The 288,358-nt window shown below is 43.4% G+C and overlaps 3 protein-coding genes across 18 annotated transcripts; 1 reads left to right on the forward strand and 2 right to left on the reverse strand.

The window, feature by feature from the left end:
• Positions 1–42,324: 42,324 nt before the first annotated feature.
• Positions 42,325–228,097, reverse strand: KLC1 (kinesin light chain 1). 7 transcript variants are annotated; one of them, XM_033950973.1, is made up of 17 exons: positions 227,715–228,097; positions 188,949–189,024; positions 188,574–188,835; positions 173,131–173,361; positions 163,540–163,618; positions 154,548–154,773; positions 148,897–148,984; positions 135,688–135,789; positions 128,213–128,386; positions 127,985–128,084; positions 105,478–105,527; positions 105,327–105,394; positions 96,864–96,972; positions 82,752–82,886; positions 69,881–70,011; positions 49,595–49,661; positions 42,325–42,557 (listed from the first exon to the last, which is right to left on the reverse strand). In XM_033950973.1, the coding sequence occupies exons 3-17, from the start codon at positions 188,832–188,834 to the stop codon at positions 42,492–42,494; spliced, it is 1,887 nt and encodes a 628-aa protein (XP_033806864.1). In that variant the 5' UTR covers position 188,835; positions 188,949–189,024; positions 227,715–228,097; the 3' UTR covers positions 42,325–42,491. The 7 variants fall into 7 exon arrangements, with proteins under 7 accessions (XP_033806864.1, XP_033806862.1, XP_033806863.1 ...); XM_033950971.1 differs by having other exon boundaries at positions 82,725–82,886; XM_033950972.1 differs by lacking the exon at positions 188,949–189,024 and having other exon boundaries at positions 82,725–82,886.
• A 4,620-nt stretch (positions 228,098–232,717) lies between these two features.
• On the reverse strand, positions 232,718–267,073 carry LOC117363592 (cytochrome c oxidase assembly factor 8). Of its 5 annotated transcripts, XM_033951614.1 has the most exons (7): positions 266,806–267,000; positions 263,456–263,512; positions 260,820–261,017; positions 256,309–256,372; positions 249,625–249,715; positions 240,504–240,651; positions 232,857–232,995 (listed from the first exon to the last, which is right to left on the reverse strand). In XM_033951614.1, exons 1-6 carry the CDS (start codon positions 266,959–266,961, stop codon positions 240,546–240,548), a joined length of 672 nt encoding a protein of 223 aa, XP_033807505.1. In that variant the 5' UTR covers positions 266,962–267,000; the 3' UTR covers positions 232,857–232,995; positions 240,504–240,545. The 5 variants fall into 5 exon arrangements, with proteins under 5 accessions (XP_033807502.1, XP_033807501.1, XP_033807504.1 ...); XM_033951611.1 differs by lacking the exon at positions 240,504–240,651 and having other exon boundaries at positions 232,718–232,995; positions 266,815–267,000; XM_033951610.1 differs by lacking the exon at positions 240,504–240,651 and having other exon boundaries at positions 232,718–232,995.
• BAG5 (BAG cochaperone 5) lies at positions 263,438–274,505 on the forward strand. Of its 6 annotated transcripts, none has more exons than XM_033951604.1 (2): positions 263,438–263,548; positions 272,860–274,505. In XM_033951604.1, exon 2 carries the CDS (start codon positions 272,892–272,894, stop codon positions 274,245–274,247), a length of 1,356 nt encoding a protein of 451 aa, XP_033807495.1. In that variant the 5' UTR covers positions 263,438–263,548; positions 272,860–272,891; the 3' UTR covers positions 274,248–274,505. The 6 variants fall into 6 exon arrangements, with proteins under 6 accessions (XP_033807495.1, XP_033807496.1, XP_033807497.1 ...); XM_033951605.1 differs by lacking the exon at positions 263,438–263,548 and adding an exon at positions 266,999–267,137; XM_033951606.1 differs by lacking the exon at positions 263,438–263,548 and adding an exon at positions 267,263–267,482.
• Positions 274,506–288,358: the final 13,853 nt, after the last annotated feature.

The following is a 288,358-nucleotide window of genomic DNA, read 5'->3' on the forward strand; positions in this document are numbered from 1 at the left end:
AGGAAGTAAGTTTGGTATTAATTTTTCAAAAAAGAAAACTGTATCATTTCCCTCTGCTCCCTCACTGTTCTTTCATTTGTATGACACTGTTTTAGATAAAAAAATCAATAAAGAATTTTCTTTATTGATTTTTTATCAAAAACAGTGTCATACAAATGAAAGAACAGTAGGTATTACATACATTACACTAATATCTGTACAGGTAACATAGATATCATTTAATAATTTCAGCTTCTTGCATATAATAATAGCACAATATAACCTAATATATAATACAAATGAAGACTAAAGTTACCCAAATGTCGCTATCAATATTTACTCCCCTCCTTCCAACCCCCCACCCCTCTGGGTATGTAAAGATAAATGAACCAAAGGAAAGATATGATAAATATACATTATTATATTTTTACAAATTTAGTCAATGGGCTCCAAACTTTATTAAATACCTCACTAAATCCCTTACACTCTGCATTAATTTGTTCAGATCTGTACGTAGTGCATACATTCACCCACCAAAAAGTATAACTTATTCTATCACGATTCTCCCAATTACTCGTAATCAATTGAATGGCTATTCCTGTTAAGATCATAAATAGACGACTCTTATATTTATCTAGAGTGGGTTTCGCATGTAAAATCATTTCACAAATTATAGCCTCATATAATAGTGGAACATTTGAATCCAAAACTAGATTTATTTGTCCCCAAATTGACTTCCAAAATATAAATATAAATGGACAAAAATATAGCAGATGATCCAAAGTCCCTATATCAATATGACAATGCCAGCATCTATTAGACTTAGAACTATCTATTTTATTTAATCGAACTGGGGTCCAGAAAATCCTATGTAACAAAAATAACCATGTTTGTCTCATAGATGCTGACGCTGTGCATTTCAATCTCCAAGTCCAAATTCGTGGCTAATGAGACACAGAAATATACTGTTTTATCTCGATGCTCCAGATGTCTCTAAGACTATTTTTAGGCTTTTTATTCAAAAATCCAGAAATCAATTTGTACCACTGGACAGCCTGATGTCCTAGATTGTAGCGGTATAGAAAAATAAAGTTGTTGTTGTTACTAAATCAGTTTGGTAGCAAAGGATTTGCAGGCTAAAATAAGTTTTTAATTTTTTCCATTCAGGGAACCCACTTTGAATAGCCTGCTTCAACTGCAACCACCTATATTGTTGAGACTTTACAATGCCAAATGATTGTTGCAGCTGTGAAAAATCAAGCAGTTTTCCATTAGATATAACATCATCTAATGTTCGAATAGATATAACATCATCTAATGTTCGAATATCCGTCTGCATACAATTCTTCTAAGCCAGGGGTCTCCAATGTCGGTCCTCGAGGGCCGCAATCCAGTCGGGTTTTCAGGATTTCCCCAATGAATATGCATGAGATCTATTAGCATACAATGAAAGCAGTGCATGCAAATAGACCTCATGTATATTCATTGGGGAAATCCTGAAAATCCGACTGGACTGCGGCCCTCGAGGACCGACATTGGACACCCCTGTTCTAAGCGATCCCAGCATCGCCTATTTGAATCTTGGAGTTTAACCATAAGGACTGCAAAATAGATTTCATTATAAGAACATCCATTAATTTATTAATAAATTTGATTGTTTTCCACATGTCCAATAAAATCACATTTTCCTTAGCATAACTAGATATTCTGATATTTAATATATGAGAAAGTCGCATCGGGGACATAATTTTCCACTCCAGATATAACCAATCTGGTTGATGTTCCAAAAGCTCAGAGAGGATCCAATACATACCTTGATGCATTATATAGGCTTGATGAAACCTATAAAAGTTGGGAAAATTTACCCCACTCTCCACAATTGGTTTTTGTAGAGATACTAAAGCAATTCTTGCTTTTTTTCCCTAGCCAAATAAATTTTGTCAAAATAACATTTAGCTTTTTGTAAAATGACCCCTGAAAATAAACTGGTAATATACCCATTTGGTAACAAACTACAGGCAAGATCATCATTTTGACCGTTTGAACTCTCCCCCACCAAGACAAGTGTAAAGGGTTCCATTGCTCACACATCTCTGTGACCTTTAATAATAGAGAATTTTCATTTATCTTCATCGTTTCTTCCAATGTACTTTTAATCAAAATACCTAAATATTTAATACCATCATCCTTCCAGATAAAAGGAAATTCATCAAATAATCCTTTTGCACAATGTACATTTAATGGAAGAACCTCTGATTTACTCCAGTTTATTTTGTAACCAGAGAATTTTCCAAATCTATTAATCAAATCCAATAAACTTGGGATGGTAGTTTCAGGGTTTCTCAAATGAAGCAATATATCATCTGCATATGCAGAAACTTTGTATTCCCGACCTGCATAAGGAATACCACATATCTCCTTTGCTTGTTTGATAGCCAATAACAGGGGTTCCAAAACAATATTGAATAGCAATGGAAATAACGGACATCCCTGCCTAACTCCCCTTTTCAAGTAAAAACGTTCTGAAAAAGTATTATTAATATATAATCTAGCAGAAGGGGAGCTATACAAGGTTTGAATCATTTGTATAAATCCAGAACCAATACCAAACCAATCCATAGTCTGATACATGAAAGACCATTCTACTCGATCAAAAGTCTTTTCTGCATCTAAAGATACAGAAAATGCCAGATCATCAAATTTTTTTTGTCAAATTTAGCATATGAAAGGCCAATCTAGTGTTATTTGAAGAATGTCTATGAGCAACGAACCCCGTTTGGTGAATACTAATAATATAAGGAAGAGCTTTTGGTAAACATAAAGCTAATAACTTAGCTAATATTTTCCCATTTACATTAATCAAAGAAATCGACCTGTAATTAGAAACCAACATGGGATCTTTATTTGGCTTGGGCAAAACAGGAAAGCTAGGGACCTCCCTCCACTTCAAAATCACTGAGCTCTGGAACAACCTTACCTTCCCTCTTCAGAACTTGAGCTCTCTCCAAGTTTTCCGCAAACATCTGAAAACCTGGCTTTTCTCAAAAAATGTAAGTCTCCCTTCAACTTAGGAATCAAGGAAACTCTTATATCTTGGCATCCCAAGTCCTCTAAATTTTCTTCACACTTCTACTTCTAACCCTCTGTTGTAGTTCCTTCCTATTTCTCCTACTGTAAACCGCGTCGAGCTCTACGAATATGGAGATGATGCAGTATAAAAACCTAAGGATTAGATTAGATTAGTTAATGATTCTGCCATAGTACCTGTTATACAACCATTTTTCAGTTGATCTTGATATAAATTTAGTAGATGAGGTAACAATATGTTTTGAATTGATGTATAAAATTCTACCGTATATTCATCACCACCTGGAGCGGATCAAACTCTAAGGGACCAATGCAGATTGTATTTCTTTTTGTGAAATAGGTGCTTCAAATTTCCTTTTTTCATGCTCGGGAATTTTAGGGCCCTCAATCAACTTTAAGAATTCTAACCCTTCCTCTTTAGTTAAATAATGCTCAGAAGAATACAAGCTTGTATAAAATTTCAAAAACTGTTTTAGTATATTATTAGTTTGATATTGAATTTCCTCTTTTTCATCTATAATTGCTGTAATATTTATTTTCCTCTTTTTTGCTTTTAGATAATTAGCCAGTAATCTTCCCGCCTTATTTGAATTTCCATAATATAAATCTTTATGAGACACCAACTGTTTTCTAGCCAACTGAGAAGAAATTTCATTGTACCTAAATTTTGTTTTTAATAGGGCCTGAAAAGTATTTGAATCCCAATTTGACTTCAATTGTCTCTCTAAATTTTTAATACTTTGTTCTAAGATAAGAAATTCTTTATTTAGTTGTTTTCTAATAAATGAAGAATAAGAAATTATATCTCCTCTCAAGGTAGCCTTAAAGGCATCCCATAATGTTTCTATAGATATTTCATTTGAAGCATTAATTTGAAAAAATTCATTCATTTTCAACTGAAATTCCTTTTTAAAGTTGGAGTCTGCCAGTAATGTAGTATTGAATCTCCATACAGGTCTATTATTTTCTTGTCCATCTATACTTTATTCAATCCAGACACCTCCATGATCCTATAAAATAATCGGATCTATGGTTGCCTTTGTTACCTGCTGAACTAAATTATCTGATACAAATATATAATCAATTCTTGAAAATGATTTATGTACATGAGAGCAAAATGAAAATTCCCGATCATCAAAATGAAGAATCCTCCACATATCTTTTAATCCACAAGATTTTACTAAATTATCCAAACCTAATGATTTGAAAATTTTACTAGTTTTTTTATCCAATATTGGATCCATAACCGCATTGAAGTCCCCTGCCAATATTAAATTGGAGGCTGGTGATGATAATACCAATTTTTGGAGCTTGTTAAAAAATTCCATTTGGTTCGAATTAGGGGCATATATGTTAAACAGCATCAAGGTATCTTTCCCTGAGATCATTTCTATTTGAATCCATCTTCCCAACGGGTCCATAGATATTGTATTAAACATCGCTAAACATTTTTTATGTATCAAAATAGCTACTCCAGCTTTTTTCCCTATAGCAGGGGCAAGAAAACAGTTTTTAATCCAACCCTCCTCCAATTTTTTTGACTCTAGTGCCGACAGGTGGGTCTCTTGAATACAATATATATCCGCATTTTGCCGTTTCAGAAAAGATAATATTTTTTTCCTTTTTATGGGATGATTGAGGCCATTGACATTAAGTGAGTATATTTTGAAAGACATTATGACCTATTTTCTTAGGTACCAACAAAAAAAACTTAAATTAAAACACATCCAACTTATATTATTATTCCTAATACACATCCATTTCCCCCTCCTCATAAATCCCCCCTCTACCCACCCTCCCAACCCATATATAATAAGACTAGTAACTAGAAGCTCTCCCAGTATATTTATTATGTTAATCTTAAGCTGATTCCCTTAATAATAATTAATATTAGTCCAATCAAAAATTTAGATATTGTCATCAATTATACCATATTCTTCTAATATTCCCTTTAAATCTTTGTATCTTTGTTGAATGTATTTTCAATTAGAAACAACCATAACATAACAAATTACTATAACTTATAGATTAGATCTTATTCTTAATTTCATCCAATTCCATTTCAAATTAACCAAATTTGTTTAGTTATTGTATATATCCAATAAAATAATATAAAAAATAAAACATTTGAATTAATTAAATTATTGTAGAACATATTTTAAATACATTTCTAACCCTTTCATTCATTATAATCTTTTCTCCTTTTAATATATTTGATAAATAAATGAATTGAATTAACTAGACAAAACTGTTTCCAAAATATAAATCTAGTACCATATATTCTAAATAATGTATATAATACTATAATAATCTATTTCATTTAGCTTCCTAATATCTTAAATAATAAATATTTATTTAACATAAATTCCTCAATCAAACTCATTAGATTTATATAAAATAACCCCAACCCTTAACTAAAATTGACTCCATAAAATATAAAATTTCTATTTTATAACACTCATATTACCTATCTTTGAAAGTTATATAATTATTCAATAAAGTAAAAATATTAACAAATTTCTAAGAATTAATCTTTTACCTATTCAATTTAATTTTAAAATAACTTTCTTGACCTTTCTTATTAATTTAAAATTTATATGAAACCCTACCATTTTAATGCAGGCAAATGATATTCCTAAAATATAAACAACAGTATGACCACTTGAAAACCAGAATTCGTTCTAATAATGACTATGTAAGCATAAATTATTAATTTACTAACGATAATCAGTACAAATTATTCAACTAGAGAATCAAATTTTAATACTGAGGAATAAAAAGGGAAAATAAATTTATAAGTTTCAACTTTCTCCATTCCTTTACTAAAGATACATTTGTATCAGTGAATGAAATTGTTCCCCCTGTCACCATTGATCTGCACTTTATTGAAATTGATTAATGTAGAAGGTTGTGTGAAAGGTTGCTATGATTTCAGCTGGTGATGATATATACCATGCATAAAAACCACATTTGTACATGGCTACTGATGAGTCTGTGCCTAGAGATCTCAGTTCTTATAGCAGCTGTGCAGCTAAGGTCTTTTCCCCAGTAAACACAGTCCCGATTAGTTTCCAGGCTTCAGCCTTTCAAATAATTCTTTTCAGATTCTCTCTGTCATCTACCAGGATAACTCTCTCTAGACTATATAACTTTTCCTTCTGTTGTTCCTCGTAACCCGTCTGAAAGGAACACTGTGAACTGTGATCCGATTACTCAGACCAGATGCATTTCCACTCACACGGATGATTTTCATTCCATTGTACAGTTTAATCGTCTTGGACTCTGGAAAGCCTTTAAAGACAAAATCCTTCATCTGCTGCCAGTTCACCGTGTCTTTAGAAGCCTTCCCCCCCCATACAAGCTGTGAAATATTACATTTGTCTCTTTCTGTTCTTCTGGAAGAAATCTTAAAAGGCATTCTGAAATCTGAAGGAGTCCTCGTTAGCCAGGAGCCCCAGGTGCCCTCCTCACTTGTTAGCCAGGAGCCCCAGGTGCCCTCCTCACTTCTGCATTCAGCTCCGGGAGCACCCGTGGCCAAAGTGAGCTTGTGGTGAATTACGCCCTCCGCCTTATGTCAGTGCATGTGTCCATATTTTAGCGTCATCAATCAAGTCACCAGCCACTGACTCCTCCCCTCCTGAACGCCGCAGCGATGCACTCCAACTAAAAACGTCATGCCGTCTCTTTTCCTTTCAATGGCACTGTCAACAGACGAAACTAAAGATGAACACAGACACTTCCTTGAGGACAATGGATCCTCATGTCAGGTTTGAACTTCCATTAGATTCCATTAATGTCATAACTAATAACTGAAAATTAACTGTATAATACAAATTAACTGTATAATATAAATTCAATTGAATTATCATTAATCTTTTTACTCAGTATATATAACCAATTAAGTCATCGGCTCATTTTGTTGGTAGATATAATTCTTCAATTTAATTGGATCCTCATATTTAATTGTACAGTTTTCATGAGTAACCTTCATGATTGCTGGATAATATAGACCTTACGTTGCTCCAATTTGTTTAAGTTTAGGACAAAGTGACAAAAATTCCCTAAGCAAATTGGCAGTTTTCTTTGCAAAATCTGGCACTATTAATATATTAGATCCTTGAAACTTTAATTGTTGATTTGCTTTTGCAAGTTGCAGGATCTCTAATGCATGTTTAAAGCGTAATACTTTAAATATCAGAGTTCTAAGTCTTGTTTGATTACTGGATTTATATGCAGGGATCCTATGGGCCCTTTCAATTTCTAATTTATGCCCAGGAGAGAGGGGAAGCAGTTTAGGAATCAATGTTTCCAAGAATGTTACACAGTCTTTTCCTTCAGCCTCCTCCCCTAACTCTAAGCTCCTTAAATTATTCCAGCGTGAGCAGTTTTCAAAAGACTCCATCTATTTCTCTAATTCTTGTAATACTACTCTATCCTTTTCACATTGTACCCGACCTGCTTCATTTTTAGAAACCCTACCTTCCAGCAGCTCTATTCTTTGGTTAGCAATCTCCATTTGTACTTTTAGCTGAGTAACCTCCTCTCTAATCACCACCATATTTTCAGCATTTTCTTTCAACAAGGTTTTAATAGCACAAAGTTCAGCCACTATATCCAGAGTTTCTGTTGAATCTGAAGGTAATGGAGCATTAGAAGCCAGTATAATATCCGTTTTTTGTCTCTTTGATTTAGCTCCAGCCGTGAAAGCAGCATCAATTTTAGTTTGTTTTGATGATGCCATCCTTAAGTAATTTAATCCTCCTTAAAAATTGTCTAAAATCTAATAAGGGAAGTATAAATACATAAATTGTATGCCTGGGTATCAGAGCCTCTCAATCACCTGTCCATTTCTGTCACGTTCCAAGCCGGAATCACCAATAGGCCAGTAATTTGAAACCAACATAGGATCTTTATTTGGCTTTGGTAAAACAATAGTTAAAGATTCTGCCATAGTACCTAATATGCAACCTTTTGTTAGTTGAGCCTGATATAAATTTAACAGCTAAGCCGTCTTTTATTGATCATGACAGGAATAGCCATCCAAATGATCACAAGGAACTGGAAATGTTATGACAGACTTAACTACACATTCTGGTGGGCAAGTGTGTGTAATACATATAAATATGAAAGAATGAATGCGGAATGCTTGGGTCTTAGCAATACATTTAATAAAGTATGGAGCCCATTGACTGCATTTGTTAACATACAATAATAGAGATATATCTTTTATTTCTTAGATTTCCTTACACATCCAGGGTGGGGGAGGGGATGGGAAAGTATTTGGAAGAGTTTAAAAATATTTAAATATAATATTGTAATAAATAATATGATTTAATATATTAATAATAGGGAGGAGGGGTGGAAATGGATGTTTTCTTTAATGTGTGTAATTATGCAATCTGTTAAAGTTATATTAATTATAATACACTGTCAAAGCTTGAAAATTAATAAAGAATTTAAAAAAGAAAAAATGAATCTGCAGAGCTATTGATAGTAACTTGTAAATTTTCTTTAAAAAGCCAGCATAGTACCGGAAGACTGGAGAGTGTTCAACGTGATGCCGATTTTTAAAAAGAGTTCCATAGGTGATCCAAGAAATTATAGACTGGTGAGTCTGATGTCAGTGCCGGGCAAAATGGTAGAAACTATTATAAAGAACAAAATGACAGAACATATATGTAAAGCATTGATTAATGAGAAAAAACCAATGTGGCTTTAATCAAGGGAAATCTTGCCTCACCAATCTATTGCATTTCTTTGAAAGGGTGAATGAACCCGTGGATAAAGGGAATCAGTTGATATTGTATATTTGGATTTTCAAAAGGCATTGGACAAAGTACCTCATGAAGTCTTCTAAGGAAATGAGAAAGTCATGGGATAGGAGGTAATGTTCTTTTATGGCTTGAGAACTGTTTGAAAGACAGAAAATAGAGTGTGTTTAAATGGTCAATATTCTAAATGGAGAAGGGTAAATAGGTGGGGTTCACACAATCCACAAATCAAATCCCACTACACAGCTAGAATTATAAATCTTTCAAAATAAAGCTGTGAACCTATGGAAAACAGGCTATTATTGATAATCTTAGAATACAGGAGGGATGAGCATATCCTCCTCTAACTAGATAGGGTAAATTATTTCATTGGCATAAAAACTTCCTAAATAGCATGTAAGCAAAAACATTGCTCAAGAAACATTGCTCAAATCTTAACATGCTGTATGCTAGTACTGGCGAAGGAAAGTGAACAGCTTATCTTCAACGGGTGATTCAACAGAGGCTCCCAACAATGACCAAGCATTTTGCTTTGTGGCTTCTCAGCAAATTTGGGAAGAATGAGCCTATGAAGATAAGTATTCAGTTACTCACACATTCTCCTTATAGAGCGTTCAGAATCTATATATATAAAATCGGAGGTATGTATGTGTGTGTGTGTATGTGCCGCGATCACGCAAAAACGGCTTGACCGATTTGAACGAAGCTTGGTATGCAGATCCCTCACTACCTGGGATGATATGTTCTGGGGGTCTCGCGGCCCACCTGCACACGTGGGCAGAGCTACAAACATAAAATCAGATTTCACCCATTCATGTCAATGGAAAAAATGTATAAAGCTGCCATTCTCACAGTAATTCAAAAACGGCTTGACCGATTTGAACGAAACTTGGTATGCAGATCCCTCACTACCTGGGGTGATATGTTCTGGGGGTCTCGCGGCCCACCTGCACATGTGGGCGGAGCTACAAACAGAAAATCAGATTTCACCCATTCATGTCAATGGAAAAAATGTAAAAAGCTGCCATTCTCACTGTAATTCAAAAACGGCTTGACCGATTTGAACGACACTTGGTATGCAGATCCCTCACTACCTGGGGTGATATGTTCTGGGGGTCTCGCGGCCCACCTGCACACGTGGGCGGAGCTACAAACAGAAAATCTGATTTCACCCATTCATGTCAATGGAAAAAATGTAAAAAGCTGCCATTCTCACAGTAATTCAAAAACGGCTTGACCGATTTGAACGAAACTTGGTATGCACATCCCTCACTACCTGGGGTGATATGTTCTGGGGGTCTCGCGTCCCACAACTCTATGTTGCTTGCTCAAGGCTGGGTTCACCCAAGAATTTATATGTTCTTGCTCCAGGAGGTGAAACTAAAAATGTTGTTTATAATCACGTTTTGCGTTAGTTGTATTGTATTCATTTTGTCAAATATTTCACATTATAATTTGAATATTGTACTTTTTATTAAGCTGTAAAAAAATAATTTCATTCACCACTATAAAGTATCTTTATTTTAATCCATTTACAGTGTTATTGCTATAATTAAATACCCGTGCAACGCCGGGGCATCAGCTAGTTACCTATAAAAATTACCTGTTTATACTCCGTTTTTTCTAGCAAGCAATGTGCTCGCTATCGCCAGTACTAAAGATGGCTGCCCTGCATGTGATGTTTAAATTTAAAGCTGGCCCAAGCAGTAGAGGAGTAACCTGGCAAATGCTTTTCTTTTACTCAGTGAACCACAATGAGCTTCTTCATTCTGGCATGGGCTATGCTACTACTGTGTTTCCCTATTTGTGTTCTTAAATGGTGAGATGTTTGTCCTACATTTAGCTTAGGACATGGACATGTGATTACATAAACCACAAAGTCTGACCCACAGTCAGTGTTATGATGTAACTTATGTTTGTATCCTGTTAATGGGTGGACAAAAAAACTCTGTAATTTTATTAGTGGATTCACAAGTTTTACATTTCTGACATCTTACATGGCTGCCATGTTCTATTATTGGCAGCGTTTGAACACTAAAATCAGAAAGACACAAAAATTCTTTTTTTTGTAATCGACTCTAAGCTGTTGTTGGAGGTTTTGCTGTCAGTGATTGATGTAACTGTGCAATGTGCCAATGTTGACTTAAGATGGTAACCACATTGTTGACATCTGCATGCACTGTATTTTAAAACGCAGGTAGGTGTCCATTCAGAAGCTGGAGGTGTGAATAAGAGGTCTCTGTCTATGTACCTAGCTTGAGTGCGAGGTACATTCACAACTGATTCAGGATATCCTTTGTCAACCAAACGGGACTTTAGGGAATGTACTTGATATTTGAATTCTTGAGCAAATCCTCCTATAGCAAAGAAATTGGGAGAAAGGTAAACTTTTCTCCAATGCATAGGGATGACAGCTGTTAAACTCAAGGAAAGTGTTTTTGTCTGTAGTTTTGTGAAAAACTGTGGTATGGAAAGCATCAGCCTGTTTTATTACTTTAACATCAAGAATATAAATTTCATTGGGGTCCTTGGGTCAAGGTGAATTGAATCTTCAGAAGGTGCTCATTTAACCAATGGAACAATTCTAATTGCTTGTCAGTGCAGGTCCATAAACAGAACATGTCATCAATGTATCTCACCCAAAGCTTAATATATGATGAAAAAGGATTATTTTGGATCCATTAGTTTTCAAATGCCAACATGAATAAATTTGCCATAAACAGTGCCATTGTAGCACCCATTGCCACACAGGATATTTGTTGGAAAAACAAGTCTCCAACTTTAAAGAAATTGTTTTTCATAGCGAGATCTGCTAACTGAACAATGAAAGATGTGGGTATCCTATCTGCAGGGTCTTTGTCCAAAAATATTTGTAGCACATCCAAGGCTTCATGTTGAGGAATTACTGTGTATAGAGACTTTACATTTAAAGTCACTAAATATGTAATGCCTCCTATATTATCTAAAGAGGTTGACATATGTAAATCCAGTGGCTACTTTTGGTCTTAGAGAACAGTCTACAAAGACCGATAGAGGCTCCAATAATGAACCTCTACTAGAGCCTATTGGTCTTCCTGGTAGATTAACTAGGGACTTGTGGATTTTTGGCAATAAGTAGATTACTGGAGTTTTAGGAAATCTAGTATTCAGGAATGAATGTTCTTGAGATGCTAAAAAAACAAACCCTCTGGGCTCCTTTTACAAAGCTGCGATAGCGGTTTTAGCGTGTGCTGAATTGCCGTGTGCTCTAGACGCTAACGCCAGCATTGAGTTGGCGTTAGTTCTAGTCACATAGTGTGGGTTTAGCGCGCGCTAAAATGCTGTGTGCACTAAAAACGCTATCGCAGCTTAGTAAAAGGAGCCCTCTATCTATACCAGAGGTCTTCAAAACTTTTTAAACGGGGTCAGTTCGCAGTCCTTCAGACTGAGGCTGGACTATAGTTTGAAAAAACAACAACACATGAACAAATTCCCATGCATACTGCACATATCTTATTTGTAGTGCAAAAAAACCCACGAAAGAAACTAAACTAAACCTTAAGTTTATATACCGCATCCTCTCCATAAAGATAGAGCTCAGCACGGTTTACAGCAAGGGTGCCCACACTTTTTGGGCTTGCGAGCTACTTTTAAAATGGCCAAATCAAAATGATCTACCAATAATAAAATTTTTTAAAAACACAACGCACACTGTACGCATAGAATTGTTAATTATCATTCCTATTCCGGGGTTTTTTCAAAGAGGTCAAAGCAGATGACTCTATGCACTGTCACCTCAGTAACAACCATACAAAAATAGACAAATACCCACCCCCTCCCTTTTTACTAAACCATGATAGCAGTTTTTAGCGCATGGAGCTGCGCTGAATGCCCAGCGCTGCTCTCGACGCTCATAGGCTCCCTGCGCTAAAAATCTCTATTGCGGTTTAGTAAAAGGGGACCATATTGTAAAATATAGAGAGCAGATATAAATTCAGACACATTTTGATCACTAAATTTAAAATAAAATCATTTTTCCTACCTTGTCTGGTGATTTCATGAGTCTCTGGTTGCACTTTCTTCTTCTGACTGTGCATCCAATCTTTCTTCCATTCTTTTAGCCTGTATGCTTCCTCTCCTCCTGACCTCATTTTCCCCCCCCCCCCCGTTTTCTTCTTCTCTCCCTGCCCTCTCTTTCTTTCTCTCTTCATGCCCCCTTTCTTTTTTCTGTTTCTCTTCTTTCCTTCTGTCTCCCTGCCTGCCCTCCCCCAAGCCACTGCCACTGCCATCGGATAACAGGCCCCCAAAACCGCCCGCCGCCGGCCAAGCTCTCCTTGCTGCGGGCCCACCAGCATTCCTCTCCCCGACGTCAATTTTGCCGTCTGAGAGGAAGTTCCGCTGGCCAGAACTTCCTCTCCGACGGCAGAATTGACGTCGGGGAGAGGAAGGCTGATCGGCCCAAGATCGACCTATTGGGAGAAATGCTGCCGGGTCCTGCCTTTGAGGAAACAGAAAGTAGGCAGGACCTGGCAGCAAGAAAAGCAAATCGCAAGCTTCACTGACCTGTCTCCCGCTTTAGCCCGCGAATGGGGCTCTAACATGTGCGTGCCGGCTTCCCTTCTCTCCCCCCCCCCCCCGGACATAACTTCCGGTTTCAGAGGGAAGAGAAGGGAAGCCGATACAAGCACACGTTAGCCCCCGGAGCATAAGTTCTCCAAGCCGTTTTTTTTTTAAATGTTGAGTAGCAGAGGCAGCAGCAGAATTCAGGAGCAGGCCAGTCAGGAGGGGAAAAAAAGAGAAGGGAACCCGCTCTGCGATCAACCGGGGTCGCCCGAGCGAGCGACCTGTTGATCGCGATCGACGTATTGGGCACCCCTGGTTTACAGGAACTTAATATAAGTAAGGAAAGACATAATAAGAATTAGTGATTTTAAAGAGGGCAGTGAGAATTACATTTTTGAGAATAGCCAAGTTTTCAGATGCTTTCGGAATAATTGGAAGTAGCCCAGATTCTGCAGCAGGGCAGGAAGGTTATTCCAAAGCTCAGTGATTTTGAAGAAAGGAGATTTGCCCAATTTTCCCGCATAGATGATGCTTTTTAATGAGGGGAAAGATAGTTTAAGTTTTTGGGTGGATCTAGTAGTGTCAGATCTCGAAGAATTCCAAGAAAGTGGAATTAGGGGAGGAAGAATGCCATGTAGGATCTTGAATGTTAGGCAGGTGCATTTAAAGTGAACCCTAGAAATTACTGGAAGCCAGTGAAATTTTGACAAAAGCAGAGAAATATGATCAAATTTACTTTTTGCAAAGATCAATCTAGCTGTAGTGTTCTGGATCTGCTGAAGTCTTTGAATACAACATTTAAACTTAAGAACAATTTTAACCAACATAAACTTATCAAAGCACTCTAAAACACCTGCAGAAAGAAGTAGATGGTAACGCCAGAATGAGTCTTGGAATGCACAGAGAGAAACTATTGGAGCACCAGCATAAGGCTTGAAATATACTGAGAAAAGCTATTGGAGTGCCAGAATGAAGTTTGGAATTCACAAAAAGAGCCGAAACAGCATATTGAAGTTTGGAGCGTTCAGTGAAGTACTACCAAGCCCCTGCAATAAAGTAGCCCAAATATCCAGCAACTCACTAATGCCATAAGTTTCCTGCCAGCCATACTGAACTTTCAAAAAACCCAGCGGCATCAGGGATGTGCACACCAGCCTACGTACTGAGCAGATGGGTCATTAGGCATGGAAGCGTGACATCGGTGCTGTGTGTCTGCCTGTCCAGCTCATGTGAGGGGGTTACTGGCGGCGTGCAGCGAGGAGTGGTGAGAACTGCAGAGTACTATAGTAAGAGAGACACAATGGAGCAGGTCAACAATGGTTAGGAACATGAGCAGTAAACTCTCAAGCGAGGGCCGGGTAAATGACCCTGGAAGGCCGTATCCAGCCCGTGGGCCATAGTTTGAGGACACCTGATTTAGACCCTCTTGTGTGAGGTCAGCAATTTCTGATTTCAGTTCCTCTGTTGGATCCTTTGACAGCACTATGTAATCTGTAGTTAGGTGTTTCATCATTTCTGATTCATAATCTACTTTATTAAAGAGGACGATAGCACCAGCTTTATCAGTGCGACGTATTATAATATTTTTTATTAGTTTTCAGGCTCTCGAATGCTAGAAATTCTTCTTTTGTATAGTTAAATTTGCAGTAAAATTTATTCTCGTTCAAAGCTTGTAGGCCTTTTAATACTAACATTTTTTATGTTTTTAATATACTTCTCATAGGGGTTGGAAGGAACCCATCAGAATTTACCTTTCACAATAGATGTGGGTGCACACAGCTGCTGGCCAACCTCTTGAAAAAAATATTCTTTAAATATGCAATGATCTAAAAACTTTTCTATGTCCACTCTAGCTTGGGCACTTCGTGGGTACATAGAATAATCCCTTCTGCAGATCTTGTAATTTTACAGTGGTGGGTTTATAAACTGATAAATTGATAACTATATTACTTGATTTTTATACCTGGTCACTGGGCGGCCTTGTCTTCCTTGATTTCCCTCTCTACCTCGCCCTCTGCGCAATCTAGTTTTGCCTCATCTGGCTAAAAAATCTTTGGAGCCGAACTTGATTAATCCAACAGGCTCGTGGAGTCTGTGCCCCCTGCCTGTCTTGGTTTATTGGTGATAAAATAATCTGGATTTAACCAAGGGTAAACTGCCAACTTCTTATAGTCTTCATGCCTTTTATTTTTTTGTAGATCAACTTTAAACTAATCTATTTTCTTCTCTGTCTGCAGTAAACGTGTGCCATCTCTTCTACTGATGAATGCTGCTTCAGATCTTTCAGCTTTTTATCTATCTCAAATTGTAAAGAGGGTTTTCTTGATAAATAACACTATTCAAACCAGAGAACATTTATTTAGTACTAGTCTTTAAGCCCGTTACATTAACGGGTGCTAGAATAGATGTGTCTGTTTGTCTTTCTTTATCTCTCTCTCCTTGGCCGCTGTCTGTATCCTTCTGTCTCCCCCTCCCCCCCAAATGTCTCTGCATGGCCCTCTTCTGTCTTTCCCCCCCCCCCCAGAGCAAAGCTGTCTGTCCCCAGCACACCTTCCCCCAAAGCAGCCTCCTTTCCCTATCTCTCCATGGCCCCTTCTGTCTCCCCCCCAGCACACCCCTCCCCCCAAAGCAACCCCCTTTCCCTCTCCCTGTCTCTCCATGGCCCCTTCTGTCTTCCCCCGCAGAGCAAAGCTGTTTGCCCCAAGCACACCCCTCCCCCCAAAGCAGCCCCCTTTCCCTCTCCCGCTGACTCTCTCTCTCTGACCCCCTTTCTCTGTCTGTCTTTCTGTCCCTCTCCCTGCCCGTGTCTTTCCTCTCCCTCTCGCTGTCTGTCTGTCATTTTTCCCCATTTCCCTGGGCAGCAGCATTTCCATCCCACTTCTCTATGCAGCAGCAACAGCATTTCCCTCCTATCCCCCCTTTCCTGTGCAGAAGCAGTAGCAGCATTTTCCCCCACCCCCCTTTCCCTTCTCTTACATTCTCTTCCCTGCTCCATTCGGCCCCTCCCCCTTCTTTTACTGCCGTTGTCCTGCTTGATCTGGCCTGCTCCTGACCCTCCCACCGCCGACAAACCTCGGGGCTCCAGCCACGTAGGCAGCACTTTAAACACGCTGCTTCGCGGCCTTCTACTGTCGATTTCCTCTGCCGCGTCTGTCTCCAATGATGTCATCAGAGACACGGCAAAGGAACTCGGCAGAGAAGGGCACGAAGCAGCGTGTTTATAGTGCTGCCTACGCCGCTGGAGTCGGGAGGTTTGTGGAGGGTCAACGGCTGGAGCGGGGCTGCTGTCCACCACTTGTTTGCTGCCACTGGTGCTGCCTACTCCGCTGGAGCCGGGAGGTTTGTAGAGAGCACAGTCGCGCGCATGCGCCTCCAGCCCCTGCAAGCGCCGTGAGGTGTCAATTAGAATGTTGCCACAGAAGCACACCTCACAGTGCCAGGACTCACGAATTTTTGAGAGCGCATGCGCGCTCTAGCGTTTTATTATTATTGATGGCAGCTCATTTTTGAAGGAAAACCTTGTCAATCACAAAAAGTCGCACTATGTTTTGTATGGACATAAGAATTGTGACATCAGCATAGGGCCGGCTTTAAATTTAACAGCAGACACCGGGCAGCCATCTTTAGCACGGGTGATAGTGAGCACACTGCTTGCTAGAAAAAACAGGAGTACAAACAGGTAATTTTTATAGGTAATTCTGAACTCTCTATAAGGAGAATGTGAGTAACAGTACTTATCTTCACAGGCTCATTCCTCCCGAATTCCCTGAAGCCGCCATGAGGCAAAACGCTTGGCCGTCATTGGTGGGGGTTGGGAGCCTGTGTTGAATCGCCTGTTGAAGATAAGTTGTTCATTTTATTTTACAAGCAAGCAGCATGTTGAGATTTGAGCAATGTTTCTTGAGCAATGTTTTTGCCTACATGCTATCTAAGAGGTTTTTAGGCCAATGAAGTAATTTACCCACTCTAGTTAGAGAAGGATATCTCCCTGACGGGGTTCAGAGGCTTTTCCTCCTGTATTCTAAGATTACCTATAATAGCTTGTTTTCCATAGGTTTGCAGCTTTATTTTAAATAGTGGGGTTCCCCAGGGGTCTGTGCTGAGACCACTGCTTTTTAACATATTTATCAATGGTCTAGAGATGGGAATAATGAGTGAGATAATTAAATTTGCTGATAACACAAAGTTGTTAAATCACAAGAGGACCTTGAAGACTGGGTGTCAAAATGGCAGATGACGTTTAATGTGAGCAGGTGCAAAGTGATGCATGTGGGAAAGAGGAATCCAAACTATACCTATGTGATACTAGGTTCTGTGTTAGGAGTCACTGCCCAGGAAAAGGATCTAGGTGTCATTGTTGAGGATATGTTGAAACCCTCAGCTCAATGTTCGGCGGCTATTAAGAAAGCAAACAGAATGTTAGGAATTATCAGGAAAGGAATGGAAAGCAAAGATGAAAATGTTATAATGCCCTTGTATCGCTCTATGGTACGGCTGCACTTCAAATACTGTGTGCAGTTCTTTTTTTTTTTTTAATGTTTTTATTAAAGGAACAGTGCACAGCATAATACAATGTCTCAAAACAAGAGACGACAAAAACAAGCATAGTCACCTATATAAGCATTTCCCATGCAAATTCCAATTTTGAATAGAGAAATAGACCTCCCACCCATGCGTCCCAGGACTCCAACCCATTCTAAATAGAACTCCACCATGGTCGCCATATCTCAAAAAAGATATAGCAGAATTAGTAAAGGTAAAGAGAAGGGTGACAAAAACGATAAAAGGGATGGGACGACTTCCCTATGAGGAAAGGTTAAAACAACTTGGAGAAGAAATGGCTCAGGGATGATTTGATAGAGGTCTGTGAAATAATGAGTGCAGTGGAAAGGGTAGATATGAATCACTTGTTCACTCTTTCCAAAAATACTAGGACTAGGGGACATGCAATGAAGCTACTAAGTAGTAGATTAAAACAAATGAGAGAAAATATTTCTTCACACAATGTATAATTAAACTCTGGAATTTGTTGCTGGAGAATGTGGTAAAATCAGTTAGCTTAGTGGGATTTAAAAAAGGTTTGGATAGTTTCCTAAAAGTGAAGTCCATAGACAATTATTAAGATGGCTTGGGAAAATCCACTGCTTATTCCTAGGATAAGCAGCATAGAATCTGTTTTGCTACTTGGGATCTAGCTAGATGCTTGGGACCTGGTTTGGCCACTGTTGGAAACAGGATACTGAGCTTGATGAACTGTTGGTCTGTCCCAATATGACAATTCTTATGGGAATGGGTCATACCAGATAAAATACTATTATTCACATGCAATATAATTATCTGAATTATGTAATATATACAATATATATAGAATTTTTAAAAATATACTCTAGCATTTTGTCACTTAAGTGGAACCAAGCTATGAGATGAAGTAAAATGATTTAAATGTTTTCTGTTGTGAGATAGTTTTATGATGATCTTGACTGGAGAAGATTATGATACTGACAATCTTAATCCATGTTGAAGATAACTAGCAGTCAAAAACAGTATTTGAAATTCATAAAGGTTGAAAGAAGGCCAGAGTCACAGGCTCATTCCAGCACAGCTTCCTTTAGATTCCCCCGAAAATAGCTTAAAATACTTTTTCATCCAACCCAGCAATTAATGTAACAAGTGGCAGGGACAAGTTTAATTTATATTTTCTGCCTGTGAGTGCATACTGAGGGAGAAGTCGGGAAATGGCAGTGAAGAATTTGAAAGGTACAGGGGACAAGATAGCAGGGCTAGAGTCATTTGTTTTAATTATGTCATAAGCTGTCCTTGATGTAATATATTAAAAAAAAATTATGGTCCTGAAAGGAGTGGAGGCCAGAACTGCACTGAGGTAGCCCATACAAGCAGAGCTGAACAGAAGATTCCAGGATAGCCTGCTGCCATCACCAACTGGGTCTTCTCTGTATCCCATAAGATAGTCACTACTGTAGCACACAGCAGCAGGGCATGTCCAAAGGAAGGATCTTTGGAACCGTGTCAGTGTTATAGAATAGCCTCGGTCTTCACAAATGAGGACATTTCATCAGTGCTAGACACAGGGAGGATATTAGCCGGAGGCATAGAGGACAACCTCAAAACAGTAAATGTGACGTTGGACATGATATACGTTCAGATTGACAAACTAAAAAACGACAAATCCCCCGGACCAGACGGAATTCACCCGAGAGTATTAAAAGAACTTAAGGTGGAAATTGGTGAACTATTACAAACCGTAGCTAACATGTCAATTAGAACAGGGCAAATACCAGAAGACTGGAGGACAGCAAATGATTTTAAAAAAAGGATCAAGAGGTGATCCAGGAAACTACCGACCTGTGAGCCTCACATCGGTTCCTGGGAAGATAATTGAAACACTTATTAAAGACAGCATTGTGCAACACTTGGAGGATCACAACCTAATAAGGGCTAGTCAACACGGCTTCAGGAAAGGGAAGTCTTGTTTGACAAATTTATTACAATTCTTTGAGAAAGTGAACAAACATATGGATACTGGAGATCCAGTGGACATAATTTACTTGGACTTCCAGAAAGCGTTTGACAAGGTCCCGCATGCAAGGCTACTGAAGAAATTACTAAGCCACGGAATAGGGGGAGAAGTGCATAGATGGATTGGTAAATGGTTAGAGAACAGAATGCAGAGGGTTAACATAAAAGGGAAATTCTCGGACTGGGTGAAAGTGACTAGTGGAGTGCCCCAGGGCTCAGTTCTTGGGCCTATTTTGTTCAATATTTTTATAAATGATCTTGACGAGGAAACAACAAGTAATATAATAAAGTTCGCCGATGATACAAAATTATGTCGGGCAGTTGGCTCTCAAAGGGACTGCGAGGAGCTTCAGAAGGATCTGAGACAGCTGGAAACATGGGCGACAAAGTGGCAGATGAATTTTAACATTAATAAATGCAAGGTGATACATCTAGGAAAAAAGAATAAAGAACACGAGTATAGAATGTTTGGGGTAACACTAGCAAAATGCGAACAGGAAAGGGATTTGGGGGTACCGATTGACAGAACCCTGAAGCCATCGGCACAGTGTGCAGCGGCAGCAAAGAGAGCAAACAGGATATTGGGCATAATTAGGAAAGGGATCACGAGTAGATCTGAAGTCATAATGCCGCTTTATAGAGCAATGGTTAGACCACACTTGGAGTACTGTGTCCAACACTGGTCTCCTTATCTTAAGAAGGACATAACTCTGTTGGAGAAGGTGCAAAGGCGAGCCACGAAACTAGTCAAAGGTATGAAAAAGTTGAGCTATGAAGAATGCCTCAAGAAACTGGGACTGTTCACACTCGAGAGGAGAAGACTGAGAGGCGATTTGATAGAGACTTTTAAAATATTAAAAGGATTTGATGACATAGACCAAGAAGCAGCATTACTAAGATTTTCAGATGTGAGGTCATAGCCTGAAACTGGGTGGCAGCAGGTTCAGGACGAATGCCAGGAAGTTCTGTTTCTCACAACGAGTGGTGGGCGCTTGGAATTCTCTTCCTGAGGGTGTTGTGGCGGAGACTACTCTTCGAGGTTTCAAGCACAAGTTGGATATACACCTTCTTGCAAATCATATTGAGGTATACGGTAATTTCAGGTTTTCATAATAGAGAACTAAATGGGCCGCCGCGTGAGCGGATCGCCGGACTTGATGGACCTCGGTCTGATCCGGTGAGGGCATTTCTTATGTTCTTATGTGTGTTGTGCTTTGAAGTTTGAGATTTCATCTTTGTGATGCTAGGTTTTAGTATCATGGGCAGAGGCAAATTTAAAATTAAAATTGTTCCTTTGGGCTATTCAGCCTTTGCAGGGTCCAGTGGACAAGCCTGAGAAAAGGCCTTTGAATGTTGTGGCTGCTTCTTTGAGAAGGTTCAAGTGAATGTGTCATCTGGTGCCTCATTAAGTGTGGGAAGTTGAACTCCCCCCCAAAAAAAAACATGGCACTTCTTTACGTGGTAACTTTATCATTTCCATCCCGGTGGGTATTCCTTGGCTTTCCAGTTCACCATTGCCTTCAGCATCTCAGACTTTGTTTAGAGTTCACTTACCTGTTAAATGTCAGTCATCTGAACATCATCTGAGACAAGATCCTATCTAATGCATCTTTGTTTGATACTTGGAAGGTTATTTCTAGAACTAAAGGATTTTTGCTTAGCGATTTTTCTCAACAGTTAATAGAGAAGGCGTTAAAGCAGGAACTGATTATCTGGGAACTGAATCTTGCATAATGTTGGAATCATAGGTTTCAGGAGTTTGAGCTGCTGGAGTATCTTAGGATAAAAGGTAGCTTGAGATGTCTGAAAATCAGTGCAGGTCAAAGCTATGAATATTAATTTGTCCTCTTTGTTGTTTGTCTTCTGAATGTTTACAGAAACATATAATATAAATGTAAGCCACTTTGGTTGTACAACAGAAAGGTGGTATATCAAATCCAGGACCTTTTACCCCTTTGAAAACAGTGCTCTTGCTTCCTAATGCTGATAAAATTACTTTTTTTGTTAGATGGTCCTCTCTCTAAACTTTGAACACAATCAACACATGCCAACAGCAGTTGGTCTCAGCAACATTGGAGTGCCACTACATCTCATGCCTACCCACTTCCTGTGCAGGGGGATTATTTTCTTTGTGTACCTGCAGTGCTTTGGGAAGTGCATATACAGTGTGTGTTTGACTTGGTATATGCAAGCACCATTTAGAAGCAGATATTACCATAAAAATGTATTCTTTTAATTAGGTGTCTTATCATTGTAACATGAGGTTCTGTGGCACACCTGTGCATACAAACTTGGTGAATGTAAATTTTTGCACACACGCCATGAATCCTTAGGACTATTAATTGGGAGTCTCATGATGTTATGAGAATGTTAAAAGGAACCATGCAGCTGAGTGTGGGTGGGGGCACAGTGAGAGAGATGTGGGAAAGTGAAGTTGCTTACCGGTAATGGGGGTTTTCCATAGACAGCAGGGGAATGCAGCCACACTTGTTGAAGTCCTCAGACTGATCCTGAGTGTCGATGCTCTCCCCTAGTAATAGTAATCTTTTGGCTTACTGGGCATGTGCAAGGATTTGTGGCTCCTCCCTTTATCAGCTTAGTTTTGTCTATAGCTGAAAAATATATTCTAGTGGGGATGGTGGGAAAGTGTGACTGCATTCTCATGCTGTCTATGAAGAACCTCTATTACAGGTAAGCAACTTCACTTTAGCTGGAGACAAGAAGGGATGATACAGGCACACTTGTTGATGAATCTCTAGCTCAGGGGTAGGGAACTCCGGTCCTCGAGAGCTGTATTCCAGTTGGGTTTTCAGGATTTCCCCAATGAATATGCATGAGATCTATTTACATGCATTGCTTTCAATGCATATTCATTGGGGAAATCCTGAAAAGCCGACTGGAATATAACTCTCGAGGATCAGAGTTCCCTACCCCTGCTCTAGCTACAGGTTGTATGAGGATGATGGTGATAGATCAAGGAGCAATAGGTTTCATAAGACGGACTGTCCAGAATGAATGTCTTGTGCTGTGATCCAAACAGTAATGCTTAGTAAACAAATGAACTGAGAACCAGATTGCAGTTGTATCTGGGTTAGGCACGTGGGATCTGAGAGAGATAATGGTTACTGCAGCTGGGCAGACTAGATGGGACTAGATCTGCCATCATGTTTCTATGTATCGGGACTGATCGGAAGTTTGCTAGGATGCAGTCGATGTGCTATAGTGTGGCAGAAATCAATGTAGCGGGAAATCCACATGGAGATGGTTCATTTAAAGGCTGGTTGACCAGGTTTTAGGTTATGAAAAGCTGATTGGTATGAAGTAAGGCTGCAGTTTCTCTGCGGTAAAAAAGTTGTGCTCTCCTGCAGTCGATGGTATTGAGGCATTGCTCTGCTGGTAAGGTAGGTGGAGGAGATATGATGGAAGAACTATGTGCTGGTTGAGGTAGAAATGTTAAACTAGCTTACATAGGAATTTCAGATGCATGTTCAGCTGGACATAGTTGGCGAAGAATTGTGTATAAGAATAGTTGGTTACTAGTGCTTGCAGTTTGCTGAGTCATCTCGTGAATGTGATGACTATGAGAAGAGCTGTCTTCCTTATGAGGTATGCGAGAGAGGTGTTACCTAGTGGTTCAAAGAGTATGATCCTGAGTTGGTTGAAGACAACATTGAGATCCCACAGTGCTAGTGGGTTCCAGAGGTCGGAGATTAATGAGGCCTGTTAGGAAGTGTGCCACCAGGGTTTGCTAAGAGATTGGTTAGTCATTGATTGGATCATGATGGGCAGAAATTGCAGATAAATGAAGGGGCACAGACGTCGTCTTAAGGCCTGAATCCAATAAGGGGAGGAGGTAAATCAGTATGCGAAGAATTGAGCACTTGAAGGGGATCCTAGTGTTGGAAAGTTACCCATGGAGAAGTGTGTGGCACAGTAGTTGGAGCTATAGCCTCAGCACCCTGGGGTTGTGGGTTCAAACTCCACACTGCTCCTTGTGACCCTGGGCAAGTCACTCAGTCCTCCATAGCCCCAGGTACGTTAGATAGATTGTGAGCCCACCAGGACAGATAGGGGAATATGCTTGAGTACCTGATTGTAAAAAAACAACGACGCTTAGATAACCTTGATAGGCGGTATATAAAAACCTAATAAATTAGAAACTTGAAATATGTCTGCTTAGATAGGATTGCCTGATAGAGGGCCGTCTGGTGGGAAGGATGGTCTTCACTGACTTGGAGCTAGAGATTGTAGCAAGGATGCACTTCTCAATTTTTACATAGCTGTTGAAGTCCTTAGACTTAGAGTGAAGAACTTGACCGTTTGTGTTAGGAGGAAGGGGTGGCCCCTAGTGGAAGTGGCAGAGCAAAGGGGTGGCTTCCAGAGGAATTGGCAGAGCATCAAGAAGGTCTACACTCTAGGAGAAGAGGGTCTCGATCTATCTGGGCCAGCAAGGAATAGGGCATTGCAGGTTATACAAAACGCAGCAGCAAGATTGATAATGGGACTGTCTAAATATGATCACATTTCGCCATATCTACAGCAATTGCATTGGCTACCAGTTGCCTTCAGAATGCAATATAAAACACTAATGATCTGTCATCAATTCTTGTATGGAAACATTCCAGAACTGTTTAAAACTAATATGCTCAGTTATATACCAAACCGATCATTACATTCTGAAAACCTAGCTTTACTGAAGACGAATATTAACCCAAGACTAGTTGAGACTGGCAAAATGACTTTCTGCTGTGCAGGAATTAAAATATGGAACTCCCTTGTGGGACAAATAAGAAATTGTCATGAAAAGGGCACGTTTAGGAAACTACTCAAGATGCAACTATTTGTAGATGCCTTCTTCTAGTCAATAATTACCCTCCTTGGCAAAGCTGATGAACTGTTCTCGATCTTTTTTAATATGGTCTTAGTTTGTAGATATGATTTTTGAGGATTATTTGTATGTCTATGTTATGATGATTTTGTTTTTAAATTATGTATGCAACTCTGTAAATTGTTTAGTTTTAAACGGTATAGCAAAGCACCAAAGACATTAGGCCTGATTGCAGAAGGGTAGGGACCCTAATCCTCCATTGCTTGCGGATGTAGAATATTGTTACCCAATTTATCCATGTTGATGAGGATCCATTTATGTTTAATCCATGGTTGGAGGGATCGTAAGGCGTATAAGACAGCTAGTTTCCCAGCTAGGAGCATATATGGGCCCCTGAATTCTATAACTATCTTGTACAACTAATTGCTAGAGTGTGAGCCTACTGGGACAGATAGGGAAAATACTTATTTTCCAAACTTGCATACAACCTTGGACGAATCACTTTATAAAAGCAGTTTATAAATCCCACAATACATAAAACAAGGTACAGGTTTAGGTCTCAGCAAAGCCTGGCCAGCTGCTATAAATGAATTTTGTTTTTTTACATTTTTCTGTTTGCTAGACCCCACCAACCAACTGGGATACTAAATAAAACTGTTGTAAAATTGAGTAAGTCAGAAGCACTCTTCATTAAGACTTCACTGTAGCAACTCTATAAGTTGTCTGCAATAAAATATGTAGGGAGTGTTAGACCTTTTCTGACACCAGCACTAAGAGTGCTGCATAGCCTTTGATTTTAGAAGCTGGTCTGTAATATGCCTTGTTCCATGATTCTCCAGTACCAGAACAGATAGCTAAAGAGCTCTCCTCTGTGTCTGTTTTCTGCAAATCCTACTAGTTATGACTTTCAATTTTGGTATCACGAGTTGTGATACCTACAAAGCAGCTGCATCCACTTTTATGCTGTGATTCCTGATTTCCATTTTGACACCCCAAGGAATGTTAATTATACTTACCTTAACAGCACATATGAGGAAGGCAAAGAACGCTTAGCTGTAGTCCTTTCTAGCTGAGTTGTGGCCCCAGCAGAAGTTATTGGCATATTGCATGTAGCTTTTCATATAACACAGATCAACACTCATTTTGGTGCCTCAGATAGTTAGACCTGTTTCTGGATATATTTGGCCTGATTCCAAAAAGGCACCAGTTTTCTTCTATCAGCTCTAGGTTTTGAGATACAGAACATGTGCCATAGACCACACTTCACACCCATTAAAAATCAGAATATTTTAATGTAGTATTTAAATTAATATATTTTAAGCATGAAGGAAATATTAAGTGTACAAAATGAAAATTTACTTATTTCATACCAAAAGCACAAGTTTATGATAAAAACGTTCAAGTCATTTGACACACAAGAAGTTCCTTTTGTAAGGCTTATGGGAGTGGGATCTGCCAGAACAGTCTTGCATGCAGAATATGTACAGGATGCAGGCAAAGTTTATTGTACCAATAATAAAATGCAGTAATATATACAACCTTATTACCAACCAAGGGACCTGACCCGGTCTGAGATTCGGATAACATGCCTTCCTCAGGGATCCATTGTAAATAAGGTATGAAACAAAACCGCAACAAAAAGGTGAGTAACAAACAAATGCCTGATTGAATCAATCCACGAAATGAGAACCTCGGGGTAAAACACTGTCACATAGACGATAAAAAAGTCAAAGGAGGGGCGGGACCGCGACGGAGGAAACAGCTCTGAAGCGGTACAAATATCGCTAGCATCGCGATCTTGTTTGCAGACTGTTCCTGGAAGGTAAACAGTGCGGGGAGGCCAGGAGGGGAAGCAGAAGGCCAGGGGGGTGGAAGCTGGACGCCGGGGGGGGGGGGGGGAGCCGACAGCAGCACTTCCCGACTGACCCGCCCTCCTCGCTCTCTAAAGCAGGTTCGGCAGTTGAATGTAAACCACTGGACTGGAGAAGGGCGGATGTGGTCCCTCTCCACAAAAGCGGAAGTAAGGATAAAGTAGGGAATTACAGGCTGGTAAATCTGACTTCTGTGGAAAGCAAATTAATGGAAACACTTTTAAAATAGAGAATGGTAAAGTTTCTGGAATTTTGTGGATTACAGGACCAGAGGCAATATGGATTCACTAGAGGTAGGTCTTGTCAGACAAATCTGATCAATTTCTTTCACTGTGTGACTAGAGAATTGGATAGAGGATATGTGGTAGATGTGGTGTATTTAGATTTTAGCAAAGTCTTTGACAATGTTCCACACAGATGTCTAATAAATGAACACAGTGCCCTCAGGATGAGCCAAGAACTGGTTGAGTGGAAGGCGACAGAGGGTAGTGATCAATGGAGATCATTCTGAGGAAAGGGATATTACCAATGGTGTGCCTCAAGGTTCTGTTCTTGGACCTGTTCTGTTTAACATTTTTATAAACGATATTGCTGAAGGGTTGTCGGATAAGATTTACCTCCTTGCGGATGATACCAAAATCTGCAATAGAGTAGACACCCCGGATGGTGTGAATAACATGAAGAAAGACCTGGCGAAGCTTGAAGAATAGTCTGAAATTTGGCAGCTAAAATTTAATGCTAAGAAATGCAAGGTCATGCATTTGGACTGCAAAAACCTGAGGGAATGGTACAGTTTATGGGGTAAAGAACTTAAGTGCACGACATAAGAGTAGGACTTGGGTGTGATTGTATGTGATCTTAAGGTAGCCAAACATGTTGAAAAGGTGACAGCAAAAGCTAGAAGGATGCTAGGTTGCATAGGGAGAGGTATGTCCAGTAGGAAAAAGGAGGTATTGATGCCCCTGGATAAGACTGGTGAGACCTCATTTAGAATATTATGTACAATTCTGGAAGCCACACCTTCTAAAGGATATAAAAATGATGGAATCAGTCAAGAGGAAGGCTACTAAAATGGTATGTGGTCTTCATCATAAGGTGTATGGGGGACAGACTTAAAGATCTCAATCTGTAAACTTTGGAGAAAAGGTGGGAGAGGGGAGATTATGATAGAGACATTTAAATACCTACGTAATGTAAATGTGCATGAGTTGAGTCTCTTTCATTTGAAAAGAAACTGCAATGAGTAGGCATAGGATGAAGTTAAGAGATGATAGGCTCCGGCGTAATCTAAGGAAATATTTTTTTACAGAAAGGATGGTAGATGCGTGGAACAGTATCTCAGAAGAGGTGGTGGAGACAGAGACTGTGTCTGAATTCAAGAGAGCCTGGGATATGCACGTAGGATCTCTCGGAGAAAGAGATAATGACTACTGCGGATGGGCAGACTCGAAGGGCCATTGGCCTTTATCTGCCATCATGTTTCTGTTTATAAGTGATATATAAATATAATCCAGTGGAGATTGATTATTCATAGAACAGCAATAAAATCTTCAGAAAAGAACAATTTGATAAACTAGATATGATTATTACTTAAGGGTAATTTTATTAATTATGTATATGTACTTTAGAGTACCCACTACAAAGATAATTATAACAAGTTAGTAAATAGCATGATAACATTAGTAGCGGCCCTCTCACCACTGAAAGGAACCTCCCACTAAAAATTATCTTGACGTGAACCTAAACCTCCCTCCTTTACCTTTTCAATACCTCCAATGGAGAAGTGTTCCTCCTGGGAGAGGGCTGCTAATCTTCCACAGGTTTGGATAGAGAGAGGGGCCTAAGGCCCCACCCCTTGGGAAAAGCCTTAGGCATCTGATCCAATTAAGGCCTTAGGCCCATCCCCATGCATCACATGGGGAAGACCCACCATTTTAGAGGTGCAGACCTCAGAGTTGGAGGGACAGAGCCTCCCTCCTGCTCTCTTCAGACAAAAGTACTGGGGTAGGGGTAGGTTTGGGGGAGCATATAGTGGAAAGGAGTGTGTGGGCATCCCTCCTGCCATTTTCGCTGCCACGGAGAAGTGTTCATCAGAGAATGTGAGGGAGGGTGGGCTTTTTTTTTTCTTTTTTTATAAGACAGATAGTGTGTTATGTAACATACATCTGTCCATTTAAAAAAAAGAAAGATTTCCTGCCCTGAACAGCTGAGTGGCAGAAGGCTTTTTCTGCTGGCTCTGCACATATGTGAGTCGCTCTCACAGCAATCAATCGGCTGGGAAAGGCAGGGATTATGACAAACTTCCGCATGCACATTTTTAGTGCATCAATAGCTCTTTTAGAATCAGCCAAAAATCAGATCGGAGTGGACCTACACAGTCTTACCGATCCTGTTTAGTGCATCTAGGCTCCAGTCAGTAGAAGGCAAGATAGGCAGCTCCTGTCTAGATAAATAGGCAACATAAGGAAGGGGTTTCTGGTGGGTGGTATGGGTATAATTATTCACTAACTAGGACAGCTGGAAAGATTCCTCTGAGTTAACTGGCTCTAAGATTGGGCTGGTTAGATATGTGGCTTATGCACTAAAAAACCCAAACAAACAGTAACCAATTCAATATCGCCCTTTGACTATGTGAGCTTCTAGCATCTCTTCATACACTAGGATCTAAAAAGCCATTTTCTGCCAATTTTAGAAGAGGGCCCTGTTGTGTGCACAGGATAGGCAAAATACTGCAGTTATTTTCCAAATTTTATTTTATTACTAAACTCAGCCTTTTAGATATTTGAATATAAAAAATTAGACTTTAGCTCTCCACCTTTATTTTACATTTTCATTTACAATACATGGAGACAAGACATACATTCTGCAACATTTTAAAATCAAACACTATGAAACAGATACATGAAACAACCATTTAAAGAGGCAATACAGCTTTGATTGAAAAAAATATATATAAAATTCATATTAAAGTGCTTCCCAAAGGTGTAGAATTCTAAAATGTAGCACTATCCATCCTCCAATCAGGAAAAAAAAAAAAAGTTGAAGTTATTTTCACCAGTATTCCATGTTCAGCACAAAGAAAGGCTGCCTGGCCAATCCAGGCAGCTGACATTAAAATAGCCCAAAGGCCCAGCACATACCATCTCAGATTGGCATGGGGATAGGGAGGAGGTAGAAGAGTAGAAACCCAGAGTGTACTTGCCAAATCTTAGCCATTGTACTGTCTAGAATAGGGCAAGCAGAATACATGATGCACAGGAAATATAAGCTATGTTCCCATTCTGCCCTTGCTTCTTCCCCAACTCAAAACAGGTAACTTCCTTCCCATAGACAGTTTGAAAAAGAGGGAGGTACAAAAGGGTTTCAGATGTTCATGTAAGGTGTAAAATAAATCACAGCATGCTGGGTGAGGGAGGCCAGTCCCCATGGAAAGAAGGGGAGGTAGGCAAGCAACACTGCTCTTCTGCTTGAGGGCACCAATAGTATAGTGCAATAACCAGTGTTAAACAACCGTTGCTGAGGCAGGATGTAATCCCCATTTGATGGCCCTTTGCTGGGAAAGTGGAGGTAGTTCAAGGCTGGTCTAAGACCCCACTGGAACAGTCATGCTGGGGGATGTGTGGTTGGGGGGGTATGCTAGACAGCAGCAAAGCCAACTGGAGGGGAAGATTGGTACAAATAAAGCTGTTTTGGTCTTTCTGGATGAGTAAGAGAAGATGTATGGTGGTGCTTATGTTTTTGGCCCTGTTGGGACTCCAGTCTCCGCCCAGTTTTGGAACAGGCTAACTGTATGCTTTTGCAGCAACACCCTCAGAGCAAGATAAGACAACTAAATGCAGACTGTCTATATGCACCAAGAAATCCCTCAGAAAATTACTTCCAGTAATGCTTGAGTAATTGGTTGCTTGCAAGTTTGTAGGTTACTACTCCACACCTTGGAAGCACTTCAGCTTTGCCAGCTTTTGCTATGGCTTAGCCAAAATGCCTCTTTAATAGGAACAGTGACAAACAGAAGAAACGTGTTCAACATCACATTGCTGCTGCCAAGCTGAATAGTACAATGGCTTACAAAGTACAGTTGTAGAGCTAAATGCTGTGAAGAAAACACTAGATTTTGAATTACAAGCATCACAATTCAATAAGGTAGGGGCCCAATCCAGTTTTTGTCCTATTGATTTGTTCAGTTCTTCGGTCTTGGATCTTAAAACAAATTATAAAATAAAGAATCCAATGTGCAGGAGGTTTATGTTTCCTGTTGGGGGCAGAGAGGAATTACTACCATAGGAATGAGCCCCTCCTGTTGCAAGAGCAGTGTGGAAAGTGTCACTTTCAGAGAAGGCAGTTCCAGCTCTGTCAGCACAAAACCCCCAGCTGCGGTCCACAGTGAGGGCCAAAGGAGAAGAAAAATGTATGAAGGCAGGCGGGGAGATTTGCTAGACACTTGGCTTTTCAGGAGGTAGCCTATATTCTTTTATCAGGACAGTTTTATCCAATCTTTTATGGCAATTAAAATTCTCTTAGGTTTGCAGAGCTGACTTAGACTTGTTCAACTCTGATTAAGCTGCAGTCAAATAATGGGACAGAGATGGAAAAGTCCTTGAACCTAACTTATTTAATGGCACTGGTTCTATATCTTTTTTTATCCAACAATTGATGTATCCTGCTAATCTGATCAGACTATGCTTTATAACCTTAAACTAATTTGTGCCAAATGCTTCTCATTTCTATATTGTGTACAGTAACTAGTAACACAGGGCTGGAACTCAGGTGGGGCAGACAGGATAGTCCCTGAACATGAATGCCAGTCTCTGGAGCAGGAGTGATGTGCCACATTTTGCTGTAGCATTGGCCCAGACATACTATTCCTCTTTTTTGGTGTTGCACTAATATTGTAGTCTCATCAGTTGTTTGAGATATACAACTAGGATAAGGAAAAAATAGGAAAGCCATTTCTCTCCAAGAGCTTAAGGCATGTATTATTTACAAGGTCCTGAACACTACAATTGTTTACCAACACATTTTGTTATATTTTATAACACATTGTGGGGGATTTATGTGACAACCTTGATGTCTTCTCTTTTTAGTGCTCTCTGGGTACATGTCAGGGGTAGTAGGTAGAATACACTGTTTCTCCTCCTTTCGTCCTCTCCCACAAACAACCTCCCAGTATCCCCCCACCTAGGCCACTTCCACCATTCTGTGACCTGCTGTTTTGTCTCTTCATTTAATTCTAGGGGTTTAATCATACCGCTGCTCTTCTCAGGAAGGGCTCACATTTAAAGCAGGATATAGATACAGTTTTAAATTAATGGTACAATATTAAGGCATAGATTTTTGCTAACAAACTCAGAATTATCATTGTCACACCTTTTCTTAGTATCAGCTTTCATGACCTCTAATCAAAATATAACACACATTCAGTTTGCCAGAGAGATCTAATTGCAAAGACAAACTGTTTTCCTTAGGGTAATACACTCCTGTTGGCTTGTCTACATGTTTCACATCAATAACCATATTGTTCTCAACTGCTTGAAAACAAAGTGTAAACTTTCAAAATAATTTCCCACAAATGCAGTAGAACAAAAGAAAAGGAGGTTTTGTTTTTAACAAAGTCTTTGCATAGGCAAATATTCCTACTTTTTTTTTTTTTTTAACAATGTTCATGTAAAACAGCTCCAATTAAGAGGTTTCTAAATAATTAATATTCTGATTATGTAATATTGGTACTCAGATATTATGATCAAAACAGGAAAGTCTCATCACCAGTAAAAAAACAAAAAACAAACAAAAAACAAAAACCCAAATACATGTTATCCTAATACTGTAAACAACTTTAAAGTCACTGCACATTTCAACAATTAAATGACACATTCAGATGACAGGCTTACTTACCACTTCCCCATTTAAATTTGCTCTTTTAACAGGACAGTTCTCAAACCATAATTATATGTAGAATTTCATAATCTAATGTTCTTGCCTTTAAAAGTTATTTCCACTTTCCTACTTAATCTCGGTACTGACAACTAACATGCTAATTCCAATGCAGAGTTTACCAATATATTCCTATGGCTGTGACCCCAATTCACACAGCTGCAGAAAGCATGCAACTCCTAAGCAGTGCAAGACAGACATCCTATGGCGCATCCACCCAAGTCAAGAACCATGGTATGGGAAAGCTCTGTTCTAAGGACACCACAACATGACAGAGCAAATACCACACTGGGACCATTACATATTATAGGTATGACCTCCAATATGAGCACAAGGAAGTTTATCTGAGCAACAGGCACATGGTAGAATCATTCTCTTAAAGCAGCAGCAAAAGGTACATCCTTCAAAGGCTGTATCTGGACCTATGTGCATCATTGTTTTGGTCTTGTTAGAAAGCACAGTTACTTACCGTAACAGGTGTTATCCAGGGACAGCAGGCAGATATTCTTGACTGATGGGTGACGGCACCGACGGAGCCCCGGTACGGACAATTTTAGAGTGATTGCACTCTAAGAACTTTAGAAAGTTCTAGCTAGGCCGCACCGCGCGTGCGCGAGTGCCTTCCCGCCCGACAGAGGCGCGCGGTCCCCAGTTAGGATAAGCCAGCTAAGAAGCCAACCCGGGGAGGTGGGAGGGACGCAAGAATATCTGCCTGCTGTCCCTGGATAACACCTGTTACGGTAAGTAACTGTGCTTTATCCCAGGACAAGCAGGCAGCATATTCTTGACTGATGGGTGACCTCCAAGCTAACAAAAAGAGGGATGGAGGGAAGGTTGGCCATTATGAAAATAAATTTTGCAAAACAGATTGGCCGAAGTGTCCATCCCGTCTGGAGAATGAATCCAGACAATAATGAGATGTAAAAGTATGAACTGAGGACCAAGTAGCAGCCTTGCAGATTTCCTCAATAGGAGTGGAACGGAGGAAAGCTACAGATGCTGCCATAGCTCTAATTTTGTGGCCCGTGACAGAACCCTCCAGTGTCAGGCCCGACTGAGCATAACAAAAAGAAACGCAAGCAGCAAGCCAATTGGACAGAGTGCGTTTAGATACAGGATGACCCAGCTTGTTAGGATCAAAGGACAAAAACAGTTGAGGAGATGATCTGTGAGGTTTGGTGCGATCAAGATAGTAAGCCAGAGCACGTTTACAATCCAAGGAATGCAAAGCCTGTTCACCTGGATTAGAATGAGGCTTTGGGAAAAAAACAGGTAGAACGATGGATTGATTAAGGTGAAACTCAGACACAACCTTAGGAAGGAATTTAGGATGTGTACGAAGGACAACCTTATCATGGTGAAAAACAGTGAAAGGTGGATCAGCCACCAGTGCATGGAGCTCACTGACCCTCCTGGCAGAAGTGAGAGCTATCAGAAAGACCACTTTCCAAGTTAGAAATTTAAAATGCGTTGTGGCCAAAGGCTCGAAAGGAGGCTTCATTAACGCAGAAAGAACCACATTAAGATCCCATACAACAGGAGGGGCCTTAAGAGGTGGTTTTACATTGAAAAGGCCTTTCATGAACCTTGAAACTAAGGGATGAGCTGAGAGGGGTTTTCCATGGATCGGCTCATGAAAAGCTGCAATGGCACTAAGGTGGACCCTTATCGAAGAGGATTTAAGACCAGAGTCAGATAAGGACAAAAGATAGTCCAATACCAATCCCACTGCTGTAGATATGGGATTATGGTGATGTAACAGGCACCAGGAAGAAAACCGAGACCACTTCTGCTGGTAACACTGAAGAGTAGACGGTTTCCTGGAGGCATCAATAATAGAACGGACAGGCTGAGAAAGGAGAGCATGAGGTGCAGTCAGCCCGAGAGATACCAAGCTGTCAGGTGCAGAGACTGTAAGTTGGGATGAAGAAGCGTTTGCTGATTCTGTGTAAGTAGTGAAGGAAACAGAGGAAGAGGTATGGGTTCCCTGGAACTGAGTTGAAGTAGAAGGGAAAACCAATGCTGTCTGGGCCACCGTGGAGCGATGAGGATCATGGTGGCTTGTTCCCTCTTGAGCTTGAATAAGGTGCGCAGCATGAGCGGAAGAGGAGGGAATGCATAAAGGAAGAGATTGGTCCAATCCAGAAGAAATGCATCGGGTTCCAGACGGTGAGGAGAGTAAAGTCTGGAGCAAAACCGGGGCAGCTGATGGTTGTGGGGAGCTGCAAAGAGATCCACCTGAGGAGTGCCCCATTGGGAGAAAATGGACTGGAGAGTCGAGGGGTCGAGAGTCCATTCGTGAGGTTGAAGAATTCTGCTGAGATTGTCTGCTAAGCAATTCTGCTCCCCTTGTATGTAGACTGCTTTCAGGAATAGGTGACGAGCAGTCGCCCATGTCCAAATCCTTTGAGCTTCCTGACATAAAGGACGGGATCCCGTCCCTCCTTGTTTGTTGAGGTAATACATTGCAACTTGGTTGTCTGTGCAAATGAGAAGAACCTGAGGAAAGAGGAGATGTTGGAAAGCTTTGAGGGCGTAAAATATCGCTCTGAGTTCCAGGAAATTGATGTGGTGCTTCTTTTCCTGGGTGGTCCAAAACCCCTGAGTTTGGAACTCGTTCAAGTGAGCTCCCCATGCATAGGGGGAGGAATCCGTGGTGATGACTAGTTGATGAGGAGGTAGATGGAACAGTAGACCTCTGGATAGATTTGATGAGTTCAACCACCAAAGAAGCGACTGTCGAAGAGACGAGGTCACAGATATGTGTTGTGAACAAGGATCCGTCGCTTGTGACCACTGAGTCGCTAGGGTCCATTGAGGAGTGCGCAGGTGGAGACGTGCAAAGGGGGTGACATGCACTGTGGATGCCATGTGCCCCAAAAGTACCATCATTTGATTTGCTGAGATGGAAGTTCTCTGGAAAACCTGCTGACAGAGATGAAGGATGGTGTGAAGGCGGTTTGGAGGAAGAAACGCCCTCATTTGAACAGTATCCAGAATGGCTCCAATGAATTGAAGTCGCTGAGTTGGAATGAGGTGTGACTTGGGTAGATTGATCTCGAACCCCAACAGTCGAAGGAAGGAAATGGTCTGATTGGTGGCTATGTGAACGGACTGAGGAGAAGGAGCCTTGATGAGCCAGTCGTCCAGATAAGGGAAGACTTGAAAATTGTGGGAGCGGAGATAAGCTGCGACCACAATCAGACATTTGGTGAATACCCTGGGAGAGGAGGCTAAGCCGAAGGGTAGCACCTTGTATTGGTAATGATGTTGGTTGACAAGAAAGCGAAGGTATTGTCTGGACATCAGATGAATTGGAATGTGAGTATACGCCTCCTTGAGATCGAGGGAACATAGCCAGTCTTCCTGAGAGAGAAGAGGGTATAGGGTGGCAAGAGATAACATCTTGAACTTCTCCTTGACCAGACATTTGTTGAGGTCTCTGAGATCTAATATTGGTCTGAGATCTCCGGTTTTTTTGGGGACAAGAAAGTACCGGGAATAAAATCCCAGGCCTTGCTGGTCTAGAGGAACTGGTTCGATGGCATTGAGAAGGAGGAGGGATTGAACCTCCTGACCGAGAAGGAGGGACTGAGCCTTGTTGGAAGCAGACTCTTTTGGTAGACTTAACGGTGGAGGAGTCTGAAAGTTCAGGGCATATCCGTGAGCGATGATAGCAAGTACCCACTGGTCGGAGGTAATTGCTTCCCATCGAGACAGAAAAACCTGGAGTCGACCTCCTATGGGCTGAGTTTGAAGGCATGAGGGAGGAAGACTGGCAATGTTCTCGAGAAGAGAGTCAAAAGGGCTGTGTAGACTTAGGTTGAACAGCCGGTTTTACAGCAGGCTGTTGTTGTTGACGAGCCTGTTGCTGCTGTTGACGCTGCCTGCGAGGTTGAGGAGGATGAGTCTGAGCTGGGCGAGCAGAAAACCTTCTTTGATAAGAAGGTTGTTGCCTGAATGGACGAGGAGGAGGAGGCTTCTTCTTGTTTTTCAACAAGGAGTCCCACCTAGTCTCATGCGCGGAGAGCTTTTGTGTGGCGGTATCCATGGACTCCCCAAACAGCTCATCCCCAAGACAAGGCGCATTGGCTAGTCGGTCTTGATGGTTTACATCCAGTTCCGAGACCCGTAGCCATGCCAACCTTCTCATTGCTACAGAAATAGCAGTGGCCCGTGACGTCAGTTCAAAAGTATCATAAATGGAACGGACCATAAACTTCCTTAGTTGCAAAAGACTAGAAGTACATTGCTGGAAAGCAGGAAGTTTACGGTCCGGAATGTACTTTTGAAAAGAGGTCACCTGTTGAATGAGATGCTTCAGGTAAAACGAGAAGTGGAATGCGTAATTACCTGAACGGTTGGCCAGCATGGCGTTTTGGTAAAGGCGCTTTCCAAATTTATCCATGGCCTTTCCTTCTCTGCCAGGAGGAACAGAGGCGTAAACACTGGCACCTACAGACTTCTTCAGGGTTGATTCCACCAACAAGGATTCATGGGGAAGTTGTTGCTTATCGAACCCTGGAATTGGAATGACTTTATAAAGAGATTCCAATTTTCTTGGGGCTCCCGGGATGGTTAAGGGAGTTTCCAAGTTCTTATAGAAAGTTTCCCTCAAGATATCATGGAGGGGCAACTTTAAGAACTCCTTAGGAGGATGATCAAAGTCCAAGGCATCTAAGAATGCCTTGGACTTTTTAGAATCAGACTCCAAAGGAATTGAAAGGGTGTCTGACATTTCCCTTAAAAATTTGGTAAATGAGGAGTGCTCTGGCTTAGTAGCAGGGTCTTGCACCGATACATCCTCCTCTTCAGATGAATAATCTTCCTCGGTACCGAGGTGATCATCCGAGTCATCCCACAAGTCAGGGTCCCGTACCGATTGGAGACGGCCCTGAGAAAGTGGAGTCGAGGTGCCAACATGTTTAGTCTTGCGTACCGATTTCCCCGAACGGTTGGAGACGGTACCAGGAGAGTGTAGAACGGTACGGGGCTCAGAGAACGGTACCGGTTCAGAAGTGTCCGGAGCAGAATGTCGTTTCGGCTCCGCTGAAAGAATAGGCATGGACATGGATTTGTGCGGTGCCGACAAAGTCGATGTCAATAAAAGGGGTTGATCGACGGTCGGCACCGAAGGCTCACTGGGTACCGACACTGGAGGATTCGGTGTCAACAGAGCCGGGAGCAAATGTTGTAGTTGCTGTTTAAGCTGGACCTGGAGGATAGAGGCAATGCGCTCATCCAACGTAGGTCCCGATTGCACCGGTACCGGTCTTTTCTTGCTCGGTACCTTCGGTGCCGCTCGACGCTCGGGTGAAGTCGATGCCGATGACGAGGCAGTGACTTCAATGGGAGCGGAGCGTTTACGGGGCCGGCGCTCAGTCTGCAGGACTTGGCTCACTGCATGCTCGACTGGTGGCCCTAGGACAGTAGGGGAAGGCTTCTTAGCCGGCTTACCTACAGGGACCGACGTCGGCGATGTATCTGTCGGTGCCGAGACAGTCGGTGTCGATTTGGAGGAAGTTGCCGATGTCGATACTGGTGCAACTTCCATGTCGGTGCCGAACAGAATTCGTTGTTGAATTTGTCGGTTTTTTAAAGTTCTTTTTTGTAAAGAACTACAGCGGGTGCAGGTGTCAGCCCTATGGTCCGGACCCAGACACTGAAGGCACCACTTGTGCGGGTCGGAGAGAGATATAGGGCGCGCACACCGCTGACACTTTTTGAAACCCGGTGACGGGGGCATGAAGGGAAAAACCGCTGTAGCAAAATCGAAGCCGGAGGCTTCGATGGTGCCAACAGGCCCCGCCGGGGTAGTCAAGAAAAAGTGAAAAAAATAAAACAATTTTTTTTTTTTTTTTTTTTACAAACGGTAAAAGAACAAGAAAGAAATAAAATGAAGAGAAAAATACGCGCGAGCGGGAAGGCAAGTGAATAGTTAAGGAAAAAACTTCCAACAGCCGTTGGAAACACGCGTCTTCTTAGCTCCGCGGAATTAAGAAAACTGGGGACCGCGCGCCTCTGTCGGGCGGGAAGGCACTCGCGCACGCGCGGTGCGGCCTAGCTAGAACTTTCTAAAGTTCTTAGAGTGCAATCACTCTAAAATTGTCCGTACCGGGGCTCCGTCGGTGCCGTCACCCATCAGTCAAGAATATCTGCCTGCTTGTCCTGGGATAAAGGAAAGTTTCTAAGGGGAATCTAGAAAGACCTAACATTTTGACACCTATAGATGAAACTTTTTTACTGGACCAATTCAACTCTGATTAGGCTCTTGATAAGCTATTCTTCCTAAATCAGGTTTGTGAGAAACTGGCTTTAAATGCTAGTTTCAACTGTGCTGAGCAGGTAGCCACAACATTTTTAACATAGGATGTATGACACCACTTTTCAGCTGTGTATGTGGCATTTTGTGCATCTCTAGTCTGACTGTTACAGTAGAGCAGTATACAGGCAATATATACCTACCTAGCTCCCAGGTGGCTAAATGGAAAATTCTCAAAAATGTTTTGCTTAAAAAATGAAATAAAAGCCTACAAAGAAAAACTCTGCTTTTACTGCTATGCTCTGTAACTGCTGTTATGTTTGCTAGTAATGCAGATTTGAAAAGCTTTCTTATGAAAACCTTAACTGTTGATGTTTTTATATGGCTTCTAATTACAAATCAATTCTCATTTCTCAACTGTTAAATCTTAAGATACAAATGGGAGTCTGTAGAAAGTTAGTGTTAGGGCTATCATTTGAATTGAAATACGCATGCTTATGGTGGTACAGTAAGTCTATAATAGACTTTGATGCTATACGGACAAGAGGACATGGACTGAAGCTAAGGGGGGACAAGTCCAGGACAAATATCAGGAAGTTCTGCTTCACGCAACGAGTGGTGGACACCAGGAATTCTCTCCCAGAGGAAGTTATCGCGGAATCCACTGTTCTAGGATTTAAAAGCAAACTAGATGCACATCTCCTTACGAGAGGCATAGAGGGATATGGGTGACTAAAATTACGCCAGGTGTACGCCTGGCTGGGCCTCCGCATGTGCGGATCGCCGGACTTGATGGACCAAATGTCTGATCCGGAGATGGCAGTTCTTATGTTATGAACTATAGAATTTTCTCAACTTCCTGACTCAGTTCAAGGGAGCAAAATGTTATTTTTTTTACCGCTCTCCTGGAGTTGAGAAAAAAAAAAAAAAAAAGTATATCTTAAGCATTTTGCTTCAATTTCATAAAAGTATTGGTTATTTTTGAGAAAGACCTATTTAAACCTATGATATAAATTAAAGCAGTGGCACAAGTAAGGGGGGGGGAGCAGGGGGCACCAGTGCCTCTCCTCCTCTCCATCCCTTGCATACTTCTCTAAATGTTCACTGGCACAAGAATCATCTTCCACTTGCTACTCATGCTGGCCTTGCCTCCCCTTTTGACATCGCTTTCTGGTCGTGGGGCCAGGACATGATGTTAGAAGGGGGCCAAGGCCAGCACAAGAAGCAGGTGGAAGATGCTGCTTGTGCCGGTGAACATTTTAAGAGGTATGCAGGAGGCAGTGAGGAAGAGTAAAGGGGGGCAAATGGCACGGCAATGCCCCACATCACTGCCCTGGGCACCACTCCCTTACTACAGCACTGATTGTAAGCTTAAAAATTTGAGGCTTTCCTTTTCACTTAGTGTGTGGTGGTTTGAAGGTTCACAATTTATTAATAAACTTTCTCTTCATATCTTTTTTTCCAGTTGATGCTGAATTAATCTTTTTGTTGCTTTGCAAATTCACTGACCACATGCGATGTTTGTGCTTATATTATTTCTATGGCATTAACTAAAAAGCATGAAATGGGGAGGTAGTTATGTGGATTTGAACCTTTGCCTTTAAATGGCAAAATTGTTCTTTTGTAACAAATATTACTCCTGCTAGGGTAGAGCCCAAGAATCTAAACTTGCACACCAAGCCGAAAGGTTGTGCCAACCGTAAACAATGGAGCCTTAGGCCTTAAGAGAATGTTTCACTAACAAGTGAAAGGAACCTACACCGTATTTGAAAGCTATGAACCAGATGTACCAGGCATATGAACAACATCTTAGTACATGCAAGTACATATACATACACTTTTGTACAAAAACATCAGCACGTTGCATCAAGTACTTTTCCAACGAAAATGCTGAACGAGCTATTTACAAATATTTGATGGGGAGATATCAAGTGCTTTCAAAACTCTAACATTTGTATCAGAGCCTTGTGTTAAAGTAGCTTACAAAGAGGCACAAATGCTAGAATGTTCTAACATACATAGCAGGAAATTCCAGTTCTTAAAGAGGCTGCAAAGCACTAGGTTGTTAATTGAGTCAGTAAAAAGTTCTGAAAGAATTATTCCAATAGAAAATGAAACAGTGTTTAGGAGCCATCCCATGAAAGGGTTTATCTGTAAAAAAATGGTAATTTTGAATTGTTACCAACAGCTAGATTGCTGCAAAGTGCACACAAACTCCCATAAAACGAAACACTAGACTAGACAATGAACAACTTAGTAACCCATCAGTTCTTGCCTGGTTATTTCTGATGTGCACAACTCTCTACTAGCAAATACCATCTCATTAGCAGCATCAAATATCATGGACATCTCATTTTTATGGAATATCATCTACCGAAATGTCAAAGTACTCAAAAGTCAAGTTCATTCTACAGTTAGGATATAAGAATTGATATGAACAGCTGGGTGGGGTGGGGTGGGGTGGAGGGAACAGAAAGCATAAAAATGGACCTAAACAGGGCTTATTTTCTTTAAATCAAGCTTTTGTTCATTTTGCTGTATTATTGCTCAAGTTATGTTAACATATCCATGTCATTTCAAATGCGGGTTCTACTCTTATGCCAATGTCTCATCCTTTTTGTTCTGCATCTCATTTATACTGTATGACCGACTTTCATACACAGATCCTAACACAACGTCATCAAGTCTGCAATGAAACCACGAAAGGGTTTACGTGCCAAGCTGTAAGAGCACTGGAAAAATTAGTGTCATCACCACCAAATTCCAGAAAATTTTGTTCTTATATACTCAAATTTTCAAAGAAGTTCAAGATATGGTCCTTGCAGCATTGACTAAATGTTAAATTAATGCTATTAGAACAGCAAGCTGGCCTTACCAATAAGATGTATGATAGAATTTGGCCAGATACTGAATTTTTCAATGTACAATTAAACCAAATCGCAAAAGCCTAATTTCCCAGTTTAAGATGAGGCACAGGCTATTCCAATACCTGGTAGCTGTTCAAACCTAAATCAACTAAAAAACAGCCATGCAAATAGAACACACAAAATTCAACTCATTCCTTATTTACTACTATACATGTCATTTCAGCTGTGTTTATGTACAATCCTGTACCTATGCACATACCTATATTTTGGTATATTTTAAATATTGTGTGTTACCTGCGCTTGGATCCTGTGGTAATCACTAGTTATAAATCAAGAGAATGCCACACCATAGTGCAATGAGGAATACATGGTATGTGTGTTTGTGTGTGTGTGTGTGTGTGTATATATATATATATATATATATACATATATATATATATATATATATACATACATATATATATATATACATACATACATATACATATATATATATATACATACATACATATACATATATATATATACATACATACATATACATATATATATATACATACATACATATACATATATATATATATACATACATATACACACACACACTTACATATGATCTTTATATAGCTTTTCTTTTTAAAGAAAAATCTAGTGACAAATTTTAAAATTTACTATTTAGAAAAGTAAAAAGAACAGTCCTTCTGAAAAATGTTTTGCGCAAAGTGTTCCTACAGAATGGTGAGAAAGCAAAGCTTTCGAGAGTCTCAGTGCTTCTTCATTCAAAAAAGAATTCTAGCTAGCTTCTGTCCAAGAAACTCAATGTGCCAAATCAGTGTGACTGGCACTCAAACCTCTCGATTCTGTCAGATAATTATTTCGCTCCTGCATAAGAGAAAAAAATGAAGAAAAATATAAGTTCAAATAAACATAAATACTACTAAAAATGAGATGCTAAAATAGTTTTAATGAGGTGTTGTCAGTGAAGTGACAGTTTGAGGAATAGCAGCGATGGATCGGCTACATCAGTCTCTATGTGACCATGCTCTAACCTATCACCGACCAATTACAGCTTTTCTCCAATTGCAGTCCTACGGAGATAAAGCTTAATACATCAGGTTAACCCTGTCATTTCTAAACAAATAGACCACCACAATAAGAGAACGAATAGGTGCCTTTCAATGACAACCACACACCACAGCACTGTTGAGAAGCTGGATTCTGACTGGTCACTTGAAATGTCACATGATGGGGGACACTTTCAGAATGTTGTGTATTCTGGCTGGCATTTTTTTTACCAATATATCCCGTGCTTCTAGCAAGTTACATTGCTGAATGATTACATTTGCTATTGCATAGGGGTTAGATAATTCAGCAGCTCAAAAGCTAGCCACAGATTTGAACTAAACCACACTTCATTTGGATAATCATATTAAGAAGCTACAAATTAAATTGGACATTTCTCGATTTTGTACCCTTTCACTCTCCCATCCACATCTATGTTCATTTTTGAAGATACAGCAAGAGGGCTTTATCAGAGCAGAAATAGTAAGACAACATGCAAAGTAAATAGTAAGACAACTGCAAAGTAAAATGTTTTTCACTGAACAATTTTAAAACTGTTCAGTCTACCTTTAATGAGTTTTTTTTTATTTAGCAAGCAGCAGGATGAACTTGAATGCAGTTCTCTTAATGCTGGCCTCATACAGCCTCATCCTGGATTATGTATGTGGACATTCACTTTTGGATTGGTTAGTCTGGTTTTGCTCACTGTTCCATAGATCTAGTATTCTATAATTAAATATGGACAAATTATAGCTCATATAAAGACAACCCACATGACATCAAATTCTGCAACAGGGTACAGAAAAAACACCACTGCTTGCCCTGGGATCAATAGCAAGGAATGTTGTTGCTATTTGGGTTTCTGCCAGGTACTTGTGGATTGGCCACGGTGGAAACAGAATACTGGGCTAGATGGACCATTAGTCTGACACCATGGCTATTCTTATGTTAAAAATAATGATCTAACAAAAGTTCAAAGAATGGTCTAAATTGGAAGCTTAAGATTTAACTCTAAAACATACATGGTCATACATTTGGGCTGCAAAGCCTCCGTGGAACAGTATAGTTATAGGAGATGAGGTTCTGCATATGAAGCAAGAACAGGATTTGGGGGATCATGCCTGATTTTAAGGTGGTCAAGCAAAGATAAGGCAATACAAAAGCCAAGGACTGCTTAGTTGAGTAAGGAGAAGAATGGCCAATAGTGCCTCTGTATATGCCTCTTGTGAGATCTCATTTGGAGCACTTTTTGCAGTTCTGGAGACCACATCTTTGAAAATGAACCTTAATTGAATGGAACTGGTCCAGAGGATAGCAACTAAAATGATCAACTGTCATGAAGCATATGGAGATAGAATCAGATCTAATTCTGGAATAAGGTGGAGATAAGGGACACGAGAGAGACACTTAAATACCTCCAAGGTGTAAATACTCATATACAAGGCGTTGTATCCTTTTCAACAGCAGTTCTGGAACAAGGGGTAAACTCTGGTATAACATAGCAATATTTACAGAAAGAGCAGTAGATAAAAGGAACAGCTTTCCAGATAGTGGAGAAATCCCCCCCCCCACACACACACTGAATTCAAGAAAGTGTGAGGCAATCACAGAGATCACTTACAGAAGAGGGAGGGACTTTAAAAGTTAAGTAGTTGGGCAAACTAGGTCATATGCAGTCACATTCTTTGTGATTTCAAACTATTCACATACAGCTAATCCAATATCCATTAATAATGCAGATATGAAAATAACTTCTTGAATGGGATTAATTACTCCATAATTAACTTGGAACTCATTTTAATCCCATGTGAAGGCAAGAAACAATAAGCCTAGAAATTTATTCACTCACTAGTGAAATAGAGGTATGTGTGAACACAGTATAAATAAAGGAACCAATTCATGGTTTGTTATATGTATATTATAAACAGTTATAATTCATGAAGAGGGAAAACTTATGCAATTCCGACTCAATGAATTATAAATAGAGACTCAAACAATCCATATGATATCAAGTTGCAATCAAATGGAATAATTTAATGTGTCGTCTTTAGGGCTTTCTGGCCCATGGGTAAGCCACCCATCTTTGATCAACCAAGCAGCAAAACCAGCTATAATAGATTAACCAGGCAGTATTTATACCTTACAAAAAGATTCAAAAGCTAAGCAATATCAACTATAGAGGGCAGTCAATGCAAATCTGAAGTGCTGTGCTTCTAGTGTCAATTCATTCTTACAGTAGGGTTGATATCAATCCCCTGCTTCATTAGCAGTTTATTAACTGTGGTGTTTTGCATGTGAACCAATCAGAATGCAGTATGACTGCAGTAATGTGGATTTCAGCAGCCTACTTTATTTTTTTCATGAAAGCTGCTTGGAACAGTGCTACGCAAAAATCTACATTCCAGCCTTAGTTTGGTTGTGATTTACAAATGCTTTTGCAAGATTTTCAGCCCTTTTTAAAACATTGAGTCCTTGTTCAATCCTAGATATTAATGATATGCTTGCACCTGGTCAGCAGGGGTGGGGTGGGATGAATGACATGTGAAAATGTTAATGTGAAGCCGTTAATTTCACATATGTTAGAGGCAGCTCCTGTGTTACCTGCTGGCACAGCACTCAAAACAAGATTGCTTGGTTTAATTCTACAGCAGCACATGAACTGATGTACAGGTAGTCTCCAGGTTAAGAACAAGTTCCATTTTTTAAATCATTCTTAAGTTGAATTTGTATGCAATTTGGATCCTGTACAGTACACAGTCTGTATCCACTATAATAAAACCCTTAGCGCGCATGTGCACTTAAATCTCTGTGCATCCGTGCTTACATGCCGCCGCAAGCACAGGAGCCTGCTGCGGCAGTTTCCCCAGCAAAGTTCCTGCCCCGATCTCCGAAGCTGGCTGACTTTCTGCCTTCTGACTACGCTGTCACTGCCAGGATGCCTCTTCTCTCCTCCGGGCCAGCAGCGGCAGCAACCGTAATTTCATCAAGCAGCCGCAGGGCATTTGCTAGGCCGGCCCACTTCGATAATGTGAGGAGGGCCGGCTTAACAAAAGCCCCGAGGCTGCCTGGCCTAGCGGATGCTCCCTGTCCAGCATCTGCTAGGCCAGGCAGCAGGGAAGGGAGAAGGGGTGCTGATGGACAGGGGGGAGGTAAAAGGGAGAAGGGCTACTGCTGGACAGGGGCGGAGAGACAGAAAGAAAGACAAGACAGGGGGCCAGGGAGAGAGACAGAAAGACAGACAGGCAGGGAGAGAGTCAGACATACAGAAAGAAAACAATGCCTAAGTACACATCTATTCTAGCACCCGTTATTGTAACGGGCTAAAAAACATTAAAGAAACGTTCCTCAAAATAAAGTACTGTAGTTTAAATAGAAATTTAAAAAAAAAAAGTTAGGTTACACTTACTTTTGTTCTTCATCAATCCCACTGTTCCCTCTCCACCACCACATCCAACATTTAGATAGAAACATGATAGCAGTAAAAATCACATGGCCCATCCAGTCTGCCCATCCACAGTAACCATTATTTCTTTCTCTTTCTAAGAGATCCCATGTATCTATCCCATGCTTTCTTGAATTCAGACAGTCTCCAACTCCACCACCTCTTCCAGGAGACTGTTCCATGCATTTACCACCCTTTCTGTAAAAAAGTATTTCCTTACATTACTCCTGAGTCTATCACCTCTCAACTTCATCCTATGCCCTCTCATTCCAGAGCTTCCTTTCAAATGAAAGACTCAACTCGTGTGCATTTACACCTTTTCCCGCCTTTCTCTCTTCCCCATGCCTCTCCCACCATGTTCAATATTTCTCTCCCTCACTATGCTCAACAATTCTCTTTCTTCATTTCCCCATGTTCACCATCTCTCTCCCTCTCTGACATCCTGCCCAACAATTCTCCTTTTCTGTTCCTTCCTCCACCTCAGCATCTTTCCCCCACTCCCTCCATTCTATGTCCCAAGTTCATGCTCCCTCCCCTCCTTCCTTCCATTGTCCAAAGTTTGTGCTCCCTCCCTTCCTTCTGTGTCCCAACGTGCCCCTAATCATCCTTGCTGCCCTCTGTTCTGCACCCCCAGATTCTGAACAATTTAATACTCAGCTATACGTTTCATCCTTGGCCTGAAGAAATCAGACCATGTCATGCCCTATTATAAACAACTTCACTCTTCATTGAGGCCCACCCTCTCATCAAATTTGGCTGTTTCATGTACAAGGCCTGCCACGGCCGTCTACTGAGCTACACGATGGAAGTGTTTGAATTTGCTACCCCCACCTGCTCTTTCTGCAATAACTATCTTTTTCTTCCCCTCCTTGCAAAAAAAGTTGCAAAAAAAAAAAAAAAAAAGATCAAAAACATTATCCTTCCAAGCAGCCCTTCTGAGCCAGGCGCTGCTTCCCATTATATTGTCATCCTCCTCATACATATTTAATTCACTTTCTATCCTGTTTCTCCCTCACAAGCTCAGAACAGATTACAGGTTAACATACATAGTATACAAACAGTTTATAATTTGCCACAATACAATGTTTTCAGCATAATTTGGCATACAGATGAATATATTTTTCTTTTTTGAATCATATGGCAATAGGTAGGGGATTAGATAAGAGCTTAGTTTTTATTGATTTTCTAAAGTTCAGCAGCCCTTTGAGAGATTTGATCTGTGGGGATAGTTGATTCCAGTAGCTTAGTATGAAATGGAACTAGGAATGCTGGCTGGCGTTTTGTAGTTGAAGGGCATGACCCGGCACTTCAGACGTAACCTAAAAACCCATTTGCACACTGATCTATGTTATCTATATACTTCTCCAACTCGGCCCAGCCTTTAGACCAGACATGGGCAACTCCGGTCCTCATGGGCCAGAATCCATTCGGGTTTTCAGGATTTCCCCAATGAATATGCATAAGATCTATTTGCATGCATTGTTTTCAATGCATATTCATTGGGGAAATCCTGAAAACCCGATTGGATTCTGACCCTTGAGGACCGGAGTTGCTCACCCCTGCTTTAAACCATTGTTCTTGTGCTATGTGCTGCTTTTGTTTACCCTTTAGATAATTCTGTTAACTACATCAAACTACCAGGTGCATAACAGTATATAAATAAAATTTTATGTCTTTGTTTTGCTTTATGGTATGGCCGCACCTCAAATACTGTGTGCAATTCTGGTCAAAAAAGATATAGAGGAATTAGAAAAGGTACGGAGAAGGGTGACAAGAATGATAAAAGGGATGGGACAACTTCCCTATGAGGAAAGGCTAAAGCAGCTAGGGCTCTTCAGCTTGGAGAAGAGACAACTCAGGGGTGATATGATAGAGGTCTAAAAAATACTGAGTGGAATGGAAAGGGTACATGTGAATCGCTTGTTTACCCTCTCCAAAAATACTAGGACTAAGGGGCACACTGGAGAAAATATTTCTTCATACAATGTGTAATTAAGCTCTGGAATTTGTGGCAGTAGAATGTGGCGAAATCAGTTATCTTAGTGGGTTTTTTAAAAGATTTGGATAATTTTCTAAAAGAGGCCATTATTGAGATGGTTTGGAGGAAATCCACTGCCTAGGATAAGCAGCATAAAATCTGTTTTATTCCTTGGGATCTAGCTAGGTACTTGGGACCTGGGTTGGCCACTGTTGGAGACAGGATACCGGGGGCTTGATAGACCTTTGGTCTGTTCCAGTATAACAATTATTATGTACAGACTAGAGTTGCCTAGTGGCTAGAGCAGCAAACTGTGAATCAGGATTAGAACCCCCTCCAACACTCCTTGTGGCCTTGGGCAAATCACCTAACCCTCCACTATCTCAAGTACAAACTTAGATTATGATCCCTCTAATGACAGGGAAATGTGTAGTTTACCTGAATGTTCACTCACCTTAAAAACTACTAGTGGAAAGTAGTGAGCTAAATACTAAAAATAAAATTTTAAAAATGCAAAAATAAAAGCTAAAAAGCATTCAAAGTGTGAGTTCTCGGGACTATTAAGATCCCTTGTGCAAGTTTCATCCCAAAACTTGCTTTTTTGAACATTCCTTAGTCTTATAAACCATAATCTAGCTAGCCAGTTAACTATCTGTATATGTTGTTTCAATGGGTACTTTGAACCAAGCTAAACAAAGAATGTAGAGACTACAATTATTCCTCAAAGATGTTAGTATAGTTTAACATCATACACTCTTCTGAGGAGAAATAAATGATTTTAACACAAGTTTATTTCTGCATTCATGGCAGTGTTTGCACTTTCCTGCCTAGAATAGAGTTCATTTTGTTAGGAAGCCCATTCCCTTCTGGGCAGGTAACCTTCTGGCACAAAGAACAACTGTTTCTAAAGCCAATTAGTTCATTCCTCACATGAGTGTATAGTGTTTTACATCACAGCATTAGGTAGCAGCAGCTAAACCTTTATCTGGTCTTTGCTTCACCAGGTAAAAATATGCAAAAGATGTAAGGTGGGTAAGATTAGCCAAGTTATACAAAGTGTTTTATTAGAAGCCTAGCTTGCCAGCTTTTTGAGAAAACAAAAAAGAATATCCAATTGGAACTGATCAACCGGGTTTTTTTATATTTAGTAATATATACAATTTCAATGATTCACAAAATTTCTCATTCACTGAATGCGTTCAGACTTGACTGGAAACAGTACATTAAGAACAATTTTTACAGTGTCATTTTGAAGTATATCATAAAACATGTGTCTTGCAAGAGCAATGACATTACATTTTGCAAAAAATCTCTGTACACAGTCTGTTTAGTCACTTTATATTCTGCTATGCAACAGGGCCTTGTGGTACAGTCCTCGATATCTCTAGAACAAATTAGTGGTATGTACTTGTGTAAGAATATTATAGGGCTTCTTACTTGAAAGTGATCTTCAGTAGCCTTGCCACCCATGTTAAGAACATTCAGAGAACTGGCACGCTTCATGCTGCAACCAGGACAGTGACATGCAAGGATAAACCAATGAGAATCACTGAGAACTAAGAGTTCTAAACATACAAGCACAAGATTAATGCAGTCTGCTGGAAGATCTCCATAACCAGCAATATTTGGTACCAAGATTACTTTGTAAGTTTCTGTGCATTTGTCATTTTATTTCAATAAAATGGGATTAGAAAAGAATATCAAGTACTATCATAGCAGGGTCCATAATCAGATACACCCTATTCCCCAGCTCAGGCCTGGATAAGGAAAAAAATTGCCACTGTGAACCCCTGATCACAACTGGTTTAACCTAGGCTTGAAAATTATAAAAAGAGATTATGTCCTTACTTTGATAATATATCTTTTCCAGTAAATAGGTCAGTAAATAGGTGTGTCATTCTGGACAAGCGTGTTATCTCCCCATGGCCAAGAGCCATATGCAGAAGGAATCCACTTTTGATTTTTTTCTGTGACCCTCCTACTTTACCAGGAGCTCTACTGCTACCTGCAATTAGTACCCAAGCATGCAAGAGCTTCATGAAGCATCAAAGGAGCTCAGAAAGTGCCCCGTATATATAAAAAAAACTCTTCAGGGCCCAAATGGCTGGCTGACACCCAAAATACAAACTTGGAAAAGAAACAGAATGAGACAGGCAGGCACAGGAAGGACAGGGCAGGGGTCCAATGACATCCCTATCTACTGGAAAAAATATCAGCAAGGTAAGGACATAATCTTTTTCCAGTGCAATAGGTGTGTCATTCTGGTCAAGCGGGATGTACAAACAAAAACAGTCCCAGAAATCTAGGGCAGGATGACTGCGCTGACCCTTAAAACTGAGGACCAAAAGGCAGCACCTCTTGTACCGCAACATCCTCTCTGTAAACTTGGCAAAAGTATGCCGAGTGGACCAAGTTGCCACCCAACGCTCTGCAGAAGAAACTGTCCTAGCTTCAGCCCATGATGAAGCTACACTCCTGGTTGAATGCACCTTGACAAAAACAGGAGAATGTTTCCTCAAAATAACTTATGCTGATTAAATGGCCTTAGGAATCCATCTGGAAATAGTGGCCTTGGAAGCGGGTGCACCATGTCTAGTCAAATGAGTCAGCACAAAGAGATGGTCAGAGTGTCTGAACTCGTTAGTGACTTCTAGATAATGAAGAAGCACTATTCTCACATCCAACTTCTTCAAAATATGGTCCCGTTTCTTAGAACCTGTAGATTGAAATACAGGTATAAGCGGATTTTCTGATTAACAGGAAATGCTGAAACTACCTTTGATAAAAAGAAGGAACAATGTGCAGGGAGACTGCAGTCTTCAAGATTTGACGGAAAGGCTCTCTACAAGAAAGAGCCTGAAGATCCGAGACTCATCTTGCAGAGGTAACCACTACCAGAAAGCACAGTTACTTACCGTAACAGGTGTTATCCAGGGACAGCAGGCAGATATTCTTGACTGATGGGTGACGGCACCAACGGAGCCCCGGTACGGACAATTTTAGAGTGATTGCACTCTAAGAACTTGGAAAGTTCTGGCATGCCGCACCGCGCACGCGCGAGTGCCTTCCCGCCCGACAGAGGCGCGCGGTCCCCAGTTATGATAAGCCAGCTAAGAAGCCAACCCGGGGAGGTAGGAGGGACGCAAGAATATCTGCCTGCTGTCCCTGGATAACACCTGTTACGGTAAGTAACTGTGCTTTATCCCAGGACAAGCAGGCAGCATATTCTTGACTGATGGGTGACCTCCAAGCTAACAAAAAGAGGGATGGAGGGAAGGTTGGCCATTAGGAAAACAAATTTTGCAAAACAGATTGGCCGAAGTGTCCATCCCGTCTGGATAATGCATCCAGACAATAATGAGATGTAAAAGTATGAACTGAGGACCAAGTAGCAGCCTTGCAGATTTCCTCAATAGGAGTGGAACGGAGGAAAGCTACAGATGCTGCCATTGCTCGGACTTTATGGGCCGTGACAGAACCTTCCAGTGTCAGTCCGGTCTGAGCATAACAGAATGAAATGCACGCTGCCAGCCAATTAGACAACGTACGTTTAGAAACAGGACGTCCCAATTTATTGGGATCAAAGGACAGAAAGAGTTGGGGAACTGATCTGTGGGGTTTCGTACGCTCTAGATAGTAAGCTAGAGCCCTTTTACAATCCAAAGTATGTAGAGCTTGTTCCCCAGAATGAGAATGAGGTTTTGGAAAGAAAACAGGCAGAACAATGGATTGGTTGAGATGGAATTCAGAGACAACCTTAGGGAGAAACTTTGGATGTGTACGCAGAACCACCTTGTCATGGTGAAAAACCGTAAAAGGTGGATCTGCAACCAGTGCATGAAGCTCACTGACCCTCCTGGCAGAGGTAAGAGCAATAAGGAAAAGTACCTTCCAAGTGAGAAACTTGAAAGAAGCGGTAGCCAAAGGTTCAAATGGAGGCTTCATTAAGGCAGAAAGAACCACATTGAGATCCCAGATAATAGGAGGGGCTTTAATAGGTGGTTTCACATTGAAAAGACCCCGCATGAACCTGGACACCAGGGGATGAGCTGATAGAAGTTTTCCATGGATCGGCTCATGAAAAGCAGCAATGGCACTGAGGTGGACTCTGATGGAAGAGGACTTAAGGCCAGAGTCAGACAAAGAAAGCAAATAATCCAACAACGTCTCCACTGCCAGGGAAGTTGGATCAAGATGATGAAGAAGACACCAGGAAGAAAATCTCGTCCACTTCTGATGGTAACATTGCAGAGTGGCTGGTTTCCTGGAGGCATCTAGAATGGAACGAACAGGCTGAGACAAAAGCGTATCATGAGAAGTCAGCCCGAGAGATACCAAGCCGTCAGGTGCAGAGACTGTAGGTTGGGATGTAGAAGGGTCTCCTGATGCTGAGTAAGCAGAGAAGGATACAGTGGAAGAAGAAAAGGTTCCCTGGAACTGAGTTGAAGTAGAAGGGAGAACCAATGTTGCCTGGGCCACCTCGGAGCAATCAGAATCATGGTGGCTCGTTCCCTCTTGAGCTTGAATAAGGTTCTCAACATGAGAGGCAGAGGAGGGAAAGCATACAGGAACAGATTCGACCAGTCGAGGAGAAATGCATCCGCTGCCAGACGGTGAGGGGAGTAGAGTCTGGAGCAGAATAGGGGCAGCTGGTGATTGTGAGGAGCTGCAAAAAGGTCTATCTGAGGAGTGCCCCATTGAGCGAAGATGGACTGTAGAGTTACAGGATCGAGTGTCCACTCGTGAGGCTGTAGAATTCTGCTGAGCTTGTCCGCTAAGGAATTCTGTTCTCCCTGAATATAGATAGCTTTCAGGAAGAGATGGTGATCTATGGCCCAAGTCCAGATCTTCTGTGCTTCCTGGCACAAGAGGCGAGAGCCTGTCCCCCCTTGCTTGTTGATGTAGTACATGGCCACTTGATTGTCTGTGCACAGCAGAAGGACCTGAGGAAAGAGAAGATGTTGGAAGGCCTTGAGGGCATAAAACATCGCTCCGAGTTCCAGGAAATTGATATGATGCTTCCTTTCCTGGGCTGTCCAAAGACTTTGAGTCTGGAACTCGTTCAAATGAGCTCCCCATGCATAAGGAGAGGCGTCGGTGGTGATGACTAGTTGATGAGGAGGTTGATGGAACAGAAGACCTCTGGATAGATTTGAGGATACCAACCACCATTGTAGAGATCGACGAAGAGATGATGTCACAGAGATGTGTCGTGAGCAAGGATCCGTCGCTTGGGACCATTGAGTAGCAAGGGTCCATTGAGGAGTTCGCAGGTGAAGACGTACGAGGGGTGCGACATGAACTGTGGATGCCATGTGACCCAAGAGTATCATCATTTGTTTGGCAGAGATAGAATGTTGAGGAAGCACCTGCTGACATAGAGACTGAAGAGTCTGAAGACGGTTGGATGGTAGGAATGCTCTCATGAGGAGTGTGTCCAATATCGCTCCAATGAATTGGAGTCTTTGAGTGGGAATGAGATGAGACTTGGGTAGATTGATCTCGAATCCCAATATTTGTAGAAACTGGATGGTTTGGTTGGTGGCCAGGAGAACTGCTGGAGCGGATGTGGCCTTGATTAACCAGTCGTCCAGGTAAGGAAATACCTGAAGGTGGTGAGAGCGTAGAAAAGCAGCTACCACGATGAGACATATGGTGAACACCCTTGGAGAGGAAGCAAGACCGAAGGGGAGCACCTTGTACTGGTAATGACAATGATTGATCATGAAACGGAGATACTGTCTTGAGGTTACATTGATTGGAATGTGAGTGTATGCTTCTTTGAGATCGAGGGAGCATAGCCAGTCGTCTTGGTTGAGAAGAGGATAAAGAATGGCTAAGGAAAGCATCTTGAATTTTTCCTTTACCAGATGTTTGTTGAGATCGCGAAGATCTAGAATTGGTCTGAGATCTCCTGTTTTTTTGGGGACTAGAAAATAACGGGAGTAGAATCCCTGCCCCTTTTGATCTAGAGGAACTTCCTCTATAGCGTTTAGAAGAAGGAGGGATTGAACTTCCTGAATAAGGAGGGCAGATTGAGGACTGTTCAAAGCAGACTCTTTTGGCAGGTTTTGGGACGGAAGAGTCTGAAAGTTGAGAGAGTAGCCGTGGCGGATGATATTGAGGACCCATTGGTCCGAAGTGATAACTTCCCACCGGCTGAGAAATAGAGAGAGACGACCTCCTATAGGTTGAGGCAGGAGAGCAGATATAGGAGTACTGGCTATACTTTGGAGAAGTAAGTCAAAAGGGCTGTGTCTTCTGCTGTGGAGTTGGTTTCACAGGCTGCTGTTGCTGTTGTTGTCTGGGAGGCTGATGCTGTTGCTGTCGTTGACGCCTGGGTTGCTGAGCAGTTGTTGGCAATGGCCGAGCTGTGAAGCGGCGTTGATAGGCTGACTGTTGTCTAAAAGGCCTTGTTGGGGGAGGCTTTTTCTTATTTTTAAGAAGGGTATCCCAACGTGTCTCATGAGCAGACAGCTTTTGAGTAGTCGAATCCATGGATTCCCCAAAAAGCTCATCCCCTAGGCACGGGGCGTTGGCTAACCGATCTTGATGATTAACATCAAGTTCAGATACCCGAAGCCAGGCCAGGCGACGCATTGCCACAGACATTGCTGTCGCTCTGGAAGTAAGTTCGAAGGTGTCGTAAATGGACCTAACCATGAACTTACGCAGTTGAAACAGAGAAGACAAGCAATGGTGGAAAGATTGTTGTTTCCGTTGAGGAAGGTATTTCTCAAAGGAAGCCATGGTGGTAAGGAGATGTTTCAGATAAAAAGAAAAATGAAAGCCATAATTTCCAGCTCTATTTGCCAACATTGCATTTTGGTAGAGCCTCTTACCAAATTTGTCCATGGCTTTACCCTCTCTGCCAGGAGGTACAGAAGCATATACACTGGCTCCTGAAGATTTTTTAAGGGTGGCGACAAGTAAAGATTCATGAGGAAGTTGTGGTTTGTCGAACCCAGGAATGGGAATTACTTTGTACAGAGAGTCTAACTTACGTGGGGCCCCTGGAACCGTTAAGGGAGTCTCCAAATTCTTGTAAAAAGTCTCCCTCAAGATGTCATGAAGAGGGAGCTTCAAAAATTCCTTTGGAGGTTGGTCAAAGTCCAGGGCGTCCAAAAAAGCTTTAGACTTTTTGGACTCAGCCTCCAAAGGAATGGACAGAGAATCACACATATCTTTCAGGAAACTGGAGAAAGATGAAGTGTCATGCTTAGAGGACGGGTCATGTACAGCAGACTCCTCCTCATCTGAGGAACATTCTCCTTCAGAGAGAAAAGGCTCTTCTGAATCTCCCCACAGATCAGGATCCCTGACATGGGAAGAGTGATCCCGAGACTCAGGGGTAGATGGGTCCACATGCCGGGTCTTGCGCACCGACTTACCCGATCTCATCGACATCGACCCAGGCGATGTAATCGGTTGCACCGGAGCCAAAGTCTGCACCGATTGATGTTGAGCTCTCGGCTCCGGCGCAAGGACTGGCATCGATACCGATGAGGTGGAGTGAATCGGTACCGAGGGAGTGGATACCGACAGCACAGGTTGTTCCACTATCGGTACCGGCTCAGTGCGGACCGGCACCGGAAGGTTCGGTGCCAGGATAGTTGGAAGGAGCTCTTGCAATTGCTGCTTGAGCTGTGCCTGGAGAATGGCCGTAATACGGTCATCAAGGGATGGCACCGGTACCGCTTTTTTCTTCTGCGGTACCTGCGGTGCCGCTCGACGCCCCGGAGATGAGGAGCCCGATGTCGAGGGACTCACCTCGATAGGGGCGGAGCGCTTCCGCTGGCGCCTCACAGTCGGCAGGATTGGACTCACTGCACTCGAGACCGGAGGACGCTCCAGCGGGGAAGGCTTCTTAGCCGGCTTACCTGCATGTTGGAACGCCGGCGCGGAATCTCGCTGCGTCGAAGAAGAGGGTGCCGACTGAACTGGTGCCGAAGCCGGAGTCGATGGAACAGGATCGGACATCTCGGCACCGAACAGTAATCGCTGTTGGATTTGGCGATTTTTCAATGTTCTTTTTTAAGTGTGGCACAGCGGGTGCAGGTGGAGGCCTGATGCTCAGGACCCAAACACTGTAAGCACCAGTTGTGTGGGTCCGTGAGAGATATGGGCAGAGCACACCGCTGGCACTTTTTAAAACCTGGCTGAGGGGGCATGAACGTGAATACCGCTTCAGCCAAATCGAAGGCCGAGGCTTCGATGGTGGCAGAAGGCCCCGCAGGGGAAAAGCCAAATTGAATCAAAAACAAAAGAAATTTTTTTTTTTTTTTTTTCAAAAATGAAAGAAAAAAGAAAGAGGCAAAAGCCAAAAAGGTTTACGCGAGCGGGAAGGCAAGTCAAAAACATTTTCAACAGCTGTTGAAAAAACGCGTCTTCTTAGCTCCGCGGAAACTAAGAAACTGGGGACCGCGCGCCTGTCGGGCGGGAAGGCACTCGCGCGTGCGCGGTGCGGCATGCCAGAACTTTCCAAGTTCTTAGAGTGCAATCACTCTAAAATTGTCCGTACCGGGGCTCCGTCGGTGCCGTCACCCATCAGTCAAGAATATGCTGCCTGCTTGTCCTGGGATAAAACTGGCTTTAGTGTGAAATCTGAAAGGGACACCTCTTCTAGTGGCTTGAATGGAGCTTTGGCGAGACCTCACAAAACCACATTAAGGTCCCATGAAGAAAAATGTAATTTGAATAATGATCTGATATGGACAGCACCCTTCAAAAATTTGGCAATGTCTGAATGAGACGTCAGCATAGGGTTACAGATCTGAGCTCTGAAACAAGAGAGCCCTGCTACTTGGAACTAAAAGGCAGACACAGTGAGTCCCTTGTGAAGGCCGGCTTGGAGAAGCCAAAGCCATCAAAACTGGAGCTGTAAACAGCTCCACAGGTTCCTGGGCACACCAAGTTTGGAAAGTGTTCCGTGCTTTAGTGTAGGCAGAGACTGTAGATGATTTCTTAGACCTGAGAAGGGTGGAAATGACCACTTCTGAATATCCTTTGTGCTCTAATGCTTCACATTCAATAGCCATGCCATAAGAGCAAAGCAATCCAGATCCTACAAGCATGCTGGACCCTGAAAAAGAAAGTTGGGATGCACCTGTAACTGGAGGCCTATGGCCTGTACAAAAACACATCAGAGCTGCCGTCCCATGGACTCCAAGGCCAATCTGGAGCCACCAGAATGACACTTCCCTGATGACTTGCAATTTGGCAAAGGATTCTGCCTAACATGGGCCAGGGAGGAAAGATGTACAACAGGACCTCTGGAGGCCATGGCAGGATCAGAGAGCATTAAGACCCTTGCCTTCAGGTTCAAATCTTTGACTGAAGAACCTGTCCGACTTGTTCCTGGTCACCGTTAAGTCAAAGTAAGGATGACCTCAGAGCCAAACAATAGCCTGAAATGCTGCCAACAGCATCTACTTGCCTAAATCCAAGGTCTGTCTTGCTGATAGTGTCCGCCCCGTGATATGTGCTGCCGATAGTGCCTGTAGATGCTTCATCCAGTGGAAGAGCATTCAGGCTTCTAGTCTTAGAGACATACTCTTGATGCCTCCCTGGTGATAGACATATGCCACATTGTGGCATTGTCAAAGAAGACTGACCACGACCTTCCAGAGTCTTCTGTACCAACCTTACTCACTGTGACCTGTTCTGACAATGCGCTGCAGCCTGCCTCAGCTCTGTACAGTATCTGGAATGAGAAGAAATCAATGTCTTATGCTGCGTCCAAAAATAGTCTGAAATGCTCCTTCATGTTGATATTCGGGCTGCCAGCCAGCCACTGCATCTGACCTTACCTCCCCTTCCCAGTAGACTGAAGGACGCGCTACAGAAAGGAGGCGGCATAAAATGCAGTTGGCACCCTGCCAAACACCACTGAGCCTCCTACGGGCACCTTACAGCCAGTGCTCAAACCCCTGCTAAGCAGTAGGTGAGGGGAGAAGCGGGGACGGTCCTGAACTCCAAAAATACATGTGCAGGTTTGCTACACAGGCAGAGCTAATGCTGAAACTGGAAAGCTCCAGCACTTAAACACCGAATATAATTGACAAAAATACCAAATTAAATAAATAAAAGGGAGAGCAGAACAGAAACACTTCTTTAGGCTCATGTGCAGAAGGGAAAAACTGCAGGTGGCAGTAGATCTCCCTGTGAAGTAGGAGAGTCACTGAAAAATTCCAGAATGGATTCCTTCTGCATATGGCTCGCAACCATGGGGAGATAACCTGCTTGTCCAGAATGACACACCTATTACACTGGAAATATATTGCTACAGCATATCAGGGAAGCAAAGATTATCACCTTCACAAAAATATTAATGCTATGATCTCTCTCATATATTAACCATAAAGATAAGTTCTGGCACAAGATATTAACCATAAAGATAAGTTCTGGCACAAGTCCTACAAACTAAATTAATCTGTCAAATGAAATTTAAATAACTTAGTCCTGGTTTGTAGCAGTCATAATTAATTATTTTTTACACATCTACAGATTTAACACAGCAAGCTTTGACAGTCTCCACTATGTGATTGTCCTTGTGAAAAACAATTAAAACGTGGCTCTTCTATTTTTCTATCATGTGAAAAACAATTAAAACGTGGCTCTTCTATTTTTCTATCATGTAGGTAGCTATGATGTATACACTACTGACATGCTGTTCACAAATACCTTCTATCACTGAAGTCATATCTTAACTTTTTGGTATTATTGTATACATTCAGAAATTATTTTGCTCGATATTAGGAATGTGATGCGACTGGAGGGGGAAAAAAATCAATAACAGGCTGGATGAGGTGGTGTCGGGTCAAAAGCGCGCCGGGACAAAGGCGCGCCCAGACAATTGAGCGCAGCGCGCACCGCCACGCCGCTCTAAATTACAGTTTTTAGGTGCTCCGATGGGGGGTTTTGTTGGGGAACCCCCCCCCCCCAGTTTACTTAAGACATCGCATCGGCGTTATGGGGGGTTTGGGGGGTTGTAACCCCCCACATTTTACTGAAAACTTCACTTTTTCCCTGTTTTTAGGGAAAAAGTTCAGTTTACAGTAAAATGTGGAGGGTTACAACCCCCCAAACCCCCCATAACGCCGATGCGATGTCTTAAGTAAACTGGGGGGGGGGTTCCCCAACAAAACCCCCCATCGGAGCACCTAAAAACTGTAATTTAGAGCGGCGTGCCGGCGCGCGCTGCACTCAATTGTCGACGTGCACTTTTGTCTTTCGCGCCGTTGTCTATGAACCGGATGAGGTTATCTACCCCCAATGAGTTATGGTATATGTAGTCTTGCAACCTTTTACAATCAACTCAAGTAAGCCAGTGCAACAGAATTGTCCTATATCTTACTTCTGAAATTAAGAGGTATTCCATTACTGTGATAAACAAGCACATCTTGCACTTTTAATTCAAAGGCCTGTAAACATTGGTACCTCAAGTGCAAACGTTGAGCATTAATAGTCCCAGGGCAGTGGTGTCTTTACACAAAACCTTCTGACTCAAGACTCCTTTATTTATATATCTATATAGGAGTTCATGAGGCGGGATCAAACTGTTCCTGTGTCATTCTCTAGGTGCCACTTTACAAAATAAATTTTATGATATTTATTAGTGAATCAAAGAACGATATCAAAATATATTCTAAAAGTACAACATATCCTAAAACAAATAGGTTAATCTATTATCTATGCCAGGGGTAGGGAACTCCAGTCCTCGAGAGCCGTATTCCAGTCAGGTTTTCAGGATTTCCCCAATGAATATGCATGAGATCAATTTGCATGCACTGCTTTCAATGCATATTCATTGGGGAAATCCTGAAAACCCGACTGGCATACGGCTCTCGAGGACTGGAGTTCCCTACCCCTGATCTATACAATAAAGTTTAAGCATTATAAATATTTGCATGACATAATTTAACTATCAGGAGTCAGAGTAGGCACATTTTTGCCAACTCCAAATCTAATGCCACAGGCCAAAAATTGCTTTCGACTCAAACTCCATAGCCCTGAATAGGCCATAAAACATTAGGAACCACAGGGAGTTGAAAATGAGCTTGATCGTTGTACCCTCCTGGAGCTCTTGTTGTACCCTCCTGGAGTCCCTAGATATTAACATTTATAGCAGGAAATGAAGAGGACATTGATTGGTTGGAAACAATATTGATGCTGAAAGGTGTTTGGTGAACATAAGGCAAGGCAGCCTACCCAACTACAGAATCTATGAACAAGTTAATGCCCTTGGAATGCTAGCTTCTCTAAGGATTTTAGTGTATTAGCGGAAACAGAACTATGTTCAGTTTATGTCCACAATGCTGTATTTTTATTAAGCAATTTGTTAGACTGTTCAATAGTAAACAATTCCTTGAACTTTAAGTTCATTTTCTTTTTGTTGAAATATTAATAGCATTCAGCTGGTTGGTATCATCACTATATGATTTAAACTGTCATTTAGATCATACTTGTTTGGGATAGGAGCTGCATGTAGAATTCTGTACCACATCATGACAAATCTACCTTTTTGTAATTGATTTCTGATATTTTCCCTTAAGGAAAGGGATTTTGTAAGGTAATTGTTAACTCCAAGCTTAATTCACATAGAATTAAGGGAAAAGGGTGGTTTTGCAAGCTGACAAACTTAAGCCAATTACACATAGTCCACTATGTTAAATGCTATGAGTACATGAAAGGGATGTAAATTGCACACACAAAATTAAAAAGTTAGCCACAAATGAAGCAATGGATTCATGCATGTTTTGCATCTGTTATTTACTCATGAATACAGTATTTGCAACAAAAAGGAGAATAAGTTAGGAGGTATCCTGAGACTACACAAACCAAACAAATGGCTCTAAAATTAAAATTGGTGTTAAAAACCCAAAATAAAACAAAAATTATTTCACCTACCCATTATGTATTAGGACTCCCTAAAAACCTTTTCATTTAACCTTTGCTGAAAGAGCTATGAAAATCTCATGCATAACCAACTCCCATGCACGATTAACATTCATTTCTGTCTGGCAGTAGTAGAATTGCCATTTTAAAAAAATGGGATACAAAAAGTTTAAATTGCTAAATGAAAATGTAGACAAATTGAACAGCACACTTTAGATTGGTTAAAGTATTTTTTTCAGAAACTTCAGGGGATCAATTCAGCAGTCCATGGAACCTTCAAAAGGTGATATTTTTAAATTACAATTTGCCCCACCATAACTTCAAGAGGGGTAAATTGAGACTGGATTGCTAAATTTAGACTAATAAGGAAATAAGTAGTAAATTGGTATAGGATTTTGTAGGATGTAGAAACCCCATAAGCGAACAGCAATATCTAATCTGATTGCTCAAATTCAAAACCCCATCTTATTCTCCGTTTCATGAGTACAATTATGGGCTTTATGGTACAAAAAAATAGTAATTTGCATTTCACAATTTAAAGAGCAGAAACAGATAAATCATTCAGACTTGTTATTTTATTTTTAGCAGCTGAATCAACATACAAAAATAGTCATTTTTAAGTTCAATTGGTAAATATGAAACTAAAAATCAAAAACTTTTAAATACTAAAAATATGTCCAGACCAGGCAGAAAAGTGATCCTGTATCTATTTTGATCCAGCAGTCCAGTCTTCCAGCTCAGTCAGTACCAAGGCTAGAATCTGGTACTGGGTCTATATGCAACTACATCAAGGAGGGTGTCCCCTCCCCCCATCTGAATAAAGAAAGTGAAGTTGATCACCTGTAGCGTGATCTTTGGAGTGCAGCATGATATATGTTCTCGCATCTGGGTGACATCCACAGAGCAACCATCCAAGTTTCACCAAACCATGAAAAAAAAAAAACCCTGCATCACATTAAACCAGAAAGAAAAGAAGGAAAAAAGAGCCTCAGAACACTGGGAAACAACAGATACTGTAAATCTCCACAGTGAAAGGAGTAAACAAACTCACAGGCAAAATCCCTCCATCTCCCAGAGTTCTAAGCGTTTTTTCTTCTCTTTTCTTTTACATATATATATTGTGGGGGGGCTTGGGGGGTTGTAACCCCCCTCATTATACTGGAAACTTAACTTTTTCCCTGTTTTTTAGGGAAAAAGTTAAGTTTTTAGTATAATGTGGGGGGTTACACCCCCCCTACATGGCAGCGTGAGGCAGCGCAATCCCCCCCCACCCGTCAGAGCCCTTTAAAATACAGGTTTTCTTCGGCGCGATTAAGCCCTGCACTCAGTTGTCCACGCTCGGTTGTTGGCGCGCCTTTGACCCGTCACCATACACACACACATACATATATTTTCATGTTTTAATGAAACTTGGATGGTCTGGGAGTAAGTCGGTTACACTGTCCTTGCTTACTGGTGGGTTTTGTTTTTTTTGAGACATCTACAGAGCATCAGTATGGACACTGCCAAGAGTTCCTTATCTTCTGGACCCTTTTGGTAGGGCTACCATGCATGAAAACATACCTAACTGCCTGCTCGACTCATATGGGACTCGCAATTGTATTAAAAAATATAAAAAGCACAGAGAATTCAACTCCTAGGGGAAGTGGGAGGGTATGTGAGAACATATGACCTGCTGTCCTCAGAGAACACCTGCTACAGGTGAGTAACTTTGTTTTCTCCTAGAAGCAGGACAGTATGTCCTCACATCTGGGGATCCCTAATTACCAGGCTCACTGAAAACAGTTAATAGGGACTAACAGCAAGGCCAATTAAAACCAATAACAAATAAAAAATTCTGTTGTAAAAATACAGCCTGAAATGTGAGTGTGTGGACTAAAGACCATGTTGCAGCTCTGTAAATCTCAATAGAGGCTGATCAAGTGGGCTACAACAGTCATGGCTCCGACATTGTGAGCCTGACATGACCCTCTAAAGTCAGCCCAGCCCAAGCATACTTGTAAGTGAAGGAGATGCAGTCTGCTAGCTAATTTGATAAGGTGCATTTAGAGAAACAAACAGCCTTTGTATCGCTCCATGGTACGACCTCACAGTACTGCATTCAATTCCGGTCACCTTATCCCAAAAAAACATATAATGTAACTAGAAGAGCAACCAAGATGATAAAGGGGATGGAACTCCTCTCGTATGAGGAAAGACTAAAAAGATTAGGTCTCTTCAGCTTGGAAAAGAGATGGCTGAGGGGAGATATGATTGAAGTCTACAAAATCCTGAGTGGTGAAAAATGGGTACAAGTGGATCAATTTTTTACTCCAAGAATTAGAAAGACTAGGAGACTCTCAAAGTTACAGGGAAATACTTTTAAAACCAATAGGAGAAAATATTTTTTCACTCAGAAAAATAGTTAAGCTCTGCAATGCATTACCAGAGGTTATGGTAAAAGTGGCTAACGTAGCTGGTTTTAAGAAAGGTTTGGATAATTTCCTGGAAGAAAAATCCAAAGTCTGTTATTGAGACAGACATGGGGGAAGCCATTTCTTGCCCTGGATCGGTATCGGTAGAATGGAATAATGCTATTTGGGGGTTTTTGCCACTGTGAAGATGTTCCATTGGTTGGTCCGGTAAGGATATTCTTATTTTCTTATGGGTTGATTGTCTATGGGCTTTTGATTGCAAGTGAATCTCCACCTTTTATCTGGAGTGGACTAAAGTATGCAGTGCTCTTTTACAAGTTTCAAGTTTTATTAAAAATTTGATATTCCGCCTATCGGATTTCTAAGCAGAGTATAAATGAATCTACATTACAAAGTAAAATCTTGGGACGTGGACTTTATAAGACATACTGGTACAGTAGTTGAAAGTCCAATTCCAGACCAATATGTTGAAAAAGAAACAAGAAGAAAGACATCAATAGTATTTTATCTTCTTCTAATCTATAGCCCCGGAGTCAGATACAATCTGAGAAGGCGAGCAGAGTTAGAAACAAGGCTAAAAATCCATTGATGATCATAGTATGAAGAAAGGATAGAACTTTCATGAGGGCTGTTGAACTTCGAAAGAAGTTGTTTTCCAAAAGCTTTTTCTACTGCTCTTCACTGATTTTTAGAAGAAAAGTAAGAAGAAGAAACTGAAATACTTAAGTTGAGTGCATCTAGTTGAAAAGGATTTAAAAATATATAGAGAATCAAATTCAAACTGAATGACGTTGACTCAGATTATCCAAGTCAAGTAGTCACAGGTCTAATCCTGGATTCTACCCAGATTAAAGGAGGTTTGTGTAGCCTTAATTTGAATTATGTACAATGTCCTGTGAACTGAATTATGCTGCACAAAGTTAATTTGAGTTTGTTTTTCTTGGCTGCATTGATAGCAGCTGGAAACAGCAATCGTCCCACAGGTGGCTTTTGCCTTCAGAACAGGAAGTGATACTAAATCATGAAAGCTCTTATGTCACACATAATGCAGAGTTCTTCAAAATGTAAAGCATATTAGAAACAAGTGGAAATTAATTTTAAAAAGGACAAAAGGTGAAGTAGAGGATTAAATATATCTACAAAATTGCAAGTGCATGAAAATGACTAATTGTATTTGATTCCCAAGCCTGGCTTCATCTTCTTAGGGATGTCAACTGCTTGTTGATATAATACATAGCAACCTGATGGTCTTTTGAACCAAATTTTTCTGATCCATTCTCTGAAAGCCTTTAGAGTGTTCCAAATTGCCAGCATCACCAGGAGACAGCTATGAAGCTTGGTCTCCAGAGCAGACCAGTGACTCTGGGTGTAAAGACCACCTACATAAGTGCCCCATCCCAGGTTGGCTACACTTGTGGTCAAAAGTTTCTGAGGAAGAAAATAATTTTGGAATGAAAGTCCCATAGTCAAACTACAATGAATTATCCATCAGAGAAGTGACTGCGCCAACTCTGGAATGACTGAGATGACATCCACCAGATTCCCTGTGACCTGACATCACTGAGAAGCCAGAGTCCATCAAAACCTCGCACATGGAGTTATGCCATGAGTATGACATGCACCAAGGAGGCCATGTGGCCTAACAATCTCAGCATCTGCTGAACTGTGAACTGCTGGCTGCTCTGAATCAGAAGTAAATGAACATATCTTCCGTTACCTGAGGTAGATAGACTGGCTTGTGCTTGTACTGCATATAGCAGGACTAACTATGTCTCCAGTTATTGAACTAGAAGCAGGTGGGACTTTGGGTAGTTAATAATGAACCCTTCCTGCCTATTCTTTAGTGAGCAGCACGGGACTAAAGATGCTCTCTAAAAAATAAAAAAATAATAATAATGTGTGACATAGGAAATGAAGATACAAACCCATTTCTCCACAGATGAAAAAAAACTTCAGGTCACACATGAGTTGGGTGGGTGGGAAGGCATGCATGGTAGGCCTGCCAAAAGTTTCCAGAAGATGAAGGAACACTGGGCAGCACCCATACCAGGGCTCCATAGATGATGCAACCTAGATGTGAGGACATACTGTTCTGCTTGTCCTTGGAGAACTCATGCTTCAGAGAAAGTCACAGAACAAACAATGCATCTTTTAACATTCTCAAGCTCTAGATCTGTAGAATGCTTTGGAGCTTTTGTATTGCTCTCCTATATTCAAGAGATTACAGCAAAGTGTCATACAGCTAATGAGAGTCAGAGGCCTGCTGGGAACTGCTAGTCAGTAGCGAAAAGTTCAGAAGGCTCTCCCCTTCCCAATATTAATTGTATCTAGTATCTAGTTAAAAGAAAAGGTGAATGTTTTACATATAGCCATATATAGAAAAGTAATTAAAAATGGGACATTTACCCTACACATTCCTCTGCACCTCCAATTCAATTATTTGGGGGCTGGATGGGGAATGGCGCTTTCTGCAGCTTTCATAGTTTACACACATTTCTCTTTTAAAACCTGATTTTTGAATAGCCTTTTTTCCAAACCCCTCAAACAGGCTGGCAGACTATTATCCTTTAAGAACCGCATTGTCAGGACTTCCTATGGTAATCAAGGAGTGTGCTGGGAAACCATCATGCTATCTGTTCCTGAAAAGTTCCAATTTTGCAAAATACACTCTATGAATTAAGATAGCTATAATTAGAGCTTTGCATTAGGATCAATGCCCCTCTTAAAAAGAAGTCAGCCATTCTGAAGGGAGCTTAGAATGTACTGGATAATCTAATCTAATCTTCTATTTGTGCATCGCTCATACCTATACAGGCTGAAGGCGACTGTAAAGAGAGGGAAGAGGGGAGAGGGATAACTGGAGAATACTGCAAGAATAATCAAATTAGCTAGCCAACCGTCAGGAAAGTACTTGGGTCAGCTGTAAAGATCTCCCAGAGTCCTGCACTGGTTTAGTAAAAGCAAAAGCTCCTCCTTATGGTAACACACAAAGAATTTAACAATTTTATCTCCTATTTACCCTGACAAAAAAAAAAAATAAAATGATGACCACTAATGTTCACTCACTGTTAAAAGAAATCCCTGCGTAACTTTTGAAATCTCCTGTCACAACAGGGATATTGGCAGGCTGGTGCACTAAGGAAGCAATATAATCCAGGCCCTGGAGAAGGGCAGGCTGCAGCGTCATCCAAGCTGACAGAGCAAAGAACAAACAGGTATAGGAAAAATGCAACATTTGCACTAAAATTATGAAATGGTGTTATAGGATTTTACACAACTGCTTTTAAAAACAAAGTGTTTTCTACCATATATATTTTTTAAACTAAATTTACAAGTCAGTTGGGAATTACCGGCTCTTCCACTGAAATGACAACTGTTCGCTCCCTTCAGAAAATGCAGAGCTGGCCTCCTTCAAAATTTCCCAAGTTCTGGTTTTCATTTGTTAAGAAGAGGAGACATCTGGCACCAAGAGAAATGCCATGACATATTTGGTTTTCCATTAGTCTACACAGCTGCTCAAATGCAGAGGCTCACTGGCAAATGGGAAATAACATTAAAAGCTAAGTGGTACCTGCCCAGATAAACAGCAAATAGAGCTATAGACCAGTGGTTCTCAACCCTGTCCTGGAGAATCACCAGACCAATCAGGTTTTCAGGCTAGCCCTAATGAATATGCAGGAGAGAGATTTGCATAGCTCCATGCATATTCATTAGGGCTATCCTGAAAACCCGATTGGCCTGATGGTCCTCCAGGACAGGGTTGGGAACCACTGCTATAGACAGTCTGTTTTTATTCATTATTTATATTTGACTATAGTGGTAAATACTATTTCACAGTCCTTAAGGATTACCACCAAAGCTATATTGTTTCTGCAGAGCTGATATTTGGTGTGTAAAGACTGCTAATGCACGATAGCTTCAAAGGCAGCCACTTACTATTCTTCTAGCCTTCTATCCTGCTGCACAGCACAATGTGTGTGATATACATTTAATGCAACTTTATTATTAACATTTTCTAAAGATCCCTAATCATGAAACGTGTCTTTATTGCACTTAAAATGTGTACAGTGTTAAAACAGGAGCCAAAGTTTTCCCAGTCAATGGACAAGGGAGGATGGAACTCCTTACTAACCAGCACAAAAAACTACAAACTTTGAAATTACTACACAAGCCTTTCTAATCCATCCTACCATATCCTAAAATAGCTGAAGAATGCATTGTTGCCTCTGCTGCCTTACATACCCATGCCTCATATCAAGCCAGAGTTTGTTCTTAATTTATATAACTGCAAGCAGAAAAAAAAATAAAATCAGTCAATGATCAACAGCACACCAAACTCTGTACTAGAGCACTTTGCTTGTAGCCCTGGCAGCCAAACTGATACAGCTACTTGGTGACAATGTCCTCACTTTTCACATTCTTGTGGCAATGAGACTGGGCCTCTCTTTCTCCCTCCTGAATACACCAACTGAGAATGAGATGCAATCTGTTACTTCCCTTAGTCAGTGTCCCTCTCTGGCTACTCACAGAATATGACAGTGCAGTGAGCTTTAATTACTTCCACAGAATACAGCAAAATAACTTTCTAAATTGTGGCCAACAAGGCAGGTTATTTAATAGCCTTTGCTAACTTAAACTGAAATATGATGGTCTTGGATGTTAAACACCCTTAAACATTTCCAACTGTATAGCTTTGGCTAGGAAGCTTTTCCTTGCTTCCTCTGGATTCCAGGTCGATTGAAACTTTTGGGCTATGGCACCATCAGCCTTTATTCCCAACTATCCAAGGGCTTTCTCCAGTCTAAGCCTATCACCCAACAGCTCCCTTCTTACTTAGCGCCCATGCAGGAGCTAAGAATACGCAAAATGAGATTGTCGTTATGGGTCCTGCCTGCCAGAAAGGGAGGGTGTGGCAAGTAAAGCTACATTTAACTGCTTATATACTTAAGTGATTTTTTTTTTTTAAGTCTAAGTCTTTCTATAAATCATGGGCATATTACAAGTAGTAGACACAGTGCACAGAAGTAGGCTCTATCTTGCCATTTCCATGTAAGCATTCCTAGAGTGTAGTCTGAGCAGAGTTGGTGACGTGCATGCACATGTACACACATTTAAATCTTCAGAGAAGGTGCATTATTGGGGGTCCTTATACCAAGCCTATTACATTAACTACAGCTTTTATTATGTTTGCATTTTAAATACAACCGCTTAGGGCAGCAGAAAACCAAGAGGTTGGGGAGAGTTTTCATTTCTATCCATTATCTTTTAATTGTGTATGTTTGGTTGTTAACCACATTGTTTAAAGGCAGAATATAAATAAGCTACAAACTAGGCTTTTTATACCCTGAAAGTCACAAGGGGGGTGTCCAGAGAACCCATACAAAACCCTAATATTGTTTAGAAAATAACTATTAACTGTAGTCTAAGTTGTAATGCTATATAGTGCTGTATTTCAATATTACATGCTCTGGGAAGCTTTAGCTCGACAACAAAAAGACGACCACCCAATATTTCCACAGCAAAAGTGAAGTTCAAAAACCAAAAGAAAAGTGGCTATAGAAAGATATTCCTGATGTGGGTTTAAAGTTTTGTTGCGTCCAAAATTCAGGTCAATAACAATCCACATAAGACTTGAAAGGAGAGGTCCTCTCTTTTCAAGTCTTATGTGGATTGTTATTGACTGAATTTTGGATGCAACAAAACTTTAAATAAATAAACCCACCGTCAGGAACAGCTTTCCACAGCTTCTTTGGTTTGGTTTCTGGGACGTTTTAGGGCCAAAAAAATTAATGTACAAGCTAGACTAAAGTGCTGCTTTAATAATGCCATCCGAAGAAAAATCAAGAATCCTGTCCCCTAAAGTCTGCTCTTCTCACAAGTACAGAATGTGAAAAACAAACTTGAGGATGGTGTTCTTGCAAGTGGTTCTGTTCTCCCCTTTGAATAGCCACCATTTCTATTCAATTTTTCTTCAGCACAGTTTGCAATATAGTGCTCCATTAGTACTCAAACAAGCCATTGATAGATTTAAGTGGCTGGAAAATCATTCCTATGCAAAGCTTATAACCAAGTACACTTCTTTGGATTCAGTGTTCATCATTTCCTGATGAAGAGCAGGAGAGAGCAAAGCTGCCCTTCTGCAGTGAACTGCACTTCAATTGTTAAAAGCTGGTCAACATCTCTTGGTCTTTCAGAAACTTGCACTCAGCATGACACCAATGATACACCAGGTGAATGTCTCAATTAACACTTTCAGGAAAGTATAAAATACAATTTAATTCTGCTGTTCTCCTTCTCTTAGGTGCAAGACAGATTCATAACAGTAGCAGACACCTCTTGTCTGTGGGTTTTACACTGTGAAAAGAAAAATGACGTAGGAGAACACCGGCAGAGCTAGGAATATGATAGTTACCCAGGATTCTTTGGTTCACTGTCTCGTGAACTTCCACCTTTCAGTTTTCTAACCAGCTTCTCACTGCTGCGTCTAATTGAAGCACGGAGTTTGCTAAATGAACCACTGCGCTTTAAAGATCCAGCGCCATCCTGAAAAAAAAGTGAATAGTCACAGAGTGTAATGTGCTCGACAATACTTTCTCCTATCTGAATGAAACAGCCTCCTTCTGCTACATAATAGTATTGCTGTGCCCACCATGTACAAATATATTGTACATACAGATATTTAAAACAAAGCCCCGCACGCACACTTGCACATTTAGAGATTTTATTTATTTTTTTTAAGGAAAAGTTTTATTTTTAGTAATAAGAATCATTTCTTAAAACCCAACCTAATTCTGCATGCAAAGGTACTTTATTCATAAAACTTGACTTTTCCCAATTCTGTGAACAAAATGCGATGCTAATTTAGCTTAAACAGCAGCAAGGTGGGGGAAGACAAATATGTGCACCAGTCCACACAAGTGGAATCTACCAAAATCTTGTATTTGTAACAGATTTTTAATCGTACCCTTCCAGCAGTCCAGATATTAATTTTTTTTTTTTTTTCAGACTTCATTGAATATATTTTATGGAGGTTAAACAAAAACATTTCTCGGCATTTGCATCTCATCAGAAAGCAGTTTAAGATAGGTTTCTATGCTGTATATGCCACAGGTTGCTCTGAGTAGCCCCAACAGTGTAAGAACGCTGAATAGCCATTGTATTTCTAGTTCTAGTGCAGATACATGTGTGGTGATGGATAACGTTCCCTCAGACATCTAACACTCTCCTCGGCATATAAGCAAAGGAAAAGAAATCTAGAGCAAATTCTAATCCACTCACTAAAAGCCACTATATGAAAGGAAAGATTGTGGAGAAGAGGAAGTACTACTAAGCAGACAGACACAAACGCAGATCAGTTAAAGTGAGTTTATTAGAAGTTAGAAAGACAAAATACACAAATCACCGAACACGTAAATATTAGTGGAGAAAAAGCGCATTTGCCAAAGTTTCATACACAGATAAACAGCAACATTATTTTAGAATAATCATATTTGAAGACATCCAGAGCTCCATATTGGTGGTAACCACATTATAAAGGTTGCTAAATACAATTGTCTAGTACTCATGGTACATGCCTTACTCAGTAAAGGTCACCGACATGCCAGTGCAGCCACCTTTTGGTTTTCAAAGTAAACAGCTAGTAAGAAAGGTCAAACTCTTAACTATGTATTACATAGTAGTTACATTTTGTATCGATTCTAGATTACATTTTGGCAACGCTATAAGTGTACAGAAAACAAATTTCAGAAGAGAAGACTTCGGCCTCGAAGGAATGGCCAATTTATAAGGAAGTGGACAGTAATTCTGACAAGAATCCTAAGGACCTAGCTAAAACACAGCAGTCAGGACTGGAGGAAGTAGTTAAAGCTTGAAGATGGTGCACGCCAGTCATGCAGGAGACAGTACAAGAATCAGAAAAGGCATCTAGGCCTGTTGGACAGAGATAGAGAAAGAAAAACAAATGAAACTGTTGGAAGAAAGTTTCAACAGTTTTCAGGTGTGAATAGTTAGCTACAGTATTTCTAGGTCATACACTTAGGATGGCAGCTCTTTCACTCCTTTGGTAGCTTATTTTTTGCTCCTGAAACAATTGCGTTATACCTTTTGGAAAAGAAAATTAAAAGATAAGATGCCCTAACAAAATAGAAACCTGCTTACTAAAAAAGAATAGGATTGTAGTTTCTACCACAAGGAGAGAGGTCAGAGGCATCTGCTCAACAATATTTCCCTGTGGTTTGTACTCTTTTGCATATTGTACTGGCAGCAGGTGGGATCGAGGCCATGCTGGATAATGGACTAAATGGAACCAACCAATTAGAGACCACAATTGAGTTGCACATCTTACATAAACAGTGCTCTACTGTATCTCTACCACATACAAAACCAAATAAGGCAAACAGAACTGAACTTGTTGATGAAGCTATACTGTGGCCAATTAAAATTCTAGATATCCCAATATTTACAAGGGAGTACATTCCCCCCTCTGTATTCGTGGTGGTTAGGGGCAGAGCCGGCCTGCAAATATTGAAAATTCACGAATAACTTTTGGGCCAATTGTGACCCACCCCCGCCTCCCTCCTGGATCCTGGACCTTACATGGTGGTCTTGCAGTGACATGGGGCAGGAGCGATCTTCCTACACTCCTGCCCCGTACAGAGCCATCATCAAAATGGCTGCCGAGGGCTGCATGGGGCAGGAGTGTAGGAAGATCGCTCCTGCCCCGTGTCACTGCTAGAACACCAAGTAAGGTCGATTCACTAGGGGGAGGGGGGGGGGGGGTCCTGGCACAAAAAACTGAAAATGTCGAAACTACGGGTGCTGAAACCACAAATAAGGAGGGAGGAGTGTACTGTGATACTGGCAGTAACATAGTAAATGACAGTAGATAAAGACCCAAATGGTCCATCCAGTCTGCCCTGTAACTACATGCTTTACAATTGCATGATTATTATTTCTGGGCCACAGACCTTAGAAGTCCAACCAGTTCTTTCCCTAGGTTCAGACTACTGGAGTTGCTGTCAAAGCTCCCTTCAGCCTATCCAAACCATCTCTTTTGCAGGATTCAGATCATGAAAGTCTATCCATTCATAGTCTAATTAGAGATCACCCTTGTTCATCCCAAGCTTTTTTTTTTTTTTTTTCCATTGTCACTGTTTTCCCTCTCTACCACCTCCCTCAGGAGGTCATTCCAGACATCCACCACCCTCTCTCCATGAAAAAGAACTTCCTAACATTACTCATGTACCCTATTTTAATTCTAATATTTAAGTGTAATTAAAATGCAAAATCAATTTGTTCTATTTTGTGAAAAATTAGATTTTGAAAAAGATGTTCACCACCACTACTCCCCTCTCCCACAAAAATATCTGAGGTTTAAGGCAATATTTATAATGCAGTTGCGAATTAAACCCTAAAAAGATATATTTTTAAAAAAGTACAATTTCTTAAAAATGATAATCATTAAAAAGATAAACATACACCCAACTAAAGGTACTGAAAGATTAGGTTCTTACCTGGATAATCATCCCTGGATAATCTACTAAGGATTCTGTATATGTGATGATCAAACCATTCCCGTGAACTGGACTTGAAGAAGTGAGAATACTTACAGCTTTGAGCACCTCCCATACGGAGGTGGAGCCCAGTGCACCCTCCAATTAAGTCCCAAAGCAATCGGTCTCCACTGGAACAGAAGATAAAGGAGGGGAACAGGGAATCTCCCCGCATATAATAAACAATTCCGTTCTGTTACTCAGAAAACAAGAATTAGAACAATTCAACAGAACTGGAGAACAATCATAAAGAAACAACCTGCTGTGTGCAACCAGTACTAACATTAAGGAAGCCAGAGGCTGAGGAATATACTTACTCATACTGGATTTCTTGGCATTTAGCTAGTCATTTGGTTGACAGGAGAAGAACTCCAGGCCTGGAACACAAATATCTGAGACAGAAAAGCAGGTGATACAGAATAGAGGACAGACCATACAGAATCTGTAATAGATTAACAGAAAGAAAATTATCCAGGTAAGACTCTAATCTTTCATTCTGTTACATCTATTCCGGATTCTGTATGTGTGGAGATGTACCAAAGCAGTGGCTGATGTCTAGGGTAGGACAGAAGGGCCTGCCCATAAGACCGAAGACCCAAAAGCTGTGTCCTCTTGAGCTGCCACATTCATTCTGTAAAATTTGGAAAAGGTATGCAGAGTAGACCAAGGAGCTACTCAACAAATCTCTGTGGGAGGCAGTGCCTGAGACTCCACTCAGTAAGAGGCGACAATCCTGGTCAAGTGCATCTTAAAGAGAGACTGGTGGCTGTTTACCGCAGGCAATGTACACTGAGATGGCCATGCGAATCCATCAAGCAATAAAGGCCTTAGAAACCAGTTTGTCAACCCGGGAGTGGCTGGTAAGCATGAACAGATGGTCAGAAAGGCAAAACCCATTTGTTCTTTCCAAGTACTAAAGCAAAACCTTGCAGACGTTCACTTCAACACACTATCCTGTTGTCAGACCCTGTGGCATGAAAAGCAGGCAGACGAACTTCCTGGTTGACATGGAAACTTGACACCACCTTTGCAAAAAAGGAGGGCACAGCACGGAAAGGGATGCCTTCATCCATGATTTTGAGGAAAGGATCTCTACAGGAAAGTGCCTGCTGTTCTGAGATTCGCCATGCCAAAACAATCACCACCAGAAACAGCCTTAACTGTGAAGTTCAAAAGGGAACTGTCCTTGAAGGGCTCATACGGAGCTTTAGCAAGACCCTGCAGAACAACATTAAGGTTCCAGGTCAGAAAGGGATGCTGCAGTGGAGGCTTAACCAAAGAGCTCCCCGGAGAAATCTGGTCACATCAAAGACTTGCAATCTTGTGTCAGGAAGCAAGAAATACCAGTCACCTGCACCTTGAGGGAAGCCACAGCCAAGTCTATTTCTGTCCCGACCTTAAAGAAAGCCAGGAGCCTGAAGTGGCTCCACCCAGTCCTTAGCACACCATTGCTGAAAAGCTCACCAAACCTTTACGTAAAACGCCAGAGTAGAGGGCTTCTTAGCCCAAAGCAGCAGGGCAATAACCACGTTGGTATAGCCCTGGAAAACTAGCACTCAAGAACCATACCATAAGACCAAAGTGCTGTGGATTCTCTATTAGGACTGGCCCCTGACTGAGAAGACCGCAATGAAGAGGCAACCTGAGACCCTTGTTCTGCTGAAGATGTACCAGGTCTGCATTCTAAGGTTGATGAGGCCAATCTGGAGCTACCAGGATCGCAAGGCCTGGATGACCCGGCCAAGGAGGGAACACAGAGGAGACCCAACATGCAGCCATGGCTGGATGAACGCATCCAACACCCAAGCTTCCTGGTTCTGCTCTTCGACTGAAGTGTTTGGCCTTCACATTCTTTTTTTTTTTTCTTTCTTTATTTATAATTTTCAACAACAAGTACAAGAAAATAAAACTTCTTGTGAAAGATATACAGCAAAAATAAAATTTATCAATTTATCATATTAAACAAAATGAAAGGTGGAATAATTGTATATCCCTCCTTAGACCACAACTTAACAGAGGGGAGTTTAAGGCCAGACCTTCACATTCTTGACCGAAGCCATCAAATTCATCACTTGTCTGCCCCAGCGCTGCACAATTAGATTGAACACCCTGTGCGAGAGTGACCATTTCCCCAGGTCCAGAACTTGAATCCACAGGTGCTGTAAGCAAGCTGAAACTACCATCATAACCTTGGTGAACATGCATGGGGCTGCTGCCAGTCCGAACAGGAGAACCACAGACTGGAAATGCTGATGATGTATGTGGAACTGCAGATATCTTTTGTGGTCCAGAAAGTTGGGAACATGCAGATATGCTTCTATGAGGTCCAGAGAGGATAGAAATTTTCCCAGAGCCACTTTCGCAATGACTAAATGGGCTGTCTACATATGAAAACAAGGGACCCTCAAAAACGCATTTACTGCCTTGAGATCCAAAATGGGCCTTCAGTTCTCTTTGCTTTTCCTTGACACATAGAAACATGATGGCAGATAAAAGCCAAATGGCCCATCCAGTCTGCCCCTCTGCAGTAACCATTAGCTCTTCCTCTCTCTAAGAAATCTCATGTGCCTATACCACGATTTATTGAATTCAGACACAGGCGTATCTGCCTGAGCCAAGTCATCATCAGGCAGGTTCTATGGCCCAAATGTCTAGAAGTCTCTGAAGAGTGGCCCAGAACTTGATTTCCTTTTCTGGCCACCCAGCAGGAGAGTCGGGAACAAATTTGTGGGAGGGAGATAAAACTCGTGACCCTCTCAGATGATATCCAGCACCTACTAGTCCAAGGAAATTTTCTCCCATTCCCCCACTTGCAGGAGTGGGGTTGGCAGCCTGGCGTCACTGGGATTTTTTAGAAGGTGGGTTGAGGTGAGATCCAGCAGCCTGCTGGTGCCTGGAGATGCTGAAACACTGCTGATAACCTTGGAGGGATCTCTGAGCAGAGGGACCTGGGTAGTATTGCCAAGAGCGGTGGGAGGGATGAAACGTACTTCCACCAGGTCAGTGAGGTCTATTCTCTGGCAGGAACATAGGGTGGCGATCTGCAACACAGCCATAAGGTTATCAAGGCCCTTACCAAAAAAGCATTTGTCCCTTAAAAGGGAGTCTGCTCAAGGCAGATTTTGACGTCGAGTCACCTGCCCAACACCAGATCCAGAGACTTCTGCAAGCAGAGACTAAATAAGCCGACACCTTGCTCATAAGGTCATAGAAAGTATTTGCCACATAATCATCTCTTCCCATACAAGATGGAGGCAGGCTTCCTCTGCTGAGGGAGTCCAGCGCAGTCTGGTGTGGCAGGTCCGTGCAGCAAAAGCAGCAGCAGCCTAGAATCCCAGATCAAGAGCTTCAAATTGTTTCTTAAGTATGATATCCACCCTCCGGTCCTGAGCATGGGAAAGCAATATACTTGGTGAACTGGTGACCGCCAAAACCACCTTCAGCAGGTCAAAGAGCTGATGGAACTCAGGTGCCATGGTATAAAGCTTAGCCATGACCTTAGCCACCCACAAGAACCCTGCCGGAGTTTCCCATTATTCCGTGACCAGGGCAGTAATGTCCAGATGCACTGGGGGAAGAAAAAAAAAAGTCCGGTCATTAAAATCACTCATGACCGTACATTGGGAAGTGGAGGGCTGGACTTCCAACTTCAATTCTGAAACCGCATCAGAAATAAAATGGTGGCGAGAGACAGACTTGATAAGGTGGCAGATATGAGGATTGTCTCCCTGGTCAGAAGCCAGGGAAGCGTCTCACCTGCTGGGCTCAAACAAGGAACTGGAGTCATCCAGGACTGAGTCAGAATCCTGAGACAAAAGCGGCATGAAATCTAAAATTCCATTCATCCCATCATGATCTGAAAGGTCACTGGAGCCAGGGGCCAGCTTGATTACTTGAGAAGCAAAAACCAGAGAGGATGCTCCCTGGATTGATGGCTGAGCACCTGTGCCATCCGTCCTGGATGTGTTAGAAAGGCTCTCCACATGAGATTCACAGATTCCGGGAAGAAGCCTGGTGCAGGGAAATAAATGAAGCCTGCAAGTCCTCTGGCTGGGTTCTCGCAAGGAACCCAGACACCATGCGCCTCTGCTTCACATCATTGCAAGAAAAGAGTCCAAAGCGGTATTTTCTACCCATGTTATGAACCCATAGCAATTCACCAGCCCTGGAGGATGAGGTTGAGGCTAATCCCAAGGCTCCCACGCCTCCCCCTTGTGTGTGTTGTGGTACACAGATGCTCTTCCGCTGGCAACTCAACACAAATTTTACATAAATTAACATCCTCACCCAATGAGGAGGGCAGCCCAGTTGATTGGGATCACAACTGAGGGGTTTTGAGGCAGATAGAGGCTTTTTGAAAAGTTCAAAAACAAAGAAAAATGGGTTTTGGAGGTGGTAGACCTAAACCCCAACAACCCTCAAATTTGGGATTTTTTTTGACCTATCCTGATTTTCCCATAGGAATCAATGGGATTGTACTCACAGTTCTCTGCAGCTTTTTCAATGCAGTTGAAAAGGTGGAAAGGACTTTCTTCCTCAAATACTTCCTGCGACTCTCTAAAACCAAGGAATCTTCAGGCTGCCAGCTGGACCAACATCGACCTCCATACCCAGGGACCTCAAAGCGCAACAGGGGTGGATAACTATGGAGCCAGCGTCCTGATCCCCAAAGGTACTTCACAGGGTGCCCACAACCTGTGTTCAAGCCACTTAGAAACTCAGATGAGCTGGCTCCCAGGGGAATGGACCCAGAGCCTAAAAGAAAGAAACACAGCAAGCTGGCCCTCCAGGTCCACCTGAAGGCTTGCCCTGCAGAATAGGAGTCCAGCTCAGCAGAACCTACGTCCTTTCCCACTCAGAGAATCCCCAAGAATAAGATTTTAGGGCAATGAAGTCTCCGAAAAATTAACTTTGAATGCAAGAAAGAAAATAATCTAAGCAAAGCAGATCATAAACATCTCTGCACAGTTCGCTTGCAGAAGAAAAACTGGAGGATGTATTGGGCTGAGGTGCTCAAAGCTGTAAGTATTCTCACTTCTGAAAATCCAGTTCATAGAAATGGATTGATCACCATACATATGGAATCTAGAGTAATGTAACAGAAATCTATTTAAGCTTTAACTTATGTAGCGGGATAGAAATATCATGCACATGGGAATAAGGGGAATGGTGCATGTATTTCCTAATCTGCTAGTCAGTGTATTAACATAAAAGATACAGGGATTTAAAATCATCACTGTTGCTTGCAGCACCAAGTATTACAACTGCTGGATGCGTGGCAATTTGAGTTTGAATTGTCTGCACCTGAAAGGGAGAGGTTGGCAAAGAAACAGGTTAATGTGTGCAGACAGGCTGGCTCCTGTGAAACTGTAAGGCTCCCTGTTCAAGGGTGGGAGTGGAGTTTCTGGAAGCTCAGCACTGTAAGAGACCAAGACAGCTCTTAGACTCCCTGGAAGGTGGTTTTAGGAAAATGACCTCATACCAGGGGAGATTTAAGACCTGTTCTTCGGTGGCAAATTTGTCTTTTGGTCTACCTCCTATCCATTGATCAGTGCATATGGATTACTGGATCTGAATCCATCCAACAAGGATTCTATAGAGATATTATATACTATATAGTTTGGTCTGTTGCTAAAGAAAGCTGTTCACTGTTCAGAGTGCCTCCTCTTATTCATTGGAAGAAGTTAGAATTTGGACTTTAAAACTTGGTGTGGTCTACATTATTTGCAGGAGCGAGAGAGAGCCTGGTGCTTGCTTGCTGTGGGACTCCAGTTAAGTTGGTCCCAGCTCTGGTCCTAACAAAAAACAACTGGGTGCCCCTTCCCAGGATCCGGGCAAACAAAGGCGTTACACTTAAAATATATTTTCATGGCAAAGGAAAACAGATATTTAAAGCTACAGCTCTACAGACCAGACAATGCCAATCTTGAGCGGAAAATATCTACAGCGATCAATGTACCATACTGCAAGTCAAATTCAATTTGAAGCCTCTCAAGTGTGTTTTTGTGGCATAATAAAGTCAAGCTAATGATTTCAAATTATCTCAAACCAAAAACATTGTGTATGAAACAAGAGTAGCGACTTGTTTTAGTAGAAGCAATACAGCACTAAGGATTACGTTTGGGAGCTGTCTAGGCTCCTTGCTGGTGGAGGTTTACTATTCTAAGGAGGTGTGCTTAAAATTCTGGGAAGTTAGCATTTTGTTTACAAATAGAAAAATAGAAACCATTAACTGATATCAAGAACCACCAATTTTTGGAAATGCTTTTATTCTCTCATCCAAAGAAAAAGTAATTTACAGTAGAAGCCACCTGAGAGTCTAAAAACTAGAAATGTATTTTCATATTTACTGCAGTAATCAGGATTTCTACAGCACTGCTTATCCAACAGGTTCAACATTTTATAACCAAACGCCAAAACCTTTATGTAAAAATATGCTACTTCCACTGGAATGTTTATGCCAGTATTCACTGCACTTACATGACTAATCATGAAAAAACAAACAAACATCACACAGCCTGCTATGAACAACGCCCAGTTCCGAGAATGGAAACACTCTGACTGTACTTAGGACATCTTGTCGCCAAATTGTTCACTCAGCTCCCTTTGGCAAAATGAAAACTGCCTAAAAGGAATGCAGATGAAGACCAACTGCTAAACCACAGGGGTGGGGTTTAGAGGAGAGGACAAAAACAAAACACCATGAGTGGGTGCAACACTTACCCTATAAGCAAGAGGTCTGAGCAGCTAGTTAAAGAAGAGGTCTGAGCAGCTAGTTAAAGAAGGCAGAGTACAGAGGGGGGAATCTTTATAATTAACATTCCAAAAGGTATAGATCATTCTCAAAGTAGTGAAAGGAAGAAAGTGTCCCAAGATTATAAGTAAAATTAAGAGAAACAATGGTATTTTTTTTCTCAACTCTGCAATTTAAAAGTTCTAATTGCTCAAATCTGTAATTTGTTTTCTCTCATGCCTTTCACATAGACAGACCTAGAAATACTGCCCCATGCTTTTCCATAACATTCTTGCACAATACCAAATCCTGCAAGCTTTTAAGAGTGAGATGGCAAGTGGTGGGTTAAGAAGCATTTAACATGTGTTGCAAAAAGGCATGCAAAGTATTACAGAAAAAAAGGGAGTACAGTACACAGTTCCAGCACCCAGTGGACAATATTAAACACAAAGAAGTTTCCCTGATCCTATTTCAAAGGCATTGTAATCAAAACAGATGCTGATTGATTGTCTTGGCATGAATACCATTGTGAAGGACCAATAAATGCAAACAGTTCAACATGAAGAAACATGTGCACACTTTCACTTTGACACTTGCTGTGGGTAGAGACAAGCACCTATTTTTGTGTAAACACTATTCCCATGGCAAACACACATTGCTTTGAAAATATATCTAACCTAAACGACCCTCCAGAAAAGTCATTTTCAGCTAGTTTGTATGTATGAATTAACTCATATGAACTCTTCTCAAATTAGGAAAATGCTACCTCTATTATAATTATACAAGAAACAGCTCTTAATTTGTAGGACTACATACAGTATATACTCAAATATAAACAAAGGTGACCTTTCCCCCCCCAAAAAAAAGGTCAAATATAAACTGGGGTTTTATATTCAAGTGCTCTCTCCTGCCCTGCACTCAGCCCCCCCCCCCACCTCATTCCCTGTCCCAGCTCCCACTCCCTACCTTTCTCCCCTGTCCTGCCAGGCTTGGCACCCAACCCTCCTCTCTTTCCTGCCAGGCTCAACAACCAGTCCTCCTCCCTCCCCTGATGCGTTGCAGGCCTCCCCCAGGCCAGCCAGAAGCCCTGGTGGTCTAAGTGGTGGGCTGGAAAGGATCTTTCCCGCCTCCTGTCCCAGTCAACTGACACATACCACCTCCCTCTCGCCTCCCAGACTTAAAAACCTACTTTTAAAGCCCTGGTGGGCCAGCAGTGAGCACAATGTGCAGCGGCGGAAAAGAAAGCAAATAGAATGTTGTGTATGATAAAGAAGGGAATCACGAGTAGATCGGAGAGGGTCATAATGCCACTTTATAGAGCAATGGTCAGACCCCACTTGGAATACTGCGTCCAACATTGGTCTCCCAACCTAAAGAAGGATATAAAACTGCTGGAGAGGGTGCAGAGACAAGCAACGAAACTAGTAAAAGGTATGGAGAAACTGGAATATGAGGATCGACTTAAGAGACTGAGATTGTTCTCCCTTGAGAAAAGGAGAATGCGAGGGGATATGATGATCGAGACTTTCAAAATACTGAAAGGAATTGACAAAATAGAGCAGAAAATATTATTCACATTATCCAATTTGACACGGACAAGAGGACACGGAATGAAGCTAAGGGGGGACAAGTTCAGGACAAATATCAGGAAGTTCTGCTTCACGCAGAGAGTGGTTGACACCTGGAATGCTCTCCCAGAGGAGGTTATTGCGGAATCGACCGTCCTAGGATTCAAAAGCAAACTAGATGCACATCTCCTTATGAAATGGCATAGAAGGATATGGGTGACTAAAAATTACGCCAGGTGTACACCTGGCAGGGCCTCCGCGTGTGCAGATCGCCGGACTTGATGGATCGAAGATCTGATCCGGAGATAGCGCTTCTTATGTTCAGGGCAGAAGCTATCTTCCTATGCTTCTGCCCCATGCAGAACCGCTATCTGAATGGTTTCCATGGCAGGATCAAGGAAGATCGCTTTTGCCCCAGTTCACTGCTGGACCAACAGGTAGGTTTTTTAAAAGTCTGGGAAGTAGGAGGAAGGTGGGATGTGTCAGTCAGCTAGGACAGGATGCGGGAGGGATCCACCAGATCTTCCTGGCCCACCAGAGCTTACGGCTGGTCTGGGGGAGACCTGCAAAGCATCAGGGGAGGGAGGAGTACTGGATGCAAAGCCTGGCAGAGGAGGGGGGTTAGGTACAGAGCCGGGCAGGGAAAGAGGGGGCCTGGGTGCTGAGCCGGGCAGGAAAGGGAGGGAGGAGAACTGACCAAACAACTACATTTAATATTGGTCAATTCTAATATTTCTCACTATGTTTATATCTGTCCTTTAGCTTTAGGCACCTCTCCAGATATTCTAGAGCAGTTGTTCCCAACCCTGTCCTGGAGGACCACCAGCCAGTCAGGTTTTTGGGATAGCCCTAATGAATATGGATGATGGAGATTTGCTTATAATGGAGGTGATAGGCATGCAAATCTGCTCCATGCATATTCATTAGGGCTATCCCTAAAAACCGACTGGCTGGTGGTCCTCCAGAACAGGGTTGGGAACCTCTGCTCTAGATGAAGTCCAAACATTACAGAAGATCTACTGGTGTCACTGATCAATGAAATGAAAAGGATTATATTTAAGAAAATACATATATAGGTTAAATTATTCCTGATTGTATCAAATAATAATGGAAAATACATCAGGCAGGCACCAGGACACTCAATCAGCATTGTCTAGAGACTGTATAATGTGAAGATATCTGTATAATATTAAGATATTTAAGGATAACATCTTGAAGATTAACTTTTGTTCCTGTGAAATTCTAACCATATATATAAAGTATGAAAATCCAAAAGATCTTGCCCTATTTCCAAGCAGTAACCAGAAGTTGCTGAAGTAATTCCATGATGCGTACACCCAATTTTCACCTCCTGAGAACATGAACACACCTTGGCAATTTCCTCACACTGTGTACTGTACTTACCCCATTCCACTCTACGCTCATACTCACTTCCTCCCCACCGTCAGGGCCACTCTCGTACTTTACCACATCAGTATTGAGGCTCTCTCTGCTTCTTCTTTTTTCTGTGCTCTCGGGGTCATTCAGCACTTCAGCTACTCTCTGTTTGTGAATGTTATCCAGACCCTGGGTTACAAAACAAAAAGGAGGAAGCAGATGGGGAAGGGGTTCCACAATTTAATTATCAAGTTATGAAATCCAAAAATAAAGGAGCAGTGACAACAAAAATGAATCTTTTCAATTTAGTGATCAAAATGTGTCAGATTTGAGAATTTATATCTGCTGTCTATATTTCACACTATATTTGTTTCTTTTTCTATACTTGTTACTGAGGTGACATTGCATATTTTTTTTTTTTTTTAATTCTTTATTTATCGTTTTAAAATTCTTAACAAAATCAAAACATTTTGTACAGAAAGATTGTCAGATCAAACACAAAATTATAAGAAAATCATTTACATGATGCAGAAAGAAAAAGTTCTAGTCGGACAATCTCAAGTCCTCTATAGTATGATCCAAGATTATTTATGAGTGAACTTTAGGAAATCAATTTATAATTCTATACAAAAGAAACAGTATCGCGTGCCTGGCTTGAGGAATTATTCTAATATCAAATCCAATTAGTTTTACTATTACGTTGTTGTTGCTGTAGTTGTTGTTATTCCTTCTTTTTCCAGACGTTTCAGTGTCAGAAAAGCTGTAAGTTGAGATGGTTCAAAAAACACATACTTATTATCTCGATACCTTATTATACATTTACATGGGAAACGTAAAAAGAAAATACCACCCAGCTGTTTAACTCCTGCTTTCATCAAAAGAAACTGCCGCCTACGATTCTGAGTTTCTCTACTAACATCTGGAAACATTTGAATTTTCAAACCCAAAAATTCTTTATTCTTGTTTCTAAAGAACATCTTCAAAATCCAATCCTTGTCCGGCAACAACGCCACAGATAGTAAAAGAGTTGCTGGTTTAACCAAATCTTTATCTGATGTTTCCAGGATTGCTGTCAAATCTTGTTGAAGGTCTTGTATTTCCTGTTTCTTATCCTCCGAGTGTTGATCCCTTTCTTTAATAGGCAAATAATATACTCGAGTGAGAGGAGACAATGATTCCTCAGGAATGTTAAATATCTCCATAAAATACCTTTTTATCATCTCTCTCGGGTTTATAGATAGGATTTTAGGAAAATTCAACAGTCGTAGGTTATTAATCCGATAGTTATTTTCCATAGTTTCCAATTTTCTTCTAATAATCTGATTATCTTTTATTATTGTGGATTGAACTTGTTTAATCGTTTTCACTTCATTTTCAATTTCTCCCACTTTTTCTTTAACATTAGAAATTTCCTGTTTATTTTCCTCTATTGTCTGTTTTAGAATTTTTGTATTCTTTTCACCTTCCTTAATTTGTTTAGTTAGTGAGTCTCCCAGTTTGGAAACTAAGTCCCAAATTGAATCAAGAGTCACTTCAGCTGGTTTTTCATATTTAAAGAAAGTCTCATGTAAAGTTTGAAAAGGCTCACCTTGACTGCCTTCTGTCTGTTGGTCTGGATTTTCTCCTCCTTCTGCTCTATCCGCTGGAGGTATCTCTGGGCTTAACAAAGCCATAGAGACTTCACCTTGCTGGCTCCCCGGTGTTACAGCCTCAGGGTCAGAGAGTGCTGCAGCTTCTAACGTGAACTCACAGGCCTTGAGCATGCTCAGAAGCTCAAGGCCCAGCAGACGAGGAGTCTGATCTTCTAGAGTGCCCAGATGAGGGTAAGAAGAGGCGGGGGGTGCCCAATTGTGTCGGGGGGGATGTCGGATCGTGTCGGGGATGTGCCCAATCGTAGCGGGGGGGTCGGTTCGTGTCGGGGGGTGCCCAATCGTGGCGGGGGGGGGGGTCGGATCGTGGCGGGGGGGTGCCGGTTCGAGGCAGGGGGTGTGCTGGATCGCAGGGAGGGTGCCTTCATAGAAACATAGAAATAGACAGCAGATAAGGGCCACGGCCCATCTAGTCTGCCCACCCTAATGACCCTCCCCTACCTTTGCCTAGTGAATAGAGCCCACGTGTCGATCCCATTTGGCCTTAAAATCAGGCACGCTGCTGGCCTCAATCACCTGCAGTGGAAGACTATTCCAGCGATCAACCACCCTTTCAGTGAAAAAGAATTTCCTGGTGTCACCTCGTAGTTTCCCGCCTCAGATTTTCCACGGATGCCCTCTTGTTGCCGGGGGTCCCTTGAAAAAGAAGATATCTTCTTCCGCTTCGATGCGGCCCGTGAGATACTTGAACGTCTCGATCATGTCCCCCCTCTCTCTGCGCTCCTCAAGCGAGTATAGGTTAGACAACTTTCTTCGTACGGGAGATCTTTGAGTCCCGAGACCATCCGGGTGGCCATTCTCTGAACCGACTCCAATCTCAGCACATCTTTGCGATAATGTGGTCTCCAGAATTGCACACAGTATTCCAGGTGGGGCCTCACCATGGATCTATACAATGGCATAATGACTTCCGGCTTACGGCTGACGAAACCCCTGCATATGCAACCTAGGATCTGTCTTGCCTTGGATGAGGCCTGCTCTACCTGACTGGCAGCCTTCATGTCCTCACTGACGATCACCCCCAAGTCCCGTTCTGCTACCGTTCTTGTTAGGATCTCACCATTAAGAGTATAAGTCTTGTATGGATTATGGTTGCCTAGGTGCATGACTTTGCATTTTTTGGCATTGAAGCTGAGTTGCCAGGTCCTAGACCAGCGCTCCAGTAGGAGTAGGTCGTGCATCATGTTGTCGGGCATTGAATCTTCGTCCGTTGTGCATTTACCCACTACATTACTTAGTTTGGCGTCATCGGCGAATAATGCTATTTTACCTCGAAGCCCTTCTGCCAAGTCTCTTATAAAGATGTTATATATTACTCCCTTTGAGGGGAGTAATGCCGGTTCTCAGGTGGGGGGGGGGAGAATGCATCAAAGCGAGTTTCCATTATTTCCTATGGGGAAACTTGCTTTGATAAACGAGCATTTTGGATTACGAGCATGCTCCTGGAATGGATTATGCTCGTAATCCAAGGTACCACTGTACGTGATACAAAAGAAAAACACTTTTGGGATACATTGTTTCCATAAATAAAAAGGAAGGGATGGGAAGAAACAAATTGGAACAGGAATAAGATAGTTTAACAACCTGATTCATACTCCAAATGAGTCTTTAAAAAGAAAGGTTTTTAGGCTTGCTTTAAATTTAGCCAGGTTAGTTTCCTACCTCCTATTTGAAGGGAGAGAGTTCCACAATGTGGGTATAATCACAGAGAAAATTGCTGTGTTAGTTAAGTATACCCCATCTCCAAGTTTATTAAAAATTTACTATCCCACAGCAAGGGATTACCGTTCTGGGTGGCTTACAATCTAAAAATATATATAGTAACAAGAAAAACAAATTTTAAATACACTTGAAATTAAATTGAAGGGGAAGAACTACACAGCTTCTTCTGATAAAGCAGGACTACCCGCTAGCTGTTTCTTTCAAAAGTTCTCTGTTTATGACTCTTCCTCTGATATGCCACTGAGGAGCCCAGAGATGCTGCTGTTATACCTGTGCATATGCAAACATTGTGCTTTAACACCAAGAGAACACTCCATCCCCAGAAAATAAAGGGAAATTTGCACTTACTGGTTTAATTTTCTTTGCTCGAGTCCTGCTAGACCAGTCCAGATAAGTGGGTTCTGTATCCCTGCTGGCAGATAGTCAGAGAAAAACAGATCAAAACTGATTTCACTTTCCTTATTGGGAGGCTGGTGCTATCTTTAGCTCAGCAACAAAAAAAGATACCTTAAAACTCCACTGGGAAAAAAAAGGGGGGAGGGGGAACCACAAAAAAGATCAAAAAGTGGAGCAGATGAACTTGAACCACCAAGTTTATTACGAACCATAAACCAGTCAAAAACTGTACAAAAAGGTCTATTTTGGTGTATTCAGCAAAGGATATCACCAGCGATGGGCACGTGCAACTTTAGCGAATCTTCGCTACTCTCCGCCAACCTCATTTGCATGAGTGCTTTTTGAAGAACAACTCACTTTTTAAAAATCATTACTATAATGGCTAGGATAGCAGCCTGTCATTTTTTACGCATTTTTTTTAGAATCTAGCCCTGAGACAGTAGGCAGGCACAGGCGGGAGTCTAGAATGTCTCATCTTTGTACTGGAAAAGAGCTTACCAGGGTTAAGTACATAATCTCCTTTTCCAGTACAATAGGTGAGACATTTTAGACAGCTGAGACATACAAAAGCAGTCACCAAAACAAAACTAGGGTGGACTTACTGCGCCAACCCGTAAGACTGAGGATCCAAAGGCAGAGTCCTGTTTCGCCGCCACATCCACTCCGCAGAACTTGGCAAACGTGTGTAGAGAGGACCACATTGCTGCCCTGCAGATCTCAGGGGAGGCAGCTTTAGCTTCGACCCATGAAGAAGCCATACGTCTCGCAAAATGAGCCTTGACAGAAACAGGAGACTATATCCCAGAAAAAATGTTTGCTGAAGAAATGGCCCTATGGATACATCGGTATTGTGGCCTTAGAAGCATGAGTACCGTGCTTAACAGAATGAGTCAACACAAAGATGGTCAGAGGTAAAACTCATTTGTGACCTCCAGATAGCAAAGAAGTACTCTGCGCATATCAAGTTTCTTCCAAAGCAAAATGCTTCAAGAGGTAACCTTGTGTCACGGAACCAGTAAAAAAAAAAAAAAAAAGCACGCCTGAGTGATATGGAAAGCCGAAACCACCTTCGGCAGAAAGGAAGGAACTGTCTGCAGAGAAACACCAGTCTCTGAGATGCGGAGGAATGAATCCCTACAAGAAAGAGCCTTGTGTTCTGAGACATGACACGCTGAGTAACAGTGACCAGAAAAAGTCTTGAGCATTAAGTCCAAGAGGGAAGCATCTTGAAGGAGCTAAAAGGGAGCCTTGGCGAGGCTAGACAACACCAAGTTGAGGTCCCAAGAAGGGAATGACAGAGTAACAGGCGGTCCAAGGCAAAGAGCCCCTTTCAGAAAGCGAGGGGAATTAGGATGCGAAGCCAAAGAAGAATGACGATCTCGGGCTCTAAAACAAGAGAACTCGGCCACTTGGATCCGAAGAGAAGCCACAGAAAGACCTTTGTCAAGACCAGCCTGAAGAAAGGCAAGGACCACCGGAAGAGCCGACATGTGGCACAAAAACGCTCCAACTGTGCCCAAATTGTGCAATCCTGGGATGGGGGTAGAGGGGGAAGGTGATCATGGATAATCTGTTGGGGCAGGGGTTTTGTTTGTTGTGTGTTTTGGACCAAGAACTTCCTCATATTGTATTTGTGCTTTTAATGGCTGTTCACCTTTTGAATTATGGTTGTTTTGCTGGTGTGTTTGATATATTTCATGAAAAATCAATAAAAAATGTTAAATTTTTTTAAAAAAGAGCAAAACTCTTTCAAAACAAGTTAGGAGAGCTTTGTTCAGCATACATTCAGGAGAATGTAAACCACAAAAGGGAAGGTACTAAGGAGACCACTGTGCAAAGGAAGAGCCATACAGCACAGTTACTTACTATAACAGGTGTTATCCAGGGACAGCAAGCAGATATTCTCACATATGGGTGACAGATATTCTCACATATGGGTGACTTCATCCACGGAGCCCCAATGCGGACAACTTCACAAGCAATCTTGCTTTAAGAACTTCAGAAAGTCTGCGACTGCCGCACAGAGCATGCACAAATGCCTTCCTGCCTGACGTAGGGCGCACGTCTCCTCAGTTCAGCTAGCTAGCTAAGAAGCCAACCAGGGGAGGTGGGTGGGTTGTGAAAATATCTGCCTGCTGTCCCTGGATAACACCTGTTACAGTAAGTAACTGTGCTTTAACCCAGGACAAGCAGGCAGTATATTCTCACATATGGGTGACCTCCAAGCTAACCAGAATGGGAATTATTTATTTATTTAAAGCCAACATTCACAGTATGTTACACTAGACAGTACGTTTGGCAATACAATACCATACAATACAGTAGCATAATGACAAGGCTGGATAGTACAGTAACTTAAGGTCAGCTTGGGTGGGGACATTCATGGTGGGGTGTTGGCGTTTAGGAGAATAAATTTTATAATACTGTTTGGCCAAAATGGTCATTCTGTCTGGAAAAAGAATCCAGACAGTAATGTGAGGTGAATGTATGAACCAAGGACCGAGTGGTAGCCTTGCAGATTTCCTCAATAGGAGCTGATCTAAGAAAAGTTACAGAAGCCGCCATGGCTCTAACTTTGTGGGCTGTGACTCGACCCTCTAGGTGCAGACCAGCCTGAGCGTAGCAAAATGAGATGCAATCAGCCAACCAATTGGAGACTGATCTCTTGGAAACTGGATATCCCAACTTGTTTGGATCAAAGCAGACAAATAGTTGAGGAGAAGATCTATGTGGCTTAGTCCTTTGCAAATAGAAGGCCAAAGCACTCTTGCAATCCAGAGATGAAATGCTGCAACAACTTTTGGTAAGAATTTTGGATGAATGCAGAGTAGCACACCTTGTCATGATGGAATACTGAAAATGGTGTGTCCGCCACTAAAGCCTGTAGCTCACTAACTCTGCGAGCAGAAGTGAGGGCAATGAGGAAAACCACTTTCCAAGTGAGATATTTGAGATGAGCCATAGATATTGGTTCAAATGGAGGCTTCATCAATCTAGCACTGGAGGTGGTTTGAGAGGTGTTTTGACATTGAAAAGTACTTTCATAAATCTGGAAAACACAGGATGAGCAGAAAGAGGTTTCCCCTCTAGTGGCTGATGAAAAGCAGCAATTGCACTGAGATGGACTCTAATGTAGGTAGATTTGAGGCCAGATAGAGATAAATGAAATAGGTAATCCAGAACTGAAGACAAGGAGGTAGACTGAGGCTCTTTGTGATGAAGATCACACCAAGCTGAAAACCTAGTCCCATTTCTGGTTGTAACATTGTCTGGTGGCAGGTTTTCTGGAAGCATCTAAAATGTCTGACAGATTGAGAGAACTGCAGGTTTGAAGTTATGTCGAGAGGTACCAAGCTGTCAGATGTAGAGACTGCAGGTAGGGATGAAGAAGAGAACCTTGGCTCTGTGTAAGCAGAGATGGAAAAACTGATAAAAGGATTGGTTCCCTGCTGCTGAGTTGAAGTAGAAGGGAGAACTAAGGTTGACTGGCCCACTGAGGAGCTATCAGAATCATGGTGGCATGGTCATGTTTGAGTTTGACAAGTGTCTTCAGAATGAGAGGGAATGGAGAAAATGCATAAAGGAATCTGTCCATTCCAGAAGAAAAACATCTGCCTTCAGACAGTGAGGAGAGTAAATTCTAGAGCAAAACCGAGGCAGTTAGTTGTTGTGGAGAGATGCAAAAAATCTGAGGAGTCCCCAACTGAGAAAAAAATGTGATGGAGAGACGGCAAATTGAGTGTCCATTCGTGAGGTTGTAGGCGACAACTCAATTTATCCACCAGTGAGCTTTTTCTCTCCCTGAATATAGACAGCTCTCAGAAAAACATTGTGAAGAATTGACCCCAATTCCAAACCTTCTTAACTTCCTTGCAAAGGAAGAGAGATCCTGTCCCTCCCTGCTTGTTCACATAGTGCATGGCTACTTGATTGTCTGTAAGAATGAGCACTACTTGATCGTAACGAAGATGCTGAAAAGCCTTGCGAGCATTGAAGATTGCTCTAAGTTCCAACAGATTTATGTGATTTCGACGGTCTGTGGTGGACCAATGCCTTCGAGTACGGAGACCATCGAGGTAAGCCCACAAGCTTAAGTCGAGGAGTCTGTTGTGAGGGCCTTCTGATTAGGGGGGCATCTGGAAAAGATTGGATGAGAGCATCCACCATTGAAGAGAAGATATCACTATAATGTACTGCAAAAGCAGGTCGAAAGCCTGCGACCATTGAGAAGCCAGGGTCCACTGAGGAATTCTGAGGTGAAGTCTGGCAAAAGGAGTCACGTGAACAGTAGAGGCCATGTGACCTAGGAGAACCATCATGTGTCTCGCTGAGAGTGAAGTGAGGGTAGACACTTTTTGGCAAAGTTGAATGAGTACAGCCCGACGTTGCTGGGAAAGGAATACTCTGAGTTGCCCAGTGTCCAGTACAGCTCCAATGAACTGCAGAGTCTGAGAGGGTTGCAGTTGGGATTTGGAAAAATTGATTTTGAATCCTAAATTTTGCAGGAACCAAATAGTCTGTTGTGTTGCTACAGTAATTCCCCCTCCCCCGAGACATGGGGTCTTTTATGAACCAGTCGTCCAGATATGTAAAAACCTGGAGTCTGTGATTTCGTAAGGTTGCTGCTACCACCACCAGGAATTTGGTGAAAACTCTGGGAGATGCCAGGCCGAAAGGTAGAACTCTGTACTGATAATGCTGATTTCTCACCTGAAATCTGAGGAACTTGCAAGAGGCTGGCTGAATGGGAATGTGAGTGTAAGCCTCCTTGAGATCCAGAGAGCATAACCAATCGAAGTAGGGACTTCTCATCTCCACAGAAAAACTAGAACTGAGGAGATGCTCATCCTATGTCGAACAGGAAGGCACTCGTGCATGCGCTGTGCGGCAGTTGCAAACTCTCTGAAGTTCTTCAAGCAAGATTGCTTGTGAAGCTGTCCGCATCGGAGCTCTATGGATGACGTCACCAATATGTGAGAATATCTGCCTGCTTGTCCTGGGATAAATGCTCTGAACTATATTTCAAGCACTAAAAGAGCGGTTCTGTCCCAATATCAGCCAGTGTCATGCAATTATGTGCCCAATTCAATTCTGCTTGTTGATAGGATACAATAATGGTTACACAAGGGTCATGGAAAAGCCATTCAGCATAATATAAGAGGTGTTCACCAACAGGCAGAAATTTTTTTGTTTAAAATTAAAAATAACAATAGATCAGAAACAGACCACCCAAAAAAACTGTTAAAAAGTGTTTCTAAAGAATGAACAAATACCTGTCTAAGGTGGTTAGGTACTGGCTGGGCAAGCCCTTGTGACAACTTTTGGAAATTAGCCACCAAACCTTGGTTAACAGTATAACAGGCATTAATTTTCTAAGATCGCTTTCACCCTCTCTCTCAAGGTTGAAGACTGGAGATAGAGGGTGAGAGATAATTTTCGAGGACTGTCACAACTCCCTTAGAATCTGATTTACTTAAGCTGTTTTCCTATTCAGTATCTAAAGAGAAAAAAAAATGATAGCTTAGTAAATCAGGCCTTCAATGTACTACTGCATGGCACTGGTAAAGCCCACAGCCAGCTAGTAACCTTGTTCCTTTAATTTCTTAAACCCCTCAACCCTGTCCTTATTTCTTTCATATCTGCCCTTCCTTTCTTCAGCCTTTCAGCTCTTCCTCCACTCTATACATAACATGACCATTAATTTTTTTCATCAAAACAGGACATCTATTTTCAGTCCCGCCCCTAATCCTGCCCTAGCCCTGCCCCCAATTTCTTCTATTCATTTTTCATGTACACACAATATCTTATTAATTCATAATGGTAACCATAAATTTTTTTTTTAAAACCCCACAAGTACACTATAAGCAGAGAAAATGTTAATTATCATTTATATTTGGGGGGGTTTCCAAAGATGTCAAGGCAGATGACTTTAAAATATCCAATGTCACCTCAGTAACTATTAAAAAATAGACAAATATAGTGCAAAATATAGACAGCAGATATAAATTCTCAAAACTGACACATTTTGATCAATAAATTGAAAATAAAATCATTTTTCCTACCTTTGTCTGGTGATGTCATGAGTCTCCCTCTTCCTCCCCCTCTCTTTCTTTCACATCCAACATTTCTTTCACAATCCAGCCCCATCCACTTTGGGTCCAGGTCTCTCTCTCTTTTCCCTCTTACCCTCCCCAGATCCAGTGTCAGTTCTCCTTTGTATCTTTGTTCAAGGTCTCCCTCTATCTCCCTCCTCTGTTATGATCTTGCCTCTCTCTGCTCTTCCTCAGGGTCTCTCCCCCTCTGTCTGCACCTCCCATAGTCCTACATCTGCCTCCTGTCTTTCCCCTTTGGTCTAGGCCTTTCTCTCTCTAGTTTTCTTCTGCTTACAATCCCCCCTTTCTCTGCCTTTCTCTCCTTCTTCCCTCTTTCCTATGTCCCCCTCACTGCCTTCCAGCCTTTATCCCACCCCCTCCCCCGAAGCCAGCCTGCCTGCCTCCCTCCCTCCATCGCCGAAGCCTGGCCTAACGCTGCTTCAACCCCCCTAATCTGCCGCCCACTGCAACTGAAGGAAAGGAAGGTCCAGGAGCCAGCCCAAACCTTCTTCCTGACGTCAGAGAGGAAGTTCCGGGCCAGCCAGCCATTGGCCCGGAACTTCCTCGCCAACATCAGAATTGACGTCGGGGAAAAAGGTTTGCAGGCCGACACCTGGACCTTCCTTTCCTTCAGTTGCAGCGGGCAGGCAGGAAGCAATAGCGGGCGGCGGCAGCGGCGGATCGTGGGGGGGTTGAATCGGCTGTAAATCAGGCTTCGGCGCTGGAGAGAAGAAGGGAGGCAGACAGGCAGGCTGGCTTTGGTGCAGCAGGGAGGGAGGGTCTCTGAAAACAGGACATTTTGGCATCCCGAAACTGTGCGTGGGGACAACGGGACAGGGGATCTAAAAACAGGACGGTCCTGTTCAAAACGGGACATATGGTCACATTATCTATTGTTGAAGATTTCTTGGAATTTACAGGTGTGACAGTTGTCACCAATGATATGAAAACTGAGATTCTGGATGAATCAAAATTGAGGCCTTGTAATTAAGAGATTAAGCTCACAGATTGGCATTCCTAATTCTATATTTTAGCTAATGCTATGGAAGTTCAGAAGGTTGATTTTGTGACTTAAGACATAAATTTATGTACCATTCTTCATATACATCCATGGAGTTTATAGGTTCTCAGAGGAACAGGAAACTTGAGTGTTTTACAGAGAGAATCTGTTCCTTGTAGATTAGAACATACAATGCTAATTGGGAGGTCATACAGATGCCAGGATGTAGATGTCAAGATTAGGCTTTTTACTGACATGATTGATATTTGAAAAGGTCAGAGATCAAAAGTGATTTAGAAAGAAAAAGTGAAACACTGCCACCTGCTGGGTTTAAAAACTTAACAGAATGGAATTTTAATGTTAACACTGATGTAAGGCATTTTTGGAAAGGAAGTCATGTGATCAACTGTGCCATTGTATTCTAAAGCATAATTATTACAAATGTCACATAGGGTATAAATCTGTTTGTCCTTGGTTTCTCCCTTTGAAGAGCATTGAAATTCTGATGGTTTGCTCTTCCCAGACAATGGGAGCACTGATAATAAAATCTACTTGTTTATTACATGGCTTGTCCTCATGTCTGTTATTTGAATTCACAAAACGGAGTCTCTAGCCCAATCATGTGGGAGAGAGAATACATTCTGGCAATTCTTTTGGCTTCGATGTTAAAGTCTTCCAGCCTGGCTTGAGCATTTGGTGACCTCGACGTGTGAAGGGATTTGTCCCTCCCTGGATGTTGAATTGACTGGACACATTGTGTGCAGTAATTCACTCCAGAGATTAGAAGATTTTGGAGCTGAATTGGCAAGGTGCTCCAAAATAAGAGTGAAAAAGGGTGTGTGAGGCGAGAGGTTGAAGCGGAGAGAGAGATTGCCCAACTGCCGTAAGTCCTGATTACCTCCGGAGAAGGCTTCATGAAGGGTAAGCAGTGTATTTTGTAGAATGTTGAATGTACACAGAAAAAAAAATCAAAACAAAGAGGAAGCACAAAATAATAAAAAAAAAAATTGAAAACGTTTCCTCAGAAAAACAAACAACTTATGTAGGTAATACAAGAAAAATAAATATTGCATGTTCCTGGCCAGAAGTAATATTGCCTGGTTAAAAAGAATCTTATTGGATTCTAAAAATTAAGTCCCATCCACAGGCAGATAGCTCATGAGCTTAGAAAATGATAAATTCCCTCTGACTTGTACGTTTCTCGCAATGCTGCTGTCTTTGCTTCTGCTAGCAGCTATTTCCTGTCTATATCCTGCTTTTCCTTACAGCAGCATGACAAGTTTGCTGCTTTACTTTGCTTAGCTTAGGAAAAAAAGAAAAAAACCTAACTTCAATGTTGCATGAATTGTACAGATGAATCTTTTGTTCAGTGATATTTCCTGTCTTTGCTGTAGTTAACTGGTATGTCAGAATTCAGAATCTGGGCATGGTTATGTGTTATTCCAGATCATTAATAACCATCTGCCTGATGGTTATTAATGATCTGGAATATTCTGGGTTTGAATAATGTTGACTTAAATGTTAATTTGAAATAAGTTTTGAAACTGATCTCACTTCAGCTGTAGTTCAGAAACTACAATTGAATCTATGTGCTTGTTTCCTGGTGTTAAGGACAGGAAATGGGACTAAAGATCACATTGCTGACAATGGCTCTCATATAGAATGTTGAATTTCTAAATGTTTAACTTTTTCTAAGTACGATTTAAGGACAGTTTAATGAAGTAATCTGCAATGTGAAACAGAGCTGGTTGTTATATTCAAATAGTTTCCTAATTAGGTAACACAGGCAAATTTTGAGACTTGTTTCAGCTCTATAGGTTTTAACGCAAATGTTGCCAGTACTATTTCTAATCTGTTTTTGATCTTTGCATTTATTTAAATCAGAGGTGTCAAAAGTGCTTTTCTTCTTGTTTAAACCTGCTTGGAGCAATTTTAGAAGTTCCTTGATCTCTCTCGCATCATAAAATCAAGTAAGTTATATTGAATATTGTGGAATATATAGTCTATACACAGCACCCTCATATTATGTCTCCAGTAGTGTCCTTTCAAATGTGGAGAAGACGGAAATAATGTTTGTGGGGGAGATCTGACCAGGATAGGTGGCCAAAGAAATTAAAGGTGATGAAGTACTGCACGTGAGAGAGTCAATGACAATTCTAAGAGTAAGACTTGATTCAGGCCTTACAATGAACTGTCAAGTAGCTAAGACAGTACAAGCATGTTTCGAACAGACATTTATTGTATCGAGTGAAACCAATGCTGTCATCTTTTGACTTCCATGCTGTTGTGCAGGTGTTGGTCCTGTCCAGGCTTGACTACTACAATGTCCTGTACCTTGGAATAACCAAAACCAGGTGCAGGGCATTGAAAGTGGTACAAAATGCAGCAGCCAGATTGATAATGGGAACATTGAGATGAGATATGAACATATTACACCTTATCTTTGACAGTTACACTGGCTGCCAGTTGCATTTGGAATTCAGTATAAAGCAGTGATTTGTCATCAATTCTTATACAGTACGATCCCTGAATTCTTTAAGAACAAGATGACTAGTTACAAGCTGAAAAGATCATTGCACTCTGAAAATTCTGCGCTGCTGAAGGTGAATGTTAATCCAAAGTACGTGGAAACCAATGTAATGACCTTTTGTTGTGCAGGGGTAAGACTGTGGAACTCGCTTGTTGGGCAAATACGGAAATGTAGTGATATGGGCACATTTAGAAAATTACTTAACACAATCGTTTGTAAATGCATTTCTTTAAGTAGTGATTTTCCCTTTTCACTGATTTTTCCTAAAGATTTGATTATCCGTGTCATTTGTTTTATTTGTTGAAAAATTTTATGTATGTAACATTTTTATAAACTGTTTTGGTTTAAAACGGTATAGAAGTTTTTAAAATAAATATCTACCAAGTGTTTACCCTCCATGCCTCCCTCACTCATATCCCAACACATCCCTAGCAATCTCAGTTCTCATCCAATTATACCCTTCCTCTCCCGTTATCCTACTGATCACCACCACCAACTTGTACTCCCCAGCTTCTCCACCCATCCATTCCCCTCACCTTGTAAACTGCCTCTTCTCTGCACAAACACAGCTCAGGAACTTCCAAACTAGTCTTAGGTTGTAAGAGTCTTGCAAGACTAGAATGTGAGCTCCTCCACTGTACCACACAGATCAGAGGAGACTGCTTCTGTTTTGGCAGGGACATAAAAATCCCAGGGGACAGGGGAAATTTTAGTAACCATGGCACCCTGGTACTATACTTTAGCATACCAAAACCTTTGAAGAATATATAGACTTGCCTGCTTACGAGACCTCATAGCTGCCTCTTCTAATGTTTCAGCCGCTTCAAACTTGCCCTGACGTCTGTAAAGTGCCCCAAGGTTCTTTAGCGTTGTTGTCACTGTTGGACTAAAGAGAGTTCTATTTAGCAATTAAGATGCAAAGATAAACGACACAATGGATATCAACATTCACCAACTTCTTCTGGTCCAGTTGCCTCATAAAACTGGTCCTTCAGCATAATTCACCAGAAATGGTGAAACAGTTTTACACCTTTATATCCAACAAAACCTCAGCTATAGCTCTTATATGTAAAATAAATATAAAATATAATATAATATAAAGCAAACCATAAACCAAGAGGCATTTATTGTGCATACAACCACAACAAATAATACTAAAACATAACTAGATGTATTATAAACAAAATCCCAAAACCCTATGAACTGAAAAAAAAAAAAACCACACCAAAATATGTGTCGTATCTTCCACAGAACTTGTGAAATTTAGTGAGTCATATCCTGAATGAAGTTTATGTAAAATGTAAATATTTCCCACCACACCACTATCATGTGAAAATGAATTGTTGCTATGGGATATGCACAGAAGCAGACAATTGTGTCTCTGTATCAAAATGGTTTTCACTGCAGAAAGCACAGTTACTTACCGTAACAGGTGTTATCCAGGGACAGCAGGCAGATATTCTTGACTGATGGGTGACGGCACCGACGGAGCCCCGGTACGGACAATTTTAGAGTGATTGCACTCTAAGAACTTAGAAAGTTCTAGTTAGGCCGCTGCGCGAGTGCCTTCCCGCCCGACGAAGGCGCGCGGTCCCCAGTTAGGATAAGCCAGCTAAGAAGCCAACCCGGGGAGGTGGGAGGGACGCAAGAATATCTGCCTGCTGTCCCTGGATAACACCTGTTATGGTAAGTAACTGTGCTTTATCCCAGGACAAGCAGGCAGCATATTCTTGACTGATGGGTGACCTCCAAGCTAACAAAAAGAGGGATGGAGGGAAGGTTGGCCATTAGGAAAACAAATGTTGTAAAACAGATTGGCCGAAGTGTCCATCCCGTCTGGAGAATGCATCCAGACAATAGTGAGATGTAAAAGTATGAACTGAGGACCAAGTAGCAGCCTTGCAGATTTCCTCAATGGAAGTGGAACGGAGGAAAGCTACAGACGCTGCCATAGCTCTAACCTTGTGGCTCGAGACAGAACCTTCCAGTGTCAGGCCCGACTGAGCATAACAGAATGAAACGCAAGCAGCAAGCCAATTGGATAGGGTGCGTTTAGATACAGGATGACCCAACTTGTTAGGATCAAAGGACAAAAACAGTTGAGGAGATGATCTGTGAGGTTTGGTGCGTTCAAGATAGTAAGCCAGAGCACGTTTACAGTCCAAGGTATGCAAAGCCTGTTCACCTGGATGAGTATGAGGCTTTGGAAAAAATACAGGTAGGACAATGGACTGATTAAGATGAAAGTCAGACACAACCTTAGGGAGAAACTTTGGATGTGTACGGAGGACCACCTTATCATGGTGAAAAACAGTGAAAGGTGGATCGGCCACCAGTGCATGCAGCTCACTGACCCTCCTGGCAGAAGTGAGAGCTATAAGGAAGACCACTTTCCAAGTAAGAAATTTGAAATGCGCTGTGGCCAAAGGTTCAAAAGGAGGCTTCATTAAAGCAGAAAGAACCACATTGAGATCCCAGACTACAGGAGGGGGCTTAAGAGGTGGTTTCACATTGAAAAGGCCCCTCATGAACCTAGAAACCAAAGGATGAGCCGAGAGGGGTTTTCCATGAATTGGCTCATGAAAGGCAGAAATGGCACTAAGATGAACTCTGATGGAAGTAGATTTGAGACCAGAGTCAGACAAGGAAAGAAGATAGTCCAACACCATTTCCACTGCCAGAGACAAGGGATTATGGTGATGGCAGAGGCACCAGGAGGAAAACCGAGACTACTTCTGTTGATAACACTGAAGCGTGGTCGGTTTCCTGGAAGCATCAATGATAGAACGGACAGGTTGGGAAAGGAGTGAGTGAGCCGAAGTCAGCCCGAGAGATACCAAGCTGTCAGGTGCAGAGACTGTAAGTTGGGATGCAGTAGTGTCTGCTGATGCTGAGTAAGCAGAGAAGGAAACAGTGGAAAAAGTATGGGTTCCCTGGAACTGAGTTGAAGTAGAAGGGAGAACCAATGCTGCCTGGGCCACCGTGGAGCGATGAGAATCATGGTGGCTCATTCCCTCCTGAGCTTGAACAATGTTCGCAGCATGAGCGGTAGAGGAGGAAATGCATATAGGAAGAGATTGGTCCAATCTAGGAGAAATGCATCCGCTGCCAGACGGTGAGGAGAGTAGAGTCTGGAGCAAAACAGGGGCAGCTGATGATTGCAAGGAGCTGCAAAAAGGTCCACTTGAGGAGTGCCCCATTGAGCGAAAATGGACTGGAGAGTCAAAGGGTCGAGAGTCCATTCGTGAGGTTGGAGAATTCTGCTGAGATTGTCTGCTAAGGAATTCTTTTCTCCTTGAATGTAGACAGCCTTCAGGAATAAGTGACGAGCTGTTGCCCAAGACCAGATCCTTTGGGCTTCCTGACACAACAGGCGAGAGCCCGTCCCTCCCTGTTTGTTGATGTAGTACATTGCAACTTGATTGTCTGTGCAAATGAGAAGTACTTGAGGAGAGAGAAGATGTTGAAAAGCCTTGAGGGCATAAAACATCGCTCGTAGTTCCAGGAAATTGATGTGGTGTTTCTTTTCCTGGGCAGTCCAAAACCCCTGAGTTTGGAATTCGTTCAGGTGAGCTCCCCAGGCATAAGGGGATGCGTTCTGTGGTGATGACAAAATGATGAGGAGGTAGATGGAACAGTAGACCTCTGGAAAGATTTGAAGATGTCAACCACCAAAGAAGCGACTGTCGAAGAGACGAGGTCACAGATATGTGTTGTGAACAAGGATCTGTCGCTTGTGACCACTGAGTCGCTAGGGTCCATTGAGGAGTACGCAGGTGGAGACGTGCGAAGGGGGTGACATGTACTGTGGAGGCCATGTGCCCCAAGAGCACCATCATGTGATTTGCAGAGATGGTAGTCTGCTGAAACACCTGCTGACAGAGATGAAGGATGGTTTGAAGGCGGTTTGATGGAAGAAACGCCCTCATCAGAACAGTGTCCAGAATGGCTCCAATGAACTGAAGTCGCTGAGTTGGAATGAGGTGCGACTTGGGCAGATTGATTTCGAACCCCAACAGGCGAAGGAAGTGAATGGTCTGATTGGTGGCAAGCAGAACAGCCTGAGGTGTATGAGCTTTGATCAGCCAGTTGTCCAGATAAGGGAAGACTTGAAAGTTGTGAGAGCGAAGATAGGCCGCTACCACAATTAGGCATTTGGTGAACACCCTGGGAGAGGAGGCCAGACCGAAGGGTAACACTTTGTACTGATAATGATGTTGGTTGATAAGAAATCGTAGGAATTGCCTGGACGTCAGATGGATAGGAATGTGTATGTAAGCCTCTTTGAGATCGAGGGAGCATAGCCAGTCGTCCTGAGAGAGAAGAGGGTAAAGGGTGGCAAGAGAGAGCATTTTGAACTTCTCCTTGACCAAACATTTGTTGAGATCTCTGAGATCTAAGATAGGTCGGAGGTCTCCGGTCTTTTTGGGAACTAGAAAGTACCTGGAGTAAAATCCCTCACCTCTCTGATCTGGAGGAACTTCTTCGATGGCATTGAGAAGAAGGAGGGATTGAACCTCTTGAGCGAGAAGGAGGGACTGAGACTTGTTGGAAGCAGACTCTTTTGGCAGGCCTAACGGCGGAGGAGTCTGAAAATTGAGGGAGTAGCCGTGGGCTATGATCGAGAGCACCCACTGGTCGGTGGTGATTACTTCCCATCGAGAGTGAAAAATGTTTAGTCGACCTCCTATGGGCTGCGGAAGAGGACGGGAGGGAGGAAGACTGGCAATGCCCTGGAGAAGGGAGTCAAAAGGGCTGAGTCGGCTTAGTCTGAGTGACAGGCTTGATAGCAGGCTGCTGTTGCTGACGAGCCTGTTGATGTTGTTGCCGTTGCCTCCGAGGTTGAGGAGGATGAGGCTAAACCGGCAGAGCAGAAAACCGCCTCTGATATGAAGGTTGTTGTCTAAAAGGACGAGGAGGAGGAGGCTTCTTTTTATTTTTCAACAAGGTATCCCACCTCGTCTCATGGGCAGAGAGTTTTTGAGTGGTGGTATCCATAGACTCTCCAAACAGTTCGTCACCAAGGCAGGGGGCATTGGCAAGGCGGTCCTGGTAGTTCACATCAAGGTCTGAGACTCGTAGCCATGCTAATCGTCTCATCGCCACAGACATAGCCGTGGCACGGGATGCAAGTTCAAAAGTATCATAGATGGAACGGACCATAAACTTCCTGAGTTGCAGAAGACTGGAAGTGCATTGCTGAAATGCAGGAAGTTTACGGTCAGGAAGATACTTTTGAAAAGAGGCCACTTGTTGAATCAGATGTTTCAGGTAAAAAGAGAAGTGAAACGCATAATTACCTGAACGGTTGGCCAACATTGCATTTTGGTAAAGCCTTTTTCCAAATTTATCCATGGCCTTGCCCTCTCTACCAGGAGGGACAGAGGCGTACACACTAGAGCCTGCCAATTTTTTGAGGGTTGACTCCACCAGCAGAGATTCACGGGGCAGCTGGGGTTTGTCAAACCCTGGTATGGGAATCACTTTATAAAGAGATTCCAGCTTCCTAGGGGCTCCTGGAACGGTTAGAGGGGTTTCCAAATTTTTATAAAAAGTTTCCCTCAAGATGTCATGGAGGGGTAACTTCAAAAATTCTTTAGGAGGCTGGTCGAAATCCAAAGCATCAAGAAATGCCTTGGATTTTTTAGAGTCAGACTCTAGAGGGATGGAAGGGTGTCTGACATTTCCTTAAGAAATTTGGTGAAGGACGAGTGCTCTGGCTTGCTAGCAGGATCCTGCACCGATGGATCATCCTCATCTGAAGAATAATCTGCCTCGGTACCGAGAGGGTCGTCAGAATCATCCCACAAATCAGGGTCCCGTACCGATGAAAGACGGCCCTGAGAAAGGGGAGTAGAAGGCTCGGTATGCTTGGTCTTGCGCACCGATTTACCTGATCGCATGGACACCGTACCGGGTGACTGTACAGTGGTACGGGTGTCAGAGAACGGCACCGGCTCAGAAGTTGAGTAAGCGGTGCGTCGAAGAGACTTTGGTTCTGCCGAGAGAACCGACATAGAGACAGATTTTTGCGGTGCTGATAATGTCGATGCCGACAGAATAGGCTGTTCGACCATCGGCACCGAAGGCTCAGTAGGTACCGACACTGGAAGGTGTGGAGTTAAGAGAGCTGGGAGCAAGTGTTGTAATTGCTCCTTAAGTTGGGTCTGAAGGATGGATGCTATTCTCTCATCCAAAGACGGGCCCGATGGCACCGGTACCGTTTTTTTCTTGCTCGGTACCTGCGGTGCAGCTCGACACTCAGGCGAAGTCGATGCCGATGAAGAGGCAGTGACTTCAATGGGAGCGGAGCGTTTGCGGGGCCGGCGCGCAGTCTGCAGGACTTGACTTACTGCTTGTTCGACTGGCGGGCCAAGGACAGTAGGGGATGGCTTCTTAGCCGGCTTACCTACAGGGTGCGACACCGAGGATGGATTTTGCGGTGTCGAAGTCACCGGTGCCGATTTGGAGGAAGTTGTCGGTGTCGGGGGAACTTCCATGGCGGCCCCGAAAAGAATCCGCTGTTGAATTTGGCGGTTCTTTAGAGTTCTCTTTTGGAGAGAACTGCAGCGGGTGCACGTTTCAGCCCTATGGTCCGGACCCAGACACTGAAGGCACCACTTGTGTGGGTCGGAAAGGGAAATAGGACGTGCACACCGCTGACACTTCTTAAAACCCGGTGAAGGGGGCATGAAGGGAAAAACGGCCGTAGCAAAATCGAAGCCCGAGGCTTCGATGGTGCCAACAGGCCCCGCCGGGGCCGACCGGAAAAAAAAAATCGGAAAAAATTATATATATATATATTTTTTTTTTAAGAAAAGAAAGAAAACAAGAACGTGAACACTTCACAACAAGAAAAAACGCACGAGCGGGAAGGCGAGAAAAAATTTTCCAACAGCCGTTGGAAACACGCGTCTTCTTAGCTCCGCGGAAACTAAGAAACTGGGGACCGCGCACCTTCGTCAGGCGGGAAGGCACTCGCGCACGCGCGGTGCGGCCTAACTAGAACTTTCTAAGTTCTTAGAGTGCAATCACTCTAAAATTGTCCGTACCGGGGCTCCGTCGGTGCCGTCACCCATCAGTCAAGAATATGCTGCCTGCTTGTCCTGGGATAAAAACAAATTCTGATAAATTTAGTACTGCTAAAATGTTACAGCAGTCAACGATTGTCGAAAAAGGTCCAAAGGAACAAAAGCAGCCTTGATGTGCTGCTAGCAAGATCCGAGCAACAGGCACCATGGATCATAAGCCAGGCAGCAGATGACCATGTTCGATTTGAACACACAAGCACACAGATGTTGTACACGATCTTGTCCTGAGCCAGGACGATGGCTACAAACATACCGAACTCGCCAAATAGCAAGAGAAGAAGGAATAAGCCAGACAACTGTGGTTAGGATAATTTCAGATCATCATGTCCTGAAAGTGTCTTTAAAAGCATTGTGCCCAAGAGTTAATTTTATACAACAAAGACACATGCCTGAAACGATGCAAGCAGCTTTTGACCAAGTATCTGGAACACAGCATCAGCTTCATCTGGTTTACAGATGAAAAAATATTTATATTAGGTCCATGCCTTCAACAACAATGAAGCATGAGGTTAATGCCAAACACCTACTACAGATCCACCTGACCTACAGCCAATCGGTCAAGGTCTCAGTTGCAATTCTGAAATCCAGATTCACAGATCTGTTCATCGAGCCTGGTGTTCCTCTTGACACAGAAGCTGTTGCCAGCAATCTGTCGCATGTCAGGAAATTACTTTATCTACCAACAGGATCTAGGGGGAGGAGAGGGCAATTCCGGTCCTCGAGGTCAGAATCCAATCGGGTTTTCAGGATGTCCCCAATGAATATGGATGAGATCTATTTGCATGCACTGCTTTCAATGCATATTCATTGGGGACATCCTGAAAACCTGAATGGATTCTGGCCCTTGAGGACTGGAGTTGCCCACTCCTGATCTAGGGGCTGATAAAGGAACACATCAACCAGACAGTGATATACGTTGAAGACCTTAAATAGCACCTCATCTCTGTTTGGGCTGAGCTAAAGCAGAGCGTCATTGACAAGTCCATATATCAGTGGCATGCCTTCGTGCAAAGGGAGCACACTTCAAATATCTGCTTAATTGAAACATTACTTTTTGGATTTACAATTTTCTGCAAGATAAGCCATAAAACCTTTTCATGTGTTTTTTTCAGTTCACAATTCACTTTCACAAAGTAGTATTGTGGTACGGTAGGAAATATATACAACATTTTACATAAACTTCATTCAGGACACGACGTACTAATTTCATAAAAATCGGCCAAGTTCTATTCTATGGAAGATACTACAAAAAACATTTTGGTGTGGGTTTTTTTGGTTTAAGTTTCAAGTTTATTCTGATTTGATATACCGCTTTTACATAACCAAGCAGTTTACATTTTTATAATAGTAAAAATAATTAAAAACCTGGGGAACAGACAAACTAATAGTGACTATTAAGACAAAAAGGATTGAAACAAAAGGAAAAAGGGTACATCAGGGGAGTGTAAACAATCACTATGTTAAAGATGACACCTGACATTAAAACTTTGAATCCTGAGAAGTGGCTGAACACTAGTACATGCTCACAAACTATCAGGTACATCACACTCTAAGGCGGTGGTCCCAACCCTGTCCTGGAGGACCACCAGGCCAATTGGGTTTTCAGGCTAGCCCTAATGAATATGCATGAGAGATTTGCATATAATGGAAGTGATAGGCATGTAAATCTGCTCCATGCATATTCATTAGGGCTAGCCTGAAAACTCAATTGGCCTGGTGGTCCTCCAGGACAGGGTTGGGAACCACTGCTCCAAGGCACTCCTGGATTAATTAAAGGTCATCTTGCTGTTTCAGTAATATGGATCTGTCAGTGCTTTTGCTCAGCCTGACACTGCTGTAACTGAGCAAAAACACAGGGCTCAGCATTTCTAAAGCAGACAGCTATTACTGCCTTTCATGTTCCTCACTTTAGCAATCATGCAGGGACTACCTCTCACCATTATTTTAGTTTTTAATATACTGTATAAGGAACATTCAAACAAATAATTCTGGCTAGAACATCAGCTTATTTATATGCACACCATTAACAAATGTTGGAATACTTCTATCTCTACTGTCAAAATTATTTCTTCTTAGATTTTACACCAATTTAGAGTGCCAAGTAAGAATATTTTCAAACTGTAACAAGTATCCAGAAAAATGTACTTACCTATCAACCTTGCATGCTTTATACCAACCACCATATTCTCCAAACGATGTGCCGTCTTTCTGCTTTCCCTAAAATGAAAAAAGGAGCACATTGGCTATTCACCATATACCATTAACTGGACAATCCAAGGGCTGAATGTTAAAATCCTTACTTTGCTTTCTTCTCTCTCTTCCGCATGCATCCAGATTGGTTTATTTTCATCTAGGAAAACAAATATCATGGTTAGTTTCACTTGCACCAGAAACCAACCACAAAAAAATGCAAGATCAAAAATTCATGCATGCAATGATGTAAATCCAACAATGGATCCAGTGAATCTGGAGCCTGTTAGTAGCCTCAATCTCTCTCCATTTTACTGTAATTCATTTCATCCCTTGAGGAATATTTCAGGCTGCTAAATTGAATGTATGGTTTGGTAAAATTATGTTAGAGGTCCCTTCTTATTTTGATTTTAGAAAATTGTTAAAGACACAACTATTTGACAGGCTTGTATCATAATACTTCATGTTTAATTTTCTAATTGAGTCCTTTATATTCATAATTTAATGTACTTTTATCTGCTTTGTATGTACCAGATTTGTTGTGAACTGCCTAGAACCATTTTGGTCTGGCGGTATATAAGAATAAAATTATTATTATTAAATTGTATTAAATAAACCGTGTCTTAACATGCCCTCCCCACTAGCAGAAAGCTAGCTTTTCTTAAACTTCTTCCCACACTAACAGCAATGCCATGCTCACTCAAACTCTTCCAACTTAGCAGCAGTCTTTTCTTCATCTTAGGCTAGAGTATTATCCTTCCTCTACATTCCAGTCAGCTCACAAATGTTCCTCACCTCTCCCAAGAGCTCTCCATTTGGGTTCATTCTTGAGCCCCGAGTGCAGTTCAGTTAAAAATCCAGTTGGAGACTGAACCGGCATGCTCCTCTCAAAAGACCTTTCTTGACCTACCCTCTCAAGACTTCCCTATGAGATATGAAGCCTGAGTTTAGCACACTGATTCAGGCTCCAGCCACTAATCTGCTACTGTCCCAATCTCAGAAAAGGGAAGTTGGAGGACGCAAGTGATGGGATGGAGGTGATGTCAAGTTTGGCCAGGTATTTTTTTTTTGCTGGTTCATGGATCATATTTGAGAAGTATCCTAGGTGAATTATGCAGTTCTGTTGTGTCATCATAAATTACATGTAAAGTTCTACAGAGACAGGATTGCATAATTTCTGGGAATAATTCTGTATGCCACAGTAACTGCCACTAAAACAGAAGTTTGGGTCCCAATAGGGTTAGAGCTTTAATAAATGAACAAGGGAAAAGAGTTATAACTGATCTGATATTTTTTTTTGTTATTACAAGTCTCTTTATGGCCCTCCATCAGAAAGGTTTTTTTTAACAAATTCATATTTAGATGAGATAAAATTGCCATGTATTTCTGAAAGTGATAGGAAGGGTCTGAATGAGCCAATTACACCAGAAGAAGTGTACTGGGCAATCGGGAGTAGTCCTCTGCTGAAGGCGCCAGGTGAGGATGGTATGCGAATAGAATTTTATAAACTCCTAGAAGAAGAGATTATCAATCCTCTTGCAAGGATGTTTAACATCATGGTTGGTGCAGAGGCTTTGTCTGATGGTATGAATACGGCACGAATTTTGGTATTGCCTAAGCCGAATAAAGACCCTGAAAAAGCGGGATCATATAGGCCTATTTCTTTATTAAATACGGAGGCTAAATTGTTAGCGAAGATTATGGCAAATAGGATGGCTTCTGTTTTGCCCTCCCTCATTCATGATGCCCAAGTGGATTTGTGAAGGGAAGAAGAATTGCTAAAAATATGAGAAAATTATTGATATCTTTGGAACAGAGGGCTGGTCAGTTTTGATGCTGAAAAGGCATTTGACAGGGTACGATGGGATTTCCTATATGATACATTGAAAGTGTATGGTTTTGATGGTTTGTCTCTGCAGTCCGTGCTTTGTATGCACATCCACAAGCCAAATTGGTGTTAAAAGATTTTGAAACTGAAAAGTTTTCTGTCTATAGGGGAGTGAGGCAGGGATGTCCGTTATCTCCGCTATTATTTGTGCTTACTTTGGACCCCCTTATTAGGAATATATATGCAATGTCATCTATACGAGGGATTGATATTGGAAACACAACTTTTAAACTTTCGGCTTTTGCAGATGATATTTTAGTACACCTCACAGACCCTTTGTCTTCTTTATCGTCTTTATTGGAATTGATTAAGGAATATGGCGATTATGCAGGTTTCCGTATAAATTTTGATAAATCTGAGGCACTTGCGTCCTCTATTGCAGTAAAGGTGTTATGGAGGTCGGAATTTCCATTGATTTGGGCACAAGGGCAATTTATGTATTTGGGGACAGTAATGTCTATGTCGACTTCTCAATTATATCATCTTAATGTGGATAGGCTTCAACAGAATATGGAGATTTTGTTAGATACTTGGCAGGGGTTGCCTCTTTCTTTAATGGGTCGCATCTGCATGGTTAAGTTATTTATCTTTCCTAAATGGTTGTACATGTTACAAACTTTGCCATTATGTTTATTCAAGAGAGATTTAAAGATCTTTTATAAAAAAAATTACTCATTTCTGTTGGGCTGCTAAGAAACCTAAATTAAAGATGGCATATTTGCTAGGTAATTGGAATAGGGGGGAGTTGGGCTTGCCGGATATGCAGATTTATAATTATGCGTGTTTACTTCGTCATTTGGGTGATTGGGTAAATATGACAAGCATTTATACTCCTCTTCAGATGGAATAGGAATTTTTAGCTCCTTATGATATATTTGCGTTACTACATAGTACGCGTAATGCGTTACCATCTTTTATTCGTTCAAGTGTTGTATTTAATACTTTACAGAAGGTATGGCGTTGGTTTGTGCAATTATTGGGAGGAAATCCAATGGTTACTGATCTCTTGTCTTTGCAGGGTAATCCGGCTTTTCTTCCGGGTAGAGATTATAGGGAGTATAGATTATGGGGTGCAAGAGGAATTTTAAGATTGGAACACATACTGGGAAACGAGGGGGAACTATTGAATTGTACTGAATTAATGGCTAAAGTGGGAGAAACTTGGGGAGTGCAATTTGCATGCATACAAGTGGAACATTATGTGAGATCTCTTGACAGAGTGCAGTTGAGTATGCATTTGGGTGTTAGATTGAGAGGAGGTGATGTCTCTTTCGGTGTCTTATATTCATTCTATGTTGCAAAAATTACAACCAGACAAGGACTATCAGAAAATTAGGGATAAATGGGAGAATGAATTACAACTTAATTTGAGACATTGAGATTTTTTTTTTTTTTTTGAACAAAAGATGTTTTAATTCGTACATAATCCGCAAGGCCCAAACAATAGAAGCAATACTAGAATGTCCCAATAGCAGTGCCATTCAAAAGATGCCCTCAAATCACTTGAAATCCAACTCCAAGTTGTAACATCTAGTTCATGACATCTAGTCCATGGTTAAGAGAAACATATTATAGGGTTATATTACGTGCCTATTACACATGAATACAATTGTTTTATAGCGGAGCTCTTCCTACTCCTTTGTGTCATAAATGTGGGAGGGAAAGTCATACATTAGGTCATGCATTTTGGTTTTGTCCCATAATTAAGCATTTCTGGAAGCGAATAATAAATTTTATGTCAAAAATAATTGGAAGATCATTGCGCTTCATTCCTTCTTTCTTTATTTTGGATTTACCAGAAGCTCTTGGCCATTTACCAAAAGGAAATAGGGTGTTGTGTAGAAAAATGGGTCTCTTGGCTAGAAAATATATTACAATATTGGAAGATCCCTGATCCTCCAAGATTCTGGCATTGGCGGAACCAATTACATCAGTTGGCCATTTGGGAAGCTAGAGATGCAGGAATTGTAAGAAAGCGAAAGATGTTATTTATACAAATTTGGGATTCATATTTGCAAGATTTGCATCCTAAGGGTCGTAATGCGATTTTAAGTTGAATCTCTTAATTGGGTTTTTTATTAAGTTAAATGAAGAGAGTAACATTGGGTAGAGAGTACTATTGGATGTGAAGGGGTGGGTGTGGAGAGGGATGGTTAAGGTTCAAATTCATATAGATAAGTGGGGGTTTAATGAAATTGGAAATTTTTTTTTTAATTATTATGTATTTTAATAATTGATGCATTATTGATGTCTTGATGCTGTATTTATTTGCAAGTTTTGTACCCTAAGGGCTGTAATGAGATTTTAAGTTAGATTTCTTTATTTATGAGAATATCATTGGGTAGAGAGTACTATTGGGTGGGAAGGGGTGGGTATAGAGAGGGAAGGTAAAGGTTCAAACTCATATAGACAAGTGGGGTTTGATATTGGAATTTGTCTTTTATTATGTTTATTAATAATTGATGCATATTGACGGTTTTTTTGATGCTGTATTATTATATTTGATGATATTTGTATCAATAAAAACTGTTTGAATCTAAAATTTGATGTACATGCATTGTCATTATTTCAAAGCGTATTACAAATCTAAAAGCAGGGGAGTAATAATATACATGTACAAAATTTGGACAAACTTATAAATAACAAACCTGATACAAGAGGAGGGGAGGAACTACAAATGTTATAGTAAAGGAAGAAAAAACAAATAAGGGGAGCACAACAGGTCAAGTAAAGAGAAGTAGAAGAACATCTTAGGAGGTCATTGAAGCTAAAAAAAATATGAGTGGAGAGGTGCTCAAATTTAATAAAATTAAGTCTCAAAAGCATCCCTGTATAAGAAGGTCTTTAGGGAGCCTTTGAATTTATCCAATGCAATTTCGCTATGAAGGTAACCCAGTAGGGCGTTCAATGAGCTGGGGACCTGTCACAGAAAAAATTGCAGTCCGTCTTGTGCCAATAATTTTCAGAGAGGGTACAGTAAGCAGATTCTGTTCTGTTGATCTTAGTGTTCTTGGTAAAGTGTAAGGTATGAGAAGGCGGTCAAGGAATTTTAAAGATCAGTAGTACTATTTTGTAAGTAATTCTATAAGATATCGGAAGCCAATGAGCGTTTTAAAGGAGGGGGGGGGGTCGCATGGTTGAATTTTTTAAATTTGTGATCTTTATAGCTGTATTTTGAATTATTTGTAACCTTTTAAGTTCTTTCTGGGAAATAGCTTTGTATAGCGAGTTACAATAGTCCAGTCTTGATATTATAAGGGAATGGATCAAAACATTTAATGCTATTTTTTTATAATGATCTGATTAATCGCAATTTGTAAAAACATTTCACTACAGAGATAATTTGATCATGGTAAGAGAATTTGTGATCGAGGGTTACTCCTAAAATCTTTGTGGACTTAACAATTTGTAGTGGGATTTTATCTAGAGTAATTTGAGATGAAAGTGTAAGGTCGTCTTTCCAAGGGAACAACATAGTCGTTGATTTTTATATGTTTAGTGCCAGCATGTTGTCTCTGAGCCATTGAATTATTTGTTCTAGTTTGGTGTTTATGTTATTAATATCAGTAGGGTCTTCTGAATTCAAGGGATGCAGGAGTTGTATGTCGTCAGCATACGCATATACTGAGAATCCTATAGATTGGCTCAGAGTCAGTAGAGGAGCTTGAAATATATTAAAAAAGAGGCGAAAGAATAGAGCCTTGCATGACCCCATAAAAGTTTGTATAACTGCTTGAGGTGGAGTTGTTAAATGTAACTTTTGCAAAACGATTCGAAAAATAGAAATGGATCCAACATAATACCTGGTCTGAGACGCCAATTCAGTTCATGAGAGTTTAATGGCTCAAAAGGGAACTCATGAGCTGGGTTAGAATACGGAGATCTCAATAGCAACACTGTTAGGAGGAGTGTGTGGCGCGGTGGTTGAAGCTACAGCCTCAGCACCCTGGGGTTGTGGGTTCAAACCCCGCACTGTTCCTTGTGATCCTGGGCAAGTCACTTAATCCTCCATAGCCCCAGGTATGTTAGATAGATTGTGAGCCCACCGGGACAGATAGGGAAAATGCTTGAGTACCTGATTGTAAAACCGCTTAGATAACCTTGATAGACGGTATATAAAATCTTAATAAACTTGAAACTTGCAGATAGGCAGCTTGCTCAGGTATAAAGGAAAGGAAAAACTGTTTCATTAGTGCAGTGGTAGGCAGACTCAGTCAAAAGAGTGAAAGATCAGCAGTACAACGATTAAGATTTCTTTTGAGAACCAAATCTCTTTTCAAGAACCATGTTTTTAGGAGTCGGTTTAAACTAGCTACTAACATTAAATAAAACCAGATATCATCATAATAATAATAATCTTATTTATAGACAAAAAATATTTTTACATGAAAATAAAAATGACAAAACACGCATTTAATGTGAACAATGACCTTGCATTTCCTTGGAAAGTTTGGATAAGTCAGGTTTGTATGTCACTGTTCTTAATTTCAAGCAGGATTCCAGGTTCTCATCAATAAGACAATTTCTCAATGTACTTTTGATAAGGTTCATGCTTGAAAAAGATTGTTCACATGAATATGAAGAGCCAAAGAGTGAAAGAGCAGCAAATGCTAGTTTTTTTAACTGATCATATAAGTCAGGAATACTATTCCAGGTGTTGAAAATTATCATGTCTTCCTTCCCCAGGTCTTTCAAAGCAGACCACTTGTGCTGTGAATTAAAATCACATTTATTTTTCTCCAATTTTTCCAGATCAGCATTAAGGTGTTCAAATTTTGAGCTCCATAATTCTTTGGGTTTTTTTTTAACTCCAGTAATTGCATTTCAAAAGCACCAATGTCAATATTAAAGAGAGAAAAATTCAATTCTGTTACGTCAGCACTGAGAAATTTTTTTAACAAAGGCTAACGTGGTCATGCTATTTCTGAATTCCTGAAACCTTGATAGAAAAGCTTCTCTCATATTTAAAATTGCTGTTTTGAAATAGTAAATGTCAATTACCGAGTTATTTTCTTGGCGATGTTTCTTTTTTTTCAATTCTTTATTCATTTTTCATCTTCCATCAAGTACACAATATTACATCAATTGAATCATCTTAAATACATAAATTATCTCCCTCCCCACCCACCCTTTTCACACAAATATGCAATCAAAAAAATAACATACATGTGCTATATTCATAGATATTGATTCAACCTATATTATAACTATATACCACCCCCTCCCATAATTATATAGTTATACTTTCAATGTAAAAAGGCTTCTAATCATTACAATAAGTTGTCAATGACCCTCAAATCTTTTTAAAATTATTATAATTCCCTTTTTGTATGGCAATTATTCTTTCCATTTTGTATATATGGCACAACAAATTCCACCAGAAGGTGTAATTAAGTCTTGTGTAATTTTTCCAATTTCTGGTGATATGTTGAATGGTGACTCCTGTCATTATTAATAAAAGTTTATTATTATTAGATGAAATTTGACTTTTTATTCTCATTGACGTCCCAAATAGGATTGTATCATATGATAGGGCTACATGGTTTTCTAATAAACAATTAATTTGAGACCAAATTGATTTCCAAAAGGCCATGATACAGGGACAAAAGTATAATAAATGATCTAGAGTCTCTGCTTCCAGATTATAATGCCAGCATCTATTAGACTTAGAGCTATCCAACTTTTGTAATCTAACTGGGGTCCAAAATGCTCTATGTAACAAAAAGAACCAAGTTTGTCTCATAGATGCAGGCACTGTACATCTCATTCTCCAAGACCAAATTCATGGCCATTGAGATGCAGAAATTTGATGCTTAATCTCAATGCTACAAATGTCTCTAAGACCAGTCTTTGGTTTTTTATTCATAAATCCAGATATAAATTTATACCACTGTGCGGCCTGATGTCCCAAGAAATCCGCCTGAAAGCATAAGAATTCCAGACTATACCTCTTTCTTGGCGATGTTTCAGCAGGCTCAGAAAATGAATTAATGTTTCTCTTTCAAAATCTTGAGCAAAAAGGGATAATTTCTTTTCGAATGAAATGACTTCTTCCAACATTGAAAAAATTGTGTTTCCGTTATCCTGTAGTTTACGATTAAGATTATTTCGATGATGTAACGTCTACCATGAAATAAAACTTTTGGATCCATTGATCATCCATTAGTTCAGGATAGTCAACACCCTTCTCAAGGAGAAATGCTTTAATTTCTAATAATAAGGAAGCAAAACGTTTTAAAATGTTTCCTCTTGAAAGCCAATGTACCTTATTATGCAGCAGCAGATCTGCTTATTCACTCTCCATTTCAACTAAAAATTCTTTAAATTGATGATGATAAAGAGCTTTAGCTGCAATTGTGTTGATAATCTTGATCACCAATTCCATAACACTGCAAATTTCTTCTGGAAATGTCTGCGCACAAAGCGCTTCTTGATGAATGATGCAATGGTAATCAAGTATCTCATGATTAATTTTTTCCTTCAAAATAGAAACAAAACCTTTTCTCACTCCGGTCATACTTTTTGTCCCATCTGTTGAAATTGAAACAATTTTATCGAGTGGAATACGATGTTTCTCCATGCATTCAATGACAGCATTTGCAATATCCTCGCCACGTGTTTGACTTTTCAGTGGTAATAATCCTAAAAGTTCTTCTTTAGGACCCGTAGACGAAATAAATCGAACAAAAAGCACAGTTACTTACCGTAACAGGTGTTATCCAGGGACAGCAGGCAGATATTCTTGACTGATGGGTGATGGCACCGACGGAGCCCCGGTACGGACAATTTTAGATTGATTGCAATCTAAGAACTTTAGAAAGTTCTAGCTAGGCCGCACCGCGCGTGCGCGAGTGCCTTCCCGCCCGACAGAGGCGCGCGGTCCCCAGTTAGGATAAGCCAGCTAAGAAGCCAACCCGGGGAGGTGGGAGGGACGCAAGAATATCTGCCTGCTGTCCCTGGATAACACCTGTTACGGTAAGTAACTGTGCTTTATCCCAGGACAAGCAGGCAGCATATTCTTGACTGATGGGTGACCTCCAAGCTAACAAAAAGAGGGATGGAGGGAAGGTTGGCCATTAGGAAAACAAATTTTGTAAAACAGATTGGCCGAAGTGTCCATCCCGTCTGGAGAATGCATCCAGACAATAGTGAGATGTAAAAGTATGAACTGAGGACCAAGTAGCAGTCTTGCAGATTTCCTCAATAGGAGTGGAACGGAGGAAAGCTACAGACGCTGCCATAGCTCTAATCTTGTGGCCCGTGACAGAACCTTCCAGTGTCAAGCCCGACTGAGCATAACAGAATGAAACGCAAGCAGCAAGCCAATTGGACAGAGTGCGTTTAGATACAGGATGACCCAACTTGTTAGGATCAAAGGACAAAAACAGTTGAGGAGATGATCTGTGAGGTTTGGTGCGATCAAGATAGTAAGCCAGAGTACGTTTACAATCCAAGGTATGCAAAGCCTGTTCACCTGGATTAGAATGAGGCTTTGGGAAAAAAACAGGTAGAACGATGGATTGGTTAAGATGAAATTCAGACACAACCTTAGGAAGGAACTTTGGATGTGTACGGAGGACGACCTTATCATGGTGAAAAACAGTGAAAGGTGGATCCGCCACCAGTGCATGGAGCTCACTGACCCTCCTGGCAGAAGTGAGAGCTATCAGAAAAACCACTTTCCAAGTTAGAAATTTAAAATGCGTTGTGGCCAAGGGTTCGAAAGGAGGCTTCATTAACGCAGAAAGAACCACATTAAGATCCCATACAACAGGAGGGGCCTTAAGAGGTGGCTTCACATTGAAAAGGCCCTTCATGAATCTTGAAACTAAGGGATGAGCTGAGAGGGGTTTTCCATGAATCGGCTCATGAAAAGCTGCAATGGCACTAAGGTGAACTCTTATCGAAGAGGATTTAAGACCAGAGTCAGATAAGGACAAGAGATAGTCCAACACCAGTCCCACTGCTGTAGACATGGGATTAAGGTGATGTAAGAGGCACCAGGAAGAAAACCGAGACCACTTTTGCTGGTAACATTGAAGAGTAGACGGTTTCCTGGAGGCATCAATAATAGAACGGACAGGCTGAGAAAGGAGAGCGTGAGCCGAAGTCAGCCCGAGAGATACCAAGCTGTCAGGTGCAGAGACTGTAAGCTGGGATGAAGTAGCGTTTGCTGATGCTGTGTAAGTAGTGAAGGAAACAGTGGAAGAGGTATGGGTTCCCTGGAACTGAGTTGAAGCAGAAGGGGGAACCAATGCTGTCTGGGCCACCGTGGAGCGATGAGAATCATGGTGGCTTGTTCCCTCTTGAGCTTGAATAGTGTGCGCAGCATGAGCGGAAGAGGAGGGAATGCATAAAGGAAGAGATTGGTCCAATCCAGGAGAAATGCATCGGGTTCCAGACGGTGAGGAGAGTAAAGTCTGGAGCAAAACAGGGGCAGTTGATGGTTGTGGGGAGCTGCAAAAAGATCCACTTGAAGTGTGCCCCATTGAGAGAAAATGGACTGGAGAGTCGAAGGGTCGAGAGTCCATTCGTGAGGTTGAAGAATTCTGCTGAGATTGTCTGCTAAACAATTCTGTTCCCCTTGGATATAGACTGCCTTCAGGAATAGGTGATGAGCAGTCGCCCAGGTCCAAATCCTTTGAGCTTCCTGACACAAGAGGCGGGATCCCGTCCCTACCTGTTTGTTGATGTAGTACATTGCAACTTGGTTGTCTGTGCAAATGAGAAGTACCTGAGGAAAAAGAAGATGTTGAAAAGCTTTGAGGGCGTAAAACATCGCTCTGAGTTCCAGGAAATTGATGTGGTGTTTCTTTTCCTGGGTGGTCCAAAACCCCTGAGTTTGGAACTCGTTCAAGTGAGCTCCCCATGCATAGGGGGAGGAATCCGTGGTGATGACCAGTTGATGAGGAGGTAGATGGAACAGCAGACCTCTGGATAGATTTGAGGATGTCAACCACCAAAGAAGCGACTGTCGAAGAGACGAGGTCACAGATATGAGTTGTGAACAAGGATCCGTCGCTTGGGACCACTGGGTCGCTAAGGTCCATTGAGGAGTACGCAGGTGGAGATGTGCGAAGGGTGTGACATGTACTGTGGAGGCCATGTGTCCCAAGAGCACCATCATGTGATTTGCAGAGATGGAGGTTTGCTGGAACACCTGCTGACAGAGATGAAGGATGGTGTGAAGGCGGTTTGGAGGAAGAAACGCCCTCATCCGAATAGTATCCAGAATGGCTCCAATGAATTGAAGTCGCTGAGTTGGAATGAGGTGCGACTTGGGTAGATTGATTTCGAACCCCAACAGTCGAAGGAAGTGAATGGTCTGATTGGTGGCCATGTGCACGGCCCGAGGAGAATGAGCCTTGATGAGCCAGTCGTTCAGATAAGGGAAGACTTGAAAGTTGTGGGAGCGGAGATAAGCTGCGACCACAATCAGACATTTGGTGAATACCCTGGGAGAGGAGGCTAGGCCGAAGGGTAACACCTTGTATTGGTAATGATGTTGGTTGACAAGGAAGCGAAGATTACATTACATTACATTACATTAATGACTTCTATTCCGCCTGTACCTTGCAGTTCTAAGCGGATTACAACAAAAGATAACTGGACATTTCCAGGAATAGGAATACAATTAACGACGTAGGGCCTAATACATCTAAACGATAGCTGGACGTTTTCAGGAAGAGGAATACAGTTAAAGGCGTTAGGTCTAAATCACATGTTGAAGGGAGGATCCTAAGAAGGGGAGAGAGGGGAGAGGAGTGGGGTTAGGAAATTAGAATGTATTTCTTGAATAGTATGGTTTTGATTTCTTTTCGAAAAGCTTTGAGGTCAGTTGAAGCTGTCAGTAGGTTGGTGATGGAGGGGTCCAATTTAGCTGCATGTGTTGCTAGTAGGTTGTCGTACATCTTTTTGCGCTTAGTTCCTTTATAAGGGGGGTAGGAGAAAGGGGACTGGGTTCTCCTTTGTCTGGAATAGAGGTTCCTATTTAGGCGGTTGTTTAAGTGGGAGGGTGCCGTTCCGTTTAATGTTTTGAATATTATGCAATATAGCTTAAATTGGATGCGGGCTTGTATTGGAAGCCAGTGTGAATCTAGGAAGGCGTTGGTGATGTGGTCAAATTTTCGAAGGGAATAGATCAGTCTGAGGGCAGTGTTCTGGACAGTCTGTAGTTGTTTTATTAGGTAGGTGGGACAAGGAAGGTAGAGGATATTGCAATAGTCCAGTAGACTTAGGACTAGGGATTGAACTATGAGTCTGTATTGTTCTTTGCCGAAGAATTTTCTAATTTTGCGAAGGTTGCGCATGGTAAAGAATGCTTTTTGTGTGATTTTGTTGATTTGCACCTGAAGAGTGCAACATCTATCTACTGTTACTCCAAGGAGTTTGAGAGTGGTCTGTATAGGATATTTGGTGGTTTTTATTTCTAGTTCTGTTATCGAGGGGGTTTTGTCTTTTTCAAGCAGTAGAAATTTAGTTTTGTCTGGATTGAGCTTCAGTTTGTGTTCTGTCATCCAGTTTTCCACTATTTCTAGGGTTTTTACCAGGTTATCTGTTGTAGTGGGGTCTTGTGAGTCAAAGGGAAGGAGTATGGTTATATCGTCTGCATAGCTGAATGAGGTTACTTCGAGTTTGTCTAATAGGGTACCAAGGGAGGCGATGAAGACATTGAAGAGCATGGGTGAGAGTGGTGAGCCTTGAGGTACTCCGCAGGGATTGGTCCAGGTTTCCGATATTAGATCTTTTGTTTTTACTCTGTATGTTCTTGTTTTGAGGAATCCTTGGAACCAATTGTATACTCCGCCTGAGATCCCTATTGCTTCTAATATCTGAAGAAGTATACTGTGGTCAACCAGGTCAAATGCGGCTGAGAGGTCTAGTTGAATTATCAGCATCCTTCTTCCTTTGCTAAGGTGTTGTCGGGCTGTATCTAGAAGGGAGGCTAGCAGTGTCTCAGTGCTGTGGTTGGATCTGAACCCTGATTGAGTTGGGTGGAGTAGGTTGTGGTCTTCAAGGTAGTTGGTGAGGTATTGGGCAACCAGACCTTCTATTAGTTTAACATAAAATGGAATAGAGGCTATGGGTCGGTAGTTGGAAGGGGTGTCTATTGGTCCTTTGTGGTCTTTCAGTATTGGAGTGACTATGATTTCTCCTAGGTCTTGTGGGAATTGGCCTTCCGTGAGCGTTGTTTGGATCCATTGCAATAGGCAAGCTCTAAATTTGGGGGAGGCATTTGTTAGTAAATATGAGGGGCAATTATTCAGGTCGCATGAGGCTCGACTATATTTATTGTAGAGTTGGTTAAAGTCCCACCATTGCACCTTTTTAAAGTTGGACCAGTGTCTGTCGGCTGCAGTGGCTTCATCAGTTGTTGGGTTTATTATGATCTCTTCTAGGAGGGTCGGTGAATTGGAGAAGGAGGCTCTGATGGTAGCGATCTTGTTCTTGAAGTGGTCTGCTAGTTGGGTGGCCGTTGGAGGTTGGATTCCTTGAGTGGCTAGGAATGGCTGTGTGTCTGTGAGGCTTTTCACAAGTTGGAAGAGTTTCTTTGTGTCTATGGATTCTGTGCCTATTAGTTTGGAGTAGTAAGCTCTTCGTTTTTCTTTAAGTTTGGCTTTGTATTGTTTTATTAGGTTTCTCCAAGCTACTTTGGTTGGTTCTTTTTTTGCCATACTCTTTCGAGTTGTCTACAGTGTCTTTTTAGTTGAAGAAGTTCTGTGTCGAACCATTTGTCAGAGGATCTGCAAAGTTTGTGTTTTGTCTTTTCTGGGGCTAGTCCATTCAGGGTTGTTTCGCTCAGGGAGCGCCACTGGCGAATGAATACTTTGTGGTCTATGGAGGCGATTGCGGGGTCTACTGTGGTCCAGAAGGTAGAGGGGTCGATTTTTGGACGGGTTTTGAAGGTGGTTTTGTGGGTTTCGTGTTTGCTTGTGCTTTGTGTCCAGTAGATGTTGAAGGTGAATTTGAAGTGGTCTGACCATAGAGAGGGGTGCCAAGCCCCATTGGTGATATGAATGTTAGGTGTATGGGGGTGTTGGGCCATGTAAGCTGCAATATCGAGTTGGTGGCCTTTTTCGTGTGTGGGTTGCGGATACAGAATTTGGTAGGAGAGTGCATTGAGGTATGAGATTATGCCTTCAGCTTGTTTGGAGGAGCTGTCTTCTAGGTGGAGATTTATGTCGCCAAGAAGCAGGTTGTGTGTTGAGGTTAATGAGTTCCGGAAGATGAAATCTTCAAGATCATGTTTTGTGGTATTCCATTTTCCTGGAACGATGTAGCAGAGGATGCAAGTTAGGGTATCTTTGAGTGAGTTACTGGAGAGTTGACAGGCAAGCAGGTCTGATTGGGGGGTGGAGTGTTTGTCTAGGACTGTAATGGTAAGGTTGTTTTTCACTAGGATAGCCAGACCGCCCCCTCGCTTTTTTTCTCGGCAGACTAATTCGAGTTTGTATCCCTTAGGGCAGAATTCTGTAATGCTAGGGTCCGAGTCGGAGGATAGCCAGGTTTCGGTTAGGAAAAGGCAGCCTAACTGTTCTTTAACTATCCAGTCTTTTAATAGGTCTGCCTTTGGGCTGATTGATCTTATGTTCATATACGCGCAGGGGATTGTGATTTGATTCTTGTGGATGTTGGGAATAAGCTGTGGGTGAAGGAGGTTCTTGGAAGTATGGGAGAGTTTGTGACCTGACTTCTTTGTGTTGTGGGGTGGTTTTCGTCCCCATGTGGTTGGGATGCTTTCTTGTGTGGTTGTTGTGCATTCTATCAGGTTTCCTATCTGAAGTTTCTTGTGTGGATGTGTCTGTCTGTGTGTTGTTGTCACTATTGGGATTGTTGAAAAGTGGTAGCCTGCTGTTTTCCAGTTTGTTGAGAGTAGGGAAAGCAGTAACAGGATGCATAGGAGTTTGGTAGTGGAGGGTGCCATTTTGTTGAGTGGGGGTGAGAGGCTTGGGTCAGGGATCTAGAGTAGAAACTAGGGGGACTAAAAAAAAGAAAAAAATTAGTCTCCTCTCCCGGCAGGCAGTGGGGAGGAGTCGGGGCGGGCTCTCTAGACCTGCAGGCAGGTCCGATGGTCGTCCTCGGTCTCCGGCGGCGTGGGCTGGAATCCCTCAGGGTCTCACCGAAACTCGGTGAGACTTGATGGCTGCAGAAGTCTCCTCTCCCGGCAGGCAGTGGGGAGGAGTCGGGGCGGGCTCTCTAGACCTGCAGGCAGGTCCGATGGTCGTCCTCGGTCTCCGGCGGCGTGGGCTGGAATCCCTCAGGGTCTCACCGAAACTCGGTGAGACTTGATGGCTGCAGAAGTCTCCTCTCCCGGCAGGCAGTGGGGAGGAGTCGGGGCGGGCTCTCTAGACCTGCAGGCAGGTCCGATGGTCGTCCTCGGTCTCCGGCGGCGTGGGCTGGAATCCCTCAGGGTCTCACCGAAACTCTGGTCTGGACGTCAGATGAATTGGAATGTGAGTATACGCCTCCTTGAGATCGAGGGAACATAGCCAGTCTTCCTGAGAGAGAAGAGGGTATAGGGTGGCAAGAGATAACATCTTGAACTTCTCTTTGACCAGACATTTGTTGAGATCTCTGAGATCTAATATTGGTCTGAGATCTCCGGTCTTTTTGGGGACGAGAAAGTACTGGGAATAAAATCCCAGGCCTTGCTGGTCTTGAGGAACTGATTCGATGGCATTGAGAAGAAGGAGGGATTGAACCTCCTGAGAGAGGAGGAGGGACTGAGCCTTGTTGGAAGCAGACTCTTTTGGCAGACTTAATGGTGGAGGAGTCTGAAAGTTTAGGGAGTAGCCGTGGGCGATGATAGCAAGTACCCACTGGTCGGAGGTGATTGCTTCCCAGCGAGAAAGAAAAACATGTAGTCGACCTCCTATGGGCTGAGGTAGAGGACAGGAGGGAGGAAGACTGGCAATGCCCTGGAGAAGAGAGTCAAAAGGGCTGTGTCGGCTTAGGTTGAGGAGCAGACTTTACAGTAGGCTGTTGTTGCTGACGGGCCTGTTGCTGCTGTTGACGCTGTCTGCGAGGTTGAGGGGGATGAGGCTGAGCCGGTCGAGCAGAAAACCTCCTTTGATATGAAGATTGTTGCCTGAATGGACGAGGAGGAGGAGGTTTCTTCTTGTTTTTCAACAAGGTGTCCCATCTAGTTTCATGGGCGGAGAGCTTTTGCGTGGTGGTATCCATGGACTCCCCAAACAGCTCATCCCCTAGGCAAGGCGCATTGGCAAGCCGGTCCTGGTGGTTTACATCCAGGTCTGAGACACGTAGCCATGCCAACCTTCTCATTGCCACAGACATAGCAGTAGCCCGTGATGTCAGTTCAAAAGTATCATAAATTGAACGGACCATAAACTTCCTGAGTTGCAAAAGACTAGAGGTACATTGTTGAAAAGCAGGAAGTTTACGGTCAAGAATATACTTTTGAAAAGAGGTCACCTGTTGAATGAGATGCTTCAGGTAAAAAGAGAAGTGGAATGCGTAATTACCTGAACGGTTGGCCAGCATCGCATTTTGGTAAAGGCGTTTCCCAAATTTATCCATGGCCTTTCCTTCTCTGCCAGGAGGGACAGAGGCGTATACACTGGCTCCTGCAGATTTTTTCAGGGTTGACTCTACCAGCAGAGATTCATGAGGAAGTTGGTGTTTGTCAAATCCTGGAATTGGAATCACTTTATACAGAGATTCCAGTTTTCTTGGGGCTCCTGGAATCGTCAAAGGAGTTTCCAGATTCTTATAAAAAGTTTCCCTCAAGATGTCATGGAGGGGCAACTTTAAAAACTCTTTCGGAGGTTGGTCTAAATCCAAAGCATCCAGAAATGCCTTGGATTTTTTAGAGTCAGACTCCAAGGGAATAGAAAGGGTGTCTGACATCTCCTTTAAAAATTTGGTGAAGGAGGAGTGCTCTGGCTTAGCAGCCGGATCCTGCACCGATGGTTCATCCTCATCAGATGTATAATCTTCCTCGGTACCGAGGGGATCATCCGAGTCGTTCCACAAGTCAGGGTCCCGTACCGATTGGAAACGGCCCTGGGAAAGTGGAGTAGATGTTTCAGTATGCTTAGTCTTGCGTACCGATTTACCTGAACGGGTGGAGACGGTACCTGGGGAATGTAGTACGGTACGGGGTTCAGAGAACGGTACCGGGTCAGAAACCAAAGGAGTAGTACGCCGCTTCGGTTCCGCTGACAGAACAGGCATGGATAAAGATTTGTGCGGTGCCGAAACAGTCGATGTCAATAAAAGAGGCTGGTCGACAGACGGCACCGAAGGCTCAGTCGGTACCAATACTGGAAGGTTCGGAGTCAACAGAGCCGGGAGCAAGTTTTGGAGTTGATCCTTAAGCTGGACCTGGAGGATAGATGCAATGTGCTCATCCAACGTTGGTCCCGATGGCACCGGTACCGGTTTTTTCTTGCTCGGTACCTTCGGTGCCGCTCGACGCTCGGGTGAAGTCGATGCCGATGACGAGGCAGTGACTTCAATGGAAGCGGAGCGCTTACGGGGCCGGCGCTCAGTCTGCAGGACTTGGCTCACTGCATGCTCGACTGGCGGGCCTAGAACAGTAGGGGAAGGCTTCTTAGCCGGCTTACCTACAGGAGTCGACACCGGCGATGTATCTTGCGGTGCCGAGGCAGTCGGAGTCGATTTGGAGGAAGTCGTCGACGTCGATACCAGTGTAACTTCCATAGCGGTACCGAAAAGGATCCGCTGCTGAATTTGACGATTTTTTAAAGTTCTTTTTTGTAAAGAACTACAGCGGGTGCAGGTTTCAGCCCTATGGTCCGGACCCAGACACTGGAGGCACCACTTGTGCGGGTCGGAGAGGGAGATAGGGCGTGCACACCGCTGACACTTTTTGAAACCCGGTGACGGGGGCATGAAGGGAAAAACTGCTGTAGCAAAATCAAAGCCCGAGGCTTCGATGGTGCCAACAGGCTCCGCCGGGGCAGATCGAGAAAAAAAAATGAAAAATAATACGATTTTTTTTTTTTTTTTTACACAAACGGTAAAAAACAAAGAAAGAAATAAATTATGAAGAGAAAAATTACGCGCGAGCGGGAAGGCAAGTGAAAAGAGAAAAAACTTCCGACAGCCGTTGGAAACACGCGTCTTCTTAGCTCCGCGGAATTAAGAAAACTGGGGACCGCGCGCCTCTGTCGGGCGGGAAGGCACACGCGCGGTGCGGCCTAGCTAGAACTTTCTAAAGTTCTTAGAGTGCAATCACTCTAAAATTGTCCGTACCGGGGCTCCGTCGGTGCCGTCACCCATCAGTCAAGAATATGCTGCCTGCTTGTCCTGGGATAAAGTGAAACTTGCACTGTGTCATTTATGTCACAAGACTCGTCAACCGCTATTGATAAAGCTGAAACCAATTTAAGATCTTCGATTTGCTGATTGGTTATATTCAAAGACATTTTGACTGTCCTATCTTTTACTGTTTTAACAGACAGTGGTAACTAATTTTTTAAAGAATTTCTGCCTTGTTCTTAAAATCCCAGAATAGCTCTTCGGATGCATTTATAAAAACTTTAAATGTACTCACCGTCTGTGTATGGTTTGCCTCTCTTAGCAATCTCTTGACTAACAATAAAGTTTGCAATATTAACATTGTTGGAAGATTACACCCAATAATTAAAAACAGAACTTGATTTTTCTTGACTCTTCTGAAGTTCCTCAACTGCTTTCTTCTTCGCATCACCGGTGGGATATTTACTGCCAAATGACGCGTGTTTAGTTGTAAAGTGCCTCTCCAAATTTGATTTATTGATATGCGCCAATTTTTCTTGACAAATAAGACAGGTTGGAAGGCCATTTGAGTTTTGTATAAACACAAACGATTCGGCCCATTCAACTTTAAATTCACGGTTTTTGTCTTCCGTTTTTCTTTGCTTCTTCTTTGTAGCCATGTCAAATAGGTGGCACCTAAAACGTGTTTTGTGTTAATTTATAACAATAAAAGCAGCAACACAAAGTTAGAACAACTTATTAAATTAATGCCAAAAATACCTGCAAGATCTGCAGCTGGTTGAAAGATACAAGTAGCTTAATGCGCTTAAGGTACTCTCGTTGCTCGCATGAGACTTTTCGGCACACCAGGCACTGACCACTGTACACACTGAAGGACAAGCTGTGACTGGCTCATTCTCACTCAACTCAAGGAACCCAAAAAAGCAGTAATGCTTACCCTGACTGAGTGATCCTCCAAGTGCACCACTGACAGTGGGAGCAGCCACAAGCTTCTGCATCCCCACTCTGATGAGCAGGGATACGCACTCCTGGTTCTCTCATTCACTTCTATTACAGCTACGGTGAGCCTCTTCAGAGATGAGCCTCATCACAGTGGGGATGCTGCATCAGCTGTCAGCAGCGCAAGTGGAGGATCGTTCAGTCAGGGTAAATATTACTGCTTTTTTGGGCCTCCTATTTTGAGCTTAGGCTCCCTCAAAATGAACATCTCCTCTGCTGTAGCTAGTAGGGATCCCCAAGCCTCACCAACTGATGGCCACCTCCTCCCCTCCAACTTCCCAAGTTCTGCAGCTGGCAGCAATATTGCAGAGCTGCTGTCTTCCCTCCTCCCTGCCCCCCCACCTTGGCTTTCATGCATGCATGAAAGCAGTGGCAGCTAGAGGATATTGCCATTGGCTGCAAAGCTTGTAGATTTTGGGTTGCCAGACTGAAGGAAGATGTCTTCAGGTGGCAGGGCTTGGAAATCCTCAATAGCTCAAGTATTTGTAAATTGCACTCAGGTGGGGAGAAACTTTGGTGCCCATCCACTAATTTTGGGCTCCAGTCCCTCCCCTAAATCAGCTGTAATATGACTACACCACTGAATACAAAAATAATTGTGATGCACATATCCCAAAGCTACAAAGAAACAAATCAAAGTGGAAATGTCCAATCAGAAAGGTGCACAAAAAAGTGTCTTTCAACTCATCTGATTGATCCAAAATCTTTATTCATCCAAAGTAACTCAATGACCCGACATGTACATGTTTAGGCCTCCCGGCCTGCATCAGGAGTCTTGGAAGTCTTTGGGTGTATAAAAAAGGGTGTAAAAACTTATGTAAACCACTTGAAGTGATGTTTCTATCAAAACGCCGTCACACCGCGGCCTTGCAGTTTTTTGTGCATATCCCAAAGCTAACATATTCCAGTTAATAAATTCAAAATAAAACAATTTTTTCTACCTTGTTGTCTGAATATTTGTTTTTCCATCATCTTGGTCCCAGTTTCTCTATCTTTTTATCCATCTTCAACTAATTTTCTTTCCAGTGTCTGCTGTTCACTTTTTTCTCCTCTCGTTCCATTTCCTCCTTATGCTTGTCTCCAACATATTGATTTTTCTCTTTCAGCTTTAACTTTTTCTTTTCTTTTTTGCTTCTGTCCACTCAAATCTGGTCTTTTCTCTCACCCTTCTTCTTTTTAAATGTTCAGCTACCTCTCAATTCTCCATCTTCTCTCAGTCCCTAGCTCTCCCATTTCCCATCTCACTCCTTTCCCAGCCTCCTATTTCCTGCTATCTACTCCCTATTACCACATTTCTACCACTGTACTCACTGTTCTCTCACTCATTTTGTCATCTCCCTTTTGACCTCATCCACATGGCTCACCACTTTCAGAATCCCCCTCCCTCTCTCCACTGGTCAGGCTATAACTCCCTGTCCCTTTCTTTCCATCCCCTTTCTTATCCCAGCTCTCTTCCCTCCTGCCCTCCCATGGGTCCATCTCTTCTCCTCTATCTCCATGGTCCAACATTTTGCTCCCTCTCTTTTCTGTTTTTCTTCTTCCTTCCCCCCTTGAGGCTGAACAATGAAATGGGGAGGGGAAGATGCTGCATCTCTGTGCCTTCCATCCACAGGCCTAAAATTTCTCCCTCCCTCCCATCCCCAGATCCAACTTCTCTCCACTTCTCTTCCCAACTGCCTCCCACCTCATCCCTACCCCAGGTCTACCATTTCTCCCTTTCTCTTCTCAACAGTTCTCCCTTCAAGCATCTTTCCCTCTTCCTCCACATCACCCCAGGTCCAACTTCTCTCCCTTCACATCATTGCCCACCATCTCTAACTCTGTCCTCTGTATGTGTGCCCACTTACTCCATGTCTATGACAGGTATAAATGCATGGGCATAAATGCGGCACTTTAGCACATATGAGTACTGTTCTATAACATTTATATTATGGGATATGCCCATGCCCCACCCACATTAGTTGTCCACTATGCAACTTGCGTGCTCAGATTATAAAATACTGTTCAGCACCCAACATATGCAAATCTATAAAATGTGTATGTGTAAGTCATAGTATTCTATAATCTTAGCATGCAAATGGCACTTACATTGACATTTAGGTGCTGACATTATAGAATGAAGGATATGCGATTCCAACCTTAACATATAATCAACCATTGTTCTCTAACTCTGATGATCTGGAAAATCGAGCAATGCCTAGTTACTTCCTTGGGTCTGCCATTTTCAATTCAGGATATTTATGTTGAAGCAAGAAAACCTTCCAGAAGGAAATTCTATGCCTTCAAATTGAAAATATTTTCTTTCTGGTGTTCCATGCAAGGCCAAAACCATTATGATCTCTACTCTCATAAAGGCATCCTTAGTGCTGATGGAGCCCTAATTGCCAAAGCATCTCACATGGAAATTACTTTTCCTACTTACAGCTAACTCAGTCAGAAGGATCCGTGAACTGTAAGCCTTGGTCGTCTTGGTCAGTTAGTACATCACAATAAAGTAAAGTAGTCTTCTAACTCATGCAAAAATGGCTGGCTCCCTTGCTGCAGTCATCTATGGGCAGCGGCGGTTCCTCACGCACAATTCACGGCTGATTCGGAAGCTTTCTCTCCGATGTCGTAATGTCAGAGGGAACGCTTCTGACAAAGCCGCAGATCACGCACAAGGAGACAACACCGCCCACAGACAACTACAGCAAGGGAGCCAGCCAGAAAACTACCCGCCGGAGGGAGACACAGAAGGGAGGGAGAAGCTGGGCCACACAAAACTCCTTGTTGGGCCACATTCTCTAGCCGAGCCACACTCAAGTGGCGAACCGCGGTTTGCCAACCACTGCACTAGTGTAACCTACTCAATTACCAGTCTGTCTAACCTCTCTTGCTCACTTATTCTCTCCCTCCCCCCCCACATCTTCTATTTGTTCCTTATTTTTAAATTAGCTACGATTCCTTTTTGGAATTTTTATTAAGCCCCCCTACAATTTGTTTCTTTCCACTAATCTTACCCATTTCTATATATTGATTTGTGAGCCACTTAGATATTTTATTATTTGCAGTATATTAATAAAGCTGAACTATGAACTGTGGCAACTCTGACAAGCTTAACTAGCCAACACTGAAGGAGTGCCTTCGCAGACCCACACTAACCGAAAAGATTTCTATGCTACTCAAATGAGACCTCTGAAGGCAAAAAGGAGTCAAACTTGAAAAAAAGATGACCAGTTTCAAAACTGAAGCAAGTCCAAGATTGACCAATATGACATTTAACAGAAATATGAACATTTGTGAATATATGAAGAATCACTCCCCCATCCCCCTCAAAAAAAAAAAAAAAAGCCAAAATAGACTTGAAACCTTACTAGATTATGGTACATCTTAAAGGACCAACCAAAAAGACGTTGTAGTACATGAGCTTTCAAGAACTCACAGGTTGCTGTTTTGGTTACAAACCATAAAGCCCTTATGCTGCAATGCCAACATGCCCTTACCGTCCACAGATCCAAATTCCCTTTCATGTGCACGGGTCAAGATCTCTTTGTATAATGTTTCTGCTTGCTTAAATTTGCCTTGTTTTAGGTAACATGATGCCTAAAAGAAAACAATTAGAAGCTTAGTTATACCCTCACAGTTCTTGATACTGCATAATATTAGCATGACTAAATTAACTCGCAGCTAACATTCACATTTTTGTTGGAAAATTTTCAAAAAACCCTTACCAGGTTGTTCTTTGTCTTTGCCACATTTGGATCATCTGGTCCCAGTTTTGTCTGGTATATCTCAAGTGCTCTCTGATAGTAATATTCAACTTCTTCATATTTACCCTGGTTCTGACATAGCAGGGCCAAGTTATTTAACTGCTTAGCAACATCTGGATGATCTTTGCCCAGTACCTAAAAATGCAGGACATTCCAAATTAATACATGCATTATTCTCCAATAACAAGAAAATCACTGAAGACCCGTCTCTTCAACGCCATCTAGTTTTTCTTCTACCAATTGTAACCCCCCGAAAGCCCATCTGCTACCTTTCCCCTTTCGACGTATATTGCTGTAATCCTCTCATATTCTCATTGTAAATATCCTCCTATAAACAGCGCTGATCTCCTGTATCTTGTTCACATTGTAACACCCTGTTTCTTATTGCAAATATCTTCAACTATCTTACTCACATTGTAATATACTGTATCTTACTCTTATTGTAATTATCTTCCTGTAAGCAGCTCTGAACTCTTATACCTTGTTCTGAACCCTTCGTTCTGTAACATGACCCAAATCACTTCGCCTCATATTGCTAACTCCTGTATTCTAATCGCCTGTATATTCTTGCAAGCTACCCAACCAGTTGTATTTTTACAGCCATATCTTCTTGCAAACTGCCCCATACTGATTTACCCTGTTTCAATCCAATGTATCTTAGATATCCTGTTCCAAAGCCAATGTATCTCAGATTAGTGGTCCCAAAGCTGGTATCTTATATCTTGTTCTAAACACATGTATCTTGTTGTAAACACCTGTTCTCCTGCTATAAACTCTGCACTCTCTCTCGGCACGACTCTCATTGTAAACCGCTTTGAACTTAGGGTATAGCGGTATATAAGAAATAAAATTATTATTATTATTACATATAATTTATGTATCACATGAATTAATAATGTGATTCTAAGGAGATTGATTTTCTTTTTATCAAACACATTTGGGGCATAGGTATCACAGGTGGTCGTTGACTTACGACCTATCCAAGTTACGACTGTTCGACCTTACAATGCGACTTCCGCTCTCTGAAGTCTCGCAACGCAGCGTGATAACATATGCAGGGGTATTGCCCCACGTGAGTTGTTTTGGCAATTTCAAGCTGTAAAAATGTCAACAAAGAAGAAATTGTCTCCGTCTACTCCTCAGCCTTCCAAAAAGGGAAGAAAGGCCATAGATCTGGACACCAAAATGATAATAATAAAACAGTATGAAGGAGGAAAGAAAGTGAATGCTATCACACTCTACTGTGTCAAATATTATAAAGGACAAAAATAGAATTTGTGAAGCTGTGAAAGGTTCTGCACTTTGCGGTCAACAGTGATTATGAAGCAACGTACTGAGCCCATCCATGAAATGGAGAAACCGTTAAACATTTGGATGGAAGATCAGATTCAAAAGTGGACACCCTTAAGCCTCTTTACAGTACAGTCAAAGGTTAGAAGTCTGTTTAGAACTTTAAAGGAATGCGCTGGAGACTACTACAGTCAAGAATTTGTGGCAAGAACTGGTTGGTTTAAGAGGTTTAAAAATAGATTCCTGTTGCATAATGTTCGGATGACTGGAGAAGCAGCGAGTGCGGATGAGGAAGGAGCTAAAAAGTCTGTTGATAGTTTAGAAGAAATAATCAAGGTGGAGGGTAACCTGGCACAGCAAATTTTTAATGTGGATGAAACGGTTATATTGGAAGCGGATGCCAGGACGCACTTATATCCACAAAGAAGCCAAAAGCATGCCAGGATTTAAAGCACACAAGGATAGACTCACTCTACTGCTTGGAGGGAATATCAATGGGTTCAGTTGAACCCCTTATTAATTACCATTCTGAAAATACATGTGCATTTAAGAATGTGAACAAGCACACTTTGCCAGTTTATTATAGATCAAGCCGTAATGCCTGGATGAACCAGGCTTTATTTGAGGATTGGTACAGTAAAGCAATGTTACTTACCGTAACAGTTGTTATCCAGGGACAGCAGGCAGCTATTCTCACTAGTGGGTGACGTCATCCAACGGAGCCCCGATGCGGACATCTCACAAGCATACTTGCCTGTAGAAACTTTTAGAAGTTTTGAGTTGCCCACACCGCGCATGCGCGAGTGCCTTCCCGCCCGATGCACCGGGCGTGTCTCCTCAGTTCAGATAGCTAGCAGAGAAGCCAACCCAGGGGAGGTGGGTGGGATGTGAGAATAGCTGCCTGCTGTCCCTGGATAACAACTGTTACGGTAAGTAACATTGCTTTATCCCAGGACAAGCAGGTAGGTATTCTCACTAGTGGGTGACCTCCAAGCTAACCACAATGGGATGGTGGGAGAGTTGACAACTTAGGAGAACAAATTTTGCAACACTGTTTGGCCAAACTGTCCATCCCGTCTGGAGAAGGTATCCAGACAATAGTGTGAGGTGAAGGTATGAACCGAGGACCAAGTGGCAGCTTTACAAATCTCCTCAATCGGTGTCAATCTGAGGAAAGCTACAGAGGCTGCCATTGCTCTGACCTTATGGGCTGTGACTTTACTGTGAAGGGGCAATCCAGCCTGGGCATAGCAGAAAGAGATACAAGCCGCCATCCAGTTGGAGATGGTGCGCTTAGAGATAGGGCATCCCAACTTGTTTGGATCAAAGGAGATGAAAAGTTGAGGAGCAGTTCTGTGAGGCTTGGTGCGTTCCAGGTAGAAAGCCAAAGCACGCTTACAGTCCAGAGTGTGAAGAGCTGATTCTCCAGGATGAGAATGCGGCTTCGGAAAAAACACAGGAAGAACAATGGATTGATTCAGATGAAATTCCGAGACCACCTTGGGGAGGAATTTGGGTGAGTGCGAAGGACAACCTTGTCATGATGAAACACTGTAAAGGGCGGATCCGCAACCAACGCCTGAAGTTCACTCACTCGGTGGGCAGAAGTGAGGCCAATGAGAAGCACCACTTTCCAAGTGAGAAATTTCAGAGGAGCCTTGTTAAGAGGTTCAAATGGAGGCTTCATAAGTTGAGAAAGAACAACATTGAGGTCCCAAACCACCGGAGGCGGTTTGAGGGGAGGATTGACATGGAAAAGTCCTTTCATGAATCTGGAAACCACTGGATGTGCAGAAAGAGGTTTCCTTTGAAGAGGCTGGTGAAAAGCAGCAATTGCACTAAGATGGACTCTGATCGATGTAGACTTGAGACCAGAATGAGACAGGTGCAAAAGGTAGTCCATAACAGAGGACAAGGAGGCATGTTGAGGTTCCTTGTGATGAGAAAAACACCAAGTAGAGAATCTAGTCCATTTCTGGGAATAGCATTGTCTAGTAGCAGGCTTCCTTGAAGCTTCCAAAACATCTCGCCAGCTGGTGAAAACTGAAGGGAAGTTACACTGAGAGGAACCAAGCTGTCAGGTGTAGTGACTGCAGGTTGGATGAAGCAGAGATCCCTGATGCTGCGTAAGCAGAGATGGAAACACTGGTAGAAGGAAGGGCTCCCTGCTGCTGAGTTGCAGAAGAAGGGAGTACCAAGATTGCCTGGGCCACCGAGGAGCAATCAGAATCATGGTGGCCCGGTTGGACTTGAGCTTGACCAGAGTCTTTTGAATGAGACGAAACGGAGGAAACGCATACAGAAAGATTTCCCCAGTCCAGAAGAAAAGCATCTGCCTCGAGACGATGAGGAGTGTAGATCCTGGAGCAGAACTGAGGCAGTTTGAAGTTGTGGGGAGCTGCAAAGAGGTCTATCTGAGGCGTTCCCCACAGGGAGAAGATTTGATGAAGGGGCGTGGAATGGAGAGTCCACTTGTGAGGCTGTAGAAGGCGACTCAAGTTGTCCGCCAAGGCATTGTCCGCCCCCTGAATGTAGACAGCTTTGAGGAAGGCGTTGTGCCGAATCGCCCAATCCCAAACTTTCAGAGCTTCCTGACAGAGGGAGGCCAATCCCGTGCCTCCCTGTTTGTTGACATAATACATGGCGACTTGATTGTCCGTACGAATGAGGACCACCATGTCGTGAAGCAGATGCTGAAAAGCAGTGAGAGCATTGAAAATCGCCCTGAGTTCCAGGAGATTGATATGGGACAGACGATCCGCACTCTTCCAATAGCCCTGGGTGAGGAGCCTGTCCAGATGAGCCCCCCAAGCATAGGTCGAGGAGTCAGTCGTAAGGACTTTCTGATGGGTAGGCATGTGAAACAGCAAACCTCTGGAAAGATTGGAAGAGAGCATCCACCAGCAAAGCGACTGCAGCAGAGCAGGAGTGACCTGAATGTTACGAGTCAGAGGGTCGGAGATCTGCGACCATTGAGAAGCTAGGGTCCACTGAGGAATCCGCAGGTGAAGTCTGGCAAAAGGAGTCACGTGAACCGTAGAGGCCATGTGGCCCAGGAGCATCATCATGTGTCTCGCCGAGATGGACGGGCGAGAAGAGACCGAGTGACAAAGATGAAGAAGAGCCGCAGGCGCTGAGGAGGAAGGAACGCTCTGAGTTGAATAGTATCCAGAACAGCTCTGATGAAGGGGAGAGTCTGTGAAGGTTGAAGATGGGATTTGGGAAAGTTGATCTCGAATCCCAGACTCTGTAGAAACCAGATTGTCCTCTGAGTGGCCCGGACGGTCCCCTGAGATGTGGAATCCTTGATAAGCCAGTTGTCGAGGTAGGGAAACACCTGCAGACCATGGTTCCTGAGTGCTACGGCCACCACAACCAGGCACTTGGTGAAGACCTGGGAGATGAAGCTAGGCCGAAAGGAAGCACTCTGTACTGAAGATGAAGGTGACCCAACCGAAATCTGAGGTATTGACGGGAGGCCGGATGGATGGGAATATGAGTGTAGGCCTCCTTGAGATCCAGGGAGCATAACCAGTCGATCTGCTCGAGGACGGGATAGAGAGAAGCCAGGGTCAACATGCGAAACTTCTCCCTGACCAGGAACTTGTTGAGCACCCTGAGGTCCAAAATAGGACGCAGGTCGCCCGTCTTCTTCGGAACAAGGAAGTACCGGGAGTAAAACCCCCTGGTCTGTTGGTCCACAGGGACCGGCTCGACGGCACGAAGCAAAGCCTGAGCTTCCTGAAGAAGAAGGGCGGACTGGGTTAAGTTGGAAGGATACTCTCTTGGAGGATGTTCCGGAGGAACATGATGGAACTGAAGAGAGTATCCCTCTCTTATGATGGAAAGGACCCAGAGGTCGGTGGTAATAGTCGTCCATCGATGGTAAAAATGATGGAGACGACCTCCGATGGGAAAAAGCGGGGAGGGCAGAACGATGGAAGTTATGCTCCCTACGAGACAGTCAAAAAAGCTGGGGAGCCTTGGGAACAGCAGAAGGTTGAGGCTTTCGTTGGGGCTTCTGCTGATGCTACCTCTTCACTGGCGGCCGAATGGCGGGGGCCTGCTTCGGCGGGTAGCACCTTTGATAAATCATAGGAGGACGAGACGGACGAGATATGGCAGGCTTGGGCTTCTGGTGGAGGATAGACTGAAAAGATTTTTCATGTTTGGATAGCTTCTCCGTTGCCGCCTCGATGGACTCGTCGAAAAGGTCCGCTCCCGCATAGGGAACGTTCGCCAGCCTGTCCTGGAGATTCGGGTCCATATCAATGGTGCGGGAACCACACCAAGCGTCTCATGGCCACCGAACAGGCAGTCGCTCTGGCTGAGAGCTCAAAAGCGTCGTAAGACGATTGCATCATCTGCAGGTGGAGTTGGGACAATGATGCCAGCACTTCCGAGTACTCGAAGCGAGCCTGAGAGTTCAGATAGGGTAAAAACTTTTGAAGAATGGAGAGAAAAAACTCAAAGTAGGTTGCAAAGTGAAAGCTGTAATTGAGGACTCGAGAAGCCATCATCGAGTTCTGGTAGATGCGCCTGCCAAATCTGTCCATGGTTTTGCCCTCCCGGCCAGGAGGAGTGGAAGCATAGACCTGGGAGGGATGAGACCGCTTCAGAGAGGATTCAACCAAGAGAGACTGGTGCGAGAGCTGTGCCCCGTCGAAGCCCTTATGGTGCACCGTGCGGTATCGAGCATCCAACTTCCCCGGGACCGCCGGGATGGAGTACGGGGTCTCGAAGCATCTCATGAAAGTCTGGTCCAGAAGCTTGTGTAGAGGCAGGCGTAGAGACTCGGCAGGAGCTTGAGGAAGATGTATCATCTCCAGATACTCCTTCGAGAACTTGGAACCCGAATCCAGGGTGATATCCAGATCCACCGCCATCTGCCTCAGGAAGGACGAGAATGACAACTGGTCCGCCAGCGCCGGGCCTCGAGGCGGGCTCGAAGACGATGAGGCGGCCTGGTCCGCCGATGCCGAGGACCGGCACGGAGAGAACGAACCCCCACAGTCCTCGAGTTCCGGCATAGGAGGAGGGGGGCGAGTATTCCGGAGAAAACTCCCGGAAAGGTTGCTTCCGACAAGGCGAGGCGTGTCTCGATGAATGCCTCAATCGACGACCAGAGCTATGTCGAGAAGCAGGCCTCGAGCGACGAGGCGAGCGACGCCCAGACGAGGCAGCCACCGAGTAGATGGGACTGGAGGCCGTGGATCGAAGCATCAGAGGCTGAGACGAGGCCCCCTGAGGCGCTCCCCAAGGTTCGAGGCCCGGCATTGCAGAGGAAGGGTCCGGACCAGGCAAGCCATGGATCGAGGGTACCGGTTCCAAAAGTGGCATGGGCAAAGACTCTGCTCCTTGCGAGACATGCCCCGAAGCCAGACCTACAGTACATTTCACCCTTACCAAGTGTCAGAACCACCTTAAGAGCAACAGTCCCACCTAAAAGATATAGTGACATGGGAGGGATAAAGCAGGAACAAGGAAGTATGAAAGTTAGAGGCACAGCCAGGTTAAGGATGCCCCACAGCAAATGCCTCCATGTCTGTGTGAATTACCACTTCTACAGTCAGGAAGGACAAGCCTCACTTTAACCCTTGCCAGGCTAAAAGCATGCTATTGTCCTGAGACAGTAAGGTAAACAGTGGCCCTGCAGGAGCTGGCCACATGACACTTGCATTATGGACTAGTTTTATGTTGCATTTTTCTCTTGAGAATGAACAAAGTCCCTGACCTACACCTTTTATAAATATTATTTTCCTTTGTCTGCAACAACTGTGCAGTCAGCGTCTTATTCAGGCTCTGGGTCCCACCCTCGTTCACATTACCTTACCCAAATAAACTGGACTGGCAGCTCAGTACTGAACTATGAATTGTCATGCTGGAGACAAGGTTATTCTTTGTACACCAGGATTCTGCACCAGAAAACTAATATGAAGGCTAAACATGGCTGCTAGACATTTTCTTAACCTAAAAATTACACTATTTTAAAGTCTAAACATGAACAGAAGTCATCTGATTTTAAAAATATATGGCAAAATGAGCACATTTAATATTTTTTTAAATTTATGGATGGTTCCAGCAACTGTTATGTTGAGTTAATGCAACAAAGTCCAGACACACTATAAATCCATTCTACTTTGTACCTTTTCTCGGATTTCCAGAGCTCTCTTACACAGAGGCTCAGCCTCTTTGTACTTCCCTCGCTTTCCATAAAGCACTGCAAGGTTATTAAGTGTGGCAGCAACCTACCAACAATAGAGAAAAACAATAAATAGAAGGGATGTGAGTATAAAAACAAATACGGTACATTACTTCACTTGCTTCATACCCTATATGTACAATGAAGACCTCAAACCTATAATTGATGAAAAGGGTAAAATAGGTAACACTGAAGAAAATATAATAATAATAATAATAACTTTATTCTTGTATACCGCAATACCATGGAAGTTCAATGCGGTTAATAGATGAAGAGACTGTACATTTACAGCGAAGTTACATACATGGCAATGATGAGGCATTTAATATAAAGGCGTAACAAAGACAGGACATTTAGTTAAACTAAGAGATCAGTTTTGATAGGCCATTTAGTGGCTTGGCAAGATCGGAGGAGTCGGAGAGTCAGGAGGCATATCGAGGTCAGAGAAGGGGGCAGGGAAGGGAGGGAGGGGAGAAGTTAGAGGAATTTGTCAAAGAGATAGGTTTTGACTGACTTCCTGAACAATTGGTAGGGCGGGGAATTAGAAATGAGGGCGGTTAGGCAATTGTTCCAATTGCCTGCTTGGAATGCTAAGGATCTATCGAGGAATCTCTTGTAGAGGCAGCCCTTTAGGGAGGGAAAGGTGAACAGGTAAGCGTTTCGTGTGCGAGAGGGGCCTGCGATTTCAAGGTGCTCAGACAGATAGATTGGAGAAGAGCCTGTTAAGGTTTTGAAGCAGAGGCAGGCGAACTTAAAGATGATCCTTGCCTCTACTGGTAGCCAGTGGAGTTTGGTGTAATAGGGGCTTACATGGTCATATTTTTTGAGATCGTAAATGAGGCGAACGGCCACATTTTGGACTATTCTTAAACGTTTGATGGTACTTTTATAGGATCCCAGGTATATGATGTTGCAGTAGTCTAGTATGCTTAATATTAGAGAGTCGAAAGGAGAGGTGGTCGAAGTGACGTTTAATGGTGCGAAGTTTCCAGAGGGTGCAAAAGCATCATCGAAGGTCATCGAAGGTCAGGCTTCGGTCCAGGATGACTCCAAGGATTTTTATGGTGGGGTTGATAGGGTAGTCTAGTCCATTCAATTTCAGGGAAGTGTTTGTTAGTTTATGGGTGGGACTTGCCAGGAAAATTTTGGTTTTTTCAGTGTTCAATTTGAATTTGAATTGTGAGGTCCATAGTTCTAACTTGGTGAGGACAAAAGAGGTGAGTTTGTTCCGTCTCTTGTGTTAATGAAGTAAAGGGAATGATAATGGTGATGTCTTCTGCTTATATGAATGATTTTAGGTTTGAGTCAGCTAGTGTCCGTGCCAGTGGAGCCAAGTAAATATTGAATAGGGAGGGGGATAGGGAAGAGCCTTGTGGGACTCCACAGGGATTGCGCCAGTAATGGGACTGGTTACTGTGGACCTGGTAAGTACAGTTAGTTAGGAAGCTTGTGAACCAATTTAATACCTGTCCGGTGATGCCGATGGAGTCAAGGCAGCTGAGCAAAATGTCATGGTCGACCAGGTCAAAGGCAAGACAGCATACTTTGACAACAGGTTAATATCTTTTCAGCTTGTGATAGAATCTGCACTATCTTTGATCCATGCTTGGCCTAGCTTGTAAAGACTACATGCTCAGGTCTGGAAGAAGGGGTTATTCTTAAAATTCTTTAAAAAAAAAAACAAAAAAACTTTACAGCAATGTGTCCTATTTTTTTAAAATTGGTTACAGACAATTCTATTTTCCATTGTGTAGCAAATATTATGGTTCCTTGCTGTATAGATAACTCAGACATTAAAATTCAGCTTCTCTTTTGACTATATTGATGACTGCGAAGAAAGTCTTGTTCACTGTGGAAAATAAAGGAGCATTCATGTAATATGGTAATGTTCTCTATTAGAAATAGACTAATTTATTGACAAGGCCAGTTTTCAGTATAAAAACTCTTGTTAAGATTTGTTTTATATTGCAGTATCTTTTTTTTACTTGAGGAGTAAAGTACATTGACTTCTGGAATTTGGGATCAGAGTATCAATCTGTTTTTTTGCTCTTCCATAAGAGTGGCTGAAGCTTAGAGTAAGTTATACCATTCTTTGGCCTAGGGTTCAGAAGATACCAATTTTAGAGTTTTTGAGAAAAAGTTGTTCTATCTCTGGAAACATCCTGTGAAGGTTTATGGCTCAGAAAAGGAATGCCAGGAGAGGGTCCAAAGGGTCAGTTGCCTAAGGAAAGACAGCATGGACAATTTTGGGAGCTTTTACTCCCATATACCATAGATGCTCAAGATGGCAATGATGCATGAAAGTGTACCTGAGTGTGGAAAGTGCAACACAGGTAGATGAGATTGTCGAGTCTCTGCTTTAGAAGAAAAGCTCAGCCCCAAATTGTGTTCACAGATTGCTCTACCACCTTCATTAGTCTGAAGGAGCATCTGTCTTTGCAGGCCCATTGATATGAGAGTGACCAAATCTAAGGAGTCTGCTTTAAAGAAGACAGAACATAAGAACAGCCTTACTAGGTCAGACCAAAGGTATATCAAGCCCAGTAGCCCATTCTCACAATGGCCAATCCAGGTCACTAGTACCTGGCCAAAACCCAAAGTGTAGCAACGTTCCATGCTACCGATTCAAGGCAAGCAGTGACTTGCCCCATGTCTCTCACAATAACAGACTATGGACTTTTCCTCCAGGAAATTGTCCAAACCTTTTTAAAGCCAGCTACGCTATCTGCTCTTACCACAAACTCTGGCAATGCATTTGAGAGCTTAACTATTCTCTGAGTGAAAAAATATTTCCTCCTAATAATTTTAAAATTATTTCCCTATAACTTCATCAAATGTCCCCTAGTCTTTGTAATTTTTGACGGAGCAAAAAAGCGATCCACTTGTACCCGTTCTACTCCAATCAGGATTTTGTAGACTTCAATCAAATCTCCCCTCAGTCATCTCTTTTCCAAGCTGAAGAGCCTTAACCTTTTTAGTCTTTCCTCATACGAGAAGAGTTCCATCCCCTTTATCATCTTGCTCGCTCTTCTTTGAACCTTTTCTAGTGCTGCTATATCTTCTTGAGATAAGGAGACCAGAATTGCATGCAATACTCCAGGTGAGGTCGCACCATGGAGCGATACACAGGCATTGTAACATTCTTAGTCTTGTTACCCATGCTTTTTAAAAAAAAATAATTCCTAGCATCTTGTTTGCTTTTTTGGCCACCACCACACATTAGGCAGAAGGTTTCATTGTATTGTCTACAATGACACCCAGATCCTTTTCTTGGGCGCTAACCCCCAAGATGGACCACATCATCCAGTAACTATGATTTGGGTTATTCTTCCCAATATGTATCACTTTGCATTTGTCCACGTTAAATTTCATCTGCCACTTGGACACACAGTCTTCCAATTTCCTAAGGTCTGCCTACAATTTTTCATGATCTGCATGTGTTTTAACAACTTTGAACAATTTAGTGCCATCTGCAAATTTAAATCACTTCACTCTTTCCAATTTCCAGATCATTTATAAATACGTTAAATAGCACCGGTTCCAGTACAGATCCCTATTTACTCTCATCCATTGAGAAAAATGGCCATTTAACTCTACCCTCTGTTTTCTATCTGATAACCAATTCCTAATCCACAACTGAACTTTGTCACCTATCCCATGACTAATTGTTACAAGTTTTTGCCTCTTTTGCAAGATTTTCTTCATAGTCTCTCATATTTCTTTATTCCTGATTAGACGCCCAGTTTAAGTTCTTACATAAAGCTATTTAGATGTCAAGTTGTGCTCATTGCTAAGGATCGGTCTCAGTGCTAAGTTTTTCCTTGTTTAGATGCTAAGTTCCACCTCTGATTTTGTTCTCCCACGAACTAATAGATGTTAATTGGGCATAGTGCAAAGTTTTATCCTGATTAGTTGCCCAGTTTTACCTCCGCTCAAGCTCCCACTTAAATCCAATAGACGCTTAAGTTCACCTCCGTTCTTGTCTTGTTCAACTAGATGCTGAGTTGTTCTCCTGATTTAAACCACTACTCAGAGATTAAATAAGCCCCAAGCTCTCTCCCTGAGCTGACGTTAAGCCTTTCCTCTGTTCGAAATTACTTACACGTGAAAGAATTAGGTCCTGCCTCCCAGCCCTCCCAAAGGCTTCCCCTAATTCTCACCATGGAGCTACCTCCGTGGGTTCCTTCTTCTCCTACTCTGCTCATCTTTCAATACCACCCTCTTCTTGAAACCTCCCTCTCCCAACTTACTCGACTCCACAAATGGCAGCAACATTTGCCCTGGCCTCAGAATCCCCACGCTGATGCGCACCAGAAGTCATCCCTTCAAAAAAAAAAAACAACCCCTCGAAGAGTCAATCACGCCTCTTTAAAGCCTGTTCCCCTGCCAATCTTCCCAACCATGCCTCTGATTCTCTCACCCCAGTCTCGAAACTTTATTGCAACGCCAGATCCGCATGCAACAAGACTCAAATTTTGAAGGACCTACTTGAGGATCTTAACCCTGGATTCTTGCGTATCACAGAATCATGGATTGAAAAAAAAAAAAAATGACTTATTTACACAAAATGATCTCTGTTCCCACAGTTACCAAGGCCTCTTCTCCCCCAGAACTAACCGAAAAGGAGGTGGCTTGGCACTCCTCTACAAATCATTCTTCGATGTCCAGCTCCTTGAAAAGAGTAGTCACACCTCACTAGAATATATGCTAGCTTCAGTCAATGATGAACTCCACCCTCACCCATTGGGCATCCTGCTACTATATCACCCACCAACCCCTTGGAACAAATCCTTCGAACTAGTCCTCGAGACCATAACAAACGCCTTCCTTAAATTTCAAAGATTACTGATCATTGGGGATATTAATCTCCACCTAGACGACATCAACAACAAGGATACGACTGAATTTAATAACTTCCTCACCTCTCTAGGTTCCCCCCCCACCCCGCCGAATCCTTTCCAACCCATGAAAAGGGGCACACACTAGACATCATCAGCTTCCTCGATCTTACCGATTACAAAACTTCAGTCGATGACACTCGCTGGGAACACGTCCCTTGGTCCGACCACTTCTTAGGGGCTTTTTGTCTCCCCATTTTCATGTCGCACCTTGGGGCCCCACCCCGTACCTAAAATTCCATTATTTTCCGCAATAAAAATTGCGAGCGAATTGCTCTGGACCAAATTTCTCAACCAATTCTCCTCCACTCCTATGCTTGCAGATCCAGAAATCAATTGGCACAACTGGGTCACTCTCTGAGACCACTTACCACTCCCTTGCCCCACTATCCACTAAAACTGTCTCCTACTACCGTAAGGCCCCTTGGTACCTTCCATATCACAGAGAACTGAAGCAGAAATGTCGAGTACTGGAGCAGAAATGGAAAAAATTTAAATCCCCTACAGATAAACAGTCCTGGAGGATCAATATTAAGTTCTACAATACAGTACTAAAAAAGCAAGGAAAAACTTCTATGGTGATAAAATCTCCAGATCCAAAAACCAGAGTAGTGCATTGTTTAACTTCTGGCGTTCCTTAACCTCTAAAAACGACTCCACCATGCCCCTCTCTTCTCCATCAGCTTATGATCTAGCAAAATTCTTCAACGAAAAGGTCACTACCTTAAGATGCTCCTTCCCACCAGCAGTCTCTTGCCCACCCACTTCAACCCTACCCTAACTGTCCCCAACCCTATCCCAGTTGACAGATCCTGGACTGCCTTTGAGCACGTATCCGAATCCCCGGTCTCTAAACTCTGCTTCAAACTGAAAGCCTGCAACTGCACCTTGGACCCATTCCTCTCCTATCTATATGAGAAAATTCCCGCACAGGCCATCTCATCTCTTACCAAACTTATAAACTCTGCCCTACTATCAGGCCTATCTTCTGCAGAAAAGGGACATATTGCCTTGTCCCCACTACTGAAAAAAGCTGACCTAGACCCCTCCACACCTTCCAACTACCGCCCAACAGCAAATATTCCTCTCCTGACCAAGATGCTAGAGTCCATCATATCTACCCAACTCTCATCCTATTCAGAGAGATTCTCCATTCTCCTTCCTTACCAATAAGGCTTTAGACCCAACTTCAGCATCGAATCCCTACTGGCCTCATTAATCTCAAAGGTTCAACAACTTCATTCTCGTAATAAGTTTGCTGTTCTTCTACAACTTGACCTTTCTGCAGCATTTGACATTGTCTAGCATGATATTCTTATTTTCCAACTTTCTGAGATTGGCATTAACTCCACAGTCTTAGACTGGTTCTTAAAATTCTTACGCTCCCGTTCTTACACTGTTAATATGAATGGCACCTCATCCTCTCCTTGGAAACCGATTTGTGGAGTCCCGCAGGGTTCTCCTCTATCCCCCATTCTTTTCAAAATCTATATGTCCTCCCTGAAACTCCTCCATCTATCCCCCCAGGAAACACTTTACACTTATGCTGATGACATCCTTGTCCTCCTCGAGACCAACTCGAACCTCACCAATCTCTCTAAGGACATATCCTCATGTATAACAAACCTTCAATCTTGGGCCCTCAACGTACAAATGAAACTGAACGAGTCCAAAACAAAACTACTTTGGCTCGGCCCAAAATTAGATCAGCCACCCACCATCATCCCACTGATCTCTGGCACCACACTGCAGCTTGAGTTCTCTAGCAAAGTTCTGGGCATCATCATTGACTCTACACTATCTTTCAATGACCACCTCAACTCCTTGGTAAAAAATTGCTTTTTCAGCCTTCACATGCTGAGGAAAGCGAGATCCTGCTTCCATCAACAACACTTTGCTGTCCTCGTACAATCCATCATCCTTTCCAGACTGGACTATTGTAACTCCATCTACTTAAGCCTAACAAAGAAAAGCCTTCAAAGACTTCAGCGGATTCAGAATACCGCGACTAAGCTAATCTTCACAAAAAGTAAATTTTGACCATGTCTCCCCGCTCCTGTCTAAGCTTCACTGGCTTCCAGTAATCTCTAGGGTTCACTTTAGATGCGCTTGCCTAACTTTCAAGATCCTACACGGCATCCTTCCTCCCCCTTATCCCACTATCTTGGAATTCCTCGAATCATAATATCATCAGATCCACCCAAAAATTCAAACTATCCTTCCCCTCATTAAAAGCATATCCTTTGTAGGAAAACTAGGGGCATTCCTCTCCTTCAGAATCACAGAGCTCTGGAATAACCTTTCTACCCCACTTCGGAATCTGGCCGCCCTCCAACTTTTCCGAAAACATCTGAAAACTTGGCTATTCTCAAAAATGTAATACTTCCTCCTCTTTGTTATACTAAGTCCCTCTAAACTTTCTCTATACTGTCCTGTAGCCCTCATTGGAGTTCCTTCTCTATACCAATTCCTGTAAACCGTGCCGAGCTCTACGATTGTGGAGATGATGCAGTATACAAACTTAAGGTTTAGTTTAGTTTCTTTATCAATGTTTTGCATCTAATTTGTCACTGCTTGTATCTACTAATTTTCTTCATTCTGATCCTTTTTTCATTCTTTAAAAGGATGTTTTGGGTTTTTTAATCTATAGGGCTCCCCCGCAAATTTGCGGTCTGCAGGAGAGGACAGCCGGAGCGCCAGCGAGTGAAGGAAATCACTTACGGTATGCTCCGACCATCTCTTCCTGTACTAAAGTCAGGCCTCAGGAGCTGCTTTGAGATGCATAAATCCATAAATGGTGACAGCCCAGCCTACTTGAATAACTGCCTAATCCAAACTACCACAAACAGATACAGGAGAACCCAGACACCATTCACATACCCTCCAATCAGAGATATCAAACAGAAAAAAACTGTACGATAGCCTTCTAGCCACACAGGCATCAAAACTAGACCACCAACTCTCCAATCTACTAATCGCGACCCCAGACTACAAAACTTTCAGAAAAGAAATAAAAACCCTGCTAGTCAAGAAATCCATGAAGACTAACACCGTATGAAACATTTCAATCCTCTGAAGCAACCTGCTCTATTCTGTAACACCTATGGACATGTCCAGAAATCCTCTTCTGTAATCCGCCTTGAACTGCAAGGTAATGGCGGAATAAAAATCACTAATGTAATGTAATGTAATTTCTCAAGTGTGTGAGTACTGTTTGAAGAAAGGAATCCCCTTCAAAATTTTACTGTTGCTTGATAATGCGCCTGGACATTCACATCACTTAGCTGATCTCTAGCCCAATGTGAAAGTGTTATTTTTGCCCCCGAACACTATACCACTTATTCAACCGATGGGCATCATTAAGAAGGGTATCACGACCAGAACGAAGGAAGTCATCCTGCCACTGTATCATGCAATGGTGCGCCCGCACCTGGAGTACTGTGTCCAGTACTGGTTCGCCGTACCTCAAGAAGGACATGGCGGTACTTGAGAGAGTCCAGAGAAGAGCAACTAAGCTAATAAAGGGTATGGAAGACCTCTCATATACTGACAGACTGAAGAAGCTGGGGCTTTTCTCCCTGGAAAAGCGGAGACTTAGAGGAGACATGATAGAAACCTTCAAGATCATGAAGGGCATAGAAAGAGTAGACAGGGACAGATTTTTCAAATTACGGGGAACCACAAGTACAAGGGGGCACTCAGAGAAATTGAAAGAGGAAAGGTTTAGAACAAACGCCAGGAAGTTCTTTTTCACTCAGAGGGTGGTGGATACATGGAACTCGCTACCGGAGGATGTGATAAGCAGAAGCACGCTACAGGGCTTCAAAGAGGGTCTAGACAGGTACCTGGAGGACAAAGGGATTGAGGGGTATAGATAGGAGTAGAGGTAGGTAATAGGGATAGGATTAGGGGCAGTTACAAAATTAGTCAGGAACACTGTTCAGGCAATTAAGCCTGATTGGCCGCCGCGGGAGCGGACCGCTGGGCAGGATGGACCTCTGGTCTGCCTCAGCGGAGGCAACTTCTTATGTTCTTATGGACCAAGGGGTGATTGCTACTTTGAAGGCAATCTATCTCAGAACCACTTTCGCCCAAGCCATAGCTGCTATAGATGCCAACCCTGAACTATCACTACGTGACTGGAAACAGCATAACATTCTTAAGTGTATTAAAAAAAAAAAAAATCTTGCTACTGCTTGGGACTCAGTGATGGAGAAGTGTATGAATGGTATATGGAAGAAGTGTGTTAAGCGCTATGTGAATACCTTTGCTGAATTTAACAGTCAACAAGAACTTGATGAAATTCGTGAAGAAATAGTGAAACTGTCAAAAGACCTTTCATTGGAATGTGAAATGGAAGATGTTGAGGAGTTGCTAGACCGGGAATCAGGGGAACTTGCGAATGAAGAGCTGATATAATTAGAAGAAGAAAGAGTGGTGGAAGTAAAATTAAGAGAATTAGAGAAATACCAAGAGGATGAGGAGCCACAACGAATGTTCACCACAAAGGGATTGTCAGAAGGGTTATCTCTACTGAATAAACTCCTTGCCCATTTTTAAGACAGGAACCCAAACATTGAACGATTTGCGAGGATTGAACGGATGGCACAAGACACATTTCGTCCTTACTGCGAAATTTATGAAGAGAAAAAAAAAAGCAAACAATTCAGACGAAGCTCATTATGTTTATGAAAAGAGCAACTCCACCCATCACCGGTTCCGCAGCCTCGTCTGATGAAGGAGATATCGACAATCTGCAGCCAAGCACCAGTGGTGCCATGAATTAAATGTACTTTACTGTACTGTATTTCTTATTTTTGATGGTTTATCCACAATTGTATTGTTGTTTTGACTTAGAAAGAAAAAAAAAATGTTAACAGATTGGTTTAAGATGATTAAAATATCATTACCCAGTCTAATATTCTTGCCTTAATTTAACATAGGCCGTCTTATGTCCTGATCCCCTTATGACATAGCAGTCGGAACCAATTGTGGTCATAAGTCAACGACTACCTATACATCTGGTCTGGGTTTCAACTATGGTATTTTTAAATAACATCCACACCTGGTTTATAGTCCTAACCTTTGCAACTGATCTTATTAGCTTCTTTTTAACCATTTTCCTCATTTTATCATAGTCGCCCTTTCGAAAATTAAATGTCTCTACAGTAGAGGTCTGCACGGGAATCGGGATCGCGGGGGTCCCTTGGGAATCCCCCCCTAACCCACGGGACTTCCAAGGGGACCCCCTTCTAGCCAACGGGATTCCCACGGGAATGGAAGGCTTTGGAAGCAGGGTTCATCCATATAATATAATGGACACATCAGTCTTAGTAAAAGGGGGTTTATAAGTTGATTACCTGAACAGAGAACAAAAAAAGGGTTCCAACAAAGAGATTCCACAAGAAAAACAGCAGCGCAAACACAAAAGAAACCGTGGAATTGATGATCCTGTCAGAAGTAATCGCTGCTTTTTATGGGGACGGGCGGGGATGGAGGAAATTCCTTACGGGGATGGGTAGGGATGGAGAGGATCCTGGCGGGGATGGGTAGGATTTCTGTCCCCACGCAGCTCTCTACTCTACAGTACATTTCTTTTGCGACGTCACAGCCGGTATCAGCTCAAATTTGATTACATTATATCACTATTTCCAAGCAGACCCAACACAGTTAATTTCTGTACTATGCCTTGCATTCCACTAAGGACCAAATCTAAAATAGCTCCCCCTCTTATCGGTTCATGGATCAGTTGCTCCAAGAAGCAGTTATTTATGATGTCTAGGAATTTTACCTCCCTAGCACTCCTCGATGTAACATTTAGCTAGTTAATGTTGGGGTGAAGCTTTGGAGTTTGTTGTTTATGCCGGTTTTTATTTTCTATGGAATATTCCTGAAGAAGCCAGGTTGGCAAAACAGGGATGATGACCCTGTTGGATCTTCATGTCTGAATTTTAATCAGAAGAAAACGCAACGGAAAGAAATGCCGCAGGACAGAACTATTGGATTAAGAACAGAGCACGGTTAGATATCAACAAAAGCTAAGTGATGTTTCTTTGGATATTTATTGCTGTATATTTTTTGAAGAAAGATTTTGCTGCTGGGAGCTGCTTTTGCTAAATTCTGATTTTTGATACGATTATAATGTATGATACGATTATAATGTATGAAACAAAGCCTTCAAGAAGAACTGTTAGGAGTTATTTTGGCCCATGAAGCCTATCTGAGGCCTTTTGACTCCCAATTTTACTATTGTGTGGTTTGGGTTTTGAGTAGATTCATGTGAAGAATGTGCACGGCAAAACAGTGCTTCTTAGTTGGTGAATAGATTCCTGTTTTTGACATAAGTAAGATTTGTTCTGAGAAGTGTAATTGAAATCACCATTATACTGTTGCTCAGTTCTCCAGCTTTCCTAATCTCTGAAAACATTTCTTCATATGTCTGCTCATTTTGTCCCAGGGGATGGTGGTATAACCCTACCTTTATATTACTTCCTTTCACACATGGATTTCTAGCCACATGGATTCCACACTGCTGTCATGTAGAATGTTTATTTGATTTGATTCAATTCCCTCTCTAACATATAGCGTAACCTCCCCCATCCCCCCTCCAATTTGACATACTCTGTACTTGCGATATAATTTGTACCCAGGTAATACAGTGTCCCATTAATTGTCCTCCTTCCACCAGGTCTCTGAGATGCCCATTATATCTACCTCATCATTCAGTGCTATATACGCAAACTCTCCTATTTTATTTTTTAGGCTTCTAGCATTTGTATACAGACACTTCACATTATGGTTTTTTTCCTTGCAACTTCAGGCTGCTGAGAAGACAGGGAAAATATGAGTCTTTTACTCTGCTTTCCTTTTAAACTCTCCTGGCTTTCTTTCATCATTATTGAAATCTCTCTACTGGGATTCCATAAATATGTTGTTTCAATAGTATCCTCCAAGGATACCTCACAGTGAACCATCCGCTCCCGCTGCCGGCTTTTCCCCACATCTCTATCTATCCAAAATGAACTTACTAATTTTTGCTTTTATTCTACTTATCACTCAGTGAAGATTCTTGCTGAACTACACTTACTGTCCATAGTTTTGGGCACAGTTCAATTTCTTTTCTTTTTTTTTTAAGCTATAGGTGGTAAGGGTGCAGTTTATGTAACCCGTTCTGGGCTCCTTTGGTAGGATGGACTAAATAAATGAATAAATAAATAAATTTATAAGAATGCTCAAGCCAGGAAGAGTACCGAGGTAATCACAAGATACTTTGATATACTACAATTAGTTCATTGCTTGTAGGCTCAATTTCAAGTAGTCTTTATATAAGAAACAATTTTCTATTCTATTTCAAGAAGCATTTGACTGATGTAAGGTAAGAACAGACAGATTTTGTTTGAGATTTTGGATGGCTACAATTGCCCTCTTTTGTGCTTGGCTATTTTATGTATGCAATAAATTGTACTGTGTGTTTACTTTTTGGTTGAAGTTTGTATTATTTCATATATATAAATGTCTATTATAGTAACTTGCCTAGAACACTAGTGAACTGGGATCTAAAATTTAACTAAGGTTTATTAAAACAAAACAAAAAAAATCATTTTGCATAGAGAAAACAAACTCATGGCTAAGTTATGTAAGATTTACTAGACACAGAATGCAGCATTGTCAAAAAACAGTTTTAAGACCATCAGATGTTTTCGGGATTTTTTAAAAACAAGATATAGATGAGATCTCCACTGTACTAGAGGTTATATGAAGCTTTTTGTTCCCAGCTCCAATGGGTCAATTACAAAAATTAGGATTCTGATTGATAAAGAAACCCTTTTAAAGCAGCATTATAAGATTTACATCATTGCTATTTCAAAGGCTGAATAATCAACAAAAGAAGAACATTGTTTCAGAAGTAAAAATTTTAAAATGTACATGCAGTTGTGATTTAAAATGTAAAGTAAATATAATGGTGCAGTCATTATGAAAGAAGTAGCTTCAGTTGAATCATGTACCCCTAGAAGGCACTAAACATCCACACATAACTGATCAGGAAAGGATTTAGAAACCTTTGTCAGTGTACAGTAGCCGCCTACCTGCAGGATCTAGTGAAAAGCCAGGTCAACACACTTTCCTGTTGAATTTAACAGTAAAATGAGTTGGGAAAACACTACACACAAAAAAAACAAAACCACACAACCAAACCACAAACACACTATGATAAACATTTCCCCCCCCCATCACTATAACAAATATATACAAACCGCTGGGTGATCTTTGCCTAGTGTCTTCTCACGGATTGCTAAGGCATCATTCAAGAGATTTGCTGCATCTTTGTATTTGTTCTGGTCCCTAAATTAAAGAAAAATAATATTCAGAATTCCACAATCAAAGAGAGCAAAAATCAAAACCAAAAAATGGAATTCAACTCAATATCATGTTCTATTGCTTAGTCATCTGACATAAACATTACTGTCTCAACATGTTTCAGTTGCTGGATTGTTCTCAATCAGTGGAAAAGGAGGAAAGACCTCAGACAGTTTGTTCATATCATATACCAGCCAAATAGCCATTCTCTAAATTAAAGAGCCATGATTAGACAATACCAAGTGTTAGTCAAAACTGAAAATAGAGTGCTATATAAAACAGCTTAGTGCAGTTGTCATGTTGGTCCACTTTAAGGGTAATAAACAAGAAAAGAAAAGAAGGAACACTTGTATTGGACAAATACATTTTTTGACAAGCTTTCAAAGGCAAAGCTTTTTTCAGTGTAAAATGCATTCCTGAAGGAAAGGTAATGTAAGGGTGGAGTGAGGGTAGGGAGGAGCGACAGTATGGTACACATTTCTCCCCTATCCCACTACTTAGTTACTGTCTTTTGCTCATATCTGATCTGAACAAGGCAGCTCTACCTTCAAATGCTTGTCAGAAAATGTATCGAGTCAAATAAAGGGAGATATCACTTTATTGTCCTCTCGTTTCTCTTTATTTCTATTTACTATAGAACACTACTTGAGATTTCACAAGTCAATTTTATGAGCAAAAGTTTTTTGGTTTTTTTTTAAAAAGACTCGTCCTTCCAATATTCAAAGGCACAGAGAGCTTTGATACAGAATTAAAAAGAGAAACGGCACATAAGCAACATTTACTATGACTTATGTTCAGTTCCAGATTATAAAATCACAATCAAGAGCACCTAAGTATCCTTTCTGAAATTTTATATCACACTTTCAAAAGCTTATTTTCAAGATGCATACCAATATGTCTTTATGAGAACCTAAAATACAAAGATGAGTTACGATTGTCCCTTTGGTTGTGTGTTTTGCAACAGAACTGAACATGCCACAAGGCTGAAGGATCAGCAACATAATTGGTATTAAAGCCACTAAGAGGCAAATCACTTTCATTTTCTAATATTTACAAAAATATTGAGATACCATAGCCATAACTTCCAAACTGTTTTAAAACCTTCTTTTCTGCTAAAGAGCTTTAGTAGATTTTAATCAACTTACAAATAGAGAAATAGAGGAAAAAGGAGGGTAAACACCATATGGCCTATCCAGTCTGCCCATCCATGCCATCTACTACTATCCCTTCCTCTTCCTTAGAGATACTATACACTTTTCCCATGCTTTATTGAATTCAGATAGTCTTCATCTCTGCTACTTATACAGGGCGGGCTGTTCCAGGAATTCACTACTCTTCCTTTAGGTTACTCCTAAGGTAAAAGGAGACAGGCTTAGGAAAAATCATGTTTGACTGATGGTATGATGTTCTTACTGTAGAATGTTGTATTTGTTTTCACACCAGACATAATGGGACCCGTGTCATCTAAAACGTTCCACTTTTGACTGTCATAATATCCATAGAATATTATCCCATAAAGCAGGGGTGTCCAACCTTTTGGCTTCCCTGGGCCGCATTGGTTTAAAAAAATGTTTCTGGGGCCGCGCAAATGCTGCAGCAAGACAGAGGAGGGAGCTGGCAAAACAGTAAACACCCAGGGGCAGCAGAGGAAAACAATGTATCTCCCTTGACCGGGGATGCTTGGGGATCATCCAGATACGTTTTCACCTCCCTCCTGCCTCCCATATTTTTTAAAAAACCTATCTTTAAAGCCCTGGAAGTCCAGCAGTGAACCGGGGCAGAAGCAATCTTACTATGCTCCCATCCCATGCAACCTTGCAAGACCATGGGAAACTCGCAGCAGCCATTCAGAAAGGACTAAGGGGGCAGTTTCTTTTCTACATGGGTGATATATGGGTGTTCGATAAAGCACAGTTACTTACCGTAATAGGTGTTATCCAGGGACAGTAGGCAGACATTCTCACATGTGGGTGATGTCATCCACGGAGCCCCAGTATAGACAGCTTTAAAAGTGCATCGCCACTTTAAATTTTTAGAAACTTCAAGACTGCCTGTACCACGCATGCGTGAGTGCCATCCTGCCCGACGCCGGTTCGTGGTATCTCAGTTTCTTAAGCAAGCTAAGAAGCCAACCAGTGGAGGTGGGTGGGTTGTGAGAATATCTACCTGCTGTCCCTGGATAACACCCATTATGGTAAGTAACTGCTTTATCCCAGGACAAGCAGGTAGCATATTCTCACGTTGGACTCTCTAACTTACTAGAATGGAATGGAGGGAGTGTTGGCCATTAAGAAAATAAATTTTGCAATACTGCTTAGCCGAAGTGACCATCCCATCTGGAATAAGATTCCAGACAGTAGTGAGATGTGAATGTATGAACTGAGGACCAAGTAGCAGCTTTACAGATCTGATCAATAGGAGTGGAACGTAAGAAAGCCACTGAAGCTGCCATAGCATGGACTTTGTGTGCTGTTAACACAATCCCCCAGTTGCAGCCCAGCCTGAGCATAACAGAAGGCGATACAAGCTGCCAATATATCTTCCTAGCTCCTTTCCTATAACCTTTCATTGTAGCTCCTTTTCAACCTAACCCTGTAAACCGTGCCGAGCTCCACGCTTGTGGAGATGGCGCGGTATACAAACCTAAGGTTTAGTTTAGTTTAGAAATAGTTATCTTGGATACAGGCAGTCCCAATTTTGTTAGGATCAAATGCGATGAACAGTTGAAGAGATGTCCTACGTGGCTGTGTTTGTTGTAAGTAATAAGCCGATGTTCGTTTGCAGTCCAAGATGAGAATGAGTTTTGGGAAAGAACACTGGAAGCACAATCGATTGATTGAGATGAAATTCAGTAACTACTTTTGGAAGGAACTTTGAATGGGTGCGAAGCACTACTTTATCATGGTGGAACACTATAAAGGAGGGTCTGCCATCAGCGCTTGAAGCTCGCTCACTCGATGAGCAGAAGTAAGGGAGATGAGAAAGACCACTTTCCAAGTGAAATATTTGAGATGAGCCAAAGACATTGGTTCAAAAGGAGGCTTTGTGAGTCTAGAGAGAACCACATTAAAGGTGGTTTGATATTGAAAAGTCCTTTCACGAATCTGGATACAAGAGGATGAGCAGTCAGGGGTTTACCGCTGGCTGGCCCATGAAAAGCATTGATAGCACTGAGATGAACTCTAATTGAAGTGGTCTTAAGATCGGAGTTGGAAAAATGTAGAAGATAATCCAATACCAAGGATATAGAGCAGAATGAAATATCATGATGAAGAGTACACCACGCAGAAAACTGAGTCCACTTCTGTTGGTAGCACTGCTGAGTAGGTGGTTTTCTGGATGCCTCTATAACAAGCCGGACAGGATCAGAGAGATCAGTGTCAGCCAATGTAATCCCGAAAGGTACCAAGCTGTCAGGTATAAAGACTGAAGATTGGGATGTAAAAGAGATACTTGACTCTGAGTGAGAAGAGATGGAAAGATCTGCAGGGCTATTGGTTCCTTGATATTGAATGGGGCCTCGAAGGGCACAGCCCTTGAGGAAAAACATGAGAAAAAAAAAAAAAAAAAAAAAAAAAAAATCACACTTTGGGTTGTTTATTTATTTATTTTTTACACAAAAGAAAAAAAACAAAACAAAACAAACAACAACTAAACACGAAAAATAGAATTTAAAAAAATCAGAAAACACGTAGCGGGAAGGCAAAGCATAAAAAACTGAATAGAGTTCAGACACACGACTTCTTCGCTCTGTGGAAAACGAAGAACTGAGGTCCCGTGAGCCTACACTGGGAGGGAAGGCACTCACAAATGCGCGGTGCAGGCAGTCACAAAGTTTCTAAAAACAAAGTAGAACATAATCTTTTCCAGAGAAAGGAAAATGGTAAAATCTTTTCCAGAGAAAGGAAAATGGTAAAACCAGAGGACATAATTTGAGGTTGAGGGGTGGTAGATTCAAAGGCAATGTTAGGAAATTCTACTTTAACGGAGAGGGTGGTGGATGCTTGGAATGTGCTCCCGAGAGAGGTGGTGTAGAGTAAAACTGTGACTGAGTTCAAAGAAGCGTGGGATGAACACAGAGGATCTAGAATCGGAAAATAATATTAAAAATTGAACTAAGGTCAGTACTGGGCAGACTTGCACGGTCTGTGTCTGTATAAGGCCGTTTGGTGGAAGATGGGCTGGGGAGAGCTTCAATGGCTGGGAGAGTGTAGATGCGCTGGAGTTGGTTTTAACGGAGATTTCGGCAGTAGGAACCCCAAGCACAGTACTGGGTAGAGCTTTGGATTCTTGCCCAGAAATAGCTAAGAAGAAAAAATTTAAAAATTTAAATTGAATCAGGTTGGGCAGACTGGATGGACCATTCGGGTCTTTATCTGCCGTCATCTACTATGTTACTATGATATGTTAAAGTGGTGATGCACTTAAAACTGTCTGTACCGGTGCTCCGTGGATAACATCACCCACATGTGAGAATATGCTGCCTGCTTGTCCTGGGATAACTTTCTTAAACAAATGTGATAATTACAAAAAAAAAAAGTGTTTACATTCAACTCCTCTACTACTACTAATTATTTCTATAACGCTGCTAGGCATACGCAGAGCTGTACATCAAAAAGACATAGTGCTCCTTTTATAAAGGCGCGCTAGCGGTTTTAGCATGCGCTTTGCGTGCACTAAAATACCGCTTACGCTAGCCGCTACCACCTCCTTTTAAGCAGGTGATAATTTTTCAGCTAGCGCGTGCTAATCTTGTGCGTGCGCTAAAAACGCTAGCGCACCTTAGTTAAAGGAGCCCATAGTCCCTGCTCAATCAAACAATTAATTTAATTTTGTTTTATATCTCGTCCTCCCCAGAGAGCTCAGAATGGGTTACAATATAACACATAATTACAACAATGAAATAGAATTAGGGCTATACATAGTAATTAAACACACACTTTTTTGAAGGAGTATATATTAATCACCTATATATATTGCTATTACATTTTGTTGAAAAATAGAAAATCATTCAGTGTGACATAAACAATAGAAGAAATCGGGAGGGGGAAAATTTAAAAAAATATATATGTAACAGAATGGATTACTACTTGGAGGCAGAGCTTACCATAAAGTGGTCACAGTCAACCACAGTAAAAACAAGGAGCCGTCTCCAGATATCTTCCATTCATTTTACATTGCATTTGCTTGTGCAAGGTAAATTGAACATTTCTGAAGTAAATATTTGTCAGGCACAATTCTGAGAAAACTTCACCATTTTAACCTCCATTATTGCTAAAATCCTGAGAAAAAGGCCAATATTGAGAAACAACATATAGGACAGGGGATGGGACTTACTTGATATACTGCCTTTCTGTAGTTACAAATTAAAACTGTTTACATATAATATACAGGTACTTATTTTGTACCTGGAGCAGTGAAGGGTTAAGTGACTTGCCCAGAGTCACAAGGAGCTGCAGTGAGAATCAAACCCACTTCCTCAAGTTCTCAGAACATTGTAGCAGCCACTAGACTACTCTTCAACTTCTAGGAACTCCAAAATACTAACCTGTACACCAATGCTAGTATGTTGAGCATTGTGGCAACATCAGGATGATCGTGGCCAGAGTTCTTCTCCAGATCTTCCAAAGCTTGTTTGCAAAGGGGTACAGCCACTTCATACCGTCCTTGGGATGCATACTGAATAACCAGGTTATGAAGAGTACGAAGCCTGGCTGGGATTTCATATCCTCCTTGCTGGGCAGCTGCTGCTGCACTACTGTGCTGCTGTTGTACTGCAAAAGACAAAGGTGGAGTTGAAGAAGAGAACAAAAACTAGCTAATCCAAATAATATATTTACCATGAAAGGGCAAAGATTACATTGAAACAGAATTTTATATGGTGACACTTTTTTATTGGAATAGATAGCACAGTTACTTACAGTAACAGGTGTTATCCAGGGACAGCAGGAAGATATTCTCACGAATGGGTGACGTCTCTGATGGAGCCCCAGTATGGACCACTTTAAAAGTGCATCGCCACTTTAAGTCTTTAGAAAATTCTTGATAGCCAGAACCGCGTATGCACAAGTGCCTTCCCGCCCGACATAGGGTGCATGGTCCATCAGTTAAGAAGCCAACCCGGGGAGGGATGAGAGACTATCTGCCTGCTATCCCTGGATAACACCTGTAACGGTAAGTAACTGTGCTTTATCCCAGGACAAGCAGGCAGCATATTCTCATGAATGGGTGACCAGAGAAGGGATGGTGGGAGTTTTGGCCTAAGAAAATAAATTTTGTAAATAGATTGGCCGAAGTGCCCATCCCATCTGGAGAAAGATTTCAGACAATAGTGAGAAGTGATTGTATGAACTGAGTACCAGGTGGCAGCTTTACAGATTTCCTCAATGGGCATAGATCTAAGGCAGGGGTGCCCAACGCGTCGATCGCGATCGACCAGTAGCTCAGGAAGGCAACTCAAGTCGATCGCACTCGTGTTGCCGTCCTGATCTACGATTTCAGCCCCTAGCGAACTTATGCTCCGGGCTCTAACGTGTGCGTGCAGGCTTCTCTTCTCTCCGAAACCGGAAGTTATGCCCGGGGAGGGGGAGGGGGGGGAGAAGGGAAGCCTGCACGCACATGTTGAGAGCCCTGAAGCAAGCGTTCGCTACGGGCTAAGGCGGGAGACATGTTACTGAAGCATTTCCTCTTCTTGCTGCCGGGTCCTGCCTACTTTCTGTTTCCACGAAGGCAGGACCCGGCAGCATTTCCCCAACAGTTCCTCGCGATGCTGGTCGGCCGAAGCAGGGAGAGGTTGGGGCGGCGTCGGCTTTTGGGCGTGTTATTGGCGTCGGCTTTCGGGCCTGTTATTGGTGGCGGTTTGGGTCCTGGTCCCCGATGGCAGTTTGGGTCCCCGATGGCAGTGGCAGTGTCTTGGGGGAGGGCAGGGAGAAAGAAAGAAAAAGGGCAGGCAGGGAGACAGAAGGAAAGAAGAGAAACAGAAAAAAAGGAAAGGGAGGCAGAGAGAAAGAAAGGGCAGGGAGAGAGGAAGGAAAAGTTGGGGGAGGGAATGAGGTGTGGAGGAGAGGAAGCATACAGGCTGAAAGAAGGGAAGAAAGACTGGATGCACAGTCAGAAGAAGAAAGTGCAACCAGAGACTCATGAAATCACCAGACAAGGTAGGAAAAATGATTTTATTTTAAATTTAGTGATCGAAATGTGTCTCAATTTATATCTGCTGTCTATATTTTACACTAAGGTCCCCTTTTACTAAACCGCAATAGAGTTTTTTAGCGCAGGGAGCCTATGAGTGTCGAGAGCAGCGCTGGGCATTCAGCGCAGCTCCCTGCGCTCTAAAAACTGCTATCGTGGTTTAGTAAAAAGGGAGGGGGGTATATTTGTCTATTTTTGTATGGTTGTTACTGAGGTGATAGTGCATAGAGTCATCTGCTTTGATCTCTTTGAAAAACCCTGGAATAGGAATGATAATTAACATTTTCTATGCGTACAGTGTGCGTTGTGTTTTTTTAAAATTTTATTGTTGGTAGATCATTTTGACTTGGTCATTTTAAAAGTAGCTCGCAAGCCCAAAAAGTGTGGGCACCCCTGATCTAAGGAAAGCTACAGAAGCTGCCATAGCTCAAACTCTCCCTCCGACATCAGCGCTGACATTGGGGAAGACTTCCGGTCGGCTATGTGTGCTGCTGCAGGGCAGACAGGAAATAGAAGACGAGCCTCGCGGCTCCAGCTACCTCCCAGAGCTCCATTTGGATGAGAAAGTTGCTGGCAGATGAGGGCTGGACACAAAAATGGGAGGCAAACGCAGAACACAGAAAGGGTCAAAGTGGGAGGCAAATGAGGGACAGAAGGAGGTCGAACATGGGAGGAAAAACGCAGAACACAAAAGGAGGAAGGGAGTGTGTTTTTGGACACAAGGCATGAACTTGGGAGAGAGGATGGAGGTAGGGAAGGAAAGAGATACTAAGGTGGGGGGGAGGGAATGCATTTTTGGACACAGAAGGCATGAACTTGGGAGAGAGGAAGGGAGGGAAAGAGATGCTGAGGTGGGGGAGGAAATAGAAAGGGAGAATTAGGCATGGGTGTATCAGTGAGAAGGAAAGATGATTGTGTAACACAGGGAATGGAAGAAAGTTGAATTTTTGGTCATAGGGAGGAAGTGAGGAACAGATGAGAGGGAGAAATATTGTGGTGGAAAGGGAACAGTGGGACTGATTGAAATGGATGCAAGAGGGAGGAATGTTGGACATAGTGGTGAAGAGAATGGAGGGAGAGATGTGGCATGGTGCTGGAGAGGGGTGATAGAAGGAGAAATATTGAGCATGGGGCTGGTGGGCAGGGGTGAAAGATGAGAAAGGGTTAAATGCTGGACCATGGTAGGAGAAACCAATGGACAGCAAAAGAAGAATTTACAGAAGATGGGAAAGCGGAAAAAAGAAACTAGGACCAACTTTATGGAAAAATAAGTCTCCAGACAATAAAGGTAAAAAACAGAATTTATTGACTAAAATATGTTAGCTTTGGGAAATGCATGTAGCAGATAAATTTGTGTTGTGTTCAAAAGAAAAGGAAATTCATTTCTGGTTTTATTTCTACAATGTTGAAGTACTTGCTGACCCTTGCTGTGACTGGTGGGGATTCCCAAGCACCGCCAGCAGAGACGGCCAGAACTCCCCTCCACCAAGCACAGCAGTCGCTATCAACATCCATGAGCCACTGAGGTGCCAGCATCTATGACTCAGGGACGCTACTGCTGCCTGCCAAGCTTGGCAAAAGGAGCCCCGGCCAACTGCAAAGGAAGTCCTCAGCTGACAGCTTGGGGGTTCTCATCAGCTGAGTATTTACATTTTATATTTACATTAGAGGCTTTGGTAGAAATTCATTTACAAAATATGTATTCTTCCTAATTAATATTTCCAAATTAATAAAGTATCTTTGCTTATTTGTAAATGGGTCTCTACCAGAGCCTTTAATTTAGTAGCATAATTAAATGAAATAACTATTTCTGAAGTTTCTAGGGATGGGCGGGGATGGAGGGGGATTCCTCGTGGGGACGGATGGGATTTCTATTCCCGCGCAACTCTCTATTCTTAAAAGTGGCCACTTGGGTAACTAAATGCTTGAGATAGGAGAAATGGAAAGCATAGTTACCAGACCGGTTGGCAAGCATGGCATTCTGATATAATCGTTTGGCAAAAAGGTCTATTGCCTTACCCTCTCTGCCAGGAGGTACAGAAGCATTGACACTGGCTCCAGCAGATTTTTAAGTGTGGGCTCCAACAGGAGAGACTCATGGGGGAGCTGAGGCTTGTCAAAGCCTGGAATGGGTACCACCCTATATAGTGAATCCAGCTTGCGAGGAGCCACAGGGATGGTCAAAGGAGTTTTTAAGTTCTTATAAAAGGTCTCCCGCAAGATGTCATGAAGGGGAAGTCGAAGAAACTCCTTAGGTGGCTAGTCATAATCTAATGCATCCAAAAGTTGTTTAGATTTTTTTGAGTCAGCTTCAAGAGGTATCGAAAGTGTCTCTGCCATGTCTTTCAAAAATTTTGAAAAAGACGACTTATCCATTCATTGAGAAGGTTCTTGAGAAGATGGAAGTTGAGTCTTCAGCTAAAGAGACATCCTCATCAGACAGAGCAGGCTCTTCAGAATCACCCCAGAGGTCCGAGTCTCGAGTGGGTAGAATACAGTATCAAGCACTGGGTGTTGATGATTCCGTATATTTCATCTTCCTCAAAGCCTTAACCCAGGGATCTCAAAGTCCCTCCTTGAGGGCCGCAATCCAGTCAGGTTTTCAGAATTTCCCCAATGAATATGCATGAGATCTGTGTGCATGCACTGCTTTCAATGCATATTCATTGGGGAAATCCTGAAAACACGACTAGATTGCAGCCCTCAAGGAGGGACTTTGAGATCCCTGCCTTAACCGATTTGGCTGACATCATCTCAGGAGATGTGTGGGAAGAAGAACGTGCCGAGCTGTCTCAGACATCGAGCGTTTAGCCAATTCAGATGGCACTGAGGAAGATTTTTGCAATGTCGATGCCAAGACTGCAACTTTCACTGCTGATATGGAAGACTCAGACTGGACTAGCACCGGAGGAGCGGTGTCACCATAACAGGGAGTAAGAGCTCCCTTAACTCCTCTCGCAGCAGTTGTTGAATTTGCTGCCTTAGGTCAGGCACCGGTACTGCTGACTTTTTTGCCGGTACCATTGGTGCTGATCTGCGCTCCGGCGATGAGGAGGCCGATGTTGAGGCACTCACCAATATAGGAGCTGATTGTTTCTTGGGTCTCCTCAAGGTCTGAAGGACTTGGCTCACTGCTGAAGTGACCTGGGAGCCCGAAGTGGTGGGGGAAGGCTTCTTAGCTGGCTTACCCACTGCATGCGACACTGAAGATAAATCCATCGACGTCGGGTGTTGCGATGTCGTCTTCGGTGCAGACCCTGAAGTCGGCGCTGGTGTCGAAATCACCCTCCATAGCGGAATCGGAGAGGAGATGCTGTTGAATCAGATGATTTTTAAGGGTCCTCTTCTGAAGTGAGGAACAACGAGTGCACGATTCAGCCCTATGCTCCAACCCCATACACTGGAGGCAGCAACGATATGGATCTGTGATGGAAATAGGGCGAGCACACCGTCCGCACTTCTTAAAATCCTTCTGAGGACGGGACATGGAGGGAAAAATGGCCTTGGCAAAATCAAAAGTCGAGGTGCAAGGAGGGAAACAGGCCCTGCTGGGCCAAACTTGCGAAAGCAACAAAGTAAAAAAAAAAAATTTACACTATAAAAAACTGACAAAAAAATTCAAAAAAATAAGCCGCATGAGCAGGAAGGGAGCGAAAAAAATATCAACAGCCATTGATGAAGCAACTTTTTGCTCTGTGAAAACTAAGAAACTGAGGCACTCGTGCATGCACGGTTCGGGCTATCACAAACTTTCTAAAGACTTAAAGTGGTCCGTACCGGGGCTCCGTCGGTCAACCATTCGTGAGAATATGTTGCCTGCTTGTCCTGAGATAAACATATTTCTTAACTAGTTCTCAGGAGGTTAGGGAATCACCTGGCGAGGATAGAGAATTGCCCAGAGTGCTCCTTTATATATCGGAGAGTCCATTTTAATATTAATGACCTTATTGTACTACATTTGCATGGCAGAGTTGGAGATTGCTACGGAAGCTCGGAAAAAGCCGTTCTGATAATTGTCCAGTAAAATACTGGCATGCCAGAGTCTTCTAACCATTTGACATTTCTTCTTTTTCCATGCTCACCATCTATCTTCTATCTCTGTATTATGTATTGTTCTCCATGTTCAGCATCTGCCTTCTCCATGTCTCCTATATGTCCCTTTCTAGTATCTCCTCTGTGCCCATCTCCCTGCCCTCATCTCATCATTCTATGATCCCCTCCTCCTATATTCCTATGCCCCCCATCCAGCATCTTCCTTCTGTGTTCTTATTCTCCCCATGTCTAGCCATCTTCTGTGTTCATATACCCTCCCATGTCTAGCATTATCCCTGTGTCCATATACCACCCCCATGCAGATGCAGCATTCCCCTTTTTGTCCCTGTTCCTATGCTCCCATCCATGCCCACCATCTCCCCTCTTTTTGTATATCTCCCCATGTCCAGCTTCTCCCCTCTTACTCCCTTACACCAATGCATCTCTCACACTCTTTTATCCCTCCCTCCGCTATATTCAATATTTCACTCGCTGTTCCTTCATCCCCTTGGTTCAGCTTTTCTCTTTCCCTTTCCTTCTCTCTCTTCCTCCCTGTAGGTCCTACATTTCTCTCCCTTCCTTCTAGTTCCAACACCTCTATCCCCTATCTTCAGTGCCCAGGTATGGGTCTGGCACCTCTCCCTTCCCTCCAGCTCCACTCACCACAAGGGCCCAGCACCCATTTCCTTTCACCCCCCAATCCCCAGACCAGAACTAGCAACTGTCTCCCTTCCCTTCAGCTGGTCCAGCAGCCCAAGCAACCTCATACCCCTTTTGCGGGTGCAGCAGCAGCTCGCAAGTCCCAGCTCCCCCCCCCCGTTAATAGCAAACCCCCCCCCAAAAAACCTGACTCCCCCGTCGGCCCCTTTGCACCTCCCGGGGCAGGCCTACTAGCTTCTTAGAAACGTTCATAGGATGAAGAGGCAATGTCGCACGCTGCACTGAAGTTCACTGAACCTTCTTCCTGCCAAGTTCCCTTCTTATGTAACTTTCAACGAAAACGGAAGTTACATTGGAAGGAGGAGGACCTTTGGTGGCAGGTGGGCATCCCTCCTGCCTTTTTCACTGCCGTGGAGCAAGGGAGGTTTTCGGTTCCTGATGTGTCAGGAGGGATGTTGGGAGGGCCTTCATCAGCGGGACGGGGTGCTTTTTTTCCTTTTTTTTAAATGGGGCAGATGATATATATATGTAACATGCACAGCATCCATGCCCATTGAAAAAAAAGGGCTAAACTATGGTTAGACAGGTAAGCGATCACTTTTTTTGTGCATCAGGAAGCCATGTTACAGCATCAATCGCTCTACTAGCTAACATGAGCTTATTTGAATGGTCGATCAGAGAATGAGCAATTGTGCATAAAACCACACGGTGAGCAGTTTTCTGCATCGGGTCAGCAAACGTGATCATCGCTAAAGCTGGCAAAATGGGTTTAGCAACAATCACTGGCTTTAGTGCATCTAGGCCTTGGATGGGTGGGTTTTGTTAAATCATTAAAAGATTTAAAAATACATAAAGTTTATTTGTGAGCAAGTGTGCTAGGAGCAGAATAGAGAAAAAAAAAAAAGAGAGAGATTAAAAAGAGCAGCAGAATGGTCAGTAGGGGACCTAGGGTATGTGACACCCTGAGACAATCATTTTTTTAATCCTGCCCCCCTCTGAAAAATATTTTTAGTAATTTTGTTTTATATCCCGTCCTCCCCAAAGCACTCAGAATGGGGTTACAGTTTAACATTCAGTGTTACAATATAACATTACATAGAGAGTTACAACCTCTCCAACCCCACGCAGGTGCCGAGGTGTAGAGAAACCCCCCCTCCAAAAAAAAAAAACCAACCCTTCCTCTCTTTTAGGTCCTAGCTCACGCTTGCTGTCTAACACCACTCTGGCAGGATACACATTTCAAATCTGACATATTGTAATCACAAAATAGAAAATACAATTATTTTTTCTACCTTTTGTTGTCTGGTCATTTTATCATTTAAAAACCAGGCTCTAGTTTCCGTTTGTCTTCTGTTAACTCACTCGCCAAGGTCTCCTACCCATTTGATGTATTCTTTTTTCTCCATTCTCACATCCATCTTTGGACCTTCTCTTCCACTGCCATAGCCAACATTTCTTTCCCACCTCTCTATTCCCCTCCATGCAACATCTCTCCCTTCTTCCCCCTCCATCATTATGTGCAACATTTTTCTCTCCCGTCCTCCACCCTATGTCAAACATTTCTCCCTCCCCTTCACCATATGCAGGATTTCTCCCTCTTCCCTTTCTACCTTTTTGTTGAACTCCCTTCCTCTCCTCCACCCCATGTCCAACAATTCTTCCTCTCTCGTCTCCCTCCCCCCTGACCCTCCCCCCGACCTCCCACCTTTAGCAACTTTCTATCACTCCCTCCGGACACATCGGCCCCTATTGTGAGATATTTTTGCGGCCTGCTCCATCATGGCTTCTCTCTGACACATCAATGATGTCATCAATGATGCAGTAAAGGGAAGGTCCCGGTGGGCTGTAAGAAGTCTGTTCAGAGCGTTCTCTCATTGTTGGCAGCCTTAACTCGCTGCCCTGCTGGTGTCTGGCCTTCCTCCTGCTTCAGAAAAAGCAGGATCCAGCAGAGAGGAAAGCACAATGCTGGCAGAGCAGTGAAGTTCCTAGGCCATGATGCTGACCCTGGGAGCACTCCCTTATGGTCTGCACCCAGGGCGGTCTGCTTCCCCCCTTGGTACGCTACTGAGCATGGAACTTCCACATATACTCAGGAAGGCTTTCTAGATCTTTGAGCTCAAAGAGTTGGTTCAGGTTAGTAATGTTAGATCTCATCATTCACTTATGTGACCGAGTCATCTTCTCTATGGAGAACAGATGTTACTAAAAATGCAGGCAGCTCTGAACTCCCAAACAATGATAAGAAGAAACAACTGTTCAACAACTTTAGAACAAAATGCCAAAACTGTTTGTAATAGAAACAAAACTTGTCAAACACAAAAACCTTCAGAAATATCTCAAGTGTCATGAACTACTCTTAGAGAAAAAAAGCTTACAGGGGAGCAGAACACATAAAAGAAATTCAATTCAGTGCAATAAATACTTTTTATCATTTTCTATTTTTCTCTGAAAATATGTTAAATGTGCTCCAGAGAATCATATTTAACGGTAACATATTACAGTGACTCAAAACAGAACTAAAATTCTAACCCATCAACAATTACTACAGTAAATAGCAGAAAGCAAGCTATCCTTGAAGATATAATTAATAAAAGGAGAACAACCTGTTCTGGCCTTGAATGCAGTCAAAGATGACAGGACATTGCATTTCTACTTACTTCCTTGGGCTTGATCATCCTCATCATTAGGGAATAGGTCATCCAGAGGTTCTTTAGTAGAATCAGTGTCTTTATCATCCTTAAAAACAAAGAATCATGTTATATAAGAAAGGCACCCCATTTTCCCTACCCTAAAGCACAGTTACTTACCGTAACAGGTGTTATCCAAGGGTCAGCAGGCAGATATTCTCACATGTGGGCGACATTATAAACGGAGCCCAGTGCAGGCACTTTAACCTTTTATTTGGCATTGTTGCTCAGAAGCAACATATGTTTATATGCCTCTAATGGGAGATCTGCATTTCCAAATGCCTGTTACTTAGCATTGTTGCTCTCGGTCAATATAAAGTTACATAAAGCAGATGATTCATTATCTGCCAATTAAAGAGTTAAGTTTTCAGAAACTTCATGACTGCCTGCACCATGTATATGTGAGTGCCTTCCTGCCCGACGCCAGCTCGCAGTACTGCAGTTCCATAAGCAAGCTAAAAAGCCAACCAGGGGAGGTGAGAGGGATGTGAGAGTATCTGCCTGCAGTCCCCAGATAACACCCATTATAGTAAGTAACTGTGCTTTATCCTAGGACAAGCAGGCATCATATTATCACATACGGACTTCCCTAGCTTAACTGAGAAGGGATGAAGGAAGAGTTAGCCATTAAGAAGAAAATAAATTCTGTAATACTGTTTAGCTGAAATGACCATCTCATCTGGAATAGGATTCTAGACAGTAGTGAGATGTGAAGGTATGAACAGAGGACCAAGTAGCTGCTTTGCAAATTTCATTAATGGGAGTGGAACGTAAGAAAGCTACTTATGCTGCCATAGCTCAGACCTTGTGTGCTGTAATGTCCCTCAAGCTGCAGCCCAGCCTAAACATAGCAGAAAAAAATACAGGCCGCTAACCATGTGGAAATAGTTCTCTTGGTGATAGGCAGGCATAATGTGTTAGGATCAAAAGAGATGAACAGCTGAGGTGAAGTCTTGTATGGCTTAGTCCTTTGTATGTAATAAGTCAAGGCACGCTTACAGTCCAATGTATGAAGAGCTGTTTCTCCAGGATGGGAATGTGGCTTAGGGGAAAAAACTGGAAGCACAATGGATTGATTCAGGTGAAATTTTGTGACTTTTTTTTTTTTTTATTTATCATTTTCATATTACTCTATCAGCATAAACTTGTACAGAAAACAAATTAAGCATAAGATTGATACATACAAGAACAAAATATGAAGGAAATAACAAATGCTTAAGTTCAGCTCTAGTCCCCCAATAAATATGATCCAAGAATTAAATTAACGAAATCAGGGGAAAATTAATAAAGAATGAGGCTGATCTGGTTGAAATCCAGCTATCCCATTATAATACCGGGCCGGCGTGGGAGCCCTGCTCCGCCCCCCCGATCCCGCAGGAGGACTACATACTTTAAAAAGACACAGCGCCAGCACCCGCCATTTCCCAGCACGACCGGGCCGGCGTGGGAGCCCTGCTCCGCCCCCCCGATCCCGCAGGAGGACTACATACTTTAAAAAGACACAGCGCCAGCACCCGCCATTTCCCAGCACGACCGGGCCGGCGTGGGAGCCCTGCTCCGCCCCCCCCGATCCCGCAGGAGGACTACATACTTTAAAAAGACACAGCGCCAGCACCCGCCATTTCCCCGCACGACCGGGCCGGCGTGGGAGCCCTGCTCCGCCCCCCCGATCCCGCAGGAGGACTACATACTTTAAAAAGACACAGCGCCAGCACCCGCCATTTCCCAGCACGACCGGGCCGGCGTGGGAGCCCTGCTCCGCCCCCCCGATCCCGCAGGAGGACTACATACTTTAAAAAGACACAGCGCCAGCACCCGCCATTTCCCAGCACGACCGGGCCGGCGTGGGAGCCCTGCTCCGCCCCCCCGATCCCGCAGGAGGACTACATACTTTAAAAAGACACAGCGCCAACGGCGCGCCGCCGTTCGGCGTGCCGACGAAGGCGCACGACAAAGGCGCATGCGCCTTAGTGGGCGCCTTCGTGGAGCACCTGAGAGGAGCACCAGTGGACCTTAGAGACGTGAGCACCTACACCCCGGAGACCACTCCACCGGACCGCCTGCCTACCTCCTACCTCCATTATAAGGTAAGGAGCGAAAGATCCCCCGCTCCTCCCCCTACAACCAGGTCTCTAAGAGAGAACCACTCCCTCTACCTAACAACTCGTACACTCCAAACCTGACATCAAACATGAAGCCCTCCCGAAATACACACAAAATAGCCACCATCCTGATACTCCTCCTCATTTCTAGCTGGAATACAACAGCAAACAACCTGCCCACCACAACCTCAACCGCAAGCACAACCAACTTCCAAATCCCCAACAGAAGAATACTCACACCAAGATACCCAAACCACCACACCAACAATCAACACCCCATCACTGTTATCTGGAGAAGAAGATCAACACCCCCGAAAACAAAACCTCAAACAACCACAACAACACTCATATACCCGGAAACAACTTACATTCCACAGACAAACACGACCTCCCTTACATGTGCCTATGTCAACATCAGATCTCTAGGACCCAAAACAGAAAACATAAAAAATTGGATAACAACAGAAAAACTTGACTGCTTATTCCTCACTGAAACCTGGCTAACCTCAGACACAGACCCTAGAATAAAAGAAGTATGCCCGCCGGGATACAAAATAACAGTAACCTGCAGAGAGAAAAAAAGAGGAGGAGGACTAGCAATAATATTCAAAAACTCCATAACTCTAAACATACTCGAGAAAGTATCCACTCCACAAATGGATTTCCTAGCGTGCCAACTCACAAACACAACACAAAAAAACCCTCTAAACTGCCTGCTCTGCTACATAACACCAGGAAACTGGACCACAGTGAGACCCGAATTTGAAAACTTCATCTACCAAAAATCACTAACAGCTGATTTTAACCTCATACTAGGAGACCTAAACCTACACCTAGAAGACCCAACCTCCATACCAGCAAACAACTGTCTATCCTTTCTCAATGCATTATCCTTCCAGATCCTAAACCCACAAACCACGCATGAAAAAGGTCATCAACTGGACATTACAGCATTCATGTCTCACCAACCATCCAATCAAGAAATCCAAACTCCTAACGGAACATGGTCCCCATCTCTATGGTCAGACCACTACATCTATAACTTCAATATCAATTGGACCAAAACCAAATTCACACCTCAATCAAAAAAAACCACATATACCTCACGCAAACATATCGACCCAACCATCTTCTGGTCAAAGGTAGACGAAACCATCCAAGACTGCGACCCAAAAAACTTCATCTCCCACTGGAAAAATGTATCCACCAACATCCTTGATAATCTGGCACCCCTACAAACCAAAACCAGAATCAGCAGGAAATCAGACCAATGGTTTGATAATGAATTACTCCAACTCAAAAGACAGTGTAGAAGATTAGAAAGAAAATGGAGAAAAAAGAACCAAGAACAAACAAAAACCGACTGGAAAAAAATCAACAAACTTTACAAAAATCGACTAAAAGACAAGAGGAAAAGTTACTATACCAAGCTCATAGGCACAGAAACACAAGATTCCAAAAAAATTTTCCAAATCCTGAAAGAATTAACAGACACCAAACCACACACTACCACCACGAACACACCTCTACCATCACCTACCCTCTTAGCAGAACATTTCAAGAATAAAATCACCAACACCAGAGCCACACTCATCCTCAACCCATCCAAGCAAAATCCAATCACAATCCACCCTACAGGAAAAGAGGCAATCGCAGCAGACAGAATTTGGACTCAATTCCCAAACATACAATGGTCAGAATTCAACAAATTCTACAAAAAATACAGCCATGCCTCCTGTGACCTCAACCATTGCCCCTCATATCTCCTTACCACCTCTAGTGTAAAGTTCCGCACCATAACTCTACAATGGATCCAATTCACGCTCACAGAGGGCACATTCCCTGACAACCTCAGCGAAATCGTCATCACCCCAATCCAAAAAGATCCAAAGGCACCACAAAACCTCCCAGCTAACTATAGACCTATAGCCTCAATTCCGCTATATGTCAAAATTATAGAAGGCCTAGTAGCCAAACTCCTCACCAATTACATAGAGGACCACAACCTACTCCACCCCATGCAATCAGGATTCAGAACAAACTTCAGCACAGAGACATTACTAGGCTCCCTCATGGATACCGTTAGACAACAACTTAGTACAGGAAAAAAAAATGCTACTCATACAACTGGACCTATCGGCGGCATTCGACCTAGTAGACCACAACATCCTTCTACAGATCTTAGATGCAATAGGCATCTCAGATAAAGTATACGCCTGGTTCGAAGGATTCCTAAAACTCAGAACCTACAGCGTAAAATCAAACAAAGAAAAATCAGAATCCTGGTCAAACCCCTGCGGCGTACCACAAGGATCTCCACTATCCCCCACCCTCTTCAATCTATACACTGCCTCTCTAGGAACTCATCTGGATAATCTAGGCATAACATCCTATAGCTATGCGGATGACATCACCATCCTCATCCCATACGATCATTCCAAACCAACCATGACGGACGAACTTCACCAAACACTGGAAGCAGTCACAACCTGGATGGAAAATCACAAACTTAAACTCAACCAAGACAAAACCAAATTCATCCTCCTAGAAAACGACAAGATCCAAACCACAACCATACTAGACATAAACGCAACCAAATATCCCATCCAAACAACCATAAAACTACTAGGCATGACCATAGACAGATGCTGCACAATGCAACCGCAAATAAACAAAACAACTCAAAAATCATTCGCAATCATGAGAAACCTGAGACAAGTCCGAAAATTCTTTGAAAGTACACAATTCCTACTTATAGTACAATCCCTGATACTAGGCATATTGGACTACTGTAACATACTATTCCTCCCATGTCCAGCAAATACGATAAGACAACTCCAAACAATCCAAAATACAGCCTTAAGACTCGTCTATTCATTGAAAAAACACGACCACATCACTGAGGCCTTCATCAACTCACACTGGCTCCCAATCCAAGAAAGAATCCAATTCAAATTCTACTGCATATTATTTAAAACCCTACACGGAGACAGCCCATCATACCTGAACAATCGCCTCATCCAAGCAACCAACACCAGACACAGAAAAACGCACTCCCCATTCATACCCCCCCCATCCAAAGAAGTAAAAAGAACAAAACAACATGACGGCCTCCTAGCCACACAAGCTGCAAGACTGGACAAACAGATTTCCAACCTTCTGATGACAACCCCAGACTATAAGACGTTCAGAAAAGAAATAAAAACCACACTTTTCAAGAAATTCCTAAAACAGCAATAACAACACGACCTCTAAAAGCCCTTAAGATCTACATCTAACCTATCTAGCTATTCATTATAATTCATGTAATTATGTAATTCTGTAATTATGTAACTCTGTAATTCTATAATTCTCTAACTCTGTAATTCTGTAATTCATTGTAATCCTGTCCTTAAACTAACCTTTTGTAATCCGCCTTGAACCGCAAGGTAATGGCGGAATAGAAATCCCGAATGTAATGTAATGTAATGTAATAATATTCTAATATAGGGTTAATTTAGATTTTATCTTTTTTCTTCTCCAGTCGCGATAGCGATAGGAAAAATGTTAGCTGGAAAGGTTCGAAGAATACATACTTTTGAGAAGAATAATACACAACACATTTACAAGTATGATGTAAATAAAATGTCACCCCTAAGGCTAGAACCCCAGGTGTTAACAACAAAAATTATTTCCAATGCCTTTGGGTATCCCTGGCCAAATCTGGATACATTTGTACTTTTAAACCTAAAATAAAATATTTCTGCTTATGTTTGAAGAAATTTTTCATAAGCCAATTTTTATCCAGTGCCATAGCCACCATCAATAATAATGTCATAGGTGTTACTAATTCTCTATCAAAAAGCTCAAGCAATGCATTTACACTCAAATCAGGGGCAATTTCTTGCTGCTGATTTTGTAATTTTCCAGGCAAATAATAAACCTGAGATAAAGGAGGTAGTAGCTCCTTGGTGATCTCCAAAACCTCCAACATATATCTCTTTACCATTTCCCTAGGTGTAAACATAGCACTCCTAGAGAAATTAATCAATCTAATATTATTAGACCTTGACAAGTTCTCCAGAGATTCTAATTTTCTCCTAAGGTTAACATAGGTTCACACTCAGAACCAGTACGTGATGGGAGAGGTCAGAATCAACTTCGTGAACTCCAGGTGATTCTCTGTATGATGAGAATTTTGGAGGAGACCGGTGAGAACGTTGAGAAGAACTGCTTCGATGACGTCAGTACTGATACGATGATGAGAACAAATGACACTAGGATCTTTTGGTTCTGGAAATATGTGATGTACATTGATGCTTCGATACAGAGTATTGATGTTTCAATGAAGAGGATTGATATCTTGATTGGAAGTGATGTCTAGATGAAGATCTCTGATAGGAAGGAGACCAGCATCTTGATGTAGACTTGGAATCAGTACCATACAGCCTTGGAGTGCTATGCTTAGACTGAGCTGGTACCAAGGGAGTCTATGCAAGCAATGATGTCGAGTGCAACTTGAACATATCACCAATCTCCCTCCGGAAAAACTCATTGAGTGGTTCCCTGAAGATCTGCACCAGTATCCTTTGTTCAACTGCCGGTACAATCGGTGTGGCAAGATGTTGAGAGGTGGGTGACCTCAAAAAGGATGCATGCCCTGAAGGAGACAAAGCCTGCACTGAAGGAGAGTAATGGTGTCGATGTTTGGCCTACATTAATGGATTCTATGTGGTAGGAGCCTGTGATGCTTGCTGGTACAAGGGTGGCTTCTTGGCAGGCTTGCCCGATGCAGGAATCACATCTGACGCCGATGTCGTTGCCGCTGGTACCGAGGGCTCAGATATATCACCAGAATCCATAGTCAAGCCAAGCGGCTTCTCCTGCTGGATGCGACGAGCCTTCAACAAGCGTTTCTGCAAGGTAGAATGAGTGCAACTGTCCACTCGAGGCTCAGGGCCCAAACACTGCAAAAAACTGTGCAGGTCAGTGACTGAGATAGGGCACTGGCACAGACAGCACTTTTTGAACCCACTCAATCTCAGTGGCAAGGTTAAACTCAATGATGTGAAATAAGAGAAAGAAACAGAGGACCAAAAAAGAGGACCAAAAGGCCCAAAGAAAAAAAAGGGGGGAAACAAACCCCTCTTTTTAAAAATATTTTCACAGACCGAAGAAATAAAAAAGAAAAAAAGACTAGCCAAAAAGCTCAAAAGGAAAAAACGTTGATGGGAAATCAACGCACAATGGACAGAGTCCAGAAAAAAAAAAAAAAGCACTTCACTCCACGGAAAACGAAGAACTGAGGTACTGCAAGCCGACATCGGGCAGGAAGGCACTTGCACATGCTCAGTCGTGAAGTTTCTGAAAAATTAAAGTGCAAGTACACTTTTACCTACTTGTCCTAGGATAATTTAAGCTGCCACTGTTTTGATTCACTATCCAGTGTGCACTTGTGTTCTTTTAAATAAGCAACTAACGAATTTATTTTTAAAAAATGTGATATACACGTGCCAGCTAGAATATCTTGCTCTGCTCTTGGCTCAGTCAGTCATGGACATGATTAACCTAGTTTACTATAAGTACAAATCTTTCTTCCCTCTTGCAATATTATCCAGAATATTTAAGATACACAACATTGTGTCCAGTGCATTCAATTCTTTTAGGGCTCCTTTTACTAAGCTGTGATAGCTGTTTTAGTGCACGCTTAGCGCACGCAGAATTGCCGCACATGCTAGATGTTAACGCCAGCATTGAGCGTAGTGTGGGTTTAGTGCGCGCTAAAAACGCTATCGCAGTTTAGTAAAAGGAGCCCTTAATCTTTGGCATTCTAACACACTAGAAATAACACATATCAAGATTCAAACATTATTTTGGTAAATAGAAATTTTTACTACCAGATACCAAAGCAAATCTGGATCCCAGATATATGCAAACATCTGACATGACAAAACTATACAACTATATGACTTCAGACTTTGAAATTGCTGAAGAATGTTGTTAATGAAGCCATGGAACAAAGCTATGGAGGCCTCACTGACACTCCACAAAAAAAAACAGGAAAACCAACCCCACACAATGCAAAGCAGAACAAAAAAAAGTGGGGAAGGGACTGTGTACATTATAATTCATTGAAAATCATAAAAAATACATCACATATAAAATATGCAAGACACCAAGCCTTAAATAGAGTCCTTTCACTCATATCTTTGGACCCAACACAGTCCATGTAAAGCACTCTATTTAAGGCTTATATTTTATATTCGCAACCTTAGAATTACATGGTTCTAACTGTAATGCTGTTGGCTCGCAGTTAGAACCTTGTAATCCCATGCATAGACTAATTTCTGTACATAGAACCATGTAATTTCTTATGAAATGAAGGAATGGTTAAACTGCAATAAATCCTCGTGAGTGTTGTAACATCTACATGGCAGATAGAACCCAGAAGTCATCGGAGTTAAAAATACTGAAAATTGTCACTTAGAACCATGTAATTCTAAGGCCACGAATTATGATATACTTTTTATGATTATTTTCAATAAATTATAATTATCCAAAGATTGATGTGCACTTTTTTTTGTTCGGCCTCACAATGACACCATTATGGAATGCATTTCTTGAGGAAGGAGTTTTGTATCAGCTGCTATAAGTTTCATTAAAAACTACAGATGTTCATCTATCATTCGCATCAGAGGTTCCACACAAATACAAAACTGATGCTGTAAATTCACAAGTAAACAACTAGGTCTGAAAAAACCTGGACATTTATTAGATTTAGTAGTGTGCTAATCCAGGAGGATGGATCCAGCTACATCTAGGAGGTGCAAATAAATTTTACTGCTACCCAACTACTGGAATTCTGTTTTGTTTGCCTTTTATAAAAAAAAAAAAAAAAAAAAGACCTGAACAAACAGTTTAAAAGAAAGTACAGTGTTTCCCTGGTTGTTCGCGGTCCCAGTCATTTGCGGTATTTTCCCCACCGCAAACCACCGACAAGGAGAGGCCAGCTGAGAGGCAGGAGAGAGCAGCCGGAGCGATGGCGAGTGCAGGAAATCACTCGCTGTATGCTCAAACCGCCTCTTCCTGCACTAAGTCGAGCCTTACCAATCAGGAGCTGCTTTGACACACAGCTCCCGATTGGTAAGGCCTGACTTAGTGTAGGAAGAGGCGGTCAGAGAATAAAGCGAGTGATTTCCTGCACTTGCCAGCGCTCCGGCTGCTCTCTCCTGCCTCTCCCGCTGCCCTCTCCAGTCTCCTCCATGAAAAACCGTATTTGCGGGTTTTCAAGATTCGCGGGGGTTCCTGGAACCCCTGTGAATTTCGGGGGAATACTGTATACCATTTAAGAGAGATTTTCTTGAACACTCCAAACAAGTATATGAGATTTTAGACATGGAACCATGTGCTTTGGCACTGCAGAAAGAAAAATGGAATTTGAGAAAAAGATTCTAACACACTTCAAACAAAAGCTACATACTGATGGGGAAATATCGTCATCGTATTTCTTTAACTGATTCATGAACTCCAGATGCTTTTTTTCTTCTTCTAGCTGAGCCACAGACTGTTCACTCTTTTGCAGCTTCTGCTGAGTATTGGCCAGCTCATCCCGCAGCCACTGGTTCTCTTGGCATAGTCGGCGTACCTGAGCACGTAATTTTTGCTTCTCAGATTCCACTGCATTTAAGTGGTTGGATAATGCCATCATTACCTACAATACCCAAGAAATATCAAGGTTTAAGCAAATCCACTAAACAGAATATGCCAACAGTCTGAAAATTCATGAACTAAGCTGGACCAAAGTTGAATTTAGATGTTACTACTGTAAAATTCTACAAGCACAATCCTTATTAGAAGCTGAAGGACCATCAGCTCATGTGCAGCTTTGGAAAAAAGAAATTCTAATCCATTTTAACTGGAACAAAGAAGCGGTTGGCTTGCCCAAGTATCCCTTCTGCCTTTGTCAAGTTACTGATTACCAATTTGGGTTTTTATTGTTTTTAGATGCTGACCTAATGTACCTCTGAAAGGCTGAGGGACAGATACAATAACCTGGAAATTGCATTATCATGATCAGACTTTAAGGTATAACCTGAGATTTAGAATTCCAAGACTTGACTGAAAATTTTTATTACAGAAAAGGGGAAGTCTATGTCCAATTCTAATATGCTATCTATAATTTCTGATTATTATTTATAATTCAAATCAGAAAAGCAAGGCATGGTTATAATTAGAAGGCTCATGTACTGGCAATTGTCATTGGCACCTCTATATCTGAAAGGTGAATTATCACAAAAATGTTTTTTAATAAACATTGTGCTAATTTTTTTTCTTTTTGCTGCTTTATTTTCAGCAATTTCCATCCCTACACCCCCCCCCCCCATCCATCATCATGCTGCTATTAATTTCAAAAAGGGGAAGATTCCCAATCATTGTTGGTTCAGTTTGAGGTGGTCACAATTTTCTAGGCAGTCAATTGCTCTTCATGGTTTTATGATTGCATGGAGCTTAGCTAACAAAACTATGGAAGATCTTGTATATCATTGCCCTCACTCCCCAGCTAGCATAGCACAGTTACTTACCGTAACAGGTGTTATCCAGGGACAGCAGGCATATATTCTCACATGTGGGTGATGTCATCTACGGAGCCCCGGCGCGGACAGCTTTTCAAGCAAACTTGATTGAAGTTTCAAGTTTGCACACTGCACCACGCATGTGCATGCCTTCTCGCCCACTAGAGGGCGCATCCCACCTCGTGGTCCTCAGTTCCATAACTAGCAAGGAAGCCATCCCCGGGGAGGCGGGCGGGTTGTGAGAATATATGCCTGCTGTCCCTGGATAACACCTGTTACGGTAAGTAACTGTGCTTTATCCCAGGACAAGCAGGCATGATATTCTCACATGTGGGTGACCTCCAAGCTAACCAAAACAGGGCAGGTGGGAGGATGGCAATTTAGGAAAACAGATTTTGCAATACTGACTGGCCAAACCGGCCGTCACTCCTGGATAGAGTGTCCAGACAGTAGTGAGAGGTGAATGTATGAACCGAAGACCAAGTGGCAGCCTTACATATGTCCTCCATCGGAGTGGATCGGAGAAAAGCTATCGAAGCTGCCATTGCTCGGACCTTGTGACCCGTGACCCGACCCGGGGGAGGAAGGCCAGCCTGAGCGTAGCAAAAGGAAATGCAAGCGGCCAACCAGTTAGACAGAGTGCGCTTGGAAACTGGATGCCCTAATCGATTGGGATCGAAGGACAAAAACAATTGAGGGACCTTCCGATGAGACCTGGTGCGTTGAAGATAATATGCCAACGCCCTCTTACAGTCAAGCGTGTGAAGCGCCGTCTCGCCAGGATGGGAGTGGGGCTTCGGGAAGAACACAGGAAGGACAATGGACTGATTGAGGTGGAAGTCCGAAACAACTTTAGGTAAAAACTTAGGATGGGTGCGGAGAACCACCTTGTCGTGATGAAAGACCGTGAAAGGAGGGTCCGCAACCAAGGCTTGCAACTCCCCAATCCGCCTGGCGGAGGTGAGGGCAATTAGAAACACCGCCTTCCAAGTCAGAAATTTCAAGAGGGACTTGTTGAGTGGCTCAAAAGGGGGTTTCATCAGTTGAGCCAGAACTACATTCAAATTCCACACGACAGACGGAGGCTTAAGAGGGGGGCAAACCCTGAGTAGCCCTTTCATGAAGCGTGTCACCAAGGGATGGAGTGACAGAGGGCGTCCCTCCAGAGGTTGGTGGAAAGCAGAAATCGCACTGAGATGAACCCGCACCGAAGTGGTTTTCAAGCCGGAGCGCGACAAATGAATTAAATATTCTAAAACCGAGGATACCGGAACTGATACCGGATCCAGGTGAAAAGACGAGCACCAGGTGGAAAACCTGGTCCATTTCTGCGCATAGCAAAGCCTCGTCGAGATCTTGCGGGAGGCTTCCAACACCTCCTTCACCGATTGAGACAGGTCCGGAGGAGTCAGGGAACAAGAAACCAGGCTGTCAGGTGCAATGACTGCAGATTGGGATGTAACATGGATCCTTGACTCTGAGACAGCAGAGAAGGAGAGACAGGCAGGGGAAGAGGCTCTCTGGCACTGAGCTGGAGCAGCAGGGAGAACCAGTGCTGACGCGGCCACCGAGGTGCTATGAGAATCATCGTGGCCGTGGACGATTTTAGGTGTACCAACGTTCGCATGATCAGAGGGAACGGAGGGAATGCATACAGGAACCTCCCTTCCCAGTCGAGTAGGAAGGCATCCGCTTCCAGACGGTCCTGCGAGTACATCCGAGAACAATATAGTGGTAGTTTGTGTGTCTCCGGAGAGGCAAACAGATCCACCTGTGGCGTTCCCCAGCGAGCGAAAACCTCGCGTAGAACTGCTGAGTGTAGAGTCCACTCGTGCGGTTGCAGAAGTCGACTCAGTTTGTCCGCCAGGCAATTCCGTTCTCCTTGGATGTAGACCGCCCGGAGGAAGATGTTCCGGGAGGCCGCCCACTCCCAGAGGCGAAGAGCTTCGGAGCAGAGGGGCCATGACCCCGTTCCTCCCTGCTTGTTCACATAATACATTGCCACCTGATTGTCCGTGCGGACGAGGACCACCTGGTCCTGCAATATGTGAACGAAGGCTCGAAGTGCTAGGAAGATGGCTCGCAGCTCTAGCACGTTGATATGACACTGACGGTCTTCTGTCGACCACAGGCCCTGCGTGCGAAGACCGTCAAGATGGGCTCCCCACGCGTACTCCGAGGAGTCCGTGGTCAGGACCTTGCGAAAAGGCGGAGTGCGGAACAATAGCCCCATGGACAGATTTGAAGAGTCTGTCCACCAACGCAGCGATTTCCGCAAGGGCGGAGTTACCGAAATGAGGCGAGACACCGGGTCGCACTCCTGACGCCACTGGGACGCGAGGGTCCACTGAGGGATCCTCAGATGTAGCCTCGCAAACGGCGTGACATGTACCGTCGAGGCCATATGGCCCAGCAGCATCATCATGCGCTTGGCCGACACCCTCGATAGTTGAGAGACCTGGCGGCTCATCCGTACCAAGGTTTCCAAACGCTGGGTCGGCAGGTAGGAGCGTAGGCGCACCGTGTCCAGCACCGCACCTATGAATTGAAGAGACTGCGACGGCCTCAACTGAGACTTTGGAAAGTTTATCTCGAACCCGAGAGTTTGCAGGAAGGCAATAGACTGTCGGGTCGCTGAGATAACCCCCTCCCTGGTCGGGGCTTTGATGAGCCAATCGTCCAGGTAAGGGAACACATGGAGTCCACGTGACCTGAGGGCTGCTGCAACCACCACCATGCACTTCGTGAATACTCGTGGGGACGTGGCCAGGCCGAAGGGCAGTACCCTGTACTGGAGGTGGAGGTCCCCCACCTGGAATCGTAAGAATCTTCGACAGGCGGGGTGCACCGGAACATGGGTGTATGCTTCCTTCAGGTCGAGGGAGCACATCCAGTCCCCTTCCCCCAAGAGGGGGTACAAAACCGGGAGAGATAGCATTCGAAACTTCTCCCGGGCCAGGAATTTGTTGAGCTTCCTGAGGTCCAGTATGGGGCGCAGGTCCCCGGTCTTTTTTGGGACCAAAAAGTAGCGGGAGTAAAACCCCGTACCCCACTGTTCCTTGGGGACCGGCTCGACCGCCCGAAGCTTCAAGAGGGCTTTGGCTTCGGTTATAAGGGTCGGTAGCTGCGAACGGTTGCAGGGGACTAAACTTGGGGGACTGTCCGGCGGCGAGGACACAAAGTTGAGCGAGTAGCCCTCGGAGACGATCCGGAGCACCCAAGCGTCTGAGGTAATCCCGGTCCATGCCTCCCGGAAGGACCGAAGACGGCCCCCGATAGGAAGGGGTTCCTGTGAAAGTGCGGAGGGGAACCCGCCCCGTCCGCTCAGCCCGTCAAAAGGAAGGCGCGGGCTTAGAAGGGCCCTGCGCCTGGGCTTGGGTTTGTCCCCCTCTGCCTCGCTGAGACGGACGTCTCGGAGGCGGTCTCGAGAAAGCCGGGGTCGACTTCTGAGGGTATCGGCGCGGCGGAGGCCGAAAGGGTTTCTGCGGCGGGGGCCTAGGTTTGGGGCGGACCAGGGATGCTAGAGAGCGCTCCTGTTCCGACAAGCGTTTGGTCGCTGCATCCAATGACTCGTCGAATAACTCGGACCCCACACAAGGCAAGTCTGCCAGGCGTTCCTGCAGGTTTGGGTCCATGTCGAGGGTGCGAAGCCAGGCCAAGCGGCGCATGGCCACCGCGAGGGCCGACACCCTCGAAACCAGCTCAAAGGCGTCGTACACTGCGTGGAATAGGTACAACCGCAATTGAGACAGGTTGGACATAAACTTATCGAATCCTGCTCTTTGGGAGTCCGGTAACGAGTTTCGATATTGAGGAAGGTCCTTCACCATACCACGCAAATAGGAGGAAAAGGTGAAGGCGTAATTTAGAACCCTGGTGGCCATCAGGGAATTTGAATAGAGGCGACGGCCAAACTTGTCCAGGGTCCGCCCCTCCCTGCCTGGTGGAACCGCCGCAGAAACCCGTGAGGGCTGTGATTTTTTAAGAGCAGACTCCACCAGAAGAGACTGGTGTGAGAGCTGCGCCTTATCGAACCCTTTAGGGGGAATCGTCCTATACTTCGATTCCATTTTTGAAGGCACAGACGTGACTGTAAGAGGGTTTGACAAGTTATTCAGCCAGGTTTGCAGAAGGACACTGTTGAGAGGGAGTCTAGGCACCTCCCTAGGAAGAGTGGGGAGGTCCTGTTCTTCCAAAAATTCTTTGGAATACCGAGAGCCTACCATCAGGTCAATCCCCAGGGCTTGGGCCATGTCCTGAACGAAGGATGAAAATGAGGACGGCCTAGCCTGGGGAGACGGGGTTCTCGACCGCCCCACCGAGGAGAGGGGGGAGGCCTCATGGGAATAATGAGGATCCCTAACCGATCCCGAATCCCAGGATCCCCTCTCGAGGGCCCTCGAGGGGGAAGGGGAAGTTATCCTCCTCGCAGAGCCCTTGGGTGAGGACCCAGGGGTTCGTGGGACACTCTCCCGTTTCCTCGGCGAGGCGGCCCGGGAAGACTTCCCATGAGGTGAGCGGAGGAGCCTCGGGTTGTCGAGGCGCAACTCCGACACCTGCAGCGCCTCGCCCCCGAACGACGAGGAGCGGTCGCGCCGAGGCGAGCCTCGGGGTCGCTTAGACTTCCTCGATCGACGCCCCGTCCGAGGTCGCGTCGAGGGCGAGGCGTGTCTGGAAGACCCGGAGGAAGAGGAGGAAAGACGGTGCACTCTGCGCAACTTTTCCTTGGGCCTTACACTCCGCTCAGGGGGTTCCCCCGAGGTCGAGGTCCGGGGCGGGGCCGAGACCGAGGTGAACGGGGCCACCGTACCCGAGACCGAGGTCGCCGAGGTCGGGGCTCCCGAGGGAGCCGAGGCCGGGGCCTCCGAGACCGAAGGCGCCCCGGCCGAGGTCGAGGCCGCCGGAACCGCAGCACGCTGCAACACTTCCAGGGCTCCCGACAGCTCCGATGAGATCAGAGCTCGGAGGAGATCCTGGAAGGCCGGAATCCCCACGAAGGTGGGGAGTTCCGAGTCCGGGGCACACTCCCTGGAGGGCGACCTCGGTCTCGAGTATTCCCTCGGGGTGTGCGGAGTCGAGGTCCGATGCGGGGCCGGGGTCGACCCACCCGCCTTGGCCTGACTCGAGGATGGCTTCTTTGCTGAAGGGGATGGAACAGAGGACTTACCCGAAGCTTGCTTCACTGACGACGCCTTCGAGGAAGAGGGCCGAGGCGAGGCCGAGGCCCCCGAGGACACCAAGGCCGAGGTCAAGGCCGGGGCCGAAGCCGACGTCGAGGCCTTAGGTGCGTCGACGGCGAACAATTCGGCCATTCTTGCCTTACGGCGACGGAGGGCCCTGTTTTGGAAGGTAGCACAGCGATCACACGAGTCTGTCGGATGTTCGGGCCCAAGACAGACAATGCACCACCGGTGAGGGTCGGTGATGGAAAGCAACCTTTCACACCGGCTGCACTTTTTGAATCCCGTAACAGGACGGGACATCCACGAAGAAAAAGAAGAAGGCCGGGAACGTACCGACGTCCCGCGGCCACGGATTCCGGGAGCCCCCGGAGTCCGAGGAAAAACGAAAGACTTTTTTTTTTTTTTTGAAAGGAACCGAAAAGAAAAACAGCACCGCGAACTAATTCGAAGGGAAAACAAACTAAACGCGGCAGCTAGAAGGCAAAAACACTGGAGCTCAGATCCACAGGGCTTTCTTGCTCCGCGGAAAAATTTGAACTGAGGACCACGAGGTGGGATGCGCCCTCTAGTGGGCGAGAAGGCATGCACATGCGTGGTGCAGTGTGCAAACTTGAAACTTCAATCAAGTTTGCTTGAAAAGCTGTCCGCGCCGGGGCTCCGTAGATGACGTCACCCACATGTGAGAATATCATGCCTGCTTGTCCTGGGATAACTCCTGTTACCCATCTTAATATTTTTACCTTTTTCAATATCAAGCACATCACCACCACCACATTTTCTGTGCCTTTCATGTAAACATTCACCAAAGGCTAAGCTTCACTTAGCATGAGAGCTGAAATGCACTAACTCCTTTATTGACTGAAGTCAGCAAATTTTAAATAAAACTATTCTGTGACCACGATTACATATAAAAGCTCCAGGGAGTGGTCAGTCAATCAAATTGCTGCCTTGGCTAAAAGCCCTTTTCTATCTTAATTTTAGTATCATTGCACAAAGAAAAATATAATCCAGCTGTTTTATAAGAAGGTAGGGAGAAAATATACCCCCTCCCCCCCCAATCTGGTTTTATAGTAGAGTTGCACGGAGAGAGAAATTTCACCCATCACCACTATCCCCAATGGAATCTAACCCATCCTCACCTGTACCTAATTCCATCTCCACCTGTACCAGCAGGAGTTGACAATATTTACTTGCTCACAGCCCTCAGTTCACTCCAAACCCCACCTGGGTTTGTTTGGGTTTTTTTCCAGCCAACGAATGTTCCAAACCTCAGACTGGTGTTCCAGCTGCCTCTCTTTGCATTGCTAACATCATTCTAGAGTTGCTACATTTTGACTACACTCCCATGGGAATCCCACAGCAAATTCTTCCACTCCTGTGTATCTTCTTCCATACCTGAAGGAATCTGGCACAGCATTCCCTTAATCCCCTTCCCCGTGCAGCTCTTTAGTTTAAAGCCAAAATCCCTGACAATATAGGCCTGATGAAAGTATACCCAGACTATTTGATTTGCATGAAGTAATTCTTACACTATAGATACTCATATATACTATTATGTATGCTAACTTCTTTATCTCAGCTAAAACTCCAGTGCACAGCCAATAACATACTATATATTTGCTTGGCTAGGGGAGGGGGGAAGGTTTGGGGGTTGGTAGGTTTTGTTCAAACTGGAAAATTTTTCTTGTGAGTGATTTGTTGCCTGTTTATCTTGTCTCTGTGACATCTCTTTGTAAAGAAAAATCTGAACTATGAATAATGCTCTTGATTCATTAACGATTGATGATATGTAATCCTACTGTAATTCCCTATTTTTAGTGGGTTAAATGTATGTCCTGAAAGTATTGTTATATGTTTCTCTTTGAATCATTATGAATGTTTTATGCTGTAAACCGCTTATAGGCAGTTAAGAAATTTTAGAAATAAATCTTTGCTACTTATGAGTTATTGGTGCCTTTTTGAATTGCTCAATAAAATTATGATTTAAACATACTTGTCTGTAAGTTGAGAAAGTTTGACTTCAAAATACCATCAATAAACCTGGGCCATCTATAGGTCATTCAAATTAGTACCATAACTCTTATTACACTTCCCCCTCCGTATTTGCGGTGGTTAGGGGCAGAGCCAGCCCACGAATATTAAAAAAACGAATAATATTCGGGCCAGTTCTGCCCCTAACCGCCATTTCCCCTGGCTATTTTAAGCCCTGTGAGCCCCCCTTAAGCCTTACCTGGTGGTCTAGCGGGTTTTTGGGCAGGAGCGATCTTCCTTCACTCACAGGAATTGGCTGCCTTGAGCTCCCATTGTAATCTCGAGATTACATCGGGAGCTCAATGCAGCAATTTCCTGTGAGCGATCTGCACGGGGCAGGAGTGTGGGAAGATCGCTTCTGCCCGAAAATCCGCTAGACCACCAGGTAAGGTTTAGGGGGGGGGGGGGCTCACAGGGCTTAAAATAGCCAGAAAAATGAAAATGATTTTTGGCAGAAAATCTCAAATAATCAAAACCGTAGATACGGAAATTGTAAATACGGAGGAGAAAGTGTATTGTTAGTTTTATGGAAAACTGCACTGTGCTGATTACTTGAGAGGAAACAACCAGTGCTATATATGCCCCTAGTGTGGGAAGAACTCAATTCAGGGAACAACTCTATGACCATTGGAGCAGCACAGAGCATTCAGAGAGCCGGCCAGCACTAAAAACTTCTTGCACAGTTTTGTAAAGGGGGAGAGAGGTAAGAAGTTTGGAAGGAGGCAAGTGAGACTAGCAAGTAATAAAAATAAAATAGTAGCAATTTGTTTAAAATCTGTAAAATATTTTGGCTAATTGAAAGTCTGTTCTGATCAAGTACACTGAGAGGAGGGCATGCCTTCTGGGATATCTACATATCACCAGGTAACCTGGAGAGAGTTACAACTAAAAGCCATTTGATTGAACCTACTGCTTGAGCCATCGGCCAAAGAAGAAGTTTAGCAGAGACATGTTTAAAAAGTTGGTAAGTGAAATTGACTTTAAATCAAAAAAGGCAAAAGGAGTCCACCCTCCCCGCCCTAAAATAAAATTTATTAATTAAACCCAAATCATAATATTCTTCTTGGATAGGAAGGGTGAGTGATTTGTGAAAATATAATTTTGAATTAGTGAACTTACTAAAGTTTAGACTGAAAAACCTTATCAGTGAAGGATAAAAATATAATTCTCACATACTGAAATCTGATGACTTAGCCGTTTCCTTATGGCTAACTGTTGAAATTTGTAAAGATGTGGGCTATGGGACACATAACTGAGTTTAGGAAAGGCAGGGGAGATGCTGGAGAGCAGAAAGAGAGAGATGGGGAGTAATGTGAGACTTACAGATGACTACAATATTTCTGGCCATTTTAAGTTCTAAAACTGTCCTTAACTTATCAACAAAACTGATTTATAGACAAGTATATACAGTACATATTGAGGACTATAGATGCCTCTCAAACAGAAACAAAAGTCATCCAGTTTTCAGTCACCTACTACTGTAATTTCAAAAAATAGATGAAACATTTTTATGGCAATTCAATTTTAAAGGTCCCTAAAAAAAAAATACAACTCAGTTTGGTGCTCTCTGTCATATATAAGATGATATTCACTGGTAATCCAGTATTTCTCATAACAGAGTAGTAGGCCAAACAGGCCTATTGGCCAAGGACGCCTAACACAGTCACACCACATACCTATCAACCAGGCCCACATCAAGTAAACCATATGGCCAAATTATCCAGAGTAAAGAAGAAACAAAAGGGCAGGGCTCTGGATTCATCTGCTGTTGACTAAAGGAAAGAAAATTGTACAGTATGAAACAATCTAGAAATGAGTGGGATGTAGCAAAGAAGTCCTCAGTAGGACAGGACAGTAAACAGGACAACAGCAAAAAGGAGATACTAATCCAAATTCCCCAAGAAACTGAAGGAAGGACCATAGTAATAGTGCCATTCCTCTTCAAGATCAAGAGCTGCACCAACCAAAGCAACAAAGGAAACCATGAAGGCAAGTCTGCGAATGCTTGGTGGTAACAAAACATCTCTCGAGCCGTCAGGACACCCAAGAAACCACAGAGATCGCCCTGTGATGGAAGAACGAGTATTATCCACATCCTAGGCAGACATTAGAGAAGATGCCCAAGGGATGGAACTGTGCCCAGGTTATATACTTGACCACTAGCGGAGAGCATGCATCTGAGAGATGAGAGATGGTCAAAGTCAATTTGGGTGAAGCATTGAACCAGGTATGCCCAGCAGACCGAAATAGAGCAGCATTCAACATCCAGCAAGCAAGCTGTACCAAGACAGAGCCACCTATGGCCCCAAGCCATGGATCAGCACCTGACCTACAGCGATGGAGTGGCATATGGCAAGCAGCAGAGGAGCCACTAGCAGATGGATCCTCATTCACCAACCAATGAAGGTGCAGTGCTCAACATCCAGACATGGAGGTGTGTCAACCAGCTTTGCAAACCATGCCCTACCACCAGAGAAATAGTAGTGCCAAACAGGAAGCTGAGGCCTTGTGCTACCTTCTGAGATGAAACCATGTCCGAACTGGGAGCTAGAGACACACCCAACATCAAGAGATGGAGATGTGCCCAAACGGCAGTTGTAGTCACAAACATCTGGGGAAGAAGTAGCAAAAGGCAACCGGATCTGGTATCCTACATCTGGGGATGAGGTAGTACCAACCAGACAGCTAAGTCCATGTTCTACAGTCAGGGATGGAGCAGAGCCAAACAAGCAGCCAAAGCTGCGATCAATATCAGGAGATGAAACAGTGGGGAAAAAAAAAAGAAAGAGGCAGTCCAATTCACTCTACATCCAGAGATGGAGCCGTGCCAACCAGGCTGTCAGAGCTGCATTCTACATCCAAAGACGAGCCATGCCAACCAGGCCTGTCAGGCATCATTGTGCTTTCTTGGAGGCTGGAGAGGAACAAGAGCCAGAGGCTTGCTGTCTACTGTCCCCGCTAAACCTCTGCATTGACCCCTAAAAGGACCTCTGTGTCATTTGGCCTCCAGCATAAGGACGGGACCTTCAAGAGCCTCAAAAATTCCCAAGTTCTGAACCCTAAACCATCCATGGTCTGCTGTATGGCAAGGCCTTAGGGCAACAGCCCGTAACACTGGTCATCAGGTCATCCACACTAGATAGCTGAACGGGGACGACGGGAATCCCGCGGGACCCGTGGGTTCTCCCTTCGGGTCGTGGGGATTCCGTGGGGATGCCCCCTCAGGTCACGGGGATCGATGCAACTCGAGCCGCAAGGCTCATCTTCTTTTCCTACCTGCCCTAAAGCAGCACACATAGCCGACCGGAAGTCTTCCCCGATATCAACGCTGACATTGGAGGGAGGGCTTAAGCAGAGCCCTCCCTCCCTCCGACGTCAGCGCTGACATCGGGGAAGACTTCCGGTCGGCTATGTGTGCTGCTGCAGGGCAGGCAGGAAATAGAAGACAAGCCTCACGGCTCCAGCTACCTCCCAAAGCTCCATTTGGATGAGAAAGTTGCTGGCAGATGAGGGCTGGACATGAACGTGGGAGGCAAATGCAGGACACAGAAAGGGTCGAACGTGGGAAGCAAATGAGGGACAGAAGGAGGTCGAACATTAGAGGCAAACGTGGAACACAAAAGGGGGAAGGGAATGCGTTTTTGGACACAAGGCATGAACTTGGGAGAGAGGATGGAGGAAGGGAGGGGAAAGAGATGCTGAGGTGGGGAGGGAATGCGTTTTTGGACACAGAAGGCTTGAACTTGGGAGAGAGGAAGGGAGGGAAAGAGATGCTGAGGTGGGGGAGGAAACAGAAAGGGAGAATTAGGCATGGGTGTGTCAGTGAGAAGGAAATATGGTTGTGTACACGGGGGATGGAAAAAAGTTGAATTTTTGGTCATAGGGAGGGAGTGAGGTACAGATAGGAGAAATATAGTGGAAAGAGAACAATGGGACAGATTGAAATGGATGCAAGAGGGAGGAATGTTGGACATAGTGGTGAAAGGAATGGAGGGAGAGATGTGGCATGGTGCTGGAGAGGGGTGATAGGAGAAATGTTGGGCATGGGGCTGGTGGGCAGGGGCGAAAGATGAGAAAGGGATAAATGCTGGACCATGGTAGGAGGAACCAATGGACAGCAACAGAAGAATTTACAGAAGATGGGAAAGCGGAAAAAAGAAACTGGGACCAACTTTATGGAAAAATAAGTCTCCAGACAAAGGTAAAAAACAGAATTTATTGACTAAAATATGTTAGCTTTGGAAAATGTTTATAGCAGATGAATTTGTGTTGTGTTCAAAAGAAAAGGAAATGCATTTCTGGTTTTATTTCTACAGTGTTGAAGTACTTGCTGACCCTTGCTGTGACTGGTGGGGATCCCCAAGCATCACCTACAGAGATGGCCAGAACTCCCCTCCACCAAGCACAGCAGTCGCTGGCAACATCCATGAGCCACTGAGGTGCCAGCATCTGTGACTCAAGGATGCTACTGCTGCCTGCCAAGCTTGGCAAAAGGGTAGGCCAACTGGTAGAAATTTATTTACAAAGTATGTATTCTTCCCAATTAATATTTCCAAATTAACAAAGTGTCTTTGCTTATTTGTAAATGGGTCTCTACCAGAGCCTTTAATTCAGTAGCATAATTAAATGAAATAACTATTTCTGAAGTTTCTTGGGATGGGCGGGGACGGAGGAATTCCTCGCGGGGATGGGTGGGATTTCTGTCCCCGCGCAACTCTCTAATCCACACTCTTACCAAACAGCATCTTCCCCTGAAAAGGAAGACTGCTTAGTGTGGCTTTAGGGGCTGAATCTCCTGCCCACTATCTGATCCAGATCATCCTCTGGGCAAAGATGGCATAGGCAGACACTGTGCTCATAACTGATGTCATATAAATTGCCTGATATAATTCACCCCAGATAGGAACATTTGGGGGTCAGGTCCATCTGAGGTAAGGACTTGAGCCAGTCAGGTGTGGCAAGCACGTCCCACAAAGGAAGTTGAGGCTGCTGTTTTAATCCCTAGGGCCAAAGCTTCAAATTGTATCAAAGGACAACCACTTTACACTCCTGTGTATCATTTAACTTCATAGCTTCTTCACTAGGCAAGGAGGTTTGTTTGGTGACCTGCACCAGCAGCATAATCCACCTTCGGCTGAACAAACAGCTGGTGGAAATCCAGAACCATAGGTTAAAACTTGGACATAGTCTTAGCCACTTGCAGGGACACCTCTGGCAATTCATGTGAGGGAAAGCACGGGGAGGGGGGGAGGCTGGAAAAGCTTCCAGCTTCAGTTCTCATAGAGAGGTAGACATAATGCCCAAAAATGCAGAGGCTTCAAACAGCTGGTGCACTGTGGATCTTCCCCCTTGGTCCTGGACCACTACCACTTCTTAACCACTGTACTATGCAGAGAACCAGACTCTGCCAGAGAAACTGCATCCTGAAATAATAATGGCATGGAAACAGACTTTACATTCTCCCAGTCTATGTCAGACTGAACATCCTGGTCCAAGTTTGTGGCCTCATCTGGTTGGGGCACCTGCCGAGGCGAGAAGCCCTGAGCCACCACCTCAAGTCTTGTTGAACGCAGATGCTGAGGACCCTCGGGAGTTCAAGTAGACCATCCAGCACGAACCTAGCACGATACGGGTAGGAAGGCCTGAAGAGTCCCATCCCTATCGATTTTAAGTAAAATTGAGGGGTTTTGAGGCAGAAGGCAGCTTTAGAAAAAAAAAAAATCGTTTAAAAATCAAGATAGATGCTGCCAGCAAAATTGCACCAAAAATAACCCGTGGGGACTCCCCTGAAGCACAAAAAAATGCAAGGAAAGGTGTTTTAGAGGTGGGGAACTTTGGCTCTGGCTCCAGAAACCTTCAAATTTCACTTTTGGGGACAACCAAACCCCCCACCCCCCGATTTTCCCAATAAGATATAATAGCCTTACTCACTGTGCCATGAGCCTGCCTGCTTTAGCTTAGGAGTGCAGCTAGGACTAATGGAGAAGAACGCTGCCTGACAAACTTAGTCTTCTGGCTGTCAAACTGAGCCTCAACCCCCGGAAAACTTCATGGCGCAAAGGGGAGAAGACCACACAGCCAGCCCACTATTAATCCTGACCAAGCAGGGAAGGAGCCAAACAGCTTGCACTCAAACTCGTGATAAATCAGGGATGTGAGCAGCTATGCAGGGGATGGCCCTGAGCTCCAAAAAAATACCAATGCAGGCCAACTAGACAGGTGTCTCCAAAGGTTGATCCTGCTAGAAGCATACTTCCAGAACACGAGTCTGTGTCTTCTCCCAGAGGTCCCAACATGTGGGAATTCTGGGCAGTGAGTCTCCAAAACGAACACTAGGAAAAATACTCAAAAATAATAAAACCACAGAGCAGATTGACAGCATTCTGCAAGCAACTTGCAGGTTCAGATTCATAACCCTATGGTTCAGGGCTACTAGACCACATCACACTAGAAAAAAGTATTCTGAATTCTAGATGTACATAAATGGGTTCATTACGTGTAACTTCCTTTTCGTTCTATTCTAATGGTGTGAACCCAAAACAGGCCTAGACACAGCCTAAGGGATAAGAAAAGGAGGCAGGAAACAAATTCAACAGACAAAAAACATTTTAGCAGCATTACTTAATAACTAGCATCTTTCCTACCCAGATAGAAACTAGGGTGAAACAACTAGGACATTGCTTCGGGCACTACACTTCCCCTTCCCAATTCACTGTTTTAGGACTCGCGATTTTGATTATTCACGATTTCCTAAAACCAGAATCACCCCCACCTCCCTCCCGTCTCCCGGACCTCCCTGGAACTTACCTGGTGGTCTAGCGGTCTTTCAGGGCAGGAGCGATCTTCCTACGCTCCTACCCCGTGCAGATCACTCATCCAAAATGGTTGCCGTGAGTTCGCTCCTGCCCTGAAAGACTGCTAGACAACCAGGTAAGGTCCGGGATGCTGGGGGGAAGGTGGAAGGGTGGCGGGGTGGGTCAGAGTCAGCCCAAAAGTTATTCAGAAAAATATTCGCGGGCCGGCTCTTCCCCTAACCCATGCGAATATTGAGGGAAGAGTGTATAGTTTTAGGAGATTTCTGACACTTGTTTGCAAGGGGGGCGGATAAGAGCACTGGTTCATGCAGTGGTACCTACCTGTGCTTCACTAAGTCCAAGTTCCAGCATTTCCAAAGACTTGCGGATCATGTTGGATTTCTCTTCCACCAGATTTGTTTCATCATCTTTCTTTAAACATTTGAGTGTCTCTAGTAAGCTCTGTAAGATGGAGTTGTGCTCATTCTTCAGTGCCTCCAATCCCTGAATCACTTGCTTTGTTTTAGAAATAATTTCATCTTGGGTAAGCTTCTCCAACTTGTCTTCCTTCAGGTACACCATTGTGGACATGTTGTCATACATTCTGAAATACAGCAAGAGCAGATCCATCAAGCCATTAAAGAGCCACAGTAATGTCACAAGTTTAAAAGATTGTGAGACCACTGGAATAGATAGAGAAAATACTTAGGAATATACCTGATCACTATTCAATGTAAACTGCTTAGGATCCCCTTAGGACAGTAGTTCCCAACCTTTTCTATAATCCACACCCCTAGAAAAAAAAAGTGTTTGATTAATATTTGCACCCCCTACAAAAGTAATATCACAACCACCTACTACCACTGTTCAAGACACACTGGCAGCTGGCTGAGTGACGACTTGTGATTTGTCACTAAGAGACACAAGTCACTGTCACACCCCTGGGGTGAGGGCACCCAGGTTGGGAACCCTTGCCTTAGGATACATAAATGGTATACAAATAAAATACAAAAAAGGTTTTATAGAAACATAGTGCAGTATAGACACTTCAGGAAACACAGATTTCTATATTGATAGAAACCACAGACTAGAATTTCACAGACTAGAATTTCAAATGTTTTTTATCTATGAGTAGTAGTATCACAAAAGGAAAATGGGCAAAATTGCTGTATTTTATTATAGAAGACAAACAATTACTATTTAAAGGAACTTCTAAAACTACTCAAAAACATTCAACTGTCCATTTATTGGCTCTGATTTCCTCTAGGTTTTCCTTACTTGCTAGCAAACAGTTCCTTGAACTTTTACTATATTTATTTATTTATACCTTTAATTATGATCATACCCCTCCCAATTAAGATTTAAATTAAGCAGCTTTTTATCTCCATATACCCAGGGAGGCCCGATTATGATCTCTGCCTTATCAATTCTAAGATTGTAGCTACTATCTATATTTGAGGACTGTAGTTTCTTTCCTAATTCTTAATACCCATACATTGCAAATATATTGGATGCAGAACTAGAAAATGTCTTTTGAATCTTTCCAAAACAGAATTAAGGAAGGGCAGAAGATTCTAAATTTATTCATTCATTTTTCAGAACGATTTACATGGATTTAATTCAGGTAGTCAAGCATTTTTCCCTGTCTGTCCTGGCAGGCTCACAATCTAATATACCTGGGGCAATGGAAGGCCGACTGACTTGTCTAGGGTCATAAGGAACAATGTGAGTCTGAACCCTCAGTCTCAGTTTGTGGCTCTGCACGGACAGGAGCAACCTTCCTTCACTCCTGCCCGTGCAGAGCCAGTAGCCGATTAGTTGCCATGAACTCACAGCGGCCAATCAGCTAGTGGCTCTGCATGGGCAGGTGTGAAGGAAGGTCACTCCTGCCATGGATGGGAGGGTTCCCAACGCTGGACCACCAGGACTTATGGCAGGCCCAGTGGAGGCCTACAAGGCATCAGGAGGGAGTGGGGAACAGGGTGCAGAGAATGACAGGGGAGTGAGGGGGGCTGGATGCAGAGCAGGGAGGGAGAGAGAACACAGTGCAGAGCCTGGCAGGACATGGCAAGGGACTTGAATATTAACCAACACCCCACCCCGGTTTATATTAGAGTCAACTTTTTTTCCTCTTTTTTTGGGGGGAAGGGTTACCTCTATATAAACTAATTAAAGCATGGTTAAGAGAGATTAAGTTCTTACCTTGATAATATTTTTTCCAGTAGATAGGTGAGACATTCTAAACAAGTGGGTTGTATCCCAATGACCGCAAACCATATGAGGAAGAAATCCAGCCTGTATTTTTTCTGTGACCCTCCTGTACTTCACTGGGAGCTATAGCACCACCTACAGTTAGTACCCATGTACCGAGAGCTTCTATATTCAATGTGAAATAGAAACAGCAAAGGGAAAATTCCCAGAAACTGTGCTGTTCAACTTGTAAACTCAAACTGAAACAGTTAGAAGGCATCAAATGAGCTCAGGAAAAAACCCCTGCATGCACATCCAACATATATATATACAGAATTCTTCAAAACCCCCGAAGGGCTGACTGGCATCAATGTGGAGAAGCATAAACAGAATGAGACATTAGGCAGGTGCAGGAAGGACAGGGCGGGAGTCTAGAATGTCTCACCTATCTACTGGAAAAGATTATCAACGTAAGAACAACCTTTTTTCCAGTGCAATAGGTTCTAGTACAAAAGCAGTCCCAAAGGGTCATATCTACTCAGTAAAATTTAGCAAATATGTGCAAAGTTGACCACATTGCTGCCCTGCAAATCTTCTCCGTGGGGGCAGAGTCTGAGGTGGAGATTGGGTAGAGATGGGCAGGGTTTGGCCCATGACTTAGCCCAGTGTTCTTCAACCGCCAGACTGCGGACCGATGCCGGTCCACAAAGTAATTCTTTTATTTCTCCCGGTCCATAGGTGTAAAAAGGTTGAAGAACACTGGTCTAGAATGTCTCACCTATTGCACTGGAAAACATGATAAAACACAGTATGATGAAACATAGCATGGCAAACATAGTACGGCAACAACATAGCACAGCAACCTAGTATGATATGATGAGACAAAAATGGTAAGGCCAGTGTGCATGATAAAACTTAGCATGGAAAACATGGAGCAGCCAACACTGTGTGGCATACAGTTTATAGTATAGTAGAACAGAGATGGTGAACACTGTATGAGAAAGAATGGCATGGTCAGACATAGGACAAAGCACATAGTATTTGACACTCCAGAGGGCTAGATGCACAAAACTCTCCAATCATGTACCGATGGTCGCTAAACCAGTTTGACTGGTTTAGCAACAGACAGAATTTGCCGACCCGATTCTCAAAAGAGCCCACCATGTGATTTTACGTGTGGTTGTATAGTCTCTGATTCTGAAATGCAAATGACCTCATTATTTTTAAAACGAGGTAATAAATATTCAAATCAGCCATCCGACCAATGGTCTAACGTTGCATGCCAGAAACGGATCACAGATGTATGTGTATAACACATACAAAAATATCTGGCCCATTAAAAAAAAAAAAAAATGAACAGCCCCCACCCCCAATGACAGGAGGGTTGCCCACTCCCTCTTACCGCCATGAAACCCTCCCCCCGTGCCAGCTGAACCACCCCCTCTGCGGAACCACCCTCCCCACACTTCAGCAGTAGGGATGCCCACCAAAAGTATGCCCACTCCCTCCTGCCACCGAATGCCCCAAACCATGCCCCCCAAATCTTCCCCATACCTGGGAGGGGTATTAGACCTCTGAGCCAATCAGGGCCATAGGCCCCTCCCCATGCATCCCAGCACACACCGGAAAGGGAAAGGCCCGCAATTTTGGAGTCCCTTCTGTTTTCATTGTAAATTAGAGGTATGGAGGGCCGGAGGGGCATCCGGTGGCAGGAGAGAATGGGCAGCTCTCATGCCGATTTTTGGTAAAGTGGGGAAGTGGAGGAGATTGGTCGGTTCGTGGGGGTTAGTTCAGCAGAGGGAGAGTTTGCAGCAGTAGAACTGAGTGGGTATCCTTCCTGCCTCCATTTTTGTTCCGGGGTTCGTCGGTGGTGGAAACCATCATCGAGGGGGGGGATAAGATTGCAGTTTTTTTGTTTTGTTTTTTTAATGGGGACAGATATTGTGCATGTGTGACATATGCACATCTGTGCCATTGAAAAAAAAAAATAATGCCTCAACAGCTAAGTGGCAGGAGGATGCTTTGAGGGTTCCCCAAACCGGCTCTGCACATGTGTCAAAGTCGCTCTCACATCAACCGATCGGACGGGATTATAGCGAACCTCTACAAAAATCATTTACATGCAAACTTGTTGGAACATCAGTCGCCGTTTCAGAATCAGCCCCCAAAAAAAATAAGTTTGCCCTTAGCGACCATGTTTTGTGCATCTAGCCCAGAGAACGTTGAGAGTGGCACTATGCTATTTGTAAACTGCACAGACAGTTCACTCACAAGCAGTATATCAAGAAATAAACTTGCCCCTGTGCTATCTTCATGCTTTACAGGTCTTGGTGGAATACCACACGAATAAGTATAGTAATGCCATTATTTGGATTCAATAAGGTTGGTGTCCCCTCACTAAGGAGCTCAAAGGATCTGGCCCATTGGCAAGGGCTACTAACTACACAGATCAAGTGGGTTCTCTGGCTAGACCTTTGCATACAGAGCTAAATGCAGCCCAGTATACAACAGCTACAATCTTGAAGAAGGGAGTCTCATCCATAATACAATAGCAGCACATAGAGAGCCCAGACTTAAGGCCCATCTTAGCTGAGTTCTGGAGAATCTGGCTTAAGACTGGACTGTTGCAATAACAGGACCAAGACTGGAGGAAGAAAACCACAGTGCAGCAAGTCCAGAGGAAGAGAAAACTACTGGCCAAAAGTTTTAAAAGGCATTTTCAAAATTCTCTCTACAGGAATTAAAAGAACCACAACATAGACAATGACATGGGACAAATATTCCCATCCCTGCGGGATCTCTCTACTCCCATCCCTTCCCCCACGAGCTTTGTCCCCGTCCTCATCTGCACAAGCCTCGAACACTTTAAAATCATAAGTGTTTGAAGTTTGTATGGTTAAGGCAGAGCTTGCAGGAATGGGATGGGGTATTGAGATCCCACGGGGATGGGACAAATTTGTCCCCATGCCATTCTCTATAATGAATTTTGCAGCTTGTAATCAAAAGATCGCCATTACAGTGGTGCCTCGCATAACGGACGCCTCGCACAGCGAACGCTGCGCACAACGAACTTCAGGTCTTGCTTCCCACAACGAACTTCGTTTCACACAACGAAGTCGCCCGAGCTGCATCCTTCCGCGCAGGCACTGCGCTTAACTGCCCTCTCTCCGCCTGGCTCCCATATTTTAAACCCCCCTGCCACCGCTGCTGCATATTTTTAAGCCTCTGCCGCCACCGCATATTTTTAAACCTCCCCCCGCCGCCACATATTTTTTTTAAAAAGCCACCACTGCTGCAACTTTAATCTCACCCGCTCACTCGTAACTGGTGGTCTAGCAAATTTCCCAGCCAGAAGCGCAGAGATCAAGAGCAAGCCTTCTGTGCTACTGCCTGGGCCTGCGCTGATCTCTGAATGGCTGCAGTCAGCTCTCGCGAGACTCACAAGAACTAACTGCAGCCATTCGGAGATCGGCATGGGCCCACACAGGCGTGCAGAGGAATTGCTCCTGATCTCTGCGCTTCTGGCCTGTACGCCACTGGCTGGGAAAGATGGGAGGAATTAAAAAAGGTACCGAGGGGGGATGATTAAAAAGGTACTGGGGAGTATGTGGGGGGTGATTATAATACACAGCAAGGATCAACAAAACCCCTGTCTCCCCTCCCCTTCACATATATCCCCTCTACTATCAAGAAAATTGAATAAGCCAAATTATTATAGAATGCTACACAGAAATATCATGCTAACAGAATACCACAGTCACACATAGCAGGAATAAATTTATCTTTTTTTATGTCATCTTAGCATATTTTATGCTACAGAACGAATTATTTTTTTTAACATGTATTGTTATGGGAAAACGCGTTTCACATAACGAACTTTTCGCATAACAAACTTGCTCCTGGAACCAATTAAGTTCGTTGTGTGAGGCACCACTGTATTTTCAATCTTAGCAAAGGGGAAAAAATGGTGATTTTCCTGTAAAATCAATTCCTTTACTATGTCAGCTTATGTTAGTCGGGGATCTGTAATGGCAGCAGTGCTTAACATTTGTAAATGATCTGGAAACAGGAACAAGGTAATCAAATTTATAGATGATACAGAATTTAATGTTGTTAATCACAAGCAGATGCAAGACTGAATCCAAGTGGCAGATGAAATTTAAATGCGGACTGGTATGTTGCTAGGTTCCACATAAGGAATTAGCATTTAGGAGAGGAAAAAAATAAAAAAGGATCTCAGCGTGTAGCAATGTAATTTTTAAAAAAAATCAACATAGTACCAGGAGACTAGAGGGTGGCCAACATGACATCGATTTTTAAAAAGGGTTCCAGAGGTGATCTGGGAAATTATAGACTGGTGAGTCCGACATCAGTGCCAGGCAAAATGGTAGAGACTATTATAAAAGAACAAAATAACAGAACATATACATAAGCATGTATTAATGAGAGAAAGCCAACATTGTTTTAGTCAAGGGATATCTTGCCTTACCAATCTACTACATTTCTTTAAAGGGGCGAATGAACAATGTGGATAAAAGGTGAAACTTTTGATATTGTGTATCTGGATTTTCAAAAAGTATTTGCCAATACCTCATGAAAGACTTCTGAGGAAATTACTTTCTAATGTCCTTTAATGGATTTAGAACTGGTTGAAAGACAGAAAACAGAGGGTTGGTTTAAATGGTCAATATTCTCAATGGAGAAGGGTAAATAGTGGGGTTTCCCAGGGGTCTCTGCTGGGATCGCTGCTTTTTTACATATTTATATCAATGATCTAGAGATGAGAATAACTAGTGAGATAATTAAATTTGCTGATGACAAAGTTGTTAAAATCACAAGAGGATTGTGAAAAATTGCAAGAGGACCTTGTGAGACTGGAAGACTGGGCGTGAAAATGGTACACGATATTTAATGTGAGCAAGTGCAAAGTGAAGCATGTGGAAAAGAGGAATTCGAACTATAGCTATGTGATGCTGGGTTCTGTGTTAGGAGTCACCGTCCAAGAAAAGGATCTAGATGGCATTGTTGAGGATACGTTGAAACCCTCAGCTCAATGTGTGATGGCTGCTAAGCAAGCAAATAGAATGTTAGGAATTATCAAGAAAGCAATGGAAAACAAAGATGAAAATGTTATAATGCCCTTGTATTACTCTATGGTACGGCCGCACCTCAAATACTGTGTGCAGTTCTGGTCACCATATCAAAAAAAGATATAGCAGAATTAGAAAAGGTACAGAGAAGGGCAACAAAAATGATAAAGGGGATGGATCCACTTTCCTATGGGAGGCTAAAGCGGTTAGGGCTCTTCAGCTTAGAGAAGAGATGGCTCAGGGGTGATATGACAGAGGTCTATAAAATAATGAATGGTGTGGAAAGGGTAGATGTGAATACTAGGACCAGGGGACATGTTAAGTAGTAGATTTAAAACAAACTGGAGAAAATATTTCTTCACACAATATGTAATTAAACTCTCAAATTTTGTTTTGGGAGAATGTGGTGAAATCAGTTAGCTTAGCAGGGTTAAAAAAAAAAAAAAAGGTTTGGATAATTTCCTAAAAAAGAAGTCTTATTCCTAGGAAAAGCATAGAATCTTTTTTGCTACTTGGGACCTGGGACCTGGGTTGGCCACTGTTGGAAACAGGATTCTGGGCTTGATTGACCTTTGGTATGTCCCAGTATGGCAATTCTTATATTCTTATGAAAAGACAACACACTGAGGGATCATCACCGTGATCCACAGCCGCCCCCTACCTCATGACCTTCATACCCCAAAAGGATACCAAATCATCCTCAGACACAGAGGAACCATGTGATAATAAGGGCATGGAAAGACTTCCAGTTATCCCAGTTCTAGTCCGAAGGGTCACCGATACTAGGAGTTGGCATGGTATGAGGTGGAGATGCCTGCTTGGGACATGGATTCTCCCTCACCCACTCTCAGATGTGGAGCTGGCACATTCATAGGCCCGTTAAGTAAGCTTTCCACAAAAGGTTGAAAAAAATCAGAAAAGCCTTGCACTGGAGGTCCCAAGTACCCCTACAACAGGGCTGCCCAAGTCCGGTCCTCAAGATCTACTGGCAGGCCAGGTTTTCTGGATATCTACAATGAACATGCATGAGAGAAATTTGCATACCAAGAAGGCAGTGCAGGCAAATCTCTCTCATGCATATTCACTGTGGATATCCAGAAAACCTGGCCTGCCAGTAGATCTTGAGGACCGGACTTGGGCAGCCCTGCCCTACAAGATCCCAGACTGAAGAATTAGACCCTCCTTGTGTTTTGCCCCCTCGTTGTGTGTGGCCTCTGAACAGGATCTCTTCCCTGCAGACCAGGCTTTTTGGGGTTCCAAGGCCCTGGAAGACTGATTAGATACCAAGCCCAAAGCTCCCGCCCCTTCTTCCTGCACTCTGTGGTGTGCGAAAGACGGCCGATAAATCTACACTAAAAATACAGGAATTGAGGCTAGACTGGTGTGTGGCATCAATTACAGATGGTCTCTAGGCAAAATGAGGGGTTTTGAGGCAGAAAAAAAAAAAAGCACTTTGAAAAGATGGCCACTGCCAGAAATTTTGCACTAAAAATGGCCTATGGGAGATCAACTGAAAAATTTAAGAAAATGTGTAAAAGGTGGTTTTGGAGGAGGGGAAACCTAACTAACCCCAGAAATCCTTGAATTTGTCTTTGTCCCCGTCCCCCCTCAAATTTTCCCCATAGGGAATAATGGGAGTACTCACCATCACTTCTGGTGCCTGTCGGCTTGCAGCAGCCTGCCTGCAGGGAAAGGATTTCTGCCTCAGAGAATGCCAGTAACAAGTCCGCAGTTGGAGTTCTTCTGGCTGTGGGTGGGTAGTCCACAAGCACAAATTTCCACCCCTGAAAATCCATATGACAAGTCAGGGGGAGATATTTCACAAGAGGGTTGTTATACGGGGGCCCCATAGCCTAGGCTCAAGCCTCTGTTAAATTAGGTGAACCAGATTCCAGGGGAATGGACCTCAAACTCCTGAAGGGACGCAAAGCAGCCGACTCCACAGGTACTCCAAGAGACTGGCCTGGGAGAAGCAGTCCGCCCAAGCGGGACTGTGTCCTTTCCCCGGTGGAGTAAGCCTAAGAAGGGGACCTTCGAGCACCAAATCCACGCAGGGGGAAGAAAAAAAAAAAAATTTAAGATGGACAGCAAAAATACCCAAAAATAAAAGAAAACAAAGCAGATCAGAACACACCTTCTGATTTTGCCTGCAAGAGGAAAATCTGAAGAGGGAAATGTGCTCCAGTGCTAAAAGGGAGGAATTAGGAAGTTTCGCATGACACCTTGCTGCAAAGTTTGTGACTAGGGGAAAGGAACAGCTATGGTACAAAAATCCTGTCTTTGCTACAGAAAAAATAACAACCACCTCTATCGTTCCACAGCGTAATTCCACAGGATTGAGTATTGTGTGCAATTCTCGATGCTGCAGCTCAAAAGAAGTATAGCAGAATTAGAAAAGGTACAGAGAAAGGTAACCGAATGATAAAAAGATTGAATTCCCATGAGAGAAGGTTAAGAGGTTAGAGTTCTTTATCCTGAAAAAGACAGCTGATGTCTATAAAAACCCGAGTGGAATGGTTAATCACAAATCTGTTTATTCTTTCAAAAAGTACAAAGACTATGAAGTTTGATTTTTCAGTGCTGGATTTGTGGTAGAATCTCTACTGAAGTTCTTTTGAACATCCCAAGCCTCATTCTGGAGTCAAAAGTTGAGTACACTCCTCGCAATCTGACCACCTCTTCCATCCCCATGGGATCCCTACAATCCACAGTCCTGTGCAGCTCTCTAGTGTAGATGAGAGGACAGCCAGACAAATGATCTCATAAGCCTTTTTCTCCTTGGAAAGTAGGCTAACACAACAGTTTGGAATAATTCCATAGTATAAAGGTTGTTTGGGGTTTTATCCTGATCACCATGTACCAAAAGCAGACAGGTAAAATGGAACATTTATGGGACTATCAATTTCTTTCCTAGGTTGTACTGTCTTTTCAGTTGCATACAGGGAGTAATTCAGATTAATCTGAACATTCTTTGCAAGCCAGAAATGGCAAATGAATGCAAGTCAGAGCTGTATCAACTATTAAAACAAAACATTCTCATAAGATTGAAGTACTGTAGTTCTAAAAACCTCATCTTTTCCATGAAGCAAATACCAAGACATAGCAAGCTGTATTGTGGATAGAGACCTCAATGATTAATTCACTAGCGTTCCACCCATCTCTCACTAGGAACTAGCCCAGGTTATAGATCTATAACATGTTTAAAAAGAGAGTCATATGGCTCTGACCTCATCACAGGACAACACAGATCCTAAAATTTTTTCCTTTCAAATTAGAATTTAAATTTCATAGCCCCCAAATGGCAGGAATAAAAGCTCCTCAGCAGAAGCAAGAACACGATGACCTTTTAACAGCAGGGTAAAATTAAATCTTTTGTATTCACTATACTAAATGACAATAATAAAAAACAAATCTTATATATACACACACCTCTATACAGAATCTGGGTCATTCACAGATCATGCAATAAGGATCTCCCGTACGAGGAACGGCTGGATAAGTTGCAGCTCGAGGAACTCAGAGAGAGGGGTGACATGATCGAGACATTCAAGTATCTCACGGGCCGCATCGAGGTGGAAGAAGAGACCCTTCTTTTTCAAGGGTCTCACGGCAACAAGGGGGCATCCGTGGAAAATCAGGGGCGGGAAACTGCACGGGGACACCAGGAAATTCTTTTCACTGAAAGGGTGGTTGATCGCTGGAATAGTCTTCCACTTCAGGTTATTGAGGCCAGCAGCGTGCCTGATTTTAAGGCCAAATGGGATAGACACGTGGGATCTATTCACAGAGAAAGGTAAGGGAGGGTCATTGGGGTGGGCAGACTAGATGGGCCGTGGCCCTTATCTGCCGTCTATTTCTATGTTTCTATGTATTACATTTTTAATAGTTCATGTGGACACTATACAGTAGTAGCCTCTAAAAGGTAGAAAGTTAGGTATCCACATTGAAATTTTAAGGACATTTCAAGAGGGGAAGAGAACTTGTGGAATCTAGAGTTATGCTCTCATTATCTGGGGACAAAAACTCTAATAATAATACTATATACCATATTATAAGAATTAGTGAGAGAAAAAAATACATAAGAACATAAGCATCGCCTCTGTCGAGTCAGACCATAGGTCCATCATGCCCAGCAGTCCGCTCCCGCGATGGCCCCCCAGGTCAATGACCTGTAAGTGATCTATTACTCTAAAACATTTCGTCCTGTATAGTATAGTCCTGTATAGTATCCCTCTAATTATACCCCTCAATCCCTTTTCCTTCAGGAACTCGTCCAATCCCGTTTTGAAACCCAACATCGTACTCTGCTCAATCACCTCCTCTAGAAGCGCATTCCATGTGCTCATCACCCTCTATGTCAGGGGTGTCAAAGTCCCTCCTCGAGGGCCGTAATCCAGTCGGGTTTTCAGGATTTCCCCAATGAATATGCATTGAAAGCAGTGCATGCACATAGATCTCATGCATATTCATTGGGGAAATCCTGAAAACCCAACTGGATTCCGGCCCTCGAGGACCGACTTTGACACCTGTGCTCTATGTGAAGAAGAGCTTCCTAGCATTTGTTTTGAATCTGTCTCCCTTCAATTTTTTTGAGTGCCCTCTTGTTTTTGTTGCTCCCGTCAGTCTAAGAATCTGTCCCTCTCTATACCCTTCATGATCTTGTATGTTTCTATCATGTCCCCTCTAAGTCTCCGCTTTTCCAGGGAAAAGAGCCCCAGCCTCAGCATATGAAAGGTTTTCCATGCCCTTTATCATTTTTGTTGCTCTTCTCTGGACCCTCTCAAGTATCGCCATATCCTTCCTAAGGTATGGCGACCAGTATTGAACGCAGTACTCCAGATGCAGGCGCACCATCACCCTATACAGTGGGAGGATAACTTCCTTGGTTCTGGTATTGATACCTTTTTTGATAATGCCCAACATTCTGTTCACCTTCTTGGAGGCTGCTGTGCATTGTGCCGCTGGTTTCATTGTTTTATCCACCAAAACCCCCAAGTCCTTTTCTAGGTTGCCTTCCCCCAATACCATCCCCCCCCCCCTCATGTACTTGAACATCGGGTTTCCTTTCCCTATGTGCATGACTTTACATTTCTCTACATTGAAGCTCATCTGCCATTTATTTGCCCACTCACTCAGTTTGTTCAGGTCCCTTTGTAGTTAATTACATTCCTCAACAGTTCTAACCCTACTGGAGAGTTTTGTGTCGTCCGAAAATTTTATAACTTAGCACTTCGTACCTGATTCCAGGTCGTTAATAAATATATTGAACAGCAGCGGTCCCAGCACTGACCTCTGCAGGATGCCACTCGTGACCCCTTTCCAGTCAGAATATTGCCCCTTTACTCCTACCCTCTGTTTCCTGTCCGCCAGCCAGTTTCTGATCCATCTGTGTATGTCCCCTTCCACCCCATGGTTCCACAGTTTCCTTAGTAGTCGCTCGTGGGGTACCTTGTCGAAGGCTTTCTGGAAGTCCAGGTATACGATGTCTATGGGCTCACCTTTGTCCAATTGTTTGCTTATCCCCTCAAAGACGTGCAGTAGATTAGTTTGGCATGATCTTCCCTTACAGAAACCATGCTGGCTTGTTTTCATCAGATTGTTTTTTTCTATATGCTCATTGATACTGTCCTTGATTAATGATTCGGCCATCTTCCCCGGAACGGAGGTTAAGTTGACTGGTCTATAGTTCACCGGGTCGCCTCTGGATCCTTTCTTGTAGATAGGTGTAACATTCGCTATCCTTCAGTCTTCCGGGATTACCCCTGTTTTCAAGGATAGGTTGCAAATCTGATGTAGTAACACCGTTATTTCGTCTCTGAGCTCTTTTAGTATTCTCGGGTGGATTCCATCAGGGCCTGGAGATTTGTCCCTTTTTAATCTATCTATCTGTTTGATTACGTCTTCGAGGCTTACCTCCATGCACGATAATTTTTCCTCTTGATCCCCCTTGAAGATTTTTTCAGGTTCCAGCACGTTGGATGTGTCTCTTTTGTGAAGACCAACGAGAAGAATGTGTTTAATCTGTCTGCCACCTCCTTTTCCTCCTTTACCACTCACTTCTTGTCTCCCTCATCCAGGGGTCTCACCTCCTTCCTCGCCGGTTGCTTTCCCTTCACATATCGATAGAATGATTTAAAATTCCGTGCCTCCTTGGCAAGTCTCTCTTCATACTCTTTTTTTTGCTGTTCTGACCACGCGGTGACATTCTTTTTGATGTTTCCTGTGCTCTTTCCAATTTCCTCGGTTATATCCTTTTTCCACTCCCTGAAAGATTTTTTTCTTGTCTCCTATCACCTTCTTAACTACATTGGTTAACCATGCTGGGTCTCTTGCTTGATTCTTTTTGCGCCCTTTTCTAAATCTGGGTATATACAGGTTTTGTGCTTCGTTTACCGTGTCTTTAAATAAGGTCCAGGCTTGCTCCACCATCTGTGTCTTTCTGGAGCTGTTCCTGAGTTTTCTCTTTACCATTTGTCTCATGGCATCATATTTCCCTTTCTTGAAGTTGAACGTTGTTGCAATGGTTCTCTTCCCCTTTGGCATTTCTATTTCCACTTTAAATTGTATCATGTTGTGATCACTGTTTCCTAATGGTCCCACTACTTCCACTTCTTGGGCAGGTCCTCTCAGCCCATTGAAAATTAAATCCAGAATAGCTGTCCCTCTCGTCGGTTCCTTGACAAGCTGTTCCAAGTAGCAGTCCCGTACAGCCTCCAGGAACTGATTTCTTTGAACATTTTGAAACTCCATGGTTCCAGTCTATCCCGGGGTAGTTGAAATCTCCCATAACTATGGTGTTTGCGTTTTTACATTCTCGCCTCAACTCGGCTGTCAGTTCTTCATCCTTTGCTTCTATTTGCTCAGGTGGGCGGTAGTACAGTCCCATCTTAATCTCGATTCCCTTTCTTCCTGGTATTTTAACCCATATTGATTCCAGTTGGTCATTTGTCGTTGCTTTGTCCATTCTGGTCAAGTGAATGGTATCCTTTACGTAAAGTGCTACTCCTCCTCCTTTCTGATGTGTCCTGTATCTTCAGTAGAGCTTGTATCCTGGCAGTACTATGTCCCATTTGTTTTCCTCGTTCCACCATGTTTCCGTGATCACTATGATGTCTAGGTTCTCATCTTTGGCCATGATTTCTAGCTCCCCCATTTTGTTCTTCAGGCTTCTTGCGTTAGCGTACATACAATTTAAGTCTCGATATTTATGTTTTCTTGTTATTTTCCCTTGCAATTCATTGTTATTTCCGTCCCCTTCCTGTCCTGCAGACTCCTGTTTGTCTCTCTTGTCACCCCTTAATGGTATGTGGTATGTTTCCTCATTTTGTTCATTCCCTTCCTCTTGTTCCATTTTGTCTTCCCCTTGTAGTAGACTCCTCCTATCTTCCTCTTGAATCGTCTGGCTCCGTTGGTTTCTCATCGCCTGTTTGGTGTCTTCCCAGCACTTTCCCCACTCGGTATCCTTTCGGGATACTGTCTTCCGAATCATCAACACCTGATCGACTGTCGGCTTTCCCCTTCGTCTTAGTTTAAAGCTTGCTCTATTCCTCTCTTGATGTTGTTTGCTAGTTGTCTAGTTCCCGCCATGCTCATGTGTAGTCCATCTCTCCTGAAGAGCTTGTTCTTGCCCCAGAACGTTGTCCAGTTCCTCATGAAGTGAAAACCCTCTTCTTCACACCATCTCCTCATCCACGCATTTATTGAAATAATTGAACAAATTTCCTAAGAGAGAAGTCCATAGGCCATTATTGGGATGGCCTGGGGAAACCCACTGCTTATTCCTAGGATAAGCAAAATAAAATCTGCTAGATGGTTAGGATCTGGGTTGACCACTGTTGGAAACAGGATACTTGGCTTCAAGGACCTTTGGTCCATTCCAATATGGCAATTCATGCTCTAATGTGGTAGCCGTATATGGCACAGGCATTGAATTTCCAGTATTGCTACATACCAGTCGGTGATCTCCCATAGTCTGAATATGAGCCAGAATTAAATCTACTTGTCTTTAGAAAACAGAAGGAACCTGCTAGACCACAAACAAGTAGTAAAAGCATGTATAGCACAGCTCATGGAATTAATTTTTTTCAAAAACTCCTCTACATGTGTGTGCATGCACATGTATTCAACTAGGGAGACAGGTTTTAGAAGTGGTCAGCAGGGTGGCAGGGCCACCAGATAGTTATGAGGCAAGACAGTTTTTAGAAGTGGTCAGCAGGGTGGCAAGGCCACCAGATAGTTATGAAGCAAGACAGCATTTAGAAGTGGTCAGCAGGGTGGCAGGGCCATCGCAGGGGTTTTTTTTTTGGTAGGACTAGGACAATAGGTAATAGGAAAGATAGTTCTGAATATAATCCTTTCAAACTAAGGTTTGTATCACTATATATACAGTACATATACACACTTCTATGCTACAGAAGCTGAACACCTCCTTCCATAAAAATGCACTAGGCCATTTTTTATTTTTTTGGGAGGGAGCTTATTCTCTGCACTTCACTGGTCCAACTGTGCCCATTTACAAACCATTTTGAGAAATTTGCTATAGCATCATTAGCTCTAAAAAGTGCAACAGAGCAATAGTAAAAGGTAAAACCAGAAGAGAAGAGAGGCAAAGAGGAAAAATGAACAAGCTGTAAAGAGGAGAGGGAAAGAGAGCATGAGGATGGTGATGGGGAAGAAGAGGTTTCTCTAAATGCCAAGTTTTAATGCTATTCTGATAAAATTGAGTTATTTTGATCCCCAGATAAGATAGGCAGATGTTCAACCCTTTTGAAAAATTATTTCTAGTGTTTGATATAGAAATTTTAACTATTAATACAATTAAGTTGAGTAGACTAGTGCCTGAAAGTTGAAAATCGGCAATCATTAGGCCAATTCTAAAAAACATCCCTTGACCAAAACACACCCAGCAACTTCAGACCTGTCTCCTAATTTGCCCTTCATATCCAAGATATTGGAAAAAGCAACACTGTCAATAAATGCTTGCAGCTCAGTTAAACAGGGGCTCTATCCACATTCCAGTCAGGATACAGGAAATACCATAGAATGTCCTACTGGACATCAGATATGACTGTTAGCAACTATTGGACAAAGGAAATTATGTCCTGCTTGACCTGAGTGCAGCCTTTGATACCATCGACCATTCTCTCCTCAATTGTCTCGCAGAAATAAGGTATTTGTGACACGACATTACGCTGGTTTCAATTCACTCTCAGTCAAAGATTACAAAGAAACTGGCACCAAACTATCCATAATGAAACAAATCAAATGCACAGTGCCACAAGGGGCCCTACTATTCCCTCTACTTCAGACCAGTCCTAGACACAGCTCAAAAAACACCAAATAAAAATCCACTCCTTCGCCGACATTCAACTGAACTTACCACTAGGAGCAAACCATGATAACTAGATTATAACTCTACACAACTGCCTATTCAAAATTAAACTTTGGATGACCACGAACAACTCCAATTAAACGCCTTGAAAACAGAACTACTATGGATCAGGAAAGAAAAATGCACCTTCACCCACCACTCCCTAAACTGGGAATCAACTACCTTGACTGCAAAAAAAAGTATGAAGGTTAGGAATTACATTTGATTCAAACCTATCACTCTCAAGCCACATCTCACAAGTGGTTGCCTCCTCTTTCTACCATCTCTGGAAGTTCCAAAAAATGAGAAACTACCGTACTTCACTGAACAGGACTTCACCCAACTACTCTGTGCCTTCATCCACTCACGCCTGGACTACTGCAACACATTATTTAGCTGTCTAACAGCATTAAAACATCCAAAAACTATAGCAATTAGGCTACTGAAAAACCTACAAGCCCATTACTTTCTACCCAGCACTGACCGCAGCCCAGTGGTTGACCATAACCACGTTACATCTCCAAAGGCCTAGTGCTAGCATACAAATCCCTCCACAACATGTTATCGAGATACTTCCCACAAACTCCTTCTCTACATTCCATTGCGAACGTTACGCTCTTAGGATGAAGTATGCCTACACACACATACCCCCAGGACATGCCCTCCAGCTCCAAACAGCCCAAAAATGATCTTACTCCCATTTCCTACCAAACCTAGGAACAACCTGCCTCCACACACAGGGACTTCTAAGCTTCAGGAAAGCCATAAAAACCTACATCTTTGCCTACCACCATCCTCTTCACCTCAAGCTACCCCACCCCATCCCTCCACATCTGCCTCTGTAGAATACCATCACTAAAGTACTTAATACTAGAAGATGTTTGATCATACACCGAACAGGATAACCAAATAAATTGTGTGCCATTTATATGCTAGACTCAAGTATCTTTGACAGAACTTGTATTGTTAGACACACTTATCTTACTTTGCACTTTATCCACTCAATTCTAAACTCATCCCCTATACATCACTTAAACAGTTTCCTTATGTAATTTTGTATTTTTGTAAAGTCAAATCACCATGCAAGATAAGCTGTAACTCCACGAAATATTCTGAGTAGTCTCATGTAACATTATGACTGTAAAACTGTAAGCCATTCTGAGCTCTTTGAAGAGGACAGGATATAAAAATCAAACTTAAGTGGTATCTGAGAGCATTTTGTTCTATCTGAATAATTAGGCAGTAAGATTAAATCCCCATACGAGAGAACAAGAACATGGTCCCAGATGGCTACAGCAAACCTTAGATTAGTCTGAGCAAATGGTCTTTGAGGAGCAAATGCTCTAAGGTTTTAAGCGCTTCTCTACACACATCTGAAGTAATCTATGTGATAGAAAAGCAAGCAAGAATATTGGTCACATGGCAACCGTACAAGAAATGTTGTCATTCTACTTTCCCCTCCTAATATTCCATTCAATCTCAGGGGAGATCCGGGAAACTACAGACCAGTGTGTCTGACCTCAGTACCGGGAAAGATGATAGAGGCACTGATAAAGGACCACATCATTGATCACCTTGACGGACACGGTCTGATGAGGACCAGCCAGCACCATTTCAGTAAAGGCAGATCTTGTTTGACGAACTTACTGCACTTCTTCAAGGGAGTAAACAGGCAGATATACAAGGGCGACCCGGTTGACATTGTATATCTGGATTTTCAGAAGGCGTTCGACAAGGTTCCACATGAATGACTACTTTGGAAAATTGCAAGCCATGGAATCAAGGGTGAAATACTCACTTGGATTAAAAACTGGCTGGAGCTTAGGAAAGTGGGGGTAAATGGACAATACTCAGACTGGAAGAGCGTCACCAGTGGGGTGCCGCAGGACTCGTTGCTTGGACCCGTGCTCTTCAACATCTTTATAAACGATCTGGACATTGGTATGACGAGTGAGGTGATTAAATTTGCAGACGATTCGAAGTTATTCAGAGTAGTGAAAACACAGGGGGATTACGAACATCTGCAACATGACAATCAAGCTCGAGAAATGGGCATCGACATGGCAAATGAGGTTCAATGTGGATAAGTGTAAAGTAATGAATGTCGGTAACAAAAATCTCATGCACAAATACAGGATGTCCAGGCCGGTACTTGGAGAGACCTCCCAGGAAAGAGACTTGGGAGATCTGATTGACAAGTCAATAAAGCCATCCACGCAATGCGCGGCAGAGGTGAAAAGGGCGAACAGAATACTAGGAATGATTAAGAAGGGGATCACGAACAGATCAGAGAAGGTTATCATGCCACTGTACTGGGCCATGGTGTGCCCGCACCTGGAGTACTGTGTCCAGCACTGTCACCATACATGAAGAAGGACACGGTACTACTCGAAAGGGTCCAGAGAAGAGTAACTAAAATGGTTAAGGAGCTGGAGGAGTTACCGTACAGTGAGAGATTGGAGAAACTGGGCCTCTTCTCCCTTGAAAAGAGGAGACTGAGAGGAGACATGATCAAAATATTCAAAATACTGAAGGGAATAGACTTAGCAGATAAAGACAGATTGTTCACCCTCTCCAAGGTAGAGAGAACGAGAAGGCACTCTCTAAAGTTGAAAGGGGATAGATTCCGTACAAACGTAAGGAAGTTCTTCTTCATCCAGAGAGTGGTAAAAAGCTGGAACACTCTTCCAGAGTCTGTTATAGGGGAATCCCTCCAGGGATTCAAGACAAATTTGAACAAGTTCCTGCTAAACTAGAACACAGGTGAGACTGGACTCATTTAGAGCACTGGTCTTTGACATGGGGGCCACTGCATGAGCGGACTGCTGGGCACCATAGACCACTGGTCTGACCCGGCAGTGGCAATTCTTATGTTCTTAAGACATTAACCATCAAAACTAGAATGCAAACACATGTGAAGATGCTCTCTATGCATCTGCCAATGACTAAAAGGGAATGGATCAGCAGTTCTGTACCTTTGGAGTCAGACACTGCCTTCATTCTGGATTTATGAAATTATTTGCATGATTTATAGGTTTCATATTTTGTCTAGCTCCTCCAGAATAGTAATTGAAAAGTTATGCTGTTGCTGGAACTGCATTGCTGATATTTTCTACCTACGGTAGTGCTAATGTTTTCAGACTGGACCTCAGGGACTCCAGGTTGCCTTCTTATATTCTAGCCTAATGAAGAATAAAATAAAGGGGGGGGGGGGGGAGAGAGGGAGATCACATGACCTGCATCAGAGCTCTCATACATAATTAATGAAGCACCAGGAGTCATTTGTACTGCAGGACTGGCACTGGTTAAACTGTGAAAGGGAGAAATCTGCTTTAAATAAAGTAATAGGGAAGGAGATTTCAAATAATATAGGACATATTACGTATTAACCTAATGCAACACTAAAATGAAAAGAATTTAAAAAAGAAAAAAGGCCTCTTCTTCAGAAGGCTGAACCAGACATTTTAAAATTTGAGTATTCTAATTAGCTGCCCATAGTTTCAATTTATTCCAACCCTTACATTTATGAATACTGTACTAAAGCACCAGTTCAGATTCTCTTTATACCATACCTTACACAAACCTTAAATACATCATATACAATCTTATAAGATTAAATGTAATGAGCTTGCATGAATAGAAAGAGTTTTAAAAGGTTTCAAATTACACAAAATCAGTGTGGTGTCCACTGCCATGGAAGCCTGCAGTGCAATGCTTCCTCTACACTCCCTGGAATCTTGGCTAACGTAAAACCACTTTCATTCTTCTCATATGTAAACTGTGGGCATTACATTACATAGCACTGCATAGCATGTCGAAGAAGGGATAAATCATCCACCTGCACAGACAGGCTTTAAATTCAGATTGCCATGGATGAGTGGTTGAAGCCTTCAGTTAAGTACATTAAATGCTCTTACTGAAAGAGAGAGCGCACAGTCTGATATGGGTATTAGTGGATATTAGTAATAAAGTCCCTGATCTAGAGGCAATCATGGAAGAAGTCAACTTGGGTTTGGTGGTAGTTAAAGAGACCAGAAAGGCAATATGGTTCCTCATCGCAAAAGAGACAGCTGGGAACTACAGGCTAGACAGAATGATTTCAGCTACGAGTAAATTAATGAAATTCACTGCTAGAACAAAGAATATTACAATTTCTGGAGTCCAACATATTACAGAATCTACCATGATTTTATTAGAAGTAGTTTGCTATTTGTAACCTTATAAAAGATTCTGAGCATCTCCCTGAGAGATATGCTAAAGAAATACCTTATATACTCAATTATAAGCAGAGATTTGGGGGCCAAAAAAAATCAGTTTATATTCAGGTCAGCACTGACCTGCCCCCATTCTGAATCTGTCTGCAGGCCTCTGCCTGGCCTGCCATGAGATCTGATGGTCCAGTGGTGGCCAGGACAGAAGGGATCCCTCCCACATCCTGTCCCAACCAATTCTAATTATTTTCTATCTCCCTCCCACCTCCCCCGTGTACCTTAAGTATCCCTGGTAGTCCAACAGTGAATCACAGCAGGTGCAACCTTCCTTCGTTCCTGCCCGTGTAGAACCGCTAGCTAACTGAGAAGATCAGGATGTACTTGCAGTCTGAGATCTGTGACATACTAGGTCCACATTAGAGAATGGCATGGTGGCTGTTACCCGTGGCTAGCTGCGGGTAACCCGCCAAAACAGTGAAGAAAAACTGCTCCACGGGCCTTGTCCCCGCAGTTAAGGGAGGGAATGCGCGCGGTCACCTATCGCGCTCCCTCCCTCCTTACTGCCGCCGCCGAGTTGAAACAGCTCCCTTTCTCCTTCCCTGCACCTTACTTCGTGACCGCAAGTCTAAATTGCCTTCTTACAGCAGATGTAGCGTTGAAGCTGCGTGTGGAAGTTGCATCAGAGGTGACCTTTACGGCAGCCATATGCAACTACAACGCCCGGCTGGAGCGTTGAAGCTGCGTATGGAAGTTGCATCAGAGATGACCTTTACGGCAGCCATATGCAACTACAACGCTCCGGCTGCTGTAAGAAGGCAGTTTAGACATCGCCGGCCACAGGTAAAGGACAGGGAGGTTTTTCGGACCAGGCCTGTTGTCCGGGGGGGGGGGGGGGAAGGTGAAAGCACCACGAAGGTAAGGGGCAGGGAGGAGGAAATGTGGGGTGGAGAGGAAAAGATGCTAAAGGGAAATGGGTAAAACAGAGTGGGGAGGACGCTGAAAGCACATGAGGATGACTGGGGGGGGAGAGAAGGACACAGAAAGGACATGGGGAAGACAGAGCGGGGAGAAGACACTGCAGGGAAATGGGGAAGACAGAGCGGGAAGAAGGATGCAGAAAGGACATGGGGAAGAACATAAGCAATGCCTCCACTGGGTCAGACCCGAGGGCCATATTGCCCAGCAGTCCACTCACGCGGCGGCCCAACAGGTCCAGGACCTGTGCAGTAATCCTCTATCTATACCCTTCTATCCCCTTTTCCAGCAGGAAATTGTCCAATCCTTTCTTGAACCCCAGTACCGTACTCTGCCCTATTACGCCCTCTGGGAGCGCATTCCAGGTGTCCACCACACGTTGGGTAAAGAAGAACTTCCTAGCATTCATTTTGAATCTGTCCCCTTTCAACTTTTCCGAATGCCCTCTTGTTTTTATTTTTCAAAAGTTTGATGAATCTGTCCCTCTCTACTCTCTCTATGCCCTTCAATAGGGTTTTCAGGATTTCCCCAATGAATATGCATTGAAAACAGTGCATGCAAATAGATCTCATGCATATTCATTGGGAAATCCTGAAAACCAGATTGGATTCCGGCCCTTCAGGACCAGAGTTGCCCATGTCTGGTCTAGAGTCTGCCTGCTGAGGTAAATCGACCTGGACATTGTCCACTCCTGCTACGTGTGACGTAGAAATTGCTTGGAGGTGTAGTTTTGACCACTGAAATAACTGTGCTTCCAGGCATAAGCTGGGCACGTTTTGTGCCTCCTTGGTGGCGATTTGACTTACGCCTCCACAGTAGCATTGTCTGAGAAGTGTCAGACTGCCTGTCCCTTCAGGGTCTTCTCCAGCTTCTGTAAAGCCAACTGAATGACCCAGAGTACCAGCCTGTTGATGGACCACTTTCTCTGGAAGGCCAACCACCACCCCTGGACTGGGCACCTATTGCAATGGCTTCCCCAGCCAAACAGGCTGGCATCCATTGTCAAGATCACCCACAATATTATCTGGCAGGGACAGCAGCTTGCTCTGGAGAGGGAGAATGTAAATCTTTGCTCAAGGAAGCATATCTATAATGGCCACCATGAAGCCTAGAACCTGGAGGTAGTGTCACGTTGACATGGCTTGGCTGGCCTGGCCCCCATGGGTGGAATCTGAGAGTAAAGCTTCAGTCTGCATGCCTCTGGAAGATAAGCATAGCTGCTGCAGTGTTTACTAGGACTCCCAAGTATTCCAGGGATTGGGATGGAACCAGTTGGCTCTTTTGAAAATTTACTATCTAGCCCAGGATCTGAAAGACCTGAACCACTTGAGACACTGTTCGCTCTTCTTCCGAGAACAACTGGGCATCAACTAGCCAGTCATCCAGGTACAAATGCACTTGCAATCCTGCCTTGCGGAGATGAGATGCTAACACCATCATCACCTTGGTCAACGTATAAGGAGGAGAGCTGTTGGATTTTTGAGCTGCAATCTTTAGAGCCTAAGGGTGTAAAATGCCGAATTAGACTGGTAATGGCTGCCATAATTTGACCTGCAATTTATTAAGAATTCTAAAACTGACACTGCATCCACAAAGTAATAACTCTTAATCTTGAACATGTTAGCTGCATGTTAAACTAATTCAAGCTTTATAAGCCCTTATTTCACAAAGAGGAAAAAAAAAGTTGCCCAAATTTTCCTCTTCATGTTCTATTTCATCTCTTCTTATAAAGGGCTGCATCCTTAAAGGGATTCCTCAATGCATGGTACACCATTTCCTCAAACCCTGCTAAAAAAAAAAAATAAAAAAAAAAGTTTGCTCAAAATAACCCTTGCAAAAGCAGGCTCTACAGGACAGCCTAGGACATTAAATTGCAAAAGACACACCCAGGTCAGAGTCACTGCTCTAGATAAAACTACGATGCCAATTGTGGCACACTGGATTTAAAAAAAAAAAATCAAATGCTTAAAAAGATCAGGAATACATTAGCAATCCTTAAGTTCTAGAGATTTGCATGCCAAAACAAATTGACCACTGTTTCTCAAATCCACATTTCGATGCCAATTGGTTCCGATTTATTTAATTTGATATACATGTACTAGTATTTTTGTGCACACCATTACAAAGAGATCCCATGTGCCTGTCCCATGCTTTCTTGGGTTTAGATGGGATGGAGTAGATTTTGAGGGAGATTTAGGCAGTTGGAACCCAAGCACAGTACCGGGTAGAGCTTTGGATTCTTGCCCAGAAATAGCTAAGAAGAAAAAATTTAAATTGAATCAGGTTGGGCAGACTGGATGGACCATTCGGGTCTTTATCTGCCGTCATCTACTATGTTTCTTGAGTTCAGACAGTCTTTGTATCCACCACCACCTGTACTGGAAGACTATTCGATGTGTCATCCATCACCCTTTCTGTCAAAAAGTAGATTACACCTGAGCCAATCACCTCTGAGCTTCATCTAATTCCCTCTCACCCTGACATTTCCTTTCACTTGAAAGACTGGCCTCATGCCTATTTGTGCCACATAGGTATTTAAATATCTAAATCTTTCCCCTCCCGCCTATCCTCCAAAGTATACAGTACATATTAAAAAATTTAAATCTGTCCCATACAAAGAGAACCAACCATTTTAGTAGCCTCTCTCTGGACCAACTCCATGCTGTTTATACCTTTATGAAGGTGTGGTCTTCAGACTTGTACACAATATTCTAAATGAGGTCTTACCAAAGTGGGCATCAATATCTCCTTTTTTCTACTGGCTATATCTTTCCCTATGCACACTAGCATCCTTCAAGCTTTCCCAATCGCCTTTTCAACCTGTTTGACTGCCTTAAGATCATCACACACTATCATACCCAAGTCCCCCTTCTCTTTTGTGCATAAAAGTTCTTCACCCTGCTAACTGTAGCTTTCTCAGGTTTTTGCAGCCCAAATGCATGATCTTACATTTCTTATCATTAAAGTTTAGCTGCCAAATTTCAGACCATTCTTCAAGCTTTGCTAGATCCTTACTCAGGTTATCCACACCTTTAGAGGCGTCTACTCTATTGCAGATTTTGGTATTCGAAAAGAGGCAAATATTACCTGAAAGCCCTTCAGCAATTCTTTTTTTTAAATCAATTTTAAACATACAGCATCAAGAATTAACCTTGTACAGAAAATAAAGTATTAGCTAAGAACAAATAGTGCAATCTATATCTAGAAAGAAAATACATTTAGCTAATCCATATCAAGTCCACATAATAACCTTCAGCAATTCTTAATATATTTACCCCAAACTTATTTTGAAAAACACATTACAGGGCTCATTTTCAAAGCACTTAGACACACAAAGTACCACAGGTTACTCTGGTACTTTGTGTGTGCCCAAGGACTTTGAAAATGAGTATATATTTTTCTTGATAAATACTACATATCTTTCTGCTTATTAGATTTGCTCCCTGAAGAATCCCCATTTAGGGGAAAAACCCACGGACCAGTTGGAGATGGGAGATAGTCATATGCATATGACTGTTTTCGGACATTCCATTTCAGTTAAACATACGAAAATTTCTATTGCTTGTATTTATCTATAACAGATTTTTTTTGATGAGTGAAGATGAGACTTGCAAGGATTTATAGGAAGCATAGACAAAGACAGTACAAGTGGTGCTTAGATCCTCTTTTGAGCTCAACATTTCCTCTTTTTCTAGAGGGAAGTAGTTCAGTGCTCTTTGGATTTAAACAAGCAGATATCAAATAATTTTGAAATATGAAATAACTAAAATGGAGGCAGCATTTTGAAGAGTTAGGCTCAAGCTAAAGCTTATTCCCCTGACGAAGTGACTTATAGCGAAACAGGGGCCCTGTCGGGAGTTGGATGAGAGGGATCCATAGGAGATCGATCTGGATCCTTTACTTTCTTTAGACTCTGCACATATCATCTATTGAAGATCCTTGTAGCAGAAAGTTCTTTATTTTTTACCAAGATGATAATCTATGAGAGTGGAGAGTTGAAATATGCTCTGTATCGATGTTAGTTTTTTAACTTAAACAAAATAATGACTAGAACAGTGGAGTTTTTATGACTGAGGATGTGTCTGCACCTTTAAATTGTTATATTTGAAGCTGCTAACTCCGGAGGATTTGTCTAATCCCAATGCGACGCTGAGGTCTTTTCTCCACTTGTTAAATAATAGTGAGTAGCTTGCTGACTCTTCATATACTGATGTGTACCTGAATGCATTTGTTGGGTGTTAGAAAATAAATATTCATATTATTTTCAAAATCATTCACATTAAAGTAACAGTATTAATTTGTTTACACCCACTGTAACACTTTGTTCTTTTTTGGGTAATATTTTTGGAGGGTTGTTTTTTGTTTTTAATACTGCACTTAAAAAAAAAAAAAAAAAGACAAGACATCTGCATGCTATGGATAGGATCAACAAGCATGGATGACACCAAAAAGCACAGTTACTTACCGTAACAGGTGTTATCCAGGGACAGCAGGCATATATTCTCACATGTGGGTGACGTCATCTACGGAGCCCCAGCGCGGACAGCTTTTCAAGCAAACTTGATTGAAGTTTCAAGTTTGCTATGCTGCACCACGCATGTGCATGCCTTCTTGCCCACTAGAGGGCGCATCCCCACCTCGTGGTCCTCAGTTCCATAGCCAGCAAAGAAGCCATCCCCGGGGAGGAGGGCGGGTTGTGAGAATATATGCCTGCTGTCCCTGGATAACACCTGTTACGGTAAGTAACTGTGCTTTATCCCAGGACAAGCAGGCATGATATTCTCACATGTGGGTGACCTCCAAGCCAACCAAAAAAGGGCAGGTGGGAGGATGGCAATTTAGGAAAACAGATTACGCAAAACTAACTGGCCAAACCGGCCGTCACTCCTGGATAACGTATCCAGGCAGTAGTGGGAGGTGAAAGTATGAACCGAAGACCAAGTGGCAGCCTTGCAGATATCCTCCACCAGAGTAGACCGGAGGAACGCCACAGAAGCTGCCATTGCTCGGACCTTACGTCCCGTGACCCGACCATGAAGCGCGAGACCAGCCTGAGCGTAGCAAAAAGAAATACAAGCAGCCAACCAGTTGGACAAGGTGCGCTTGGAAACAGGACGTCCCAACCGATTAGGATCAAAGGACAAAAATAATTGAGGAACCTTCCGATGAGACTTGGTGCGTTGAAGATAAAAGGTCAACGCTCTCTTACAGTCAAGCGTGTGAAGCGCCGCCTCCCCAGGAAGAGAGTGGGGCTTCGGAAAAAACACCGGAAGAACAATGGACTGATTGAGGTGGAAATCAGACACAACCTTAGGTAAAAATTTAGGATGGGTGCGAAGAACCACCTTGTCATGATGGAACATAGTAAAGGGCGGGTCCGCAACCAAAGCCTGCTGCTCGCTAATCCGACGAGCGAACGTGAGCGCAAGCAAAAAGATCACCTTCCAAGTGAGAAACTTAAGATGAGATTTGTCAATAGGCTCGAAGGGAGGCTTCATCAGTTGAGCCAAAACCACATTAAGATCCCAAACTACAGGAGGAGGTTTCAAAGGAGGATTAACATTCACTAGACCCCTCATGAAACGAATCACCAGAGGATGAAGAGAGAGAGAGATCGACCCTCGAGATGCCGATGGAAAGCAGCAATCGCACTGAGATACACCCTAATGGAAGTCGTCTTCAGCCCAGACTTGGACAAATGCAACAAATATTCCAGAACCGAAGACACCGGAACCGAACTCGGATCCAGATGATTCGAGGAACACCAGGAAGAAAATCTGGTCCACTTCTGAGAATAACAAAGCCTAGTCGAGACCTTGCGCGAGGCTTCCAGAACCTCCCTCACAGACTGAGAAACCTGTGAAGTCATGGGGAAAGGAACCAAGCCGTCAGATGTAAAGACTGAAGATTGGGATGCAACAGCGAACCCCAACTCTGAGACAGCAGAGAGGGAAAGACAGGCAGAAGCAGAGGCTCCCTGACACTGAGTTGAAGGAGCAGGGAGAACCAGTGCTGACGAGGCCAACGAGGCGCAATGAGAATCATAGTGGCTCTGGATGCCTTGAGATGAACCAACGTCCTCAAGATCAGAGGGAAAGGAGGAAACGCATAAAGGAACCTCCCTCCCCAGTCGAGAAGAAAGGCGTCGGCCTCGAGACGGTCCGGGGAGTACATCCGAGAACAATAGAGGGGCAGTTTGCGAGTCTCCGGGGAGGCAAACAGATCCACCTGAGGAGTCCCCCAGTGGTCGAAGACCTCGCGCAGAACTCGGGAGTTTAGCGACCACTCGTGCGGCTGGAGAAGACGACTGAGTTTGTCGGCCAGACAATTCTTCTCTCCCTGAATGTAAACCGCCCGCAGGAAGATGTTCTGGGAGACCGCCCATTCCCAAAGGCGCAGGGCTTCCCGGCACAGGGACCAAGAGCCCGTTCCCCCTTGTTTGTTCACATAATACATGGCCACCTGGTTGTCCGTCTGCACAAGGACTACCTGATCGTGCAGCAGGTGGCAGAACGCTCGAGCAGCCAGAAAAATGGCACGAAGTTCTAAAACATTGATGTGACAACTCCGGTCCTCTGCCGACCATAGACCTTGAGTCCGCAGACCGTCCAGATGAGCTCCCCACGCGTACTCCGAAGAGTCCGTGGTCCGGACCTTGCGATGCGGAGGAACGAGAAAGAGCAAACCCCCGGAAAGATTGGAAGAGTTGGTCCACCAACGGAGCGAGCGTCTCAAGGAAGGAGTCACAGTTATAGGGGAGGAGACTGGGTCCCGATCCTGACGCCACTGGGAGGCCAAGGTCCACTGAGGAAGCCTCAGGTGCAAACGGGCGAACGGAGTGACATGGACCGTCGACGCCATGTGGCCAAGCAGAACCATCATGCGCTGCACCGAAACTGAGGGCAGCAACGAAACCTGGCGACTCAATCGAAGCAGGACCTCCAACCGTGGCGGGGGGAGGAACGAACGGAGGCGAACCGTGTCCAGCACGGCCCCGATAAACTGAAGGGATTGAGTCGGGCACAACTGAGACTTGGGGAAGTTCACTTCGAACCCCAGACATTGAAGGAAGATGATAGTCTGTCGGGTCGCTGAAATAACCCCTTCCTTGGAGGACGCCTTGATCAGCCAATCGTCCAGGTAGGGAAACACCTGCAGCCCCCGAGATCTCAGGGCTGACGCGACCACCACCATACACTTCGTGAAGACTCGAGGGGACGAAGCCAGTCCAAAGGGGAGGACCCGATACTGGAGGTGCAACTCCCCCACCTGGAACCTGAGGAACTTGCGGAAGGCGGGATGCACCGGAACATGAGTATATGCTTCCTTCAGGTCCAGGGAGCACATCCAGTCCCCCGATTCTAACAGAGGGTACAGGACTGGAAGGGACAACATACGGAACTTCTCCCGGACAAGGAACTTGTTGAGCCTCCGGAGGTCCAGAATGGGGCGTAAGTCCCCTGTCTTCTTCGGGACCAAAAAGTAACGGGAGTAAAACCCCCGTCCCCTTTGGTTCGGGGGCACGGGCTCCACCGCCCGAAGGCTCAACAAGGACCTGGCTTCCGACAGGAGAAGAGGAAGCTGGTCTCGACAGCCAAGAGAAGCCCCCGGCGGATGTTCTGGCGGCATGGCTAAGAAGTTTAGCGAGTAACCTCGGAGATGATCCGGAGCACCCAAGCGTCCGACATGATCTCGGCCCAGGCTGGAAGAAAGGCCTGCAATCGGCCCCCGATAGGAAGGGGGTCCTTTGACAGTGCGGAGGGGGCCCGCCCCCAACCGCGCATCACGTCAAAAAGACGGAGCCGGTTTAGACGCCCCTTGCGCCTGAGGCTTTGGTTGGGACGCTCTGCCCTGCTGAGGGGGATGCCGGGGTGGAGGCCTCGAGAAAGCCGGCGTCGACTTCTGCGGGTATCGCCGCGGAGGAGGTCTAAACGGCTTCTGCGGCGGGGCCCGGGGTTTAGGACAGACCATTGAGACGATAGAGCGCTCATGTTCAGACAAGCGTTTGGTCGCCGCCTCCAAGGACTCATCGAACAACTCGGAGCCCACACATGGAAGATTGGCCAGACGTTCTTGCAAGTTCGGGTCCATATCCAGGGTACGAAGCCATGCGAGACGGCGCATCGCCACCGCAAAGGCGGATACACGAGAGGCCAACTCAAACGCATCGTAAACTGCGTGAAAAAGGTAGAGACGCAGCTGAGACAAATTGGCCATAAAGGTACCAAAATTCCCCTTATGGGAATCCGGCATGACCCCATAATACCTGGGCAACGCCTTCACCATCTGCCTTAAATAGGATGAGAAGGTGAATGCGTAATTAAGGACCCTGGCAGCCATCATGGAGTTGGAATAGAGGCGACGACCAAACTTGTCCAGGGTCCGTCCCTCCCGCCCGGGGGGGACCGCAGCAGAGACCCTAGAAGGCTGAGACTTCTTTAACGCAGACTCCACCAGCAACGACTGGTGGGACAGCTGTGCTTTGTCGAAGCCCTTTCAAGGGACCATACGCTACTTCGACTCCATCTTTGATGGAACCGCTGTGACTGTAAGAGGTGAGTCCAAGTTTCTCAGGAAGGTTTGATGTAGAACCTTGTTGAGAGGCAGACGAGGAGTCTACCTTGGGGGAGAGGGCAAATCCTGCTCCTCCAAAAATTCCTTCGTGTATTGAGAGCCTGACATAAGGTCAAGGTCCAAAGCCCTCCCCATCTCAAGCACAAATCTGGAAAAGGAGGAGGGCTTCGAAGGCAGAGAGGGAGATCGAGAAGCCCGCGTCACCAAAAAAGAAGGGGAAGCCTCACGGGAGTAACGAGGCTCCTTACCGGTGCCAGACCCCGAACCCCAAGAAGCCGTACCCAGCGACCTCGACGGGGTCGGGGACCGCCCATGCCCCGAGGAACCCCTGCGGGAAGTCCCCGGGGTATGAGGCACCGAGGCACGCCCCTTCCGTCTCGGCGAAGAGTCCCTCGAAAACTCCACCTCGGACGACCGGAAAAGCCTCGGATTATCGAGGCGGAGCTCGGAGACCCGCAGGGTCTCAGCCTCGGTCGGCGAGGAGCGACCGCGGCGTCGAGGAGAGCCCCGTTGACGTTTGGGCTTCCTCGGCCGATGCTTCGCCCGAGGCCGACCCAAGGGAGAGGAGCCCTGGGAGGACCTCGACGAGGAAGAAGAGGAAGAGATCCTCCGAACCCTCCGCACCTTGTCCCGAGGCCGCACGCTCCGCTCAGGCTGGTCAACCGAGGTCGAGGGCAAGGTCGGGGTCGAGGCTGAAGCCACCCCGAGGGCCGAAGTCGAGGGTACCGAGACCGAGGCCGACGAGGCCGAAGACGGCTGGAGGTGCGCGAGGGCACCGGACAGTTCCGAGGCAATGAGCGCACGGAGCAAGTCTTGAAAGACGGGAACCCCCATCATAGTCGGCAGATCCTGGGCCGGTGGGTGCTCCCTCGAGGGCGACCTCGGTCTCGAGTATTCCCGCGGGGCACCCGACTTCGACGCTTGGGGCGGGGCCGAGGACGACCCACCCGCCCCTGTCGATGAGCCCGAGGATGGCTTCTTCGAGGCTGGAAGAGAAGAAGGAAGTGAGGACTTACCCACCGTCGACTTCGGGGTCGAGGACGCCGGCTTCGACGAAGCAGGCTGTCGGGGCGAGGTCGAGGGAGTCGAGGCCGAGGTCAAGGCCGGGGCCGAAGCTGAGGCGGACGTCGAGGCCATCCCTGCCGCGGGGTCGACAGCGAAGAGCTCCGCAATCCAAGCGCGAAGACGGCGGAGAGCTCTTGGCTGAAAAGTAGAGCACCGAGTGCAGGAGTCGGTCGGGTGCTCAGGACCCAGACAAAGTAAGCACCACCGGTGGGGATCGGTGATGGAAAGCAGCCGATCGCACCGGGTGCACTTTTTAAAGCCCGTCAAGGGACGGGACATGAGCCCAAAAACCGGCCGGGAACGAACGAGGTCCCGCGGCCGCGGCTACCGGGAGCCCCCGGAGCCGAAAGAAAAATTGTATTTTTTTTTTTTTTTACGAAAAAAGAAACACGAACAAAATAAAAACACAAATTAAGCACAGCAACCGAGAAAAAACCACTCAGCCGCGGTGTCAGAAGGCAAATTAGAAGAGCACAAATTCCACAGGGCTTCTGGCTCTGCGGAAAAAACTGAACTGAGGACCACGAGGTGGGGATGCGCCCTCTAGTGGGCAAGAAGGCATGCACATGCGTGGTGCAGCATAGCAAATTTGAAACTTCAATCAAGTTTGCTTGAAAAGCTGTCCGCGCTGGGGCTCCGTAGATGACGTCACCCACATGTGAGAATATCATGCCTGCTTGTCCTGGGATAATCTGCAATAGGGTAGACATCCCCAATGGTGTAGATGATATGAGGAAGGACCTAGACAAGCCTGAAGAATGGTCCAGAATTTGGCAGCTAAGATTTAAAGCTAAGAAATGCAGGGTCATGCATTTGGGCTGCAAAAACTTGAGGGAACAGTACAGTTTGGGAGTTAAAGAACATTGGTGCAAAAAAAAAAAAAAAAAAGAAGCAGCAAACTTGGATGTACTGTAATCATATGCAATGACCTTAAGGTGGCCAAACAGGTAGAAAAGGCAATGAAGAAAGCTAGAAAGAAGCTTGGATACATAAGGAGAAGAATGACCAGTAAGAAAAAGGGAGATGTTGCCCCTGTATTAGATTCTAGTGACACCCCATTTAGAAAGTTATGTACATTTCTGGAGACTGTACCTTCAAAAAGATATAACTAGAATGGAGTCCAGAAGATGGCTACTAAAATGGTCAGTGGTCTTAGTCAAAATATATGGGGACAGATTTATAGATCTCAAGATATATACTTTGGAAGAAAAGACAGGAGATATGATAGACCTTTAAATACCTACATGGCATAAATACATGAGGCAAGTCTTTCAATTGAAAGGAAACTCTGGAATGAGGGGGCATAGGATGAAGGTGAAAGGGGATAGACTCAGAAGATACTTTCACAGAAAAGATAGTAAATACATGGAATGGCTTCAAGTTAAAAACTGTATCTGATTCAAGAAAGCTTGGGACAAGTACAATGGATTTTTGTATGTGAAAGGAAAGTAGATGGCACGGACAGACAGACTAAATTTAATTAAAAAAAAAATTAAGGAAGATAAAAGACCATATGGCCTATGGGGTTTTTTTTTACGTTTTAATGGTAGGCCTAATGAAGTAGAAGTTTCCAAATACTTGAAAGTCACTGATGGCTGTGCAAGAAAAAAGTAAAATTTAGATTAAGGACATACTGAACAACCAACTGCTGAATTTATATTAAGCCCATACTACTAAAGCTGCACAGAAATGGTATGTCAAACAAAAAAATATCAACTGTCTCCTGTCATGTAATTCTAGGGCTCCACTGCTCACACTTCTGATTATAGATAGAGTTTTACTGAGGCTGGAACCCAGTACTGTACTTCAAACTGACAAACTGTTGGGTGTTTTTTTTTTTACACCCCATCAACAGAATGCCAAAGGCCAAATATAGCTTGCCTACAGACCTCAATTCAAATCTAGTTTCAGCTGCAGCTCCAAGCACCATCATGATGCCAGTCAAGCACGAGAAGCCTAACAAACCAAGTACGTCTTGTTGGCAATGTAGTGCAGAACTTCCTATGCCTTTAAGAGGGCCATTTTGTTTTGTGAAAAATAAAAATGTTGTGTGTTTAAAATAAAGGAAAAAAAATGAAGCCAAAAATCTCATATTGTTTAAACATTATATACAGTTTTTCCTTAGGTACAGACCAGACTTAAGAAAATTTTGGGTTATCAGGGGTACAAAGGACAAATGTAGAACAAAAAATTATTTCTGCATCAAGATTAAAATTTATCAGTAGAGTCTACTGAAACAAAGCTCCGACAACAGAAACAGGGTCATTTTAGGTCAGGAGTTGCCAAAGTACAGCCCGTGGGCCATATCCAGCCCATGGAAAAATTGTGCAGAAATGTGCCAAATGGACTAATTTTCCAATGAGAATCCACAAAAATACCCCAAAAACCCAGAACATGGGGTGTTGATAGATTTCAAGTGCATTAGTTAAAATTGTGTTCAAAGTACAGTATATTGATATTCCATAATATCTTAATATTAATATTATTCACAACATTATTTAATACTGAATCGAAGTTGTATTCTTCGTGGTATTTCTTCGTAGTGGTTCGGCCTCAATCGAAAGTGTCAAATCGCAGCATTGTAGGTAGCTCTGGTGCTGTGACTAATCTTTAAATTGAATGTGGAAGTTTGTTACTAGTCGTTACGATTAATTGTCCATAAGAATACTTGCAGTGGTGCAGTGTAATATTAAATTTGTAATTGCAAAAATTTAAATTTAAAAGTTTGTATTCACTTATTCACATATTTGCTTGTATGGAGTTCTTGTGATTTTAATAATTTCTGGGATTCAAGAGCAAGTTGGATGCACACCTTCTTGCAAATCACATTGGGGGATACGAGTAAACAAGGTTTCTCAGCAGGGAACACCTGGCTTGGCCTCCGCGGGTGCGGGTCGCCGGACTGGATGGACCTAGAGTCTGATCCGGCGAAGCCATTTCTTATGTTCTTATAATTATTTATAAATTTATTCTTTTTACAGGTTTTTTATTTACATGGATGGGAAAGAGAAAAGTTGATCAATTCAAAATACAGGGCAAATTTATCTGATAAACATTTGAAGTTCCTACTTGTAATTAGCATTTCAAAATTTGATCCTCAATTTAATAAGATTTTAAAAACAAACAGTTCCATTATTCATATTAATGGTTTTATTATCATTTGTGATGAAAATATGAGAATTTGCTGAGAGTTTGTTGTCATTAATATAATTTAATCTCACATACTCTAATTAGTTTATAAAATTTTCTGCTTTCAATAAAAAAAACTCATATCTAGAATTAAATCTTTTTTTTTTTTTTACTATAGCCTGCTGAAAAGTGCTGAAGTACCCAATGTGGCCCTCGTGGCGAAAAGTTTGGAGACCCCCGTTTTAGGTGATGAATCTTATAACAAACATCCATTAATGTTAGTAAATGACCCTCAAAATAAGAAACGGCAAGTTATATGCATTGATAAAGCAAGCTAAAAAAAAAAAAGAATATGAAGAGAAACTTGCCAAAGAGGCAAAAAACTCAAAGAAACAATTTTTTTTAGGTATATCAGAAGCAGAAAACCTGTGAGGGAATCTGTGGAACCACTGGATGATCAGGGAGCAAAAGGGGTTGCTCAAGGAAGATAAGGCCATAGAGAGAATGAATTAATTCTTTTCTTCGGTCTTTACATAAGAATATGTAAGAGATCTATCTGAAATGTTAATGGTTTTCAAGGGTGACAAGGTAGAAGAATTGAAAGAAATCTCGGTGAAACTAAAAAAAATACTAAGCCAAATCAACAAGTTAAGAGTGATAAATCACCTGGACCTGATGGTATATATCCCAGGGTACTGAAAGAACTAAAACATGAAATTGCTGACCTGCTATTAGTAAATCTGTAACCTGTCACTAAAATCGTCTGTAATGCCTGAAGATTGGAGGGTGGCCAATGTTACGTCGATTTTTTAAAAGGGTTCCAGGGGAGATCTGGGAAATTACAGCCCAACATCAGTGCCAGGCAAAATGGTGGAAACAATTATTAAAAAAATAAAAATTGTGAAACACGTAGACAAACATAATTTAATGAGACAGTGCCAGCCGAGGGAAATCTTGCCTCACCAATTTGTATGACTTCCTTGAAGGTATGAATAAACATGTAGTTAAAGGTGAGCTGGTTGATGTAGTGTATCTAGATTTTTAGAAAGCTTTTGACAAAGTTCCACATGAGAGGATCCTGAGAAAATTAAAGAGTCATAGGATAGGAGGCAATGTTCAGTTGCGGATTAGGATTTGGTTACTGGACAGAAAACAGAGGGTAGGGTTAAATGGCCATGTCTCTCAATGGCAGAAGAAATTTAATGTGGACAAATGCAAAGTGATGCACACTGGAAAAAATAACCCAAATCATATAGTTAGATACCCAATGCTAGGGTCCACCTTGTGGGTTAGTGCCCAAGAAAAAGATCTGGGTGTCATTGTGGACAATATGATGAAACCTTCTGCTCAATGTATGGCAGTGGCGACCAAAAATGCAAATGCTAGGAATTATTTTTTTTAAAAAGAAGAGGATGACAAACATGATGGCAGACAAAGGCCAAATGACCCATCTAGCCTGCCCATCCGCAGTAACCATTATCTCTTTCTCTCTCCGAGAGATCCCACGTGCCTATCCCAGGTCCTCTTAAATTCAGACACAGTCTGTCTCCACCACCTCTTCCGGGAGACTATTCCATGCATCTACCATCTTTTCTGTATAAAATTATTTCCTTAGATTACTCTGGAGCCTATCACCTCTTAACTTCATCCTATGCCTTCTCGTTGCAGAGTTTCCTTTCAAATGAAAGAGAATCGACTCATGCGCATTTACATTACATAGGCATTTAAACGTCTATCATATCTCCCCTCTCCCGCCTTTCCTCCAAAGTATACAGATTGAGATCGTCAAGTCTTTCCCCATACGCCTTATGGTGGTGACCACACACCATTTTAGTAGCCTTCCTCTGGACCGACAGATTTCATCTTTTTTTATATCTTTTTGAAGGTGTGGCCTCCAGAATTGTACACAATATTTTAAATGAGTTCTCACCAAAGTCTTATACAGGGGCATCAATACCTCCTTTTTCCTACTGGCCATACCTCTCCCTATGCAACCTAGCATTCTTCTAGCTTTCTCCATCACCTTTTCAACCTGTTTGGCCACCTTAAGATCATCACATACAATCACACTCAAGTCCCGCTCTTTTGTTATACACATAAGTTCTTCACCCCCTAAACTGTACCGTTTCCTCGGGTTTTTGCAGCAGAAATGCATGACCTTGCATTTCTTAGCATTAAATTTTAGTTTCCAAATTTCAGACCATTCTTCACCAGGTCTTTCTTCATATTATTCACACCATCCGGCGTTTCTACTCTATTGTAGATTTTGGTATCATCTGCAAAGAAGCAAATCTTACCCAACTCTTCAGCAATATCATTTATAAAAATGTTAAAAAGAACAGGCCCAAGAACAGAACCTTGAGGCACACCACTGGTGACATCCATTTCCTCAGAGTGATCTCTGTTGCCTTCCACTCAACCAGTTCTTAACCCAGCCCGTCACTTTGGGACCCATCCCAAGGGCACTCAGTTTATTTATTAGACGTCTATGTGGAACACTGTCAAAGGCTTTGCTAAAATCTAAATATATCACATCTAGCACACATCCTCTATCCAATTCTCTGGTCACCCAGTCAAAGATCGTCTGACCAAATAAGGGCCAATCAGGGACTTCCTTAGACTCCTCCCTAAGGAAGTCCCTGATTGGCTGAGGTGCCACAGGCCCCTCCCAATGGAGGAGCCTGAGGCACCTCATCCAATCAGGGCCTTAGGCCCCTCCCCATGCATCACATGATGCATCAGGGGCCTGATTTTTTTTTTTTTTTTTAATTTTAAGCCAGCAGAAACCCAGACAGCAGTGACAGGAGGCTGCTTCTCCTGTCACTGCTATCAAGGTCTGCCCCGACTCAATCGTTTTTAAGTCAGAGTTTGCATGCAAATGATTTGCATTTCCAGACAAATCATTCAACTTGATAGTGAATCAATTGCTGTTTTCCAGTCGGGTTTTCAGGATTTCCCCAATGCATTGAAAGCAGTGCATGCAAATAGATCTCATGCATATTCATTGGGGAAATCCTGAAAACCCGACTGGAATACGGCTCTTGAGGACCAGAGTTCCCTACCTCTGCTTTAGTGAATCTAGCCCTTTGAATGTTATAATACCTCTGTATTGCTCCATGGTGTGACCTCACCTTGAGTATTGTGTTCAATTCTAGTCACCTTATCTAAAGAAAATATAGCGAAACTAGAAAAGGATCAAAGAAGAGCAACCAAGGAAGGGCTGAAGAAAGATATGATTAAAGTCTACAAAATCCTGAATGGTGTAGAACGAATAGAAGTAGACCGATTTTTTACTCTGTCAAAAATTACAAAGCCTAGGGGACAATTGAAGTTACGGCAAAATACTTTTAAAACCAAAAGGAGGAAATCTTTTTTACTCAGATAATAGTTAAGCTCTGGAAAGGTTTTGGTAAGAGTGGTTAACATAGCTGGTTTTAAGAAAGGTTTGGATCAGTAGTATGGAATGTTGCTACTATTTGGATTTTTGCCAGGTACTAGTGACCTGAATTGGTCAGTGATGACATACTGGGCTAGAACCAGTAAGGCTATTCTTTATGTTCTTAGAAAGTCTAAGCTGAAACATTAAATACCGTAATCCAAAAACCACCTCCATGCACTTCTTCATAAACTAATTCAGAAATTGATAGAACTGTGACACATATTTAAGGGAGAAAATTAGAGCAAATTTGCTCTTTCTGGCTTTGTAGAAGTAAGGGTAAAAAAAAAAAAAAAAAAGACAAGAATCTGCTCCAAGGCAGCAGTGAAAAAAAAATCAAAAGAGGTTAATGTACATTTACAACTGATTAAATATCAGCAGGGTATGAATCTTCAAAGAAACAACCGCTTCAAAGAATAGAACTAAATTACAATTGCAGAGGCATGCAGTCTGCAAAAAAACCATTTGATTGAAATAGCAAATCCTACATAAAAGGTAAGAAATGCACTCAGTTCACAGAATTTCTTTCCGATTTTACACAAATAGGAATGGGATCCTATTTCTGGAGCCAACATACATAACTGTAGAGCTAAGTACAATATAGCTTTTAACATTAGCTAATACCCAAGATATAGCTGGAGATATTTACTAACTTCCCATTATAAGACTCCTAACTGCAGTAACCTTGTTTAAAAAAAAAAAAAACTCAGCTTTAACATAAAATAAGGAACTGCCTGAGCCATCTTTAAAGTTTCATCATCAAAGATACTGAACAACCTACTTAAATACGGCCTGTCATCACCTTGGGATGAGAGAATCACATTGGTGTTCATCTCCCCGCTTTGTTCTCCAGTCTTCCTGCGCGAACTCCTCTCTAATGAGCTCATTAGCATGAAGCGCACAGCCCCAGCTTCACAATCACAATCCGAGCCACAACACAAAAAGCCGGTGACACAGACAAGGGAATTTTACATCAGTGGAAAACCAGAGGCTCCCTCGTCTCTGTGTAGGAATCGACAGCGTACATGCACACTCTGCTCGAAGGGAAACTTGGCCTAGGACTAGCGCACGCGATGCGGGTCTCCTTACAACACAGCACAGGGAGGGTCTGCGGCTACCTGGCCGAGGTCACAGGGCTGATTGTGAAAGGCTAAGATTCCCCCCCCTCCCCCTCCCCAGGCGGAATAGCAAACGCCATAAGAGGGGCGCGGTACCCATGCCAGCAGCAGCGGGTGTGGCCCCACCGATTCCCTCAAGAGAGACCCTGGTTGCTCCCTACTGCCCACCCCCATCCACTCCATTGCCCCCTTCTCCCTCCTAACCATTTCGCAGCCCTGTCACCGCCGCCTCTCATCCCACCTCCGTCCCTTCAGTCCCCCCCCCCCCCCCCCCAGCGTTCGTCTCACTCGCTCCCACCCTCAGCACCGCCCGTGCGTCACTCACCGTTCCGGTGTGGCTGCTGAACCTCCTCCGAGACTGAGGGACCGCAGCCGAGTCCTCCTCCTCCTCCTCTTAGCGCCTTCTCCGCCACCGAGGTGCTGACGCCGGGAGCCGGAGAGAGAGAGAGAGAGATGGGCCGCCGCCTGTCCGCCCCTTCCCGGCACGGGGAGGAGGATGGGCGGACAGAGCGCGCGTCAGAGAGCGAAGCGACGACAACACCGAGGCAGAAGCAGGAGGCGCCGCCCTATCAGCTCTGAGCGGCCACTGGCTTCCTCATGCCGCTGACGAAGGCCCCCGTCTCTGCGCTCGCCCTGCCCGACCGGCTCCCGCACTGAAAATGGCGTTTCCTCCTCCGGCCCCACAATGCCCCACGCGCGAGCCCTGACGTAATCTGTCACCTCTTAAAGAGCCGCGAGCGCGGAACGCGGCCGTCAAAAACCGCTGGCTGTTTACTCCAGCTGCGGCGATTCTCAACCTTCTCCTGACCCTCAGGCCGAAGGCATTCCTTAACCCAGTCGGGTTTTCAGCATATCCAGACCAAAGAGTCTTCAGATAGATTTACACGCATTGCCTCATCAGTATGCAAATCTTTTATGCGTGTTTACTGTAACTATCCAGAAAGGCCGGCTGGCCCTGAGGCCGGGGATGAGAAGCACTGCCTTAACCTAGCCAGTTAGGGTTGCAAGATGACAATGAATATGAATGGCATAAACATGCATACACCACAGACCAATTGAATGCAAATCTCTCTCCTAGGTATTCACTAAAGCAGTCTTAAAACCTAGGGGTGCCTCCTAGTCTATCCCAAGGTTGAGAACCGTGGCACTTAATAGAGCCAGTAGAGTTTTCAAAGCACAACTCAGATTTTCCAATTAACCCCCCCCCCCCCCCGAAATAAATTTAAACTCTGTTACTTAGTAATACTAACACTGATATATTCAAATACAAGTTTCTAGGCCAGAAAGCGTTAAAAAGAGATGGAAAGAATATACGGAAAATTTATACAAACAAGGCAATGAGGATAACTGGGGAACTTGAACTGGAAACTGACGTCAAAGAACCAGATATTTTAAAAGAAGTCACAGCAGTGATTAAAGCTTTAATAAAAGGCTCCAAAGGTGCTATCATGGCCCTCACTCAACTGTGTCAACAGATTTGGAAGGAAAAAAAAACATGGCCAACCAATTGGAGATCACTGTTTATACCTAAACCGAAAACCAAGGACTGTAACTACAGAACAATTGCATTAATTCCACATGCCAGCAAAATATTGCTGAAAATAGTACAATGAAGGCTCCAATCATACAACTGAACAAGAACTACTCAAAGTTCGGGCTGGTTTCAGAAAAGGTCAAGAAAAAAGAGACTGGGATATTGACCCAGTATGGACATAGCACCATGAATCAACGAAAGATTTATGAGTGGGTAAAAAGGGTTAAAGTGGGAAAAACAGGTGTAACCAATGACGGTTGTTCTGGTTGCCCATCAACATCACACACACAAGAGCACTATGATAGTGTGGACACCTTGATTAGAGAAGACTGATGGCTAACAGTGTCTCAATTGTCGGCAAAATTTGGTTATCGGCCGTGAATCTGCATGTGCCATAATGCATGTTGACTTGGGATACAGGAAAGTCTGCGCACGATGGGTTCCCAAAGAGCTTACTGATCTGCACAAGCAACAGCGTGTGGAGGTTGTGACCCAGTTCCTAAGACGATATGAAGAAGATCTGAGCATTCTGCAGAGAATTGTCATCGGTGATGAGACATTGCATCACTGAGACCCGGAGAGCAAATGACAAAGCATGATGAAGTAAAGAAAGCGGTGCCCATCTTGCTTCAGGAGCATGCAAAAACTTTTCTGTAGAAATGCAGAAGCTCGTTGAACAATACAACAAATGTGTTGTCTTGCATGGGGACTATGTAGAAAAGTGATATGTTCAATTACTCACAGTTACTTCCATTAAACCCGTTAAATGTATTTGCCTTTAGTTTTTTATTTACCCTCATCCTAATATTCTATAAAAGCTTAGATGCACCCTTGAGCTATTATTTATTTATTTAAAATTTTTCTATACCGCCTAAAAACTAAATGGTTCACATGAGTTAAAATAAACATAATAATTATGACAAACTAAAATCTTAAAAGCAATTAGAGAATCTGTGCCAGATGTGCCTCTTTGCAGCACCTAAAATGAATTGCGTACAATTTTCAACTTTTTTCATTTTCCCCCATTTTCTCCAATTTAGTGCCCACTAAAAGGGCAATTTTAAAAGCCACTTAAATATATGAAGCTTGTTTTTATGTGAAGACATAGGTGCTTCTGAAATTGCACATAAGTACAAAACTTACCTAGATTGAGCAGTTATTTTCAGGAAAGGTGTTTGAGAAGATATTCCTATACTAAGCTAGAGAATGTGTGCATAGTCAAAAGCAAATATAAATGTAAGTGCATAAATTCACTGGGGTAATTGTCAAAATAGAAATATACATGCAGGGAAGGCATGTATATACTACTTAATATGTACTTTGTTTTAAAATTGTTTCCAAGTTTGAGCACACATTAAAACTGAATAAACTAAACAAAATTAATTTCATTCATTTTATTTTCCATGTCATTTTGAAAACGTAATACAAATTGTTTCATTTCAGAACAAAAGCACATCCATACTCCTTAAATTAGTTTTTGCAATTGCAGACTCAGAACAAAGGGCTAGATTCACTAAGCAAATCGATCGTATACCGCTCAGTTTGCGCTCACTTTCCTACTACAGCTCGATTCACTAACCCCATCCGCACCCTATCTGATCTGCGCATGCAAATGAGTAAAAAGGCATGTAAATTTCTTAAGGCCTCGATTCATGAAACCATTTTGTCCAAACCGACTGGCCTTTCCGTTCCAAAAAGTTTTGACTGCTGAGGACCCAGTCGCTTTACATCCTCGCCGACTATTCCTGCCTAGCAACTGCCACGTGTATGTTAAGAACCCCATAAAAATATATATATCTACCCCGCAAAAAATCCAAAATATATCTAAACTTTAAATATATGTAAACTTTCATGTACATAAGCGTTAGAAATATTTGAAAAAAAATTTTTTTTAATGCGTTGCAAGCACGGGAGTGAATCTCAGATTTGTAATGCGCATGGCGAGAAAATTGCGGATTACCCCTGTGCTCTCCTTGCGCATTGTACATTTCATATATCAATGCCAAATTTAAAAAAAAATCAAAAATAACTTTTAAGGGCAAGCTATCCCTCCCCCCTTCCTTCCAGCTAGATTGTCACGTGCATCTGACGTCACGGGGTCGCCTTTGGTTACTTCATGCTTCACGGCAGAAAGAGCCTCCTGGGATTCGTAGGCTGTATATAACAGTGCGTGATCCCAGCGCATTCAACTGCTGTTAACTGTTGTGCCTTCTAGCAACTTAACAGTTCTTTTCCTGAGAGAAATGTTAAGCTGTTTGGAAGCGCACAATAAACTTTGAGATCGATCCGTAAAAAAAGGACAAACTCGAAGAATTCCACAGCTTGCTCATAAACCTCCGATGCTTTTTCTCCTTAAACCTCTTCAACAAATTTCTCAAAAAGCTACGGTCATAGCTTATACAGCTTGCAACAACACTTAAGAAAAATAGCGGTTGATAAAAAATAGTTCTTATATTGCATTTTTTACGACAACAATGCTTTGCAGTAGGCACATCCGTGATTAAACCCCGCCCCATTTCTATGCAGTGAAGTCCTAAAGAGCTAGCGCATGCGTTATATGCTTCAAAACCAAAAGGGATACAGTGCGCACGCGCGTCGATCGATGTTACAGCGAGACATGTGCATGAATGGGGGTGTGTTTACGATTTGATCATTTGCATGGACAAGCTTTACTGAATCGATCGGCCAGAATGACTCGGAAACGGATAGGACACGAATAGGATCGATCTGTGGACTTTAGTGAATCTAGCCCCAAGTGGAATCAGAATTTAATTTTAATGCTAATTACCATTTCATGAACTCAGTCTGCAACAACCCCTCCCAGATTCCAAATGTGTTTATTGATTGTTGTCAGCTGCTACATACTTTGATGTGTTCAGCTACATGAATGGTTATATTATTGTGAAAATTAAATTGTGAGCCTTTTCAAATAATACTGCTAGCTTAGCTCTCTCAACAGGATGGGAAATGCTGATTAGCCCAACATCAAATGGCCATCCGTGCTTCAGTCAATAGGTAGAAATATACCAAGCCCTGATGAAAAGGCAACTTGGTTTCAAGCACTACGACCTTTGGTGCAGACTGGATTTAGATTTAATATTTGAGAGTTCATGAAATGATAAAATCCATATTCTTTGTGACTGCAGCTTGCTTTTGATGTTCGCTCAAACCAACTGTTTATGATAACTGTACTTTGGTAAAATTAATTTGATGTCAGATATCATTTATAATAAAAAAGGAAATTAACATCACAAAAAAGCCATAACTGTAACAAAAAAAATCCAGATTTTGCTCAAGTGGTGACTCAAAGGGTACATTTATCATATTTCTAGATGCAGCTGTTGGGGGTGGGGGACTCAGATGGCTGCCACTGTGACTTCTGATGCTAAAGTATCAGTAAGAGGGTTAAAAATGCCTGTCAAGTAATGTATGGGAGGCCTTGCTCCATCAACATAAGCAGCAGCAGTAAAGCAGGCTAAAAGACTAGTCCAGATCTCCTCAAAACAAAATCTATCAATAAAGCAAAAACATTACTAATGCAAACATTTAGCATTGTGTTCATTTTACAGTATTCCATGCCAAATAAACCAAATTAGCTAACACTTGTTTCAGATAACATGACAATCAAACATTGCAATTTGAGCTATATAAGTCAGCACAAATTTCCTCTTACTTTCATGCGCCAACTTTCTCTCAGATGTTGGAACACTGTAGATGTTCTGGTTTGTCAGCAGGAATGCTGAAAATATGGAACTACTAACAGAAACAAAATATATGCAGTTCACTACATCCAATTCTGTCTGGTATATTGAAAATCTTTTAGTGAATGTAAACAAATAAAGACAAGAAAATAATTTCATTTTTGTTACAATGATAATCAAAGGTTTCAACATATTTCTCAATATGCTTGCTCCAGAAAGCATTGTACAGGATGTGCTTTGGATCATTTCCCATGTTGCTTTGCAAACAAATCATAACTGGACTTTCTTCTCCCAAAAGTCCACCTCTCCACAGTGAAAACACTAGTACTGATGTTCTGTTTTCTGCACGGAGCAGCACATCATTCAGGGCACTAAGGAAAAGAAGGAAAGATTGTATCAGTGAATAACCCTCAAGAATTGCATTTAAAACACAATGACTCAAGTTAGGTGACATATTATTGTGCTACTCCTTGTCCCCACCGTTTCACATTTAGGGGTCCTTTTATCAAGCCGCGCTAGCGGGGTTAGCGTTTCGGACATTTTATCACGCGCTAATCCCTGCGGCCAGCTCAAAAACTAAAGCCTGCTCAATGCAGGCATTAGCGGCAAGTGGTTTAACGCGCGGTATTATGCGCGTTACACCCCTACCGCAGCTTGATAAAAGGACCCTTTACTGTTTTCCTTCATTCCCCATTCAACATCCATCCAGTTTTTTTTCTTTCTTTCTTCCAGCCTCCTCAATAATATTTCCTCTTCACTGCAGCTTGGTGGAAGGGGCCTCAGTGGCCTAGCAGGAAAGGGCTCTCCAGGTCACAGCTCTAAGTTCCTTTATGCCCGTGGTCCCCTCTTCTACTCAAAACTATTAAACCTGCTCACATTTAGCAAGCTCTCAAACAGAAATCAAAGACTGGCTGAAAACTAGGAAGTAAAGAGACTGACTATGTGACTTACTCAGACTATGAAGATGGCTGTATGAGATAACAGATATGGATTGTACATATTTGCATTTATAGTTCTGTATAAAGCTATAACATGACAAGCAATATTCTATTATAATTTGTTATGCTCACATAAGTGAAGCTTTTTCAGGGCTTGCAAAATAAAACTAGTACTGTATATATACTCAAAGAAAGAAAAATAGTGATTTGTCCTGAAAGGCATCTAAACATTTCACTGTAATCTGGACATGGCATTAGTATAAAATATTTTCTTTAAAATATACTGCCTGTAACACCATTATCCTAAATATCAGAACATTGTGTAGGTAGTAAAAAGCAGCAGTATTTATACCACATTCCAAGCAAACAAAACACACTAAGGGCCAGATTCTAAGCGCACCTATAATGTAGGTCCCGCTTGGCACGGTTATCAATCAACCGCTAGGTGCCGTTTATAGAATCCAACTTAGTGATGCCTCGGTGTGCTTAGTAAGCATTGCTAGGTGTCCTAGAAGGTCAGGTTTTACACCTAATTTACTGGCGCCTAACTCAAGACACCCAAGTCAACTATGCCTATTCTCTGTCTTTAACCATGCCTACTTTTCAGGTAGGCGTTGGAAGGTGCCTCAACTTAGGTGTTATTACATGCCATGCAGAATTCAGTGTCTAATTTTTTAAATGAATTATTTAAATAACTTCAATGGCATGGTAAATCAACACACCATTTAAGCTAATTGAACCAATTTAGGTTAGACACGGATTTTAGTTAGGTGCTGCTAGGTGGCCTCAATTAGGGTGACTAGCAGTGCCTAACTAGAGAGCACAGTTACTTACCGTAACAGGTGTTATCCAGGGACAGCAGGCAGATATTCTTGACTGATGGGTGACGGCACCGACGGAGCCCCGGTACGGACAATTTTAGAGTGATTGCACTCTAAGAACTTTTAGAAAGTTCTAGCTCGGCCGCACCGCGCACGCGCGAGTGCCTTCCCGCCCGACAGAGGCGCGCGGTCCCTCAGTTAGTATAAGCCAGCTAAGAAGCCAACCCGGGGAGGTGGGTGGGACGCAAGAATATCTGCCTGCTGTCCCTGGATAACACCTGTTACGGTAAGTAACTGTGCTTTATCCCAGGACAAGCAGGCAGCATATTCTTGACTGATGGGTGACCTCTAAGCTAACAAAAAGAGGGATGGAGGGAAGGTTGGCCATTAGGAAAACAAATTTTGCAAAACAGATTGGCCGAAATGTCCATCCCGTCTGGAGAAAGCATCCAGACAATAATGAGATGTAAAAGTATGGACTGAGGACCACGTAGCAGCCTTGCAGATTTCCTCAATAGGAGTGGAACGGAGGAAAGCTACAGATGCTGCCATTGCTCTGACTCTATGGGCCGTGACAGAACCTTCCAGTGTCAGTCCGGTCTGAGCATAACAGAATGAAATGCACGCTGCCAGCCAATTAGACAACGTACGTTTAGAAACAGGGCGTCCCAATTTATTCGGATCAAAGGACAGAAAAAGCTGGGGAACTGATCTGTGGGGTTTCGTACGCTCCAGATAGTAAGCAAGAGCCCTTTTACAATCCAAAGTATGCAGAGCTTGTTCCCCAGAATGAGAATGAGGTTTTGGAAAGAAAACCGGTAGAACAATGGATTGGTTGAGATGAAATTCAGAAACAACCTTGGGGAGAAACTTTGGATGTGTACGCAGAACCACCTTGTCATGGTGAAAAACCGTAAAAGGTGGATCTGCAACCAGTGCATGAAGCTCACTGACTCTCCTGGCAGAGGTAAGAGCAATAAGGAAAAGTACTTTCCAAGTGAGAAACTTGAAAGGAGAAGTAGCTAAAGGTTCAAATGGAGGTTTCATTAAAGCTGAAAGAACCACATTGAGATCCCAGATAACCGGAGGGGCTTTAAGAGGTGGTTTAACATTGAAAAGCCCACGCATGAACCTGGACACCAGGGGATGAGCTGAAAGAAGTTTTCCATGGACTGGCTCATGAAAAGCTGCAATGGCACTGAGGTGGACCCTGATGGAAGAGGACTTCAGGCCAGAGTTAGACAAAGAAAGAAGATAATCTAACAACGTCTCCACTGCCAGGGAGGTGGGATCAAGATGATGAAGAAGACACCAGGAAGAAAATCTCGTCCACTTTTGATGGTAACATTGTAGAGTGGCTGGTTTCCTGGAGGCATCCAGAATGGAACGAACGGGCTGAGACAAAAGAGTATCAGTCGCGTTCAGCCCGAGAGATACCAAGCCGTCAGGTGTAGAGACTGGAGGTTGGGATGCAGAAGGGTTCCCTGCTGTTGCGTAAGCAGAGAAGGAAACAGAGGAAGAAGAAAAGGTTCCCTGGAACTGAGTTGAAGTAGAAGGGAGAACCAATGTTGCCTGGGCCACCTCGGAGCAATCAGAATCATGGTGGCTCGTTCCCTCTTGAGCTTGAACAAGGTTCTCAACATGAGAGGCAGAGGAGGGAAGGCGTACAGGAACAGATTCGACCAGTCGAGGAGAAAAGCATCTGCTGTTAGACGGTGCGGAGAGTAAAGTCTGGAGCAGAATAGGGGCAGCTGATGATTGTGAGGAGCTGCAAAGAGGTCTATCTGAGGAGTGCCCCATTGATCGAAGATAGACTGCAGAGTTACGGGATCGAGTGTCCACTCGTGAGGTTGGAGAATTCTGCTGAGTTTGTCCGCTAAAGAATTCTGAGCTCCCTGAATGTAAATAGCTTTGAGGAAGAGATGATGATCTATGGCCCAAGTCCAGATCTGCTGGGCTTCCTGGCATAAAAGGCGAGAGCCTGTCCCACCCTGTTTGTTGATGTAGTACATCGCAACCTGATTGTCTGTGCACAACAGAAGGACCTGAGGAAAGAGAAGGTGTTGGAAGGCCTTGAGGGCGTAAAACATCGCTCTGAGTTCCAGGAAATTGATTTGATGCTTCCTTTCCTGGGCTGACCAAAGACCTTGAGTCTGGAACTCGTTCAAGTGAGCTCCCCATGCGTACAGAGAGGCGTCGGTGGTGATGACTAGTTGATGAGGAGGCTGATGGAACAGAAGACCTCTGGATAGATTTGAGGATACCAACCACCATTGAAGAGACTGACGCAGAGATGATGTCACAGATATGTGTCGTGAGCAAGGATCCGACGCTTGGGACCACTGGGTAGCAAGGGTCCATTGAGGAGTGCGCAGGTGAAGACGGGCATGAGGTGTGACATGAACTGTGGATGCCATGTGCCCCAAGAGTACCATCATTTGTCTTGCTGAGATGGACGGCAGTGGAAGCACCTGGTGACATAGAGACTGAAGAGTCTGGAGACGATTGGATGGTAGGAAAGCTCTCATTAGGAGTGTATCCAGGATCGCTCCAATGAATTGCAGTCTCTGAGTGGGAATGATATGAGATTTGGGTAGATTGATCTCGAATCCCAGAAGTTGTAGAAACTGGATGGTTTGGTTGGTGGCCAGAAGGACTGCTTGAGCGGATGTGTCTTTGATCAACCAGTCGTCCAGGTAAGGAAATACATGCAGGTGGTGAGAGCGTAGAAATGCCGCTACCACAATGAGACATTTGGTGAATACCCTTGGAGATGAGGCAAGACCGAAGGGCAGCACCTTGTACTGGTAATGACAATGATTGATCATGAATCGGAGATATGGTCTTGAGGTTACATTGATCGGTATGTGAGTGTAAGCCTCTTTGAGATCGAGGGAGCATAGCCAGTCGTTTTGATTTAGAAGGGGATAAAGGATGGCTAAAGAAAGCATCTTGAATTTTTCTTTTACTAGATGAATGTTGAGATCGCGAAGATCTAGGATGGGTCTGAGATCTCCTGTCTTTTTGGGAACTAGAAAGTAACGGGAGTAGAATCCCTGCCCCTTTTGATCTAGAGGAACTTCCTCTATAGCGTTCAGAAGGAGGAGGGATTGGACCTCCTGAATAAGGAGGGCCGATTGAGGACTGTTCAAAGCAGACTCTTTTGGCAGGCTTTGAGGTGGAAGAGTCTGAAAGTTGAGAGAGTAGCCGTGGCGGATGATGTTGAGGACCCATTGGTCCGATGTGATTACTTCCCACCGGCTGAGGAACAGAGAAAGTCGACCTCCTATAGGCTGAGGCAGGAGAGCAGGAATAGGGATACTGGCTATACTGTGGAGAATGAAGTCAAAAGGGCTGTGACTTTTGCTGAGGAGGTTGTTTTACAGCTTGTTGCTGCTGCTGTTGTCTGGGAGGCTGACGTTGTTGTTGCCTCTGACGCCTAGGTTGCTGAGCAGTGGTAGGCAATGGACGAGCTGTGAAGCGGCGTTGATAGGCCGATTGCTGCCTATATGGTCTTGGCGGAGGAGGCTTCTTTTTATTCTTGAGCAGGGTATCCCAGCGCGTCTCATGAGCAGAGAGCTTTTGTGTGGTTGAGTCCATGGAATCCCCAAAGAGCTCATCCCCTAGGCATGGGGCATTGGCTAACCGATCTTGATGGTTAACATCAAGCTCGGATACCCGAAGCCAGGCCAAACGACGCATAGCTACTGACATTGCTGTCGCTCTGGATGTTAGTTCAAAGGTGTCATATATGGATCTAACCATAAACTTACGTAATTGTAGAAGGGACGACAAGCATGTGTGAAAAGCAGGATGCTTTCGTGAAGGAAGATATTTTTCGAAAGAAGCCATGGTGGTAAGGAGATGCTTTAAATAAAAAGAAAAATGAAAAGCATAATTACCAGCCCTATTTGCCAACATAGCATTTTGGTAGAGCCTCTTACCAAATTTATCCATGGCCCTTCCTTCTCTGCCAGGAGGGACAGATGCATATACACTGGCTCCTGAAGTCTTTTTAAGGGTGGATTCGACAAATAAGGATTCATGTGGAAGTTGAGGTTTGTCGAACCCAGGAATGGGAATTACCTTATATAGAGAATCCAGTTTACGTGGGGCCCCTGGAACAGTTAAAGGAGTCTCTAAATTCTTATAGAAAGTTTCCCTCAAGATGTCATGAAGGGGGAGTTTCAAGAATTCCTTTGGAGGCTGATCAAAATCAAGGGCATCCAAAAAAGCTTTAGACTTTTTGGATTCAGCCTCCAAAGGAATGGACAAGGACTCACACATCTCTTTCAAAAAACTAGAGAAAGAGGAAGTGGCCTGTTTGGAGGATGGGTCAGGGACAGCCGAATCCTCCTCCTCTGAGGAACATTCGCCTTCATAAAGAAAGGGTTCCTCTGAGTCTCCCCACAGATCAGGGTCTCTGACATGGGAAGAATGGTCCCGAGACTCAGGTGTCGCCGTTTGCATGTGTCGGGTTTTGCGCACCGACTTACCCGACCTCATCGATACCGAGTCAGGAGAAGTTATCGGTCGCACCGGTGCCGAAGTCTGCACCGATTGATGGTGAGCTCTCGGCTCCGGTGCAAGGACTGGCATCGATACCGATGAGGTTAGGTGAAGCGGTACCGAGACAGTGGAAGCAGGCAACACGGGTTCCACAACCGGTATCGATACGGGTTGATCCACAACCGGTACCGGTGGCTCGGTGCGGACTGGCACCGGAAGGTTCGGTGTCATGATAGCAGGAAGGAGTCGTTCTAATTGCTCCTTAAGCTGCACCTGAAGGATGGCCGTAATGCGGTCATCGAGGGATGGCACCGGTACCGCTTTTTTCTTCTGCGGTACCTGCGGTGCCGCTCGACGCCCCGGAGATGAGGAGCCCGATGTCGAGGGACTCACCTCTATAGGGGCGGAGCGCTTCCGCTGGCGTCTTACAGGCGGCAGGATTGGACTCACTGCACTCGAGGCCGGAAGACGTTCCAGCGGGGAAGGCTTCTTAGCCGGCTTACCTGACTGTTGAGATGCCGGTGTGGAATCACGCGGCGTCGAAGACGAGGGTGCCGACTGAATCGGTGCCGAAGCCGGAGTCGAAGGAACGGGGTCGGACATCTCGGCACCGAACAACAATCGCTGCTGAATTTGGCGATTTTTTAATGTCCGTTTTTTTAAAGTAGCACAGCGGGTGCAAGAAGAGGCCTGATGCTCAGGACCCAAACACTGTAAACACCAGTTGTGTGGGTCCGTGAGAGATATAGGCCTAGCACACCGCTGGCACTTTTTAAAACCCGGTTGAGGGGGCATGAAAGTAAAAACGGCTTCCGCCAAATCGAAGGCCGAGGCTTCGATGGTGGCAGAAGGCCCCGCCGGGGAAAACCGAAAACTGAAGAAAAAAATGAAAGTTTTTTTTTTTTTTTTTTTTTTTAAACAAAATGGAAAGAAAGAAAAAAGGCAATGTAAGCCAAAAAGTTTACGCGAGCGGGAAGGCAAGTTAAGAAAATTTCAACAGCCGTTGAAAACGCGTCTTCTTAGCTCCGCGGAAACTAAGAAACTGAGGGACCGCGCGCCTCTGTCGGGCGGGAAGGCACTCGCGCGTGCGCGGTGCGGCCGAGCTAGAACTTTCTAAAAGTTCTTAGAGTGCAATCACTCTAAAATTGTCCGTACCGGGGCTCCGTCGGTGCCGTCACCCATCAGTCAAGAATATGCTGCCTGCTTGTCCTGGGATAACACCATTTATACAGTAGAATCTGGCCCTAAAAGCTTCAATCACTACAGTCGAGATCATTGCCGTCATTTTATCATGTGGTAGAGCCTTTCATGTGTGTATTATGAATTTAACATCTACAAGTAATGTTTGTCTTGAAGGGACTAGGATCATAACATAATAGTAATCTCTGTTAACATATACAAAACTAGCATTTGTGTATTGGGTTATCCATGCAGACCACAAAGTTTTCACTACCACATACATTTTAATGTATTATTCTCTCAGACACTTCTGGGCAAAATCTGAGACATGATTAGCAAACAAACAAAATCAACAGTTTTAACTAATCCCCCCCCCAACAAGCTGTTGCTTTGACAGTAGCTCTAACCACCCATATTCTCAGATTCAACTACCTTAGCAGAATTACTGCAACAGTAGGCTCAGGAAAGAGATGATTAATTGACCGTCTTCTTTCTTTTCAAGGCAAGCATCCTCCAAATCCTTTTTATAGCCACAAGTCCCATGAGGTACGTGATGGAAAAATTGCGTTTATACCAATCTCTGCCAGTTCCCAAAAGCCAAAACAAAACAGAAAAAAACTGCATGGTTATGCTGAATTTCCTTCTAGTTACTACCAATATACATTATTCTTTTATTACCATGCCAAAATAACTTTCTGCTATGCTTTGTTTGACTTTTCATAGCCAAATTACTTTCACTAATAAGTATGAACAAAAAAAGCATAATAAATATTCCTGATGCTGCCATCCAGTTGCTATCTAAAATATTCCAACAAGGTTACTTTTGAAATCAATCTATATAGCATGCATATATTTATTCAATAGCTACTTAGCCTGTCAGTACTTACCCAAATAATTCTTCCTTTGACAGGATTGCATGGACACACAAGTGGTACTGTATATACTCAAATATAAACCAAGATTTTGGGGACAAAAAAATGGCCCATAAATGGAGATCTCGGTTCATATTTGAGCCACCACCCTTCTTTCTCCCTCCCCCCCCCAATGAAAACCAGCACCGCTATCCATTATATAGGCCCCTCCCCAATGAATACTGGTACTGCTATCCTGCATAGGTGGCAGCTTACCAGTTGGTGCAGAAGAAAGCTACTGCCACGACGCTGAAGAAAGTCACAACTCCTGATGGCATATGCAGATTTGGAGTGGGACCTTGAGCATTTTCACAACCGCTGATGGCATATGCAGATTTGGTGTGGGACCTTGAGCATTTACACAAGCTCAAGGCCTGCCAGCTCCCGTCCCTGGGTCTGAATTCCAACAATGCATGTGTGTGCTGCCACCATGACCATCACCTTGGTGAAGGTGCTGTAGCCAGACCGAACGGAAGGACTGAGAAATGGAAATGCTGCTCCAGGACATGAAAAGCACAGTTACTTACCGTAACAGGTGTTATCCAGGGACAGCAGGCAGATATTCTTGACTGATGGGTGACGGCACCGACGGAGCCCCGGTACGGACAATTTTAGAGTGATTGCAAGAATATCTGCCTGCTGTCCCTGGATAACACCTGTTACGGTAAGTAACTGTGCTTTATCCCAGGACAAGCAGGCAGCATATTCTTGACTGATGTGTGACCTCCAAGCTAACAAAAAGAGGGATGGTGGGAAGGTTGGCCATTAGGAAAACAAATTTTGCAAAACAGATTGGCCGAAGTGACCATCCCGTCTGGAGAATGCATCCAGACAATAATGAGATGTAAAAGTATGAACTGAGGACCAAGTGGCAGCCTTGCAGATTTCCTCAATGGGAGTGGAACGGAGGAAAGCTACAGATGCTGCCATAGCTCGGACTCTATGGGCCGTGACAGAACCTTCCAGTGTCAGTCCGGCCTGAGCATAACAGAATGAAATACACGCTGCAAGTCAATTAGATAGCGTACGTTTAGAAACAGGATGTCCCAATTTATTAGGGTCAAAGGACAAAAAAAGTTGGGGTGAAGATCTGTGGGGCTTAGTACGGTCTAAATAGTAAGCTAATGCCCGTTTACAGTCCAAAGTATGAAGAGCCTGTTCTCCAGAATGAGAATGAGGTTTCGGAAAGAAAACAGGCAATTCAATCGATTGGTTGATATGGAACTCAGAAACAACCTTAGGGAGAAACTTTGGATGTGTACGTAGAACCACCTTATCATGATGAAAGACTGTGAAAGGTGGGTCAGAAACTAGTGCATGGAGCTCACTGACCCTCCTGGCAGAGGTGAGAGCTATAAGGAAAAGTACCTTCCAAGTGAGAAACTTGAAAGTGGCAGTAGCTAAAGGTTCAAATGGAGGCTTCATCAAAGCGGAGAGAACCACATTGAGATCCCAGATAACAGGAGGTGCTTTAAGAGGTGGTTTAACATTGAAAAGACCTCGCATGAACCTGGACACCAGGGGATGAGCTGAAAGGAGTTTCCCATGGACTGGCTCATGAAAAGCCGCAATAGCGCTGAGATGGACTCTGATGGAAGTAGATTTAAGGCCATAGTCAGACAGAGAAAGCAGGTAATCCAACAAAGTCTCTACTACAAGGGACGTGGGATCATGATGATGACGAAGACACCAAGAAGAGAACCTTGCCCACTTTTGATGGTAACATTGCAGAGTGGCAGGCTTTCTGGAAGCATCCAGAATCGAACGAACAGGCTGAGATAGGAGAGAATTATGTGAAGTCATCCCGAGAGATACCAAGCTGTCAGGTGCAGAGATTGGAGGTTGGGATGCAGAAGGGTCTCCTGATGTTGCGTAAGCAGAGAAGGATACAGAGGAAGAAGAAAAGGTTCCCTGGAACTGAGTTGAAGTAGAAGGGAGAACCAATGTTGTCTGGGCCACCGTGGAGCAATCAGAATCATGGTGGCTCCCTCCCTCTTGAGCTAGAACAATGTTCTCAACATGAGAGGCAGAGGAGGGAAAGCGTATAGGAACAGATTTGACCAATCGAGGAGAAATGCACCTGCTGCCAGACAGTGGGGAGAGAAAAGTCTTGAGCAGAAGAGGGGCAGCTGGTGATTGTGAGGAGCTGCAAAAAGGTCTATCTGAGGAGTGCCCCACTGAGCGAAGATGGACTGTAGAATTGAAGGATCGAGTGTCCACTCGTGAGGTTGGAGAATTCTGCTCAGCTTGTCCGCTAGAGAATTCTGTTCTCCCTGAATGTAGATCGCTTTTAGAAATAAGTGGTGTGCTGTGGCCCAAGACCAGATTTTTTGGGCCTCCTGGCACAAGAGACGAGAGCCTGTCCCACCCTGTTTGTTGATGTAGTACATGGCAACTTGATTGTCTGTGCACAACAGGAGGACTTGAGGAAAGAGAAGATGTTGAAAGGCCTTGAGAGCATAAAACATCGCTCTGAGTTCCAGAAAATTGATGTGATGCTTCATTTCTTGTGGTGTCCAAATTCCTTGAGTTTGGAATTCGTTCAAATGAGCTCCCCATGCATAAGGGGAAGCGTCGGTGGTGATGACCAGTTGATGAGGAGGTAGATGGAATAGAAGACCTCTGGAGAGATTTGAGGATATCAACCACCATTGTAGAGATTGACGAAGAGATGATGTCACAGATATGTGTCGTGAGCAAGGATCCGTCGCTTGGGACCACTGGGTAGCTAGGGTCCATTGAGGTGTGCGCAGGTGAAGATGTGCCAGAGGGGTGACATGAACTGTTGAAGCCATGTGTCCCAATAGTATCATCATTTGCTTGGCAGAGATGGAACTTTGAGGAAGAACCTGCTGACACAGAACTTGAAGAGTGTGAAGACGGTTGGACGGCAGGAATGCTCTCATGAGGACTGTGTCCAGCACCGCTCCAATGAATTGAAGTCTCTGAGTGGGGATGAGATGAGATTTGGGAAAATTGATCTCGAATCCCAGAAACTGTAAGAACAAGATGGTTTGATTGGTGGCCAGTAGTACTGTTTGAGGAGAATTGGCCTTTATCAACCAATCGTCCAGGTAAGGGAAAACCTGAAGATGATGTGAACGAAGGAAAGCAGCCACCACAATCAGACACTTGGTGAACACTCTTGGAGATGAAGCAAGACCGAAGGGGAGAACTTTGTATTGGTAATGACAGTGGTTGATCATGAAGCGGAGATACTGTCTGGAGGCTAGATGGATGGGTATATGAGTGTATGCCTCCTTGAGGTCGAGGGAGCATAGCCATTCGCCCTGATTGAGAAGAGGATAAAGAGTTGCTAAAGAAAGCATCTTGAATTTCTCCTTGACCAAGCATTTGTTGAGATCTCGAAGATCTAATATGGGCCTGAGATCTCCTGTTTTCTTTGGAACTAGAAAGTAACGGGAGTAAAATCCCTGTCCCTTCTGATCTAGAGGAACTTCCTCTATGGCGTTCAGAAGAAGGAGGGATTGAACCTCTTGAATAAGGAGAGAGGTTTGAGGAGTGTTCAAAGCAGACTCTTTTGGCAGACTTTGAGTGGGACAAGTCTGGAAGTTGAGAGAGTAGCCGTGGCGGATGATGTTGAGGACCCATTGATCGGATGTAATGATCTCCCAACGGCTGAGATAATAGGTCAGGCGCCCTCCTATAGGTTGAGGAAGATGGGCCGATGGTGGAATATTGGCTATGCTCTGGAGAAACACGTCAAAAGGGCTGGGTAGACTTTTGAGGTGGAGGAGGTTTCTGTTGCTGTTGCGTCGGCCTCGGAGGTTGACGTTGTTGTTGTTGTCGCTGACGTCTAGGTTGTTGGGGAGCCTGAGGTAAGGGGCGAGCAGCATAGCGGCGTTGGTAGGCCGATTGTTGTCGAAAAGGCCTAGTAGGGGGAGTCTTCTTTTTATTCTTTAGGAGAGTATCCCAACGTGTCTCATGTGCCGATAGCTTTTGTGTCGTGGAATCCATGGAATCACCAAACAGCTCATCCCCTAAGCAAGGAGCATTTGCTAGACGGTCTTGGTGGTTTACCTCTAGTTCTGAGACCCTGAGCCATGCCAACCTGCGCATAGCCACTGACATAGCCGTGGCTCTAGAAGTCAATTCGAAGGTATCATAAATTGATCTTACTAGAAACTTCCTCAACTGGAGAAGAGAGGAAGTACAGGCATGAAAAGTAGATTTTTTGCGATCAGGAAGATATTTCTCAAAAGTAGATTTTTTTGGATTAAATGCTTTAAATAAAATGAGAAATGAAAAGCATAGTTTCCTGATCTGTTGGCTAGCATGGCGTTTTGATATAAACGCTTGCCAAATTTGTCCATTGACTTTCCTTCTCTGCCAGGAGGGACTGAGGCATACACATTAGCTCCCGCTGATTTCTTTAAAGTGGACTCTACCAAAAGAGATTCATGCGGGAGCTGAGGTTTATCAAACCCAGGAATAGGAATTACCCTGTATAATGAGTCCAGTTTACGAGGGGCTCCTGGGACAGTCAGGGGAGTCTCTAGGTTTTTATAAAACGTTTCTCTCAAAATATCATGGAGGGAAGTTTAAGAAATTCCCTTGGAGGCTGGTCAAAGTCCAATGCATCAAGAAATGCTTTAGATTTCTTTGACTCAGCCTCCAAGGGAATAGACAAAGATTCACACATCTCTTTTAAGAAAGAGGGAAATGATGTGGAATCCAGGTGAGAAGAGGGATCTGTAACAAGGCGTTCCTCCTCATCAGAAGAGCATTCACCTTCGGACAGAAAGGGCTCTTCAGAATCACCCCATAAATCAGGATCCCTAACCTGAGAGCCATGGTGTCGAGACTCTGGTGTGGAGGGTTCCAGGTGTCGGGTTTTATGGGTAGACTTGCCCGATCTCATGGATACGGTACCAGGCGATGCGACCTGTTGTGCTGGTACCGAGGTTTGTACCGCCTGGTGTTGAGATTTAGGTTCTGGAGCTAAAATCGGCATCGAAGTCGATGAGGTGGTAAGAACCGGTACCGACAAGGTGGATGCCGATAAAAGAGGGCGCTCCACCATCGGTACCGGTGGCTCCGACCGGACCGGAACTGGAAGGTTCTGGGGTAAAAGAGCAGGGAGTAGCTGTTGAAGTTGCTCTTTCAGCTGTACCTGCAGAACGGCGGCAATACGCTCGTCCAGCGAAGGCACCGGTACCGCTTTTTTCTTCTGCGGTACCTTGGGTGCTGCTCGACACTCCGAAGAAGAACCCGATGTCGAGGGGCTAACTTCAATCGGAGCGGAGCGCTTCCGTGGGCGCCTCGAGGTGGCAGGATTGGACTCACTGCAGTGGAGACCGGAGGACGCTCCAGCGGAGAAGGCTTCTTAGCCGGCTTACCTGCTGGATGCGACGCCGGCGCGGTATCGCGCGGTGTCGATGAAGTCGGTGCCGATTGAGATGGAACCGATGTCGGTGCCGGTGTGGAATCGGACATCTCGGCGCCGAAGAGTAACCGCTGCTGGATTTGGCGGTTTTTAAGTGTTCTCTTTTTTAAAGTTGCACAGCGGGTGCAAGTGGATGCTTGATGGTCGGGACCAAGACACTGCAGACACCAGTTATGCGGGTCTGTCAGTGAGATTGGCCGAGCGCACCGCTGGCACTTTTTAAACCCGGGCTGAGGGGGCATGAAAGTAAAGACAGCCTCTGCCAAATCGAAGGCCGAGGCTTCGATTGTGGCAACAGGCCCCGCCGGGGCGAATCGAAAAATGGAAAGAAAACAACTAAAGTTAGTTGTTTTTTTTTTTTTTAAAGAAAGAAAAAGAAAAGAAATAAAGTAAACTTTATTTCAAAAAGGTTTACGCAAGCGGGAAGATCAAAAAAAATTTCTTCAACGGCCGTTGAGGAAACGCGTCTTCTTAGCTCCGCGGAAACTAAGAAACTGGGGACCGCGCGCCTCTGTCGGGCGGGAAGGCACTCGCGCGTGCGCGGTGCGGCCTGCTAGAACTTTCCAAGTTCTTAGAGTGCAATCACTCTAAAATTGTCCGTACCGTGGCTCCGTCGGTGCCGTCACCCATCAGTCAAGAATATGCTGCCTGCTTGTCCTGGGATAACATCAGATATGTCCTGTGCTCTGGAAATATTGAGAAAGGCAGATAAACTTTTGTCAAATCCAGGGCGGCAAGAAACTGGGTAGTGACTCGGCTCCCCCAGCTGAAATGCAGAATCTCCAAGCACTGAGGACCCGACTTGTGAAAGTAAAGGCATGGATTCCAAGGCTTGATCATCCCAGTCCTCCTCTGAATGGATTTCTGTATATTGTGCATGGCTTTGCTGAGGGTGCAGGTCCAACTTTTAGAAATTGATCACAAAGCCAAGACTCTATGGCAGTCATACTGTCTCATTCATGAGGCCACTACCACAAGCCAATTGCAAAGGTAGGGAAATAAACTGGATGGCCTTGTTTGTGAAGATGTGCAACCACAACTACAAGGTAGGTGGTTAGATGCTGGGAGCCAACGGGAAGCTGAAACAGACCTTGTACTGACAGTGATTTTTGTAAAGTTAAAACTGGATATTTGGTCTGTAAAAAATATGGATTGGGATTCAATCAGCCTGTATCTCTTCTTCAGGCAAAGCAGAATGGAAGAAGTTTTCAGTCAAGAGGTCCATAATGGAAGGTGACTTTCAGACATACCAGTGCGCTTTTAAACTGAACCACTGTTAGGCACTCTGTATGTTTTGTTTTTTTCTGGTTTCCCTTTTTCTCCTTCCACAACATAATACAAGAGGCCATTGAAAAGTTCTCAGCCCAACCAACAAAGCTGGGATAGTCTCCATCGAGGGCTATATACTTAGTCCAGTGATTTTCCACTTTTTTTGTTCGTTCCATATTTTTCCAAAGGAACAAAAGTGGAAAATCACTGGACTAAGTGTATAACCCTCAATAGAGACTGCCCCAATTTTGTCGATTAGGCTGAGAACGTTTCAGTGGCCCCCTCGTATCTTACAAAGAATTAAAGAGAACCTCTAAAGGAACAAAACAAGCATGAAAGTCAAAATTTTGTAATATACGAGGGCTGTTCAAAAAGTATCAGACCTTAATTTTTCTTGCATAAACAAATAAAAATAGGGAGGTGTGGTTTGGTGCAAGTATGTAGGCGACCCTAATGCGCATGCTTGAATTTTTTCCAGCTTACAGAAGCTGCCAGTTGCTGGCAGACCGCCGATGAGTGAGGAAGTGTAAGTGAGCGCCATTGGATTTTCTTTTTTGACAAAATGACAGAAAAAGTTGAACAACGCTACTGCATTAAATTTTGTGTAAAGCTTGGCAATTCCCAAGTGGAAACAATCCGCAAGCTTCAACAGGCCTTTGGGGACGAGGCAATGGGCTACACAGATAAAGGAGTGGTACAACCGCTTCAGAGATGGCCGCACATTAGTGGAGAGTGAATCACTTTCTGGTAGGCCCTCAACATCTAGAAATGAGACCGTCATTGATCAAGTGAGGACCCTGGTGATACAGGATCATTGAATTATGATCAGAGAACTTGCAGACGAGGCGAGCATCAGTATTGGATCCGTTCATTCCATTTTGACTGAGGATTTGGGCTTCAGGAGAATTTCAGCGAACTTTGTGCCAAAACTGCTAACGATCGAGCAGAAGTAACTCTGTTTGGAGATTGCACAGGACATGCTGGAGACTGAACAGTGATCCCAACTTCCTCAGCACAGTAATCACTGGTGATGAATCCTGGGTTTATGGGTACGACCCAGAAACTAAGTTGATATCATCACAATGGAAGCATTCAACATCCCCGAAGCCAAAAAGAGCAAGGCAGGTCTGCAGCAATGTCAAACTCATGCTGACCGTCTTCTTTGACTCCAGTGGTGTGGTTCATCATGAGTAAGCACCACACGGCACAACCATCACCAAGGGGTACTACCAAGAAGTTCTGCGTTGCCTTCGTAACACTGTGAGACGCAAACGGCCGGACCTGTGGGCAGCGAACAATTGGCAATTCCATCACAATAACGCACCTGCCCATTCTTCACATTTGATACGAAGTTTCCTGGCCAAACACAACATACCTGTGATTCCCTCAGGCTCTCTACTCTCCCGACATGGCTCGATGTGACTTCTGGCTTTTCCCCAAGCTGAAAATGCCCCTGAAAGCGACCAGATTTCAGTCAAGAGAAGACATCATTCAGTATGTGACGGACCAGTTGCGAACAATCTCAAAAGAGGCGTTCCAGTGCTGCTTCCGACAGTGGCAGAATCAATGGAAAAAGTGTGTGGCAGCCCAAGGGGACTACTTTGAAGGAGATTAGTATAAGATTGTTGTATCTTGAAGGCCTGCCTGTCTGTCCCCCTTGAAGGCCTGTCCCCCTTTGAAGGCCTGTCCCCCCCCTTGAAGGCCTGCCTGCCTGTCCCCCTTGAAGGCTTGTTCCCCTCTTGAAGGCCTGCCTGCCTGTCCCCCTTGAAGGACATTTTCCCTGCTTCTACTTTCAATGTTTAAGGCCTTAGGCCAAAAGGGGACTTAGACTTTTTTTTTATTATGCCCCTTCACTTATATGAAAAATCTACAGAATGTGGAATATGCTAACATCTTAACAACTTAAATGATTCATCTGGCAAGTAAAATAAAACTACTCAGTAATTCAAATAAAGCAAGATCTTACCTGTTATAACAAGCATGCTTGTTAAAGTTTTTACTTAAAAAGTCTTTATAAAAATCCGCCATTTCTTCTACAGTTAATATTCTTTTCCGCCCTGCAAAAATCAAAATCAATTAATAAATAGTTCATTCAGCTTCAGACATAAAACAAAAACAGAAAAACATTCTCTCCAGCAGGATCCAAGCTTCATTCAGTCTGAGGATTATAAAATTGCCTCCTAGTCTTAAAGAGCATGTGTACAGTTTTCACTCTACTGACACATGTGCTTTCACTTCGAAAATTATCCCAGGAAAAGAAAGGTTGCCTACCTGTAATGAGTATTCTCCACAGACAGCAGGATTAAATCAGGTATGCATGTAGGTAATGTTATCAGATGGTACCGGGAAGGAACCACTCTCCTGGAGTTCAGATTTAGTGTAAAATTCTGAGCATCCCACACTCATCAGTCCCTTCGATTAGTTCCACAGGTCATGATGTAGTTCAGTTCTTGGGAAGGCAAGAGGGCTTATGTGCCTGATCAATGCTGCCTTCTACAGAGAAGACAGGTTACTGCAGTGGTCTCCAACCTTTTTCAGGTAAAAGGCCACATTCTGAATATGAGAAGCTCAGTTTCAAGCTTCTACATACTATTAATTTTGTAAACCACTTTGAGCTGCTTGTTCAGACTACTGCTGCCCGATTCACTTTGGTGAATAGATTCAAATGGATTCATTGTATGAGAAAATCGGACTCACTGATTCAGTGACCAACACTACCCAACCCCCCCCTCCCCTGAGACCTGACATACCTCCGAGGCCTCCTAAAGCAGCCACGGTGGATGGTCAGCAGCAGCATCATTCTGAATGGGTTACTCCTGGCCTGCCCCGCCAGGTCCCTCCCTCTTCTGTGTCACTGATGATGTGGCAGAGGGAAACCTTAGTGAGGCAGGCCACAAGTAGTCCGGTCAGAGCGATGCCATTGCTGACCATCCACTGCCGCTTCTGCTTTAGAAGGCTTTGGAGGTATGTCAGGTCTCATGGTGGGAAAGTAGGTGGGGTGCTGCTGCACAGGGAGGGAAGAATGGAAAACTACTGCACAGGGGGATGAGAGGGATGGAAGCTGCTACACAGGGGAATGGGTGGGAGGGGAGAAAAGATGCTGCACATGTGGGAAGAGAGGAAGAATTATTGGGGTGGAAGAGAGGAAGGGAGAGAAGAGGCAGAAAGGGGTAAGAGGAAAAATCCTGCATATGGTGGAGGGGAGGGAGACATGCATGGAGAAGAGAGAGGGAGAAATGTTGGACATAGGGTGGAGGGATGGGGGAGATGATGCATGGAGAAAGAGAGAAAGAAATGTTGCACTTCGTAAGTGAGGGGAGGAAATGAAAGATTCTGAATGGAGGGGAATAGGGAGGTTTGACCCAGGCACAAGGCAGGGAGAGAGAGAGATGGTAGACACTGGGAAAGAAACAAATGTTGGATATGGCAGTGGAAGGTAGAAAAAAACCAATTTTATTTTCTATTTTGTGATTACAATATGTCAGATTTGTAATGTGTATCCTGCCAGAGCTGGTGTTAGACAGCGTGCATAAGCTAGGATCTAACAAGAGAGGAAGTGTCTTTTTTTGTTTATTTTGTTTACACCACAGTGCTAGCCTGGGGTTGGAGAGGGAAAAGGGGTGCGTGTGTGGAAAGGCTACTAAATAAACCCAAATATATATTCAGGAATAATTAATTGCCCCAAGTGCACTAAACTGCAAACAGATATGAACTAATGTGCACACAGGTGATTATAACACACACCTTCTAACACTTCTCAGTGCTCAGAGAACCGTTTTTAGCTTATGAGACCGCTGGGTGAAGCAAAATTTTAGCCCACTACTGATACGGCTCAATTCTCAATCATTGCACTGGTCCCTGTAGTATCTTTAAGTATAATACAATAAACTTGTATTGATTATGACAGTAGTTGCCATTCAACATATTGCTAATAACTGGAAAGACCACAGTAGGCTGTTTTAATTTTTGGTGGAACTCATTATGTCATCTGTATAAAATGGAAAGATTAAAAGCGGTACAAAAAGGAAATTATAGAAACTTTATTAAAATTTGGGAGCCATTAGCATTGTATTGTCAAGATTAAATACCATGTTTTATGTGAATGACACACCATTTTATAGTAGAAGGGGGGTGGGAGGGTATTGGAGAGTTATTTGGAAAATTAATATCAGGGAGGGAGGGAGGGAAGGGGGGAGGAGGGTTTATTATTTATATAAAGACATTAGTATTTTAAAAAGAATTTTAAAAAATGAGAGTATTATACTAGAGAATGACACGGTGGCGGTTTACCCGCGGCTACTGCGTTTAGCCACGGGTAACCCGCCAAAAACGGGGAATGAAAATTAGCAGCCTCTGCGGGGACGGGGACAAGGCCATCACCGCCCCGTGGAGCGGTGAATGGTCTTTTCACCGCAGTGAGGCATAAAGGATCGTGCGGTCCCCGCAGCCCCCACCTGCCCACCCACACGTCGGCTCGATCGTTTAACCAGCTTCCTCTCTCCACCTCACCTTAGTTTGCCGGCTTTTTTTTTCGGCGACCGGAACGCTTTCAAAAGAGCCGCGCACGCGCGGCTGCTCAGTATTCAATCTTCTGCTCTGACCCAACCGGAAACAGGAAGTTGCAGCAGAGCAGAAAATTGAACTTTAAGCAGCCGCGCATGCGCGGCTCTTTGAAAGCGTGCCGGTCGCCGAAAAAGAAAACCGGCAAACTACAGAGCTGGAGAGCAGTAGCGTACCAAGGGGGGCGGGGGGGGGGGGGCAAAAAAGGTAATGGCGCCAGGCCTTGAAGCACCGAGGCAGACCGCTTCTCCCCCCTCCCAGCCGAACCCCCGCTGACCCTCCTATCTCTCGCCCCCCAAGTGAACCTTTCAGACCCTCCCAGCGAAAGCAGCAAACCTCCCTCCAGTAGCGTCGGCTTTCTCCTCCCTCTGCCGCATCACTGATGACGTCATCAGTGACGCAGCAGAGGGAGGAGAAAGCCGTGAAGGAGGTTTGCTGCTCTCGCTGGGAGGGTCGGAAAGGTTCACTGGGGGGGGGGAAGATAGGAGGGTCAGCGGGGGTTCGGCTGGGAGGGGGGAGAAGCGGTCTGCCTCGGTGCTCCATTATCTTCTTCGGGCAGCAGCAGCGTTTACAATTTGCTGCTGTTGCCGGCTTCAGGCCTTGTTCTCTGCCGGGTCCTGCCTACTTCCTGTTTTCATGAAGACAGGACCCGACAGTGAGGAAGGCCTGAAGCGGGCAACAGCAGTGAATTGTGAATGCTGCTGCTGCCCGATGAAGTTCAGGACATCGGGGAAGGAGCAGGGAGAAATCGGTTGCTGGCTTGGGGGTGAGGTTAGGGAAAGAATCGTGGAAGTGGAGAAATTGGCACGATGGCTTTGTGGGGGCTAGGGGGAGAGAGAAAGAAAGGAAAAAATAAAGAGGGGGGCAGGGGGAGAGAGAAAGAAAGGCAGAAATAAAGAGGGGTCAGGGGGAGAGAGAAAGAAAGGCAGAAAGAAAGAGGGGGACCAAGGGGAGAGAGAAAGAAAGGCAGAAATAAAGAGGGGGTCAAGAGGGAGAGAAAGAAAGACAGAAAGAAAGAGGAGGGCCAGGGGGAGAGAGAAATAAAGAGGGAGGCCAAGGGAAGAGAGAAAGAAAGGCAGAAATAAAGAGGGGGTCAAGGGGGAGAGAAAGAAAGGCAGAAAGAAAGAGGAGGGCCAGGGGGAGAGAGAAATAAAGAGGGAGGCCAGGGGGAGAGAGAAAGAAAGGCAGAAATAAAGAGGGGGGCCAGGGGGAGAGAGAAAGAAAGGCAGAAATAAAGAGGGGAGCCAGGGGGAGAGAGAAAGAAAGAGGGGGGGGGGCAGGAGAAGAAAGAAGAAGGACCAGAAGGACCAGAGACTCATGAAATCACCAGACAAAAAGGTAGGAAAAATGATTTTATTTTCAACTTAGTGATCAAAATGTGTCCGTTTTGAGAATTTATATCTGCTGTCTATATTTTGCACTATGGCCCCCTTTTACTAAAACGCAATAGCGGTTTTTAGCGCAGGGAGCCTATGAGCATCGAGAGCAGCGTGGGGCATTCAGCGCAGCTCCCTGCGCTAAAAACCGCTATCGCAGTTTAGTAAAAAGGAAGGGGGAATATTTGTCTATTTTTGTATAGTTGTTACTGAGGTGACATTGCATAAAGTCATCTGCCTTGACCTCTTTGAAAACCCGCGGAATATAAATGATAATTAACATTTTCTCTGCGTACAGCGTGCTTTGTGTTTTAAAATTTTATTGTTGGTAGATCATTTTGACTTGGCCACAAAGGTAAGGGGGAGGGAGGGAGGGGAGCTGCTGAAAGACATCTAGTAATCCTTGCAGGCTTGACTGTGCAGGGAATTATTTTTATAAAATCATGGTTTGTTATGTGACTGGCATTATCTAGACTTTAATTTCTATGAATGAATAGAATGAAAATGATATAAAATTACTTGCTTGCGGGGACCGCGTGTTCTGGCTCACACAAGGAAGGAGGGGGTGAAAGGGAAAAAGTTTCTCTTCCTTGGAAATAGATTCTGAAGTGACCTCATCAAAGAAGACCAGCACCAAATGTACAAGAAATCCCTTAAACAATGTCAAAAGAGCCCAAAATAGAAAACTGCTACTGCCTTGAGACTCCATTATTGAAGGAATCAACTTGAAATCACAGAAGAGACAGGAAAAGGTTAAATGCCTCATGGAATCCTCAGGTACAAAACACAAACCAAATTGTGAATGAAATCAGAGCAGACAGTAAGAATTATAAAATTGATGTCATTATCCATCTGGAAAAAAAGGCGTACTAGAAATAATGTCTCAGCAATACAATTTTCAGAAGTTCTATTTGCTCATGGTAAGGGAGAAGAGAGACTGCTAGTGATGGTGGGGGGACTGATAGAAGATATGAAAGAAGGGTGGTAGAAAGGAACAGATGGTAAAGGAGGGAGGGAAGGGTGGTGGTGGAAAGGAATAGAACAGACATTGAAAGAGGGTAGAGAGGAACAGACCCTGAAAGGAAATGTGGAAGGCAGAGTGGGGAGAAGACGCTGGAAGGGAAGAAGACAGATGCCAGACTATGGGGGAGCAGAGGGAAGAAGATGGGTGCTAGATGGGGACGGTGACGGGGCGGTGAATGGGATGACAGTGGCGGTGACGGGGCGGTGAAAGGGATGGCAGTGACGGTGACGGGGCGGTGAAGGGAACGACGGTGACGGGGCGGTGCAGAGGATGGTGGGCCGGGGACGGTGCAGTGACGGGGACAGATTTTTTCCCCGTGTCATTCTCTATATTATACCACAATTGGTAAGTGGATGCCTTTGAGAAGATTATTTGGACAGAGCCACCAGGTCATGCTACTCTTCACTGGAAAGATACACAGCAAACCCCAATCATGATTCTGAGAAACTGGGGACAAGCAACTGAGAATAGAGTTCTGAAGCAGGTGCACATATGCTTTCTCCCAGAGGACCACCTCTGAGATTGCATTCATAGATTCAAGAACATGAGCAGAGTCCCAAGTCCAGGGGCTGTGCTGTTGAAGGAGATGTTGAATCTGGTGCTGAAGCTTCAATTGGTGGTGCTTTAAAAGAAAGACTTTCCCTGTCTTGCATCCAAAAAAATCACCCCAAGGTACTCCAGAGTCTGGGAGGGAATCATCTTGCTCTTTCCAAAGTTTATCACCCAGTCTAAATATTGTAGAAGACTCATCTCTGTGGTGGTTGCCCTTTCACTGTCCTGGTAGGAGGATGCTCTGATCAGCAAATCATTCAGATAAGGACGGGCCCAGATACCCTGCTAATACACCATTACCTGGAAAAGGTTCTGGGTGCAGCTGCCAAGTCGAATAGCATAACCCAGAATTTAAAATGTTTTTTTTCCCAGGATGGCAAGTCACAGGAATTTCTGATGAGGCTGCAAAGTTGGAATGTAAAAATATGCTTTCTTTCGATTTAGAGCCGTCAAATATTCTCCGGTTTTAATTGAGCAAAAAAATTTCCATTTCTGAACATCTTACGTCCCTTTTAGATCTTAAGAAGTTAACTATTAGCGGTACATGAAGTCCAATTATTGGAATTAAGCTGAGATGTTCTATTTAAGCTTTTTTCCTTTTTAATGATACTTAGGGGTCCTTTTACTAAGGCACTCTAGCTGTTTTAGTGCACACCAAACACTAACGCATCCATTATAGTCTATGTATGCGCTAGAATTTAGTGCGCGCTAAAACGGCTAGCGCGTCTTAGTAAAAGGACCCCTTAGTAGAATATCTTCTTTTTCTTTTTCTCCTCTCCTCCTTTAATAGTGGTCTAAGGAAGATCTTGCATTTCACTGATTTCATGCTTTCTTTTCTTTTTCTATTTTTTGTAAAGCATAATTGATGTAAAAAGTATGCACTGTGTTTCTTGAACAAATGATGTAACTTTCTAATTATATGTTAAATTAATAAAAATATATTTAAAAAAAAAGGAGTTGGGAGGGTGGTATGGTAGAATTTATAGATTTATCTATGTTTGGGAAGGACATGTCTTAAACATCGTCTTAATTTCTGGTTTATAATGCACATTGGTTGTACTGAAAAATAAAGTTTACAAAATCATATTACCTGTGAAATCTGCATATTAAATAGCATACAAACATAAGTTATACATACCATCTTCATCTCTTTCTTTCAGGCCGCTAGCTTTTAACCTTGAAAGAATGAATTCTTCTTTTTCCTTAGGAAAAAATATTGAAAATTAATTTACATAGTTTTCAGATAACAATCTGAATATGCCCAGTGACCACAGCTCTCATATCAGCCAGTGGGAAACAGAAACAATGTTCTGATCATCATCTATCAATGTATCTAAAAACTTACAGCACAATTTAAAATTTCTAAGAAACCAAGATAGAATCAGTCCCTGTAGCCTCTTCTGGTGAATAAAGTCCAGATATAAGGTTATGAACAAGGTTTGAACAAAGCCCTGATGCTGGGATGTAACATCTCCTCAACTTTATGTGATTAGGTTTGGGAAAGACCCCAATTAAATTGGATCCCTAATGAACAGACAACTCCAATAAGAGCAGAAAGATGATCCATTCAGCCAATAAAATTATACATTCTGCCATAATCAGTCATTGGAGAAAACAATTAACACTTGCACAGAGCCGGCAGGGGAAGCCCTGAAGCAGCCTCCTGCTGTTCAGCTGTTTGGGGCAAGAAGAGTAGTTTTTTTATGGCGAGATGTGCATGTGCCCATTAGCTGTGATGTTTTTTGTCATAAATAAACAATTGCAAAAAAATAAAAAGTCATGATAGGAACACCCCCCTTCCCTCCCTGACCCTCAAACATTAAAAAAAAAATTGCCAGGAGAGAAGTCCACTCCTTCCTGTCTCGGCCACCAGGCCCCCCTCCACCTCTCCATCTTTAAATTGAAAATTGGCAGGAAGGATGCCCACTCCCTCTTAACACCAGGGCCAGGCTGTGAACCCCCAAATCCCCATGCAAACCCTCCCATGAACCGCTAAACTGAAGATCGGCGGGAGCAATGCAAACACCCTCTTGCTGGCAGACCTGCCTCTTCAAAATGGCGGGCCTTATTCTTCCTGGTGTATCCTGGATGCATTGGGAGGGGCCTCTAATTGGCCTAGGAACCTAAGACCCCTCCTACAGAAGAGGTCTTATGCACCTGGGCCAACCAGGGCCTTAGGCCCCTTTCCAGTGCATTTTGGGATACACTGGGAAGGGCCTAAGACTCTGATTGGTTCAAATACCTAAGGCCCCTCCTAAAGAAGAGGCCTTAGGTTCCTGGGCCAATCAAAGTCTTAGGCTCCTCCCAGTGCATTCCAGGGGGAAGTCCCGCCATTTTGAAGAAGCAGGCCTGCCAGGAGGCCATCTCATCCCTCACCAGACTTATAAACTCTGCTTTACTATCGGGCCTGTTCTCCGCAGAAATGGGACATATTGCCTTGTCCCCATTACTGAAAAAAGCTGATCTTGACCCTTTCTCTCCATCTAACTACTGTCCGATAGCAAACATCTCTCTCCTGAATAAAATGCTAGAGGTTATCATTTCCACTCAACTCTCTTCCTACCTAGAGATATTCTCCATTCTCTTACCTTACCAATACGGCTTCAGACCCAACTTCAGCACTGAATCCCTCCTGGACTCCTTAATTTCAAAGGTGCAACAATTATACTCTTGCAATAAGTTTGCTGTCCTATTACAATTCGATCTCTCTGCAGCTTTTGATGTCGTCCACCACGATATTCTAATTTATCAACTTTCGGAGATAGGCATCAACTCCAGTCTTAGAGTGGTTCTCGAACTTCTTACGCTCCCGCTGCTACACTATCAACACAAATGGCACCATGTCCGCTCCTTGGAAACCGACTTGTGGAGTCCCGCAGGGATCACCCCTATCTCCTATTCTCTTTAATATCTACATGTCTTCCCTGAAAATCTTCCAGCTATCTTCCTTTGAAACAATCTATACTTATGCTGACGACATCCTTGTCCTTCTCGAGACAGGCTCGAACCTTACCAACCTCTCTGAGAACATAACAGCGGCATAACGAAACTCCATTCCTGGTCCCTCTCTGTTCAAATGAAACTGAACGAGTCCAAAACGAAACTTCTCTGGCTCGGTCCAAAATTAGAACAGCTGCCCACCCTCTTCGCACTACCCTCTGGTGCCACGCTGCAGCTTGAGTTCTCAAGCAAAGTTCTAGGCATCATCATCGACTCTTCTCTGTCCTTCAACGACCATCTCAACTCCCTGGTAAAAATCATGCTTTTTCAGCCTCCACATGCTGAGGAAAGTGAGATCCTGCTTCCGCCAACAACATTTTGCCGTCCTTGTTCAATCCATCATCCTTTCCAAACTAGATTACTGTAATTCCATCTACCTAAGTCTAACTAAAAAGAGTCTTCAAAGACTTCAACTAATTCTGAACACTGTGGCCAAGTTGATCTTCGCTAAACGTAAATTTGACCATGTTTCCCCACTTTTGTCCAAACTCCACTGGCTCCCAATAATCGCCAGGGTTCACTTTTAAATGTTCCTGTCTAGCTTTTAAAATCCTACACGGCATCCTCCCTCCCCTAATCCCTCTATCTTGGAACTCCCCGAATCCCAACAACACCAGGCCCACCCAAAACTTAAACTATCCTTCCCCTCACTAAAAGGCATCCTCCATGCGGGAAAATTGGGACAATCTCTCTTCTTCAGAATCTCAGGGCTTTGGAATAACTTTACTACTCCACTGTGGAATCAGGTTTCCTTCCAACTATTCCGCAAGCACCTGAAAACTAGTCTATTCACAAAAACGTAATGCTCTCCTCCCCCCTTTACACTACCTCCAAACTCAATGTGTTATACTTTCCTTTATTAAGCTCTTGTAAACCGTACCGAGCTCTATATTCATGGAGATGATGCGGTATATAAACTTAAGGTTTAGTTTAGAAATTAGCATCCCTCCTTCCAATCTTCAATATAAAGGTATGGGAGGTGATTCGTGGGTTCGCGGCAGGGCCCTGGCAGAAGGAGGGAGAAACTGTCCCCATGTCATTCTTTAAGGAAAGAGGGAAGAATCAGAGTATGAATGGGCACAACCACTGACCCTTAAGCCTTGCGTTGAAAAATGCTGGTATAGAAGGACTGAGATTGAGATAGACACTAATGAATGACACAGGATAATGTCCCTTTCCATCCAATAGCACTGGCATGGCTATGACTGACATAATGATGTAGCGTTTGCTGGTAGTTCTTCATCCCTCCTATCCACCTATGCCTCTTTCTGTGGACTATTCTGTGCATGTGCCGATTACTATCATCAGCGACCAATCTCATTTAAATTTGGTGACCCTCCGTGAACCTCAGTTGCATGTACGGTTCTTTGAGAATATCTCATCTTTTTTAATCATTAGATATATGGCAACTAGAGCAACCCATTGGATTTTACCGGTGATATTAGAGAATCTGTCCCTAAGAGACATCATCTTAACATGAAGTGAAGGTAGAGGTAAGCCCTTACATGGGATTTAAACAAAATTTTTGTAAACCGTGTTGAGCTCCATACTCATGGAGATGATGCGGTATATAAACTTAAGGTTTAGATTAGATTAGATAATGCAGAACACAAGAAGATAGTTGAATCAGACAAGCTTTCTAAAATGACACACTAAGACCCAAATTCTCAAAACAGTGCTGAAAGTTAGGTGGCAGTAGGCGCTCTACCACCACCTAACTTAAGTGGCTTAATTGGTAATTGACCGCATCATTTAAAACCAATTAAAATCTAATTTTAAAAAATCAAGCACCTACAAACGATGGCGGCCAACTCCCATCCATAGAGGCGCCTATGTCTAAAATAGGCGTGGTTTATGTCGGAAGTTGATGTAGGCGCTAGTATGGACCTCTATAACACGATTCTCATTGAAAGTAGGTGCTGGAAATGTAGGCCTCTAAAACCCTGGCCTACTTTTCCAGTACCTATTTTTGATGTGGTAGCAATTCTCTAAACGGCACCGTTGCGTGACCGATACAAAATTGGCGCCATTTAGAGAATTCAGCCCTAAGTCATTAGTTTAATTAGCTATTCTAGAAGATTTACCTAAACCTATTCTATATTTTGTGAAAGGTCTTCAAGAGTCAAACATTACATTTATGAATTTATAGTCTGCCAAAGCCTTTCAGTTCAAAGCGGATTACAAAACATAAGAAAACTGGACATATCCAAGGATTATAACAATTTGAACACACCCCATCTACTCGAACAGTTTCCAGGAGCGTACATATTTCCAGAATAAATAGATCTTAATTCTATTTCAGAAAACCCAATAATCTACAACAGTGGCTCCCATCCCTGTCCTAGAGGACCATCAGTCAGGTTTTCAGGATAGCCCTAATGAATATGCATGAAGCAGATTTGCATGCTTGTCACCTCCATTATATGCAAATCTCTCTCATGCACATTCATTAGGGTTATCCCAGAAACCCGACTGGCTGGTGGTCCTCCAGGACAGGGTTGGGAAACACTGATCTACAAGACTCGTCAAAAGTGCTTGTCCTATGCTATTATAACTAAAAGTAAATATTGCTATCTATGAACATAACCCAAGCCATCAAGTAGCAGAATACTTTGTTTAGACAACTGAAAACCTTGCTTTGATACCTACCTTATGGAATGCTATATTTTGATTTGCCCAAAATTTTTGGTTCCAATCTTGAGTTTCTTGTCTTAGTGTCCTTAGTTTTTGTTCCAAACATGATTCACGTTCACAAATATAAAATTTGATTGGACGTAGGTTTGAATATTTATCTGGGGGACCAATCCAGTCATAGGATGAATGTGCTGGAGGACAGAAATCTAAAGTCTTAAAGAATGAATGATAGGGTATATTAGAAATAAAATGCATAAAAAGTCATGAAAAATTAAATTTAAAAGCACATTTCATACCAAGCTTTTTTTTTTCTCTCAGATTGCCACAGCATATTTAAAGTACAAACTGGCTTATTAATCACTTACTGCAGATAAACTAGTATTTCATTATGAAGATGACTATGGCATCAATACCATACAACAGACTTAAGAGGACTAGTCTCAGAGCCTGATTCTATAAATGGCGCTTAGTGGTGCTAACTCTTAGGTGCTACATAGCGCAGTTCATAGAATTACGTCTATTGGTGTATAACTTGACTTAGGCATCAGTATATTAGGCCAGGGCTTTCCTGGCCTAATTTGCTAGTGCCTAAGTCTTATCTTACCTATTCTCCACCCCTAACTACGCTTTCTTTTCAGGTAGGTGTAGTTAGGAGCCGATAGGCACCTTAAGTTAGGTGTCAATAGGCGTTTCTTTGAGTTTCATGCAGAACTCTTAGGGCTCCTTTTACTAAGGTGTTATAGCGTTTTTAGCGCATGCAAGATTTTAATGCATGCTAAACCCACGCTATGCTTCTAGAATTAATGCCAGCTCAATGCTGGCGTTAAGGTCTAGCGCGTGGGGCAATTCAGTGTGCACTATTCTGCGTATTAAAGCCCTAACACACCTTTGTAAAAGAAGCCCTTAATTTTTAATGAGACTTTAATGGTGAAAAAAAATGTCCTCCTATTGGTTTTAAAAGTATTTCCCTGTAACTTCATCGAGTGTCCCCTAGTCTTTATAATTTTTGACGGAGTGAAAAATCAAATCACTTGTATCCACAGGACTAATCTCTGACATCATAGTTACACTCTCCTTCAACTCGAGATTGATGTAACGATTTAAGATAGCCTTCCCCTCACACACAGACGTATGCTAAAGGAAGGTACACGAATCCACTTTCGCCTACCAAGGCCCCAAAATTTGGAACGGCCTTCCACAACATTGCGTCAACCAGCCACATTTCTAACTTTAGGAAACTGCTAAAGATTCATCTCTTCTCTTCTTCAGTCCTGCAGCTCACTGTTTGCGTCCACCGATTAAAAATCTTGTTGAAACTTGCGGTATAGAAGAACCTGTCTGGTCTCTGCTCCCCCCCTACTATAAAGCCAGCAAATTGCTCTCTACTCTCCTTATTTATGTATACTAATTTATCCACCCAGCCCTTAAGGGTTTTTTTTTAATAGCTTGTAGCCCTCTTCTTTCCTTTAATTTCCTGGCCAATAATCTCCCAGTTTTGTTACTAAATTCAAAAAGGTGTCATTTAAAGAGTTGCTTTTTATATTCTACCTCCTCTACTTGTATTTCCCTTAGTTCCCCCCTCTTCCCCAATCTTCTCCAACTCCCTTTCATCTCTATAGACAATTTCATTTTATGCTGCTGTTCCCTTAATGTCAATGCTCATAGCTCCTTTTGTTGTTTCTTCCTTGCTCCCCTACTTTACCAAAACTCCCTGCACTGCAACCTTTAATGCATACCACAACAATGCATCCCTTACTTCTCCAGTATCATTTTTCCAAACATAAATTTATCTATTGTGTCCCCAGCCTCCTTTATCAATTGCTGGATCTTGTAATAAATTATCATTAAGCCACTAAAAACTTCTTCCTTTACTTCCCCCCTCCCCTCCAAGTTCCATTAAATCAACTCAAACTGGCACATGATCTGAGAACAAAATTTGTCTCACTTCTGAGTTCCTCACCTTCTCAAATACATTCCCACTGCACCAAATCATGTCCAGTCGAGCATAAGATTTCTGTGCAGAGGAATGTATGTAGTTTTTCTAGGTAATGTGGTATCCTAAATTCCTTTCTAAGGTAGTGTTGTAGTTTCATCTTAACTAGGTAATTGTTCTGCCGACATTTTCTCCTAAAACCCCACGCCCATCCCACTGAAAGCGCACTGCAAACTCTGGACTTCAGGAGAGCCTTGGCCTTCTATCTGGAGTGGTCTAAAGCCCACAGACAAGTCAAAAGAAACCAAAAGCTGGATGGAGTGACAGGATGGGGAGTGACATGGAGAGCCCTGCCATGCTGGAAGAAACCCTGCTCCTAGAAGCAGGCAGGTTAGGGAAACTGCCCTGCAGAATTTATCACCAGTGAAAGGCAACCCAAAACTGACCCAATTATACTTGCCTAGTTCTAGTGTAGGGAATGCTAAAGGCAAAGAACTACAAGTACCAGCAGGCACCAGGCCGGTGATACCAAAACCCACAAAGGGATTAGCTCCTGCAATCAGCTCTGCTGGGGACAGGGCTAGTCAGCAGGGAAGCTATCCAGGCTCATTAGCAAATCACTAGAGAACCACAGGTGTTCCTAGAGACAATCAGCACAGGGCTAGAGAAAAGGGTGTGGTCTCTAGGCCAGAGAGGCAACCAACAATCTTCAGCCTACCTGAATCCATGGAAAGAGGTAGACCAGTGCAATCCAGGGGACAGAAGCCAGAATTTCCTACAGGAAACGGAGAAAATCTCAGGACTGAATCTTGTAAGCAATCTTCTGACGGTAAAACCGTTTTTGATGTAGAAATGCCAGAAAAAATGTATACAAGTGATTATGAAATGTAACCTGTAGAATCCTATTTGTCTGAAAACATGCTTATGGAGTAAAGTTTGGGGAAAGTAATGCTGTTTTGGGGAAAGTAATGCTGTTTTGGATAAAGTGGAATTGCCTCACCAACCCTGTTACATTACATTGGTGATTTCTATTCTGCCAATACCTTGTGGTTCAAGGCGGATTACATAGGAGTTTTCCGAAGGTTACATGAATTGTGACATAGCATAAGAGATGTCGAAAGTTACAAGAAATTGTGACATGGCATAAGAGATGTCATAAGAGTTGCATAAGAATTGCCAAAGAGTTGTTGAGATCTTGAGGTGATAAATGATGGGTAATTAGAAGCATATTTGAGTATGTTAAGGGTATAGAATGGGTTGGTGGGGTTTGGGTAGGAACTGGTCGTGTTAAATAGGTTTTATGTATTTTTTGAACAGTAGGGTTTTCGTTTCTTTCTTGAAGGTTTTGTAGTCTGTGGTCAAGGACAGCAGAATGGTGATTTGTCTGTCCAGTTTAGCTGCTTTGGTGGCTATTAGGTTGTCATATAGTTTTTTTTCGTTTGACATTTAAATTAGTAGAACAAAAGAGTGGGAAGCACTGCTTCTGACATTGTATAAAGCACAAGAATACTGTGAGGGAACTGGGCAGAGTACCTGGTTCCAGGACTGTGATACAGAAAGTTTGCTGCAAGCATGCTCTGATTGTAGAACTGTACAGTTGTTGAAACCTGGCTGGGCTAACAGGCTGTTTAGCTACCAGGGCAAGTTTTGTGTTTTTGTTTCACCAAAGTATAAGCCATAAAATAAAGAAATAATAATTCACACTACACACCCTTGCTGGACATTCTTTATTTAATGCAGACACCCTTCTACCCTCCAAGCTTTGCTCAGCTGAGGCTTGGATAACCCAGGTCAGGACTTGGGCTAATCCAGTCCAGGTCTTACCTAGTCACAGGGGTCAACCACTGGTAAATATACTTATCCAACTGGACAACAAACTGCTTTCACTGGAGGGTCATATTATAGCTCATAATGTCAGAGCCATGGCTGCATTGGTAGCTCACTAAGATCAGCTTCTATAGAAGACAGCTGCAATATGTTTAACCATTCAAATATTCACATCTCACTACTGCTTAGAACAAGGTTTTTGACATGACAAGGGAATGGGATTTGTATACTGCCTTTTTGTGGTTATACATTCAAAGTGGTTTACATATATAGCATACAGGTACTTTATTTTGTACTCAGGGCATTGGAGGATTAAGTGAGTTGCCCAGAGTCACAAGGAGCAGCACTGTGATTCAATATCATAATCTCAGGATGCTAAGGCAGCAATTCTCCCCTTAATGTTTGAGTCTAGAAACTAACTCCCTCCACCACCCCCGGCCCATTTTGTTTTTGTTCAAGGTTGTTCAAAAATAAGTAATACAATGTTTACAGAAAAATTAATTTGTTGGCCTACAATAGGTGAGATGTATATTTTTTTTTTCCAGACAGCCTGCTAGCTAGAGAATCCTATATGTGAGAATATGCTGCTGTCCTTGGAGAAAGCAAAGTTACACACCTGTAACGGGTATTTTCTGAGGACAGTAAGACACATATCCTCACATTCCTACCTACTTCCCCTAGGAGTTGTATTCTATTAGCTTTTAAGTTATACTCCGTGACTATGACGGGCAGGATGGTACACGTATGAGCATTGGATGCTGGGAAACATCTCTATGCTGGGTTCCACTGAATAGAAAAACAAAAACTGCAGGGATGGTATACAAGATGCCAAGTATTTAATGAACAAATGTAAATATAAAACAAGTCAAACAGTTTGTATCCCAAGAGGGGTTGATGAACTGGGACCCCTTTTAGGATACAAACTGTTTATGATTGTTTTTATATTTACATTTGTTCATTAAAGACTTGGCGTCTTGTACACCATCCCTGCAATTTTTGCTTTTGTTCGTCGAGTTGGGTTCCATTAGTGGGCAAATCCTGCCTGTGCTGGCTCCAATCACAAAATGGCTAGCAGGACTTCCTGTGGCAATCTCAGCAGCCACTGCAATAGAGCAGAGCATGGGACAGGAACAAGTGGGGTTGTTCCTATTACTGCAGAGGCCACTAGCCCACTAGGGCTTCTTAAAGTAGGCCTGGGGAGGAGAAAAAGTTTCTATTTTAGCTATTATTCCCAGGCATTTTTGGTTCATACCCAGATTTTGGTCTGTTTTTGATACCAAATCCAAACCATGATAAATGTGAGCACTCAAACCACCCAACACCCACAAAAGAAGGCCCTTGGAGTAGTCTGGCATCCTACACACCTATCTCAGGCACAGAACCCAAAGATGATACACACACACATACACACACTGTGCAGTCAGAAAACTTTTCTTCTAGTTATATTATACTCATACACACTAATAGTAAAGATTATACAAAAAAATATTAAAGAATTTCAGTTACATGACCACAACTCTGACACACTAAAAATACTATAAGAAGAACCATCACCATATGTCATACATACACTACTATAGAAGCAGATGGAATAAAGCAGCAGAGAGACAGGTTGGAAAGAAATGATAGGAGTTTGTGCTACTGGCAGGAAATAATGGCCTCTGTAAACCAGATAGGACAAAGTCCCGTCTCTGTTCTTGGAGCTCAAAGTATATACAGTACTCGAATGTAAGTTCAGATCCCCCCAAAAAAGGAGGAAAATGGTTGACTCAAATATAAGATGGGGGCTTAATATTCAACTGCCCCGCCAGGCTCTGCACCCTGTCCCCCGCACTCCCGGCGGTACAGTTGTGGGCTGGGATATGCGGGATCCCCCCCCTTCTCCCGGCCCAGTCTAATTAAAAAAAAACCCAAACTCGTACGCACCCCCCCCCCCCTCAGAAGCCTTGCGGTGAGTGGGATAGGAGGCATTCCTTCTGCCTCCTGTGCCTGCCGAAATTGACAACCACACCTCCCTCCCACCAGAGTAGAGGGGCTGCACCAAAGAAGGCAAACTAAAGTATGAAATCCAAGCAATTTGTGATGTTTTATTTCTTTTTCTGTTGCCCCTTACGATTAAAGGTTACCATAGATTGCTTCTTTATATAATGTTATGTACTCTTGTAGGTTTTTTTTATTTTGTTTTCTCTTTATAATCTTTTAATTTTGGATATTTCATAAATTAAAAAAACACAAACCAACCAATTTCACCTTTGATCCTGTAGCTACTCTTCTCCTCGGCTCCGACTCATTAGGACTCCATGCTACCCTAGAGTATTTTCTACTGCAGGAACCACTGACTAAGAACCGAACCCGGATCCTTTCCCACGCTGCACCACATGTTGCCCTAGCCAACATCACGCAACTGGGAACCGAAGGAAATACAGTACTTTCCCATCCGCCGAGAACATCGGAGCTAAAGACGCCACTCCTGGAAGGCCTACAATAACAGTCGCGTCCACGCGTCGCGCGTCGGTAGCACGTCAGAGAAACTACGGCAATCCACAACCAAACTCCGTTCGCGGCTCTTGAGCGTAAGCTTATGGGGTTTGTTTTGTTGTGGGGATTTTTTTTTTTTGGGGGGGGGTGGGGGCGGGGTTCAGTTCCAGCGCCTTCCCCGCGAGCCGTAATTAGAACTGCCGTTCTTGCTCTCTCCGATTGGCTGCGGGTCTGTCGCGCGTGCGCCGCGGCCGGAATCAGTGGGAAGCGTAGGGGAGCGAGAGGGCGAGTCTGTAACTCCGCTCTTCAGAAACATTTTGGTTCCACCCCCTTCGCCCTCCTTTTCATTCTGGGTATCAGGCTGCATTTCTTCTGCTGGAGCTGTACAGGTAGGAGGGGGGTCCGGTGGAGTGGTACCTGGCTGGGCCCAGGTAAAATCGGTACGGGGAAACCTCGTTACCAGCAGCGGCTTAAATTTTTTATTTAGAAGAACCGTGGCGGGTGGACCCGCGAGGCCTGGAAGGGCTCGTGGGTTACGTCACATTGCGGTGGCAGGGCGTCTCTTCATTGCCCTGTCAAGAAAGGTGTTTCCGTTTTATATTCGGGTGGGGGGAGGGCTGGCCAGAGATGCGGTGGTTTGATCTACAATACGTAGGGATTGTCCCTTCCAAAAATCACAACTATGAATTTGGATGTTGGCTCTAGGGTAGCGCAGCATTGTCAGTTCTCGTTCCTGGTTTTAACTCGCCTATCTTGACTTCCGAGAATTACCTGAGGGAGGACTCGTTAGTTGCCATCTTACTGGCCTGCGCAGGGGGGGGGGGGGGCAAAAGATAACGGACAGATTTACGGGATTCTCTGTGCAGGTCTATAACGTCATTGAGTTGTTCGAACACGTCCTTTAGCGCCATCAAAACGCTATCGGCCACCATAACATCCTGGTTCTGCTTACTGAATCATAGGTGGGAGTTTTCTGCAAACTAAAATCCTGCTCTGTCGTGTGACTTTTGAATATGTTGCGGTAGCCTTAAACAAAAAAAGGTGGGGAGGGGGGAGGAAGATCAAGTAAGATCCGTGCAAGACAAGCAGGTATGCAGGAGTGAATGCTTGCTGTCGCTTTTAATACCTCAAAGCGGGGACACAGCGATTATGAAGTCAAATACTGACTGGCTGCTGGAAAACAGCTGTGAGGGGGTATGGACGGGCAGAGAGAAAATGTCCATGGCGGCGGGTTAGGCAGGATTAATAGAGCAGGACGCTATCAGCTGAGTAATTCCTGCCAGTCAAAATGCAGATACCCTGTAAAAAGTGTGCTAGCTATAATTTTTCTGCATCGTTTTTTGTTGTTTGCTGACAACAGTTTTAATGGGAAAATGCATGCTTATAACTGAGGAAGAAGAAATCAAGTACTACTGGTTCTTTCCCGAACTTTACAGGTTTGGAGTTCTCTGTCTTGGCTGTTCTCTTTTGTAGCTCTAGTAATTTAGACGTATTCATGGATAGAAACACTTCACTCTAGAATTACTTTTCCCTTTATTATTAGATGATAAAAGTAGAGGAAAGTGAATTATCTTTTAATGGTGTAACATTTTGGTTTGTTTTTTGTGGACTTATTTAAAAATAAATTGTATAAAAGATAAGGGTCTTGAATACTGCCTTTTTCACATTCAAAGAGGTTTACATACAGGACAGGTACTCAAGCATTTTCCCTATCTGTTCCAGTGGGCTCACTATCAATAATGAGGAAAATGCTATGAATTATGCTCCTGCTGAACTGTTGTAACTCCCCGGTGCTCATGTTGGGCATGGAAATAATATTCTGTAACACTGCGTACAACTATATGGAATGCCCATGACCTGCCCATGTTTCACACATTGCTATGCCCCCATTTGAGCTGCATACTTTGGGATTTAGGTGCCCAGAGTCATAGCGCACAGCCAAATGTGCACTAATACTATTTGGTGCCAATTAATATTATCGGTTGTTGGCATCCAATTATTGATGGTTTAACAGCTTATTAAGCCAATTAAGTTGCACATGCATCTCGGAAGTGTATGCAAATTTGGTTGTCATATGTTGACTCCAGTGACATGCGTATGTTCTTCAAATGCTTTATTTTATGGAATATTAATAATTTTAAATATGCATTTTCCACAACTCAAACACTTTGCATTTTAAAGGGAAAAAGGTAAGGAATAACTGGATTTGGTAATGTTTTCAGGGTTCTTTCTGCAATTAAATATAATTCTTGCAGTTGTTGCTAGTTTGGAAAAAAATTGTGAATTGATAGGCTTGGGGTGAATATTAATTGAAAATAAACTGAAAATAACATAAAATTGCCATACTGGGACAGACTGAAGGTCCATCATGCCCAGTATCCTGTTAGTGGCCAACCCTAAGTCCCAAGTATGCCAATTGTTCATTGTGTATACAGTCAGTTTGACTCTTAAGTCTTGAATCAGCAGACTAGAAATCTGTGACAAATATTGGAAGTTACTTTCCAGCAGTATAAAATGTTTGTTTTGGAACTCTCATTGACTTTTTTGTTTTATTTGTTTTAATAAAATGCTTTGCTGTTTTGATCTGAGTAACAATAGGCTGTTATAGCACAATACATCCCTTGTCTCAAAACCTCAAAGTATTCGTCTCTATTGCATAATCAGATATCCTGCCAGGTTTATATCGCCTCAAACAAAATAGATAGAGGGAAGATAATTTAATAAATATATAAAGTTAATCAAATCATCAAACTAGCACCATTCAAAACTAAAATAAAAGCCATAATAGCGTCTAATGTAATAAATCTAAATCAAAATATTATCATAAATGTTCAAAGTATAATTGAAATTAAGTCATAATCCTTATTGAGTGTTTAAATATTTAAAGAAAACTGTGACGGACATATCATAAATTATGGAACCTCTTATGATGTATACCATTCCAAGTTCCTGTCTTGTATCTAATATAATAAAACACTAGGCCGCACATGCGCACTCCCACCTGCGTGTGCCCATTTTCTGTGAGCTGTAGGGCACCGCAGGTAGGAGTGCGCATGCGCGCGAAGCTCTCTCTCTCTCCCTCCCCCCCGAGGTGGATGTCGGTCGTAGCAGCTGTCGGCGGCCCGAGGCGGATGTCGGCCACAGCGGCTGCTGGCTGCCCGAAGCTCTCTCTCTCCCTCCCCCCCCCCCCCGAGGCAGATGTCGACTGCGGTGGCCCCAGTCGGATGTTGACCGTGGCGGCTGCAGGCCATGGCGGCTGTCGGCGGCCAAACCCGGACAGCATTTTAAAATAAGTTTTTAAACGATGGCTTTTCAACCCCCCACCCCCCCCCCACCATCACCACCGCCGCCGACATACCTTTTAAAACCCTACCCCCAAGCTTTGTGCTTAAGGCCTGACTTCTTCGGGCAGCAGCAGCATTTAAAATTCGATGCTGTTGCCGGCTTCACGCCTTCCTCTCTGGCGGGTCCAGCTTACTTCATGTTTTCATGAAGTAGACAGGACCCGCCAGAGAGGAAGACCTGAAGCCGGCAACAGCAATTAATTATAAATGCTGCTGCTGCCCGATGAAGTTGAAGGAGGAAAGGGAGCAGAAGGGGAGAGAATGGTAGGGCATGGAGTTAAGGAGGAAGGTATGGGGGGGGGAGGAAAATACTGCACAGGAAGTGGGGTGGGAGGGAAATGCTGCAGCACACGGAAATGGAGGGGCAGAAAAGGGGTTGATGGACAGGGGAAGAGGTGCTGATGGACAGGGGGGGCAGAAAAATGAAGACAGGCCTACTGCTGGACAGGGGGAGCAGGAAGGAGTGATGCTGGACAGGGGGAGGTAAAACAAAGGGAGAAGGGCTTCTGCTGGATAAGGTGAGCAGTGATGGGGTGGTGGAGGACACAGGGAAGGTAAAAGGAAGGAGGAATGGACAGGGGGAGCAGGCAAGGGGTGGTAGTGAACAGCCAAGGGAAAAAAAAAAAGACAGACAAAAATACAGAAAACGGCTAAGGAGAGAGAAAAAAAAATAAAGACAGACACACACACACATATTCTAGCACCCGTTAATGTAACGGGCTATAAGTCTAGTATCGTTATAATCATTTATGTTCACCACCACCTACCAACAAAAAAATCTTTTAATTTACAGTGGTGCCTCGCATAACGAACGCCTCGCACAGCGAACGCTGCGCACAACGAACTTCTTGTCTTGATTCGTACAACGGACTTCGTTTCACACAACGAAGTCGCCCGAGCTGCATCCTTCCGCGCAGTGTGCGTGACGCTACCGGCTACCCTCCTCCTCCTCCTCCATCAACCAAATCGGAAGTTACATCATGAGGGGAGAGGAAGGAGGAAGGAAGCAGTTGGCAGCATACGCACTGTTAGAGCCCCATGGCTTGTGTTAAAGTTGTTTACAGACTTCAACAGCAGCGGGAGAAAGCAGTCGCCGGCCCTGTTTCGCCGATCGAGGGGGGGCCCTGTTTCGCCGATCGAGGGGGGGCCCTGTTTCACCGATTGAGGGGGGGTGCCTGGTGTTGCCGATCACTGCGGGGGGGGGGGGCATGCGGGCTTTAGCAGAGGTGGGAGAAAGCAGTAAATGAGTGGAAGTTGGCAGGCCTGGGGATGGAAGGGCAGTCGAAATACGGTATGTTGGAGCAGGGGATGAGAGGGAGGGAGAGAAGGGGAAATATTGGACAAGGGCAGAAGGGATGCTAAATCATAGGATGACAGGCAGAGAGAACAACAGGAAAAAGAGTGGAAGCAATCTTGAACCCTGAGGGTGAGGGAAGAGAGAGGTGGTGAGATGATTGATCATGGGGAGAGGGACAAAAGGGAATAGAGATGGGATAGGAAGATAGTGGAAGTAAAAGGACAGGGAGATGTATGTTTTTAGATGTATCTAAATAAAAATAATAACCAAAAATTTATCTTTTTTTATGTCATCTTAGCATATTTTATGCTACAGAACGAATTATTTTTTTTAACATGTATTGTTATGGGAAAACGCGTTTCACATAACGAACTTTTCGCATAACAAACTTGCTCCTGGAACCAATTAAGTTCGTTGTGTGAGGCACCACTGTATTTATTTTAATTACATTTAATGATTATAGTTACTCAGTTTATTAAATTTACTATTGTTATGAACACTAATCTTAAATACTTTTAAAAATATTAAATAATAGCAGCATGTGTGTGAAAAAAACTAAATTGTAATTTCATTTTAAATTCTATTAAATTACAATACAATGAATTTATGGACTTAAAAATCTAAATTGCATAAAGTGCATGTGCATGAAGCCTAATTAATTAGTTAAAAGATTTTTTTGTTGGTAGGAGGTGGTGGACATAAATGATTATAACAGTATACAAGACAGGAACTTGGAATGGTATACATCATAAGAGGTTCCAAAGATTGAAGTCTGTATAATTTATGATATGTCTACCACAGTTTTCTTTAAATATTTAAACATTTAATAAGGATTATGACTTAATTTCAATTATACTTTGAACATTTATGATAATATTTTGATTTAAATTTATTACATTAGACGCTATTATGGCTTATTTTAGTTTTGAATGGTGCTAGTTTGATGATTTGATTAACTTTATATATTTATTAAATTATCTTCCCTCTATCTATTTTGTTTACATTTATAGGGTTGATATATGGTTAAGGCCTTTCTATATAATATCTTATAGGTTTATATTGCCTGTCATTGTCTAGTGTGTATAGTTCAGATGGATGTTTTTTTGTGAATATATTGAGATGTTTGTAATAATTCAGTGTATACCAATAACAGAAATGCTGTCTTCTTATTTTTAGCTCTGTGTTTAGATAACGGATGAAAAAAGATTATGGATATGGGCAACCAGCATCCTTCCAGCACTAAGCTACAAGAAATCCTGAAAAAAGTGAAGGATCTTGGGCAGCAAGTGGCTTCCTTTAGCGGTCTTTTAGCAGATGCCGAATATAAGAAACTAGAGGGGGCTCTGACAAGACAGCTATTTGAAATAGACTCTGTTGATACAGAAGGTAAAGGTGCCATTCAGCAAACTAGAAGCAGAGCTGCTCAGGAAGTGGAGAGGTTACTTAAAGATTTGGAACAGAATGCTAACCATCCTTGCCGACTGGAGATCCAAAAAATTTTTGAAGAAGCACAAAAACTTGTGAGGGATGAGATTGCACCTCTGTATGGAGGAGGGAGCTGCATTACTGAAGATTTTGAAGACGGCATTGAAAGCATTATATTGAGACTCACTCAAGTAAAAACTGAGGGTAAAACATCTTTGCGAAAAGCAAGATACCGTACTTTAACCAAAGTTCTTGCAATTCAGGAGATCCTGGAAAGTTGCATGAAGCGTCAAATTTTGCCTCTGCCACTCTCCACTGATACACACCCTTCTGTTTCTAAAATTAACTCTGTTATGTGTGACGTGAACAAAGCCAGAGCAAGTCTCATTACACTTCTCATTGGCGTAAATAATAATGAGACCTATAGGCATTTATCTTGTGTGCTTACAGGCTTAATTGCGGATCTGGATTCTTTGGATGTATCTGGACATACAGAAATAAGAAATTACCGAAAGGAAGTGGTGGGAGAAATCAACAGCTTACTGAAACATTTGGATTTAGAAGAAGAAGGAGCCACAACTGCTGCTTTTGATTTGGCCCAGAATCAGTCCATTATGAAAATAGAAGAGATTCGTAAAACAGCAACAGGAATGAAAAATGACCTGCTGAAAGCAGACACAATTTCAGATTTACAGTTAGGCTTCAAGGCAGAATTACAGGGTCTAATTGCTCAGTTAGATGAAGTGAGTCCAGGAAGGAATCCATTTATTAGGGAGGCCAGGAGGAGAGCAGTAGTAGATGTGCAAGCAACCATCACATATATAGACTTAAAGGAAGCTCTTATAAAAAGGCAAACTTATGTCGACCAGACTAACACTGAACATCCATCACATAAAGCAGTTTGGAATGTTCTTGGGAGCTTGTCGGAGCTTCAGGGGGAAGTACTGTCATTTGATGGAAATAGAACTGATAAGAACTATAAAAGACTAGAAGAACTCATCATAAAGCAACTTCTAGCTCTCGATGCAGTTGATGTAGCAGGAGATGAATGCTCCAAAGTTGCCAGAAAGCAGGCAGTAAAGTTTGCAAATAACATCCTAAGCTATCTGGATATGAAAACAGACGAATGGGAATACTAAAGTAATGGCAGTCCTGCAGTTCATATTGCCTTTTTTTCACTTGATGTATAGGTATATATATAGAGTAAGGATTTGTGGCACATTTCAACCATAGCATGTTTATTTTGTATGTCACCTGAGAATTTTTTTTGTTTGCAAAAGTATTTTTATAATGCCCTATTTAACATTGCATACATTAGCAAATTTTATTTTTATCACTTAAATTAAAACTTTCATTCAATAGTGTCCATTTGTAATGGTAAACCAGGTCTATATGAATTTTCAAATGTTTGTTGGGTTCTTTTGCATATTTTACAGACTTATACAGGGTTTTATATATAAGTGAGAACTTGTAGTAGAATGTCTCTGGATTAGTGCTGCCCGATTTCTGATTTGAATCGATTCTCCAATTCACGTTGGGTGAATCGATTAATTTTTTTTTTTAAATCGACCTCACCGATTTGGTGACCAGCCTTCCTCCCCATGCTTTCAGGTCTCCTAAAACAGGAGTGGCAGCACTGCCTCTTGCTGACCATCCACTGCCGCTCCTGCTTTGGGCAAGGGGGAAGGGTCAGTCGGGAAGTGCTTTGACCAGGGGTGTCAAACTCAGGCCCGCTCCTTCCCTCCCTCCATCCCATGCACTACTAACATCTTTTGTTACCAGAACGTACCTTCTAAAAGCTCGCGCTCTCCCCATAGTAAACAATGATGCTCCACATGTGTTGTTCCATTGCAAACTATGATTCCCAGGCTGCTCTGCCATAAGTGCCGGAATTGTACGCTGCGGGGAGCTGGCTGAAGCTATGGAGAGCCCGGAGGCCACCTTTACTTTGGCCTACGTGCTGTTCGCCGTTTGCTTCGTCTTCACCCCCAATGAGTTTCGTTCGGCCAGGCTAACAGTGCAAAGCCTGTTCTCAGGCTGGCTAGGCACTGAGAATGCCGCCTTCCTGCAATACCACATCTGCAGGAGCACGTCCACTATACTTGCTCACTCGCTGCTGCTGTTGGGTGAGTCCCGCCGGGTAATTAATACAGATGATAGCAATTAGTTTAGTTGCTAACAAGTTATTAGTGCTGGTGCTTGTTGGTTTGACCCTTGTGGGAAAATTTTTCTTTAGAGTGAAGTACTTTTGTATATGTCGTTCCCTTGGAAGCTGAAAAACAATCCAAGGCTTTGTTTTATAATAAAGTTAATGAATGTGGTGTTTAGTTCTGTATGTAACAGAGTGGTAGCTGGTGCTGAATGCCCTGATGTTTTCTGAGAAGCACAAAAAAAGATGTTCTGCTGAAAAGTTTGTGTTTTATATGGCCAATGTTAATCTTTTGCTAGCTGCAAGTTTTATTTGTTTCTTGTCTTACGCTGGGGTGTTAAATTCAGGCCTGGTAATTAAATTGGTGGATCTGGGGGTGGTGGGGTCCATCGCTGTAGCTGCGGGGATGGAGATAAAAAAAAGGAAAGATGTCAGCCTCCGGGGGAGGGAAAAAAACGGAAGGGGAGGACAGAGATGGAAAATGGATGGTTAGCACAGAGAAAGAAGAAAACAACAAATGGGCAAGAGACCCTGGCAAGCGAGTTATCAGAGGACAATCGGAGCCTGGGACCAATGTGATTTGAATAATGACCAGACAACAAAAGGTAGAAAAAAAAATTTTATTTTCTGATTTGTGATTACAGTGCGTCAGATTTGAAACGTGTATCCTGCCAGAGCTGGTGTTAGACTGCAAACGTGAGCTAAGATTTAACAGAGAGAGGAACAGTCTTTTTTGTTTATTTTGTTTACAGCACAGTGCCAGTGTAGGTAGGAGAGGGCAAAGGGGGTGGGGTGGGTGAAGAGGCTATAAGATTATATATATATATTATGCTCGTAAACCAAGGTACCACTGTGTATATATACACTCGTATACACTTATACAGTGGTACCTTGGTTTACGAGCATAATTCGTTCCAGAAGCATGCTCGTAATTCAAAGTACTCGTATATCAAAGCACATGTCCCCATAGGCCACAATGTAAACTGGAACAATTCGTTCCACAACCAAGGTTACTATGGTGGCCCAGGGGTGTGTACCTGCCTGTGTGTACCTGCAGCCCTTGTAGCGTGGTGGCTTCCTTTCCCTGGGGTCCCCGTGCGGCTCTCCTCCCTCTTCGGCTGATGCCTCTGCCGTTCACCAGCGCCTCCCGGCTTCCGATTCAAGCTGGCCAGACGCATGCGCAGAACCTCTGAACTCCCCCGTCAAGCCGTCGCTGCTCCAACAACGCACACCATGTACAAGCACGCAGGACGTCCTGCGTGCTTGTACGTGGTCCGCGTGTTGTTGGAGCGGCGCTGGCTTGACGGGGGAGTTCAGAGGTTCTGCGCATGCGTCTGGAGGATGGCCAGCTTGAATCGGAAGCCGGGAGGTGCTGGTGAACGGCAGAGGCATCAGCCGAAGAGGGAGGAGAGCCGCACGTGGACCCCAGGGAAAGGAAGCCACCACGCTACAAGGGCTGCAGCACCCACAGGCAGGTACACACCCCTGGGTCACCATAGTGAGAGCTCGTGTAGCGAGTCAACACTCGTTTTGCGAGACGAAAGTTTGCTGAGTGTTTTGCTCGTCTTGCAAAACACTCGCAAACCGAGGTTCCACTGTATATATTTTTGTAAATGTTTAAAGTGCAGGTATAGAAAAATTGTCACTTATTTTTTTTTAAGAAAAATAAAAGCAGGAGGGAGTAACATATAAGAAAGTTAAGGAAATTATATGACATAGAATATGGTTAGGACTATGGTATAGGTCAGGGGTAGGCAATTCCAGTCCTCGAGAGCCGGAGCCAGGTCAGGTTTTCAGGATATCCACAATAAATATGCATGAAATAGATTTGCATCTCAAGGAGACAGTGCATGCAAATCCATCTCATACATATTGTCACACCCCCGGTACCGGGTTGTCAGAATGGCTACCGGGCGGTGTGCAAAATAACAGTCCCGAGCGTGTCTTCATAAAGTAGAAGGATCCTGCTGGCTATAATAACAGTGATATGAATAGTCAGAAAAACAAAACCCAAGTGTTCTTAATGAGAGCAAACTTTTAATTAGGCAGTACCACTGGATTAGCAGTGCTACCGGACTGCTTCACAAGACAGGCTTGCATATAAAACAAAATGAGAGATCTTGCAAAAGGCAGACCTTCACCTTTCTTCCAGGTAAGTGTAAATACACTGCTTTCTTGAATAGTTCCACAGTCCTTGTTTCACAGTCAAAAACCAAAATATAGTATTGCTGAGAACTAATCTTTCACAGTCCTTATGTTAATCTTACAAAGGAGTTCCTTTATTCCAGTCCAGCACACTGGACTCACCTGGCTTACAACAGGCTTCCCACACCAGCTCTATAAGCAGGTGGGGGAGGGGTGTAGCTGAGTCCACACTATCAAAATTTGCCAAAGTTGGCCCCACAATCCTGACCCAAAAGATCTTCAGGGGACTCACCCCACACTACCCTCAATTAATCTCACAGTCCCATGTAAGCTGGAGCAAAAGAAAAAAAAACAAGCTCCCAGAAAAGTCTCCAAAAATAAAGGCGCTGAAATTCAGCCGTGAGCCCTGCACTGCTCACACTTGTCAGCAACAACTTCAAACTTTAAAAAAAACAACCACTTAACTTTCATCCATGTATTCCTCAGCAGGTTCAATAGAAGTGTCCATATCTTCTATGGTTTGCATGCTGAATGGCTGGCTTGCCTCAGGGAAAGCTTCTACTTCCTCCATCTCAACTTCATTATCCTGCTTGTATTTAGCAGAGCTAGCTCTGGAGACCTCTTCCTCCCCTAGCTCAGGAGCTACTGACTTAAACTTCCTGGGCTCTGCAACTTTAGACCTGAACAGGACATGCCCTGACCTGGGTGGGGGAAGGGCAAACTGCTGCTTCTGTTGGGCTTTCTCCTGAGCCTTAATTAACTTCAACAGTTGAGCAGTGAGCACTTCCAGCGTTAGGCTGACTTCTGGGCTGTTCCTTCCTACAGGCAATCTCAGGTTCCTTTAGGGTGTTCCTATAATGTTCCCCCTCCCCCCTGAATTTGGGGGCAGCAGAACTACTATACTGATCTGCTCTTTTCAGCTGTATACTAGGATTTTGTGGCTTCCTGCCCGGAACAAGCCTAGTTCTAGGGCTGGGGTTGTTACAATATTCATTGTGGATATCTCGAAAACCTGACCTGGCTCCGGCTCTCGAGGACCGGAATTGCCTACCCCTGGTATAGGTCAAAATAATTCTCAAACCTATCCTGGAGGACCCCCAGCCATTTGGGTTTTCAGGATATCCCTAATGAATATACATGATAGAAATTTGCATACAATGGAAGTGACAGGTATCAAATCTATTTCATGCATATTCACTACAGATATCCTTAAAACCTGACTGGCTGGGGGTCCCCCAGGAAAGATTTGAGAACCACTGGATAGGATACTTTAAATTTTTTACCAAAATACTAAGAGATTGTTCTGCACAGTTTGTTTATTTTTTATTTTTTTTATGTGTGTGTGCGTGTATATATTTTGGTAGTTTGTGCCATGAGAAATGCAGTTCACTGATCATGTGTTCATGATTTTTTTTGGGCTATAAAAGAAAAGCCAATACAATTTACACAATTACCATAGATTTTCTTGTAAAATGAAGCCAACTGATTAGTTATAAAAATAAAACGATTTAGGTTAATAAGTACAGCTAACTGTATTTAGAAGAATATATTTGTCCCATTTTCTAATAAGAATATTGTACTTGGTTGAATTTTGCCACATTTCGTTTAAATAAAAGAAATGTTGCTGTGGAAAATATCTTATTTTAAGGTCAACTGTGTGGCTGTGGTGAGAAGGAGGAGTATTGTAGTGTTTTGAGGTTTAGGTTTTGCTTTTTCTGGAGGCTGCTGGTATTTTCAAAGCTATTTTAATTGTAATTTTTTGTTACAGAAGAATGCTGAATGATCATCTTAAGATCTCCATTTAGTCTCTTAAGATCTCAAATTTATGGCCTACGGCAGTACTAACTAGTTGATGGCAGTTTTTGCCCTTTGGATATCAGCGTAATTTTAGTTCATATTTTTTGTGAGAGCTTTATTAAAGGCAAACTGCTTTGTCTTAAGTTTCCAGAGTGGATTTGATTTAAATCATGATTTAAATCACTCGTCAGAAAGACTTGATTTAAATTATGGTTTTCTCATAGTATTCACTGCTATTTAGTATATACCCAAAAAAGGAATATTTGCTTGTTTCAATTCTTTATTTCTTCATAACAACTGTATCAAAATAACAGTAACATGCAGTAATAATAACAAATATTTATCCCAGGACAAACAGACAGCATGTTCTCACAGATGGGTAATGTCATTCACAGAGCCCGGTACAGACAGTACAAAAGTGTACTACTGTCACTTTAACTTCTTTAGAAGTCTCGAGACACCCATACCACATATGCGCAAGTGCCTTCCCGCCTGGCATTGGCTCTTAGTTATCTGTGCTAAGAAGTTGTATATTGGAGTTCTTCAACTGTGCAGTTTTTTTTTTTTTTTTTTTTTTGCCTTCCTGTAATTTTTCTTTGTTGTTTCCTTCATTATTTTTCTTCTTAAAGTATTTTTAAAATTTTTCCTTTTTTTTTTTTATGGCCTTCAGGCCCCTCTCAGCCTCTTTTCAGGCCAGCAGCATCAAACCTTTTTTGGACTCTCAATTACTTGATGTCTGGTAAGATTGAGTCCTTCAACTTTGCTGTAGCTATTTTTCCAATGATGTCCAATTCTGCTAGTGGTTTCAAGAAGTGTACTTGGTGCAACAAGACCATATCGATCACTGACCCGCCTAGCTGATGCCTTCAGAGTCTTGGTCCTGAGCATCGCATGGACTCATGTCCATTGTTCTCTCTAGAAGCGCTCTTTGAAGGCTAGGCTTCTGCAACAAGAGAAACTATTCGGATCCTCTTCAACATTGACCATGTCTTCTTCACCGTCGAAGCCCAAAAATCATTCTCCGGAGGCATCAACATTGTCATCGGCACCAGTGCCACACGTGGTATCGACTCTGAGGGTACCATTTGCTTCTCCTCCTAAAAATGCTAAGAAGTGTTCTTGTACAATTCCTCTTTATTCTGGACTGCTGGGAGTTATTCACTTTGGACAGCCAAGAACTGTAGAATCTTCAATTAACCAAAATCCAGCCCCTCCCACTGTGCACATCTCCTGGAGTATGCTCACAACCCCAGTTTTGTATTCCTACAAGCCAAGCTATAGGAGCTCATCTCTTCTGCTCGTGTTTCATTTCTTAACTTTTAGTTTACTAATTTGATCTTTTTCATGGGTTTTGCCCTTGTGCTCTGGAAATACTCTGCAGGGACATCCTTTCAGTGGGAGATCGCAGACTTTGAAAAAGGGCATCTGGGGGGTTACCTGCCACTGCAATAAGCCCCCCCCCCCCCCGGACAGCCTGCATGTTAAATTGGGGCTTTGGGATCGGGAGCTAGCTCACCCTGGGTTCGTCCACTAAGGGGAGCACAGGCTGCGTGGTTTTGTGGAGGCGTGCCCGGGATCAGGACCGGACTGTGTACCTTCCTGAGTAATTTACAGACGTTGGAAGTCACTGTTCAGGGTGACTGGGCAGGTGAGGCAGTCAGAAGACTTGAAATCCAATTTTCCAGCTTCCTGAGGCTTGAATCTCCTTGCATGCTGTTTTCAGTAGTGCCTGCCATTTCTCCCTTACAGCACAGAGCACAGTGAGTAGCTGCTTGCCTGCCTGGTTTGGCAATTTTGGAGGGGTCTTTAAAAAGGGTCTCTGGGTGGTTTCCCTGCATGCCCTATCCCTCACCTCTAAAATTGCAAAATCGCTATTTTCCTGTGTTTTTCCCTGGCTATTTTGAGGCAAAATCGGCACCCGTGGCGACCATCTTGGATTTTTTTTAAAAAACTTTTTTAAAAAGTATATTTTTTGCGCTTGCTTAGTTTTCGTTCAAAACTTCTCCCATGGCCTCCTCAGGATATGATGGCATGCATTCATGCCTCGTTTGCGGTGGATGGCTTTTGGATTCGCAGCTGTGTTCCATGTGCGCTGCAGTCCACAAGGGGAGCGAGCAATGTGCACATTCCACCGCTGGAGAGGTCCCTTTTGGACCTAATACTACAAGCGCTGCAAAATTCACACCTGGTGACCCCAAAAAGGGTGATGGTGGCGTTCCAGAGAAAAGTCTCATAAATCGTCTAAACACTCAAGATCTGATGCAGAAAGCAGCCCTTGCCGCAGGGAATATTTTTTCCCCTGTAATTTGAACATGATGTATTGGGCATATTTGGTTTAAAAGTCCATGCCTGTGGCTCCCCCTCAGAATTTACCCACAGCATGTGGGTTCTTCTCCACTGGACTCCAGTATGTCTCTGTTTTCACAGATGGGGACCCCAAAGCACAGGCGAACGATGCCTGCCATTGCGTCTGCTTCTCTTTCCATCCCCCTGTTGCCTCAGGGCACCTCATCGGTGTCCGCTAATGTGGCTAACGTAGCTGACCTTCGTGATCAAGATTCGTGTGGGGCCCGAGATCTAGCGGATGATCCATCTGAACACAGATTGTTCAAGCCAAGCCTTCTTGAGGATATTTCAGTATCCCTGCGGGAATTAAACCTACAGTTGGATCAGCCTGCCCAGGTGGAATGTTCTTTGATGAGTGATCAAAGACCGCTTTCTGCCTCCTTTCCTGATAATCCGGATCTGGTCCAAATTCTTTTCAGAAGCTTGGGATAACCCGGAGGGTCCCCTGAAATGTGCTAGAGCCATGCCAAGACTGTAACCCATGGCACTAGAGTTTTCTAAACCTTTGGCTTTGCCAAAGGTAGATTTGGCCATGACTCAGGTCACTAAGCGTACTTCCCTACCCTCTGATGGAGGGGTAGTTTTGAAAGATGTTCAGGACAGGTGAGTGGATTTTATCCTTAAACGTCTTTTTGATTCAGTGGTGGCTGGGGTCAGGGCGACAGCGGCCACGTCCTTTGTTGCCATTCCAAGCTTCGCGATGATCCTGATGTAGTACTCTGGGATCTTGATTTTCTGATTTCTGGAATGGATTATCTGGCGGATGCCTCATATGACATGATGAAGGCCTTTGCCAAGCTGGGAGCTTATGCCATGTCCACCAGAATAATGCTGTGGATAAGACAGTGGTTTGGGGATTCTTCCTCTAAGGCCACTCTGAGCAGATTGCCCTTTAAAGGACTACTCTTTTTTGGCCAGGGGCTGGATGACCTTATGGCCAGTATGTAGGACCATAAGCCTAAGCTTCTGCCAGGCAGCAAGCCTCACCCCGTCAGGGGCTCCTAATTTTCATCCCTTTTGGCGCCCTCATCAGTACGCCGGGCCCCAGACATCGGGTCAAAGATTCAATTCTTCGTCCAGACCCCACTTTGGGGGCTCTGCCCATCAGTCCTCAAACAGACGTCTTCCCACTCATGAAAAAGCAGTTCTGATGCCAGGCCTTTGGCCCCTTTCCCCCGAATCGGAGGGCGTCTCTCGTCTTTTCTGGCAGAGTGATAGATGGTGACTTCGAACTGTAGGGTCCTAGAGGTCTTCGCAACTGGCTCAGACTGGATTTTTACCAACCTCTGTCGGATTTCTTTCTGGATTTGCCTGCAGGGTGCCCCGAGAAGGCACTTCAGGAGCAGTTCACGGTTCGCAGACTGCTGGACATTGCAGCTATCAAACCCATGCCAAAGGATGACTTAGGCTCGGGGTGTTACTTGATATACCTTATCATTCCAAAGAAAGGCTCCGAAGATTGGAGGATAATTCTGGATCTGAAAGTGGTCAATAGAAACATAGAAAATGATGGCAGAAAAGGGCTATAGCCCACCAAGTCTGCCCATTGCAATTTGCCTCCCCCCAGAGTTCACTCCCTTAGAGATCCCACATGAGTATCCCATTTCTTCTTAAAATCAGTCACGCTGCTGGCCTCAATCACCTGCAGTGGGAGTCCATTCCAACGCTCCACCACTCTCTCGGTGAAAAAGTACTTCCTGGAGTCGCTATGAAATTTCCCTCCTCTGATTTTCAGCGGATGCCCTCTGGTTGTTGAGGGTCCCATGAGACAGAAGATATTATCTTCTGACTCGATACGTCCCGTGATGTATTTGTACGTTTCAATCATGTCTCCCCGTTCTCTTCTTTCTTCAAGTGAGTACAGCCACAATTTTTTTAGTCTTTCTTCGTACGTGAGATCCTTGAGCCCCAGGACCATCCTGGTCGCCATTCGCTGAACTGACTCGATCCTCAGTATGTCCTTACGGTAGTGTGGTCTCCAGAACTGAACACAGTACTCCAAGTGAGGCCTCACCATGGATCTGTACAACGGCATCATGACTTCAGGTCTCCTGCTGACAAATCCTCTACGGATACAACCTATCATCTGTCTTGCCCTGGAGGAAGCCTTCTCCACTTGATTGGCAGCCTTCATGTCCTCACTAATAATCACCCCTAGATCGCGTTCTGCCTTGGTCTCAACTAAGGTCTCACCATTCAGTACATAATTTTTGTGCGGATTTTTCTTTCCCAGGTGCATCACCTTGCATTTTTTAGCATTAACATAAGAACATAAGAACTGCCATCTCCGGATCAGACCCATGGTCCATCGAGTCCGGCGATCCGCACACGCGGAGGCCCAGTCAGGTATACACCTGATGTAGTTTTAGTCACCCATATCCCTCTATGCCTCTCGTAAGGAGATGTGCATCTAATTTGCCTTTGAATCCTAGCACAGTGGATTCCTTAATAACCTCCTTTGGGAGAGCATTCCAGGCGTCTACCACTCGCTGTGTAAAGCAGAACTTCCTGGCATTTGTCCTGGACTTGTCCCCCCTTAGCTTCAAACCATGTCCTCTTGTCTGTGTCGCGTTGGACAATGTAAATAATTTATTTTCCTGCTCTATTTTATCGATGCCTTTCAGCATTTTGAACGTCTCGATCATGTCCCCTCGCAGCCACCTCTTCTCAAGGGAGAACAGTCCCAGTTTCTTGAGTCATTCCTCATATTCCAAGTTCTCCATACCTCTTATTAGCTTCGTTGCTCGTCTCTGCACCCTCTCCAGCAGTTTTATATCCTTCTTTAGGTTGGGAGACCAATGTTGGACACAGTATTCCAAGTGTGGTCTGACCATTGCTCTATAAAGCGGCATTATGACTTTCTCCGATCTACTCGTGATTCCTTTCTTTATCATGCCTAACATTCTGTTTGCTTTCTTTGCCGCTGCTGCGCATTGTGCCGACGGCTTCAGGGTCCTATCAATCAGTACACCCAGGTCCTTTTCTTGTTCGCTCTTACCCAGAGTTGCGCCTGACATTCTATACTCGTGTTCCTTATTCTTGCTACCTAAATGCATTACTTTGCATTTCTCCACGTTGAACTTCATCTGCCATTGCTCTGCCCATTTCTCTAACTGATACAAGTCGCTCTGGAGTTCCTCGCTATCTTCCTGCGATCTGATTGCCCGGCATAGCTTTGTGTCGTCTGCAAACTTAATGATCTCACTGGATACTCCTTCTTCCAGGTCATTGATGTAAATATTAAATAGGATCGGCCCAAGAACCGAGCCCTGGGGCACACCACTAGTCACTTTCTCCCAGTCTGAGAACTTCCCATTTATGCTTTCTGTTTTCCAGCCATTTGCCTATCCACCTGTGTATATCTCCCTCTATTCCATGGCTTTGTAGTTTCCTGAGAAGTCTTTCATGTGGAACTTTGTCGAACGCCTTCTGGAAGTCCAAATATATTATGTCCACTATCAATTTGCTTGTTCACGGTCTCAAAAAATTGAAGTAAATTCGTTAAACATGATTTCCCTTTCCTGAACCCATGTTGACTGGGTTTCATCAAGTCGTGTGTATCTAGGTGCCGGACTATGCTATCCTTGATCAGTGCTTCAACCATCTTTCCAGGGACAGACGTAAGGCTCACAGGTCTGTAGTTGCCCGGTTCCCCTCTCGATCCTTTTTTGAAAATTGGCGTGACGTTCGCTATCTTCCAGTCTTCTGGTATCTGTCCAGTTCTGATTGTCAGATTGGCAAGTTTTTGCAATAGCTCTCGGATTTCAACCTTCAATTCCTTTAAAACTCTCGGGTGAATTCCATCCGGTCCAGGGGATTTGTCACTTTTAAGTTTGTCGATCTGGTAGTATATCTGGTCCAACTCCACTTCAACTGTGGTGAGGCTGTCTTCTATTACTCCACTAAACACTTTCACTGCTTCTGGTATTTTTGCGGTATCCTCCTCCGTAAAGACGGACGCAAAGAAGGAATTTAGTTTGTCTGCAATTTGTTTATCCTCTTTGATGTACCCTTTTCTTCCCTGGTCATCCAGGGGTCCCACCGCCTCTTTTGTGGGTTTTTTCCCTTTCACGTATCTAAAGAAGGGTTTGAAGTTTTTGGCCTCTTGCGCTATTTTTTCCTCATAGTCCTTTTTGGCATCCCTCACCACCTTGTGACATTTCTTCTGATCATCTTTATGTTTTTTTCCATGCTTCGGTTGTTTTCATGTGTTTCCATTTTTTGAAAGAGTCCTTCTTTTCTTTTATGGCTTCCCTCACCTGTCTGGTAAGCCATGCCGGTTCTCCCTTACCTTTTGTTCTCCCCTCTTTGGAGATCCTCGGAATGTGGAGATTTTGTGCTTCTGTGATAGTATTTTTCAGTAGGGACCATGCCTGGTCTACCGTTTCAAGTTTGTCCACCTTTTTCTTGAGTCGTTTTTTTCACCATGGCTCTCATGTGATCGTATTTGCCCTTTTTAAAGTTTAAGGTTTTGGTTAAGGTTTTGGCATGTTTTCTATTTCCGATGTCAAGCTTAAAGCTGATCACATTGTGATCGCTCGTCCCCAGTGGTACCGTAACTTCTACTTCTTTTGTCGGACCCGTGAGGCCATTTAGTACCAAGTCCAGGGTGGCGTTGCCTCTTGTCGGCTCTTTTACCATTTGTTCCAGGAAGCAATCCCCTAGCGCCTCCAGGAACTTGGCCTCCTTGCCGCAGTTGGAGGTTCCTAGTTTCCAGTCTATCCTCGGGAAATTGAAGTCTCCCAATATTATTACATTGCCCGTCTTGCATTCTTGTTTGATTTCCTCTATCATTTCTGAGTCGGTTTCCTCCGCCTGTCCTGGGGGACGATAGTAAAGGCCAATTTTTGTGTCTGCGCTGTTTTGGCCAAGAATCTTGATCCAGAGGGACTCTAGCTTCTCTTTCATTTCCGTCGTAGCCACTTCAACAGATTCTACTCCTTCCTGAACATATAGGGCAATACCTCCACCTTTCTGCCCTACTCGATCTCTTCTATATAGTTTGTATCCCTGTAGCACTGTGTCCCATTTGTTTTCTTCATTCCACCATGTTTCTGTTATGCAAATGATTTCCAACTTATCATGTCTTGCTATTGTCTCTAGTTCCCCCATTTTGTTTCCTAGACTTCTAGCATTCGTATACATACATTTGAGTTCCTACTCTTTACTGTCTCTACTGTTTCTTTCACGGTTTCCTTAACCGCTCCAGTGTTGTCTCCCTTGTTTGCTGTACGGTCATCCCCTCCTGTGTCTGAGTTGTCCCTTCCTGCCTTGTCTTCCTTATTTGCTGTGAGGTCGTCCCCTCCTGTGTATGAGTAGTAGCCCATGGTTTCTTCATCGGGGCATCCTGTCGTCCGTGCCATCGACTGGTGGTCGACTGTCGGCTTTCCCCTATTTGTTAGTTTAAAGACTTCTCGATGGCCTTCTTCATGTTGAAGCTTAGCTGCCAAGTAGTTGACCATCTTTCCAGCAGTCGTAGATCGTGTGTCATATTATCAGGTAATAAGCTTTTGCCTATTATGTTGCAAATTTTGGCGTCGTCAGCGAATAGTGCTACCCTTCCTTTAAGTCCTTGTGTCATATCTCTTATGAATAAATTGAATAGAATTGGGCCCAGAATGCGCCACTGAAGGTCCCGTGCTTCAGAATGGAAACTGTGAGATCGGTCATTGTGGCAATGGTGCCAGGGGAGTTTTTGGCCTCACTGGATCTCACCGTGGTGTATCTTCATATCTCCATCTTTCCAGGTTACAGGAAATTTCTGCGGTTCCTTGTTCTAGATCAACACTTCCAGGTTGCGGCTCTACCATTCGGCCTGGTGACGGCACCCAGGACCTTCACCGAGATCATGGTAGTGGTTGCGGCCCACCTCCGCTCTCAGGGTATCCTGGTCCATCCATATCTGGACAACTGGCTGATCAGGGCTCCCTCCCTGGTGGAGGGGAACCAAGCGATGCATCAGTTGGTCCCTCTGCTGCAACGCCTGGGCTGGATGATCAATCTGAGAAAGAGCCACCTCTAACCAACGCAGGACTTAGAGTATCTGGGGGTTTGGTTTCACATGGCCAGGAACCAGGTGTTCTTTCCGAGTTCTCGAAGAATGAAGATCCAACAACCATTCAAGTGATGTTAGCAGTTCCAGCTCTGGCCTGGCAATATCTTAAGGTCCTGGGATTTATGGTAGTGACGATCGATGTGGTTCCATGGGCCAGGGCCTGGCTGCATCCCCTCCAGGAGTCGCTGCTATCCCAGTGGAGCCCGCAATGGGACTCGTTATCGGCTCTCCTTTAGACAGCAGCAGAGCAGCATGCAGTGGTGGGTGAACCCTATGACTGTCCAGAGGTCTGCCACTGTGGGTCTCGGACTGGGTGACTCTTTCCATGAATGCAAGTCTCTCCAGTTGGGGAGCAGTCTGTATGTCTGCTCCGGATCAGGGCCAGTGGTCTCCCTCTAAGAGCAGGTGGTCAATCGTCTGGAGCTGAGGGTGATTCGTCTAGCTTTGCTGCGTTTCCAGAAGTGTCTCCATCGTCGAGCTGTCTGAGTGTTCTCAGACAGTGCAACAGACTTATGTCAACAGGCAGGGAGGCACAAGGAGTCCTCTTTTGAGCCTGGAATCTTGTCTGCTCTTTTCCTGGGCAGAAAAGCACTTAGTAGCTCTGTCCGCGGCACACATGGCAGGCGTAGAAAACGTTCAAGTGGATTTTCTCAGTCAACAGACTCTGGATCCCGGAGAGTGGTCTCTATCCCGGCAAGCGTTCGTGTGCATAGTGCATCGGTGGGATCATCCAACATTCGACCTCATGGCGACCGCAA

The sequence above is a fragment of the Geotrypetes seraphini genome, chromosome 7, assembly GCF_902459505.1.
Source record: "Geotrypetes seraphini chromosome 7, aGeoSer1.1, whole genome shotgun sequence".
Taxonomy (NCBI): Eukaryota; Metazoa; Chordata; class Amphibia; order Gymnophiona; family Dermophiidae; genus Geotrypetes; species Geotrypetes seraphini.

Coding starts and splice junctions, on each gene's coding strand:
- LOC117363592 (XM_033951610.1), bottom strand. CDS start 266,961: ATGTTGGCTAGGGCAACATGTGGTGCAGCGTGGGAAAGGATCCGGGTT. Junction 261,018..263,455: donor ACCTCTTTCCATGGATTCAG/GTAGGCTGAAGA, acceptor TCATTCTTTAAG/ACTTTAGATTTCTGTCCTCC. Junction 249,716..256,308: donor GAAAGAAAGAGATGAAGATG/GTATGTATAACT, acceptor TGATTTTTGCAG/GGCGGAAAAGAATATTAACT.
- KLC1 (XM_033950972.1), bottom strand. CDS start 188,834: ATGTATGACAACATGTCCACAATGGTGTACCTGAAGGAAGACAAGTTG. Junction 105,395..105,477: donor AAGAGAGAGAAGAAAGCAAA/GTAAGGATTTTA, acceptor TTTTCATTTTAG/GGAAAGCAGAAAGACGGCAC. Junction 96,973..105,326: donor AAAGCATGCAAGGTTGATAG/GTAAGTACATTT, acceptor AACTCTCTTTAG/TCCAACAGTGACAACAACGC.
- BAG5 (XM_033951604.1), top strand. CDS start 272,892: ATGGATATGGGCAACCAGCATCCTTCCAGCACTAAGCTACAAGAAATC.